General features: G+C 43.6%; 1 protein-coding gene, 3 long non-coding RNA genes and 1 pseudogene across 14 annotated transcripts; 2 read left to right on the plus strand and 3 right to left on the minus strand.

The window, feature by feature from the left end:
• Positions 1-552: 552 nt before the first annotated feature.
• HELZ (helicase with zinc finger) lies at positions 553-146,763 on the minus strand. 11 transcript variants are annotated; one of them, XM_069544076.1, is made up of 33 exons: positions 146,246-146,763; positions 144,327-144,382; positions 140,402-140,458; positions 125,242-125,469; positions 122,428-122,464; positions 104,944-105,068; positions 102,946-103,002; positions 97,201-97,252; positions 95,756-95,831; positions 93,585-93,783; positions 93,027-93,134; positions 91,699-91,996; positions 86,633-86,900; positions 78,210-78,543; positions 77,237-77,367; positions 72,149-72,328; positions 71,504-71,608; positions 65,165-65,343; positions 61,932-62,050; positions 60,388-60,533; positions 58,717-58,864; positions 54,485-54,668; positions 53,100-53,328; positions 43,947-44,151; positions 37,603-37,654; positions 36,460-36,650; positions 34,572-34,779; positions 25,540-25,619; positions 22,734-23,283; positions 22,097-22,337; positions 20,797-21,310; positions 7,406-7,658; positions 553-1,934 (listed from the first exon to the last, which is right to left on the minus strand). In XM_069544076.1, exons 4-33 carry the CDS (start codon positions 125,449-125,451, stop codon positions 1,600-1,602), a joined length of 5,814 nt encoding a protein of 1,937 aa, XP_069400177.1. In that variant the 5' UTR covers positions 125,452-125,469; positions 140,402-140,458; positions 144,327-144,382; positions 146,246-146,763; the 3' UTR covers positions 553-1,599. The 11 variants fall into 11 exon arrangements, with proteins under 11 accessions (XP_069400177.1, XP_069400179.1, XP_069400172.1 ...); XM_069544078.1 differs by lacking the exon at positions 146,246-146,763 and adding an exon at positions 145,660-146,148 and having other exon boundaries at positions 71,504-71,605; XM_069544071.1 differs by lacking the exon at positions 146,246-146,763 and adding an exon at positions 145,660-146,148.
• LOC138415452 (cytochrome c pseudogene) lies at positions 29,016-29,439 on the minus strand (annotated as a pseudogene).
• Positions 145,795-163,738, plus strand: LOC138415455 (uncharacterized). The gene is made up of 2 exons (XR_011247258.1): positions 145,795-146,400; positions 161,777-163,738. It is a non-coding gene; the product is annotated as an uncharacterized lncRNA (long non-coding RNA).
• Positions 163,739-182,645: 18,907 nt separating this feature from the next.
• On the minus strand, positions 182,646-187,341 carry LOC138415456 (uncharacterized). The gene is made up of 3 exons (XR_011247259.1): positions 186,369-187,341; positions 185,379-185,544; positions 182,646-183,300 (listed from the first exon to the last, which is right to left on the minus strand). It is a non-coding gene; the product is annotated as an uncharacterized lncRNA (long non-coding RNA).
• Positions 185,960-193,580, plus strand: LOC138415457 (uncharacterized). The gene is made up of 2 exons (XR_011247260.1): positions 185,960-186,356; positions 189,296-193,580. It is a non-coding gene; the product is annotated as an uncharacterized lncRNA (long non-coding RNA).
• The last annotated feature ends 27,101 nt before the right edge of the window (positions 193,581-220,681 follow it).

The raw sequence follows: 220,681 nt of genomic DNA on the forward strand, positions 1-220,681 counted from the left end.
CACCTCCAACCGGAGGCCCTCTCCCCTCCTCTCCTGAGCTACGGCTCCAGGGGCTGCTGCTGCGGCCAAGCTCCTGCTGCACAAGTCCTCCTTTATCCCTCTGCTTTTCAGCTGCTTTGCAAATGGACTGCGAGTATGCGATGGCCTACTCAAAAGGAGCCTTCCAAAACACTATTTCTGAACGGATCTTCAGGATCCATTCAGGATTTGCAATGCTTCCCAACCTTATCCTATTATTTTATTTTTTAAAAAAGGTTATATTGTAGTTTCAAGACACCTCTGAAATATAAAAGTAGTACTACTAGGTCAGGAAAACAATACGGACATGCTTTGCTTCAAAAGTGTCACAAGACCACACATTTGAAGAGGGTCAGCGCGTTTCTTTGGATTTTACCAAAGTTCACTCAAAACAATGTCTAGAATGTAGAATATTTAGGAGAGCTGTTTAAATTTTATATTTTTGTACAAGTTCAGTGGGGTTCTTCCAGAAGAATTGAAAGACGAGAAACAAGGGTAGTTTTTGCCCCAGATTTTGATGAATTTTGATACACCTTTGATAAACATTATATTTCTTCTTTAATGATATTCCTCAAACAAAACAGTTAGCAAAATATTTGAATTTGCCATGTATAATGTCACATTTTAATGTAAACATCAAATAAGGTACCAAAATTTTTACCGGAGGGAAAAGACACCTTAGAGCGGCACAGTTCTTTATACCACTGGGGGGGGGGTGGGGGGGGCCAGATTACAGACATCCACACATGCAGAGTGGGGAGAAAAGACTCTACTAAATTCACGCATTTTTAAAATAGTTATCAAGTCTACTAAGCACCAACAATCCTAAAAATTTTTCAGCTTCATGATTTGTTTAAAAAAAACCACACTATCAAATTAACATTAAAAACAAGCTTGAAGAGTAGCTTGTCCAAAAAATAACTATGTATGCCCATGTTGTGGCGTAGGACATACACCTGCAAAGAATGCCTTTGCCTCTGTCCTGCGGTGGATGGAGAGGACGACAGCGCGTCATCCAGTCTAAACCTATAAAAGTTTTCAAGGGCAGCATCTTGCCACCAAAAAAAGCTGATGAAACTTAAAAGTATTCAGAAGATGCTGCCCCTTTATTTTAAAAAATTTTCAATGAATTTAAGCAAAAATAACATACATCTGTACATCAACTGGCCATTTCTGGTACAGAAACCCAGCATATGGTAATATTATTGAATAAATGTAAATGCTACTTACAATTTTTTTTCTCTTTAAATACATTTTAGACAAACTTTTTTTTCTTTTTTTTTTAATAGTTGCACAATTAACTTCTTAGCTGCTAGCTTGATGCAAACATATATAACAATACACAAATTTAAAAATATTTTTTTATTCCACATAAAAGCTGTCAAAATTCTGACTCACGTCAAAAATGCAAATAATGGAATATACTTTAAAAAAATTAGTTGCAAGTCTAGCAGCAAAGCAATTAAGTGAGAACATATTTAACGTGAAAACAAAGGAAACTGTGCAGCTACAGGTGAAGGCTGGCTACCTTAGCTCTACTGATACAGAAATTAGAACATTCTCCCTGGAGGAAAAAAGGGATTACTTAAAATAGGAGTAGAAGCCATTGCTGCCGGCTGAGCTCCCCAGGCTGAGTTCTTGGAACAGAGACAGAGGGTCGCTGCTCTTCTTGGCCTGCTCGGGCGGAGGCCTGGGCTTTGGCGGGGCCCGCAGCGCGCTGGCGTAGGACATGGCAGGCTTGCCGCCCCCGGAGCTCTGGGGGCTGCCGCTGCTGGCCGACTCGGCGACCTGCTTGGCGGGCATGAGCGGGGGGAACTGGCCGAGATGCTGCAGCACGCTATAATCGAAGGAACCGGGCCCCTCAAGGCTCTCAGGCTTCAGATGCTCCACGGGGGCTTTGACGGTCTTGGGTGGAGCTAGAAGCAGAAAACAGGAACACCGATTTAGGGGCAAGCCCAGCAACGCCCAGGCACCTCGTTAGCTCCGTGTCTGCTGGTTCTCATCTCCAGGGACTCAGGGACAGGCGGCTTCTGCCACACAACCCTGAAATCACAACATATCTAGGCAAACTTCTCCATCTCAGAAACACTTGAAAAAAATTAACTATGTGAGCTGCAATAACTAGACATATTAAAAGCTGAAGGTCAAGTCTGAAGGTCTGCTTCAAAAAACTAATTTAACTGTATACTTTGATATTTATTAACTACTCATAGTCTGAAAATGGGAGCAAAGTTCTTTCTTAAATAAAAATGAGCTCTCCAGCCAGTCGTCTGGTTGAGATAGCTTCTATTATTAACCGAAGAGCAGCAGCATCACATTCTGTTTCTTAAAAGTGCCGCCTTTTCTTGTGATATGTAAGTAAAAATGGAATCAAGGAAGAGCAGCACAGTAAATGCCACTTCACACTCCTGAAATCTGCCTGATTTTAATACTGACTCCACTCTTCCTAACTCATTTCATGGCCCACTGCATCGTAATTTGCTGTAAACACTGATTTTGTTTCCAATGTTTTAAAAATTTAACCATTATATTGAGTGATAATCATAATACATATTCACTGAGGATAACTTGAAACCACACAGAAGCCAAAGAAGAAAATCAGCCATTCAGATTTCCAAATATCAGAGCTAAGCCTTAACCTGTTGGTACATTTTCCCTAAGGATGTCAAATAATGCAGACATTTCGAAACTTTTTAAAGGAACCTCTCATTTTTAGAAATCTGGATAGCAGTTAATTTTTCACTTTTCAAATGTTATAAAAGATAAAGTTTCCTAAATATTCATAACTGTTTCCTTGAGATAAATTCCTAAAAGTGCCATACGGTACATGTGTGTGTGAACGCTGCTCAGTCGTGTCCAACTTTTCGTGACAGCCCGTGGGATTCTCCAGGCCAGAATACTGGAGTGGGTTGCCATTCCCTTCTCTAGGGGATCTTCCCAACCCTTGGATCGAACCCGGGTCTCCTGCATTGTAGGCAGGCGCTTTACCAGCTGAGCCACCAGGGAAGCCCCATCTGATGAGACCCCACTGAGCAATTATCAGAATGGCCCACATTGGGACACTGACATTGCCAAATGCTGGTGAAACGCGCAGCAACAGGGACTCCTGTTCTCTGCTGGTGGGAAGGCACAGCGGTGCGGAAGTTCGCTGGTTTCTTACAAAGCTAAACACACCCTAACAACCATCAGAGTGAAAGTCAAAGTCACTCAGTCGTGTCCGACTCTTTGCGACCCCAGGGACTGTATGTTCCCTGGAATTCTCCAGGCCAGAATACTGGAGAGGGTAGCTGTTCCCTTCCCCAGGGGATCTTTCCAAACCAGGGATCAAACTCAGGTCTCCCGCAATGCAGGTGGATTCTCTGCCTACCAGCTGAGCCACCAGGGATACACAGTGCCAACTACAGTAACTGTGGCCAAATCACTCTGTGGGAAACCTTGCCCATTTCTCTACTACATCACAACACCAGTGTTAACTATTTACCTTTAGCCGAGTTTATAAGTGAATAATTATCTTACAGTTCTACTCTGCACGTCTCTGATTACTGCTAGTTATGGACATTTCCCCTACGTTTATCACCTGTTTGTGGATTGGAAAGGTTAGGGTTAGTATTTCACTGACTCAGTATGCTAATTTCATATTACTATTTTAAAACTTTTAAAAATTGACAAATTGTTCAAAATTATTTTAAGCCATTTAACAGCTTTCTGGAACATTTATCACCTTTCCTGTCTAAATGTCATTTTGTGAATGAAAACAATTGCTTTTAAGAGCATTAGTTTAACAAACATTTCAATATAGAAGGGTCTTGCACTGCCCAATACACAAAATAAGTACTTTATTGGCTGTTCAAAACTATTTTTATTTACCAAGCCTTCTTACTTAACCATGCTTTCATTTTCATGACCATTAGAGTTTAGAATGTTTTTAATTAAATAATACATACAAAATAATACTTTAGCGGCAGTTTAACCTAATGCCTACATGCCTCCCCGCTTATCTAACCATGAAAGTAGAGATGTCTGCCAGTCTGACTGACTGCATGTACTCCAGATGAGACAAACTAGTCTTCAAAACTATGAATTTTACTAACTTGGCAACCAATGCTTTTTTCTTTTCCAAAATACATTTTTCTACCTAATTTTTAACTTTCATCTGTTTATGAAAAGAAAATGCTTGATAAAGTACGCTCTGTCACCAGGACAAGAGAATCGAACTGGAACACCCAGTGGCGGGGAATGAACCCCGCCCTCACTGCAGGCGCCGTCAGGCATCAGGCCCCACACTGAGACTGGCCACCCCCGCGATCGCACGGGATCTGTCCTCATGTTCCCCTTATTCGGCAGTCAGGCATTCACCAAGAGCCGGAAGAGCGACCAGTGCCAAAATGGGAATCCAAAGTTCAGAAAGGTCAGAAGCATGACCTTTGCTCTCAGGCTTGCAACTGTGGAGAAATACAGCCGTGTCATCAGTTCAGTTCAGTTCAGTTGCTCAGTCGTGTCCGACTCTGCGACCCCATGAATTGCAGCACGCCAGGCCTCCCTGTCCATCACCATCTCCCGGAGTTCACTCAGACTCACGTCCATCGAGTCCGTGATGCCATCCAACTGTCTCATCCTCTGTCGTCCCCTTCTCCTCCCGCCCCCAATCCCTCCCAGCATCAGAGTCTTTTCCAGTGAGTCAACTCTTTGCATGAGGCGGCCAAAGTACTAGAGTTTCAGCTTTAGCATCATTCCCTCCGAAGAAATCCCAGGGTTGATCTCCTTCAGAATGGACTGGTTGGATCTCCTTGCAGTCCAAGGGACTCTCAAGAGTCTTCTCCAACACCACAGTTCAAAAGCATCAATTCTTCGGCACTCAGCCTTCCTCACAGTCCAACTCTCACATCCATACATGACCACTGGAAAAACCATAGCCTTGACTAGATGGACCATAGTCGGCAAAGTAATGTCTCTGCTTTTGAATATGCTATCTAGGTTTGGTCATAACTTCTCTTCCAAGGAGTAAGTGTCTTTTAATTTCATGGCTGAAATCACCATCTGCAGTGGTTTTGGAGCCCCCCACAATAAAGTCTGACACTGTTTCCACTGTTTCCCCATCTATTTCCCATGAAGTGATGGGACCGGATGCCATGATCTTCATTTTCTGAATGTTGAGCTTTAAGCCAACTTTTTCAGTCTCCTCTTTCACTTTCATCAAGAGGCTTTTTAGCTCCTCTTTACTTTCTGCCATAAGGGTGGTGTCATCTGCATATCTGAGGTTATTGATATTTCTCCCGGCAATCTTGATTGATGCCATGTCATGACCTCCTTTAAATTCCAAACCAACATTAATACAAACAGTTTCCTTCAACGCAAGAAATAAGTCTCAAACTTTAGAAAGAACTTTCCCAAGTGGTGATAATTTTCCTTCTGATTTACTACTGGCAATTGCTACATTCCTCTACACGTAAAATAAGACAACATAAAATAAATACATATACACACACACACACGTGCTGAGCCCAGAAGGTGTGCTACAGGATATTGGTGATTTTTGAATTAGTTTTTAAACACTGAGCTGGTGTGAGTGGGGTGTGTGTGTGTGTGTGTGTGTGCTCTGTCATGTCTGACTCTGTGTGGCCCCATGGACAGTAGCCCGCCAGGCTCCTCTGTCCACGGGATTCTCCAGGCAGGAATACTGGAGTGGGCAGCCATGTCCTTCTCCAGGGGATCTTCCCGACCCAGGTCCTCGCGTCTCCTGCTGTGGCAGGCAGGTTCTTTACCGCTACTGCTGCCTGGGAATCCCTTAGGTAAGTGTTCCCTCAACTAAAGGCACTCCCATTTGTCTTCTAGCAATGACGAAAACGGGCCTCCCCGGTGACTCAGTGGTAAAGAACCCTCCTGTCAATGCAGGAGACCCAGGTTTGATCCCTGGGTCAGGAAGATCCCCTGGAGAAGGACATGGCAACTCACTCCAGCATTCCCGCCTAGAAAATCTCATGGACAGAGGAGCCTGGCGGGCTATAGGCCCTGGGGTCACAGAGTGAGACACGACTTACCGACTGCACGACGACACGTGAGTCAGTGACTGAACAGCACAACGAAGCAAGCGGTGACTCCATACTCGTGGAAAAGACACACGCGTGACACACGCGTGACACACGCATGGGCACCTGCTCAGAAATTTCTACCTCATCAACCTCTTACTGATTTTGGCCAAAAGCTATCTTAAAGTTTAGGCTGGAAGAAAAAGGAGAAACGATGTTGTCTTTAAAATAAATTATAATAAATAAAACAACTAAAAAGGAACACATTTTCACCGCTTATTTGTAATTTAGATGCTTCTCAGGAAATCCAAATATGATGAGCGTGTCTTTGCTAGACCTCGAAAATGACAAAGCAATCCAGGTGAAATACAGCAGCTTAAACACAGAAGGTCCTAATGAGTGTTTAAAGTGACAATGTCTCTTGCTGGGAATGAAACTAATACCTATTTAATGCTTTCTGATCTACCATGCCTCTTGTACTAAAAATATGCTTGTATGCACATTCTCCAAAATGGGTCAGTTACAGAAACAATGGATTCACACTCTAATGAGGAATAAAATTAACAAAATACAAAGGTTGATGCTACCAAGGCAGAAATTTACCAACAGTTACAGACTTGTTCACAAAGATCAACATCTACAGCCTACAGAGAGAAGGCGATAGATCAGAGAATCAAATAATATCATTCTTTACATTTAACGTTTCTTTACAGTCAACATAAAAGATAAAAAGAGACAAAGGAAAGACAATGGTGCTCAGACTTCCCACCATACATGTCCACAGCCATGTCGGTTCCAACGCCTTCCTGTGTCTTCTTTTTCTTCTTTGGACTTGGATTTCTTACCTCATCAGAATACAAGAAATAACCTCTGGATTTCTAATCTCAAAATATTAGGCCCTACTGGTCTTTCTCATGGCCAAACTCTACTGACAGGTGACTGTCACAACTTGACTGACAATAAAACTACTGAAAACTGACACTGACCTAACCAACTCCCACCCTTAACTGGAAAAAAAAAAAGAGACAAAAATCCCGAAAGCAAGCTCTTCCCAAGCAAAAGTGATTCTATTTAGAAATATATTTTTGTTGCCCTTACTTCTTTCACCCACTCACAGGTTACAATCATCAAAATAATCAGTTCCCAAATACTGATAGATTACTTACCTTCCAGATCATATATATCGAACCTATATAGTCCTAAATTAATATGAATCCTGAGGCGCAGCTGTGAGCAATGATCATTAACTACTGTTCAAAGACAATCATGCCAACGGAAGAAATGGGAGAAGAGAAAGCCCATAAGCAGCGGGAGCTGGCCAGTCAGTGCTGCGGCTGTGGCCACCACCAGCCCTGTCTCACCTGCCGACTCTCTGGGCTGGGCTGGCCTGCTGGATCCACTGCATGGAATGTTCTGGTAGGGGCTGGATGAGGTGGCGTTCACCCAGGACTCCGGGGAGGAAAAGGCGAAAGGAGACTGGTTATCATGGTCCTGAAGCTCTTTACGCTGAGCAAGACTGTCTTGAGGAGCGCTTGCTTCTTCAGAACAAGGCTGCACTGAGCTAGATGAGATTCTTCTTTGGTACAAGGGCCGACCAGGTCCTCTGGGTTCATACTACACAAAGAAGAAGGACACTTCATAAATCTGTGAAATTTACACCCTACTCTCTTATGTACACAGCAATCTCACTGTATCAAGTAGAAATTCTCAAAACCACTCTCTTCTGTGGCTATGAAACACCCTCTCAAAGCAGCCTGAGCTGTGGGCGTGGTGTCTGGAGACCTGGATTCAAACGCAGGTCCGGCCCTTGGCAGGCAGCCCTATCACATGACGCATCTAATTCTAACTCGGCTTTCTTGTTTGTAAGATATAGGGCTGAAGCGCCCATCTCCAGTTCCAAAGTTCCATCAACATTTTAGGTGACATTAAATTAAGCATGAGGAAGCATATCTGCTCAGCATTAAAAGGGGCTATTACGGCCACAATCCATTGAACCACACCGTCTTGGACACACTCATCCATCTGAGACTCATCTTGTGGGTGCTTCACAAGCTCCCGGTTTATTATTCCTCAGACCCGATGGCAAGACAGGGCTCCCCACCCCCAAGAGGTGCACCTGATCGGCCCCGCTGCAGTCTTCCTTGAAATCGTCTTCAAAGAAAACAGAACATTCATTACTCTTCAACCACTCCTTTGTATGTCTGAGACGCAATTAACATTTTTCTCTTCCCTACATTGCACAAAAATTTCTTTAGCCCTCTGTCAGGACGCATTTGTCAGAAATTCCTCAAGTGCCCTCCAAGTCTCCTGGCCTGACTTTTGGGAGCACAGCTCAATCTCAGTCCTAACAGCAAGGCAGGACGTAGCAGAGTGAGTTGTGTCCAGCCTCGGTCTAGGACCAGACTCTCTGGGTAGACTTCAGGCTGCTTTTACTGGGAACATCACCCTGGGCAACTGACTTCACCTCTTGGGAACTTCAACCGTGTGTGTCTCTTCATAAGCCACAGTACGCAGCTCTTAGGACTGTGAGAATCCAATGAGTTCAGCACACAGGGCCATCAGAACACTGGAAAGGTCTGTTGTTAACCTAACATAAAAGACAAACTTCCATGCTAGATCTTAAATGACAGGGTGGGACTGGCTTTTCATTTCCCCCTCTCCCTCTCCCTGTAATAACAGATTTGCTATTCAGTTTCTAGTCACTATTGTTAGGGGAAGCACACTGATTGAAACCGCCCACCCTGGCCAGGCACCATAGCAACCATTTGCATGAGTTGTTTTATGACAGGAGGGCCTGGTAAGGAACATGGAACTAATAAGCTACCATCAACTGCAAGAGTTCGGGAAAGGTCAAAAAGAGACTTTGCATGTCCGACCACCTCCCAGAATCCTCCTCACAGGCATCCGTCTTGGCTGAACAAGGCGTGCACCACCAGGAAGGACTGCGTCAGAAAGACTGGCTAAAGACAACCCGGAAACTAGTCCCATCACCATAAACGCCAAGACGGCGCGGCAGAGCTGCTCTCCCGGGTTCCCTTACCCTGCTGCTCTCCCCAGGGCGCCCTTCCCGATAAAATCTCTTGCTTCATCAGCACACGTGTGCCCTCAGACAATTCCTTTCCGAGTTACACGAGAGCCCAGTTTCGGGCCCTGGAAGGGGTGCCCCTTCTGCAACAATATGACGGGGAGGGAACTTCCTTTTCCCTTTGTTGTTACAAATAATTGGAAATCAGGAACTGGAGGTTAGATTACAAAGGAGAGAGAGAGAGAAACAGCACAGAAATAGCAGGATTTGGGGGGGATAAAATGCAAGCCAGCACAAGCAGAAACTGTCAGGTCAATCAGACGGGAACCTGTAGAGCAAGCACGTGAGAGTCGTCACCACAGATGGAACCACAAGGGGGTCAGCTGGGGAAGGGAATGGGCCTGGATTGGCTGCCCTGAGGCAGAAAGGAAGGGAAGGGAGGGAGAGAGACTCTCAACTGTCAAATGAGGAATGTCCGGGTCACTTCTGCATTTCGGACGTTTCAGCTACTGGATGAGAAGGGCAAGTGGCAACGCTCCGTCTCATCAATTCCCTTCTCATATACTTCGACTGTTCTTCTGTCTTTATGCAGAGCGTCTAAATTCAACTTTAGTTTTACTCGGCTTTAAAGGTATTTTTTCTCCCAATGGTTAAGATCATTCTGAATTCCCTATTTTCTAGAATATTAACCATTCTAACTACTGTCAACTGTGAATTTAATCAGTACAGCTGAAATTTCTTGGTTGAAGTTATTACTTCATGGTATTGGGTGGAGCGGCCCGCCTTCCCGACTGCTTTGCTCTCCTTGACCGGGCAGTGCGTGAACGAACGGCCACAGCAGCTCGCGCGGTGTGCCCTTCCTACCGAGGTTTGCCCCGAGGAAGATGAGCTCTCAGAATCAAAACGAAGCTCTTCTTTTCATTACCATGCCCTGCGTGTTCAGCACAATCAAAAACTGTAGGGGATCACATTCTAAAGACTTTCTGTGTGAACGGTGGTTATTGTTCTAGTCAAGCACAAAACTAACGTCTGTTACAGCCTTAAAAGGAAGACGTAGAATAAATGATCTTAAGGCCTCAGCTAATTCCAGCGTTCCAAGTTTTACTTTAAAGTCTTCAATAAATCAAAGTCCTAATCAATGACAATATATTTAAACTTTTTATTATTAAAATATCCAAACATAATCCATCAACTTTAACAATCATCAACAATTTGATGTATCTGCTAAAATAAAGTGTTATGCCATATAAAGCCTATTTAAGTTACTTAAATTAAAACAAAAAAACTGCTGAGAGCACACGAATTGATTACAATTGTTAGGCAGTTAGAACAGGAACAAGGACTCCAAAATGGCAATGGCTAAAAGACAAAGGGAAAAGTCCGTGAGAAGGGAACAAAGGAAAAATCCACAGACCTGAGTGAGAACCTTAAATGGAACGAACATGCCCCTGTCCAGGCTAGCCCTGATTTGCATAGGGCGGGCTCTGGGGAAGAGACAAAACCTATAAAAAGAGAAAGCAAGACCCTCATGCCCCGAGGGTATACCATCCTCTGCCAAATAAAACTCTGAGGGAGAACCACACTGGTCCTCCTGGTCCCCTGTCCTGAGACAGAACTGAGGAAATTGAAATTACACTCTCCCAACACAATGAAATCCATTGGCAATGAGTTCAAAATTTCAGATAATTTCCCCTCAGACGGAAATTCCTATGAAGTACACTGAAAAAGAAGGGCTCGCTAACAAAAATTTGAGAAAAAGATCCCTTGCCTATAAAAAATTCATGTATTTTTGACAGAGAATGTCCTTTTATTTCCACCTACACTTAGGGCCCTCAGGCTGTTTAAATATGTAAGTTATACTTTTCATTGTTTGTGTCTTCTTTTCTTATTTCCTGACCATTTCTTGTTTCCTGTTGCTTTTGCCCAGCTCTCACTTTTCCCTAGAGAGACTGCTCTTTCTCCCTGCATCTCCTGCCAGGCCGGATATTGTGCTGCTTTTAGATGGCAGCTCTACCAATGACTGGCATGCAGCTCAATTTCAGAGTCCTCAGGTCTGAAAGAATTTCACTGCTTGCTCCTTAAAGTCTTATTTTCCTCTGTCAGAGATCCTTACACCTGGGTTCAGCATCAACTTCACACATATTGTGTGCTTACAGACATCCTTCGTGTTTAAACTGCGAATTCATTATGTTGCTAAACATATGATCATTACTTTCTAACTCTACTGCTAATACTTCCTTCTAAAAATCAGAGTATAATGCTGAAGTTCCAAAAGCCATTTAAGAAGAAAAAGCTAAATGACTAAATTCATGTATGAATTTCTATTTTTAAAGACTGCTGTCAGTTTAAGTAAAAATTCACAGTCTGCTTACCACTGTCATAAAAGGTCCATCTCTAATATATAAGGTTAGCTGGCCGTTCATTTCATGTGTATATGTATAAATAAAAACTGGGCGAGAGGTTAGCAACTTCATGCATCAGGGCTCTACTTACAATTATACTATCAAAGCTGATCACTAAGGAAGAGCTAAATGCTCTGGTGGAAATTCCAAGTCTCATTAACTATGACGCCAGAACCCTTAATTAAAATAGAACATCTCATTTAAATGATTAGCTTTGGTAATTTAAGCATGAAGAGAGGTCCAATTTATTAATCTGTCAGTCACTGTCTCCGTGATATGCATCAGATGTCTGGGGGACCACGCACCACGCGCTCTCTGAGAAGACAGCGCTAGCCGGCTATGCGACAACGATCGTCAGCTGTCGTCATCCGCCTTTAAAGTCAGCACAGGCAGAGCACGCCAGCCGGCCAAGAGTGCAGCCTTCCAGCTCCGTCTGCACAGCAGGACCGTGTTCCACAGAAGGGGACCTGGCTGGAGAGCTGGAGTGGGGGGGTGGGAGGGTGATCAGATAACAGTACTGAAAGGGAGTACTGAAGGACAAGTACTTCCTGAAAATAGTACTGAAAACTAAGCTCAAAACTAGAGCTGATTCAAAGAAAAAAATGAAAATAAATAGATGGGTCAAAAAGTGTCTTTGTTCAAAAGCCTACATATAAGACAGAATTATTTCAAAGCAGACAACATCATAGAGACTTGCATGTCATCTCTAAGATGGTATAAGTAAATGATTTATAGGAAGCTGATCAAAATTGGTGACTTACAAGAATTCTGTTTTCTTAAGCAGGCCACCTACAATACCACCAACTGCAGCACAAACAAGTGCAGCTTCATAAACATTTGGAGACTTTTACAGTGACATTTTAAAAAGAATTTTCCATTTATTACTAATTGAGCACTTTTAATCAAGCTATCTCATAATAAAGTACATCTTAAATGACAAGAACTTGGCTCTGCACCAGTATCAGTAGTGCTGGCTCTATGTTAAACAAAAGTTTTTTTACATGATAAAACTATCTCCACCTAAGAAGAATGAGGATTTGTGTCTCAAGATAAAATGACTAGAAAGTATAATGGGGAAAAAAAGGTCCTATTCATAACAAACAGCAAGGAAAAACCAATCTAAGGATAAATTCAACCAGAAATGAAAATATTACAGAATTTCACAGAGGAACATTCAGAAAACAAAGAAAACAGGAACGGAGGGAGGGAAGAAGGAAAAAGGAACTAAAATACTGAAGACTGTACCAGTTCCTAAGCCAGAGGGTTAAAATATTTTTAAAGACAAAATTTCCTCCAATGTAAGCTACCCACTCAATGTAACTAAAATTAAAGCCTCAGAAAGGTTTTGGTTTCTGTCTCAGGGGGAGGCGTTCATACAGGTATTCTAAGTTTCTAGCACAAAAAACAGAGAATAACCTCCTCTGTCCTGTACTTTTGAACAGTGACTGGAAGGAAAAAAAGAAGTAATAAGGGAGACACTTCACACCATCCAATCAGAAGACCAGAAAGCCTCAAAAATTAAAACAGTGTAATTCTGGTACAGAAACACACAGACAGACGAGGCGAAAGGCTGGAGTCCAGAAGGCCTGCGGTTTACCCCGAAGAGCGGCAACTCAGACCACTCTGCAGTTTCCTGCAAAGTGCAAACCTCGCTCAGAGCAAGATCACCCCCGAAAAAATCCGAGTCACGCCAAAATACTAGAGACTGGGTCCTTGGAAGCGCAGAAGTCAGAGTTAACTTCTATTGCTTCTCTTTGCATTTCAGTGCTGTTATAAAGAATTTAGTATTTGACAAGAAAGCTACTATTCTATTCAGTGAAAATGCAATAATTTAATAAAGAGCATGAAAACAAATGGCTAAATATTTGGAGAAAACTGAATCATAACCTCAAGCTTACACTGAAATCTGAAATCAAACTGGAGCCAATCAGGAGTGGTCTGTAACCTGGGCCAGGTAAGGAAGACCCTTTGCCCTTTGTTCTCCTTACTCCATCCCAGTGGCAAAGAATTAGACGTGGGAGAGAGCGCAGACACCTGTGCCAGACCCAGAGCCCCAGCCTCATCCAGGCAGCTGAGGGCCCAGTGAAGCAGGTGAGGGAAACCCATGGAGTAAAGCTTTAAGCACCTAAAAATACTAAAGGTTCTATCAGTTTTAAGCTGCAAAGAGTGTCACAGAATAGGATGAAGGTCACCTTTAGAGATCTTGGCCTGGTGGGGAGAAAGGTCTGATGGGGTGACATGACTGAGCACACCAGCTAGGGAAGAAGTTGCTTCATGTCGTCCAGCAAGCAACCCCTCCACTCATCGTCACCTGCCCTCAGCTGCGAGTGCCACGGGGCTGCCTGTTGCTGCGGGAGGACAGAAGTGGCCGCCCCCAGAACCGTCTCTGTGGCGTGAGGGTTCACAGGGTGACTGTCTGTAAGGCCTCAAAGACTCAGGAGGAACTTCCCTTCCCCTTAACCGTCTAAAAGAATGCAGCTAGAGGGCCTGAGACAAGTACAGTGCAAACCAGGGGCCCAGCCAGGGAGGGAGCCAGCAAAGCCGTCTGATAAGAGTCCTCTCCAGTCCCCTCGCCTCTGCACTGTGGCAAGCACCACACCACCCCTGTGTCTCCTCCCTCTCCGTGTCAGCTGCCTCCCTGCACTCCGAACACCTAGCTACTACCCCACGGCCTTCAGTCTTCAGTTGAAGACGGTACTTAAGGTAAGGGCTTCAGCCATTTTGGTGAGTTACTCAGTTTTCTTGGATCTCATCCATATACAGACAGTTATTAAACCTGGTTTGATGTTTCTCCTATTCATCTGTTTCATCATGTCAATTTAATTCTTAGGCCAGCTGGAAGAACCTAGAAGGGCAGAGGAAATTTCCTCCTTCCTGGCATTATAGTAGCTATCTTGGTATAACAAAATTAGGAATAACTGCTCTAGCTTCCACATTTTCCATGCTGAACAGGTACATCTTTTGTTAAAACAAAATCAAAAGTATTATAAAAAAAGAAAAAACAAGCAAAACACAGCATGCAGAACCATCTGCTCAAGTTAACTGTTCACATCTAGGCGTTTTCACCCTGTTTAAGCTTAATCTATCAAGGCTTCTAGCAAGAAAGGAATTCACAGGAGGTAAGGAAATAAAACATTTTTCTATTGTTAACATTAAAGAAATTATTTAAAAAGGTTAGAAATAGACAACACACACACAAACCATTCACTCTGTGAGCTGATTCATGCAAAATCCCCTTTACAACACAACACACACACAAACCATTCACTCTGTGAGCTGATTCATGCAAAATCCCCTTTACAACACAACACACACACGCTATCCTGGTGTACTGAGAACACCAATGCCTGAAAACGTGGTGAGAATAATATTTTTCTTTGTCGAGGAATTTTCTTCAGTGTTGCAAGTTGGTCATCATTTGTGAATTGCATGCATCAAAATAAAGATAACCAAATGCTTTTGCAAAAGTAATTTCACTCTTAGAACCCAAGGACAATTGAAAGCACCTATGCATACTCTCACAGCTGAATAGTAATAACAAGTCTTGAGAGCTTGAAGGTATAAAGAACTAAATTCCAAAAATAAGAAACACTTAAACAGATTAATGATTCTAAGTGCACTAACTCAGTATTCAGCATTGTTTACCAAAGTACGAAGCTTTATGAAACCGTATAAAACCTTTGGCATGCTACTTCCCCCACACGTTATGAATTCACCTGACTAGTGACAAGTATCACAAGTGTTATCAGTGAAAACGGTGGGATAAGGGCACCATAAGAGCGATGAGAAGACTGACGAACACTGTCGCAATCAACCTTCTTGGGATTCAGAAATTAAAGTTGCAGCGACCCGGGGAGCACGTCCTCAAGAAAATCCAGGAAACTTGTAGGGGCAGCAAGATTTGGGGTGCTTTAACTTACCCTAGTCCCATTCCCCTGGTAGCATTAAAAATAAGACCCTCCATTTTCCAGCACCAGTATCAGAGCAGAAGGGCCTCACTGTCACAGAGCTGCAATTATTTATTTCAGCCTTTCTGGTTCAAAACAACACCTGCCTTATCTTATCTACCCCAGAACTCAGCCAGTGCCGAAGGTGCTGTATTGAAAATACTGACAAGGCAGATGCTTTAGTTGCTGCTGCCTGAAGCAATGGGCAGCAACTGGACTGAGCAACAGACCAGCCAGAAAGCTTTGGAGGAAAGGCTGAGGTATAAGATACTTCAGGGAAGAAAGACCTTGACTAGCTCTGACCTATTCCTTCCTGGGAATCCAGAAGACCACAAACATGCTGCGCACGCACTCAGGACAGGCCTGAAGAGTTCTCCCCTTGGCTGAGCGAGAGCCTGGAGAGGCAGGAAGTGAAAGCTAAAGCAGACACGTGAACTGCCCAGCTCAGCGTGCAAAATGTGCGCGTGCACACACACACACACACCTCTGCAAAACCTGGACAATGTCTTTGGTCCTGAGCCTTTCAGATCTCTTGGCAATGACTAGCCAATTACTCAGCCCTTCGAAGGAAAACATCAAGAGGCCACACATAACAATTATAGACTTGAAAAAATTACTTCACAATTTTAAATTAAAAAATTAGTTCAGAAATGTTGCTAAACAAATGACAGCAAAGTAAAAAAACACAAAGATGAGGAAAGGCACATTCCAGGCAGACAGTGACCAAAAGCGAGCTGGAGCGGCTATGCAAACGCCAGAGAAACACACTCGAAGACAAGAGCTGTCACGGGAGACAAAGGACGTCACGTGATGATGGAAGGCTGATCTATCAAGATGATGTGACAACTATAAATACATGAAACCTAAGGGGACAAAGGACGTCACATGATGATGGAAGGCTGATCTATCAAGATGATATAACAACTATAAATGCATGAAACCTAAGGACAGAATTCCAAAATAACATGTGAAGTGTAAACTGACAGAATTAAAAGGAGAAACAGACAAGTCAACGACAACAGCTAGAGACTCCAACATCCTCCTTTCAGTAACAGATATAAGACCTGAACAACAGATCCAAGGGGAAGAGACATCGTGAACAACAATATAAGCCAAAAAGAGCTTCCAAGTCCACAGGAGCCTCTGTCCAGCAAGAGCAAAGCACGCATTCTTCTCCAGAGCACCAGTGTTTCAGGCGCACCAAACAAGTCTCAAAACTTTTTAAATAATACAATTATACAAAGTATGTTCTCCAACCATATGGGATGAAATCAGAAGAAATCAGTAACAGCAGGAAATTTGGAGCAATATTTGTTTTCTCTAATTTTGCCAAATATATACCTTAGACATGGAACTAGAAGTTCTGGCCAGGGCAATTAAGCAAGAAAAAGAAATAAAAGACATCTACGTTAGAAAGAAAGAACAAAATTATATTTGTAGATGGCATCATTTTCTATATAAAATATCCAAATTACCCACACAAAAAAATCAATTAGAGCTAACAAAGAGCTCTGCAAGTCTGAAGATACACAATCAATACACAGTCAACTGTATTTCTAAACACTAGTAGTGAACAATCAAAAAAACTGAAATTAAGAAAACATTTACAATAGCACAAAAAATATACTTGGAATAAATTTAACAAAGGAAGTGTAAGAAATAATTGGAAAATTAAAAAACAGTACTGAAAGGAATTTTCAAAGACATCTCATGTTCAGGTACCAGAAGACTTTATATTGTTAAGATGTCAATACTTCCCAAGTTAATCTACAAATTTAAAGCAATCCCTTTTAAAATCCCAGCTCGCTCTTTTTTGCAGAAACTGACAAACTACCCTAAGTTCAAAGAACTTAGGTAATTCAAAGAACCCAGAATAGCCAAAATTATCTTGAAACAGGAGAACAAAGTACAAAGGCTCCTACTTCCCAACAGGAAGCTCAGCACAAAGCCACAGTAACACACGCAGCGTGGTCGGCACAAGGACACACAGATCAGTGAACAGAACTTAAGAGCTGAGCCGTAGACCCAACGGTCTATGGTCAACTGATTTTTGACAAGGTTGCTAAGACCATAAACTGGAAACAGAACAGTCTTTTCAACAAATGGTGCAAAGAAAACTCAACAACCACATGCAAAATAATGATTTAAGACATCTATCTCACAAAATGCACAAAAATTATTTCAGAATGGATCAGAGAATTAAACGTAAGAACTAAAACTAAAGAACTAGGAAAGGCAGAGGTAAATCTCTGTGACCTTGGACTAGACAACCACTTCTTAGACATGACACCAGAAGCATGATGATCAAAGGGAAGACAGACAAACTGGACCTCATCTAAACCAGAGCCTTTGCTGCACCAAAGGGTGCTCTCAAGAGGGCGAAAAGACAGCCCACAAAACGGGAGAAAATGCTGCAGATTATGTGAGAAGAACTTAGTATCTAAGACACGCATAAAAACTCTTACGACTCCACAACACAAAGACAATCGTTTTTCAAAGCAAAGGATCTGAATGGACATTTCTCCAAAGAAGATGTACAAATGGCCAATACGCATATTAGAAGATGTTGAGAATCATTAGTTGTTAGGGAAATGCAAATCAAAATGAAATACCATTTCACACCCACTAGGATGGCTATAATTTTTTTTTTTAAAAAAGGACAAATTAGAATAGAAAATGATGCAAGACACTGTGGATAACAGTTTGGCTACCTCTCAGAAACAGAGTTACCATATGACCCAAGAATTTCAGGTATAAGAGAACTGAAAATATACTTTCACACAAAACTTGTTCATGAATGCACACAGATATATTATGCATAATAGCAAAAGAAAAAAAAAAGGAAACAACCCAAATGTCCATCAAATGATGAAGAGATAAACAAATGGCAGTATATGCATACAACAGAGCATCTCGCAGCCGTGAAAAACTAGGAGGTATTGATGCACGCTACGAAGCGGAGGAGCGTCAAAAGCGTGACGCTAACTGAGAGAGACACAGAAGGCCACGGGTATGGTCCCCTTTGCACCAACAGTCTCTGCAGGGACAGAGAGCAGGCCATTAGTTGTTGGGGGCTGGAGGCAGAGAGGGTTGGGGAGTGACTGCCCCATGGTCACGGCGACCCTCTTAGGGTGACAGAAATGTTCTAAAATTAGATGGCGGTGGTTGCTGCACGATATGGTGCATATATGAAAATCCACTAAATTTTACTCTAAAATGGATACTTTCAAGTGAATAAAATAGTGAATTGGAACAAATTACCCCCAAAACAGACAAATCAGATATATATAAATGTCCCTATGACACTTTAAAATCAGCATCTATAGCAAAAAATTTGCAAAATATGAATAAATCATTTCTAAAGCCTTTAGAAATCACAAAGGAACCACCAAAATGAAGTAAAAAAATATTTTTTCATATCTCAAAATTCTAAATGTTTACCCTGTTTTAAGACATCTGTGATTGATAACGATCACACGAACTTTACACATTCTTATTTCTAATAACTGAGCGTAAAAGGAATAGCTAGACAACATTTTTATAGTGCAAATAGTACCATTTTTGAAGTTTTATAATCCAGAATTGCTATGATTTTTATATCAGTGAAGATCCATAAAGATGCTCTCTGGTAACACCAATATATTTTAAGAAAAATTTCATTTACCTTAAAATGCTTAGTTTGGCAATGCCAATTCTAGGTTAAGCACTGCACATTCTGACGTCTGGGACTCAGACGCTAACTGCCCCAGGCTAAGAAAGCCCCGGGATGGGCGCCAGGAGAAGGCACTGATGGCTGAGAAAGCCTACGCTGGTCAGGGACCCTAACAAGCAAACTTGTGATTAAGAAAATAAAGTGAGTGAAAAGACGAGACACTGAAATCCATTTCCCCAGATTAGACTGGACAAAGCTTCTTGAATGAACAGACTCCTCAAGTCAGTCAGATGTTAAATATTCTAAAACAGTTACAATAAAATGCTCTGGCAGGCTTCATGTTTTAACAATGACCCTTCTACAAGGTCTGAAATAGCACAGTAACAGGGGAATGGAAAAAAATATTTGTAAATGATCTCACCATTAGAGGGTTAATTTCCAAAGTACACAAATAACTCATACAACTCAGTACCAAGAAAGCAAACAACCCAATCAAAAAATGGGCAGGAGACCTAAACAGACATTTCTCCAAAGACATACTGATGGCCAAAAATCACATGAAAAGATGCTCAACATTGCTAATTATTAGAGAAATACAAATTAAAACCACAATAAGGTATCACTTCACACTGACCAGACTGGCTACCATTAAAAAGTCTACAAATAATAAATGCTTAAGAGGGTGTGGAGAAAAGGGTTCCCTCCCACACTGTTTGTGGAATGCAAGGTGGGGCAGCAGCCACTGTGGAAATCAGTGTGGAGGTCCCTTAACAACTAAAGCTAGAGCTACCACGTGATTTAGCCATTTCACCCCCGGGCGTACATCGGGAAAAGACAAAAATTCTCATTTGAAGAGATACATGTACCCCAAGATATGGAAACAAACTCAGTGTCCATCGACAGATAAATGGATAAAGAGGATGTGTGGCTTTCCCGATGGCCCAGATAGGAAGGGCTACAGTCTGCGGGGTCATAGTCAGACACAACTGAGCAGCTAACACTCACACACACACACACACACACACACACACACAGTGGAATATATGTATGTGTATATGTGTGTGCGCGTGTGTATATATATATAATGGAATACTACTCAGCTACAAAAAAAAAACGAATTTTGCCATTTGCAGCAACACGGATGGACCTGCAGATTATCACACTAAGTGAAGCCAGACAAAGTCTCATGTGGTGCCACTCATATGCAGAATCTGTAAAACAGCACAGATGGATCTATATGTGAGGCAGAGACAGGCACACAGATGTAGAAAACTCATGGTCATCAAAGCGGGGGAGGGGGATAAGCTGGGAGTACGGGATTAACTAATACAAACTGCTGTAAATTAAACAGATAAGCAACACAGATGTGCTGTGTAACACAGGGAATAGTGTTCAGTATCTTGTAATAACCCACAATGGAAAACAGATTGAGAAATATACGTATGTATACATATATAACTAAACCGCTCTGCTGTACACCTGAAACTAACACAATATTGTAAAGCAGCTATGCTTCAATAAAAAACCAACAACTCTTTAAAATGAAGCTGAAAAATAAGTTGCAAGAAAAGATTATATTTACGTAAGATAATCTTTTAAGTTGCAAGAATTTAAGACTATTAAATTCAATAAGATCTGTCTACTATCATTACCAAACGAATTAATATTGATTTTTTCTCACAATCAACTCCTGCTGAAAGGAGAAATGGAGAAGAAAGAAACGCACCTCTTCTAAGCTGGGGAGCGAAGAGGACGACACCGTCCGAGAGGACAGCGGCTGGAGCGGCTCCTGGCCAACAGCGGGCTGGTGGGTCTGCATTTGCACAAAAGGGTTCTGCGGGGGCCTGTGAGGCAATGGAGGTAGGCCGTAGGGGAAACCCGGCCCCATCAGGTGATTCTGCTGTAAGTTAGCAAAAGTCCAAGCTCCATCAGGTGCCAGGTATTTCAGAGGAGGGGTGAGGTGCTCTGATGGCAACGAGAAAGGAGAGCTAAACACTGGGGGCGGCAGGCGCTGTGGGAACGACGGGCTGTTGGCCACTTCCAGGTCTCTGCTGCTGTCAGGGAAGTTTGGAAAGCGGGTGCTGGGGTCTGCGCTGGACGGGGGGGAGGGGGCTGCTGGCGGGCTCCTAGTCTGAATCTGTCTATACTGCAAAAGTCTTGATTGAGGTGGCGGCATTTCGGCTAGTCCCCGTGTCTCGCTTTGCTCACGACTGGACAGCTCTCTGAGTAAGTCTTGAAACCTATGTAAGGGTGATGGAATACGAGGAGAGCTTAGTCAACTACATGTGTGATGTTTACAAACAAAAGCATAATACCTAGAACTAGCATTCATTCATCTCAAAAGTAAGCATTGATGCTCACAGATGTTGAACTGAAGACACTAAATATACCCAAGTATCTGATTTCTTTCTTCCCCTTGGCTTTAAAAGCAACTGTCCTTGTCTTTCCATGCGTTTGGTAGCTGGCAGCTACAGAAGGTCACCGTAACAGGGGATCTTACTCAGAAGGGATTAGGAAACGTTTCACTGCAGTCATATGACACACCATGAAACCAAATTCAGAATGAGCACTGAAGACTCAAGCATCTGACTTAAAAGAGGGTAGAGTTTTGTGCAAAAAATATACTGATAGTAAATTTATAATGCTTAACTTTTAACCTCTAATTTAATTCTGTTCTCTTTGCATTTTTTGCATTATGACTGAATACAGAAAAAACACCCACAGTGATGGTACATGTCTCTTTCACAAGAGACTGCAAAGCCAGAGGCCACATAAATGCACGGTCCGCAGCAGACCTTCCACGCTTAGGTTTTCACAAAAGTTACTTCTAAAAAGGTGTTCTGTATTTTAGAGTCAATCGACAGAACTGTGCAGCAGTTGCCTAGAAGGCTGGCATCCAGTCTCTTTGGGACAGTATTCCCGTATGAGGCTAAAAGGATGACACTCAAGAGAGAAAACAGCGAGGAGGCCCCGCCTCGGGGCCCTGCTCAGCCTGCTGAAGTGAGTGGGAGTCAGCTGTTTCTGACCGTGAGTCAGTTGTTTCCGCTTCATCTTCGGCACTGCTGGGGAGCTTCCAGTCCGCTCTCGCTGGGGGCTGATGCAGTCCAACGGGCGGCTGGGGAAGGTGCTGGAGGTGCGGGTGCGGGTGGGGGTGGTGCGGGTACGGGAGGCCACCCTGCCTGAGGCAGGCGTGGTGCTCACCCCACTGCTGCAGCCGCACGTGCTGCTGCCTCAGGGTCTCCAGAGCCACGCTCCCGGGCACACGATCTGCAAACACATTTGCAACAAGTTTGAGTTTCCAGCATTGAGGGTTTCACGTTAACTTCCTCAAGAAGGTTTACAATCAGACATTCTCCACAAAGGCACAGCTACCATGTGAGTTTGGAGAAAGCAGGACTTCTAATTTTGCCAGTAACTAAATCGCCGTGATGATGGGGATTCCTCCTCACCTACAGCATGGCGCAACCTGGCACCAACTGTGCACTTGGTTCTATATAGCATTTGGAGCTAGATTCTGATTATTACACTAAGTGATTCTTTCGGCCAGCATTATGTGAAGAAACGAATCAATCCTGATTCCAATGAACACGGTACAGCACACGTCACTGAAGGAAGGAAACACTCTCAGACACCGTCCTGTCCTGCGGGGACCGGAGAACTCACCCAAAGCCTCCCCCATCGGCAGGCCCGGGGGGCTCTCGTCCGGGAAGCTGTTCAGAGGTGAAGGCAGGATGGGGCCCGGCTGCGCAAGGGCCCGCAGGGGACTGTGGCCCTCCGGCAGCACGGGTGGGGGCTGCTGCTCGGGAACCACAGCCTCCGCGGGCGGGGACTGCGGTCGGTGGGGAACCGCGTTATTGAAAAAAGCGCTGCCGGGGCCGGCTGGGTAGGCAGGGGAGAGCTGAGGCGGTGGCGGGCCCAGCTGAGGGGCCACCTGACTGGGCTGGGCAGGCACGGGGCTCGGCTGTTCAGGCAAGGTACTCTGCTGCTGATTCAGCAAGGCGTGCTGCTGCGGGATTGGGAAGGGTGGTCTCGGGAGCTGGGGGAGCGGATGAAAATGACGACCGGGGATGGCGTACTGTGCATGGGGGGCCGGGAGAGGAAGGTTTATGTGTCTTGGGGTGAGATTATCTTTGCGATGAAATTTGGGATTGGGATAAACAATGCCAGGACGTGATTCAGGACTTCTGTTCTGTGGGTTTGATTCCAAATCAATCTAAAAAAAAAAAACCGGAGAAATATTTTTTAGCTGCAGAAGCTCTAAGCCCTGTGGCTCCCCACCGCTCCTCCCCTCAGCACTTCTAAAGGGTGTGCTCCATTCTCATCAGTAGGAGCCGGAGGCTGCTGCCTGGTAAATCACTCCCTGACAATCAAGAGCACATGCTTTACATCAGGAAAGATGAAACGGAAAAAACAGCATATTACATCTGAGTCATAAAGAGAGATACTACTATTTTATTAGCATATTGACTTTGAAAACACCATTTTTTTTAAACACTTCCTTCCTTGGAAAGATAACCAATTATTTCCTTCTGATATAAATCACTGAAATGTATTCTTTCTTTCTGATTTTATTGCTTTTATACATCTCTTCAAACATCTCCTCAAACATATCTACATTAAAATAAAAAACTTGTCTCAACTCAAATAACTTTGAAGTGAACAAAAAAGTAAGTACTGCATCATCTTTGAATAACCAGTCTGCCTGCTGACTTTTGCCGTCATTCCTTCAACAAACACTTACTGAGGGCGCACCAAGGGCACTGTGCCCGGTGTGAGAGATTAAAGGCACAGGGAGTCTGTTTCTGTACCATCCAGAGGGCAGAGCGAGGGCTGGCACCATGGCTCCCAGGCCGCTTCCCGTCCACTACATTTTCGTACAGAAAGTTTTAATGGAACACAGCCACACTCATTCGCTTACATGTCGTCTGTGTCTGTTTTCTCACGATGATGGTAGAGGTGAATAGTTGCAACAGAAGCCGTATGGCCCACAAAGTCTGAAAATTTACTATCTGGCCTCTTACAGAAAGTTTGCTAAAATCTGGCTCGGAGTCCAGTAGAGGACATCAACACGTAAACGTAAAATCAGAGATGCTGTAAGAGGATGTGACGTGAGAGCCCACAGCCTGAGAAAGTCAAAGGTGACTTCACAGAGGTGATGACGCTTGAGCTGAATCTTTACAAGAGGTTGGAGTTTTGCAGTGAGGGAAAGACATGCTAGATAAAGGGAACAGCTTACACACTGAGATAGGAGAGGAGAGAAAAAGTACGGTGGATCTGCGGGGATGAGAGTTTTGTGTACACAGAGCTACAGCTAGGCATGCATGCTAATTCCCTCCTCCTTGACATCAAATGGGCTTCCCTGGTGGCGCAGAGGGTAAAGCGTCTGCCTCCAATGTGGGAGACCCGGGTTCAATCCCTGGGCCAGGGAGATCCCCTGGAGAAGGAAATGGCAACCCACTGCAGTATGCTTGCGTGGAGAATCTCATGGACAGAGGAGCCTGGTAGGCTACAGTCCACAAGGTTGCAAAGAGTTGGATACGACTGAGTGACTTCACTTTCACTTTCACATCAAATGAAACTTCAAGAGCCCAATTACACAAGACCTGGGATGATTCAATACTGAATATAAACATTTTTCTTTTAATCTCATAAACTGTGGTAAGCTACTGAAGGTTTTTAAGCTACGGAGTGCTATCTTCCTCCTGAAACACAAGGGACGTGACTGCAAGAGGAGAGATTAGTTTTCACGGAAACTTCCTCTGAGGCTGGTGATGAAGAAGTAAGGGTGTCTGAGGACAAAAAGTGTCAAGTCCAAAGTTCTCAGCTAGTGGGGTGAAATCCTGAGGGTTTAATCTCTAAGGCGAGGTCATCTTCTGATCCTGAGAATAATGGCAGAAGGTACCCAGTCATCAAAAGAGCTGTTGAGTCAACTGGGCAAAGGGAGCCTGGTACACGCAAGAGACACATGGAGGTGCCCCACGGGTCCCCTGAGAGCAGAAAACGTGACCCTCCAGTAGCGCTCACTCAACCAGGGTGCGGTTCTCCCCTGCCTGGTCCATGAGCACAGACGCAGATGAACAGACAGGGTGAGAGTTAAGGATGGACACAGCAGGCACGGCGAGAGAGGGACTTGAGAGCATGGAGTCTCCCTTCACTCAGCAGCCCTTCCCAATTGGAGGCAATGTTTAATGACACAGCTACAGCTATGTCTTCACCTGCTACTTTACCATAAGAAGTCTCTAAGTTTGAGTCCATCACTGAGTAACATAGTTTGAGAAAAGCACTCTGATAGATACAGTGATGCCGCAAAGCAGCAGCAGAGGGCGAGAGTGCAGCGTGCCCACTAGACCCTCACCAAACAGCGAGACGTAAAAGGGGAGCTAGCTTTCTGTGAAACGCCAGGACTCTAAGACGCTCAGGGGAACTGAGTCCATAAGCACAATGCACTCACTGAAGGTAAATCTCGTACCTGTTTGGCTTCTGCAGGTTTCTTCTCCGGCGTCCGAACCTGACTGATTTCAGGGCCAGGATTATTTGTATCACTCTTACCTAAGGAGATATTATAAAGCTGTTATACACTGTCTCCAGTAGACGTCACAAATTCCAATGACTATTTAATATTAGATAAAAAGTAGGATATTTTAAACATTTTTTCACCCATTATTGATTATTACTACTTTGGTTTTGCTCTTAAAATTTTGGAGTTGCAATTTCTCTGCAAGAAAGAAAATTTATAAATGAAGCAAATTTCTTTGACAAGGCAAAAACTCAGTAAGGGATAACCTTAAAACATCAAATAATCCGAAAGATAACTTCCCATTCTCCAGGAGTTTCCAGCCTCATTTTTGTAGACTAGACATAGAAAAGGCCTTCGTGTTCCTGCCTATGTATGGCTTAATACTTTGGCCACTTACAAGTGCAATTAAGTGAAAATCCAAATAATCTGTCAGTTTTACTTAGTAAAGGAATCTAAGATCCCCTGGAGGAAGGCATGCCAACCCACTCCAGTATTCCTGCCTGGAGAATCCCATGCACAGTGGAGCCTGGTGGGGTACAGTCCATGGGGTCGCAAAAATCTGGAAATGACTGAAGCAACTTAGCACACATGCACGCAAAGGAATCTAAACTAAATAAAAGATATTCTGAAAAGAATGCAGTTATATTTTCAAAAGTAACAGCTATCAAACTAAACATAAGTGGATGATAAATAATAAAGGAAGTGTATTAAGGTTAAAAAATCACAATTATAATAGACAAATAATGCTAGTTCATGCATGTGAAAGGCTTTTAATCTGTAAGAACTAACTACTGGATATTCTAAGTCTCTTGAAAGAATCCTTAATTTGAGTTCTTCCCTGAAAACATTCTTTTAAGAATGCCGGTGGAACTCTGTGCCAAAACAGCTTCACTACTAAACCTCAGAAATGAAAACTACAACACCCAAGATGAAAATAAACCAGATGGAGTCAGCAGATTAGACACTGCAGAAGAAAAACCGTGAACCTGAAGGCATTAGCAGGAGAAACAAGGCTTGATGAAACACAAAAAGGAAAAAAGAATTTTTTTTAAAAATGAAAAGGGCATGCATGAACTGTGGGAAAATTTTAGCTCAGTTCAGTTCAGTCGCTCAGTGGCGTCCGACTCTTTGCGACCCCATGAACCGCACGCAGCACGCCAGGCCTCCCTGTCCATCACCAACTCCTGGAGTTCACCCAAACTCATGTCCACTGAGTCGGTGATGCCATCCAACCATCTCATCTTCTGTCGTCCCCTTTTCCCCCCTCCTTCAATCTTTCCCAGCATCAGGGTCTTTTCAAATGAGTCAGCTCTTGGCATCAGGTTGCCAAAGTATTGGAGTTTCAGCTTCAACATCAGTCCTTCAAGAAGCCTAATAAATCTATGCCCCAACCAGTAATGCTGAAGAAGCTGAAGTTCAACGGTTCTATGAAGACCTATAAGACCTTCTAGAACTAAAGCCCCAAAAAGATGTCCTTTTCATTATAAGTGATTGGAATGCAAAAGTAGGAAGTCAAGAAATACCCGGAGTAACAGGCAAATTTCACCTTGGAGTACAGAATGAAGCAGGGCAAAGGTTAATAGTTTTGCCAAGAGAACGCATCGGTCATAGCAAATACCCTTTTCCAATAAACACAGGAGAAGACTTCATACATGCACATCACCAGATGGTCAATACCGAAATCAGACTGATTATATTCTTTGTAGCCAAAGATGGAGAAGCTCTATACAGTCAGCAAAAGCAAGACCGGGAGCTGACTGTGGCTCAGATCATGAACTCCTTATTGCCAAATTCAGGCTTAAATTGAAGAAAGTAGGGAAAACCACTGGACAATTCCAAATCAAATCCCTTATGATTATACAGTGGAAGTGACAAACAGATTCAAGGGATTAGATCTGACAGAGTGCTTGAAGAACTATGGATGGAGGTTCATGACATTGTACAGGGGGCAGGGATCAAGATCATCCCCAAGAAAAAGAAATGCAAAAAGGCAAGATGGTTGTCTGAGGAGGCCTTACAAATAGCTGTGAAAAGAACAGAAGTGGAAGGCAAAGGAGAAAAGGAAAGATATACCCATTTGAATGCAGAGTTCCAAAGAATAGCAAGGAGAGATAAGAAAGCCTTCCTCAGTGATCAGTGCGAAGAAATAGAGGAAAACAACAGAATGGGAAAGACTAGAAATCTCTTCAAGAAAATCAGGGACACCAAGGGAACATTTCATGCAAAGATGGGCTCAATAAAGGACAAAAATGGTACGGACCTAACAGAAGCAGAAGATACTAAGATGAGGTGGCAAGAATACACAGAAGAACTATACAGAAAAACCCAGATAATCACGATGGCGTGATCACTCACCTAGAGCCAGATACCCTGGAATGCGAAGTCGAGCGGGCCTTAGGAAGCATCACTAAGAACAAAGCTAGTGGAGGTGATGGAATTCCAGTTGAGCTATTTCAAATCCTAAAAGATCATGCTGTGAAAGTACTACATTCAGTATGCCAGCAAATTTGGAAAACTCAGCAGTGGCCACTGGACTGGAAAAGGTCAGTTTTCATTCCAATCCCAAAGAAAAGAACTGTTAAGAATGCTCAAACTACCTCACAATTGCATTTATCTCACACACTAGCAAACTAATGCTCAAAATTCTCCCAGCCAGGCTTCAACAGTACATGAACCATGAACTTCCAGATGTTCAAGCTGGATTTAGAAAAGACAGAGCAACCAGAGATCAAACTGCCAACACCCGCTGGACCACGGGACAGGCAAGAGGTTCCGGGAGAACACCGACTTCTGCTTTACTGACTATGCCAAAGCCTTTACCTGTGTGGATCATAACAAACTGTGGAAAAGTCTTTAAGAGATGCGATTAACAGACCACCTGACTTGCCTCCTTTGAAGTGTGTGTGCAGGTCAGGAAGCAACAGAACTGGGCATGGAACAACGGACTGCGTCCAAATCAGGAAAGGAGGGTGTCAAGGCTGTATATCGCCACCTTGCTTATTTACCTTATATGCGGAGTACATCATGAGAAATGCTGGACTGGATGAAGCATAGGCAGGAATCAAGATTGTCGAGAGAAATATCAATAACCTCAGATATGCAGATGACACCACCCTTATGGCAGAAGGCAAAGAAGAACTTAACAGCCTCTTGATGAAAGTGAAAGAGGAGAGTCAAAAAGCTGGCTTAAAACTCAACATTCAGAAAACTAAGATGGCATCTGGTCCCATCACTTCATTGCAAATAGATGGGGAAACAATGGAAACAGTGACAGACTTTATTTTTGGGGGGAGGCTCCAAAATCAGTGCAGATGGTGATTGCAGCCACAAAATTTTTGTTTGTTTGTTTTGTTTTGTTTAGCCACAGACCAATCTTATTTAAATCAAGACTGTCCAACAGAATTATTCCATCAGCCATTCATGATCTGAATTCTAGTGTATGAGATCAATTTAAATATGGTACACATAAAAAGTCATGAGACACTTCTGTTTCATAATAAATAAGGCAGTGGCCAACTATTACTCATTGGTAGCTTTTTGGAGATAAGCTATCAAGTCCTCCCTTTCTCCCTTCTTCTTAATGCCAGCAAAGATCATCTTGGTTCCAGGGATGTACTTCTTGGGATTCTCCAAGTACTCCATCAGCGTCTCCTCTCCCCAGGTGATACCTTTGTTTTTGTTGGCATCTGTGTAACAGAATCCAGCAGCCTGACCTGTCTTTCGTCCAAATAGACCATGGAGGTTTGGCCCAGTCTTGTGCTTCCCTCCCTTTTCCACAGTATGGCACTGGGCACACTTCCGAACAAAAATCTTCTTGCCCTTCTCAACATCACCCATTTTAAAATCATTCTTTTTCTGTGCGCGACTGAGAAGTTCCCGCTCACAAGCCGAACGTCCCGCTTTCTCGCAGCCATGAAATTAAAAGATGCTTGCTCCTTGGAAGAAAAGTTATGACCAATCTAGACAGCATAATAAAAAGCAGAGACATTATTTGTCAACAAAGGTCTGTCTAGTCAAAGTTATGGTTTTTCTCGTAGTCATGTATGGATGTGAGAGTTGGACTATAAAGAAAGCTGAGCACCAAAGAATTGATACTTTGGAACTGTGGTGTTGGAGAAGACTCTTGAGAGTCCTCTGGACCGCAAGGACCTCCAACTAGTCCGTCCTAAAGGAGATCAGTCCTGGGTGTTCATTGGAAGGACTGATGCTGAGGCTGAAACTCCAATACTTTGGGCACCTGATGCGAAGAGCTGACTCATTTGAAAAGACCCTGATGCTGGGAGAGATTGAGGGCAGGAGGAGAAGGGGATGACAGAGGATGAGATGGCTGGATGGCATCACCGACTCAATGGACATGTGTCTGAGTGAACTCCGGGAGTTGGTGATGGACAGGGAGGCCTGGCGTGCTGCAGTCTATGGGGTCTCAAAGAGTCAGACATGACTGATTGACTGAACTGAACTGAACTGAATAAATGGGTAGCTAAAATTCCAGAAGAGAAAAAGAGGTGAGACAGAAACAAATTCTAATGTAATATAAGTCAAAGCTTTCCAAATTTGATGAAAACTGTAAACCCACATATCCAAGAAGCTCAACAAACCCTAAATCCAAGAAGCATGGATAAAACTACTCCAAGGAATATTATCATAATCAAACTACTAAAACTAGTATAAAAAGAAACTCTTAAAAGTAGTTAAAAGTAGTTGGAGAAAAAAAGACATGTTATATACAGAAAAACAAAGATAAAGATGATATCAGATTTCTCACTGGAAACAAAGTAAGCAAGAAAACGAAAAGATAAAAACTATCAACCAAGATTCTCTACCCTGGAAAAACCTTTCAAAAACAATAGTGAAATAAAAACACTTTCAGACATATAAATGCTGAAAGAATTCATCACCAACAGGCTTGAAGTACAAGGAGTGTTAAAAGAAGTCCCTCAGGCAGAAGAAAACTTATTCAAATCGAAACAGGAATATCAAGATTATCAGAAATACTAACTACATGGAGATACAAAAGATTATTTCTCTTATTATTAAAACACTTTAAAATGGTACTTGGCTATTTCAGTGAAAATAATAACAATGTTTGGGGCTTATAACATACGTAAAAGTAAAATGCATGAGAACCATACTTAAAGGCCAGAAGAGGAAAAACGGAAAGACTGTAATGTTCTCCTGCTAACCTGGAGCGATGAGACATAGGAGGGAAAGGGAACTGTGGTGAATTAGGGATGAGTGCTATTAGCCTTAAAGCAAATACTAAAATAATAAAAAGAGCTACAGCTGATAATCCAACAAAGGAGATAAAATGCAAACAAAAAACATGCAACTAATTCAAAAGAAGGCAGAATCAAAGGAAAAAGGGACAAAACCAGATTGGACAAATTTAAAACAGATAGGAAGATGATAAAATTATAACTATCAATAATCACATCAAGTATAAATGTTCTAGATCTCCCAACTAAATGGCAGAGATTGTCACATCAGATTTTTTGTAAACTAAAAGAAATGCACTTTAAGTATAAAGACACAAATAGATTAAAAATAAAGTTAAAACAAATACTGTGCTATCACTTTCCAAAAGAAAGCTGAAGTGTCTGCACTGATGTTCAGCAAAGTAGAGCACAGAGCAAAGAATATTATCAGAGAAAAAGAAGTTCATTCCATAATGAAAAATGAGTTAATTAATCAGAGTTGCTGTTCAGTAGCTAAGTCGTGTCTGACTCTTTGCGACCCCATGAACTGTGGTGTGCAAGGCTTTCCTGTCCTTCACTAACTCCCCGAGTTTGCTCAAACTCACGTCCAAGAGTATATAATCCTAAATGTTTATGTACCCAACATCAGAAACTTCAAAAATCATCAAGCAAAAATCAAAGGAAAAATAGATAAACACCAATGATATTTGGAGAATTCAGTATTCCTCTCTCAATATCCATTTTTTAACAGGTAGACAGAAAATCAGCAAAGACAAAGCAGCCTTGAACAGTCCTATCAAGCAACCTGACCTGTAGCACTGGAGTGCTCCACTGTCACCCAATGTGCATGGAGCATTAGAAAGACAGACCACATCCTGAGCTGTAAAACAAATCTCAATAAGTTCAAAAGGATTCAAGTCATGCAAAGTGGGTTCCCTTATCACAACTGACTGAAAACTAGAAAGCAGTAAGAGAAAAATACTTAGGAAAATCTCTAATAACATACCTAAATTCACCTTTCAGAAAATGTCCTGGACTGAATGAAATAAAGATATAACCCTGGGATTCTATAGGATGCACTACTGGGGAGACACTATACCAATCCAGGCCTTCACCTTAACAAAACACATGCAAGGTTTGTAGTTTGAAAAATATTTTTTTTAAGGGAGAAAGTAAAGACCTTAAAGAAGAGAGAGACACTCTGTTCATATATCAGAAAATTAAATATTAAGATGTCAGTTCTCCCCCAAAACTGACCCACAGATTCAACCAATTCTAATCAAAATCCCAGCAGGCTTTTTAGTAGAAACTGACAAGCTCATTCTAAAATGTAGGTGAAAATGCAAAGGACCTGGAATAGATTCTTCTGAAAAAGAAGAATAAAGTTGGAGGACTCATACTACCTGATTTTAAGACTTTCATAAAGCTATAGCACTCAGGAGGAGCATATTTGGCACAAATAAGCACGTGTACCAGCAGAAGACAGCAGCCTTCACATACGTGGGAAACTGATTTTAACAAAGGCACCAGGTGATTTTAACGGAGGAAAAATGGTGCTGGCTGTTTACAACAGCCGGGACATGGAAGCAATCTAGATGTCTATCAGCAGATAAAAGGATAAGAAAGCTGTGGTACACATACACAATGGAATATTACTCAGTTATTTAAAAGAATGCATTTGAATCCGTTCTAATGAGGAGGATGAAACTGGAGCCTATTATACAGAGTGAAGTAAGCCAGAAAGAAAAACACCAATACAGTATATCAAGGCATATATATGGAATTTAGAAAGATAGTAACGATGACCCTGTATGTGAGACAGCAAAAGAGACACTGATGTAAAGAACAGACTATTGGACTCTGGGAGAGGGCGAGGGGGGGATGATCCGAGAGAACGGCACTGAAACATGGATATTACCGTGTGCGAGACAGGTCGCCAGCCCAGGTTCAATGCATGAGACAGGGCACTCAGGGCTGGTGCGCTGGGATGACCCTGAAGGATAGGATGGGGAGGGAGGTGGGAGGGGAGTTCAGGATGGGGAACACATGTACACCCATGGCTGACTCATGTTAATGTATGGCAAAAACCACTACAATAATGTAAAGTAAGTAGCCCCCAATTAAAATGAATTAATTTTTAAAAAATAAATTTTAAAAAATGGTGTTGGAACAACTGACCATACATAAATGCAAAATAAAATGACCCTAAAGAAAATTTTCAATTCTTACCTCATACCATATATACAAATTAACTCAAAGCAGAGTTAATATAACAGCTAATATAACAGCTGAAACTACTAAACTTCTAGAAAAAAACACAGAAGGCAAAAACGTTTCAGACATAATGCCAAAAATATGGTACACAGAAGAAAAAAAATGAATAAACTGGACTTCATCAAAAACGGAAACTTCCATTCTTTGCAAGATATTGTTAAGAAAATTAAAAGGCAAGAGACAACCTAGAAAATATTTTCAAAACACACATCTAATTAAAGATTTTTATCCAGAACGTATAAAGAACTCTTATAACTTAGTAAGACAAGCCAGTAAAAAAGTAGACAAAAGATATGAATAGACACTGCATCAAAGACGTATACATAACAAATAAACCCAACGAAAAGACACTCAACCTCACTGGTCACCAGTAACATGCAGAACAACACAGTAATTGGATACTATCAGATATCCATGAGCAAGGGTAAAATTTAAAAAGCTGATGGCGCTATGAACTAAGGAGCACTAAGGAGCAACTAGGAATCTCACACACAGTAGAAATTAAAAATGGTTTTGGTCACTTTGGAAAACAGTATGGCAGTTTCTTACAAAGTTAACAAAAGTGCCAACATAACAGTTCAATCCTGGGTATTTACCCAAGAGAAATGAAAATATGTTCGACACATGTTCATAGCACCTTTACTCATGACAGGCAAAAATCAGAAATAATTAAGGCCAGATAAAAACAATCAATGGAGAGACAAAGACAGTGCAGTTCATCCATACAAGGGACTACTAATCAACAGCAGAGAGGAACGAACAACTGATCTAGGCAGCACACATTAATCTCAGAAGTTTAGATTAAGCTAAGTGAACGAGCCCAGACACTGGGATTTGATTTACATGGCAGACGAAAGACAAACGTACAGGGACATAAGTCAGAGGAGCAGTCGCCCAGGGCTGGGGCTGGAGGAGAAGACTGACTGCAAAGGCATAAGAGGGTGTCTCCAGGGTAACGTGAAAACTCTGAATCTCAGCACTGGTGGTGGTGAGCACCTCTATATATGGGTCAAAACACATCAAACTACATTTTAAAAGGCTGAATTTTACCATGTATAAATTATACCCCAATAGACTAGACTTTAAAATATATAGAGGGCAATTTTTCCTTATTTATAAACTCTAGTGGACAAGAGACCAGGATTTGCACAAGAAATAACTCCTTTAGATCAGCTATTGCAGAGCAGCCATTCATGTTCAGTATGCTACAGAAGCATTTAATGGGAGAGGGCTTACTATCTCAGCTTTAAATGATTTTCATTTAAAATGATCTACTAACAGTTTTTTCAGAAAATGGATAATATCAATCGTAAGTGACAGGCTGCATGCAAATTCTGTACATCTGTGCACATATCTGTGTGTTCTGGAGAGAGGACCCAGGGTTTCCACATCAGATTCCTTCTCAAAGAGGTCTTCCACGAACGAGTCAGCAATCGTCCTGCTAGGGAGCTTCACATGGTGACACTGCTGGGCACGTCATCAGCTCATGAGCATGGGAAGAGCGGAGTGGCTCACCGTTTCGACTTTGCTCATGTTGGTCCTTCTCCTGATGCTGACTCTGTGGCTGCCCTACGCTGACAGGTGGGTGGTGCCCGAGGCCGTAAGGAATAGGAGACCCACGTCCATGCGTCTGTAAGAGGTTCATGTTGTAGGCCATTGCTGCCTGGTGTGTAATGATTCGAGGATCGACCGCAAACCTGCCCTGGTATCCTGTCCATGGCACCTAGGTTATTACAAGAAATACATTAATTGCTTTAAGGACATTTTGGCAGTCAACCTGCTATAGTGCTATTAATTAGGAAAGAGCAAACACACAGAGATGTTAATTCTACCAAACTGAATAACTACAAAACGAATGTTGGTAGTAACAATTGGAAGACTGATGGTTATATCTTAACTGGCTCTTTGAATCTTTAGTGTGGAAGGGAAAACTGATCATTTCCTGTACACACTAGGTTAGGAAGAAATCAAGGACTTAAACATAGGTATTAACAATTATTTTTTGAGGCATGAAATCATTTTGTAGACTTGAATCATTTTCCTTCGATATGAATGTGCATATGTAACAGATCACCATGAAAATTGCCTTTTAAAGTCATAACTGTATAGATATATGGGTTAATAAACCTGAATAAAAGAACAGGGAAAAAATTTAAGAAAGAATTCAGTCTAAAGAGTCTCAACTCAAAAAAGTACGTATGACTACTCTTTCATATGAATAACCAGATCATTTAAGGTTCATTTACTGTCAGCAAAATTCAAACATGTCACTAGTTTACCAATGCTTCTGATTAATTAAACTACAGAAACAGAAAATTTCTTTAGGTGTGTCTAAATATATAATTGCTGCATATTAACATAAAAGGAATAAATACAATGACATCTGAGCTACCATCTCTATTATTTTAATATAACTGTTAAATGCAGACTCTTAGAAATCTTATATAATAAAAGCCTCTGTGACCTAGTGAAATGAAATCTAGACCCTAAGCGACTTACTTAAAGGAGATGATATATAATGTTGCCAGGCTGTCTGGGAGGAAATAACTCAGCTAAAATTGAAAGTCTATGGGGAGTCGACATAAATGAGATACTTCTTATTGACAGGTGTCCTCACTGGCCCCCGTGACTGAACTATCAAGACCAATACGGCTGAAAAATGTCAGCAGCTATGCATTTTTCCATTCTGGGCGTGTGGACAGGGGTGTCCAAGATCCTTGACAACGATCACCTCTATCTGAAATTACAGTACTTGTCTTAAATGAAAGAAATATTTTCTAGGCTAAAAATTCCTGAATTTGGAAATATTTGTTTAACAATAAATTTTTCACTTACCAAAATATTCAAAAATCTTAAAGAAAATAAAAATGAGCTTTACATAAGATGGAAGCCTCTAAAAATCTAGGCAGTCTTAGAAATATTTAATAATGTTTTTAAGTACAGGCAGGATTTCGCAAGGAAGGCGTGGAATTCCTCAGATATGTTTAGATCCAAGGGAGCTAGACTACTCTATGCCTTTCTGTCTCCTTCTTAGGAAGCGTTAGTAAATTATATAAGAATGAAAAAGCAAAAGATGAAATAAAAACATTACTTTATAAAACAAGAGTCCAATTTACTAGCTCTGTTAACTTTTAGCCCAACTTTTCCCAGTAAAAATATTTAAAACAATACAAAGGCTTCTCAATCAAGACATCCAACCTACAGATTTCTTCACAGCCAATGACAATCCAGTAACAAACCGCAAGCAACAATTCACATTTTTTGGGTCGTAAGAGCTGCTTTTAAAGAAGCTTACAGGCATTGAAAAGCTGAAAAAAGAGACTGGTAGAACACTGACTGGGTAGTAATTTAGTGAAGCCCATTTCATCTCATTCGATAGAGAGTCTCTTAAACAGCTACTTACAGGTAAAGGCACGGACATAACGACATTCCCTCCATAGACAGCAGGTACATAAAGAATACTCGTCCCAGTGTGAGGATCGATTCTTTGAACAGGGCTTGGAGATTTCCCCAAATTTGGGTGAGGTCCAAGAGGAGGTGGAGGAGTATATGCTCTGATAGGATTGCCAATAAGCACAGAGGGATTGGGCTGAACTGAAAAACGAATAGAAAAAGGACATAAGAGCTCTACATACTGACATAGACAAAAATAATTAAAGTCATCCCACAGCAAAATATATTTCCTAGGTTTGCTCTGAGGTATCTTATAATCAAAGAGTTATCAGTGTGGAAGAGTAAAGCATATTAAAAAACACACTCATTTTACCGCAGTCACTGAAAGTATTTGACTTGAGAGGCACGATGCATCCCTTTTATCAACTTCCCCACAAGGGAGGCCCAAGAATACTGGAGTGGATAGCCTATCCCTTCTCCAGCGGATCTTCCAGACCCAGGAATCCAGCCGGGGTCTTCTGAATTGCATGTGGATTCTTTACCAACTGATCTATCAGGGAAGCCCTTTTATACACTAGCGTAATTTTAAATGTCTTGCAAGGAGCAGGGACATGTCCTTCAAGAGAGACAACCATATACATGCATGCACAGCCAACACTCTCCTAAGAGTAGGAAACATACACAATTCTTCAGAATCAACTTCTGCCCTGCAACTATTACACAGTCATGTACAAAATGGTTAAGCAATTATTGTTTTAAAAGCATAATTCTGAAAATTTTAAAAATTTTTTGTGCTTTTCCTTTTATAATTCTGCAACATTTTGAATCAAATAAACTTTATCTTAAAATGTATAAACAAACTTTTGTAAGATATCAATGATATATCAATATTATATCCAAAACCTTATACTGCACAGGAGGCTAAATGCTCATCCTCACAACGTCTATAGTATGTATCTTGGTGCCCATAAAACCACCCCTTGACAGATATGACAGACATATCAAAGCATTCGTAAGAACAGTTGTGTTAAATAAAATTTGGCTGAGTTCCAAAGTGTCTGTGTGTGTGTGTGTGTCCCTCTCCCCATGAAATTTGGGATAAATGTCTTACATCACAAAAATAAGCTTTCATAGGACTAATTCTTCCACTTACCAATTCCATCATTCTGGAAATGATCATTCTGGTTATGATGGAGGCTTTTCCCCTTTACAGAAAAACACAAATGTATAATTTAAACATACCTAATATGAAAGAACAATAACCATTTTCCTAGTCCCATGCAAAAGAAATGTATGTAACAGCAATTAAAATTTAAAGACTGTGAGTCTGTAATTAATAACCATTAGACGCCTCTGAGCTGAGTTTCTGTTTTAAACACTAAGTCATGGTGCTAGGCCTCAAGTTTCCTCAACTTCAAATTAAGGGTACTTAAAATTCTTTTTTCTTTTTAAATGAGTTTTTGTGTTAAAAGAAATATGCACCAATATGACTGATACCTAAATTCTATTCCTTTGCAGCTTCTCTATCAATTCTCTATGAACTAGATGAGGATGTAAAAGCTCTTTTCGAGGGAAACATATCAGTCTTCAACTCTTGAGGATAAGAACCTTTAAAATAATGACATGGACGTAAACATGCTTTGGGTGTACGATATTTTGAGTATGATTCATGGTGGTCTTACCCTGTAAAATTTACTGAGTGAACAGGAAAATACATAGTGTCATAATCTGCTTAAGATAATGTACAGATTTTCTACAATGGAATGTGGCAGTGCATGTCAGAAGCATCAGAAATGGACATACACTTTAACACAGTAATCGCACGTGTGGGAATCGAAATGTCCATCAATAGGAAATTTACTAAAATAAGCAATGGCAGATTCATACAGTGGCATTAAAAATGACGTCTCTGGGGCAGAAATAACATTTGAAGAAACAATGGCTGTGTGTGTCTAGACTTTAAAACATTTTTTTCCTCTTTTCATGGGCTGAACTGAACACACTAAGTCACTGTACAGCACAAGTAAGCACACCACACAACTCACCCTTCAGCCACACGAATGTCTTATTTCGTATTTTACACCTGAAAACTCAAGTAGGGGCAATGGCTACAGCCAGAAGGAAAGTCCATTCTTGACCAGAGCAAAGGTCAGTGATGCCTCATTTATCTCCCTATCAGTTAGCACTCGAAATACCCAGATCGTCCAGCTGGTTAGAGATGGGTATGCAAGGGCAGCTAAGCTCCAACTCTTAAAAAGTTTTAAAAAAACCCCAAAACAGTCCAAGAAGAATCACAGTCGGCTCATTAACCAGAGGAGGTTCACAGTGACTGTCATTAGCTATAAAACTAAAACAAAAATGAGCTTCTGAGGGAGAGAGAAGTGAAAAGAAAAGCAGGCAGAAGAGAGGAGAGAGAGTGAGAAGGCGCGCACGGCGAGGACGGCAGCCCAGCGGGAAGACGAGAGGCACAAGCAGTTAGAAGTGAGGACGGGAGCAGCCGCAGGCAGACGCTCGGCAGAAGAAAGGAGAGCCAGTGGCACAGAGCTAAGATCGGTCCAAGAGGTTAACAAACTGTTCAGATTTGTTAGCCGGTAAACCTGTCAAACAGGGGCAACTGTGTAGCACGTGGAGAAAACACAGCAGTGCAGTCAGTGTGGGAGGCAGAACAGCCCCCCAGAGACACGTCCACCTCAATCCCTCGGCCCATGTCATGGGGCAAAGGGGACCCTGAAGACCTAACTAAAGACAACACAGGAAGACTGTCCTGGATTATCTGGGTGGATCCAGTCTAGGCACGTGAGCCCTAAACCCAGAGAAATCTCTCTAGCTGGAGTCAGAGATGCGGTGGAAAAGGCAGTGAGGGCTGTGGCAGAAGGGGAAGTCAGAGACTCCAAGGGACAGAAGGCGGCATGCGGACAGCTCTGAGACGCGGGGCCACAGGGGGCCTGGGGAGAAGTCAGCAGAGGACGCGGGGCCACAGGGGGCCTGGGGAGAAGTCAGCAGAGGCTGCACGAGGCTCCCAGGGGACCTGGGGAGAAGTCAGCAGAGGCTGAAAGTGGCTCCCAGGGGACAGCCAGCAAAGAGACAGGAAGCCCAGTCCTTACAGCCACGAAGACTGGATTCTGCCAACACCCTGCCTGACCCTGGCTAAGGGCCCAGCTGACCAACACCTTGATCCTGGCCTCCTGAGGCACAGAGCCAAGAAACCAACCAAAACAGCCTGGACATCTGACTCAAAGAAATGTGAGATAGTCAATGCGTGTTGTTTCACGTCACCGAGTGTGTGCTACCTTGTTACAGCAGCAATAGGAAACCAGCACAGAGAGCAAGCACCGTCTAGAGCAGACAACATACAACCAACACAGAGAGCAAGCACCGTCTAGAGCAGACAACATACAACCAACACAGAGAGCAAGTACCGTCTAGAGCAGACAATACACACCAGCACCGTGGGTGCTACGCTGATCACCTGAGCGGAAAAGAAACCTGGAAAGGAAGCATCCGCAGCTCAGTGCTGCTGTGATGACTCTGCTGATGGAGACGGGGCACGTAAAGTCTGAAAGGACCTAAATATCTGGGACTTTATCTGTTTATGTCCTTAATGATTCCCTGAACCTACAACATCTCCTGGCCCAATGAATATTGTTGAATAAATGGGGGAAGAAAGAAACCCGGGGACTCTCACATTAAAGACAGTACACTATCTTCAAGCGCAACCAGCACCGGTATGGTTCCCTGCGGTTCAGTGTGGTTCAGTGCAGGGAAACTCGCCCAGTGCATTCAGGCCTAGTGTGCAATGGCAGGGCAGTCAGTGTGCATGGTCTATGCAAAGTGCACAATGTTTGGCAGCATGTGAACAAAACAATAATGCACCAGTAAGCCGGGACTAACTGTAACGGTCATTCCATGACGGTAATTCCAAGCTTCTGTGAATGAATCTCAGGAAGTGCGCATACCTTTGGTAGAAAGGTCATAAGTGAATGCAGTTCATATCATCTACTTTTTGAGGACTGTTTTTTTTTAACCCCACCATTTATTCAGTCAATTAATTATTTTTCATTCACTCATTCTTTCATCACTTTCCATTTATTCCTTCAACAAATGTCAGTGAGGGCCCACGACATGCCCACCGTGGCTACTGCTGCTGCGCGGCTAAGTCCCTTCAGTCGTGTCCGACTCTTAGCGACCCCATGGACTGCAGCCCACCAGGCTCCGCCGTCTCTGGGATTCTCCAGGCAGGAACACTGGCGTGGGCTGCCACTTCATTCTCCAGTGCATGAGAGTGAAAAGTGAAAGTGAAGTCGCTCAGTCGTGTCTGACTCTTAGCAACCCCATGGACTGCAGCCCACCAGGCTCCGCCGTCCCTGGGGTTCTCCAGGCAGGAGCACTGGCGTGGGTGCCACTTCCTTCTCCAGTACATGAAAGTGCAAAGTGAAAGCGGAGGCTAATGTAAGACTGAGACACAGCACAGAAGGCTGGAGACAGTGAGGAATGGCCCACAAACTGCAATCCAGAAAACAACGCTACAGTCTGCTCCAAAGATCCATTTCTGAATACTATCTAGCCTCTGAGCACCTTTCAGGGAGGTACAAATGAACCCTTTCCATTTTAGCAGCTTCTCAGCACTGCTCCAGCGTGGAGCCTAGGAGTAAGCAGACCGAAGACAGGCAAATCAAGTCCTCCATACGCATTCTGTAGGCACCCGGGAAACAGGTGCTTCCCAATACATACATGATGCCTGGAGACAGTGAGGCAATGAAAGCTTAGCTAGGACTACCCGCTGCTCCTCACGTCTGTAATATTTTGCACCTTCACTAAACCATAGGACCAACATCTCAGCGAGGAGAAAAAAAGCTACCTGATTGATAAACAGCAGGGGGCATGCTTTCCTGCCAAAGACGGTCCTGAGGAAGCAGGTCCCAGAGCATGTTCAAGCGTCACCCAGCCCTGGATGACTATCTACATTAAATCTAGCTGTGATTTTAAGTCTTAGCCCAACATTAACAACACTAAGCTTTAACATTTCTTACGCACAGAACTGTATTAAAGGTCAAACACTAAGGAAACTTGGGGGGGGAAACGACATGGCTAATGTCATGTTTTCAGAAATAGCATTTTTATTGCAGTGAAGTAAAGCACCCTTCATCAAAAGATTCTAGCATATGAAATAAATTATCCAAAATTTGTTTCAAAATTTTCCAATATGTATATGCAGTGGTGGTAGAGTGAAAGAAGCGGGCTGTAGGTGAAGCAAAATTAAAGATAAATTGATAGTTAAATGAAGCCAAATGATACGGACTTCCTTATACTATTCTATATATGTATATGTTTGACATTTTCTACAATAGAAAGCTAGATTAAAAAAAAATGATTCCAGTACAAATTCAATCCTCAAAACAATTTAATAGAAATAAAGTACTGGGGAGTGAAGGGAAAGATGATGACAAAAATAACCTTTGACTCACTAGACCTTAGTTATCTAAAGTCACTATTATTACACATGAACAAATAATAGCTTTCAATAGCCAGGGATATAAACAATTTAGGGAACCACTGTGTTAGTGACAGTGGATAGCAAATGATATCCACTGGATCAATGAAGAAAATTTCCTAAAAAGTTAAAAAGAAAAAACTCGGAAAGCAGCTACTGTGGCCTTTAATCTTCAGTTGAAAGAAGAAAGCCACATGGCACTCTCCTGGACGCATCACAATCTTTATTTACTTATCAGACCCTTACTGAGCAACCACTCTGTGCAGAAAGGGGCTAGGCGCTAGGTGCCATAAAGAGTACACAGACTGGGATTTTTGGCTTCAGGGAGCTTATAGTTTTAGAAAAGCAAGTGGATTCAATACATATTTTCTTTACCTTTAAGATAAAAACAAAAGCAAACTTCAGGATCTTGCTTAGGGCCAATGCATATCAGTATCACGGCTTAAATACAGCCACACCTATCATACGCTGATTAACGTTAACACTGGCCAATTAAAAGTTTATCGTAGTTATGGTATTTTAAGAATGTGCAAAAGGTATAATGTCTTTGCAACATTTTAAATAAAAAACAATAAAGTTTCAGAGTTTCTAACTGGGTTTCCACTCTTCACACACTTTAAGCTACTTGATGCTCCTGAGAGCTCGCACTCTCTCATGCCTCTTGCTTTTCGTCTGAGCTCCTTACTGGGCATCACTCACTCATCTTCTAAGCACCTATGATAAGCCAGATGCTGTTCTGGGCACAGAGGCTGAGCTTCTGACACATCTCCCCACTCTTGCCCTCACTCCACTCTCTTGGTGCTCTCTAAGCAGCATCTCCATAGTGGAAACGACCCTAAACGTCCACACTTGAGGAACGTGCTTCCTCCGACCATCGTCCCTGCGGCGTCTGCCACAGCAAGACTGGAGCTAATCTGCTTCTCGAGCACACACTGCAATGGCTGCCACAGAGAAGAGACGTAGCATTTGATACACACGTTGATCATTAGTTTGTTCATAGTTTAAACTTTAGAAATCTAGAGGATTCAGTTATGCAAAATGCTTAATCTCCTCGCAATCCCAAATCACTGAAGCATTACTGCACATCAGGTCCATTTCTATTAAGCTCAGACAACAGTATATTAACACAGGAAAATCAGTTTTCATCTCAGTTTAATACCTACTCAGCTAAAAGGTTCAAGATATTAAACCAATAATTACTTCTTACACCTTATGTTTTAAGTTTTTAAAATGAAGCCCCAAACTGGCATACTCTCTCAATCCATGTCAGTAAGTTTAATATCATGCTGATGACTATAAATATACCCCCAAAACCAGAATAAATACTAAACAGGCCACTCTCATAGCTTTCTTTTCTAGATGGTAAGTGCAAGCATTTCTTTTTTTCAGGCAATCTAGCAAATAAACAGCTGTTTCTGCCCAAAATAACTATAGTTCAAAAGTAGAAATGGCCTTGATTCCCCCACATCCAATCCCAATGCCTGGACTGTTTCTTACAACAAATACTTAACAACAAACAATTCAAGTTATCTTCAGGAAGTTGGCCAATTTTCTCACTGTGTCAAATACCACTGGGAACCAGCTGATCATCAGCAACAGATGAGAGCTATTTTCTTTATACAAATATTGTTATAATAATACTATTCCTTGTAAAAAAAAAAAGGCGCTGTAAGAGCATGGTTTTAATACGTGTGACAGGTTTTTAAGCTGCTTTGCTTTACTCGTCTCTTGCTAAACTATGTCTATCATTAGAGAGGACTGGGAGATTATATTAGACAAAGGACCCAATCAGGTCCTTGGAAACGCTTTGCGAGTGATAATACCATCGAGTAGCATGGCTGACCACCACACCGCACTCTCGCTTACGTGCCCACACTGGACACGCTCCGTGCAGAACCTGCTGGCTGCCAACCCCAATACCTAGAGTGACCCGAGGCCCAAAATAGCTCTGACACCTCAGCATGTTCTCTCGCTTTAACCTCTTCAATGTTTCTAATGGGCTTTACCTTGGGGGGTGATTGCTGTGGTTTGTTGGTGTTTCCTGTGTGCTGTACTCTTAGAGCCCGGGGTATAAATTCAGGTGCCAGTGGATTCAACACGTATGTCTTCTTTAGTTCTAAAGCCTCTAGCTGAGCTTTGATCTGTTCAAAAGTGATTCCATGCAGGCTATTGTTTTCATGACACAGGGCAATAAACCGCTCCCAAAATTTCCTACAGAAAAGATTTAGATCAGTTTGCAATTAAAGTGGACAAGATCACAGAAATGACTGTAAGCAACTAAAGATAATTTAGGGTCCCCTCTCCCACTCCAACCCCAAACCCTTAGGTCCAATATTCATCTATGATTCAGGTATAATCTTCCCACCAGATCACAGGACTTTGGAAGTGTGGTTCTGAAGCTCAGTCACATCTAGTACCGTGGGATATACAAATTCTAAATTCATCCTGGTTGATCACACAGTCAGTGCTCAACTATGCATACAAAAAGGGTTGTTATCCACACAATAAGCAAGGATTTCAGAACTGATAAGAAATAACTAGTTACTACCATACTTTTCTTTTAATTAACTGATGCCTGTCACAGCACAGCTTATTAACATTAATTGACTAAGTTAAATTATGAAAAATACAGGAAGTTGGAATGCTAATTTTAGTGATTATCTCCTAATCAAATTAAAAAATACTAATGGAGAAAAATACATTCAAAATTGTTCCAGTCATACACTGTTGTTCCTAAAGTTTTGAAAACTGATCTCCAAATAGTAGAAATATTACATATATATTACAAAAGACAACATATAAAAAGTTTAAAGATTTTTAAATGATTATTATAAATATGCATCAGTTCAACTCAGTTCAGTGAGTCGTGTCTGACTCTTTGCGACCCCCCTGACTGCAGCACGCCAGGCCTCCCTGTCCATCAGTAACTCCCGGAATTTACCCAAACTCATGCCCATTCAGTCGGTGATGCCATCCAACCATCTCATCCTCTGTCGTCCCCTTCTCCTCCCGCCGTCAATCTTTCCCAGCATCAGGGTCTTTTCAAATGAGTCAGTTCTTCCCATCAGGTGGCCAAAGTACTGGAGTTTCAGCTTCAACATCAGTCCTTCCGATGAACATTCAGGACTGATTTCCTTTAGGATGGACTGGTTGGATCTCCTTGCAGTCCAAGGGACTCTCAAGAGTCTTCTCCAACATCGCTGTTCAAAAGCATCAATTCTTCGGTGCTCAGCTTTCTTTAAATATGCATACCTATTTTTAATATGAGGTTCAAATAATGCTTTATTATGTTATGAAAGCTGTGTGAGATGATTTCTTCCCGAGTTGGTATCCTTGTGTCCAGTTGGACGGCAGGTAACCAAAATGGCTTCAAGAAGCATAAATACAAAGCTGTATATTACAAAAGCCAGTATATGAATGGGAGTGGAGTTAAAGTATTTATAAAACTGCAGATATTAATTTTAAATTATATTTCTCTTACATATGCTTTCTACCATCTTTTCTAATTTTTTAAAGATGAGTTTAAGAAATCAGTACAGAAAAAATTTCAGGCCTCCACATCAACAGGAAAAGTAAAAATGCTACAAGATAATAAATACGTTGAAGAAAACTCTTGAGAACCCTTGGACTGTAAGGAGATCAAACCAGTCAATCCTAAAGGATATCAGTCCTGAATTGTCACTGGAAGGACTGATGATGAAATTCCAATACTTTGCCCACCTGATGCGAAGAGCTGACTCATTAGAAAAGACCCTGATGCTGGGAAAGATTGAGGGCGGGAGGAGAAGGGGACGACAGAGGATGAGATGGTCGGATGGCATCACCACCCAACCATCAATGGACATGAGTGAGCAAACTCCGGGATCTGGCGATAGACAGGGAGGCCTGGTGTGCTGCTGTCCACCGGGTCACAGAGGTCGGACATGACTGAGCAACTGAACTGAGCTGAGCTGAGTAAGTAAGTATTTCTGACAATAAGACATAAAGGCTAACACAATGGTCACTGAGCCCGTGAAAGTGTGTGTCACTAAGAAATGCTCTTTATTTTTATTCTTAAGAACCTTTCCACAGGAATCAATTTTTTATTTTCATAGTCTGATAGCAAAGGAAAGACGGTTGTCAACACAGCACTCAGGATCTAAAAATCCATGAACTCTCTATCCTTTTGATAAAATCCCACAATGTTCAACTGCATTAATATTTATCAACACATTCCACTACATGCTGTATTAAAAAGGAAGTTTTTTTGGTCTAATTGATAAAGCAACAATTTCATAGAGTGGCATTCCATATTCACGTGCACTTAAAGACATAGCAAAACAAGGAGAGAGTGGACTGACTTCTCAAACCCCAGTTTTTAATACTAAATTCTTGTAATGTGTTTCATTCCCAGCTTACATAGCCAAAATGCTAGAACTTGCTCTATTTCAAGCTCCTTTTTAAACTCCATACCCTGCCCCTACACTCCTCTCACCGACCTCAATGCACTGAGTAACGTCAAGTGAAGCAGAACTGTGAACCAGCCTCGTGCGTCACAAGAAGCTAGTAGCTTCCTGACAAGGCTCCAGAGGTTCCCAACCTTTGGGGCACCAGGGGCCAGTTTCATGGAAGACAAATTTTCCACGGACAGAGACAGGGGAAGGGGATGGTTTAGGGATGATTCAAGCACAGGGCTGAGCTCCTTTGAGAATCCAAAGCTGCTGCTGATCTGACAGGATGTGGAGCTAGGGGGTATCGTGAGCACAGGGAAAGGCTGTCCACAGGCATGGAGCTTGCCCGCCTTGCTCTCCTCCTGGGGTGCAGCCCGCTCTGTGGCCCAGGGGCTGAGAAACCCTGGTCTATATGATCCCAGGGATATCAAGGAACAGATTTCAAGTTAAAGGACACCATTTCAGAAGTAACACTGACCACTGGCTATAAGCTCATCAAGCTAAAACAACTCCAAAAGCAGCCTGGAATCTCCGTCTTAAATCTCGCTGTCTCCTGATTGCCCGGGGGAGGTCAAGTACAGGGGTTCCAGATCTAGGCTGCTTGGGCCTCAGTCAAGGCTCAGTCAGCTGGGCAAGTTATTTACCCTCTCCTCCTACCTCAGCCCCCTCATGTGTAAAACAGGGCACCAACAATATTATTATTATACTTTATCACTTAACAAAAATGCTTTATTTCTCCACTTTTAAACCTTGAGAGAAACGTATTTTTTCCTTCAAAAATTCTTACAGCCAGAAAGATTCCTTTCTCTCTGTTAAGGCTCTTTCACAGACTATTTCACACTGTTCTTGAACTCAGAACTTTAATGAAATACTGGTGGCTCAGACGGTAAAGCGTCTGCCTGCAGTGCGGGAGACTCGGGTTTGATCCCTGGGTTGGGAAGATCCCCTGGAGAAGGAAATGGCAATCCACTCCAGGACTACTGCCTGGAAAATTCCTTGGACAGAGGAGCCTGGCAGGCTACAGCCCATGGGGTCATAAAGAGTTGGACACGACTGAAGGACTTCACTTCACTTTCACACATGGTATTATGAGGCATTTCAGAACACCTAACTCGAAGATCACTTGAGAATTTCAACACTCAGACTGAAAAATTTACCACTAGGGTTATTTAAACGCTTCATCGATTCTCAGCCGCTCCATAAAATGCTAACGTTACGCAATGCTGGTTAGAGAACACAAGTGTGCCCCTACGTGGTAATGGAAGAGTTACTTTGAGAAAACAGAACCTTACTTTCACTCAGTACGTGAACACAAAGTCTGCTTTTACGTTCATGCCAACGTTGCTTCTAGGATCACGGGTAAAACACTGAAAATTCATCTGGTGCCCTTATTTCACAGAGAGAGAGGGAGTGTGTGCACACACACACACACACACGCATCTGCACATCTGTGGAACGTTTATGTCTCATAGAATAGGTGGAATTCACTAACAAGTTCACTTCAAAAGAAGACCTTTTCCAAACATGCTTGTTTGGAGAAAACGTACGATCCCCCCACCAGCCCACCCCCGCCCACTCCCCCCCCCCACCGGCCCCCTCTGCCTCTCTGTCTTCAGGGCACTTTTATCCACACAGGCACCATCTCCTGGGAGAGGCAAGGTAACTCGGCAAGAAGAGTATGGGTTTTGAAGTCAATGTGACATCTGTTTGAATGAGTCTCTTAATAGCTATGTGGCCCTGGGCAGAAACTGAAGCTCTACTTCAGGCTGCCCATTTAAAATGCAAATAAAATACCCACATTGCAGGGTTACTGCGATGATTGAAGAGGCTGAGTGTGGAAAGCACCTGACCCAGCACCTGGCACTGAGAAAGCTCTCAACAGACAGCAGTTACTATATTAAATGTTTGCTGGTTTGGTGAGCAGGAGAAGGGAAAGCTCCCCACATTCATTGAGAGTTAACAGGAAAATTCTGTGTAAAAATACTTTACAACAAAAAGAGATTATATAACTGGCTGCCTTTTAAACCGATACACTATACACAGTAATTATTCCTAAAAACTTGATCAGTATTTGGACGCATTAGATTAGTTTTGTATAAATATCACATGACGGACGCGTGGGACAGTCTGACCACGTCAAGCCACAAAAAACCCACACCTCATCACTGCAGCTCCCAAGAACCACGATACATCCTCCAGGCTCACTTGCATTTCGAGACTAATTTAATTCCTAACGTAACTGGAAAGAGTGAAGCATAAATATCCATATGCCTCAACTATCAGCACTTGGGTTATACAGTTCATTAAACTGTTCAAATGATACAATCAGCATTCCCATTCAGCTACAGGGCATGCCATTTCCTCTCCTACACACTGTGCTGACTTCTTTGAAAATATTTTACCCGCTTGTACATTAATGTGAGGTCCTTGGCACACTCCAACTGAGCAGCAAGAAATGAACAACCAACAGGCCCAGCTTCAGGGTAAAAATCAGCCTGGCAGCACGGCCTCAGGAGAATCCCTCCACCTCTCGGCTCAGAGAAGGGGTCAACAATGCTGCTGCTGCTGCTGCTGCTAAGTCGCTTCAGTCGTGTCCGACTCTGTGCGACCCCACAGATGGCAGCCCACCAGGCTCCGCTGTCCCTGGGATTCTCCAGGCAAGAACACTGGAGTGGGTTGCCATTTCCTTCTCCAATGCATGAAAGTGAAAAGTGAAAGTGAAGTCGCTCAGTAAGTGTCTGACTCTTCGTGACCCCGTGGACTACAGCCTACTAGGCTCCTCCGTCCATGGGATTTTCCAGGCAATCCCAATGGAGTGGGTTGCCATTGCCTTCTCCTGAACAATGTTAATCCCACATAATTCACAGTATAGTGTGACGCTATGGGAGGGGTAATAGTTTTAAAAAAATATGCATCTTGGTAAATGTCTGGCGTTATTTATAAAGAACATCCAAAGGTCATGTAAGACCACTGTTACACCTATTTATTCCCCCAAAAGTTTTCAGCTGATTTTTAATGTATGTCAACTGGTTTCATTTGTTTTAATCTATTAAATTCTAATCCAACTGTATGTGTTCCTCATTTATAAAATGATAAATATAAACAAAAATGGTAAACTATCCCAGCAATATTCTAACCAAATATATTTTCAATGAACAGTAAAGTGACCAAAGTAAACTTCTCAGAGGGAAGCCAGATTAACACACTTAACTTTATTCAGTTGTGTCTTGTAATTAACATATTCCCTTTCCCACTTTTTGTCATTAGTGGCTAAAAATTAATGGAAATTATTTTTTAAATGTGAAATTTAAGATATTTTACAACAGAATTGTTTAGCTATATAAAACAAACTGTGGACCATTCAAATTTTATTTCCTTAAAAATAAAAGGTTATTGTTCATAATGTAGCCATAAATTAAACTCTACCTGACTCCACTGTTAATAGCTTTCCCCTATAAAGTATATTAACTTTGTTTGGAGTCTAATATACACAGCTTACTCTTAAATTAAAGGTCCCAAACTGTCTCCCTTCCCCAAAACTACTTTTTTTCTGCTGAGACAGGAAAACAGGTAATAAACTGCTGCTCTATCTGTCCTCCAACAAAAGACTTGGTCTAAAAGGGCCACTTGCTAACAGCTTTGTCTACTTCAACACATCAAGAAGTAACTGCCCACGGTGTATTTGAGGTCATTCTACTTTTCTGAACTCACTTTGACAGGTACTACTATACTTTTAAAATTTTAATTAATCTCTAGTACATTTTGTCCTTTTTCATTAAGAATTGTCTAAATTTCTGTTCAATGTTTTTGCTAACACAGTCTTTCAGCACTGCATAGGCCAGGTCTCACATTACTGGCTTCATACAGTTAAGATCCCTATTAACTAGTTTAAAACATAAGTGTACAAAGAGAAACTTTTTATCAGTTCAGTTCAGTTGCTCAGTCGTGTCCAACTCTTTGCGATCCCATGACTGCAGCACGCCAGGCCTCCCTGTCCATCACCAACTCCCGGAGTTCACTCAGACTCATGTCCATTGAGTCGGTGATGCCGTCCAGCCATCTCAACCTCTGTCGTCCCCTTCTCCTCCCGCCTTCAATCTTTCCCAGCAGGGTCTTTTCTTTGGCTCTGGGTCTCCAGTGAAGTTGAAGTCAAGTTACCAGCCGGGCTATAGTCTCATCTGAGGGCTTGTCTGGGGTGGACGGCAGTCCATTTCCAAGATTATCCATGTGACTATTGGCAGGAGGTTTAGCCCCTCACCATGTGGATCCCTCTACAGAGCTGCCCCCATAATGGCTTCACCCAGAGCAAGTCATGAGAGAGAGAAAGAAACCGAGAGAGCGGAGCTGCAGTCTCTTTTAGGACCTAATCTCAGAAGTGAGGCACCATCACTCTTGCTGTTCCAGTGCTGGAACAATGTGGGAGGAGACACAGAAGGGTCTTTTCAAATGAGTCAGCTCTTCACATCAGGTGGCCAAAGTACTGGAGTTTCAGCTTCATCATCAGTCCTTCCAATGAACATTCAGGACTGATCTCCTTTAGGATGGACTGGCTGGATCTCCTTGCAGTCCAAGGGACTCTCAAGAGTCTTCTCCAAAACCACAGTTCAAAAGCGTCAATTCTTCAGCGCTCAGCTTTCTTTACAGTCCAGCTCTCACATCCATACATGACTACTGGAAAAACCACAGCCTTGACTTAGACCTTTGTTGGCAAAGTAACATGCTGTCTAGGCTGGTCATAACTTTTCTTCCAAGGAGCAAGCGTCTTTTTATTTCATGGCTGCAGTCACCATCTGCAGTGACTTTGGAGCCCCCTCAAATTAAGTCAGCCACTGTTTCCACTGTTTCCCCATCTATTTCCCATGAAGTGATGGGACCAGATGCCATAATCTTCGTTTTCTGAATGTTGAGCTTTAAGTCAACTTTTTTACTCTCCTCTTTCACTTTCATCAAGAGGCTCTTTAGTTCTTCACTTTCTGCCATAAGGGTGGTGTCATCTGCATATCTGAGGTTATAGATATTTCTCCCAGCAATCTTGATTCCAGCTTGTGCTTCATCCAGCCCAGCGTTTCTCATGATGTACTCTGCATATAAGTTAAATAAGCACAGTGACAATATACAGCCTTGACGTACTCCTTTCCCGATTTGGAACCAGTCTGTTGTTCCATGTCCAGTTCTAACTGCTGCTTCCTGACCTTCAAACAAATTTCTCAAGAGGCAGGTCAGGTGGTCTGGTAGTCCCATCTCTTTCAGAATTTTCCACAATTTGTTGTGATCCACACAGTCAAAGGCTTTGGCATAGTCAATAAAGCAGAAATAGATGTTTTTCTGAAACTCTCTTGCTTTTTCGATGATCCAGCAGATGTTGGCAATTTGATCTCTGGTTCCTCTGCCTTTTCTAAAACCAGCTCGAACATCTGGAAGTTCATGGTTCACCTATTGTTGAAGTCTGGTTTGGAGAATTTTGAGCATTACTTTGCTAGCATGTGAGATGAGTGCAACTGTGTGGTAGTTTGAGTGTTCTTTGGCATTGCCTTTCTTAGGAATTAGAATGAAAACTGACCTTTTCAGTCCTGTGGCCACTGCTGAGTTTCCAAAATTTGCTGGCATACTGAATGTAGTACTTTCACGGCATCATCTTTTAGGATTTGAAATGGCTCAACTGGAATTCCATCACCTCCACTAGCTTTGTTCGTAGTGATGCTTCCTAAGGCCCACTTGACTTTGCATTCCAGGGTATCTGGCTCTAGGTGAGTGATCACACCATTGTGATTATCTGGGTCATGAAGATCTTTTTTTGTACAGTTCTTCTGTGTATTCTTGCCACCTCTTCTTAATATCTTTAGCTTCTGTTAGGTCCACACCATTTCTGTCCTTTATTGAGCCCATCTTTGTATATATGCTGATATTTTAACATTCCTTATGACTACAATCTAAGGAATATTACCAGTTTTTTCTAAAGCCAAGTAACAACCCTTCTTAACCCCCTAATTTAAAGGTTCTCTGAATTAACCAGACACAAAGAATTATTTGCACTGTGAAGCCTTGAGAAAAAATGGGAAGGAAATTCATCAAAAACAAGCTAAAGCAATATTGAAGGAGAACAAAGGGAAGTAACTGCATAAAATTCAGTCTCTATCAAAGATAACGCACGTCCACAAAGTCAGCTTCAGGGCCCACTGGGTGCCCGCTTGTTCTGCAGCACTTTCATCCCAGATGCCCGCAGAGCACACCCCCCACCTCCAAGGTCAGCTTCTCCAAGAGGCCGACTCTAAGCACACACAACAATCACAAGCTGGTCCACCTACCCTCATCACTTTTAATCCCCCTTCACGTTCTATTTCTCTTCCACTGAACTTACCACATAAAATATTACAAAGTGTTTTTATTTTCTTTATTGTCGGTCTTCCTCTCTTCCCCAATAAAATGTTAAGCCCCCCTAAAAGGCAGAGACTTTTGTCTGTTTTGTTCACTGAAGCATCCTCAGTGGCTAGAAGAGTGCTCAGAACATAGCAGGCACTCAGGATATATCGAATGAATGACGATGAACAATGAATACACTAGTGTATATATACAATGAACATACTCAAAGCAATATATTTTTGGTTCCCACTGGATATCAGGTAAGACTAAACTTTAATTACCAAAGAGGTCATGTAAATAAACATGTACACAGGGATACAGATCACTACATTTCTCCATTCAACATGTCCAACACTAACACATAATTACCTGCATCTCCCAATGGAGCATAGAGCAATGGGGTCCCCCACCACGGCAACCAGCGATTGTGCTCTTGTGATGGCAGTGTTGAGAAGCTTGTAGTTAGACAAAAAACCATAATCCAAGTCCTCTGTGGAATCTTCTAGCAGCTGCTCTTTCTTTTTAATTGGTGTCTGTTTATGTTTACAAGTATGCCTTGTACGTACTGTGCTAAGAAACAAAACTCTGAATTGCTTTCCTACAACGAAATAAAAGAGGATTGTTATTCTGAACCAGTAATCTAATAAGAGAATTTCATTTTTAAAATGTTACTGCTAAGTAACAGGTGTTGTTACGGATGTGGAGAAATTGGAACTCTTGTTCACTGTAGGTAGAAATGTAAAATGGTATGTAAAGAGGTACGGAAAATAGTATGGCAGTGTCTGAAAAATTAAACACAGAATTAACATATGATGCAGAAATTCCACTTCTGGAAATAATTTCCAAAATAACTGAAAGACCTGACACCAGGAGGAAGCCTTGGGAGCCCAGTTCATACACTTCACCCCAGATTCTCTCTCACACTGACACATCCATCCCTCATTCTGTGACAAGCCTCCACGTATGTCAGTACAGTTTCAGCGCCAACTCGTGGTCCTCTCCTCTCCAGGCCAAACAATCCTAGCTCTTTCGAGCGTTTCTGACTCCACATGCAGGCTCTAGACCACTGACCAGGCTAGGCCTTCTCTGGACACTTCCTGGGTTACCAGCAGTATTTTTCCTAAAACGCACACCCAAGTTCTGCATGATCTGAATGTGTGGTGCAGTGGACCTATCCCCCATCCCCATCCTAATTTAGAAATTATTATTGGATATTCCCAGGAACCTAACCTTGCACTTGGCTTCTCTGGCACTCACATTATAATGCTGCTTTACTTACTTAAACGCAGAAATTTCATAGCAACTAATCACATGAAAATTTTTAAGAGGTGCTTTACTCACTTAGGAAAATTTAGATAAAGAACAAACTATGCCTTTAATAAGCTATGCCTATGCCTTGCTTGACAGGCGCCAGTTTTAAAAAATCTTTATGAACAGATAAAATCTTTAGTTCTTGGACACATTACAGTGACAATGAGTGTTGGGTGCCACTGTGACTGTAACTACAGCACACAGACTCACACAGTCATAGTCACAGAAGACGTCCCCTTGTTCATGCTTGTTCACTCAGACACAAGAAATTAATGAGCATGTAAATGAGCTCAGCGTCTAATTGCCAATGCTGGCATTAAAGAGCTTGATGCGGAATGAATACACAGATGCTTGTCCAGAAACCTTGGAACCTAAATGTCAGAAGTGCAGATGCTTCGAAAGTTGAGCATTTGAATAAGCAATTCATTTCAATTAACAGTTACCTTGAACATTGAGCACCCTTTCTACGTTAACATCAGACAATCTCTTTTTGCGAAGCTCGGCACGGATCCTGAACACCTGGTCTGCGTATGGAGTCACTACACCGATGCTGCCGTCATCCAGCTTGCCCCACGCCACCGGCCACTTCCTTCTCAGCTCTTCCACACGCTCCACCACCTCAAATACCTTTAAATAAGCATACACACAGACAGATTAAAGGGATCAGAAAAATATGGTCACTGAAATAGATGTGCAAATGATCCCATATCAGCAAATGTCAGTTTAAAACAACCTCTAAACAGGAGTCCTGCTCTGCCGACATGAACACAGGGAGAATAAAAACTTTTATTTCCACTTGGAGCAGCAAATCTCTACAATAGTGCACCCAGTGATTTCCACTTCAAGCAGCAAATCTCTACAATAGTGCACCCAGTGAAAATATGGAAATCAGAGAAGATGTAACTGGCAGTTGGCCCCCACCCTTTGCCTCACCTCCATTCCTACATGAGGACAGGTTTGAGTTCCTACCTGGAGAGAAGGGCATGAACCTGGCAACCCCACTGGGGAAACAGGGAAGCACGTTCCCACATCACCAGCATTTCTCAGTCCATCTCTGCAGGTCAAGCCAATGAAACCACCAGACTCCCAGAGCCAGGGCCTCCCATCGAGTCTCGGCAGTACAAGGGCTACCACCACCTCCACCCCCACTGACAGCTCAATAGAGCAGCCGAGAGCTGGGGCCGCCAAATTGCAGCTGGGATGAGCACACACCTGGACGGAGGGACCGATGTTCAGCAGTCACTGCCTTCCAGCAGCTCAACTTCACCCAGGCCACTTCAGGACCAGCGCAACCAAGCCATACCACATTTCCCCCATTTGAATTCCTCAGACCCCACTTACTGAATCATAACACGGTTTTTAGTGTAGTTCAAACTACTTTAACTCAATGAATCGATCAGTTTCAATGCTTGGTACAATGGGTGACAAAATGATTAACAGAATAGGTTCCTTGTCTGCTAAAAGATTACTGTATATTTAGAAAATATTGTCCTAATTTAAAATGGATATATAAGGCAAGCTCCACAGAGGGTCAGGCAAGAGTCTAAGGGGAGAGGAAGGAGACAATTTTTAATATCTTTTAAATACATTATTTATTCACTATCTGTCAGTAACATCTATTCAAATTCGTAAGAGTAACTATACGAAAATCTGACAGTTCTACTCCTTTTAAGAGCCTGAGGCTCCCTGGCCGGGATGCAGCTCCCACCTGCAGGCACAAACACAAGCGAGCGGCAGAGGAACAGCCTCCGGTCGCCCTGCCGCTCTAACGGAATGGCAGCTGGTGAGACAGACACTGTCCGGGGGCTCCGGTGAGCCCGCCGGCTTGAAAACAGTGCGCTCTCGCCGCAGGCGTGAGCAAGGCGCGTCTGAGTCTTCACAGCAAGGAACACGGGCACGACACCTCGCCCCCTGCACTAGGTGCGGTGGTGAGTGAGCGGCAGGGCCACACCTCTGCTGACCACCTCCACACACTGTCCCCGCACTAAGCAACACAACCATCTCGTCTCTCCCCTGCCCTTTACGTCGTAAGCAGCAGAAAACTGTAGTCAAAATACACAGACTTGGAATGCTCTGAGGAGTTCGGGGAGCCTCTCTCCTAGACAGACTCTACCAAGCTCGTCAAGGTTAACAGATAATCATCCAAAGTCTCTGGAGATTAGTCAAAGAGTTTACAAGAAATGGAGAAGCCCTGTTTCAACAAAACCTACAGGAAGTCAGAGCGCAGAGTGGAAGGCTGGGCACTCAGGCCTGGGACTGCACCGCCTCTCCACAGCAGAGTCTCAAGGACCACGTCAGCGGCCAAGGGGCAGCCCCATCTGCTCATGCTCCCTGGGCTGAAAGAGCTACTCCCGGCGGCGTGGGCAGCAGCGGAACATCAGAGGTCTCCTTTTTGCAGCAACGCGCGGCAGGAGGCCTGTGAGCAGTTAGCAGCACTTGGGCAGCACCTCCTCCTCCCCTTCCCAAGCCCTGGTCTGCAGCGAGGACCTGAGCGGACGGTGGGTGAGGCTGGTGGCCTTCTCTGCTCAGACAGGATGTGTGACAGGAGAGCTGATCGGGTGAGCCTGGCAGCCAGGTGGCAGCTGCCACCTCCCGCAGCTTCCGAGGACAGAAGACCCACTCTGTGGATTCAGCAGCCAATGGACAACAGCAGACCTCGCCTCCCAGCTCGGGCTGCAGAGGGTCCACTCTCCGGGGTACAGCAGCTTCTGGACAGCAGCACAGATTCTACACACTTGACATTCAGAGCTCTTTCTGCAGGACAATGCAGTGAGATAGCCGGTGAAGAGCAAGCCCACACCCTCCTGCAGCAGCTGTGCCCTGAGTTCTGCCCCAGAGATCAGAGCAAACTTCATAAGGTGGCACCCCTCTGTCCCTGCCAAGGGCCCATCTTCAGCTGGACTGCACTGTAGAGTGATTGATGCCTCGGGGAGATGAAAAGTGAAATAATGGAGATGAAAAGTTCACCAGAGGGCCCCAACAACAGCTCTGAGCTGGGAGAAAAACAAACTAGCAAACAAAAGTATCCAGACAGATATCATGTGATTTGAGGACAGAGCAGGGATGGAAAAATAGACAAAGCCTCAGAGAAACGTGGAACACCATTAAGCTCACCAATATACGGGGAGACCCAGAAGAGATAGAAAAGAACAGAAAAAAAATTCAAAGAAATAATGGCTAAAATTTTTCCAAATTTTATGAAAAACTATAATCAACACATCAAGTTCAATGAACTTCAAGTAAGATAAATGCAAAGAGATCCACACCCAGACAAACCATCGTCAACATGGTGGGAGTCACAGACAAAAACAAGTCCTTGAAAACAGCAACAACAACAAAAACTCATCATTTACAAAGAACACCAACAAGATTGACAGATGACTTCTCATCAGAAACAGCGATGGCAATAAAGCAGCAGGAAAGCACATTTCAGTGTGCTGAAACAACTCAGACTATAATCTAATATCCAGCAAAACTACTTTCCAAAAATGAAGGCAAAATAAAGACATTCCCAGAAAAACAAAAATGGAAAGGTTTCCTTACTAGCAGACATGCCCCAAAAGAAACACTGAAATTCTTCAGGCTGAAGGCAGGTGACTCTAGACAGTAATTCGAATCAACACAAACAAAGCATACTGCTAAACCCAATTGCATGGTTAATCATAAAGATGTTAAAACAGTGTATTTATTCTCCTTTCTCATTTTAACTGCCTTTCCAGCCAGCATCTTCCAACGTGAGTGCAAAAGTAATAAAGGAAACCCTCAGAGTTATCTGTCAATATTTCAAACATAAAGAAAAGTTTACCTCTTCCTAAAATTAATTGGCACAGACTAATTAAAATGTCAAGTTGCTTTGCTTCTGGCTAGGATTTTACCAAATGGGTACTGTCAATTTTCTTGTACTGACTTCTAACTCCAGGCCTCTGATCAATTGTAAAAGGGAAAGATGAATTATTATTATATAATAAAAGCCGTTTCTCTGTAAATAAAATGAGTAAAGCATGGGACCCAAGGGAGGAGATGGAGACAGGTATCATAGATCAGGAATCATTCCCCTAGTGACCAACCACGTGCACGGCCTCCCCCGGGCTTCCTGAAGTCTAGAGCTCTACTCCCACGGGACAGCCAGAAACAAGCCTCAGGGTCTCTGGTCTGAGACCCTGAAGACACCAAGGCTTTTGTCTGCTGCCTGATCTGACCCCTCATACTATCCACGTTTTCTCTAAACTTAACAAGTCAGAAACTGTAAGAGAACCATATAAGCTACAGCACATAATGGTTCAGCGGCGTCGTCATCCGTGTGGCCTCTTGGAGCACAGGACTCTGGTCCAGTCTTACACGTTTAGAGTTGATGCCTGATTCAGGCTTGCACTATAGAATTTGACATAATCCTTTTTAGATGGCTAACAATAATAACCTATATGAAAACACTGCCTTTTAAATTAAGCTCTGTACTTCTGCATAAGACAGAATGTAAACCGAAATTTTTGTTTCTCACGGGAGAGTCATCTTAACAAGTCAATGTCACACAAAAAAGAACAAACTTTCATACCATTTTTATGTAAATAAAGTCAACACATGATGAAATATCAACCCAAATTTTAAATAAATGCTTAATAAGACCGGACTTTCTGACTGCAACAATGTTGACGATGTGCAAGAAGAACTAAGGTACCTCCGCATTATTGTAGAAAGCTGTGCTGTTTTTCTCCTGCACATCTTCCCCTCGTGCCGTAAAGAAGGTCAGTGGGTAGAACTCCTTGTGTGCTGGCTGCTTTCCACTGGCCATCAGCTTGCCCTCATAGAAGAGCTCAGAGGTGTAACTGCAGAAAAAGACCAAAATAAATAAATAAGTAAAAAGTAGTTGAGCTCCAAAATTAATTTTACCCATAAGAAACAAAAATTACCAGTCAAATCTAATGTTGCTATATGCCCATGATTAATTTTAATCCAAACATCTAATATCCATGATGTTAAGATTTCCTCCAAAATTAATGACAGCAATACAAATACTGCAGGCTCCTGGTATACCACTGCTATATGAACTGACCTGGGGAAGGCATGAAGCCAGAATATAGAAAGAAAAGGAAGAAATAATGACGGTTCCATTCTAAAAGAGAATGTTGCTCTATAAGGAAATTTGCTAGCTGTTGCAGCTCTCTACACTAAAATCATTTTAAATGTGTCTTTTGATTTATGTGGGTCATATACTTTTGCAAACAAAGATCTACAGACACTGAAACAATGCACGTAACTGAGGGTCATTCCAGTCTTCAACTGTGAAATGAATGCTCTTCACTAAGGGAGACACTGCCTGGTACTTGATTCATCACTGACTGCAGCAGTCGACTGGCAACAATACAGGAGCCACAAGTGGAGAGAAAGATAAAAGCCGTAGTTAAGTCTAAATCCATTTTTCTCTCTCCTGCTGCTTTCACAGAAACCTAAAATGATTTTCTCACGACCGCCATAATCAGTATCAGTAAATTTGAAAAAGTCTTAAACTTTGGTGGTGATCGTGATTGGACGCAGCACAGAGGGCTCCCCGGGGTTGGTCTGGATGAGGCTGGAGGGCACTCTGGCCTGTGGCTATTCAGTGAGCTGCTGCTCAGGATACTTTCAACGATGCGCACTCTATTTAATAGAAGCCTTTTAAAACTTTTATTACTAAGTTTCATGGTTTTCCTTCCTTCCTTTCTCCCTCCCATCCTCCCTTTCTTCAAAACAGATTCCTCACGTAACACAACCGGACACACCTTCATAAGCCATTATGCAGTCTGTCAATATATTTGCTTATTATATCATGTAGTTTTACATACACAGTATGTATTCAGTCACAGAAAAAGGTGTTATAGCTAGTAGAAACTGAAGATCTGTCTCCAGAACAGCCCTGCTATAGAAAATTACAGCTAATTCTTGCTGCTGCTAAGTCGCTTCAGTCATGTCCGACTCTGTGCAGCTCCATAGATGGCAGTCCACCAGGCTCTGCCGTCCCTGGGATTCTCTAGGCAAGAACAGTGGAGTGGGCTGCCATTTCCTTTTCCAATGCATGAAAGTGAAAAGTGAAAGTGAAGTCGCTCAGTCACGTCCAACTCTGTGAGACCCCATGGACTGCAGCCCACCAGGCTCCTCTGTCCATGGGATTTTCCAGGCAAGAGTACTGGGGTGGGTTGCCATTGCCTTCTCCAAGCTAACTCTTGAGTTACAGACATAAAATGAAACATAATTTGCAACACTAGGGACACCATGTAGCTCTGCTGGGAATAACCTGTCCCTGGGACAGTGCTGTGCTCAGTCACCTCCCACCAGGCCAGACAGCGCACCAGAGCTGGCAGCTCACACCTACTTGATGATAGCTTCGTGGGAGCGGTAGTTCTCGCACAGGAGGATCCTACAGGGAAACTCGGCAGGGTAGTGCTCGTAGAGCCGATCAAGTAATGACACGTGAAGGTTCCTCTCCCGGGCAAACTCGCTGTAAACAAAAGGGCTGAGCTGTAACAGATAAACACATGGGAGAAGATGTAACTAGATATGCAAATAGCATTCTTATTGACATACTTATAAAAAAAATCCACCATGCTGAAACGTCTGATATACTAAACCTCAGCACGCTGAATGTTGCAATAAGCAAGTCAAACATATATTCTAGGAAAAACTCTACTACTATAAATAATGAGGCCAAGGTTTCCAACTTTCCTTCCAGTATGTCAACACTAACCTTGAGTTTCTGTATCCAGGTTAATAAAGGACTTCTCTGACTTAATAATAAATAGCTACCACCTTAGTAATTTTAGGAATGTGACCCATTGTATCACTGGTGGAGTCAATCGACTATTTCACTAAAATTAATCAACTATTTCAAATGGTAAGCTGGCAACATATACAGCCTATGACTAAAAAACTTCTTTTTAATAATTAGCAGAAAGCCGTACTTATCTTGTAAAGTGTAACAAACCATTCTTGGCTATAACTTAGATGCTAAGAACAAAAACTAAACTACTTCAGGCAAAGTAATAAACACAGAATTTGTTCCTCTACATTCAGCTCTTTCCTAAAGGTCTGGACAATTACAACACTCTGTACGTTCAATCAATCAACTGTGACAAGAGAGAAAGAACCTTAATTTGCAGCTTTGTAAAACTGATATTTTATTAGAAAAACTGTAGTTCTCTTTCATATATAGGTATTAAGAAGATCAGACAAGTTCCTTGAGATTTTGACTCATTTTGTATTTTAGTTTCCCATGTAATGAAAAATTTAACGCTTCAGGAAAACAAATGTTGGGGACAGGAACTGGGAAATCATAGGGAGGATGATTTAAATTTATTCAGTAAAGAAAAGAATCAAATATCCCTACTGTAGAGAACTGAACTTCAAATCAGCAAACACGAAAATGGTACCACTGATAACCATCCATTCTACTCTCTATCCAAAGGAAATAAAGTGGTAGGTAGCAATTTTCCTTCAGAAATACCAACATTTTTCACTATTAACACTACTACTAAGTTATCTCAGTCATGTGCGAGCCCATAGACGGCAGCCCACCAGGCTCCCCCGCCCCTCGGATTCTCCAGGCAAGAACACTGGAGTGGGTGGCCATTTCCTTCTCCAATGCATGAAAGTGAAAAGTGAAAGTGAAGTCGCTCAGTCGTGTCCGACTCCTAGCAACCCCATGGACTGCAGCCCACCAGGCTCCTCCATTCATGGGATTTTCCAGGCGAGAGTACTGGAGTGGGTTGCCATTGCCTTCTCCCACTATTAGTAGAGAAACATTTAAAGTACTTGAACTGAAATGCATGGCACAATTTCACAGGGTGCTTTAGAAAACAAACAAGATACTAAACATCAAAACGTAGCACAAGCTCCTTCCGATGCCTTGGAGGGGCCTACCTGCATGTGGTCGCCAGCCAGGACAACCCGCGTGTGTCGAGTCGCTAGTGCCAGAGGCATGATGGTTTCACACTCCATGGCCTGAGCAGCCTCGTCCAACAAGATGTGAGTGAAAAACCCTACAAGGCACAGGGCACACAGGACAGCACATTACAGCAGCAGTGAAGCGAGGAAGCCCTCCCCTCTCTGTTAAGGGAAGAATTCAGAGCCTAATGTAAGAGTTCTGAGGGCTTTGATGCCAGTCCTCAGTTCAGAAGACTGTATGTCCATTCCAGTCATTATTTAGAAAACAGACGTTGAAAAGAATAACTATTTTACTCAATAACAGACAATAAATGGCACCTGGACCTCCTAGCCTCCAGACTAACAAGTTCCATCACTGCATGTGAAAGAGAGTTTAAAGTTCAAGACAGCAGCTGCTGCTGCTGCTAAGTCGCTTCAGTCGTCCGACTCTGTGCAACCCCACAGAAAGCAGCGCACTAGGCTCCCCCGTCCCTGGGATTCTCCAGGCAAGAATACTGGAGTCGGTTGCTATTTCCTTCTCCAATACATGAAAGTGAAAAGTGAAAGTGAAGTTGCTTAGTCCTGTCCAACTCTTCGCGACCCCATGGACTGCAGCCTACCAGGCTCCTCCGTCCATGGGATTTTCCAGGCAAGAGTACTGGAGTGGGGTGCCATTGCCTTCTCCTCAAGATAGCAGCTTTCACCACAAAGAAAAGCTAGCAATGAAACAGTGACAGGCCCAATGTCTTTTAAAACACCAAAAATAAAACAATGGTAGTTCATGAGTAACTTTAGCTTAAACCTGCATATTAGACATTAAGATAAAGAATATCATACCCAAAATCTAATATAAAAGAGAAAGTTATAATCCATCCTTGACCAAAAACAAAGGTTATCTATTAGCAAATTCACTATTTTGAGTATTTAGGTTTGTGTGTGTGTGTGTGTGTGCGCACGTGTGTTTGTGTGTACAGATTATATATAATTTTTTAGTCTAAGAACCTATCCTGGTTGGAAAAAAAAATCATCAGTCTGAAAAAAAATGATACAACAAGCATCAAAAATGTACATTATCAAATATTCCCCAGATGCAAACATCCCAGGTCTGGCTCACTGCTGTCGCTCACGCTGAACACAGGAATCTGTGGACAGGATGAAGAACCTGTGTGCTTTCCTGAGGGGGAACAGAGTGGGAGTCTCCCTGCTGTCTCGACGTGCAGGAGTGAATGCTGCCCCCGCTGCCAGCTCCCTGAGTGGGGGGGCCCCGCTTTCACTCCACAGCAGAGAACAGTTTCTCAACAGAACAGCTAGCTATAAATGCTCTAGGTTATTTAACCTCCTGTGAGTTGACCCAAGAACCTAACCTCTATTTCTCTGAATAGCAACGAGTCCCAAACAGTCCGTCTATACAGCTTTCTAATGCAACTTGCTTCTAGGCTGGAAACTTTCTAAATCTTCCTGACTGTCAGGAGTAACCACCACCACCACCTTCATCGTGGTGCCTTCACACAAACGGCTGTGCTGACAGCACAAGTCTCAGTGACTGTTGTCTGTTTAATGGCAGTGGCCCAGGCACGATGTGGACACACGCAATTCTCTCCCTGTTTAGGAGGACTTGTGCTTTTTGTTCTATAAGAACAATTAAAAGATGACTATATAATTACAGGGTCTAATTGGAAAAATGAAACTAGTGAAAAAAAATCTACTGTTTCTGGTAGATAATGTTTTAATTAAGTATAGTCAGGCTTAAATCAGGAATTGAATAAATCCTGAAATTGTTATACTGCAGCTTAAGCTAGTAAAAGAAACCTAAATTAGTCAAACTGATTTAGCCTGGGCCTTGGTTGCCTAGCCTCTAAAATAACCCTCCATGAGTTGACATGAGAATTAAAGTATAAACAATGCCAAAAACAAATCAGGTAGCTGACTTCCAATAAGTGTACTACACTCTTGCTCTTCAGAGCCATTCTTTACTCTTCACAAAACTATACTGTTTAGGAGGTTTGGGTATTTAATTTACGTGGCAAATATGCAGAGTATAATCATAAAGTAATGAGACTGATTGTTAAATAAACATACCAAAATTAACATTGCAAATAAGTGTTGTTCCATCAAAGAAGTCAGTTGAGAGGAAATTTAACTCATTCCAATGGATGCAGCCACTGTTCAAAACATTTTTGAAACTCTGCTTTTGTAACTGCCCTCACCAGCCAGCTATGAGCTGCGTGCACAAGAAAAATAAGTCTCATTACATGAGAGGCACGTCTCTCTTCTCTTTTTTTTAATACCCCTAATGGTATTGCTCAGTTTGATATCCTACCTTATTTACCAGACATGTCTCCGAAAGATTTTGAAGCTTTTCTAAAATTAAATCTACCTTCAAAAGAGAAAGTTTGGCCATTGTTCAGTTTTTAAGATAAACAGAGGTTTATCAAGGGCCTCCAGGTGTCTATGCCCTGGGTCAGGTGCCAGGAATACAAGGTGAAAGGAACTGTCTCTACCTTTCAGAAATGGAAAAGAACTTGGTACTGGCTCTGAAAGCAATTCCAAAAGGAGAGAGCAAAAACGCGTTGAGCAATGCCAACAGTTGTAATATAAGAACAGCAAGTGAATGACCTTCCAAAGCAACTATCCTGAAGTGACACCACTTTTTGACGGTTAAGCTTTGCCGTATTTATCAGAGCTTTTTGTTACCTTATATCTGTACTTTCTATATTTGATTTTACATAGTTCCTGTAATTAAATATAATAATTTTAATAGTATGTCAAAAAAAACTATCATAATTGTTGTCTCCACACTATATTAATGCACAAGTATTTTAAAACTATATACTTGAGAAAACCATAAAAAAAAAACCCAAACTGTCCAACTTTGAATTTCTCACATGATCAATATTAAATATCATCTGATCAATCAGAGAACAAGACAAAGCAACAGTCACTAAAATGTCTAAACTAGGGATCGATCATTTTTTCTGTGTGAAGGGCCCAACAGTGACATTTCAGGTTTTTTCCTAGCCATGCAATCTGATGCAACTACTCAACTCAGCTGCTGTAACACAAAAGCATCCACAGAAAATATAGGGAGTAAATGGGCATGACTGTGTTCCATCCGATAAAACTTTATTTACAAAGACAGTAGGCCAGACACGGCCCACACGCCAACGCCTGGCCTACGCTGAATACAGAAGCCCTGCGCATCCCCTCTCTCTGTGTCTTGATCCGCATACCAGGGTCGAGGTCCAGCTGACAGAGGTACTGGGAAGTGTTCAACGTGACCACTACCACTCGGTGCTTCAGAATATCTTCCTTCTGTGGCATCTGAAAGGTGGAATGTGCGCTTGAGATCAAACAGTACTGGTGCACAACTGGGTGGACAGTCTTCACCCAGCGGTTTCTGAAATATACCCTATAAAAGAAGACAACAGGTCCTGTTTATGCTGATTAGCGTCTTATTGTGTCTGATTATCAAAACACTGAGAGTATAATTTTAAGACTGCAATACCTGGAATTTAACAAATAAATCTGATAACTGCTAACAGTCTCCTGGATTAGAATTTAACATACAATGGTGACTTCCCCCAGAATCAAGCAGAAAGTACATATACTATGATATGAAAAATATCAAATTATTTTAAGTGTTCAGATTATTTTTACAACAGAATAACACAAAAGGTTTCATAAGCACTGGTTTTCTTAATTGAAAACATTTCCAATTACTTTTTTCCCTGGAATATCTTACAAAAATAACATTTTAATTGTCTATGCTAATAAAAAAACAATGAATTGCATACTTACAAGAGATTTCAAAAGTTACTTGCATTTTCACTTTAGAATACAGTCTTACACCTATATTTAAGCAGATCTTTATCTAAAGTTCTGGAGATTCAAAAATAAATTTAAATTCTGGACAACCAGAAACTCTTAAAAGCATCTCCTCTATTAATTGCAAAAGAAAGATATAAACAGGACTCATGCAGCAGATTACTAAGATGGTTTACGGACATCCCACCCGCCTCCTCCCGTCTCTGACTCGCCCCAGCACAAAGGCCCACTGGGCACCTATCCACTACAGCCCAGTGCAGAGGCAAATCCCATGGCTTGCGAGCTTTCATAAAGACTTCGGGTTTACTGTGATTTTAACAGAAAGCCATCGGAGAGTTGTAACAAGGCACATGTCACATGACATGACTTATGTTGTTAGAGGACCACTCTGTTTCTGTAGACAGAATGCACAGTTCCGGAGGCAGGAAAGATGGCTGGACAGTGGGGTGCTGGTAGATGCTGAACAGCCAGCTTTCAGGAGCAGGGGGCACGGCCTGATCTGTAGTATTTGCTGGTCTCTGTGCCATAAAACTTGCTATCATGGCCTGTCTCAAGCTACCAACACGATGTTACCAAACAGGAGCTGGGAAGACACGCACATGGCTGGCTCTCACAAACCAGCACGAGCTGCTCCATCCCACCCAGACCACGAGAGGCAGAGGCAGCAACAGGGGCAGGGAGACCAGTTAGGAGGTGACTGTAAGGGTCTGGGTAAGAGAAACCAAGTGTGCGAACCAGGGTGGTAACAGCAGAGATGTGAAAGTGGTCATACCCACTGTACCCTTTGAGAGGAACCCTAACAGGATTCACCGACCCACCAGATGTGGCGTTTAAGAGAAAGGGTGATCCCATGGCTTTGAGACTAGATGAATGGCAGTGGTGATGATACGGAAGAACAAGCTTGGGGTGGGGATCGAGAATTCAGTCTTGAATATATTTAGTAGCAGACACCCAAGTAGAGATATCCAGTAAGAAAAGGCACCTGTAAGCATGGAGAACGCCCTAGATGAGAAGATAGAATAGAGTTAGCCCTGAAGACTAGAAGAGCTCGTCTGGAGAACAGAGTAGTTAGAGAGGAAACCAGCGGGAAGAATGGTCAAGGGACCATCTCGCCATGCAGAGACTGGGCAAGGAGAGGCGCGGGGGGAGCCTGGGAAATGGAGAGGAGACTGGGCAAGGAGAGGCGCGGGGGGAGCCTGGCAAACAGCACTCAGAGAAGCAGGAGAGAACTCAGGAGACGGTGGGGCCCGGTCAGGGAACGTGAGCTGCCGCGGCAGTGCATCTGTGCGGGCATTTTCCGGGCCCGTCAAGTCACTCGCGGCAGCACCTCTCTCTCTGGCTGTGCCCTTCCTGAAATGCCCTCTTCTCCCGGCTGCCAGGACTCAGCCTTCCCTGCTCTCCTTTCTCCTGCTCCCTGCCAGGCTGGGGTTTCTCGAGGCTGAGTCTTTAGCACTCTCCCCTGTCATCCCAGGCCCAAGCCTTCAATTACTACCGATGACCACCCTGATGACTCCTCTCTTCAGCCAAGACCTCACCTCAGCTCCAGGATGCATATCTAACTATTTGACAACTGTCTCTTCTAGAATGTTTCAAAGGCAGTTCAGATGTAATGTGCACGAACACTCATTTCATGATCTTCTAGAATGTGTTCTAACCCTCCTTGAAACAATTAAAACTGGCTGTCCTTTTTTTTAAGCAAAGCAAAAAAGAAAAAAGGATTTAATAAATGTCCCTAATTTATAATGATAATAGAGGAAATAACGTAATGTATTTCAAAAACATTACCATGATAGGAAGGACTGTGAAAGTAACCAATACCACTCCTAAAAGATGTAAAAATTTTAAACATGTTTTAGGCTTTAATAAAAAATATTTAAGCAGATCAGCAAGTCAGAATTTACTTTTAAATATACGAAAAACCTAATTTTACAAATTATCTGAAAAAAAAACTTACAAATTATGATTCCATTAACTTCAGTGTATGTGTTTAAACATATAAATTACCAGAAATTAAACTCAAAAATGTTAGTATTTATCTTTGACTGGCAAGATTACAGATAACCTTTATTTTCTTCTTTATGTTTTTCTATATCTTCTTAAATGAACATTTCATTATAAAATTGAAAAAGTAGTTTTCAAATTATTCATCCGATCTAACTCCAGGCACTGCTTCTTCCTCAAAGACAGAACAAAAATAGAAGCTCTGAGCCTCAACACTGACTTTCTATAGTTACCCCAGAAAGTGTCCTCAAGCTGAAGCTAGAGAGAATACAAAGTTTGATCATTAGGCCCCTTTCCTGAAAAATACAAGTTAGTCTAGGGCTAACTTCAAAAAGACTTAAATCGTCCTCAGTACTTTCATTTTGCGAAACATCTAAGGGAGACACCATCTAGAAGATCATTTAAAACACATCCAACACCATTTCTCACCCCCTCCAGCGCTCTTGCCTGGAGAATCCCAGGGACGGAGAAGCCTGGTGGGCTGCCGTCTATGGCGTCCCACAGAGTCGGAGACGACTGACGTGACTTAGCAGCAGCAGCAACAACGTTTTTCAAAACTGGAGAACTGACACTTTCAACTTCATAGTATAAAATGTAAAAGTGACACCAACTAAGTAATTTACATGCTTCTAGAAACAAACTGTCCGTATATCCCACAAGAGTTATCATGAAATATAAAACAAAGACTATCTGGTAATGTATTATTTCAAGTCGATGAAATTTTATTTATTGTTGAATACGTATGTGATGAGTACCCCCAAATATTATTACTTAAGATATGCAGAATCAGAAAGATCCGATCTATTTATTTAAAAATCTTTATAAAATGATATTTTATATCTGTCCAGGAAACACTACACTTTCTGCACAGACAGCCTTTATCTAATAGGTAAGAACTCGGCCAGAATCAGATACTGACCTTCAGAACCACACATAGAAAGAAGCTATGTTTTCCTCTCTATTCCGTTTTAAAATCTTCTAACAAAGCAGTAAGTAAACACTGAGACTAAACGTCATTCGAGTGGACTCTAAAACCTCCATCCCTAAATAATTTAAGGTCGTGCTGCTGCTGCTGCTGCTGCGTCACTTCAGTCGTGTCCCACTCTGCGCGACCCCACGGACGGCAGCCCACCAGGCTCCCCTGTCCCTGGGACTCTCCAGGCAGGAGCACTGGAGTGGGCTGCCATCACCTTCTCCGATTTAAGGCTGTGAGTGCGTGCTGAGCCGTCTCAGCTGTGTCTGACACTGTGACATCATAAACTGTAGCCCGCCAGGCTTCTCTGTCCAGTGGGACTCTCCAGGCAGGAAGACGGGAGCGGGTCGCCGTGCCCTCCTCTAGGGCATCTTCCTGACCCAGGGAGCAAACCCGTGTGGCTCCTGCACTGGCAGGCGGGTGTTTTTACCACTAGCGCCACCTGGGAAGCCCAACCTAAGCTTAACTCCTGCTAACTATGGAATTTTATCTGTTCTAACCCTGAGTGTGCATATTTACACACGTTCACTGCTCCAGCTGCTTCTCCCTTCTGGCTGCCCTCCCCCTTCACCGCCTTTGCTAGGCCCACTCTAAACCACGGGCTGAGAAGGCGGCTGCCACTGTCACTCACACTCCAGACAACAAACCTTCAAGGTCATGTGCGGACAGTCAGTGCCCCCTGGTGTCCACTCCCCTGCACCCTGGGACAACTCAGGTAAAGCTCATCTCCCCAGAGTGCTCAGCCATTCTAATCTTCTCTATTCCAGCCCCCACACCGCTCGTATTTGTTGTCCACTAGGAATATCATTAATTAATCTCAGGTAATATCATTATTGGGCTTCCCAGGTGGCTCAGACAGTAAAGAATCTGCCTGTAATACAGGAGACTGGGTTCGATCCCTGGATTGGGAAGATCCCCTGGAGGAGGAAACGGCAACCAACTCCAATATTCTTGCCTAAAGAATTCCATGGCGGGAATTGAGAATTTCTGGTGGGCTAAAGCCCACGGGGTCGCAAAGAGTTGGACGTGACTGAGCAACCAACACTGGCTATAATAGATGGTACTAATAAACCCTAACATTTCAATGCACTAACTTTCTAGGAAATACATTCACAAGTCAACATCTTTCCTCAACATAAAACTGGCGAAAATATAAGGCCACATAAAGAAAATAAATGGGGAAGCCAAGCCTTTTCTTATTTTATTCTACTTACTAAAGGAAATAACATGAAATTTTTATTTAAGTAAATTTAAGTGTCTTTTGCCAGAGGGCAAGTTTCTGTACTTGGGCCACTCTACTGGAATACACTGGATTATAACTCATCAAACATAGTTTTACACAGGAAAAGCCAAACACCATGCTAGCCTATTAATGGATTTGAGTGTTGATCAGCAACAGCTGTCATGCCCCCAGTGTCAAATGACCTATGGCGGGTCAGCCAAGAGTTGAGGGACCTTCACCCCACTGTTTCCAAGCCAAGTACAATAATAAATGAGACTGTCACAGTTCCTACGTAACACACATATACAAACACACAAGCATAAGCACACACACAAGCTCTACCAACAGTGAAATATCTTATCTCCACTGAAGTAAGAACACACATAGGAAAAATGCTATTGCTAACTCAATTTCACTTATGAGCTAAAAAATATTAGAATATGAAGCAAACTAGTTTACTGATTAATTTATCCACTGGTAAATACCACATTTTCATTTATAGTGATTGTATCCATGTGATATTTTCTTATCAAATAAAACTGAATCCTACTTAGAATAATTATCTCTTCTCTCATCCGTCTCGAGAGTAGAAGCAGTACCGCATGGACACCTGTGCTAACAGGCTGTGCCGTGTGTTCCCTTTTGCTCTTTTTCATGGAACTGTTACATCGTTCAAATGGCTTTGCTTATGGTTATTCAAGAATTAAATAGCGTAACCTCAGTTTTCCATGCCTAGGCTCAGCTAGAAATAAAACGTTAGTGAATTATGATTCAAAAGTGTGATTAGAAATTAATTTTTAAACAATAATTGTATTTGAACAACACAGGGCATGACATATTAGTTTGTAAAATGGCAAAACTAAATATTAATTCATACAACAATGAAAGCAAATGGTATAATAAATAACCATTTAATGACTCTTTATTGTTTTCTGAAGAAAAGGATTTTATTCCCCCACAATCCTGTATTTAAGAACATTTCATATCCATATACACTTAGAGGACCTACATTAACCTAGAATTTTCTTTGACACTTTATCTCTTAAATGATAGCAAAGCGTTGTAAATACCAGTCAATTACATTTTGTTGCAGAAATCACTTCAATTTCACGCTTCTCTAATGTATAGTGCCTATTAAATTACCTGCATGATCACAGTCAAAATTTTATTTCCATACTGAACTATCACTGCATGACCACTCTGCCATGCAAAATATACTACAAATTTAATTAAAATTGGTATAATCGTAAATGTATTATTTTGTCATAGTAGTTTTTAGAGGAACACATCAAAACTGGGTTAGATTGTAACAACATTTTTTTACATACAAAACTTAAAAAAGGATGTCTTTCTCTTAATGTTTAAGAAATGAATGGTCAAAAATTTTTAAATTTTTCCTTAAATAGTTTCTTCAAAAGGCATAACCTCCAAATGCCAATGCACAGTTAAAGATTTTGGTTTTCTTAATGTTACTGAAATCTTGATAGACACCTTTTCTTAAGAATAATAAAGTATGATACAGATACATAATAAGCCTTAAAAAAATACCTGAGAGGTCTTGCCTGGGGATTGCCTGCTTCTACATATGGATGTAAATAATCCTTTATGTAGAGATCAGCAGCACTATTAGAATGGGTGCAAATGAGAATCCTGCTGAAATAAATGGTGCAAATAAAAAGAATGATACAACACAAAACTATTCAAGCAGTATAACACCAAAAAAAAAGCAGTGGCCATTTTAATATAATACATTTCCCTCAACCTACTCAGTAACCTCTAACATATTCAATTATGCTTTTAGGTAATTATTCTTAAAGCTTAACTACTCTCTAAGCTGTAAAAGAGACTTCCCCCAAATTATTTTTTAAATCATATAAAATTATTTTTAAAAAACCCAACCCGTTTAACTCTAATGTTTATCACAACTCTTAGCAGACTCAGCATTTTGATGACGATTTAAAAGCTACCATTCTCTATGTTACCAATTTTTAAAAACAGTATGTTTTCAGAAAATTCAAATTTTAGTGCTTTGGGGTCTGAGTGTGGGCTCTTTTGGGGTCTTTTTATAATTTTACTTTTAAAAACTTTACAAGCAAGATGAAAATTGTCTTGCTAGCCCTTGCTTTGCTTTCACAACAAGGACACAGGACGTGCCCTACTGATGAGATCAGAGCGCGTGCACCGCCGTCTTACCTGGTCTCCTGTTGCTGGAGGATGTGCTTGACGGCCTGAGCTAGAGTGAATGTTTTGCCTGTCCCATATGGGCCGATGATGAGGACAGGAGGCAGCTGTATTGAAAGTGGGGTTGTGATGGCCAGAACAGCCTCTTTCTGTTTTGCATTTAGCCGAGGATCCAGCTGTTCGTCCCACTGCCTAAAGAAAATGGAAATGTAAGTTATTTTAAACATAACATGACATATAGGTATCCTGAATTTCAATGAACCATTAAAAATACTGAGATAACGTAGCACCTATAATAACAACTGCATATTCTAAAACTACATGTTAAAAATTCCCCAAACAGAGCCAGTATAGGGTGTTTCACTGTGAGGATCAGAATTCACTGTAGTTACCTTGTCCTTTGCAGGTACACAAGACCCTGATACCTGACCTAAAGACGCCACAACACACTTCTGGCCAAGCTGCTGCCGTGTCTATAAACAGTAATAGCAATGTCTCAAAAATGCACTTTCCTGACATAAAAGCACCAGAAAATTTTTTTCTGGTAATAATGTATTAGCAGTTTCTTTGCATAGGAAATTAAATGCCAAAGGGAAACTAATTTTCAAATTCTAAACCACTGCAAGATTTTTCAGTAAAATCTAAAACAAAAGAAAAATAAAAACCTCTGTGTGACACTGATTAAGAGATATCAAACTTTTATAAAGATCTTAATTCAGAAAATAAGAGGTTTTGTTCATGGTGCTTTTTAGGTCTACCATGCCCTTTAACTTTTCTATTCATTCTATTAATTTTTGAGAGTTTGATACTGAAACTTCAACTAAAAATCTTAATTCATCTACCCAAAAAATAATTTTATAGAACTTTACGTAACTTTGTTCTGTATTCTCCAAGTTTCCTATAAATGTACTATCATACTCTCATAATTTAAAAAAGAAAACGGTTTAAGGCCAAACAAGATGAAATGCTTTCTAGCATCTCCACACACGATAAGGCAGGTGTGTCGTATTCTTCAGGGCAGAGACACCTGTCACGGCACACGAATGGCTCCGTAAGGAGGTCCACCCCATTAGCGCCACTTCTCTGACTTGCTAATTTTGAAGATTTAAATGGACAGCAGATGCTGAAAGGGATCAAACAAGCAGAGAATCAACAGCATTCGTTCTCACAACTACAGTTATAGTGCTAAAGATTGCAACAACTATGGTAAAAATGATAGGGATGTGAACCAAAATAGGAAGGGTGTGTGTAAAGAGACTCTTGGAAATTTCGCAAAATGCCTACAAAACAATCCTGAAATAGGAGAACACGGTTTAGACAGAACAATTCCCACTCTATGAGGCTACGCTGTACTTAGAAGCTCGCTATTTATGGAAAATCTTCTTAACTCAGTTTTAAAAAAGTATAACAAATGCTATGCATTATTATAGAAAATTTCAAACAAATTCTACTAATGTAAAACCTTAGAAAACAAATTTTAACCATATAAGCACGTCATTACTTTTCTGATATTTACATTTTTTTTAAGCAAAAACCAAAAGGACTCTGACCAGTGACACTAGATTTCCTAGAAGCAATTCACTAAAAATTCAAGGACTCCCTCATCCAATTTATTTACTCACAATTCTGCCAGCACCCAGCAATGCTCCCATCTTCTGTAAGTAAGGAAATTGCTTTAGCTGAATCCTGAGTCCAGATCCAATCTATGTGGCAGACACTGTGGAATGGGTCCCCCTCAAACCATCCACAGCACCCTTCTCTACCTCCTCGGTCAGTGAGCCTAGCCAGCAATAAGACTCCTTTCTCCCGTCTCTGGAGACCCAACTCTGGTCTAAGTGGAGAAGAAAAGGAGGTCTTGTCCTCACTGGCACTGTTGAGCCCCTGCACCAGCCCTGGACCTCCGAGCTCTGGGTCTCAGTTGCTACTTGCTTAAGGCACAGTTAGTTCAGCAAACTGCTACCTGCATCCATACTGACCACTGTGATTCTACGATGCCTCACCCCAAGAGCTCCCTAATCTGTACATGGAGATAATCACATTCCATCAGATAGATATTTTAAAGATCAAATAAGTTAATGCATGCAAGTTGTTAAGAAAAACAGTTGAGCAACAAGTGCAAAGTTAATGCTGACTTCTATTACTATAATATTTTCTGAAGATTTCAGAAAAGTAAGATATTATTCTATTATTTGACCAGGGCACACTTTTGAAAATAAAAGAATGTTCTTAAAATACCCTCTCATCTCTCAAATTTGGGAACTTTAATGAGACAGATATTAGATTATTGATATATACCTAAGTAAAATCTAAGAGACTAATGATAGATTTATAGGGATAATTCTGAAGTATGTTGGTATCTTTTGTTTTATTTATATTGGTCATTCTATTTGTCAATTGTTTCAGTGTAAATAAATGCTTCAGAGCAGATCAGAAACTTTATCATGTGTTGTCTATGAATAATGAACATGTATAGAAAGCCAAAAAGTAAAATAAACTGTCTTTATTTCTTGTACCACCTGCTTAATAAAGAAGATTTACAATAAACATGCTCGTAAAACTTCTCTCTGATTTTCACAATTAAAAAAAATGTAAAGTCTCCCCATTTATTCTTCATTTAAAGGTTATTTTATTTCCTGAACCAATTTAATGTTGTTCTTTTTTTTCCTGGTCTAATGCATTGTTATTATTAATTTATAGGCTACATCCTCAAGAATAACTTCTCAATTTCATTTATCTTTGCATATTTCATCTTATTCCAGAAAAGATTTTAAATAGCTAACAGTTTCTTAAAGCTCCTAGACTCATACATTTTAATTGCTATTTAAATCATAGTGGTATGAAATCTCTTTCTGCTTGAAAGTTTTCTGCTACTTGACATTTCCTTGCTGTTGCAGTTAACACCATCAGTGGAATCTGAATATACTGCTATATACAAAATATTTTTCAGAAGTGAGCATATCAAGGAAACACCTAAAAGTTTACTGGTATGGCTTCACATTTAAAACCCTAATTTTCTTCTTTAAACATGATATTCTTATTAGCTTAAATGTGTCATATATTAATAATGTGCAAGGCCATGCTGGAGATCCAAAGAGAAATAAGATATGGTCTCTTCTAAAAAGCTCAGAGTCTAATGAGAACAGAAATGTATACAACTGACAAAAATTAACTTTGGAGAAATTATGCTTAAAAGTACAAAAACTGACTGAAAGAAGCACGTAATAGGCATCAGTAAGTATCTGGTGAAATAATGATATGGAAAGGTCAGGTTCATTTTCTTTAGGAGAGGGCCCTTAAGCTGAACTAAATCTTAAAGGACAGACAGACAGATTCTCCAAAAGATCAATACTGGGCAAAGATGGTTTCAGGGCGAAAAAAAAAAAGCAGAGCGAGAACACAGGGCTGAGGGGGGAAATGCAGAGTTTAATGTGGATGAAGTTCCAGGTTTACAAGATGAGGAAGTTCTGGAGATTATGCAGCACTGTGAATATAGCTAGCACTCTTGGACTATACACTTAAAAATGGTTAAGATGGTAAGTCTTACGTAGATCTTACCAGTTGTTTTTTTTTTAGAGGTCTTTTTTTAAAGATAAGGAAGCAAGTAAGTGCAGGGCAAATTGAACAAACATCAGGGTAACTCAATATGGCTAGTACATGAGGGTTTAGAGGGAGAAAGGGAGAGTAAAGCAGGAAAACCTATAAGAAATCTGAAAAGATACTGTTGGAGAGCACTGTCCATCAATGAGACACACAATGAGAGTTTTGTATTAGGATGTTCAGATTTTATCTACATATGAAGGAGACGCCTTCAGAGGTGTATATGCAATGAAATGAAATGATTATTTTAGCAAAACAACTTTGGAAGAAAGAAATGTGGGTCAGCCCACAGAGCTAGTGGGACCGACAACGGGCTCAAAGGCTACCGAAGCAGCGCAGCCCTAAAGACGCGCTGGTCTGCAGACGGAGAGGAGGGAGCACGCAGAGAAGCGATCACGTGAGAGCTGGACAGGCAAGACAGCAGGGGTTCCTACACCTGGCAGACCTCTGCCTGCTCTCAGGAGAGCGAGAGCGCAGAGAACAGAGATCACAGGATGGGCAAGCAGGAATGCCAGAATCAGGCTGGCTGCTTCCACTCAAGAATGCTGGCAATAAAAAGAAAAACAGGGAAGGGGCAGGAGGAGTCAGTGAGAGCAGGGAGAAATGACGTGGACTGTGTGTTGTAAGGTGTATTTTGCTTTGTTCTGTTTTTAGGACTAGAAGAGATGAATGTGAGGGGAAATGATGTAAGTCACGTCTAGGCCTGGCCCACAGAAACTTCCCCTGGGGTCCTCTTTGCTCATGCTTCCCTCTCTGCCAGCTCCTGTCAACACCAAGGGTGACCTTGGAAATCACTTATTAAAGATAACCAGAGCCTCTGTCAGAGACGGAGCAGGGCCCCCTCCCATGGCTGGATTGACACAAGTGATGAAAAAAATAACCCATTTTGTACAGCCACTGAGATTTTAAAGAAAGGTGGAATGAGTGAGCCTGGGTGGGGGCTAAGAGGATAAACCAGTGAGACAGTGAAAAGAAGGTGCAGGCATAGGGCATCCACTGCAGCCAATCTGGAGACAAACAGAAGGGTCACATTTAATTACACGCAACGATGTGTAAAGAGAGTTAAGCAGAAAAATATTTACACAATGATTAATTTTATAGCATCTTCTATAATACATCCTCCATTTTTTCTTAAATTACAAAAATGTGTTTCATATTCAAAAATCATTTTAAATTAACTCTCTGAACCACTTTTAAAAAGGCCCTGGATTTCCTATCCAACTTCTACTCAGAAATATTCCTAAATTGTGTGACATCAATCAATCAAATTATATCTGTTGAGAAAAGCAAAAGAACTCGTTCAGACTCTGAGGGAAAGTGAAGAGAGCAGATGAGGAACTTCAAAGGCTTTATTCTAAGCGTCCCTGCAGTCTCTTTTCTCAACTGAGAACATGTCTCTGAAGGATATATGGAAATTTTCTTACAAACATGCTTGCGTTACTTGGTACAGAGATTCAGTTTAATATCCGCATAGCCTCCTGAGCGAGGTGCCACTTTCTATACCTGTTGGGACTCCAAGGTATGGCTGGAGCCATAGCGATGTCCGGAAACAAAACCCCATTGTCCTTGACCCTGTCTAGCGCATAATGCATTTCACAGAGGGGCAATCGATTCAACTGGAACTGGAGTTCAACCTGAAATACAAAAAAAAGAAAGGTTCTTTAAAAAGCATTAAGGTAAACACCGATATTTTTCAGTTTGCTAGAATGCTCTGTGGAGATAACCTTTTACAGGAGCCAAGTTTAGAGATGCCTTTAAAGTGTCATCATAGTCTAATCATAATTATTTATGTGTAATATTTGCTTTATTTAGTACCAGGCACTGTTATATTCACTTCACATAGCACCAATGATGTGTATACTATGATTAACCTCATTTGTCAACTAAAGAAACTGAGGCACTTAATTACTTAATCATTAAATAAAGGTTATCTGATTCTACCATTCCTATGAAGAATATATTTGGTAAAATTAGTAGAGCATCTCTGAAATACCATCTCTCAAGGATTAAAACCAACCCTATGAAACTGTATTGATTTACTATGAATGAGTAATATTCACCAAATGCTATATTTAGATATTAAAAAAAGCAGCTTTCCACTTAAATATGGCAGACAGACTGAGCAGAGTTCACCTAAAAATCCATAAAGACACAAAGCACAAGAACAGATACAACTTTAGATAAGAACGGCCCCAGGACCTGGCTCAGTTTCTTTTTAAACTGCTTTTCCATTGCTGATTTAAAACAGAAATCAGAAAGCTTGACCATGTATAAAAATGGAACATTTTAGATTTTACTTAAAGAGAATCGACTTTTCTCTGAAAGTCACCAAAGGTCTGCTTCTCCACCCACCAGAATTAATGCTCCAAGCCAACTGCACGTCTCGCTGCAGCAGAGAAAGGGAAATCAAACCAAAGCAGAGTATCAGCTAACCAGGAGACCAACCACGGCGAAGTCGCCACTCTTGGAAACATACCTGTGTGTCGTAATCAGGCCGAAGATTAAGTTCTTCACAGCATTCCCTGGATATCCTTAAAAATATATATTCTTTTGTTTTTTCTTCAATAGTAGCTTCATAAACCTTCTCTTTGGTTCCCTGGGTCTGTACTAACTTCTCTTTAGGGACTGGTAATAAATAAACAGCATTGACTTTGGTCATCACCAGCCGTCCAGCCAAAGTATCTTCAGAAAGTGTTTCAGTAAGCTTAAAGCGACCAAAAAGTTGTCCATTCTGAGCATACTTTGCACCTCCAGAAACTCCAGTGAGCATGAAGCTTGCTAGAATCTGCAACTGCACTTTAAGATTGAACCTAAATCAGAAGTAGAAAAATGAGTTCAAATTTTTTACAAACATTTTTACATTGAAAACATTAAAACTGAATAAAAGAATAAAACAAAATAAAAATAAACAGAAGAATTAAAACTTAATTATCCATTACACTTTGCTGAGCTACAAATTACATACTATCTTTCTGTCTTTAATCCAAGCTGCAAGCAGCAAAGCTTTAAGTGAATGAATAAACTCTGAATGCTTACAAAAATGCATGCTTAGTCGTATCGAAGAATACACACGTTTTTAAGTCTGAGCATTTGAAATGAAGTTAAGAATGATTTTTTTAAATAAAATGAAATGTCACGTACTATTTAATGTGAAAGCCTGTTTGAATACACCAGTAAGACAATCAAGACTTTAAAATCGCCCAAGCCAGAATGAAATGTATGTGTTGAAACTTCAACAGACTTTGATTAAGCTGATGCTTTCTAAGTAGTTCTTACCAAAAGAGTCTAACCATAAAATTTCACTTCCAGTACTGTTAATGAGTAACATCCAGAATACATTTCTGCTCACAGCTACACCGAGGCAGATCTCATGCCCAAAGCACAGCAGGAGGAGCTCAGGGCTATCTTATCCCCCATTCCCACTCCATGCGCACAGGTGAGCATGAACGAGAACAAGCGTGTGCAAGACGCACCCAGAGGCAAGATTAACCCACAGGCAAGAAAGACGAAGGGAAAGAAAGATTTTAATTAACGAACAGCTCTTCTCCTTTGCCATTCTGAAACGATGCTGTTTGAGAGAAGACAAAGTGGTAACAATAGGAACATTTTATTTTTCTTAATAAGGTTTAAAGACTTCCAAGAAAAAATTTACTTGTTTTATAATCTATACACCCATTTGTGGAAAGGCTACTTTTTAGTGGTGGTTTGGAACTGTTTCCCGTTCAGGTCTTCTTTTGGATACATGATGTCCAGAATGTCTTATAAATTCTTAAAGAAAAAGAAAGAAATATCCTTTTCCAAAACATTATACATTTCACTATACAAAAATATCTGTATTGTTTATAATATCAGGAAATCAATTCTAATTAAAATATATTAAAATTCTGAATTTCCATTTATATACTTTAAAGTTAGAAAACTGTAGTTAGAGAAGTAAACAGCAATAAAAAATATTTAAGAAAAATAAAACAGCTATTTATGCATGTAGTAAGTCATAGTATTTATAAGCTCCATTATAAGTTATTTAAAAATACACTTACAATATACTCAAACCTACAAAAATACATTAAAATGTTTTATTATAAATATACATTTAATATTTAGTAATATGGCTTTCTTGAGGATCAGATGAATTCTAGGAGTACTTGCTGAGTGTGTATATCATATACACGTAACACATGGAATTCCTGAAAGCCATATTCTATTTCTCACATTCTCTATGCACCATTCCACTAGATCCAAACTAGAAAAGTAGGATATAATTTAAAGAAATAGATTGGATGTTATCTAGATACATTTGATTCTTTGAAGACTGGAATATGCACTAAAGATTCATATAAAAATAAGTCATAAAATGAAAGTGAAACAAAAATGTACCACCCTGCCCAGTTTACATATAATCTCTGTTCACCTTCCTTAAAAAGAAAAAAAAAAAAAAAACAACCCAGAACACAAGCTTTATAAAAGAATAGGAACCCTTAGGTTATTCATGTTTTTTCATATAAAGTTAAATTTTTACTTTGCTTTTATCATCCTTATAACTGAGATGTGTGATCATTAGAACTTTCTCAGAGAAGAGATTCCTTACAGCCCATTCTTCACTCACAAATGACCTCTATGTTGCCAAAGTTGATGAACAGATTTCTGACTTTGTTTTTCATGATTACTGCTTTGCAACCACTTCCCATTTCTTTTAAACTTCTTCTCCCACTGGCTTCCGTCCAGTCGCACTCTCCAGAGTTCCCTTCCTGCCCTTCCGCCTGATCCTCGATCTCCCAACTAGGCACCACCCACCCTGCCCTCTTCTTGTGTTGGCTGAAGTCACCCTCTCACCAACCAAGGTCATCCTCTCCAAGATGTCTCAGCTCAGGGCTGTAAACCCAACAGCCAAATACGCACCCTGGATTATGTGCTCTGCAAACTCGGTGCAAACAGAAGAGACTGTACCCAACCTCTCCGCATGCTCCCATACACCAACCCTCCCCGGGTGTTACACAGCCCAGATAAGGGCACCATTTACCTAGCTGCTGCTGCAAAGTTGCTTCAGTTGTGTCCAACTACACACGACCCCACAGACGGCAGCCCACCAGGCTCCCCTGTCCCTGGGATTCTCCAGGCAAGAACACTGGAGTGGGTTGCCATTTCCTTCTCCAGTGCATGAAAGTGAAAAGTGAAAGTGAAGTCGCTCAGTCGTGTCCGACTCCTAGTGACCCCATGGACTGCAGCCCACCAGGCTCGTCAGTCCACGGGATTCTCCAGGCAAGAGCACTGGAGTGGGGTGCCACTGCCCTCTCCGTTTACCTAGGGGTCCCGGTCAAAAGTTGTCTTTGACTCTGTCTCTATCACCAACCTTCATTCCCCACCACATAATCACCAGGCCCTGTTACTTCCTCTTCTTCCTAATCATCTGCATCTCAGCATTTCTAACCTGGATGACTGTAACAAACTCCTTCCATAACTCTGGCTTCAAATCTATTCTCTAAACCACCACTGGAGAATCTCTGTAAAATCCAAGTCTGATACACAGCTCTGCGGGTAAAGTTTAAACAGCTTTCTATCTCACCAGCCCCACCCCAGCACACAGCACCTTCCATTAAAATTATGATGACCTACTTGCAGTTTCCCCCAAAACTCTATGCTCTAATTCTCATATCCTGCTTCTTCAAACTAAGTACCTTTGTCCTATTTTGCCACCTGACAATTCTGCTTTTCAAAATTCAGCTTAAATGCCAGCTAGCCCAGAAAGCAGACTTGAGAGGCCATTCAAGCTTTGGCGGGGGGGGGGGGGCAAGGAAACATAACTTGTTTGCATTAGAATCAGCAAAGACCAGCCTAAAACCTGACACTTTGAATACTCAGTAATTTTATTCACTGAATTAACTGTACATGTTTGTAATAATCTGACTTTTTCCAAGGCACCATATTCCCATTTCAACTACTTCATATTTTTCCCTAACAAATTCTTAAAACCCTATGATATTTTCTCAACTAACCTGGGTAATATTTAAAGTCTTACTGTTACACCTGTTTTATAATCTGCCATCCCAAAACACTTGGTCACAACTTAGGCATGAAAAATTAATCTCACAGTTTTAAAGCAGTAAGAGGGTTCTTTTATGACAGTCAACTGTGCCCTGCAACAAAACTCTTAAGGCAGAGGGACTGGAAAATAGAAGTACTAAGCTTCTCCCACAAAAGAGTCACTGTTATGTTCAAGAAGCAAACATCAGAGACCTTCTCAAAGTGACAGTTACCAATATTTAATTTTTCTAAAAGGCTAATAGGCTGAAACTAAAAAGACAATAGTAAGTTATAAGTATTTTAAATAATATGTATTTCTGAGATTTAATAACTCAAATACCTAGAGTATAAAATACATCCCAATTGGCAAAGATATTTCCATTGTTACATGCCACACTTTGAAATCAACTTTAAAGCTTACAGACTTTCTAACATTTTTGGAAGTGGCAGAAGAGTAGCCCATGGAAGCAAATTAACCCAGAATATTCACTGGAAGGATGGTGAAGCTGAAGTTCCAATACTTTGGCCACCTGATAAGAAGAGCCGACTCATGAGAAAAGACCCTAAGGCTGGGAAAGACTGAAGGCAAAAGGAGAAGGGGGTGACAGAGGATGAGATGGATGGATGGGATCACTGGCTCAATGGACATGAGTGTAAGCAAACTCCAGGAGACAGTGAAGGACAGGGAAGGCTGGTGTGCTGGGGCAGCAAAGAGTCAGACACAACTTAGCAACTAAACAAGAAGATAAATGATATATGGTTCCATCAGTGTTAAAAATAGTGAAACCTCTTGAAAAAGTCACTCAGTCGTGTCTGACTCTTTTCGACCCCATGGACTATACAGTCCAGGGAATTCTCCAGGCCAGAATACTGGAGTGTATAGCTGTTCCCTTCTCCAAGGGATCTTCTCAACTCAGGGACTGAATCCAGGTCTCTCACATTTCAGGCGGATTATTTACTGTCTAAACCACCAGAGAAGCCCTCTTGAGTGTAACTTTAAAAAAACTTCAAAGCTATAGTCAATTTCCTTTTGTGCAATTGCTGACTAAATAAATGACAACAAAAGTCAACCAAGGTCATATGTCAAAAAGCACCTGGGTCTCCTGAGGCCAAGCTAGGCTGAACCAGCAGAGGCCTGAGCCACTGCAACGCAATGCCCCAACAAGCAACCATGCAGCAGGCCTGTTCTGCCAGCTCTCAGCTGGCAGCCCGACCCAGCAGGCCATGACACACTCGGATGCGCATGCACACAGCAGCTTCAGCCAAGGCCAATTCCTTTTGAAAATGTTTATCTTAGAACGAAACTGATTTCACTTCAAGGTGGAATCACTATTGAATGCAGAGCAATATGTAGCTGAGGACAAGAGACGTTGAAAAAAAAATCTTGAAAGAACTCGGAAGCATCTTTTAAAACTTAAATGAAATGCAGCACTATTCTTACCAACTCCAAACATCTCACACTAAAAGTTAACATAAAAAGGAATCTTAATATCTGGACTTCTTTGAAAAAAATCTCTTAAAAAAATTAAAAATATATATATATATCTATCAAATTCAGCCTCAAGTCAAAATACATTTTGCTAATCTTGAGAGGCTTCATCCAATCTATTTTCAGAAAGGGGTTCTAAGGCAACCATGTAAAAGCATAGGCAGAGCTCATCTTATTGCACTTCATGGTCCTTTGCAGGTATTGCTTTTGTTTAGTTTTTTTATTTTTTAACAAATTGAACGTCTACGGCACCCCTAAGGCAAGCAAGGCTATAGGCACCATTTTTTCCAGCAACTGCTTATAACGTGTCTCTGTGTAACATTTTGCTAGCTGTCACAGTATTTCAAGCTTTTCCACTACAGCTACACATGTGGTGGTGATCTTTGATGTTACTACTCTAATTGTTTTGGGATGCCACGAAATGCTCCCATTCAAGACAACCAACAGTCAACAAATGCGTGTTCCGACCACTCCACACCTGGCCATTCCCCCATCTCTCTTGCTCTCCTCAGGCCTCCTACTCCCTGACACACAACAATAATGAAATTAGGCAAATTAATAACCCTATAATCAGCCTCAAGTGAAAGGAAGAGTAACATCTCTCACTTTAAATCAAAAGCTAGAAATGATTCATAAGCTTAATGAAGAAAGCCTGCTGAAGCTAAGACAGGCCAAAAGTTAGGCCTTTTGCACCAGTTAGCCAAAGTTGTGAAAGTGGAGGAAAAGTTCTTGAAGGACATTAGAAATTGTATTTCAGTGAACACACAAATGGTAAGAATGAAAAACAGCTTTATTGCTGATATGTAGAAAATTTTAGTTGTTTGGATACATGATACCAGCCACAACACTCCCTTCAACCAAAGCCTCATCCAGAATAAGCCCTGACAATTCTATACAGGCTGAGAGAGGGAGTCCCATGGACAGCAAGGAGATCTAGCCAGTCCATCCTAAAGGAAATGAGTCTTGGAAGGACTGATGCTGAAGCTGAATCTCCAATACTTTGGCCACCTGATGTGAAGAACTGACTCATTTGAAAAGACCCTGATGCTGGGAAAGATTGCAGGCAGGAAGAGAAGGGGACGACAGAGGACGAGGTGGTTGGATGGCATCACCGACTCAACGGACATGAGTTTGAGTAAACTCCAGGAGTTGGTGATGGACAGGGAGGCCTGGTGTGCTGCAGTCCGTGGGGTCGCAAAGAGTTGGGCATGACTGAGTAACTGAACTGAGCTGAACTGAGAGAGGGAGGAAGCCACAGAAGAAAAACTGGAAGCTAGCAGACTTTGGTTCATGAGATTTAAGAAAGAAACCATCTCAATAATGTAAAAGTACAAGGTGAAGCAGCAAACGCTGATATGAAGGCTGTAACAAGTCACCCAGAAGATGGAGCTCAGATAATTAATGCAGGTGGCTGCGCTAACCAGCAGACTCTCAGTGTAGACGAAACAGCCTTCTATCAGAAGACGACTCTACCTGGGACTTTAGAGTCAGAGAGAAGTCAATGCCTGGCTTCAAAGAGCAGGCTGAATCTCATGATGGGCTAAAGCATTTGATGGCTTTAAGCTGAAGCCAATGTTCACTTATCATCCCCAAAACCCTAAGGCCTTAAGAAGTATGCTAAATCTGCTCCATCTATGCTCTATAAATGGGACAGCAGAGCCTGAATGACGGCACATCTGCTTATAATACAGTTTACTACCTATTTTAAGCCCACTGTTGAGATCTGCTCAGCAAACAGGATTCCTTTCAAAATACTACTGCTCACTGACAATGCACCTGGTCACCCAAGAGGTCTGATGGAGATGAACAACACGACTAATGCTGATCCATTCTGCCAACACAGATCCATTCTAAAGCTCATGGATCAAGGAGTAATTTCGACTTCCAAGTCTCATTATTTAAGAAATACATTTTGGGAGGTTAAGGCTACCATAGACAGTGATTCCTCTGACAGATCTCAGCAAAATAAACTGGAAACCTCCTGTCAAGGTTCTGTCAACCTTCTGCCATCCTGGATGCCATTAAGACATGCATGATTCATGGGAAGAGGTCAAAATATCAAAATTAGCCACAGTCTTGTTGGAATGGTGCCTTGGAGGGGTTCAAGACTTCAGTGGAGGAGGAGCTGCAGGTGCAGAAGTGACAGCGAGCACGGCAGAAGTGGAGCCTGAAGACGTGACGGGACTGCTGCAACCGTGCCCAAGCTTTACCAGCTGGGAGCTGCTTTCTACGGACGAGCAAAGACAGTGGTTTAAGATGGAATCTACACCTGGTGAAGAGGCTGTGAAGACTCAAAATGACAACAGAGGATTCAGAACATGAGATAAACTCAGTTGATAAAGCAGTGGCAGGGTCTGAGAGGACTAACTCCAATTTTAAAAGTTCTAACTGTGGATAAAATGCTGCCAAGAAGCACGGCATGCTCCAGAGAAACTGCTCATGACAGGAGAGTAGATCGATGCAGCAGACTCCACTGCTGCCTGTTAAGAAGCTGCCGCAGCACCCGGCCTTCAGCAACCACCACCCTGATCAGTCAGCAGCCACCGACACTTGACGCAAGACCCCCCAGCAGCAAAAAGATGACGACCTGCCAGACGATGGCCAGCATTTGTTAGCAATAAAGGATTTTTACTTAGGATATGTGTATTTTTTCAGACATAATGCTATTTCACTTAACAGCCTACATGATAGTGTAGGCTCACCGCACTAACTCACGTGCACTGGGAAACCAACGCGCTCACTCGACTTGCACTACTGCAATAGTCCCTTTACTGCGGAGCCTGGAACTGAACCTGCACCACCTCTGAGGTGCTCCTACAGTCCGACACTTGTAATTAAAATGTAAGAGACCAGTGTGAGTTCCCTCAATACGACTCTCATGATTACTTTTCAAAATATGTGGTCTCTTTCAGTTTTTGTACATTTTTCAAAAAATAATCTTTGAGTGCTTGCTCTACCCTTGAGAGGAAGCTCCTGAAGAGCAAGGACCATGTATGGACTCATACTCCCAGAACACGCAGAGTCACGTGGAGCGGGAAAGCGGCACTGAACACGAGACGCCACGGTGAGCTCAGTGCCTGCCCGGACGGCGAGCTCCGTGCCTGCCCGGACGGCCAGCACAGTGCCTGCCCGGACGGCCAGCACAGTGCCTGCCCGGACGGCCAGCTCAGTGCCTGCCCGGACGGCCAGCTCAGTGCTTGCCTGGATGGCGAGCTCAGTGCTTGCCTGGAGAGGCTCATGCACCAGTGCTGAAGAACAGCTACTGAGTAACAGCCACTTCACTACCTGACTTCACTAAGGCACCCCTCCTTAGTTTAAATATGAACAATACCATCCAAAGGGGAGATTTTTAAAAAGAAAGAAAGAAAAGTGTTTCTAAAGTAACTTACTTGCTTACTTCCTTATACTGGGCTATCTCCTCAATATAAAGAAGGTCATGCAACCGTGACTGATAGTTGGTCTTGGTCAATGATTTGTCTAAAACGGACTGGGTAAACAGCTGGTCAGCAGAGAGAGGAATTTGGTATCTGATAAGAAGGCTCTTCTCCAAATCAGTAGTTTCATTAGGTTCAAAGTCTACAACAGTCTTAGAAGAAGAATCCCAACGTTTAGCTGTAGTTACTAGCTGTTGTTTGGCATGCATCAGGTACTCAAGATCTAAATGGAAACAAAAAACACATTTATAAAGGAACACAACATTAAAATTCTCAAGTAATACATTATGCATTTTGGTATGAGAATTTTGTATGCTAGAGCTAAAGTTCTAAAATATGAAACAATACAAAACCCCATTTGACAGAGTATTTTTCCCACATCAGAAATCTTTTTTTTTGGTCTAGATTAACAAAATAACATAAATAGGAATACATGTAAAAAATATTCTTCTCTACCTCAGGCTAGGACACACCAGAAATAGTTATTAACATTTTAAAAATACAGAGCAGAATTTAGAATTTAACTCTTCAGTCAGAAATCTGATCTGCAGAAAGAAAGTATGGTAAATCTTTCATAAGACATCTTTATTAGGCGATAATGACTTTTCTCCTCCTGCCAGCAATACCTGCCCCATTAGAGAAAAAGATCAGAAAACTGTGAGAGGTTGGGTCTTGTGTGGTAAAGCACAGTGAAACTCTCTGAAAATCAACCGACAACAAATGGAAACCTTCCGTGTCTTTTTCCCACAGTAAACTGCACATTAAAGCATGGTACAATGCACTATTCAAATGCCATTTCAGATGAATGCAGTTTAGCCTCAGTTAAACTGCATGGTGAGCAGGGCACAATGTCAAAATGAACGGCTGTTCGAGGCTGCCAGCTCCAGGGAGAACGCGGCACAGGGCAGAGCGCGTTGCGACGTGAACTTGGAGCCTGACAGGCTCCCTGTGTGTGTGTGTCTCAGCCTTCTGCTGGGTGGAAAACAGACACCTTCAGGGAGAAACCTGGCCAGTTTTTATATGATATACTTGGAAAGATGGTCTTGCAACTTACTAAAATTCAGGAAGAAATAATAACAAGTTTAAACAGAGGTTAGTCTCCAAAGTACAAAGTTAACCTGTGCTATCTATGAAATGACAGCAGACTGTATAACTGTCTTGTCTTGCTTAGTGAGAGCTGTTACTATATTAAAATGCTATATATAAATTATAAACATGTAAGAATAATCATCCTCCAAGAGAAATTTCTCAATATTAGAAAATAGTTCATCCTAATTATCTTTAAAGATTGAAATGGGAAAGTCTTAATTTCTAGTCTTTGTTCCTTGAAAAGGAACCAAGTTTTCTTACTCACCAAACAGCTATATCAACACTACTGTAACCAATCAAGATACAAAGATGGTTTTCTCATCGAAATTTTGCATTTTAAAAACACTCTGGAAGAGACAGTGATGGTCGGTTTTTGCGATAGCCTCAAAAGCAGAAGTTTCATAAAATAAGCATTTTCATCCTAAATCACACTAGTATTGGGCCTTTCCTACTCATTCATTAGAGCACAGCTATAAAAGATATTTAAATTATACAAATGCCAACATTCCTAAAACAAGACTATACCATGTCACGAAAGATCAGATACTATTAACAAAGCAGCAAGAATGTACTTACTTTTCTTTAATTCAAAAGTCAAAAGGAGAAATACAAATGGTGCAGTGACAACCCAAATAACCACCCCTTAAAGAAAGGGAAAAACTAAACTCTGCGTAGTACTGAACAATTGAATGTATAATAAAAGGATGTGTATTCTTTGGGCATAGGGAAATTATACTTCTTAAATTTATTTTAAATAAGGAATGGATTCACACTATGCCTACATCAATATTATATTCCCATTCTTTAAAAAGTCACTAGTTACTCTTCCCATTTAAGTAACTGGGATAAAAACAAAACTAAAATGGTATAACTTTCCTCTAAAAAAAACCTTTTAGTATTACCTATTTAATATATAAAACAAATTATACAGAAAACCATTCCACCCTGGGCTAAAAGTATTCAGGCATTTTGGTAAAAGTGCCGTGAGCAATAGTATTTGCTTTTCTCATTTTATCTACTTAGTGCCATGATTTTATGACATTTTTTAAATGAGTATCTTCAGCAGGAAGCACAAGAATTTCAAAACAAATCCAAAACAATGTTAACTTTTATTCCCTCTTTTTACTAACTGTAAATACAATACAGAAGAGAGGAGAGCTAGGGGAGCAGAAAGAACAATCTTGAGAAAATCCTTGCGTGCCGGCATCAGATAAAGTCTACAGACTATGGATCTCGGCCATTAGCTCAGGTGTCCAGCAAGAGCCGGGCCAGAGACTACTGAGGAATCTCCTGTAAGAACCGCTTGTTTCCCTAGCCATGTTGGTCTTGACACAAAATTCTGCCTCCAGTCCTCTCAGCAGTAAAAAGCTTCTTTAAATTAAACTTGTTTAATTTCCATTTAACAACCTTTAAAGGTCATTAGGTCCTAAAAGCTCCTCTTCAAACAGAGGAGGAAGCTGAGGCTCCCCCGGGGATGCTGGACACAACCACTCTTAGGGCTCGTTTCATCCCACGTGCACACACATGCACACCTGCCCATGTCTAACCCAGATGTGTGCACCACCCAGGGCGGCCCGAACCAGTTCATTCTCGATAATTAAGTACTTTTCTTCAATCTAGATCGGGCTAAAAAAAAAAGAAAGAAATTCTGGGAAGATGAAACGTGAACAGGTTAGAATCAATATTTATAAAATCACTTAGGAAGAGTTTAATGCTGCCTTATTACCCAACTTCTATAATAATAACTGAAATCCTGACAAATTATAAACCTATGGAACTTGTTACCCTGAGATATGATGGGTAGAAGCTACACAAGTATTTTAAGAGACATTCATAAGAAAAACTTAAAGATGGTTAGAACATGCCTAATTTCCTGAAGATAACATAAGGGAAGAACTGCCACTATCAAAAATAGCATTCAAGGCTGGAGCCAACCAGCAGGACACAAGGCTCGCTACCCAGCTTCCCTCACCCCTCTGATTACTGTGAAATGCTCTCATTTCAGCCATACAGTTGCTATTCTAATAAAGTATCCAAAGGGTTGGTCCGTTTTCTCTTGAAGTATGTAGGACAGCAGACTTGAAAATTATCAAAATTAACAAAACCTGGACAGTGGATAAGATAAGAAGTGAGGAGGAAAAACTCCAGTGTTCTTTGCACTCAGCACAAGGGGTGAAGAGGTATGCCATAAATGCATGGGAAACGTGGAGTTTATTAAAAACAGGGATATTCCTCTAGTTCTTAAAGAGAATGAGATGAAATGATTCCTAATTCCAGAACTGGACACAACATTCTTCCTTAGAAAACATTTGGGTCTGTGGCTTTAATAAAACAAAATCCCAAAGGAAACCCACACTAGGATTTCAGCTATCCTTTTCAACATCATTCCTTTCACTAAGACAGCTACACAGAGGTAAGATGGACACCCCAATGAGGCTGATGGAAAGTTAAAAGAGTGGAGTAATAGCACACTTTTTACATGCTTCTACTCAGTTATATTCAGTATTCATTGACAATTAGATTATTTTAAAATCTGTTTTCTATTAATTTTCCTATAATTTTAAAATCTATTTTTAATAATTTAAAATTTAAAAATCTATTTTCTATTAAATTTCCTATAATTTTCTATTATATATTTATATATGTATAATTATGTGTGTGTGTGTGTGTGTATATAAACATGTCCTTAATTTACCAACAACTTTGACAGCTGGAGATAAGTTTTAAGACACAAACTTTTAATGCTAATGTTAACATATATTGCTAGCCCAAAAGTAATGAATAATATCAAGTTTTCAAATTTAAATGTAAGAATTTCCAACATATAGCTTCCAGATATTCAAAGCAGAATTCCAAATCAATGTTGTCAAGCAAAAATCTCCCATTACTCAAAGTTGAGGTATAAAGTGTATAAAACAGTTTGTGTCCTAAGTAAGGGGAAAAGTCACTAACTTTCTCTTTCTGTAAATGTCCTTTTCCACAAATTTGTGAGAAGCACATCTTTAACCACCCCCCCCTCACCCCTCTGCTAAATTTTTAAAATTCATATGGGGCTTCCCTGGTAGCTCAGCAGTAAAGAATCCACCTGCAATGCAGAAGATGTGGGTTCAATCCCTGAGTCAGGAAAATCCCCTGGAGAAGGAAATGGCCACCCACTCCAGTATTCATGTCTGGGAAATCCCCTGGACAGAGGAGCCTGGGGGGCTACAGTCCACAGGATCTCAAAGAGTCGGACACGACTTAGTGACTAAACCACCACCAAATCCAACCAAGAGCCAAAGAAATGTAGACTAACGTGCCCTTCCCTCAGCAGCTGGATCTTGGCATAAAGTGTAAGTTGAGGCAGTAATACACAATTTACACAGTAATTCAGCATCTCCACGGGTGCCTACATGTTGAAACCAGGACCTCTTCCCAAGAGTAAGAAGCAGATCCTAGTAAAGGCGCCTTGGTCTCCTTTATACTAGTGAAATCAACTTATGAAAGCTACTATTTAAGACTTTTCATTCAGAGGTAATGTACTAATATGAACAAAGTTAACTGGACCGTCAGTAGAACATGGAAATAGACACTGTAGGTGTATTCACAATTACTATTAAAATTATATTCTACCCAAATTAATACTGGAAGGTTTTACTGTGCTGAATAAAATCAACCAATGAAGTTGGCAGACCAAAAAGAGGCCTGATCGCCTGCTCATACCAGCCTGGGGAACCTCAAAGCAAGCTTTGCCTGATGACTATATAAAGTGACCAGGGTATAACGCAAACATTCCAATTCCATCACACAGTAAATGAGTCAAAGAATTTGGGATCTTTTTCCCTCCTGTTCCCTCCCTATCCATGGAATATTTAGGGGCCAATACATATCTTTTAATGTTGTTATAGTGCCTTTTAATACATAGTATCAGGGGGAAAAAGTCTAAATATTACCTTCTGTAGAAGCTGCATCAATCATTACTCTTTGCATGAGTACTGGTTCCAATCCAAAGTCGAAAACTATGGTTTGGCGAAAAGTTCCAAATATTTCTGTGTTAAATGCTATCCCGACTTTATACACGTAATGATCTAATCCATTTGGGGCCATCTTCCCTCCTATCCATTCTTGACAGTTTTCCGGGACTTCTTGTGATACCTGGGTAGTGCTATCTCCGGCAGATATTGCAACAATACTAAAATGAGGACGATGAGCGTCATAGAGCAATGCTACACGACACAGCATTCTTGCAGGCTACAAGGAAGTTAGAATGATTCGTTGAGTACAAGGGGTTGAAAATCCAGTTGTAATTGGGCTCTTCAATGAAAATATTTCTATAAGGGACGTTTACTTTCCCACGCTTCTAAGATACTATTTTAAAAATACAAATTGTACTCATAAGCCATTTAAGAAAAAAAAATCAAAACGGTTAAAAAATCATTTGTTAAAATGATATATTCATGATGCCGATTATATCTCAATAAGGTCGCCACTTCCAAAAGCGATCTGTCCGCACTACATCTCTAGCCTCCCTGCTCCCGGCGACACGGCCCTCCTCACTGTGGAGACGCTTTCACCCTGCGCCGCCAGCACCTCCAATTTCCCACCCCTGGCCCCAAGTGAAACATCCTCTCAGGAGAGCAGTTGCTTCTGAAAGCGCTTGACTGGGTTCACGGCTGAAGCCAGATGTTCCCAGATGTCTCATCCCAAGATGCAGATGGTACAGTGGAGGAGACATTACAAAAAAGTACACAAAACTTTTCCACTGCACATATTAACAGAAATTGTTTACTTTGCTTCATTATTAAACTTTAAACATTATAATTCAAGATAGGAAGCACTGCAGAAAATGCCTCAAATAAAAAATCTGTTATCACAGAATTTGTGATTTCACAAAATCAAAAATAAAAACAAGTTGTTTTAATAGTTTAGAACTGCCAGATTAAAGAATTCAACTTTTAAATAGTTAACTATAAGCCATGAACCCCATCCTACGTTTCAAGTTTGGAAGACAACATGTCAAATATGTCAAATATATCTTCACCAAATAAATAAATAAATAAGCAAGTATCTCAGTACTTACAAAGATTTTATCCCCAAAATCTCAAAATATACATATATATATATATAAAGCCTTGATGACCAAAATACAGAAATACACTTTATTATAATATAGAACCTACATAATTTTCAGTGCTCTTTCAATGTACAGATTTAAAGGTCCAATAAAACTCTAAGAAAATGGAAAGCAATTCACATTGTTTAACTATCACAAAACTCATACCTTACAGGTGAGAGCGAAGGTCCAGGTCTGGTGGGACTTTTTGGTGTTGACGGTGACGGACAGACCGGGGTCATGCTCCACCTTCACTCCTTCCACACACTCACTGAGCTGAAAACAGAGAGCAGGTCCCGTTACGCTCTCGTTCCTAAGAACACAGGCGCTTTGGCATGGTCAATAAACGTCAACGGTACAGATGCTGATGGAACTGTTTACAAAGCAAGGTACTGTATACATTAATTCTCAGTTATTTTTATAAGTACAAAATACAATAAAGCTAAACTAAGAGACATAAAAAAACTAACAGCAGCAGCAACAAAGTGGCAGTAAAAGTGAAGACAAGTTAGTGTAATTCTTGCAAGTCTCCAGACAAGTGGCTTAGTTCTGCTCTTTATTTTAGTAAATGGGCCTACTTTTGCTACCAAAACACTTTATCAAGAATCAAGTGTTTCATAGAGGATAGGGATATAAACCAAAAGACAGCATGAAATAAAGTCAAAATTCAAACAAGGTCACTGTTTAAAACAAACAAACAAACAAAATGCAGTTTATTTTCCTCACCACTTTCTCAGGAGATAATGAATTCATCCACTTTTCTATCAAGGTTTCCATGTAACTGCCTGAGAGCTGTTTATTCTCATTCTGCTGTTTCAGTTTTATCAACCGTGAAGCGTATCTTTTCTGCCATTCTGCTAGCTCTTCCTGGGAATGTGCTGAAGTACACTGCGCGCCATACCTACAGATTCCTCGCTCTAAAAATCTAAGTAGAACAGGAGAGACTGTTTATCATATACTTTGTTGGGCCATGTAAAAGATAAACTTCCAGCATTTGCCCTCTGCCTCTTCAAAAACAAAACCAAAACTTCATCTCCTGAAAGGGTTTGTTTATCACAGAGGAGGAAGAAGAGCTTAGAGAACATTCACAGCAGTCAATGAGGCAGCAGCCCCTCTCCCCCCGCCCAACGTGCACTGACCTCTTTCCCTGGAATAAGGGGTGAGAAAGCAGAACACATCCACAACCAGCCCCACCCGCAAAAATGGGCATTGGAGGCAGTCCCCTTCGTGACAGAACAGCTCTCTTGGACAGTTCCTGCCAGAGCAGTCTCGCTAAAGCATCACTGACATCAAGAGGGTTAGTCTGTCAAGCACAGGTATGCCCTACTTCCCAAACTAAAAGCATCTACGGAAAATTTTCCACATCCTAGGAATTTTGTTCTGAAAAAAAAATATAATATGTCACTGAATTAACATTTCAAAACTTCTACGTTTCACCTTCAAATGTAATCCCTTCCCTCTTCTCTACGTTACTATTACCTATATTTCATTGAAAATACTGGACTACATTAATTTGCTTTAAGTTTTAAATAAATTAAGAATAAAAGTTTTATATAAGAATCTTAATTATTTCCATAGATTAAGTTCTTCAATGGGTAAATTCACAAATGTTCATTTTAAAGGATAGATATTTAATGATTTCTCAACATTTATGACTCAGAAAATTCAACTGACAATTCGATGGTCAAAACAGATAAAAATTCAAGACTGATCAGTAACTTTAAGTCTTAAATACTCTATGAAATAAGAGATCCAGCCAGTTTTTAAACAATTGAAACATTACAAAATTAATGAAAGATCTGAGAGGAAAAAAAATGAAAATCAAGTTATAAATAGCAAAAGTGTTAAAAAGGATGCTATGTTTTAGATAATTTTTCAATTGGGAAAATATGGACAATAAGAAATACAAAATGAACCATCAAGTGGCTCATCCTACTTGAAAAGATAAGTGTGTTTAAAGCTTTTTTTTGATGACATACAAAGTATTTGAACTTAAACTATGCTATTAAGTTCTCATATGTGTCATATAAGACATTTAAAATCATGCATTTTTTTCCTCTTTAGTATATCTTAATGAGCCAAATATTGTTTTCCTATTGCTTTAAATTATTTCCCTAAAAATGGAAGGCTTGATACTCTATCTGGACTACAAAGTTTCTTACGCATCCTTCGCATCAGATTGCGTCCTACCTCTCTACCACCGGAATCTTCAAATTTCCTCTCAGTTTCTTTATGTTTTACTATAAAATCAAAACTATATATCGAATTTCCTTCATTATCAAAAGCAATCTAGAGTAATTACAACTTGTATCTAAAAAACCACTTAGTTCTTATAAAAAGAACCTTCTGATGTGACTTTAATAATTCTTTCTACCTTAACATAATCACTAAATTTTGAAAGGTTAGCCCTTCAAATATAAACTACTCATAAATTCTATATAAGATTATGTGAAGGTAATAGATTTTCTTTTTCCTTAGAAAAGTTATCAAAATAATTCAACATGTATCTATTTTATGCTCTATTTCAGTTTATATAAGGTAACTCCAGTTTAAATCATAATTTAGGTTAGGTAAATTTCACATAAACAAGAGACCAGTAATTAAATCATATTATTCCAACTGGTATGACAAAAGTCTTAACAATTTCCATTTAGATCATTGTTCTTTATAAGTAAAAGAAGGATCATCAATATGGTTTTGATTTTTTTAATTTAATGATAATAACCATTATGGCTTCTGTTTCAAACTGAAAATAAACCATTTTTCTCAATCATTATACTTCTTCCTTCGCTTCCTTTATCTTCTTTAAATTTGAATTATTTTCAAAAAGTGAAGGAAAATTAACTATCCTTTGGAATAAAGATATGTCATTGGTTTAAAAAAAAAAATCACGTTACCTTTTACACAAAGTATATTCCTCGCTGCTTGTGATTCCCCTAGGTGGTGGGCGGAAATGCCAACCATTACAAGATCCTAGAGAGTAATCAGGATATAGTCTTATCATTTGAGGCTTGCTGATAATTCTGATATTTAATGTGTAAGAAATACTATTAACGCTCCATACACATCATCTCAGATGATGTAAAATGAACATGACATGCTTGTCTCTACCAAAAAAAGTAATTCACCACTCAAATGAATTAAATCAGTTAGCCACATGAACCTTAGAAATCCCTGAAGGAGCAGTTACACAACCGCTGTACCAAGTCAACGACCCTCACTCTATCCCAGCAACTGGTGGACATACTCCCACGTGCAGTCTCTCCCCTGGCACCTAAAGGGCGAGGTGCTGGCATGCTTGCGCGTCTTAGGTATGAGTTACATCTCTATTAGGAACTCCTTCCAGAATCATCAGAAAATTATGGTCTCCTGGGAAGAGGAAATTTTGTAAAACAAATCCCAGTCCCGTATATGGAGCAAGTTTCACATAACCATCCACGTTCCTTAGGGGGTGTCTGACACACGTCGTTGCATAAAGTAATCCTTTCTTAACAATTCAAGTTCATAAAGGTGAATTCTGAGATAGGAGCTAAAAATAACATGTGTTTACTTCTGAATACAGTGAATTTTGATGCATTCAGATAAAAGGTTCCAAATAATCCAAGGGAAACAAAGTGTCCAAGAAAAAAGGCTGGAGCCATCAAGGCTCAACAGCAGCAAAGCCTCCAGGGCCTTGAGGCTGTTTCCTGCCTCCTCACAAGTCACTGTGCCCAGCCCACACCTCCTGACAAAATCCACTGAGCTAGACTGAGCTTAAAGCTATGAGTCATCCCTTTACTGTATGTGTGACTGGGAAATTACTGGACCTTAACAAACATCAGTTTCATCACCTATCAAAAAGATGGAGAAGGGCTCTAAGAACTCAGTACTCGTTTTGTGAAAGCCACTGAACGGCAGACGTCACTGAGCAAACACTCAGTGAGTGTTGGCCTCTCTCCACCTTCCTCTGGGAAGAGAAGAAGAGCCCACAGACCTTAAACTGGCAGGACAATTTCCAAAAGGTAATAACTGCAACAGCATGTGATAGAGCGTGAGAAAGGAGAAAAGATCTCCCTCCATAGATCGTTAAGAATGAGGTTTAAATTTAAAACTACCTATATGGTGGAAAAGAGATGAAACAGATGACTTCTGCAATTACCTCCCACCTCCATTCCTCTATTATTCTATGAATAGGGGCTAGGGAAAAATTGCTTTCATCCACACTTCGTAAATGAAATGTTTATATTCTTTTCTATGCTTCCACTAACCTGTACTGTAACACAGAAATTTCCTCCCATTAATCAACCAGAAGCAATGCCCAAGTGTGATTACAGCTACAGAAGGTGCACAGTTTAGTACTTACCCTCCTCTAAGTCTTCCACATGATATCCAGAGAGGACGTTACTAGTTGCTGTCTGCAATGTTTCAAATGAAAGAAATTTTTATATAAGAAATAGCTAGCTGATCTGAATTAAACTTGGAAAATTTCAACATTTTAAAAAGCTTGAGATGGAAAATTTAGAAACTTAATAACACTAATATTGCAAGTGGTATTTTTTGCTCTTTGCTCTACGGTTCCATATTTAAATATGAAAAAGAAGTAATTGTGTGGCCGTCATTAAGGAAACTGATAAAAACTCCCTAAATAAAAATTACCTGTGCGCAAAAGCAGTCTCAGCCCCTAGTCCTGAGCCCCAGGGAGCAGCACCCTCCCCTGCTGTGTATATAGCTCTCTCTTCTAACATCTGGAGCAGGGCCAGTTGGGGCGGCATCACCCCCACCCCCACCCCACCTCCATCGAGTGCATAACCACTGCTCACTGCCTGGGATCAGCCATTCTCCCACAGCAGAGGCTGTGGCTGAGGACCCACTCACTCTGATTTCCTCTAATGCAGACAAGTCCTCCATCTGCCCCTTTGGCTCTTACTTTACTCTAAGTAAGCTCCACATCCCCAATTTCAACTGAGTGCCAGCTAAAGCATTTTCACTTAACGACTCCATAGCATTTTACCTGCTAGGTCCCTGTCAGCCACATACAGATCCACTGTTAACAGCCTACACCTAACCGCCTGTCTGCATTCCTGTGCCTCAGAGGGTCTGGCACATAATGAAGGCCCAGTAAATCTGGACGGATGGATGGATGGGTGGATGGGTGGGTGGATGGAAGGGTGGGTGGCTGGGTGGAAGGATGGATAGATGGATGGATGGATGGATGGAAGGTGGGTAGCTGGGTGGATGGATGGATGGGTAGATGGGTGGGTGGGTAGCTGGGTGGATGGATGGATAGATGGATGGATGGATGGATGGATGGATGGATGGATGGATGGAAGGTGGGTAGCTGGGTGGATGGATGGATGGGTAGATGGGTGGGTGGGTAGCTGGGTGGATGGATGGATAGATGGATGGATGGATGGATGGAAGGTGGATAGATGGATGGATGGATGGATGGAAGGTGGATAGATGGGTGGATGGATGGATGGGTAGATGGGTGGGTGGGTAGCTGGATGGATGGATGGATGGATGGATGGATAGAAGGTGGATAGATGGATGGATGGATGGATGGATGGATGGAAGGTGGGTAGCTGGCTGGCTGGCTGGCTGGGTAACTACCCAAGCACTTCAAACTGCAGTATGTCTAAAATAAAATTCACCAACTTTAATTCCAAACCTCATCATGCTCCAGGGCTCCTTGTCTCAAGCTAATGGATTCACCTTCCCCAAAAAGAGCCAGACTGGAATCCTGAAAGACATCTTGAGCCCTCCCTTTTCTGTTCTGCTCTGACCAGTCTCCAAATCTTGCCCAGCGAGGCCTAGAACGTCCCTCGTGTCTCTCTCATACTTGACCCTACTGCCACTGCCCTGTAAGCACCTCATTCTGCTCGTCTCATCTGCCCCAAAGCCAACCAACTGCCAACTTAGTAGCAAGTCACTTTTGGGTCTGCCCTCAGCCGCCTCCGTCCTTTAACTGCAGTTCTCACACCCTAGCCTCCCTGGTTTCCATCTCCCCTCTCCCTGCTTGTTCTTCGGGTACAGCACTTACTGACCACAGGTAGCCCTGTGGGCACATTAACTACGCACAGCTTGGGTTGGCCCTTCAGACTGTTTTCCAAGGATCTCTCAGCTTTCCAAAACCCACAGACCCGTGAACAGCATAGCACTCAGTAAATGCTGAACTGAATCACAAGGAGCAAACAGTACCCCAAGATGAAATTTGGAATGTTTTTTCTCATAGAATGTCGTAAATGGTAATTGGATATGCCTGAAGCAATATCACCATAATTTACATGTCACTGATTAAATTGGACCCTTTTAAGGTTGGGCTGGAATTAAACCAGGAAAAAGCTTTCTGATTCTCAAACTACTTACTAAATAGTTTTTGAAGACAACTCAATTTTTTTCATAAAATGAGGACCAAGTTTAAGACTATGTAGAAGCTAGCAAATAAATCGGGACATAATTCACATTATTGCCGGGAGCCAGCACGGGAGACCCCACCCATGACAAGGTCATGCGGAGAGGCCTGATGGGCAAGGCGAGCCAGGCTTCAGGGGCTCCCCTGGGTTTTCCTGAACATCTACCCCCAAAAAACCAGAGTCTGCCTGCTTCATTACTGTGCTTTCCACTCTTCTAACATTCTCTGGAAAAAAGTTAACTCAGGGCTTCAGTCTCCTGCATATGAAAGGAATGTTTCAGCTCAAACCCCTTTGATGGCTCTCTAACTTGCCTGACAGGTTCCCCGGATTTTTACAATTTGTGAATTGCTTACAGCCCCCCAACCGAGAGAGGCACAAAGCTTAAACATCTTAAAGATATAGAGCCTTTTAGAGTTAAGAATTAGTTTGGTGAAGAGTTTGTTGAGTTAATGTTTGCTGCCAGGCCTCCATATCCTTTATCTTTTAGGCACCTGGGAGGATATTAATCAATGTAATCGGGATGCAGAAATAGGAATATAGTAGTTTTGATGTTAGCAACACTAGACTTTTGAGTTAATTACTTTTCTCTTTGTTATAAATCACTGTACTTCTTTCATTGTTATAAATTGTTGTGTCCTTGCTATGTAAGAATGTAACTTTATTTAGTGCTTTCTGAGAGTGGCACCAGACTTTGGGAAGAACAACACTATTACCCTTATCAGAAAAGGGCCATAAAATGTTAATTGGCCTTCTGGCCAGAAGATGATGTAAATCACCTAAGACTTATGTATACAACTAGGTATGCACAGAGAAAGCCTGGTCTCAATAAGAGTCAGGGTGGTTGACACTGCATAATTTTGTATTATCCATTGATCTCTATGTACAATCAAAAGTATAAAAGGCCTTCTGAACAATAAGGGATGGACCAGTTTCTCGGACTAGTCTCTCGAACTACTTTCTTGGAAATCTGGTTTCCCCCATCTCTCTCTCTCTCTCTCTCCCTCTCCCTCCCTCTCCTTTTCTGGCTGAATTCCCATCTGGAGCGGGGAGGCTCGCCAAGTCTACTAACTTGCCCTGGCTTTTAAGTCCCGCCCCGTGAGAGAGGGAGCCCAAGGCGGGGCACCCTCCGCTATTCAAAGGAGCACTGGTGGCCTAACACCCACGGTGCAAACTTCTTGTCCTGAAGTTTTATTGGCTTTCCCCGTAAACCAAGTTACTCAGCTTCTTTTCTCCACTAAATTTTCCTACTATAGTGTTTCTTCTTAATTTCTTTTATATTTCTAAATAAATAAGTTTTTCCTCGCCTACACTGTCTCCCCTTTGAATTCCCTGGATCCACCGGGGCTAGACCTTGGCACATTATGAAGACTCTATACCCACCAAAAATACGTATTAAATGATCCTTTAAAATTCTATAAGCAAGATCTAAATGGTATAGTCCCACACTAGCCCTTAAAATATGATTCCAATTACACAGAATTTATAAATATAAGAGCTAAAAATTCACTTCAAGCATGAATTGAAAGTATCTCCTCTAAAAAAATTTATCAAAATAAATTTACCAAATATGCAAGAGAAAATGGGGGAAGGTGTTTTAGTGATGAAATAAAGCTTAAAGCATCTGCAGCTGCTAAAAGGGAAAGACACACGGTGCACTTCTGAGTCTGCACCTACGACAGTCTGCAGCGGCAGGTACGTCTGTGCTGACACTGTAGCTCTCAGCGTGGGCAGGGGGGCGGGGAGGCAGGGGTGCTGGTGAACTGCCCACCCTCATCAGAAGAGCTGGTAAGAATAAGAAAATTGGCCACTGTGGCTTTTAGGTTCCAACGTATTGTATATTTTAAAACACCCTTTTTATATGCTCAGACCCCAAGACAGAAAGGCAGCATCAATAAGGTCTTTACTGAGACCTTCAGGGAAAGCAGACACATTTCACACTGCTAGAATTCTTATAATCAAATATTGATTTGGAATTGAAATTTCTCTGAAGAATATGTATTGTCTCTCTGTTTTCATTAGTCAGCCTTTAGTTTCAGGTCTTTATTCCAATCCACTAGCACTTACAGGTTAGATATCAGCTTAGCCCAATCTTTAAATAACAAATTGTTGCTATTTTTAAGTACATCAAGTGTAATTATAAATAAGAGTAACACTGTCTGTTAGCTTTTTCTGGATGGATTTTTTTATTAGTACCAGTTCACTAACCAAAAATACTACTACTCTGGTTACACAGAAATTATAAACAAAACTTAAGTCACTTATTCCAAAAGTACGGTAACAAAATGAGAGTCAAATGATATTTGTGAACTTATACAGAAAAGGATTATAAATATCAAAAATAAAACTCTACATATATTTGTGCATGATTATCAGATGTAAAGCTGCTAATTCAATCAAGGTGATAAGAGAGGAGAACAAGGCCAAGAATCTTAAAACAAAAATCATCTTATTTTATGTTTCCATTTTAAAAGTCTAAAACATTTATAATTGTCTTCTTTTACTTCTTAGAAATTATAAAGACCACATAAATACCAGAGGGAAATGGCTCTGAAGTTAGAGCTTTTTGATTTTCAGTTAATTCATAATAAGACTAAAAAAATAATATATTTTAAAAGCCTATTGAATTGTAGCAAAACAGTACCTTTATCCAGCTTATGTAACTCAAGATGACTGTCTTCTCTGCATACTTATTTGTTGCTATGAACTGTAATGCATTATGAGATTTGAAGTGTGAATGTAACCTACAGGAGGTCAAGGTTTACACCTGGGTGCTCTTCTCATCATCTCGGCCTGACGGGAACACCCTTCACCTCACTCTCCAGGACACAGCACTTTCTTAATTCTCAACTGAGCTTAAGTGTCTCATCCCCTCACTACCATTCCAGTTATTTTTCCATCACAGAAAGCTCATCCCATGTACCTCAATGTGAATTACACCTGTGCCTGTGTTTAATTAATTAGTTTATTGTCTATGTCCTCCCCAAGACTCTAACCTCCCCAAGGACAAGGACCACGAGTATCTCGTTCAGGGCTGAACCCACAGCACCAAGCATAATACCTAGCATACAGTAGGTGCCAGTTTTTAAATAAATAAGCCAATCAGTCAGTCAGTTTACATGGATTTCCATTTATGATAAAAGCTGACCAAAACAGCTATTTTAAAAATAAGACAAAAAATAAAATGAGACAGCTAAGTAAAAATACATTCACATGACTTTATGAGAACAGGAGTTTGAGACTTTCAAATCCACGGGCCTTTTACACACCCTGATGTCCCTGGCCTTCAGCTCATCACCAGAGCATATTTTTGTTCACCATTTACCCTGTTACACATTATTTCCATCACCTAAACTCATTCCATAAAAACATCACAGACTTTTATTAGTTACTTAGAAAATATTTTCTAATAGCCAGATGTAGTTAAAAACCGAAATTTCCCAGTCACCTTTCCATTTATTGGACAGAGACAGCTAAAAAGAATCAGGGACAAAACAGAAGGCCTGGGATGCACAAGCACCTTGAGAGGAAGCACAGCTCCTAGGATGGGAGCAAGCTCGGCTACAGAAAGTCTGACAGCTTCCCCGCCCACCGCTAAAGCCTCTGATGCCCAGTGAGCATCCACATCTTAATACCGAACACGTGCCGTTCAGAATAAGTCAGACTCTGCCCAAAGAGATTGGCTGAAATAGTCTTACCTCTGTTTCTGTGAGAAGTGTTTTTAGCCTTGTCAAATCTTTTGTTACCATCCCATTCTGAAAGGGCAAATGAAAAAGGGGGAAACCAAGCAGCATATTAGTTTTTCACTCTGAACTTGACTCTTTGGCTATTTTTAAGGTTTACCCATAAAAAGAAAACCAGTGCTATGCTCCTCTCCTCTCCTCATTACTATTAGCGGTGATAACAAAGCCAACCTTCTGTGTGGGAAGTTAAAAAGACGAACAGAACATCTTTAAAATATACAGTATGCCCTAAAACACTGGATTCAACTTGTAAGAATTTAAGATTAATTCAATAACATGTTCACAATGAGTATCACTCAAAGTAGGATAAGCAAAAAGAAAAATAAACTTTAACTTTTTAAAACTCCTTTTCCTAAACCAAACAGGTGAGCTCGGTCACTTGAGATTTAGATCCACATACAATGGTCACCCTACCTAAAGACGGTTCATTAAAGCTGTTGAAGGAAAACAAAACATTAGCTCTTGAGAAATTCACATTTCACTTGAGATTTGAAAGCAAACTGCTTCTTAATTTTAAATTTAAAAATCCAACAGGTAAAACAGTGTAATATGCTCAATTTAAATAGAAAAGATCCTTAAAGATAGAATTATCTAAACAATAAAGAAGAGAAATATTCTTTATCACCAATTTAGAACTCAATACCCATACAAGACTCTTGAGAGTCCCTTGGACTGCAAGGAGATCCAACCAGTCCATTCTAAAGGAGATCAGTCCTGGGTGTTCATCGGAAGGACTGATGCTGAAGCTGAAACTCCAATACTTTGGCCACCTCATGGGAAGAGTTGACTCACTGGAAAAGATCTTGATGCTGGGAGGGACTGGGGGCAGGAGGAGAAGGGGACGACAGAGGATGAGACGGTTGGATGGCATCACCGACTCGATGGACATGAGTTTGGGTGAACTCCAGGAGTTGGTGATGGACAGGGAGGCCTGGTGTGCTGTGATTCATGGGGTTGCAAAGAGTCAGACACAACTGAGCGACTGAACTGACCCATACAATTTTGCTATATTAATAAGATACCTTAGCTTTTATATTCATTTGTTAAGATGGTAAAATAAAAAGATACTATTAAACCAATTAAATAATTCACTGCACAATAATTCCTTAGAAAATAACTAAATTACCCTCCGAGATGGGTCATTATATTACACTCAACAATATACAAAGTACTTTCCTGATTTCCTTCTTTTTCACCATGTATATATTTATTTGCAGTGAAAACACAACTTTGCTCTTTGTTTTCCACAGTTTATGATAATTCAGAAGTATAGAGAACTCAAGCTGTATAACAAAGTATACATATGTGTTTTTTTTTACTTTCACCATATTTCATTATGACTCAAAAAGTATCAGTTTTGTAACAGTTACCAACTGGTGAAAAAAAGTCATAACATATCTTTTCTTCCAATTTCTATAGATTGCCAACTCTAAAGTTCAAAAAAGGAAGTCTTTCCATTAAGTCATCCAAAAACAAATAAAAACTCTAGAAAATTTAATAGCGCATACAAAAATTTATCCCAAGGTCTGAATAGAATGAGATAACTTCATCAGAGCAGCCATGAATATGAACATCGTCAGAAAGAAAAGTAATTATTACTTTGTTTAGATAAATTTAAGCATTTTATACAATAAATGACTAAATTAAAGAAACATATAAGATCATACATCCACAGAAGCATTCTAAAACTCAAAAATACCTTCAGGTTCTGTTAAATTATACCTTTAAAGAAAATCAGTTATTCTATACTTCCAAAGTTTTAAAAATTATCTCTTAATCACAAACTACATTAATAAAAGAATCCAATGTTTAAATAGGAGTATGTTGAAAAGAAGTAAGTAGCTACTCATAGACTTTGATTTCCGGCAGGACCTACAGGACGCAGGCATACACCTAAGAAGTCCAGTGGGTGAATACATTTTCGGACATTCAAATTTGAACCAGCCAACATACCAGGGACTCTCCCGTCAGCGACTTGGCGAGAATGCGGGTCACAGGCTGGAGCTTCCCTTCCAGCTGCATGCAGCAGAGCACCGCCTGGAAGGCGCCATCCCCCTCGGCCAGTCCTCCTCCCAGCACTGTCGTGGAGAAAGAGCCAGCATTAACCGCGCGGCAGTCGAAACACATCCCACTGTCCTGGAGAAACAGCCAGCATTAACCGCGCGGCAGTCGAAACACATCCTTCTCAACTTCATTGTCAGCACGCTGTCCTAGGCATGACTTATTTTTTTTAAACTGGACTGTGGTTACTTTACTCCGCTGAGTCAGTTTCTGCTCTACAGCGAAGTAAACCAGCCAGACATCAACATATATCCGGTTTTTGGATTTCCTTCCCATGTAGGTCACCACAGAGCACCCAGCAGTCTCCTGCGCTGTAGAGCAGGTTCTCGTTAGTTGCCTGTTTTATACATGGTAGTGTATACGGCAAATCCCACTCTTTCAGTTCATCCCCTCCTTTTCCCTCCTGGTATCCATTACATTTGTTTTCTACCTCTGTACCTTTATTTCTGTTTTGCAATGAGATCATTTTTACCATTTTTCTAGATTCCACAAATATGTGTTAACATGTATTTTCTCTTTCTGACTTACTTCCCTCTGTATTGAAAAACACGAGGTCCATCCACATCTCTACAAATGACATGGTTTTGTTCCTTTTTATGGCTGAGTATGTTTCATTTTTAGGACTAACACCCAAAAAAGATGTTCTTTTCACTAAAGGGGACTGGAATGCAAAAGTAGGAAGTCAAGAAACACCTGGGGTAACAGGCAAATTTGGCCTTGGAATGCGGAATGAAGCAGGGCAAAGGCTAACAAGAGTTTTGCCAAGAGAACGCACTGGTCATGGCAAACACCCTCTTCCAACAACACAAGAGAAGAATCTACACATGGACATCACCAGATGGTTAACACCGAAATCAGATTGATTACATTCTTTGCAGCCAAAGATGGAGAAGCTCTATACAGTCAGAAAAAACAAGACTGGGAGCTGACTGTGGCTCAGATCATGAACTCCTTACTGCCAAATTCAGACTGAAATTGAAGAAAGTAGGGAAAACCACTAGTCCATTCAGGTATGACCTAAATCAAATCCCTTATGATTATACAGTGGAAGTGAGAAATAGATTTAAGGGCCTAGATCTGATAGATACAGTGCCTGATGAACTATGGACGGAGGTTTGTGACACTGTACAGGAGACAGGGATAAAAACCATCCCCATGGAAAAGAAATGCAAAAAAGCAAAATGGCTGTCTGGGGAGGCCTTACAAATAGCTGTGAAAAGAAGAGAAGCCAAAAGCAAAGGAGAAAAGGAAAGATATAAGCCTGTGAATGCAGAGTTCCAAAGAATAGCAGGGAGAGATAAGAAAGCCTTCCTCAACAATCAATGCAAAGAAATAGAGGAAAAGAACAGAATGGGAAAGACTAGAGATCTCTTCAAGAAAATTAGAGATACTAACAGAACATTTCATGCAAAGATGGGCTCGATAAAGGACAGAAATGGTATGGACCTAACAGAAGCAGAAGATATTAAGAAGAGATGGCAAGAATACACAGAAGAACTTTACAAAAAAGATCTTCACGACCAAGATAATCACAATGGTGTGATCACTCACCTGGAGACAGACATCCTGGAATGTGAAGTCAAGTGGGCCTTAGAAAGCATCACTACAAACAAAGCTAGTGGAGGTGACGGAATTCCAGTTGAGCTATTTCAAATCCTGGAAGATGATGCTGTGAAAAGTGCTGCACTCAATATGCCAGCAAATTTGGAAAACTCAGCAGTGGCCACAGGACTGGAAAAGGTCAGTTTTCATTCCAATACTGCACAATTGCACTCATCTCACACGCTAGCAAAGTAATGCTCAAAATTCTCCAAGCCAGGCTTCAGCAATATGTGAACCGTGAACTTCCAGATGTTCAAGCTGGTTTTAGAAAAGGCAGAGGAACCAGAGATCAAATTGCCAACATCTGTTGGATCATGGAAAAAGGAAGAGTTCCAGAAAGACATCTATTTCTACTTTATTGACTATGCCAAAGCCTTTGACTGCGTGGATCATGATAAACTGTGGAAAATTCTGAAAGAGATGGGAATACCAGACCACCTGACCTACCTCTTGAGAAAGCTATGTGCAGGTCAGGAAGCAACAGTTAGAACTGGACATGGAACAACAGACTGGTTCCAAATAGGAAAAGGAGTACATCAAGGCTGTATATTGTCACCCTGCTTATTTAACTTATATGCAGAGTACACCATGAGAAACTCTGGGCTGGATGAAGCACAAGCTGGAATCAAGATTGCCGGGAGAACTATCAATAACCTCAGATATGCAGATGACACCACCCTTACGGCAGAAAGTGAAGAGGAACTAAAAAGCCTCTTGATGAAAGTGAAAGAGGAGAGTGAAACAGTTGGCTTAAAGCTCAACATTCAGAAAACGAAGACCATGGCATCTGGTCCCACCACTTCACGGCAAATAGATGGGGAAACAGGGGAAACAGTGTCAGACTTTATTTGGGGGGGGGGCTCCAAAATCACTGCAGATGGTGGCTGCAGCCATGAAATTAAAAGACGCTTACTCCTTGGAAGGAAAGTTATGACCAACCTAGATAGTATATTCAAAAGCAGAGACATTACTTTGCCAACAAAGGTCTGTCTAGTCAAGGCTATGGTTTTTCCAGTGGTCATGTATCGATGAGAGAGTTGGACTGTGAAGAAAGCTGAGCGCCTAAGAATTGATGCTTTTGAACTGTGGTGTTGAAGACTCTTGGGAGTCCCTTGGACTGCAAGGAGATCCAACCAGTCCATTCTAAAGGAGATCAGTCCTGGGTGTTCTTTGGAAGGACTGATGCTAAAGCTGAAACTCCAATACTCTGGCCACCTTATGAGAAGAGTTGACTCATTGGAAAACACTCTGATGCTGGGAGGGACTGGGGGCAGATGCTGGGAGGAGAAGGGGATGATAGAGGGTGAGATGGCTGGATGGCATCACCGACTTGATGGACATGAGTTTGGGTGAACTCCGGGAGTTGGTGATGGACAGGGAGGCCTGGCGTGCTGCGATTCATGGGGTCACAAAGAGTCCGACACGACTGAGCGACTGAACTGAACTGAATATTTCATTTGTGGGCTTCCTTCATAGCTCAGTGGTAAAGAACTTGCCTGCCAATACAGGAGATACCGATTTGATCCATGGGTTGGGAAGATCTCCTGGAGAAGGAAATGGCAACCCATTCCAGTATTCTTGCCTGGGAAATCCCATGGACAGAGAAGCCTGGCAAGCTATAAACTATGGGACTGCAAAGAGTCGGGACACAACCTGGCAACTAAACAACAAATACTCCATTGTAATATGTACCATATATCCATTCCTCTGTTGATTTACGTTGTTCCATGTCCCGGCTACCGTAAATAGAGCTGAAATACACACTGGGGTCCATGTAATTTTTGAATTATGCTTTTCACGGGGCATATGCTCAGTCATATGGCCATTCTGCTTTTAGTTTTTTAAGGAGCCTGCACACTGTTCTTCATAGTGGCTGCACCAACTCACAGTCCCACCAACAGTGTAAGGGGGTTCCCTTTTCTCCACGCTCTCTCCAGCATTTCAGTTCAGTTCAGTCGCTCAGTCATGTCCGACTCTCTGCGACCCCATGAATCGCAGCACGCCAGGCCTCCCTGTCCATCACCATCTCCTGGAATTCACTCAGACTCACGTCCATCGAGTCCGTGATGTCATCCAGCCATCTCATCCTCGGTCGTCCCCTTCTCCTCCTGCCCCCAATCCCTCCCAGCATCACAGTCTTTTCCAATGAGTCAGCTCTTCGCATGAGGTGGCCAAAGTACTGGAGTTTCATCTTTAGCATCATTCCCTCCAAAGAAATCCCAGGGTTGATCTCCTTCAGAATGGACTGGTTGGATATCCTTGCAGTCCAAGGGACTCTCAAGAGTCTTCTCCAACACCACAGTTCAAAAGAATCAATTCTTCGGCACTCAGCCTTCTTCACAGTCCAACTCTCACATCCATACATGACCACAGGAAAAAGCATAGCCTTGACTAGACGGACCTTAGTCGGCAAAGTAATGTCTCTGCTTTTGAATATACTGTCTAGGTTGGTCATAACTTTTCTTCCAAGGAGTAAGAGTCTTTTAATTTCATGGCTGCAGTCACCATCTGCAGTGATTTTTTTTGGATGGTGGCCATTCAGACCTGTGTGAGGTGATACCTCATTGCAGTTTTTATTTGCATTTCTCTAAAAATTAGTGGTGTTGAGCATCTTTTCATGTGTTTTTTGGTAGTCTGTATGTCTTCTCTGAGAAATGTATATTTAGGTCTTACAGCCATTTTTTGATTGGGTTGCTTGCTTTCTAAGAATTTGTCCATTTCTTCCAGGTTTTCCATTTTCTTGGCATATAGTTGCTTGTAGTAGTCTTTATGAGCCTTTGTATTTCTGTGGTGTCAGTTGTAACTTTTTCTTTTTCACTTCTAACTTGAGTGCTCCCCTCTTTGCTCATAATGAGTCTGGCTAAAGGTTTAGGCATTTTGTTAATCTTTCTCAAAAAAATCAGCTTTTAGTGTCACTGATCTTTTCTATTGTTTTTTTTTGGTTTCTATTTCTGTTATTTCTGCTCTGATTTTTATGATTTCTTTTCTCCCACTAACTCTGGGGTTTTTTGTTGAGTCTGGTTGCTTTGGGTGTAGGCTAGGCTGCCTATCTGAAATCGCCTGTTCCCTGGGGTGGGGCTGCACAGCCGTAAGCTCCCCTCTTAGAACCGCTTTTGGTGGACCGCATAGGTTCTGGGCCGCCATATTTTCATTGTCTTTGTTTCTGGACGTTCGTTTTGTTTCTTCTTGGATCTCTCCAGTGATCTCTCGGTTATGATGTAGCGTGCTATGTAGCGTCCATGTGTTTCCATTTTTCACAATTTTTCTTCCTATAATCGATTCCTAATCTCATAGTACTGTCGTCAGATATGACTGCACCATAAAGAAGGCTGAGTGCTGAAGAACTGGTGCAACATATCACATGTGACCTAACATGATTTCAAGTTTCTTAAGTTTACCAAGGTTTCATTTGTGACCCAAGATGTGCTCTATCCTGGAGAATGTTCCATGTGCACTTGAGAAGAAAGTATATTCCGAAGTTTTAGGGTGGATGTTTTAGTATATTTATACTATAAACATCAATTACGCCTATTTGGCCCAATGGGTCATTTAGGACCTGTATTTCTGTATTAATTTTCCGTGTGGACGATCTGTCCACTGGCGTAAGGCAGTGCTGGCGCCCCGCACTGTTACTGCGTCACTTCAGTTCCCTCTTTATGACTTAGCATTTGCCTCTCGTGTTGAGATGCTCCTATGCTGGGTCCGCAAATATGTACAACTGTTGTATCCTCTTCAGCTGATCCCTTGATCATCATGCAGCATCCTCCCTCATCCCTCGTTGTTGTTCAGTCGCTCAGTCATGTCCAACTCTTTTCAACCCAGTGGACAGCAGCACACCAGCCTTCCCTGTCCTTTACTGTCTCTCAGAGTTTGCTCAAACTCATGTCCACTGAGTCAGAGATGCCATCATCTCTGTCACCCCCTTCTTCTCCTGTCCTCAATCTTTCCCAGCATCAGGGTCTTTTCCAATGAGTCAGCTCTTCGCATCAGGTCACCAAAGTATGAAAACTTCAGCTTCAGCATCAGTCCTTCCAATGAACATTCAGTGCTGATTTTCTTTAGGACTGACTAGGATCGATCACCTTGCTGTCCAAGGGACTCTAAAGAGTCTTTTCCAGCACCACAGTTTGAAAGCATCAATTCTTCAGCACTCAGCCTTCTTTATGGGGCAACATTCATGCATGACTATTGGAAAAACCATACCTTAGACTATACAGACCTTTGTTGGCAAAGTGATGTCTGCTTTTCAATACACTGTCTAGGTTTGTCATAGCTTTTCTTCCAAGGAGCAGGCATCTTATAATTTCAGGCTGCAGTTACAATCCATAGTGATTTTTCCCAAGAAAATAAAGTCTACCCCTGCTTCCATTTTTTTCCCATCTATTTGCCATGAAGTGATGGGACAAGATGCCATGATCTTATTTTTTTGAATGTTGGGTTTCACTGTACTGCATCAGTTCTACTAAAAACTGATTTTTGCAACTGCAACTGATTTGAAAGTTGTAGTCTCTATATTCAAGAAGGTTTTGTTCAATTACTTTTAGTTTAGACCAACTTGCTCTCACTCCATCCATGTTACAGATCACTCATGTGCTCAACTGACAATTCCAATACATGAGTAACATATCCTTGAGAATGTCTTGAGCACCTTAGAAAATTCCACAGTAAGCCCACATCTCCCTCTGATCTTACTATTCCTGAAACTATTCAAATGTGACCTTTGGCAGGTCATCTTCTCTCTCTGGCCCTCAGCACGGTCATTTATGGAACTGAAACACGAAAACTGTGCTGCAAGAATCAAATGACAGAAAGCCAGGAAAGCGCCTTAAAGGAACCAACAGTCCCGCCAAAGTCTGGATCATTCACACTCTCCAAGCATGCTCCCTTCCCTGGAGGACGGAGGTGACCACAGCTCCCTAACGAGGCTGTGGTAAAGACTGACTATATGAAATAGCTAGCACAATCCCCTCATAAGAGTTCCCTAGATGTTCCCTAACCCTCTAAAAATTATAAAATAGCATCAAAAACTTGAGGAAACATCTGAGCTCCTTTTGAGTAGCTGGGATATTAAGAAACTAGTTATCAAGAGCTGAGGAATGTTTCAGGGAAATGAAAAAAATTTTTTAAGAATATTTCAGTCTCAGATGAGTATGTCACTTTGTTTAAAAAGCATTAAACAACATATTTTACAAACACTTTTCAAAGGTCTTTGGTTTGTACAAGGTATTAGCTGAATTTTATTTTACAAAAGTTCTGCCACTCTCTCGGTATTTGAATGTCTCCATATCATTCTTTTCCTTTTCCTCTCTCTAAACCTTTCAGACAAGAAACACTGCTGATGCACTTCCTTCTAACTGTTGTCTTTAAGTGCGATTCAGTTTATGCCTTGTAGGACCCCACATGAAGAACTGTGGCAAAGAAACAGTCAACGACTCTAGGTAAAAAGCTACCCTGCTGTTGTGTCATACGACACAATCAAATTGCAATGCTGCCTCTCTGGTACTGTATTATCTTTAACATTTTGAAAAAGCCTGAAACAATACAAAGTATGGCCTAGTGTATAATAAAATCTGCCTCATTTATTGAACCTGCCAAACATAGTCTAATCTTGGGCAACTGTAAAAAAGTTATGTTTCCTTACAAATAAATTCTCTCCCCACCAGCTATCTGTGGAACTTTGTGAGCACAGAACTCCTTCCTGCACCTTAGCTGTGATGTGAAATTCAAGGCTCTATCCCTTTTCATTCTTAAGTTTTTGTAAGATTTGCTAAGACCTAAAATATCTCTTACTTGGAATGTTCTGGACCAGAAAATGAGTAATATTAAAGGAATATTCATTCATTCAACTTGGCTTCCCTGGTAGCTCAGCTGGTAAAGAATCCACCTGCAATGCAGGAGAACCTGGTTCGATTCCTGGGTTGAAAAGATCCTCTGGAGAAGGAATAGGCTACCCACTCCAGTATTCTTGGGCTTACCTGGTGGCTCAGATAGTAAAGAATCCGCCTACAATGCAGGAGACCTGGGTTCAATCCCTGATGGGAAGATCCCCTGGAGGAGGGCATGGCAACCCACTCCAGTATTTTTGCCTGGAGACTCCCATGGACAGAGGAGCCTGGCAGGCTGCAGTCCATGAGGGCATGGCAACCCACTCCAGTATTCTTGCCTGGAAAATCCCCATGGACAGAGAAGCCTGGCAGGCTGCAGCCCATGGGGTCACAAAGAGTTGGACACAACTGAATGACATCCACGCATGCATTCATTCAACTGCTTTGACCAAAGCAGTCTCTGTAAGGCAGCCCCCGGCCACCAAAAAGAGAGGACAAACAACTGAAGTCCAATCCCCCTTGCCTGCAAAGCACTGCCCGCCACGAGTAAGATCACTCACAACAAGTCTAAAGTTCAGTAAGTGCTGAGTATTAGTCTGCATTTTTTCAGTAACACGACCATTTTACATGATTTCTCTTATCAAGTCCCTAGTTATTTCTAAAATCTTGTACTGAAGACCATAGCGTAATCAAGGTGGTATTTTTCCAATATTCTCAAAAGAAACTTTTGAATCATCACTAAACTAAGTCTCTGAGTCACTAACCAAATGAAGTTGCTCACCACTTGGACATGATCACGTTCCCCAAAACAAACATCAGGGACTGGATCAAAACTAAGGTGGGGGGGGGGGCTCAAGAGGAAGGGGATACATATATCCTTATGGCCGATTCATGTTATTGTATGGCAGAAATGAGTACAACACTGTGAAGCAATTATCCTCCAATTTAAAATAAATAAAAATAGATCCATTGAATAAATACATTAAGAATTTGTAATTTATAAATAAATTCTTTCCTAAATATCAGCCATTTAATCTCTGGCCATAAACTTGTAGCTGAATACATCCTAGGGATGGGGGAGGAGTATATAAACAGACTCCAAATGGTGGAAGACTTAAGTCACCTCAAAATGTCCATTTATAACAAGTATCAGAAAACATGACATAAATCAAAATAACAGTTCTGTGGCAGATCTCTCACCAGTGTCCATGTTACCAGTCTTTTTTTTCCCACTATCCTTCTCCTGTCTCTACCCTTCTTACCCTTGCTCTCTCTTTTTTTCCAACTGTAATACATAATACTTTAAGGCATGTGGGCTGCAGCTTTAGCGAAACTTTATGTCCTTCCTACCAAAGTCTTTTGCAGATAAAATATTTCCTTAATAAAATGCTTTTGGAAAATGAAAGGCCGTAAAAAAATTCAATGCTTGGGACCATTCGACCTCTTCTAAGTGTTTCCCCCTAGGGTTCCATTCTATAATATACTTCCTCTCATTCTCTCGCTTTCTCTTTTTGTCCCCACATCCCTGCTACCTTGCTCTTACTGTGTCAGTACTTGGTCCTTCAACCCAGTCACAACAATCTTTGTTATCTCTTTCACCACCCCTTGCGTATACAGTACACTTTAAAGCTGAGATCTTATTGTATACTCTTGAAAGTACACTTTCCTTCAACTGTAGTTCAGTGTAAAGGCTCTTGGGACTACTTTCTTCTGGATGTTTTCATACTATAGAAAAGCAGGTTATTTCTCCTGGCTTATTTTCAGTGTTCCAGCTTAAATTTTAGAGCTAATTCAGTAAGATGGGGCTTTCTAGGTGGCACGAGTGGTTAAGAACCCGCCTGCCAAAGCAGGAGAAGCAAGGGGGTTCAACCCCTGGGTTGAGAAGATCCCCTGGAGCAGAGCATGGCGACGCACCGCAGTGTTCTTGCCTAGAGAATCCCATGGACAGAGGAGCCTGGTGGGCTGCAGTCCATGGGGTTACAAAGAGCTGGACATTACTGAAACAACTTCAGTTCAGTTCAGTTCAGTCGCTCGGTCACGTCCAACTCTTTGCAACCGAATGGACTGCAACAAGCCAGGCCTCCCTGCCCATCACCAACTCCTGGAGCTTGCTCAAACTCATGTCCATTGAGTTGGTGATGCCATCCATCGATCTTATCCTCTGTCGTCCCCTTCTCCTCCCACCTGCAATCTTTCCCAGCATCAGGGTCTTTTCCAGTGAGTCAATTCTTCCGATCAGGTGGCCAAAGTTCTGGAATTTCAGCTTCAGCATCAGTCCTTCTAATGAATATTCAGGACTGATTTGCTTTAGGATGGACTGGTTGGATCTCCCTGGCAGTCCAAGGAACTCTCAAGAGTCTTCTTCAACACCACAGTTCAAAAGCATCAATTCTTGGGCACTCAGCTTTCTTTACAGTCCAAGCCTCACATCCATACATGACTACTGGAAAAACTATAGCTTTGACTAGATGGAACTTTGTTGGCAAAGTAATGTCTCTGTTTTTTAATATGCTGTCTAGGTTGGTCATAACTTTTCTTCCAAGGAGCAAGAGACGCACAATGAATATACCTCAACTTCCTCATCACTATACAAATATAAAATTATACACAGTAAAAAGCTAACAACACACATAATCATAGAAACAAACCTGAAACTTCATTCACCAGCATATCATAAAAGGTTTTTATTTCATCTACATGCTTGAATTAACTTTCCACATAAGGCACTGTTAAAACAGTATTTGCAAAAGTACCTGTCATACTGTGTGTGCATTAGAAAGAGAGAGAGAATACGCTGCTTGCAGAGACTTCAACCTTCTCTTCAAAAAGAATTCTAATTTCCACGATGCATCTGCTATATAGTTACCGGAAAGTTCATCTGTGTTAACTATTCAAAAACTGGAAGAAGCTTTTTCAACTTAAAAAGATCAATCTAACTGTATTTTTTTTTAATCTGAAACTCTTTCACAGCCTTCATTTCAATGTCAAAAGCCACCATCTTGCCATCTCCACTGTCAAGCACTCGGAAGAAACCCTGACTGTGGGGAGTTCTGTGCTAAGACCCTCCCTCGCTTCACTGTCTCCCTGGCTGATTCGCTTGCTGAGGAGGAACACCCATGTTTTGCTGCTCTTCCACTGACCTGGCCCTGGGGGAGAGCGCTGTGCTCAGGTGTTCACAGCCATCTTGACTTCAGCGCCCTCTTCTGGCATAGTTTCAATTGAAATTTTTAAAGGGCAAGCTACCACTCATTTTAAATCTCTTTTTTATGTATAATTTCAGCTAATATAAAAGTAATGCTAGTGTTTATCCCATGAGTGAAAAACAACATGGAATAAACGTGTAATGTCACTTCTGACTGTAACTGACATTCAGCATAAATGAGAAAAGGCACAGAACAGTCATATGACCACGATAAGCCTCTTCCAATGGAGTTCAGAGGACCTAAGTTCAAAGACTATTGCTTTCTCAAACATCTACACATAGGAAAAAGGGAGTCTGCACACTTGAAAGATAACAGTCCTCAAACTTAATTCAAATACTAAATATTCACTCACCTTCCTGATTTTCATTCTATTCCAAAATTAGCATTTTATAATTTAACTTTCTAATCCCTATCAACTTAAATATAAGAACTTTACTTAAAATAGTTGATAGGCATTAAGGGCAAATGAAGAGTGACAGTGGAGATCCTACTCCACAAAGCCTTAGGTTCCTGCTGGAGACCCGACTGTGGTGCGGCCACGCTGTGGAACACGTTGTTATTGTTTTCAGTCACTAAGTCGTGTCTCAGTCTTTGTGACCCCATGAACTGCAATACACCAGGCTCCTCTGTCCTCCACTACCTCCCAGAGTTTGCTCAAATTCATGTCCATTGAGTCAGTGATGAACTATCTCATCCTCTACTGTCCCCTTCTCCTTTTGCCTTCAAGCTTTCCAAGCATCAGGGTCTTTCCAAAGAGTCAACTCTTTGCAGTAGGTGGCCAAAATATTGGAGCTTTAGCTTCACCATCAGTCTATCCAATGGATATTTGGAATTGATTTCCTTTTTATCTCCTTGTTGTCCAAGGGACTCTCAAGAGTCTTTTTCACCACCACAGTTTGAAAGAACATAATTTGATTTTGGCATTGACCATCTGGTGATGCCCACGTGTAGGGTTGTCTCTTGGCTTGTCGGAAAAGGGTGTTTGGTGTGACTAGTGTGTTCTCTTGACAAAACTCTGTTGGCCCTGCTTTATTCCGTACTCCAAGGGCAAATGTGCCTGTTATTCTGGGTAACCCCTGACTTCCTACTTTTGCATTCCAATTCCCTGTGATGAAAAGAACATCTTTTGGTGTTAGTTCTCAGAAGTGTGGTAGGTCTTCATAGAACTGGTCAACTTCAGCTTTTTCAGCATCAGTGGCTGGGCACAGACTTGGATCACTGTAATGCTGAATAGTTTGCCTTGCAAAAGAATCAAGACCATTCTGTCATTTTTGAGGTTGCACCCAATATACTGCATTTCAGACTCTCTTGTTGACTATGAGGGGTACTCCATTTCTTCTATGGGATTCTTGCCCACAGTAGATATAATGGTCCTCGGAAATAAATTCACTCATTCCCATCCATTCTAGTCACTGATTCCTAAGATGTCAATATTCACTGGTGCCACTTCCTGCTTGACCATGTCCAATGATCTATGGACCTAACATTCAAGGTTCTTATATAATACTGTTCTTTACAGCATCTAGCTTTACTTTCACCACCAGCCACATCCACAACTGAACATCATTCCCACTTTCGCTCAACTGCTGTGTTCTTTCTAGAGCAATTGCCCTCCACTCTTCCCCAGTAGCAGAATGGACAACTTTTTGACCTAGGGGGCTCATCTTCCAGTGTCATATCTTTTTGCCTTTTCATACTGTTTGTGGGGTTCTCATGGCAAGAATACTGGAGTGGGTTGCCACTTCCTCCTCCGTAGACTACATTTTGTAACAACTCTTCACCATGACCTGTCTTGGGTGGCTCACAGCCTCATTGGGTTACGTAAGCCCCTTCACCACCACAAGGCTATGATCAATGAAGGGGCCGTGGAATACTACTCAGCCATAAAAACGGATGGACTATTCATACACTCAAAAACTTGGATGGATCTCAAATACATGGTGAGAGGGGAAAAAGTTATTTTAAAAAGGTCACAAACAATATGGTTCTATTGTACGTTATTTTCAGAAGGACACAATTACAGAGATGGAGAACAGACTAGTGGTTGCCAGGGTTACACAGGGAGGTAGGACCATGAGTGTCACTATACAGGGTAGCACAAAAACAGGTCTTTACATGATGGAACAGTTCTGAACCTCAATTGTGCTGGTGGTCCCATGAATCCACACACAGTAAAATGACACAGAATTACACATAGTCATTGAACCAAAGCCCACTTCCTAGCTTTGGGATTGTACTATGGTTACGTCAGATGTACCATGGTTACGTAAGATGCAACCAGTGGGGGAAACAGCACATGGGGTCACTCTGCACCATCTCTGCAACGTCCAGTGACTCTGCAGCGACTGGATCTGAAGAATAAGAAATATTACTGCAACTGCTCCACTATTTAAAAGTCTTGGCAATAGAAAAACCTGGCTTGAAGATCCAAATTCTTGTCCAACTCTACTAATGATTATCAATGTCATCCTGAGCCTCAGTTTTTTTTTAATCCTTTCTAGAATATAAAATACCCATATACCTTTCCTCCCCCAAATTTATTATACTAAACAGAATAATGTCTATAAAACTCCAAAGAATATACAGATTATAGCTTAGGACAGATAAAAGAGAAGGAGCACGGCCTTTCAGGTCAGAAAGACTTCACTTCGAAACCACAGTCCAGTTCTGGACAGTCTCTGTGCTCCTAAGCAAGTTACTTAATCTCACTCATCACCTGTAAAATTGGAATGATATTACAATGTGGTTAAACTATTTCAGAGGGTCTGACCTAGAGAAAATTCTGAATAAATATTATTACCCTTATTAACTATTTTTCCCCCAAAATGTTTAATTACCATAAAATCTATTTAATGAAAACTCTTCAGCTAGAAAGGAAGGCGTGGAAGGCTCCATCAATCACGCATCAATCTGCCTTTCCAGGGCAGGCAGTCAGCATCTGTCCAGCGGGCTTTTGGTTGCAGAATCACTTCACAGGGGAAGTATTAGCATAATAGATTTCAACAGACGCCCCAAACTCCTGCTTGTATTACTTTCTTAATTAATGACACTCTCAGCTAGAGTTTAAGGATCTTGCAGCTGTATGAAAAATATCTGCTGTTATCATGACGTGAGTTTGACTGACACATTACATGCAGCACAAATCTCTTTCAGCTGCTAAGACTACTATTTGATTTCACTTTCTCCATTTACCTCATTCTATTTTGTTAGTGTAAAAAATGTGAGTTTCCTATATGATGAATATTTCAAAAGCACAGGAAAAATCTTTATTTTATGGAAGTTTTCCTGTTATGCCAAATACAGCTTATGTTCAGGTAATGAAACAGACTTACTCATTGCCACTGGCTTGACAATCCTCACTATCCAGAACACAACACCAAACTCAGAACTAAACTCTCTGAACTTAAAGTCTGTGTAGTTTATTTTCAAGATGCCCTTGAGTCCTCACTCAGAATCTGTTTATTTAAGGAGAACTCCAACTTTCAAATCTTATGACTCTGAGTAGTTCCTGGCTTAAAAAAATCAGCCATTAAAAAAAAAAACACAACACATTTTGGGGACAACCAGGTAAATCTGACTATGGATTGGGTTTTGGATATTAGGGAATTATGGTCACTTTTATTAGGTTAATAATAATGCTGTGGTTATACAGTTATGATCTTATTTATTACAGATGCATACTGAAGTATTTAGGAATAAATATCATGGTATCTATAATTACTTTTAAATAGAAAAAACAAAACATTAATTAAGTAAATATGGCAAAAGGTGACAACCTAAGTTTCAAGAATATGAATGCTTATTATACTATTTCCTTTAGTTTCTCCTTGTAAGTTTTTCATAATGAAAAAGAATTTACATTTTTTAACTCCATGACAAAGACTGCCTGTTGGGTTTCCCATCCCTGTGTGAGAAAGTGAAATCAGGGTCAGAAGCAGCAAGTGGAGGGAGAAGCGGGGAGGGTAGCTGCAGTGAGGCCTGTTGAGAGCTGCAAGGACTGCAAGCTGATACTGACAGCAAGGGATCCCCCAGCACATCAAATGCAAACAAGGTCTGGGGCCCTGCAGAGGAGGCTGCTCGGCACCCAGCACACAAACCAGTGTGATGATTAACGAAGGCTGAGACTCGGGTCTTGTTGTTTATTACTGACTGACTGCCTAACCATGGCATTTTATCTTATATAAAAATAACCTTGCTGTACACCTGAAATTAAAGTAATACTGTAAATCAACCATACTTCAAAAAAAAAGTTACCAAAAGGGAAGAGGAAAAAATTATATATAATATAAAAGCAGAACTCTACAACTAGCAATATATACACATAAACTTTTCACAATATTTCCCAAAATCTACTTCAAATGAACAACTTTACATTAAATAAGCATTTCCATGTTCTTACTTATCACATAAATGGTAACAAGGAATGCATAGAATGTAATCATTGAACCACTACTGCAAGCTAACCAATTTCCCCCTCTTCCACACAGTACCGCAGTGAACACCATTCCACAGACAATTTTTTCCTTCTTTTGAAATATTTACTTGGGACAGTCTCCCAGAACTGAGATTAGTGGGTCAAAGGTATGAACATATTACCAAGCTGTGTTCTGCTTCGTACCCCCCACCACCATCACAAGCATGCACTTACCTCACTGCAACCTCATCTGAGACAGCGGTTTTCTGCCCACATTACAGAAGCAGAATCAGTGCACAAAAACTGCATGTGACTGATGTGTACAGTCTGGCGAGTCTGGACATACACAAACTTTCATGTTACTATGATCACAATCCAGGTAACAGACCTAGCCTTCATCTCCAAGGTTTCCAGGTTAAATTTTTATACTGTTGATCCAGCAGTTGTAAAATAACACCTGCCTTTAAACGCCAAGTAAAGCAATTAGCAAAGAGTGTGACACTCTTCCACGCGCTCCTGCACCAACAGCACCGACTCTTCCACAACTTCTTACAAGTCATCTAATCTACTGGGACTTTGTATGTCTCCAAACAAAAAGTATCAACCTCATTAGTACTCAAGGAAGCGAAAATTAAAGAAAGAGGTAATTTCTCACACATGAGATTGTCACAATGTCAAGACTGAGAGGTTCCAGTTAGTGAGATCATAGGAAACAGGCATTCTCACATATTGCTGATATGTGACACTGTGACATGAGACATGAGAACTTTTCATGATTTCCTAAATTATGAAAAACAGAATGAGAAACTGGGGGAAATAGCATGAGCACTCATATTCTTGAAACTCAGGGTGCCATCTTTTGCCGTATTTCCTTCATTAATTTTTTTCTGAACTATTTAAACATGTGTGCATTTGAAACTAATCTAAAAGTGTCTGTTAAAATTATATGTATATTTTAACCCAGACATTCAACTTTTAGAACTCCTTCATCCAGGCATCTAACTTTTAAGACTACCACACAGAAACAAAGGCAGCAGTGAGAAACAATGTATGATTATTACAGGGTGAATTGTGACAAACTAGAAAACCAGAACCACTCGAATGCCCACCACCATGGGAACAGCTGAGTAAATGCTGGCTATCTACACCATGGACATGGTGCAGGAGCTGGAGCTGACGCATCAACTCAGGAAGATAGCCATGATCTATATTGCTACAGAAGAAAGCAAGCAATTTTGTTATGATCACATAATTCTTTTCAATTTTTAAAGAAAGAACCCTACGTATGTATGTAGCGTATTACAAGCATTTGTGCTCACTATAGAGAAAGGTGAAGAGACACAGCAAACTAATGGCACGACTTCCTCTCATGGGTAGTGGGCCCTTCTAAGTTATCTGACTTATTATCTGGCTTGTTAGTAACTTTTAAACGTCTATAGGTAGTAAAGACTGTACTCAGTATCTCTCAAACGCCGGTCATCTCCCAAAGTGCACAATTCTATGAAGCAAGGTTTACAGAGAGGTCACTGAATCGTCAATGAATGGTTCGATGTGTCCAATATGTCACAGGAGTAGGTAAGATTTACGTTCTGTAAGGTTCACAACAAAAATAGCCAGCACTTTGAAAAGTCCTGACACAAAAGAGCAAACAGGAAGAGAACTTTCATTCGCGTTAAACACCTCGGCCCTCCTCCCCAGTTAGATGACTGAGACACTCCATTATCCAAATCACTGAGCTGTGCAAAACTCTCACCAAGAGTGTGTGAGAACGCACACTGAACGCTTCTCCCACTCACTCCTAGACTCACGCTAGAGAACGGAGCTATCTCGAAGAGAAGGATTTCTAGTCAATGAGCACCAAAGAGCAAGACCCTTATTAACCACTTTCCTGACCACAAGAAAACAGGAAAAAGCACCGACGAGCGTCCTAGGAGGTCTCTTCTCTCCAAGGAAAATCTTCTACTGAAGGGGAAAAGAGGTCCAGCTTTCCAACTTATCCAAGCTTAACATTTTAACTAATGTGTGTTATGTGTTATAGTTCTTAAAATATAGCTCTCTGTTGACTGAAAATACTTACACACTTTCAAAGGGCATTATCCCTGTTCCCAAAGGAGTGGCAGCAACGCCACCACTCGGGAGTAGGGACCGTGCTCACGTGCACACCCATCACGCCAGGAGAGCCACCCAGATTAGTCAGCACCACAAAGTGGGGTTTTTTTTCATATTAAAATCACCACTGAAATCAGTACATGAAAATATCAAATCTTAAACATTACTCAATGAAATAATTCAAAATCTTCAAAGCAGAAGAGAATCTTGTTTTTAAACATACCATGCCTACAATCTTCATCAGCTTGCCCATAGTTTTTCTGCAAAACAAAAGATACAAGATAAAGTTAAGTAGTTCAAGGCCTCTTAAAACAGAGATTTCATCAAAAGGCTGCAGCTTTGTTTCAAAGTTTAATCATTAATGTTGCAAATTTACTACTTACAGACCAAGGCTAACTCATGTGCTGAGGATTACACAATCCTTTCCAAGTAAACCTCACCGCATACTTCCCTAGCCATATACTCCCTGTTTCTCACCTCCTCTAACCTCAAGCCACCAGAACCCTCTACCCCATCCTCATTCTCAGCTCCTCACTCTGCTGAGTGAACGGCTGTTCTGCAGAGACTGTCCATGAGGGTCACCACCCTGGCTGCTTACTTCCTGCCCCCCCTCTGCCTCCCACCTGTCCCAGGTAGAGCCAGGCCTACCACCCGAGCAGATATGCTCCATGGCCTACTCAAGAACATCACTCTGGCAAGCCTCTTCTATTTCTCATACATCATTAATTTTTTGCTTTCTTTCAGTTTAGTCCTATAAACAAACAAGCTCTTATTTCTCTCATCTGAAAAAATCCTTTTCTTGACTTCACTTCTCCCACTAGTTTCCATTCCTTTTTGTGTGAGTGTGTGCTTCAATGGGGCAAAGCTCCTCAAGAACTGTCTGTATCATGTACTCAAATCCCTTCCATCTGACTTTCTTTTTTTTTTTTCTGACTTTCTCTTAAACTCTTTTTTATCAAGCTTTCACTCCCCACACCATGTAAATCACCAGTGGCTGCCACCAGTCAGATATATTTACATGCACCCATTTAGATACACTGTCATTTTTTGTCAATTCTCAATTCTCCCCATCTATTCCAGCAATGGACATGCTGAACATCTGCTCACTTGGACAGGTTCTCCTCCTTTGGCTCCCAGGACACCCTGCTCTCATGGTTGCCCTTAGCCTCGTGGGGTGCTCTTCAGGATGCTTTGCTTCTTCTCCCCAACTCTTAAACCAGTGCCGTAAGACCAAGTCCTCAGTCATCTCCTCCTCTCTGTCTACACTCACTCCCTAGTGATCTAACCCAGGCCTGAGGCTCTTATCACCCACAGACCACAGGCTCTGAAAGTAACATCTGCAGCCCAGACTTCACACATGCACATCCAGCTGCTTACTCCGCATCTCTGGCTGGGTATCTAAGTGTCATCTCAAACTCATTGTGTCCAAAACGAACTCTTTCCTATAAAACCTGCTCCCCATCCACAGAACCTCATCTCAGTGGAAGGCAACTCCACTCTTCCAAATGCTCAGACAGAAAAAGTCAAAGTAAGTGAACTATGACTGCTCTAGATCGCTCACTCTCTGCCTTCCGTACACTAGGAAATCTGCTTCATTCTACCTTCAAATTATAGCCAGAACCAAGCCACTTCTCACCACCTCCATGGTTACCATTTTGATCTAAGCCACTTCATCTCTGGCCTCAGTTCAGTTCAGTTCAGCCACTCAGTCGTGTCTGACTCTTTGCAACTCCATGAACCGCAGCACGCGAGGCCTCCCTGTCCATCACCAACTCCTGGAGTCCACTCAAACCCATGTCCATTGAGTCGGTGATGCCATCCAACCATCTCACCCTCTGTCGTCCCCTTCTCCTCCTGCCCTCAATGTTTCCCAGCATCAGGGTCTTTCAAATGAGTCAGCTCTTCGCATGAGGTAGCCAAAGTACTGGAGTTTCAGCCTCAACATCAGTCCTTCCAATGAACACCCAGGACTGATCTCCTTTAGGATGGACTGGTTGGATCTCCTTGCAGTCCAAAGGACTCTCAAGAGTCTTCTGCAACACCACAGTTCAAAAGCATCCATTCTTCGGTGCTCAGCTTTGTTTACAGTCCAGCTCTCACATCCATACATGACCACTGGAAAAACCATAGCCTTGACTAGACAGACCTTTGTTGACAACATAAGGTCTCTGCTTTTTAATATGCTGTCTAGGTTGGTCATAACTTTCCTTCCAAAGAGTAAGCATCTTTTAATCTCTGGCCTAGATTATTCTAATAGCTTCCACACTAGCCTTGTTGCATCTACTCTTAACCCTTACACTTTAAACTCTATTCTCAACAGAGACCAAATAATTCCTATTATATCAGATCACGCCACGGCCCTGCTCAAGATCCCACAGGAGTGCTCTGCCTCAAGCAGAACAGAAACCAGACCTCACAGTGAGCTGGAGACCCCACAGGGTCTGGCCACGCCGCCGTACTCCCTCACGGTGTGCTTTACTCCCACACTGCGGACTCCAGGGCTGTCCCTCAAATGCAGCGGGCATGCTCCTGCCTGAGCAAGTCTGTACTGATAGCTCCCTCTGCCTGTAACTTAAAAATTGCAACCCTACCCCTAACCCTAGAAACCTTCAATTTTATGTCTTTTCTCATGCAAACTGTTACCTTCTAACAATCCAAAGTGTTCACTTACTTATAATGCGTATTCTTTATTGCCTGCCCCTCCACAATACTAGAAACAGTACTACGAAGGAGGGATCCCTCTTTTTCACCAACATAAAACAAATACCTAGGACAGTGTCCACCACATAGTAGGCACTCAATAAATATTTGTTGAACTGAGCGGACAGTCAAAAATGCTATACAACAGTAAAACTTTCAGATCTTAAAAACACAGTTGCTTGCCATCAAAGATATTCAGCAATCCCTAGCCACTTCACACGGCTCCTCAGCCCAGAATTCGGTGATTCGCAGAGGGATCGACCACCAACAGTCCCCACTCAAAGAAAAAGGTCATTTAACATGGTTTACCATTGGCTCATTGACAGTGTCTACTCACCAGCTGCAAAAAGGAGGCAATTCTATAAAGAAGACTCTCGATCTTGATGCTCTCTATCTCCAGCGGACAGGGCCCTGTAAAGTCAGCCACGGAGTACTGGCCGAGAGAAAGGAGGGCCTCTGTGCAGTGCTGGAGGGCCATCTCATAGTCCTGCCTCTTCAGCGACTCACATGCTTGTTCACATGACTTCTCAGCTCTTCTGTCTTCCATGACTCAGGGACAAGAATCCTAAAGACATGGAGAAAGAGCAAGTGGAGGTTTCAAAAACCTATTAATTGTAAATTCTAGCCCCATTCCTATCTCAGCTGGCTTAATTATCTATCTGAACAGTTACTCCCAACCAGCCTTTTGATCAAAGTCACAGCTGAGCAGCAGCTAATGATGCTACAAAATCTATACTTCCCAATTCAGGACCACACTACCAACAATGCATCAGATTTACAAGTGAGGCAAATTTATGAATGAAGCACGATGCTGAGTATTACAAAGCCTAGCAAGCCATAAGGCCCCTCTTTTCTTTTATAACCAGAAGGTGGAGAAATGCTTCCTATGCAACCTCCAACTTTCAGTCTAATAATTCTGCAACTAAGGCTACAGAGAATCAAAGTCAGTATCGTGTGGGATTTTTGCCCACCAATACAAAAAACTTCACAGACAAAAAAGCTGGAATCAGAAACCAAAATTCGAATCCAAATCCACTGACTCCTACGATCCCCTTCTGATCTACAAAAAGAGCTTATTGTCACATTAAGCTGTTTCCATCCCAGTATCCATCCACCCCCTTTTCTGGTAATAAAAGCCCATGATTCCCCTCTGAGTCATTACCTCTCCCCTGCTCTGAGGAAACGTGGCCCCTGAAGAGGAGGCTCCACCAAAAAAAGGAAAGGAAAGGGGGGAAAAAAAAAAATCAAGGGGTATCATGTGACCAGAACTGGCCAATCCGAGTCTCATAGCCCCAAACTCAGGGACTGATTGGCTCAAGGTCAGACATGTGACCCCATAAGAACCAATGAGACATCATGAGACTTTTGCTGAGGCTTCTGGGAAATAGGCTGGTGCTCTTTCCCGCTGAATCTAAACTCTGAGCGGCTACAGGGGGTGGATATGCTGCAGTCATTTTTATATAAGCAATGCCAACAACTGAAGTCCATCCAGGAAAAGGCAGAGCTGAGTCACGAGGAGAACCTGAGCCCCGACAACTTCACTTGAGTCCCGAATCCAGCCTGCTGGGCCTGGACTTTGTAGTCAGGTGAGCCTAATTCAAATTTCTCTCTGGACTAAGCCAGTTTTGGTGCTATTTCAGGCAGCGGGAAGCTAACTGATGTGTATGTGCATATTTGATTAGTACCTCACAGGATGCGAAAAATAAACTGATAGTTCTCTTACAAAACAGTGTATATATACATAATAATTACTAACAATTAGGCCACAATTACTGATTAATAATAAAAAGTATAAAGAGAAAAATGTGGGCATTTTAATAATAACTAGTATAAAGAGAAAAAATGGAAGAAAAATGACTTAGTATCTTGACTATTGAAAATATTCCAAAACATTTGTTTAAATAATTTTATCATAAAGCTATTTCAGCAATAATAATAAAATAGCAAGAGCCATTTGCTGAATGCATGCTGTGCCAGACGCTGCTGAGATACATAATGTATATTGTGTCATCTCATTTCCTCATAATGACCTTACAAGGTGGTGTTATTATCATTCCCACTTACAGATAAGGAAATTGAAGCACAGAGAAGTGAAGTTGCTCACCCACAGTTATAATGTACATAAAGGGCAGGATTCAAATCCAGACATTCTGATGTAGCTCACACTTTTAGCTAGGACACTGACTGTGAGTTCTAATGATGTTCCAGTGGAGCAGAAACTGAAGACACTCCCCAAAGCATCAATTGTGAATATAATATATCACTACTTTAACCCTGGAACAGTCTTAAGGACTAATTCCTACATAGTTCTGCATTGTGACCAGCTAGTGATTACCATTTTTTATAAAAAGTGTGAAGACCTTCACCAACCTAAACCAATCGCATCCTTTTGTTAAGCAAAAGTTCTAGATGGTCCCCAAACTAAGGAATATATTAATTAGCACCACTTTTCCAGAAAATGATAAAATTCACACCTTCCCCGAAAGTCAACTTTATGAGAACATTCCCATCACTAAGTTGCTTTTTACCACTTTCATAAAATAGAAATTAAAAAAATTTTTTTCCATTTCAGTATAATACAAAAAAAAAGCATGAAATGGACTTTATCAAAATTAAACATTTTTGCTCTTTGAAAAATGCTATTATTAAAAGAATGAAAAAGAATGACAAGCAAAGTTAAAGACTGAGAGAAAACCAATTGCAAATTACTGCAACTGCAGAGAAAACCAATTGCAAATATCTGAAAAAGGATTTGTATCCAAATATACACAAGAATTCTCAAAACTCAAGAGTAGGAAAATAGCCCAATGAAAAGCTGGGCAAAAGATTTCAAAAGATACTCCACTAAGAACATATAATGATGGCAAATAAGCACATGAAAAGATGTTCAATGGCATCAGTCATTAGAGAAACACAAAACCGTGATTAGATTTTACTATATACCTATTAGAATGCTGCTGCTGCTGCCAAGTCGCTTCAGTCGTGTCCGACTCTGTGCGACCCCACAGACGGCAGCCCACCAGGCTCCCCCGTCCCTGGGACTCTCCAAGCAAGAACACTGGAGTGGGTTGCCATTTCCTTCTCCAATCCAAGAAAGTGAAAAGTGAAAGTGAAGTTGCTCAGTTGTGTCTGACTCTTAGCGACCCCATGGACTGCAGCCTACCAGGCTCCTCCGTCCATGGGATTTTCCAGGCAAGGGTACTGGAGTGGGGTGCCATTGCCTTCTCCGACCTATTAGAATGGCTAAATGAAAAATAATGGTGATATCAGTGACGCAGAATAGCTGGAACTCTCTTACATTGCTAGTAGGAATATAAAATGGTATAGCCACTCTGGGAAGAGGGTTGACAGTTTCTTATAAAATTTAAAATACACTTAGTGTATCATCCAGCAATCCTGCCTCCCTACAGGCAGATACCTTAAAGAAATGAAATCTATGTTTGCACAAAAATCTGTACACAAATGTTTACAGCATCTCTATTCAAAAACGTTAAAAAAAACTGGAAACAACCCAAATGTCCTTTAATTAGTGATCATAGAAAACTACTCAGTAATAAAAAGGAACAAGCTTTCAATTTATGCCCTAACTTAGATGGAGCTCAAAGAGTAAAAGAGCCCCGTCTAGAAGTTTGCCTACTGCCTGATTCTATTCATGACACCCTCAAGAAGACAAAACTAAAGGGGTGGAGAAAACGTCAGTGGTTGCAGAGATTATAGGATGGGGCCAGCTAACTAAAAGGATAACATTAAGGAATTTTAGGGGGTGATAATATTCTGTATTCTGATTGTACTGATGGCTGCACAATTATACATGTTCTATTAACAGACTGTATTACTAAAGGAAAAAGTCCATTTTACTGTTTGATTATTCTAAGAAAAAAATGTTATTCATTTTTAAAATATGAGTATCAGTGTCACAATGGACATGGATTTTAAAAACTGCAAAGAGATAAAGAAGGGTAAGCTTGTTAATAAATGGAAAACCTGTACTTTTCCCTGCATACATTTCAGAGGCAAGAGTGTAGCCTCAGAAAGAATTTCTCCGAATAGATCAATGAGTAGTTCACTACGTAAAAAACATATGATACTTTTGAAGAATTCCATCATAGCTAGAAAACTGGTCCAGGACCAAAAGTAAATACTGGAAGAAAAATGAAATCAGCAGTTCACCACAGAGGTGGTAGGCAGAATGGCCTGGACTACGACATGTTCAGTGACAGCTGATAAGCAGGGTGGTGCTTTATAAGCATCATTCTCACACCAGCGTGGACTTCTTTCTGCGACGGTATAAGGAAAACCAACAGATCACCTTGAAATCAAGTCAAGAAATGTATTAATACCGTTACTTTTTAAAAATATTCAATTATTATCCTTAAATTGACTTTTCTTATTAGTCATGGTCCTCTTTTATTTCTAAAAAATTAAATCTACTTGATTAGAGACAGACTTCAAAAAACAAAAAGGAACTATGAGCAAACAGCAGGAACCAATAGCAGTAACTAAAATTTCTCCAGCTTAAATTGAAGATTATTTCTCTATCTCTGTCTTTTACATTTGTCTCCATTAGGGGAAAAGAATTATCTACCTCATAATTAACTTGGCTGGAATGAATCAGACTGCATTTGTAAAAGTTTTAGAAGACTGATGAGTTGTACTAAACGTTACCATTATTTCCACCTGAACAGAAATTACTAACATCCATGATCAGTCCTTCATTAGATCCCACCTTCTCTTTAATTATTAAACTATATAAATAATAAAAACCATATGAAACCTGAAGAAAAATACAATAAAATACATGTTTTTTACATAACTAACAAAGTTTAAACAAAAGAAGTACTATAAAAAAATTAGAGATTCATTTTTTTAAGTCTGTAATTTGCGTTTTGTCTGCCTCACACGTTATTTTCCCTGTGGAAAACCCAATTATTATCCTGAAAACAAGACTGTTTTAGAAAGTGACTGTACTGTGTCGAAAGAAAAGCCAGACGGATCCGCTATTAAGGGACCCACAGCGTGCCTCCTCCTCCCCACTGGGCAGCACAGCAGGGGGAGACCTTGGGCCAGTAAAGCGTGTGCTGTTTCCTCGGGAGTGAGACAGACAGGGGTCAGGATGCAGCCTCTAAAACGACAGACCCAAGCTCACCAAATAACCAGGCCACTCACAGTCTGACTACAGCAGAACCTTCCCACCTTTCTCCACACACGCCCCAAGCACAGTCTGGCCTGAGTCTCTGCCAACGCCTTTGCTCGACACAAACACCCTTCCCTCCTTTCTGTGGACCTAAATCCTGCCCAGCTTTAAATGCACACTTCAAGGTCTATTTCCCTAACAATGATCCTCCCAAAACCAAAATTACTTCCTATAGGATGGTCTTCCTAAAAGGAGTACATCAAGGCTGTATATTGTCACCCTGCTTATTTAACTTACATTCGGAGTACATCATGAGAAATGCTGGGCTGGATGAAGCACAAGCTGGAATCAAGATTGCCGGGAGAAATATCAATAACCTCAGATATGCAGATAACACCACCCTTATGGCAGAAAGTGAAGAACTAAAGAGCCTCTTGATGAAAGTAGAAGAGGAGAGTCAAAAAGTTGGCTTAAAGCTCAACATTCAGAAAACAAAGATCATGGCATCCGGTCCCATCACTTCATGGCAAATAGATGGGGAAACAGTGGAAACAGTGTCAGACTTTATTTTTGGGGGCTCCAAAATCACTGCAGATGGTGATTGCAGCCATGAGATTTTTTAAAAGACACTTACTCCTTGGGAGAAAAGTTATGACCAACCTAGACAGCATGTTAAAAAGCAGAGATGTTACTTTGCCAACAGAGGTCCATCTAGTAGAGGCTATGGTTTTTCCAGTAGTCATGTATGGATTATAAAGAAAGTTGAGAGCTGAAGAACTGATGCTTTTGAACTGTGGTGCTGGAGAAGACTCTTGAGAGTCTCTTGGACTGCAAGGAGATCCAACCAGTCAATCCTAAAGAAAATTAGTCCTGAATATTCATTGGAAGGACTGATGTTGAAGCTGAAACTCCAATACTTTGGCCACCTAATGCAAACAGCTGACTCATTTCAAGAGACCCTGATGCTGGGAAAGATTGAGGGTGGGAGAAGGGGACGACAGAGGATGAGATGGCTGGATGGCATCACTGACTCAATGGACATGAGTATGAGTAAACTCCGGGAGCTGGTGATGGACAGGGAGGCCTGGCACGCTGCAGTCCATGGAGTCGCAAAGAGTAGGACACGACTGAGCGACTGAACTGAACTGAACGGATGGTCTCCCTCTTAATCATCAGTATCTTGGATGCCTTATCTGACCAACACAACTATCTTAGAAATAGGAGTCCTGTTTTATATCATCTATATTCCCATGACAACCATCCTATTCACTAAAACCATTCAAAAAATACTTTAATTGAGTTTCCAAAAGAGTTGACCTAAGGTAACCTAAATGCCAAGCATTCCAAGAATTGTCCTGAACCAAACTCAATTCTCATTCAAACGGCAGTGCCATAGAGGGATGTATTCTCTTTAAGTGCACTTGCTTTTATCCAAAACTAGAATCTGTGATGAATCTATGGGATACACAGACAGAATATTCTGTGAAGTAAAAAAGCTTTATTCATTGTACTGTGCCTAATATTCAGCCAGACTTGCATTTCTGTCTAAAACTTATAAATCACTGAGTTTGCAAGAAGTATTAGAAGAGTATGCCTACTGAGAAGAAAACTGAAAGCCAAGGTCATCAATCATGTTCTAATTTGAATAATCTCTTTCATAAAGAGGCAAATTCTAATTTCCAGAATGAATGAAATTCAATATAGCAAAGCAAAATGCTTTAAATACATAAAATAATATCCTGATGGACAGTCTACTATCTGTTTTAGTAACTTAAATTATAAAAAAAGAAACTCTAAATTTAAGAAAAGTTACATCACGAGCTAAAATTAAGACTTTTTTTCCATCCATCACTTTGACTTTTCCTAACTCATTTTTGAGGACTGTCAGCAGTTCTGGATCAGTAATTCCAAATTATTTCTTGAAGACTTTGAGCCTCCTCCGAAATCATTTAACATGCTTACTAATCAATAAAGACATGGAAAAACAAAAACCCATATTTATAAAGCAAGTAAATTATATTAAAAGGCTGACTTTGCGATAAGGTTGCTGCTTCCCAAGAGAACTTTATTATGAAACATTTTCTGTCATTTGTATTTCTTCATTTTCCCTTCCAGATTATCTGTGTAGCCTTGCAAACACATAATGATCCAAAACAGCTGAGCTTCAGTAATTAAACACAAACCAACCTAAGAGAGCCAACTGCACAATTAAAACAAAAGGGTACCACAACAATGACCACCATCATCCCTCTTAAAGGCTATCTTCAAATTACCAACAGTCTATGTTCTAGAACTATAATTTCAAAATAAATGTTTGAAATTCAGAGCAGTGTTTTACAGAAACTAAGACCAGGGGTTACTTGAAAGATGTGAAATAACAAAAGCATATTATAAAATAGTATCTATAGTGAGTCCCATTTTATAAGTAAAAACTAGCAGAGTATAAAGTAATAGTCTATATCCTGGGCCTGGATACCTATATATCTATAGAGAGATAATATATATAGAGAGATATCTATATATATCATTTTATCTATATATAGAGAGAATATTTTATATAAAAAGTCCAGAGAGAGAGAGAGATGAAACAAAATATTAAAAGTAAATATCTCCTTCCCCAAAGTTTTAACTCCAGTCTAATCATGGGGAGAACGTCAGATAAATCCAAATGGAGGGACATTCTATGAAATACCTGAACCAGGACTCTTCAAAATTGTCATTAAAAAAAAAAAGAAAAATCTGAGAAACTGTCAGAGCCCACAGGACATGACGACAACATCCAGTGTGGATGCTGGGCAGGAATCGGGCTTTTTGGGAAAATGAGAAATTCAAATAAAGTCTGGAAGTTTGCTAAGACTAATTTTCCAATGATGATTTCTTAGATTTGACAAATGTATCTTAAAAATGTAAGATATTAACAATGGCAGGTCAAGAATATGTGAGAACTCTCACCTACATTTACAACTTTCTCTAAGTCTACAGTTATTCCAGTATTAAAAGTAGGTATCTCTGAGTGGTAGATGACAGAGTTTTAAAAATTCATTTGCATTTCCTAATTTTTTAACAAGCAACATGCTTATTAATTCCGATAGCTCAGTTGGTAAAGAATCCGCCTGCAATGCAGGAGACACTGGCTCACTTCCTGCGTTGGGAAGATCTACTGGAGAAGGGATAGGCCACCCACTCCAGTATTTTGGCCTGGAGAGTTCCATGGACTGTCCAGTCCGTGGGATCACAAAGATCTGACGCAACTGAACGACTTTCACTCTAAATGCTTAGTTATCTGAAAGACAAAAAGGGGAGAAGACAGCTATTCTAGATCAAGAGAAATTAAAGAGATAAAAATAAATATAGTGGGGAAAAATGGGAAAAATTATATATGGACTTGATATCTGGCAGGATAACCATTAGTAGTACTGAATTATTTTCTTAGGTGTGATAATGGTATTATATCTATAAAGAGAAATGCCCTCCTTCTTAGGAGACACCTGTTGAAGTGTGAATGAAATGCCATCTAAGATATCTGCCACTTACCTTCAGCTGACTCAGAAGAAAAAAAATTCTATTCAACAGAGAAAGAGAGAAGGCAAATCTTGATATAAGGCAAAGAACTGGGTATTGATTATACTATTCTTACAACTTTGCTCTAGGCCTAAAGATTGTCATAATATAAATTAAACTAAATTTTCTTTAACTTAAAAAAATGATCCAAAACCCAAACTAGGCCAGAAGTTATAATTTTCTCATAAATATAAAATATAAAGTATTTTACAGTTTAATTCATCTTTTCAAAAAAAAAAAAAAGATTGAAAAGGGATGGCTTATTTTACATATTAAGAAATTATAGCTAACACCCAGAAATAATATTTACGTTTCCTTCCAATTAATACTGAATATAGTCATTTTATCATCGGAGCAGTTTATATTGATCTTCGGCTCATTAATTTCTAACTTACCTAGTTTTTTAAAAAGAAATCTGTTTATTTGAATTCCATTACCTCATCCCTTAAAGAAGCTGGAAAGATGATGAAATAACTCAGAAGACACAGTTGGAAACTGTAAAAGAAGCCTAGGAAATAGTCACTGGTTGAACAGAAGAGCAGATCTCTTACAAAGCTGTATTCCACGAACCTTGGGTCAGACATAGCTCACTCTGACCCTAAGACTCACTATGGACCCATCTGCCCAAAATGCCTTTCTCAGAGGGGAGAGAGGTGGGAACGCCGACACAGGAGAGCACTCTCTCCTGTCGGCAGCCAACTGAACTGAAGTCTTCACACCGGCTCTAGCCCTGGAATCCTGCGATTGTGCATGTTGCTGTTGTTTCGCTGCTCAGTCTCAGCTCTTGTGTTCAACTCTTTGCAGCCCCATGGACTGCAGCCTGCCAGGCTCCTCTGGCCATGGGATTTCTCAGGCAAGAATACCGGAGTGGGGTGCCATTTCCTACTCCAGGGGATCCCCAGGGACCGAACCCGTGTCTCTTGTGTCTCTTGCATTGGCAGGCAGATTCTTTTACCACTGAGCCACGAAGGAAGCCCATAATTCTACAAAAATACCTTTAAAACAAGAATACATTATCGTTTCACATCCATTAGGAAGGCTACTATCAAAAACCAGAAGGCAAGTGCTGGCAAGCCAGTGGAGAAGTTAGGGCGCTGCACACTGCTGGGGGACATAAAACGGTGTCCCTGCTACAGAGAATAGTGACGGGGGCTCCTCAGAACACCAGACACAGAATTGCCAATTCCACTTCTGGTATTTCCCAAAGAACTGAAAGTAGGGATTTGAACAGATATGTGTATACCCATGTTCACAGCAGCATTATTCACAGTAAGCCAAAAGGCGGAAGCAACCCAAGTGTCTATCAAAAGTTGGATGGATTTTTAAAAATGTATTTACATACAACAGTATTGTATGTGTGCATGCTAAGTCACTTCAGTCGTGTCCGACTCTATGCAACCCTATGGACCACAGCCCACAAGGCTCCTTTGTCCATGGGATTCTCCAGGCAAGAGTACCGGAGTGTAGTCTGCTGTGTATTCTTCCAGGGGATCTTTCCAACCCAAGGATCGAACCCACATCTCTTAGGTCTCCTGCATTGGCAGGGGGGTTCTTTGCCACCAGCGCCACCTGGGAAGCAAGTAATACAACAGTATTATTTAGTCTTAAAAAGTAAGGAAGTCCTGCCACACGCTACAACATGGATGAACCTCAAAGACATGCTAAGTGAAATAAGGCAGTCACAAGAAGACAAACACTGCCTAAGTGCACTTATAGGAGATCCCCATGGTGTGAATGGACCTCACTTACAGTCATCACAGAGACAGCAAGGAGAACGATGCCTGCCAGGAGGCAGCCAGGAACAGAGAGTTTGTGTTTAATGAGTAGAGAACTTCAAGTTCGAACGATGACAAAGTTCTGAGATGGAGTGGGGCTGCACAACAAGGTGAAAGCACTTAATGCCACTGAATTGCATCTGTGGCTGCTGCTGCTGCTAAGTCGCTTCAGTTGTGTCTGACTCTGTGCGACCCCAGAGATGGCAGCCCACCAGGCTCCTGCGTCCCTGGGACTGGAGGGGGTTGCCATTGCCTTCTAAAATGATCTAAAATAAATGTTATGTTTCGTATATTTTACCAGAATTAAAGAAAAAAAAACAACCTCAAGTATACAAGTCATGACACCCTCCCACCCTCCTTGAAAGCAGTGAGGCCCGTGTCCTAACCCTGGTGCAAACTGGAGGAACGTGCGCGGCCCGTTTCCCAACCTCCCCTGCCCACAGACGAGGGCTGGGGGCTGGCAGAGCCATGGCCGGAGATGGGAAACAGGCCCTGACAGTAGTCCCACTGGACAAACTTAGGGGAGTCAAAACACAGGGCAAGGCCCAGGATGGCTGACAGAGGCAGACTAGGGAGGAGAAGGCAGAGGCAGAAGGCAGGAAGTCCTTCAGAATGTGGGCAGCTGACGAGACTGGGAAGGGAGACTGTGAGGAAAAGGAGGGTCAGAGAACAGGCAAGTCAGAGAAGGGAATTTCCTCAAGATAAGGAAAGAGAGAGGAGTAAGAGAAAAAAGGAAGAAGAACTGTAAACAAGGAGATTCTTTCAAGAAGAGATTCTCCCCAAGCACCAGCAGAGAAATGACTTCCTTCCCCTGCCGTGGCCGTCTGAATCTAAAGAATCCAAGAAAGCTGGTGAAGCCTATAAGAAGTTAGGGAGAAAACTACTTCCCTATGTAAGAATACTAATATACCCCCATCCACAGAGAACTATGTACTGCCATGTTTTTCATCTGTGTCTGTGTCTTCATTTCAATTTCAATCTGGGCCTACCTTTTTTATTTGTATCAAACACTAGTATGCCATGAATGAGCTGGAGAGTTCTAAAGCACAGGGGTAAGAGTGAAGGCTTGAAGCCAGACCTGCCAGCATTTGAGTCATGGCACTGTGACCTGAGGCTATCTGCCTAAAAATCTGCTTCCATCTCCAAATCTGCAAAATGGGAATAATAACAGTCTACACCTCACCGTTGCTGTAAGAATAAAATAGGGTGAAATATGAAAGCACTTAGAACAGTGTCTGGCCCACACTAAGCACTATTAAGGTATGAGCTTCCTATTATCCTCTAGACCTAGAACATGAGCTCCAGGAGAGCTGCAATTTTGTCTGTTTTGTTCACTGTTGAAGCCTCAGGTGCTTCACATAAGTATTTATTGAATAAAAATGTATTGGATAATATAAATTTCATTCCAGCAACATAGAAGCCCAAAGGAACAGCACTACCTTTTTGTTGTTATGGACAACTAAATCTGTATCACACTTGAGCCTCAAGTTCACAGATGGTTTTTATGTATCTCATCTCAAGTGATTCTGTGAAGCTGGCATTATTATCTCCATCTCACAGAGAAAGTAATACTCAGAAGATGTAAGTGATTTGCCCAAGGGATTCTGGCAATTAATCCCACTTCTGTTCACTACAGACCCCCACTCAGAAAGCTCAGCACACACCCCGCTAAACTGCTCAGCTCCCCTTGCCTGCAAATACACACAACCCAAGTACACCGAGACACTGTATCCCATTTGCTTCAGTACAACTGATGGAAACAGGTGAAACAAGATTAATAACTACTGAAGCTGGCTTAATAGGTACAGTGAGATTGACTATACCCTACTTCCCGTGTGTCTGAAGTTGTCCATAGCAAAAAAAAAAAAAAAAGTAAATAAAAAATAAACTCTTTACTCCCAACATAAACTCTGCCACTTCTAACTTTCTATTGAGCATACCACAGCAGAGAACCTTCTCTGTATGAGGCAGTGAAGAGAAAGCTAGACTGGGAATCAGGACCCTTCATTCTTCACTCTGATTTAACTATGAGGCCTCACTGATTCCTCTAACTCCTCTGGGCCCTAAACTCATCTGTTCCTTCCAGGGTTAAAATACTCATTTCGGCTTCCTACTAGTTCCTTAAACTCAACACACAAAATGAAACTTGTCTTTTCTCTATTCTGAACCCCTAAGACCAGTTCTGCCATATTCCTGATGTCTTCCAGCTATCCGGCCATAAAAACCTCCGCCTCATCTCTGACTTGAGACACGGAACTGACGGTTCCCTTCCCTCCTACCTAATCAGCACATCTCTCTGCTTAACCTCCAAGATCTCTCTTGACTCCATCACCTCTTTTCATTCTCAGGGACACCAATTCAGGCAGTCACCCCTGTCTTGGGCTATCACCACGGACCTAACTAAAAGCCCCAGTGCCAATCCCTCACGTTCATTCTCCTAAACCCAGTCCCGACCTCTCAGAATCATCCCCTTCCACACACTCCTTCAGGCAACCAGAGTCCAGGAAACCGGGATAACGCGGGTTCCGGACGCGGCCTCGCTTCCGGCCCGCGGCGCCGCCGCTGCTCAGGCTGGCCATCGCGCCGGGACGCCCTCCTCTTTCCACGGCCTCTCGCGTTCCCGCGGCTGCCGTTTAAAGGCCTCTCTTCAGCTGACGTGCTCCCCGACAGCGCCAAGAGGGGCGGTGTCACCCCGCCACTGAGCCCCTCTTACGGCACCCTTCAAGTTCCTGTTAGTCCTTTCTGGTGCCCCTAACTCTCGCCACTAGGGGATTTGCTCCTTGCAAGAGGAAACGCTGCCTTGTTCATCTTTGCGTCCCTCTGAACTGAGCCTCCGAAGCCCAGCGGCCACGAGCGCACGCGGCTGCGGGAAGCGCTCCGTCTGCCCTGCAGCGCGCCTTCGGCAGCCAGCGCCCGCAGCTGGTCAGGCCCCGGGCAGCCTCCTCCTCGCCCGGGACGCGCCCCGCCAGCCTGAGCGGGCCTTCGCTCCTCGCGTGGTGCACAGCGGGCACCTAACGGTAACTGAGGAGCTGAACCTTAAATAACTCGCCTGTTCCCCTTCCCCACTCCTCCCAAGAAAGCTCACCATCCAGACCCGGCTCTCTTTAGATACTCTCACTGAACCTGTTCCGATCATGTTTTTAACAACTACCTGTTTATTAGCTGGTTCTATTTGCCTTACCAACCAGAGCCCCACATCAATAGTTTATTGATTAAAACTGCAAACGATAGGAACAAACAATTCACCATGAAGAGACTCAAAGAGAAAAACTCAACATTATGGAACTAAGAAGGGCAAGCGCCACTTTACACTATGAAACAAGGAAGGGCTTATAAAGAGAAAAGTATTTCTATCCAGTTTTGTCAAAGGGGTAAATCTGTGTATCTGTTACTAGTACAAACCAGTGTAACACTCTCGAGAAACAGTGCCACAATGTGTACTGGGGTGGCCTAAACGTTTGCTTGGGTTTTTCCATAAAAACCAGAACGAACTTTATGGCCAACCCAACATCAAAAGCCATAAAATCATTCACATCATTTAACACAACAATACATTCTGAAATTTATCCTAGAGATATAATTAGCTAGAAAAAATATAACTACAACAATGTAGATTAAAGTATTAACTGAAAATCATCGAGCAAAACAAATATCTAAGATAAACAGATTAACAAATTATTGACAGCATGACTTGATAAAATATTTTGCAGCCTCTCAAAGTGTAATCATGTAAATTAAAATTGTGACACCTATAATATGGAAATGTTTCATATCTAGTATATGGGAAAAATACAAATTATGTGCATCATAATTTAAAATGAGTACAGTAAATAGGTATATATATTTTAATGGAATGCCAAAAGGAAAATCAACTGTTTGAGGGTGGTACCTCAAATATTTAACAATTTACTTAATATTAATTCTTAAGTTACTTCATAATACAAGACAAAATTTTACCATACTGAGGAAATTTGACACAGTCTCAAGAAGAGGTCCATGCCTCTCTTCTACTACTCATTTTGGCCTTAACTGAGAGCCCTCATGTACTTGTTTTATCACAACAACCACCCAGACTCCAGCTTTCCAAGGACTAACAAACTAGCTCAACTAGTCTTCTGATCATCCCCAGGAGCCTGTGGACAATGAATCCCGCAAAAGAAACAAAGCACCCTACAACTATGCTCCACTTCAGCCACCAACAAGCAGCCAAGCCAGAGTGTAACTACAAACCTCAAAAACATATCGCACTGTCACATCAAGTCTCTGCAGCTAGCACTGAAAATACATCAAAAACTAATTTTAGCGCTGATGTCCCAGAAGGACAATATTAAAGCAGTCTTCTAACTGTTTTTCTGTAGTACAGTCATTTTCTAGGTTTACTACTGAATGGTCAAGATACTATAACAGACTAAGAATACTAATTACTGTGAAATAACACTCAAGACTAAATTGTCTTTCTTAGGGTATTTCAGCAAAAAATAAATAATCTGAAAGACTAAAGCCGCCATTGCATGGAGGGAACACAACCATCAGAAAAAAAGTTGAACCTGCATTCCACTGATCTGCTCTCAGTACCTAGGTCCTCAGAAATGCAGACACGTACAGTCATTCATGACAACACGCACAGAGCAGACAACAGGAGAAACAAGCAAGTTAATACTTAACCAGTTCATCAGAGCACAGGGTGATCACCACCCAAGAATGCTGACAGGAAACCGGAAGCACCTCTTAAGATCCCATCTTGTGCAGATAGGTTGAACTCCTGTGCGGTTACTCATTCAAAACAGAAGTGTAAGATTAACCTATCCTCACTTCTCTTCAAACACACTGACGAAGAGTCAGGTGGACTGTTCACCATCATCCCATCAGTACCCGAAGCTCCAGGTCCAACTGCTGCGCCAGAGCCCTGCTCACTCCACCCTGTCCCACCTCACTCCTCCTGAGCAGACACTCCTCTAGTTTCAGACTCTTCTCACGCACCATCAAGTTCTTTCTTTCTAAATAAGGTTCTCCCAAGCCTTACTCACCTGCAGTTCACTGCACTGGGTATTACCCAAATAGCCCATCAGAGCTCTTTATAATTTCTGAAAGAGAGAGAAGGAATCTTTTAATACAGAGTAGAAAACAGGATTGCTGACGTATCAGTTCTGAAGCATTTGTATCCAGCAGTCACAGAAGATGGTCTTTTGGTCCATAGTATTTCAGTAAAATGTAGCATAACCAGCTAGGACCAAAAGTCCTGAGATAAGGGTCCAGAGATAAAAGCTTGGTTGAATGTTGCTATTGATTAGCTGTGTGACCTTGGGCAAGTCACTTGCCTCCTCCAGGCCTCAATTTCCTCGTGCGGAAAATAAGAGAGACTAGACACAAACCTCAGAGCACATAACATGCAAAGAGCACACCCCTTCCAAGGCACAACGCCAGCACCGCTACTTACTAGTCTTGTGACATTACGTGAATAAATTCACATTTAGCCTAAATTTCCTCTGCAAAGCGGAAATAACAACTATCTTGAAATTGTTCTGAAAACTAAAGGAAAGATAATGAGTTATAACAAGTCTATAGTAAATATACTGTGCGTCTCACCATAAAATTCCACAGATGGTAATTACCAACATCACTCCCAGCCCTAAGGTTACATGAATACAATTTCCAAATATTTATTTTCTTAGAAGATCAACAAATCAAAACAGTACCAACCTGACAATGCAATTAACAGTTTCAGTGTCTGACTAACAATTCAATGAAAGTTGTCTTACAGTGATGGAAGTGTAAGACTATCAATATCACTCAACATCACAGGAAACAAGGGCAGAAGCATCCCTGCACAACATGTGAGCGGGCCCAGTGGCCGTGCCTTCCCCACCCGCCACTGCTGCCAGGGGGCTGCAGCAAAGAGCTCCTCCAGAGGCCGAGTGACACCAACTGCTTCTGCCTCAGGTCACGGGGCAGGGCCGCAGGTGGCGGAAGGAGGAGAGGCTTTTTCCTTCATCTTGTCTACTTTACACACTGAAGCTCAGCTCAGGTTTGCTTACTGTGGCATGCATCAGTTTTACATAAAAATAAGTAATTTTTTAAACCTATATTATTTACACATATTGCTCACTGATAGGAAGCTCGCCTCACAGGAATGTTGTCACACAAGGAGAATATCCACAGAAGAAAGCAAAAAGGCAATTTCAGATGTGCAGAGAACACCTAAAATATGGCATAGAAATGACAAAAATCACAAACATTCACACTTCAGAATGGCTCAGTCAAAAAATATGCCATGCATTCTTTGAAGAACCTAATGATGAATCAGGGGTTTCTAGGGGTCAAAACAAGTTGAACACACCAACTCTGGTTTTACCAGACAACTTCCTGCTCTTGGAGAAACTGACCCAGAACCACTTACATGAGCAAACCAGTTAGTGTGACTGTTTAATAGTATGTTGAAAAGCTTTCAATGTGCTTTAGACAACTGGTAGCTTAAAGAAAAAAAAAAAAAATATATATATATATGCACACATATGTATACATATATATAGAGAAACTAAAAATCTTCATGTTACATCTACTATTTATTACTGAAAGAGGAATATTAACTCTGTTAAATTCAGAGGTAATAACTCAGAGGTATCATCCCAGCCACCTCAGAGGTGACAGACCACGGAGCTTTACGCTGCCCCTAGCCAGCATTATAGAGATCACCCTGATTGCACCCAGCAACTTAGACGGACGTAAGCTGGAGGGGCCACACTCTCCACACATATCATAGTTCCCTCCTAGAAAACATTTCAAAATATTACCCAGAAATCAAATATTTGCATGTACACTTATCTAAGTTGATGGAAATAAACAACCATAACAATCTGTTTATAATTTTTAAGTAGCTCCTCTGCCTCTCGTTGGTCAAGTTGATAAACTTGGCCCCAAATTTTCTATGCATTAAAACAACAGACAAAGGACCTTATTTCTTGTGCTGGGCGTGTATCTGGAGTCTTAAAAATAGAGTCTGACAGATAATGAGAGGCTTATTTGCATTTGATATCAATGCCATGCCTGCTTCTTAAACGGAGAGCAAAACTGCACGTGTAAGGTCTGGTCTACCTATTTGCAGGGCCCTCCTCAACATTCTTAGCCTTTAGTGAGTATGCTCTATATTCTTAAACTCCACAAGGCACTTTGTAAGTAGGAATGATTTCTCCTGTTACTTTGGCATCACTCCCTTTTCCAGTAAAACACTGGACTGTCCACAAATTGTGTACAGACTTTAAAACAATCCAGACTGAGTATTTATGGTATCAGAAATGAAACTTCTTGGTAACAATCGCAAAATCCAAGTGTACCAGCTGATAGGTACTTACTGACTCCCAAAACCTACAGCCTTCCCTGAAACAGTGTCCTACTCCCCAGCCAAAAGGACAGACTGAAAAAGCTGTGTCTTCATTCATGTCAAAGACACAGGCTCTCACTTCATCCAAACTTCTACACTATGGCACTACACTAAAGCATTTGAGAATGCTTTGTGTAAAAACCTGCTTGGTGGCCAAATACCAGCTTCACTTTGAAGTGAATACTAACACTTCACAGGATCTACAGGTGTGAAAATTGTGGAAAACATCTTTGTGGAAAATGTCTTAACACAGTTTAGGCCAAACAACACTAGCCATATAAGATTACCTATTTCTAAATATTCCCTTTTGGATCATAAACAAACATCTCCATAGGCCAAAAAGTAGATTAAGTGATTCTTTCCACAAATATGTAAATTTAAAAACAAAGGTACACATTGGTGGATCTAAGCCATGAATATGCCTCCATTAGTAAGCTGAAAATAAATTTTTAAAGCCATACTTGCTCTAAGGATAAAAATAAAAAACATATGTGACACACATAAGCACTGTTGACTCTCAAAACGCATCCACGCGTGGTCTGTGCATTTAGAAAGGGCCTTAGTTTATGTCCACCTTCCTCTCCCGTTTTTTTTTTTAAGGCAAAAATGTCAATTGTATGCCTCAATCTTGAAAAAAAATAAAGCACAGCTTATTCTTCTAGACATGTGATAGAGAGGATTTCAAAATACAAAGGCTATCCAGCTGTATTGGGGGGGGGGGGACCTACAGTAACCAATCTACCAAAACTTACATGTTCTCAATAAACCATAGTAAAATATTTTTATAGACACACACACACTGTATAGTACATTACAATGCCCAAAATTTTTTTTAAAAGTTATTTTTTCAAGTTGAGAAAACTGCTTGTGAAGAATGTAAAATTAGCAAACCAGTCTCCTTCTCCCCAGTACTGTTCATTGACACTATATCAGTGCTGTTCTATAAATCCAAAGACTTATAAGTTGGCTTAAATAAAGCAGCACTTTGATTTCACATATTACATGTGACCAGAAAATAATGAAAAGCCAGTCTTCTCCATAATAAGTTAACCAAAACTCAACACTATCATAATTCAAAATAATTATGAGACCAGCATTATTCCATTTTTCAGAAAATAAAAGCAGGATTTGCTTAAAATACTTCTTTCCAATGGAAAGGGTGTACCTGACACAAGACACACAAAACCCACAGACACGATCAGTGACACTCCATGTACAGTGAGAGATAAACACGACGACACAGATAAAATTAAGGCATTCAACTGAAGTTACACAAGGAAATTTAAATAGGAAAACTATAATTACCCCTGGAGAAGACACTCATCAAGGATGGCTGCAAATAACATTTGGCTCTGGATAAGCTCCACTACCCTTGTGTGTGCTGGAGTCCCTGAAAAGTCTGTACACTTGACACAGTCTTCTTTTCCAAATTCAGCCCAGCCTCTACACCCATCTGACAGAGGGACTCATTTGGAAATAAGATAGTCCCATCCAATTACTTAGCTTCAGTCTCACCCTTATGACTTGATTAAAATAAAGGAAAAAAGGTAAATCATTTTTAACTGCAGTCTCACCTTACACATCTCACCAGCACTGTAGTTCTTTAGTGATCAATTACTTCATCCAATTCCTGAGGCAAATAGAAAAGTAAAATGTGTCTATACAACAACAGTAAGAGACAAGATCAGTAGTAGCAAACGTTCTATCAGCGTGACGTGAAAGGGCACCTAAATTTCAAATGGAAAAAGCTACCAAAATGGTACAGTATGCAGCTTTATAAATGGGTCTGTTTGTTTTACTTTAAAATAAAAACATTTCCTATCTGTGTGATAAAAGAATAGATTATAAAACACTCTTAAAATCCAAAACATAAAAAAGTCATCTCTTACAGACTGGACTTTCAAAAAGAATTAAAAAGAAGAGACAAAGGGGACGAAATCCTTTCATATGAGTTTAAGGGAGTGCAAAATTCAGAACAAGCGAGCCAGGACAACTCTACTCCCCAACCCCCTCCCCCACACCCAACTCTAGGAATCCACTATGTCTGGAGTTATACATTATTATATTAATGATTTGCCTGAAAAGTGTAAGTGGCGAGGGTGAAGGAACAACAATTCTGAATTTCAAACAAAACCTGAGGATCTCAATCCAAGAAGAATCCTAAAACCCTGATTTCCAAACCGGGCTGGAGGATCCTCAGCAAAGGAGAGGGTGCAGAAAGCTCAAATAATTTGGGGAGAGAGGAATCAAAGTTCCTTAGATGAAACTGCAGTCCTTTAGGTCTAAAAGAGGGCAGTCTTAGAGGAATCTCCGGAAAAGATCGTCTGTTTTTATTTTTGTTGATGTGCTCGTGGGCCAATGAGAATTTCCGAGGAGGGGGCGGAGAAAGGGGGGTGGGTAAGAAAGTGAAGCTCAGGAAACAGCCCCCGGCTGGGGAGGCAGGGGCCCCCGGCCCACTTTTCCCGGCCCCCACCCCCACGCGGGCAGAAGTCGGATCCCAGAGGGGCAATCGAGCGGGGCGTGGGAGGCCCGCGCGCTCCCCGCCCCAGCGGCGACCCCGCCGAGGGGCGCGAGCCTCCCGGGAGCCCGGCGCGGACGAGCCTGCCGCGGGCCCGCGGCGGGGTCCGCGAGGCCTGCTCCGAGGCCTGGGCGGAGGGCGGCGCGGCCCCCGGCGGAGGGGAAGGGGATCGGGAGGGGAAGCGGCTGTAAACAGCCCCAGCGTCCGGGCCTCGCCTCGACGAGCCCCGCTTCCCAGGCCCCACCGCGGGCCGCCCCGGCCCCCGGCTCGCGCCGGGGCCGCCCCTGCCGGGGCCCGAGGGGCCGGAGGGGAGCCCAGCGCCTCCCCGGAGGGCGCCGGCAGCTCGCGGAGCGGTCCCGGCGGCGGCGAAAGGGGAAGTCAGGACTTACCTGTCATTACTTTCTACGCCATCTTGGATCCACTTGTCAACGTCCCCACAAAGCATTGTGGGTAAGAAAGAGCCTTTAAAGTGACTCCCCTCGGCCCCCGACTCCCGCCTCCGCCGGCGCCGCCCCTCCGGCCGCACCTCCGGCGCGGAAAGTTGCCCGCCGCCTGCCGCGCGGCCCCTCCCCTCCGCCGGCTGTTTGCGTTTAAAATCCGCCCCCATCTTTAAAACGGGGCTCCGGGTCTCTGCTGCCGCCGCCGCTCCCGGCCTCCCTTCCCCCACCCCTCGCGTCCACGCGGGCCCCGGCGACCCCCGGGGCGGGCGCACACCCCGAGTCTGCGTCTGATCGGCCGCGGGCTACCCGCGCCGGCGGCGAGGAGCCGCTCAGATTGGTCTGTGCGCGCTGCTGCGTCGGTTTCGGCCCCGGACCCACCGGCGGGCTTCTGCTCCCCGGGCCGGGGCCCGAGCGCCGGCGCTGGGCCTCCGCGTACGCGGACGGAAGGTGTGTCCGGCCGCCCAACGGCCCAGGACCCTGCGGAGGCCGGCTTCGCGGCAGGGGCAGGGGGCACGAGGCGAAAAGCAACTTTTACCCGCTTGCGGCTCCCTTCCGCGGGCTCCTCCCGGGCCGGCACCGCGATCCGCGACCCTCAGACGGAGACCCCTCCCCTAGGAATGTGGCCTCGCTCGGCCGAGTCCGCCCTTCTGCAGTCCGCGCCGCGCGCCAGCTAGGACTTCCCCCCTGCAGGTAACGGGGGCGCCGCCTGCGCGCTCGGGCCGGGGCGCAGGGGCGCGAAGGGCTCGGGGGAGGGTCCCGGCGCCGGGCTGGGGCGAGAGGGGGAGCGCGCGCCACGGTCCACCTGCCGGGTCCCGGGGGGGTGGGGGGCGCTCTGAGTCGCCCGGCCGAGACCCGGGCTAGCGACCCCGCCGCCCACGCCCGCACCCCGGCTGCTGCCCGAGGGCCCCTCGCGGGGCGGCGAGACGGTCCCCCGCGCCCTCCGCCCGCATTCCGTGGCGCGGGTGGGCCAAGCACCGGCCGGCGCCCTCGCGCAGCGGGCCCCTTGCCCCGGGGAGCGTAGGTCAGTCTGCGGAGCTCTCATTCATTGCCTCTAGGCTGTGCTTTGCAGACTTTGGAGACTCAGATTGCTCCTCCCCACCCCCAAGCAGATTTTTACAAAGGGAAAATCCTCCAGGACATCGAGACTTGCGAAATTGTATTCTGTGTGAATGCTGTTGAAAGGCTCTGAAATTAGAAGAATGCGCAGGCATTAAACGCCCCGTTCAGTGCACGGGGAGCGCCAGGGGCTTTGGGGTCCACCCAACTTTTCCGCTCCTCCAGACCCTAGGAGAGAAGCCTCTCTCGAGGAACCTGGACGGTTGCTGACTTGAGCCCTGCCCCCGGGGAATTAAAAACTCCACCAGGCAATCGTCCCGGCCAAAAGAGAAGAGTGGGGTGTAGACTCATTAAGAGATTGGCCCGGGGTCAGCAGTGAGGGAGGGAGCGAGGTAATGAGTCACTCCAGGCCGGCCTCCCCTGAGTCACCGCTTCTCTGAGCTCCGACAGAGTTGGGAAACTGGAGCCTGGAGCCAGGTTCTTAGACAATCCAACCCCCACCGTCCCTGCTGCCGGGAGGGGCGTTGACCAGAGGAGCGGAGGCCGCGCTGCTCACGACCCTCTAGCCCCTGCCCGCTGGGAAATGGACTGTCTCTCTGGGCTAGAGAAGGCTCCAAAGACTCCTCTCCACAGGGTAGCCCGTCACTCTTCTGCACCTGGCTACCCACTCCTGTGCACTGATTTATTGCTTGCCCTGTGTTTACCCGGGACGTTTATATGTGTGGTCTGAGTTTCCTATAATTCAGCACTCAGTAAGCCGAGGGCAACAACTGTGCCTGGACCAGCATTTCTTGAGTAGGCACTTTTCTTGGCCCCGTGTGGGCCTGGACCCAGAGAAGAGCGATGTTGGCGACTGTTGCACCCATTCATCCAGTCCAAGGTGCGTCTGGCCAGTCCTCCTCCAAGACTGTGACCTGAACTAGAAAACCCTACAAACTCCTCTCCCTGCCTCTGCCTTGCCCCTGACAGTCTCTTCTCCATCTGACCCACCAACCCAGCGAGGTCTGTGCGATGTTAATTTATCACCTGACTCCTCAGCCGCTGGGAAGGTGTCCCCAACACCTTAGAATAAAATCAGATCCCTAACAGCAGTCTGGGAGCTCCTGGGACCGCCCCTCACCATGGCAGCACGCTGGCCTTCTGTGTCCCTCCAGCCGGATCCTTGTCCCCCAGATGGGACGATCATCATCTGTTCAGCACTCCCACAGCTCAGATGGCATCTCCTGGAAGAGACTTTTCCTGATCCCCTTAACCAGAGCAGGGTTAGAAATGCTCTTGTCTGTCTGTCTGTTGATTGACTGTTAATCTGCCCACGGCCTTGGAGAATGAGCTGCACAGGGGCACAGGCTTTGTTCAGCTTGCTCACTCAGTGCCTCCACCAGGGCCTGGAGCATACAAAAACATTTCACCAAACATTTGTTGAATGAATGACCAAACCTTTATGAGAGTGAGGGTGGTGGTGAGAGTGCAGAAGCATGGAATGAGCAGCGGGAGGCGGGCGCACCAGAACACTCGGATTACACACAGCTGGAGGCAGGCAGGCAGGATTGGAGTTGAGGAACACAGACTCCTTGACCACCATTAATGGGACTCCATTCTGATTCTAATCTGAAGAAGGACAGCTTCAGATAACTCCCCAGTCACCCCTCTTTGCTTCCTGCGTGTTTTCAGCCCCGCCCTGCAAAGGCTGCGTTGTCTTCCTCGCAGCCCCGCAGCTCAGCCCTTGGGTCTCTCTTACTTAGCTATACCGCCTCCCCTTCTCATCCAGTCTGTGCTGTGCGAAGTTGCTTCAGTCGTGTCTGACTCTGTGGACTATACCCCCGAGGCTCCTCTGTCCATGGAATTCTCCAGGCAGGAATACTGGAGTGGGTTGCCATGCCCTCCTCCAGAGAACAGTACTGACCCAGGGATCACTCCCATGTTTTTTATGTCTCCTGCATTGACAGGTGGGTTCTTTACTATTAGCTCCACTTGGGAAGCCCTTCTTCGAGGCTTGAGGCTTTAAATACCATCTTTACCCTGAGAAAGAACTCTAAAGCTGTAGTTCAAGGCCAGAGCTTTCTCCTGAGCTTCAGACTCTTAGCCAACAACTTCTTAGCATCCCCACTTGAACCTCTGATAGAGTCACACTCACATGTCCAGAGGGGCATTCTTGACCTCCCCCCACAAACGTGCTCCACCACGGTCTTCCCCAGCTCCCCTGCTGTGACTCCATCCTTTAATTGTTCAGGCCACAATCACTCCTGTCTTTCAAACTCCATCTTGAATCACCCTTCTTTATGGTCCAACTTTCACATCCATACATGACTACTGGAGAAACGGTGCATTTGAGTAGACAGACCTTTGTCGGTAAAGTGATGTCTCAGCTTTTTACTACACTGTCTACATTTGCCATACCCTTGGAGGAGGGTGTGCTAACCCACTCCAGTATTCTTGCCAGGAGAATCCCCATGGACTGAGGAGCCTGGCTGGCTACAGTCCGTGGGGTCGCAAAGAGTCAGACATGGCTGAGCAACTAAAGCACAGCACAGGTTTGCCATAGCTTTTCTTCCAAGGAGCAAGGGTCTTTAATTTATTATCACTTATGATAATCTTTAAAGTCTGCTTTGTCTGATGTGAGTACTGCTACTCAGTCTTTCTTTTGAGTTCCATTCGCATGGAATATTTTTTCCAGCCCCTCACTTTCACTCTCTATGTGCGCTGGGAAAGATGGAAGGCAGGAGGAGAAGGGGATGACACAGGATGAGATAGCTGTATGGCATGAGTTTGAGCAGACTCCAGGAGATAGTGGAGGACAGAGAAGCCTGGTGTGCTGCAGTCTAGGGGGTCACAAAGAGTTGGGCACAACTTAGTGACTGAACAACAGCAACCTGTAGTAGTCAGATTCTTAAACAGAAAGCAGAAAGGGTGACTGCCAAGGGGTAAGGGGAAAGAAGGATGGGGATTTGTTAACTGGGTGACCAACCTAGATAGCATATGCAAAAGCAGAGACGTTACTTTGCCGACTAAGGTCCGTCTGGTCAAGGCTATGGTTTTTCCTGTGGTCATGTATGGATGTGAGAGTTGGACTGTGAAGGAGGCTGAGCACCGAAGAATTGATGCTTTTGAACTGTGGTGTTGGAGAAGACTCTTGAGGGTCCCTTCGACTGCAAGGAGATCCAACCGGTCCATCCTGAAGGAGATCAGCCCTGGGTGTTCTTTGGAAGGAATGATGCTAAAGCTGAAACTCCAGTACTTTGGCCACCTCATGTGACGAGTTGACTCACTGGAAAAGACTGTGATGCTGGGAGGGATTGGGGGCAGGAGGAGAAGGGGAGGACAGAGGACGAGATGGCTGGATGGCATCACTGATTCAATGGATGTGAATCTGAGTGAACTCCGGGAGTTGGTGATGGACAGGGAGGCCTGGCGTGCTGCGATTCATGGGGTCGCAAAGAGTCGGACACGACTGAGTGACTGAACTGAACTGAACTATAGAGTAGAGTTTTCAGTTTGGTGAGACGAAAAGACTTCTGGAGATGACAGAACAATGTAAGCGCTTGGCATCGCCGAGCGGCACAGCTGTCGAATGGTGCATTTGTTACGTAGTGTTGAGCACAACATTAAAAATTTCTGATGGTTAGGATGGTAAATTCTCTGTGCATTTTACCACAATTTTTAAAAGAAAAACAAAAATGTAGATAAACCATGCAAAAATGACCAAAAGAAAGTAGGCTTTATGGCAAAAAAAAACGCATTGCTAGAAGTGAGGAGGGACACTCCATGATAAAGGTGTTCATTCACCAAGAAGACGCAGCAGTTTCGTATTTGTGTGTGCCTAGCACTCCAGTGCTCTTGCCTGGAAACTCCCATGGACGGAGGAGCCTGGTGGGCTGCAGTTCGTGGGGTCGCACAGAGTCGGACACGACTGAAGCGACTTAGCAGCAGCAGCAGCAGCAGCACACATAGCCTCAACACATATGAGACAAAGGAGAAAGCATGGGCAGAGTTACAAAGAGGTAGAGACAGACCTGCAGATGCCTCGTGAGATGTGTGTGTCAGTAAATGTTCAAAGGAGCAGGTAGAGAATGGTAAGATGCAGATTTGAACAACTGGATAAGCAGACTAGCCCTAAAAGATACATATTATAGACAGAGACCCAGAACACTACACCCGCAACCACAGATCACAGAGCTCTCCCGAGTACACATGGAATGTTTATGAATATGCTGGGCCATATAGCAAGTCTCAACAAATTTCAGATGCTCTAAGTCATATAGAGTACATTCTCAGACAGTGATGCAATTAAGCCAGAAAACAAGAGAAAAAGTAAGTAGAAAATATCTACACATTTGAAGTCTATATATACTCCTGAATAACTGATGGATTTGGAAAATCACAGTGGGAACTGGAAATATGCTGAAAGTTTTGAAACTTACATCCCGTAATTAAGATGTTGTTCAGTTCAGTTCAGTTCAGTTCAGTCACTCAGTCGTGTCCACCTCTTTGCGACCCCATGACTCGCAGCATGCCAGGCCTCCCTGTCCATCACCAACTCCCAGAGTTCACTCAGACTACGTCCATCGAGTCCGTGATGCCATCCTGGGTCATCCCCTTCTCCTCCTACCCCCAATCCCTTCCAGCATCACAGTCTTTTCCAGTGAGTCAACTCTTCGCATGAGGTGGCCAGAGTACTGGAGCTTCAGCTTTAGCATCATTCCTTCCAGTGAACACCCAGGGCTGATCTCCTTCAGGATGGACCGGTTGGATCTTCTTGCAGTCCAAGGGACCCTCAAGAGTCTTCTCCAACACCACAGTTCAAAAGCATCAATTCTTTGGTGCTCAGCCTTCTTCACAGTCCAACTCTCACATCCATACATGACCACTGGAAAAACCATAGCCTTGACTAGACGGACCTTTGTTGGCAAAGTAACGTCTCTGCTTTTGAATATGCTATCTAGGTTGCTCATAAGTTTTCTTCCAAGGAGTAAGCGTCTTTTAATTTCATGGCTGCAGCCACCATCTGCAGTGATTTTGGAGGCCCCCCCCCAAAATAAAGTCTGACACTGTTTCCACTGTTTCCCCATCTATTTGCCATGAAGTGATGGGACCGGATGCCATGATCTTTGTTTTCTGAATGTTGAGCTTTAAGCCAACTTTTTCACTCTCCTCTTTCACTTTCATCGAGAGGCTTTTTAGTTCCTTAGGGCCATGCTAACTTGGAAAGTTTTTTAAAGCATATATTAAAAAATAAGCTTGAAATACAAATAAAGTATTTTAAAAGAGTCTGAAAAAGTGTGTGTGTGTGTGTATATATATGCATGCATCACTTTGCTGTATACCTAAAACAATTAAGCACAAAGAACGTGCAAATAAATGGAAATAGTCAAAAGTTAATTGAAAAGTGATAAAATGAATAAACCCCTCATGGGGGAGTAATTAAAGCACAAATAGCCAAAACAATGAAAACATTTCTACAGATTTTTCAAAAGATAATGAGAATATTATGAACAGCTTTATGACAATAAGTACGAAAATTTGATTGAAATAAACAAGTTTCTTGAAAATACAGTTTTTCCAAACTGGCACGATCAGTCCTACATCTGACTGGTCTTAAATCCTCTATTTTAAATTAAGTCTATAATTTTAACTCTTCCTACTAAGAGAACTCCAGGCCCAGACAGCTTCATCAGTGAGTTCAGTGAGTTATGTTTAAAGAAAATATAGCACCAATCTTATTTTCAAAGACTACAAAAAGGAAATAATCCCTAACCATTCTATGACGGCCACACTGCCTTGATACTAAAACCTAGCAAAGACATTACAAAAATGTAACAAGCTAATCTCACTCATAAAACTTTAAACAAATGATCAGCAGAATGAATCCAGCAATGTGTAAAGCTGATGTACATCACAACCAAGGTGGAATTTTCAATGAATGTTAGTTTGGTTTGACATTCAAAAATCAGTAAAAGATGGTGAATAAAGTTCAGCACTACTTATGATTTTTTTTGATGTAAGTACTAGCAAAGTAGGAATAAAGAGGAATTTTCTGAACTTGATAAATGGCGCACACACTCTTCAACAAACACACTAAGTAGTGTACAGACATACGTATCTTACCAAGTAGTGAAATGCTAAACGCTGTCCCTTTGGCTTGACAGCAAGGATGCCTACCCTGACCACTTCCATTCACTATCACAGTGGAGCACCAAGCCTGTGCAATAAATAATCCAAAAAAGACAACTGAAAGGTGTAGGTCTGAAATGGAAGAAATGCTGTTTACAGGATAACCTGATACATGTGTTTAAAAATCCACAAATGCACAATGAGAATTAACAAGTGAGGTTAGCAAGGTTGTTAATATTAAAATGTATTTCTACATACTAGTATATCCTATATAAAGCAATAATCAGGTAGAATATAAAAAGTTAGAAATCCTATACATGTGCAGCAATGTTTGTAGCAGCACTGTTTGCAATAACCAAGGTATGGGGGATTACTCAGCCATTAAAAACAATGGAGTGTTGCCATTTGCAGCAACATGGATGGCCTAGAGGTGATCATGCTGTGTGAGGTAAGTCAGATAAAGAAAATCAGTGTATGATGCAACTTACATGTGGAGTCTAAAAGAAATAACACAAGTGAACTTATTTACAAAACAGAAATAGACTCACAGTCATAGAAAACAAACTTACGGTTACCAAAGCGGAAAGTGGAGAGGTATAAATTAGGGGTATGGGATTAATAGATACACACCTCTATATGTAAAACAGATAAACAGGTATTTACTGTATAGTGCAGGGAACTGTATTTAATATCTTGTAATAGCCTGTAGGGGAAAAGAGTCTGAAAAAGTGTGTGTGTGCGTGTGTGTGTATATATATATACACACACGCACACACATATATATGCATGCATCACTTTGCTGTATACCTAAAACGATCATTATAAATCATCTATAGTTCAGTTTTTTTAATTTAAAGGTGATCACACAAAAACAGAGCCTACAACAATGGCAAAATATTGGCTACAGAAGACTATATGAGTTGAAACATATACCAGAATTCTGTGCAAAACTAACCATTCTGGAAGGGAATGAAGGAAAGCCTAAATAAACTAGAGGGCACCGTGTGTGGCAGACAGGGAACTGTCCTCTAGTTGCCCTTCAGGAAGGAACTTTCCATTCAGCCATGCAGGTGTGGCCTGCACGAAGCCTCTAGCTGCAGAGAGCTCCCTTCCCTGGGGCGACGCAGGTCCCAGAGCTGCATACAACCAGTGAGAAGCGAGACAGGGGCATCCTTAGGGCCATTTCTACCAAATACAGGGCACCCCCAAATCCTGGGCAACTCCCTGCTGCCTTGACTGGAGCTCTGTGGGGCCGGCATTGCTGTTTGGCCCCTTCCTGAGCCTGATCTTGCTGCCTTCACTTCCTCCCACAAGTGTTGATCCCTCATAAACGTTGTGCACCTCAACTCAGCCTCTGAAGACTAACCTGTGACAGCTGACTCAGGAGAGGTCTCAGAGAGCAAGTGATGAGATGGGTTCAGAGGAGGCCCCCCACCCTGGTGGAGGCAGGTGGGTCTCAGGCAGTGCTCTGCACAAGGTGCTGGGCCAGTTGTTCACACTCTGTTGGTGCATAAGGGGGGTGTGCTGGTCAAAGTGGAAGCACTGGCAGGCATAGTGGAGGAAGCAGCTGCTGTAGAGATGAGTGGCTTGGACAGCCATTGATGTGCATTGTCCGTGTTCCATGGAAAGATGCCAAAGAGCCGAAAGTAATGAGCAGCTGAAAGCCAGGTGTGAAGACTAGAGGCCTCCCTGGTTGCATGAAGCTCTCATCTTCTACAGTGACAAGGCAGAGAAAGCTGAGGACCTAGACCATGCGGATTAAGCACCGAGCAAAGGCCGGTCTCATGCCAAGGTCAGGCCCTGGATGGGATGGAGGCAGATGGCCGATGAGGAAGATTTTGACTCCCCAGCTTCCTGTGGACTTTCTGAACCTGGAGAAGTGGCCCATCCCCAAACCCGCTGGAAGAGCCAACACTCCCAACCTTCTGGAACACACCACACAGAAGCCTGCCCCTGAGAAGAGCATAGGTTCCCTCCTGGGTCACTAGGCCTATCACTGGCTGAACTCTCAGTACATAGGATTAGGGACGCTAAGGGATTACATCCCACAGAAGACTTGCAGGCCCTCGCCAGCATCCGGGAACTGAACTCTAAGCGTGCTTGATCAAGGGACTGAAATATAAAACTAGGTGAAGAAAAGTCTGTTGGCTTGGGAGAGCTCTCTTGAGATGCAGGATCTAACATCTTAAGGGTTCCGGGTCAAACTCACTGTTAGAAAAGTGGGAGTTCGAGGATCTCCAGGATAGGAGGTGCGGGAAGCAGAAGGCTTTAGGATGAACTGTGCAGACCTGGAAATAACCAGACACATCCCACCTCTTCTGGGGAGGGACATGCTGCCCAGCTGTGGGGAGTGACAGCTTCGAGCCTGCAGCACCTTGGGGCCTGGCTGGGCTGCCGGGTGCTGTTTTGCCTGGGGTCATACTCGGCCCGCCCTGCCCAGGGCAACCTGCGCTGTGACTCAGCATGGACATGCAGCCCAACAGAGGACACTCTGACAACAGCAGCTGCCCCAGAGCAGCACACTAGGGCAGCCAGCGCTCTGGTCTGGCTCAGATTGCTTCCTCTGCCCAATTCTGGGGCTTGCCTTTTCCCTCGTAAACTTTTGCCATCCAAATTCCACTAAGCATCCGTTTCTGCACCATGACCTGCATACCATACTCCTGGTTTTTAAAGACTCGGAATGTTCAAGAGGTCAGTTCACTGCTGAATGCTCTATAGATTATATGAACCATATCAAAAAAGTGATCTTTATGCAATATTTTTTGCACTAAAACACATTTATTTCCAAAGAGTATTTCCCATAGTAAGTTTTTGAAAGTAGGAAGTTAACAAATGTTCTGTGGGGCTGTATTTAAGGGTTGACAGATTTGGAGGAGAAATGCTTTATATACTATGCAATATGTATGTGTATGTATATATATATATATATTCAGGACAAATGCAAACATTATTTTAAAAAGAATAAAATAGACAAAAAGATACAAACACCATAGAATGGTAAAGCAATTCTGAATGTGTTAGGAAATGCAGAGGGTGAGGAATTATCAAGACACTGTTGAAGAAACAGGAGGTAGGTGGGCTTGCTCTACCAGATATGAAAACAGTATAAAGCTACAGAAATGAAGACAATGTGGTTTGGATACAAATACATGAATAGGGACTTCCCTGGTGGTCCAGTGGTTAAGAACTCGCCTTGCAATGCAGGGGACACGGGTTCAATCCCTAGTTAGGGAAGTAAGATCCCACGTGCCACAGGGTGACTACGTTCACATGTTGCAATGAAGATCCCATGTGCCTCAACTAAGACCTGATGTAGCCAAAAACATAAATTAAAAAAAAAAAAACAAATACATGAATAGAAAACACAGACACAGTTCCTTTTTGAATGCTTGACTTCTGTGAAAGGTGGGACTTTAGACTGTGGAAGACGTCTTTGTCATTGCATGGTGCTAGGACAGTTGGATATCCTTACAGAAAATGGAACCTGACCACCCCACACCATAAACAAAAATTAGCATCAGGTGATTTTATATCTAACTGTGAAGGACAAAACACTAAAAGCTTCTAGAACAGCGCAGCTGAAGAGGACATGGAAATACTCCATGACCTGTACTGTCCAGTGCAGGTAGCTGAAGGACTGAATTTATTTCTGTTTAATTAATTTTCACTTAAATAGCCCCAAGTGGCTGCCAACAGTTCAGAATTAGAAGATAATATCGAACACTCTTCATGACCTGAGGATGTGAAAGACTTCTTCAGTGGGATACAAAAACCACTAACCAAAAAGAGGAAAAAAAAATTGCATTAAAATTAAGAATTTCTGTGCATTTAAAGATACCATGATATACTTCAATAGAAAGAGGCACAAAGGCACACTACAGTAGGAAGAGAGATTTGCAGCACAAAGGGCTCATCTCCGGATTTATAAACAACTCTCAGATCAAAAAGAAAAAAATCCCGAAGAAAAGTATGTAAAAGACTTCAACAGGCAGCACACCAAAGAGAGTATCCAAATGACCAATTAACATGTTTAAAAGTGTTCAAGCTCACCAGTAATCGGGGATACACAAACTGAAATCTTCATGAATTATTACAGCACACCCAGTAGAATAGCTAAAATCCAATAAAAAATTGACAAGACTAGTGATAAGACTAGAACAAGAGCATCTCTCAGATGGAGTTAGGGAGAGTTTAAATCGGTGTGACCACTTTGAGAATCTGTTCGGCAGCATCTGCTAAATGAACCTGCACTATAATCCACCATCTCACATTAGGAATATGCCGAACAGAAATGTGTGAACTTGTACAGCAAAAGACATGTACACGAGTGCTCATAGTGGCACTATTTGTAACAATCAGGAGTTGGGTAGAACCTGTTAGCCACAGCAGGAAAATAATCAAATCATCATATTGTACACCTTGAATGTATACAGTTTAGTCTGTCAATTATAACTATAAAAGCTGGGGAAAAGAAGCTACCTAAAAGTGTATCCATACAAAAATAAGTAAACTACTCTAAGTTATACAGTGGCAAGCTATGCAGCCATAAAAAAAATGAGGAACTGTTCCATTCAACAGCATGAACAAATCTCACAAAGGATGCTAAGCCTAACACACTTCATTACAAAAGAGTCCGTGCCTTGTAGATCCATTTATACAAAGTTCAAAATGCAAGTAAAACTAAGCTATGGTGTTGAAAGATACACATTTAGCAAGGCGACGATTGCCATAAAATTCAGCTTGAGATCGCCTTCACAGGGAGGTGAAAAGCACATGTGGATGCTCTGAGTTGCCTTAGGTGACGTTTTCTAACATGGATCTATAGTATGGACTGTTGTCTTAGTCTTTTTAAGCCTCAGTGATGGTGGCGCTAGTAGTAAAGAACCTGCCTGCCAGTGGAGGCATAAAAGATGCAGGTTCGATCCCTGGGCTGGGAAGATTCCCTTGGAGGAGGAAATAACAGCCCACTCCGGTATTCTTGCATGGAGAATCCCGTGGACAGAGGAGCCTGGCAGGCTACAGCCCATGGGGTTGCAAAGAGTCAGACACAACTGAGGCAACTTAGCGCACGCCCATGATACTCTGTGAAGGGCCCTAACATTTACCTGCTGGTCCCTGGCCAGACTGGCATCAAGGACAATAATCTGGGGGTGAGTAGTGTCTGGGGGCAAGAGACAGTGAGAGTGGGCACAGGGCGCCAGTCTGCCCTGGGGCAGCGGAAGCAGCCGTCAAGCAGCGCTGGGCTTTTCCTCCCAGCCCCAGTGAAGGCAGATGGAAGGCGCCATCCTGTACTCTAGTTTCATGGTCCGGTTAGGGGAAGCACACCGATTGAAACCGCCCACCCTGGCCAGGCACCATAGTAACTATTTGCATGAGCTGTTTCACAACAGGAGGTCCGGTAAGGAACACAGAACTGATAAGCCCCCACCAACCAGAAGAGTTCGGAAAAGGTCAAAAGGAGACACCACGTGTCCAACCACCTCCCAGAATCCTTTTCTCTGGCATCCATCTTGGCTGAGCAAGGTGTGCACCACCAGGAAGGACTTGAGTCAGTATGACTGGCTAAAGACAACCTGGAAACGAGTCCTATCACCATAAAACCCGAGACTGCAAGCCATGTGACAGAGCTTTCTCCTGGGTTTCCTTACCCTCCTGCTCTCCCCTGGAGGCCCTTTCCAATAAAATCTCTTGCTTTGTCAGCACACGTGTCTCCTCGGACCATTCATTTCCAAGTGTTAGACAAGAGCCCAGTTTCAGGCCCTGGAAGGGGCCTGCAGGACTTCCTGCAGCAGTCCTGTCACTCTTCCCAGCCGTTTGTGGGTGCAGCCCCTGAGCTCATGGAGCAGCCGTGTAAGCAGGTACTGGGGCAGGAAGGCGGGGCAGTGACTGGTGGGTGTGGAGTTTTCTTTTGGAGTGCTGGAAATGTTTGAAACCAAACTTGGGGGCTGCACATCACGAAGGCATACTAAATTTGATTAATTTTATGTGAGTTTCATCCCAATTAAAACAAATAAAACTCATTGGATAGATTTAACAAACAAAAGACCATATTTTTCTCCTTCCTAACAAAGGCATATATTTCTTTCTGAAAGGAAATAGATTTTTAAAGGATTTCTGGCATCCTCAAAGTTGCCTACTTGCTTTTCTCAGTTTTTTTTAGGTTGTACAAAGCAAGTTTTTTAAGGTGTACCACACGATGACTTAGCGTGCATACACATTGTGAAATGATTACAATTAATACGTTCATCACCTTACCTTTTGGGGGAGGAGTGAGAACACTAAAAATCCACTCTCTTAGCTGATTTCAAGTGCTCAGTGCAGTGTTGTTAACTGGAGTTAACATGCTGTAGTTAGATCTTTACAACTTCATCATCTTGTAACTGAAAAGTTTGTGCCCTTTGACCAACCTCTCTCCATTTCCCCCACTCCCCAGCCCCCGACAACCACCATTCTACTCTCTGGTTCTAGGGGTTTGACTTCTTTAGATTCCACATGTAGGTGAGATCACAGCATGGTTGTCTTTCTGTATCCAGCTAGCTTCTCTTCGCATTGTGTCCTCTGGGTGCTTCCGTGTTGTCTTGCCTTTCAGCCCTTCTCACATCTGCCCTTCCCATCTCCCCTGGCCAGTTACACATATGAGCCGTGCACAGGCGCCTCCGTGGGTCTGCCTTTGCCTTTGGCTTTCTGACCTCCTGCAGCCTCTTTCGGAGGGCAAGGGCTGCTTTGCTGAGTCTGCTTCTCTGCTGGCGGTCCTCACACTGGTCTTGACAGGAAGCTGGGCTTCCTGGGTCCTGAGTCAGCAGAGTGGAAAGGAAATGAAGGCCACAGAGCAGTCAGAGAGGAAGCTGCCAACCTACAGGCAGAATTGACACTTCTCTGTAGGTCTGGAGGAGAGTCCACTCCTCTGATTCCAAAACACGGCCCCTGAAACACTGGCTCCTGGGTCAGCCAACCCTGAGCAAGCCTTCTGCCTCTCTGCAGTCATTTGCCCAGATATAAAGTGAGAATGGCTGTGCGAGGATCTCAGGCGTCAACAGCCATGGCCTGGATAGAAAAAGTCTGCACAAGGGCTAGCGCTAACTCCTTTCAAAGATTTCTAAGAGGGGAGTTAAAAAAATACCCATCTATTTTCTTCCTGCCTTTCCTCTGCCATGTTCCGGTTAAGAACTGATACCGAAAGAGCAAACAAACAAAAACCTGAACCACCTTAGTAACCTATATTTTGGCATTTTGCAGTTGAACCAAGATTTCTTTCATGGGAAAGTGGCACTTAAACAGGATAATGTGTTTAAGGACATTTCCTTCCTAGACCTGGTTGTAACTGGCAATTGTATTTAGGGCCCACAAGTCTAACTCCCCTATTTCTAGTCGTTGAAGGTTCAAAGTGGAGCTTTTTCATATGCACAGACAGCAGAAAATACCCGGTTCAGTGATGAACTCTCATGTGGCAGCCTGGTCTGTAGAAGCATTAGGATGTACTGGGAAAAGCTTGAACTCAAAGGTGGGTGACCCAGGCTTCAGTCTGGATGAGACCCTGGGCTGATTACTTCGCTTTCCTGGGCTTTCCTGCCTGTTAGATAGGCACATTAGATTAAGTGGTGTTTAAAGTTCCTTCAGTTCAATAATTAAGGATTCCTAATGTCACCCCTGGAGAAGGCAATGGCAACCCACTCCAGTACTCTTGCCTGGAGAATCCCATGGATGGAGGAGCATGGTAGGCTGCAGTCCATGGGGTCGCTAAGAGATGGACACGACTGAGCGACTTCACTTTCACTTTTCACTTTCATGCATTGGAGAAGGCAATGGCAACCCACTCTAGTATTCTTGCCTGGAGAATCCCAGGGACGGAGGAGCCTGCTGGGTGCCATGGAGTCACACAGAGTTGGACACGACTGACGTGACTTAGCAGCAGCAGCAATGTCACCCGCAAAATAAAAAGGAGTCATGAAGGTTTGGGCTAAGAACCAGCCAGGGGAAAAAATAGGCCCTTAAGGTCCTTTTTTTTTTTTTTAAGTGTGTTTTTAAATTACAAGTCGAATTTCAGTTTCAGGGGAAAAAAACAACCCTTAGGCATTTTCTGTTCTGTTTAGTTTAACTTTAATCTTTCTCCCCAGCAGATATCTCTTCAGTTGAAGGGCTTGGGGGAGGTTTCTCACTCTTTCTACCTACAGGCCAGTTTACATACCAGAAGGGACTCGCTGGATTTTATCGAAAGTTGCTGCCAAGAGAGAAGGCATCACTTTAAAGAGACTTGCGGGGATCCCTGGCGCCACTTCTGACACCGCGGGGCTGGTCCAGCATAAGGGCGATGACACACGCAGGGCTGAAATGGGTTCCACGCTCATGACCAAGGACTTGGCCTCCTGCCCTGTCATATGTTATGAAACAAGCGTGTGTTGCTCTCAGTGTGTTTGTATCAGACAGGCAGTCTGCAGTGCTTGGGTCTAGACTCAGAGACCCTGGGACCCCCCCGCTGCCTCGTCACTTCTTTGGTATCTTGCCCACCCCCCGGCTGTGTTTCTAGAGAACAGTTGAGGCCACACGGGTGTGACGTCCTGGGAGCAGGCGAGGCCCTCTACCGTGGCTTCGAGTTCGGATCTAATTGGTGTTCTGAAAAGCCTGCAAATGCACGCCAGTTTTAGATTTGGGAATTGTCAGCACAGGAAAGGTCCTCCATTGTGAAATTCTCCGGGGCAGGGTGGAGCAGACTTCCATAAAGCAAACTCCAGTCTCCCCAGCCTTCTGTGAAAACATTTGTACCCAAAGAAGAGTCCCTTCCAGCTCTCGGATGCGGAAGTAGAACCATTTTTCTCTAAATGAAGTACTTTGTTAACCAGCTTGCCTATACCTTCGGAAAGGTCAACTGCATAATTTGACCTCAGTCCATCTTTTTGACCCATAGGCTTGGTTGAAACGTCAATATCCCTGCTGATTCTCCTCACAAGGAAGAAGCCTTCCAGTCACTGTGGTACCCCTGAAGACAGCTGCTCAGGCCTGGATCAAGTTGTCAGGAGTTATTACAGTTCCTACTTGAACAGAGTTGGGTTTCTTTTCAGTGTAGCCTGTTTTATTTTTCTGGCCCTTGTGCTGTGTTCGCTCACACAACTTAGTTGTATAAAGGCTTCTTTGAAGTCAGGAGCACGTCCAGCACTACAGATGACCACTGGAGGTGGACGATGGTTCCTGAACCTAGACCCAGCTCTGCTTCCCGGAACTCTGCTTACAGATGAGGAAGAGGCCTCAGCCCCAGGGACCACAGAGCCAGCCGCCAGTGGATCCAGCAGCTGGACGTCGCCCTCCTGCTCTTCCTGCCCACACCCCGCCCTTGCTCAAGCCCTCTTGTCCTTTCGTCCCGTCTTTCCCTTTGCCCTGCTTCCCATATCTTCCTTTTTTCCCTATTCAGATGGAGTCGCACTCAATTAAGCAGAGGCCGTAGCTATATTTCCTCTTGTGTCCTGGTGTCCGTGTGGTCGTTTTCATTTTCTTCTCTTTGCCAGCAGCACTTGTCTCCACTTCAACGTCCTCCACCACCTACCCAACAGCCTGTCCTTCACGCCGCTGGGCGGCACCAGCACTGTCCCTGGAGTCACCGTTGCAGGACTTTCCTTACAGGGGACATATCTCACCTGAGAACACAGGCTTGTTACATGTCCCAATTACCACTCTCTTCCTCTCTAATTTTTGGATGGAACTTGACAGCCCAGACTGCAATGCACAGCCTCTCTTGAAGCTAGAAGTTGTCTTGGAAAAAAGGATGTTACTGAAACTGTTGTGCAGTGTACAGAAAGTGTCCTTAAATGGGGTTTGGATGCCTTTCTTTGTTCTTCCCAGTTTCTGCTGATTAGAATGGAGATGTGCTGTGTGCAGCTTGAGTTTCCAGCTTGGATCATGAGACCCCAGGCTGCACACATGGGAGGGGTGTAGCAAGACACGGTCTAAACCTCCCTCCAGATCAGCCCTGGACTGACCGCCTGCCCAGTTCTGTTACCCGAGGGAGAAACTAAACTTCTATCACATTTGAGCCATTATTATTTTTTACAGATACATATCCAGAGGTACATTCTAACATACAGAACTTATAAATTCATATTGCACATGTCACATTTATCTGTACACAGCAGAGGATGGGCCTTGCCAAGAGAACAAGTAGAAAGGTAAGATATTCTAATGACTCCAAGTCATTCTGACAAGTTTTCATCTTTACTAGACTCCTTTGGTGTCACAAATGACATCCAATAATGGCTTTAATGATGAAAGACAGAAGATATGTTAACTTTCCTAATCTTTTTTTTGGGGGGTGGGGGGCTGGTAATTACAGACTTAGCAGCAACTTGCAAACACAGTGAAAGGAGTTCCATTTAACCTCTACCAGCATTCCCCAAATGTTAACACTAGCACATTCACGTTATCATTGTTTGTATATCAATTCTTGTCTGAAGCATTTGAGAATGAGTTGCAGAGGCACTGCCCCTCTACCCAGGAACACTTTAAGTGGCTGTTTCCTAAAAACAAGGGCTTATGTGCAAAGTAACCACAGGAAGACAAGCAAAATTCACCCTCATACAATACTATGAGCTAACCTATAGGCTTTCGTCAGATTTTACCAGTTGGCCCAATAATGTCCTTTAATACCCCAAAAGACAAACAAGAGCAAACCCCAAATTATATGTTGCCATCAGTTCTAGTGTCTTCCTAGTCCTTTTCAACCTGCAAAAATTTCTGTCTTGCCCTGTTTTACCTAGCCTTGACATTTTTGAGGAGTCGGTTATTTTATGAAACGTCCCTCCATTTGGGTACTTCTGATGCTTTTCTCACAATTAGATTCATTTTTTTGTATTTTTGCGCCAGAATCTTCCAGAAGTACTGCTGTGTGTCTCAGCGTGTCCTTTCATGAGGCGTATATGGAGGCCACTGTCTCATTACTGGGGATGTTGACGGTGATCGTGGGTTGGAATGGTGTCTGCTCTGAAAATTATTCTTCTTGTAAAATTATTAGTACCTTTGAAAAAGGCCCTTGGACCCAATTCCAGTATGTGTGTGTGTGTTTAGGCTTCCCACACTAACAGGCAATTCTTAGACACAAGTGGGGTGTCCAAGAATTCAACCCAACTCTGACACTTACTTGGAAATAAAATCAGGCTCATCCCACAAGATGACTTCAGATGCCAGTCACAAGCCCAGGTTATTTTTACCTGTGCTTCTGACAACTGACTACAAATCAGAGGCTCCCACAACCCCTCCTTGGGTTTGATTAAGTTTTTAGAATGGCTCACAGAACTCAGGAAAACTTGTTTGCTCACCAGACTACAAAAAGGGTATTAAAGGATATGAACCAGCCACTAGATGAGATTCACAGCATGAGGTATGGGAAGGGGTCCCTCCACTCACACATCTCCCAGTGTTCACCAGCCCAGAAGCTCCCCAAACCCTCTCCTGTGGGGTTTTTTTGGAGGCTTCCTTAGACACAATTGATTAAATCGTTGGCCATTGGTGATTCACCGCACCTGCAGCCCCCTACCACTGAGACAGGGGTGATACTGAAGTTCCAACCCTCTAATATCATGGTTGGTTTTCCGGGCAGCTGATGCCCACTCTTGGGTGGGATCCAAGAGTCACTTTCCCCAAAGTGTTTTGAGGAGCTGAGGAAAGACCAAATATCATCCCACTTGTCTTATAGCTCAAGAAATCCCAAATATTTGGGGAGCAGGGAGCCAGAACTGTAGATGAAGTCCAAATAAATGAGAAATAAATTTTTTGATCATCCGAATGATCAAATACTTATCTCTGTTAAATCATGATGTCACAATCTTGTGGAAAGACACTCTGAGACGGTGTAGTTGTTTAGTCACTAAGTCATGTCCAACCCTGCAACCCCATGGACTGTAGCTTGCCAAGCTCCTCTGTCTATGGAATCATCCAGACTAGAATACTGGAGTCGGAGAAGGAAATGGCACCCCACTCCAGGACTCTTGCCTGGAAAATCCCATGGATGGAGGAGCCTGGTAGGCTGCCGTCCATGGGGTCGCACAGAGTCGGACACGACTGGAGCGACTCAGCAGCAGCAGCAGCAGCAGCAGCAGCAGAATGCTGGAGTGGGTTGCCATTCCCTTCACCAGGGGATCTTCCTGGGCCAGGGTTAAACCTGTGTGTCTCCTGCACTGCAGGTGGACTCCTTGCCATTGAGCCACCTGGGAAACCTGATTGGGCAGATATCCTGCTAATTCTTCAACTTTCACCCACTAACTTGAGCTTCCAAGCTTCCATTCCTTGCATGAAGAAAATATTAATTTAATGGCTGCCCAAGAGTGATATGATAACACTTTTTCTCTCATATTCTTTCCAAAAGAGGATTGAAATCATTTATTTTAAAAGTTTTTAGTTTATTTAACGTGGGTTTGATTCCTGGGTCAGGAGGATCCTCTGAAGAAGGGCATGGCAACCCACTCCTGTATTCTTACTTGGAGAATCCCGTGGACAGAGGAACATGGAGGGCTATAGTCCACGGGGTTGCAGTGAGCTGGACACGACTGAAACGACTTAGCAGAAGCTGCTTTATTGGCATGTGAGGGTTGGAATTTTAAGATGAAAGCAAGAACCCAGGTCACTGTCACAGTGAACACTATGAATAAAAATAACTCACTATTAAGAAATCTCTGGGGGCCCAGAGCACGTGCGTGGCGCCATGCCGGGCCACGGATTCAAAAGTGAACGAGATACACCCGGATCCTCAGGGAGCACGCTGTTTCCGGCGTAGGGGCAGAAATGTGAGCGCGTATTTTCTGCAGCGCAGCAAGGGCCGTTGCAGCCGTAGGAGCAGGTACCCTGCGTGGCAGGGCTGGGTTCCTCCTGAGGAACTTGGAGTGGAATGAGAGCACTTGATTTGCTGTCATAAAGCCACGTTGCACACACTGATTTTTCTGTAGGATCACAAACTCTCTGGAAGGCAAAAACGAGCCCTGTCTATCAGTGTTTTGACTGACGAACGTGGGAGCACAGACAGGGCGAGACTACCGCAGAGGATTATGGGAGCCGCAGGAAAGGAAGAACCAGCTACGTGAAGCGGCCTCCCTGTCCTGAGACCCTCGTAGTCCTAGCCCCCTGTTCGTGGGGGTCTCAGCCCTTTTTATGTCAAACGTGAATACCCCATATTCCCATATTGCATCAGTTGGTGTGTATGCATGTCAGTTTCAGATGAGTTGGTTTTCATTGTCTCGTTGACATGATATTCTATTTTGTCAGCTTTTATTTCAAATCTTTACAGTTTAAACCCAATTCATTTTTTTTTTTTTAGGTCTCAAAAAAATATATATCTTTTTGTAGATTCTCGCAAATCTCCTAGGCCCTAGGAACTGCATCTGAAATAACTGGTCAATTATTTTTAAGTTGCAAGAAGTTTTATTTGTCTCGGAGACAAATATCTCTGAATCAATCAAACTTCTTTTCAAAAAAATTTATTGAGATACAGTTTACATACCATAAAATTCACCCATTTAAAGTATAGGATTCAGTGGTCTTCAGTACATTCACAGAGTTGTGTAACCAACACCACTATCTAATTTTAGAGCATTTCATCACTGCAGAAAGAAACCTTGTAGCCACTTGAAGTCACTCCCCACCCTTCCCCTGGTCCCTGGAAACCACCAAACTACTTTTTGTCTCTATAGATTTGCCTCTTGTGGACATTTATTGTAAACGGAAAACATGTAATGCCAGGTCTTTTATGGCTGTCTTCTTTCAACTCTGCCTAATGCTCCGGTTCCTCCCTGCTGCAGCCTGTCGGAGCTTCATCCCTTTTCACTGTGAGCAGTGCATCAGACTATGTGGAAATAGCACAGTTTATTTATCCATTCACCAGTTGACAGGCAGTTGGCTTGTGCCCAGTTTTTGGCTATTGTGAACAACACTGCTGTGAACATTTTGTGCAAGTCTTTGTATGGACATTTTCTTAAGAGTGAAATCGCTGTGTCATGTGGGAACATTATGAGAAGTTGCCAAACTGTCCAGGGGTTGCACCATTTTACATTCCAGCAGTGAATGAGAGTTCCATTTCTCTCCATCCTCACCAACACTTGCTGTTGTCTTTCCTATTCTAGTCCCCCTAGTAGGTATGAAGTGGTATCTCATTTTGGTTTCATTTGCATTTCCCTAATGACTGATGATGTTGAACATCTTTTCACGTGATTACTGACCATTTGTATGTCTTCACTGAGAACTGTTTCTTCAAATCCTTTGCCCATTTTTTAAAAATGGAAATATTTGTTTTCTTCTTAGGCTGTAAGAGTTCTTTCTTTATATATTCTGGATAAAAGTCCCTTATCAGTTGTATAATATGCTAACTTTTTCTGTTCTGTGAGTTATCTTTTCACTTTCTGGATGATGTTATTTGAAGTGTAAAAGTTTTTAACTTTGATAAAGTCCAATTTGTGAATTTTTCCTTTTATCATTTGTGCATTTGATGTCATATCTAACAAACTGTTGCCTAACCCTAGATCATATTTATTCCCCTTTTCCTCTAAGACTTTTATAACTTTAACTCTCACATTTAAGTCTATTTGCCATTTTGAGTTAATGTTTGTGTATGGTATAAGATATGAATTCCACTTAATTCCTTTCAAATAAATTTTAAAAGATATTTGTTTATTTATTTGGCTACACCAAAGCTTAGTTGCAGTACACGGAATCTTTGCTGCAGCATGTGGGATCCAGTACCCCCACCAGGGATGGGAGCTGAGGAGCACAGAGTCTAGCTGCCAGATCACCAAGGAAGTCCCTCAACTTAGCTCTTTTAAATGTGGATATTCAGTTGTCCCAGCAACAGCTGTTGAAAAGACTACTTTTTCCCTCATTGACTTGTCTTAGCACCTGAGTTTTACAATAGTTCTGAGAACTTGCTGTTGTTGTCCAGTCGCTAGGTCCTGGCCAACTCTTGGCAACCCCATGAACTACAGCACAGCAGGCTTCCCTGTCCTTCACTATCTCCCGGATCTTGCTCAGACTCACGTCCATTGAGTTGGTGATAGATACAATCCAATCCTTTGTCCATCTCATCCTCTGTCACCATCTTATCGTTTGTCGCCCCCTTCTCCTCCTGCCCTCAATCTCTCCCAGCACCAGGGTCTTTTCCAATGAGTTGCCTCTTTGCATCAGGTGGCCAGACTATTGGAGCTTCCACTTCAGCATCAGTTCTTCCAATGAAGATGCAGAGTTGATTTCCTTTAGGATTGACTGGTTGGATCACCTTGCACTCCAAGGGACTCTCAAGAGTCTTCTCCAACACCACAGTTCAAAAGCATCAATTATTTGATACTCAGCCTTCTTTATGGTCTAGCTCACATCCATGCATGATACTGGAAAAACCATAGCTTTGACTATAGGGACCTTTGTTGACAAAGTAACATCTCTGCTTTTTAATATGCTGTCTAGGTTGGTCACAGCTTTTCTTCCAGTGAACAAGCATCTTAATTTTGTGGCTGCAGTCACCATCTGCAGTGATTTTGGAGCCCAAGAAAATAAACTCTGTCATTGTTTCCATTGTTTCTCCATCTATTTGCCATGAAGTGATGGTACCGGATGCCATGATCTTCGTTTCCTGAACAAAGCCAGATTTTTCACTCTGCTCTTTCACCTTCATCAGGAGACTCTTTAGTTCCTTTTTGCTTTCTGTTATAAGGGTGGTATCATCTGTATATCTGAAGTTATTGATATTTCTCCCGGAAGTTTTGATTCCAGCTTGTGCTTCATCCAGCTGGACATTTCACACAATGTACTCTGCATATCAGTTAAATAAGCAGGGTGACAATATACAGCCTTGACATACTCCTTTTCCTATCTGGAACCAGTCCATTGTTCCATTTTCGGTTCTAACTGTTGCTTCTTGACCTGGATACAGGTTTCTCAGGAGGCAGATAATGTGGTCTGGGATTCCCATCTCTTTAAGAATTTTCCACAATTTCCACAGTCAAAGGCTTTAGCGTAGTCAATGAAACAGAAGTAGATGTTTTTGTGGAATTCTCTCACTTTTCCTGTGATCCAGTGGATGTTGGCAATTTGATTTCTGGTTCCTCTGCCTTTTCTAAATCCAGCTTGAACATCTGGAAGTTCTCTGTTCACATACTGTTGAAACCTGGCTTGGAGAATTTTGAGCATAACTTTCCTAGTGTGTGAAATGAGGCAGTGATCAAAATCATTCCCAAGAAAAAGAAACGCAAACAGGCAAAATCGTTGTCTGAGGAGGGCTTACAAATAGCTGAGAAAAGAAGAGAAGCAAAAGGCAAAGGAGAAAAGGAAAGCTATATCCTTCTGAATGCAAAGGTCCAAAGAATAGCAAGGAGAGATAAGAAAACCTTCCTAATTGATCAATGCAGAGAAATAGAGGAAAACAATAGAATGGGAAAGAGTAGAGATCTCTTCAAGAAAACTAGAGATACCAAGGGAAATTTTTGTACAAAGATGGGCACAATAAAGGACAGAAACGGTATGAACTTAACAGAAGCAGAAGATATTAAGAAGAGGTGGCAAGAATACACAGAAGAACTGTACAAAAAAAGATCTTATTGACCTAGATAACCAAGATCATGTGATCACTCACCTAGAGTCAGACATCCTGGAGTGCTAAGTCAAGGGCCTTAGGAAGCATCACTAAGAACAAAACTAGTGGAGGTGATGGAATTCCAGCTGAGCTATTTCAAATCCTAAAAGATGATGCTGTTAAAGTGTTGCACTCAATATGCCAGCAAATTTGGAAAACTCAGTAGTGGCCACAGGACTGGAAAAGGTCAGTTTTCATTCCAATCCCAAACAAAGGCAATGCCAAAGAATATTCAAACTGCTGCACAGCTGCACTCATCTCACATGCTAGCAAAAGTAGGAATGGCTACTATGAAAGATTGGAAAGGCGACAGCTCAGCAATTAAGATTTGGGCATTCACTGAAATGAGGCTTCATCTGTACTCACTGACTTGTAAAACTACGCACAATGCAGAACGGGAGCCCCTGCACTCTCCCTAGTGATGCAGTTTGTCAGGATCCAGCAAGGGCCTAGGAATGGGAGGAATTATCTGTGGATTCCAAGGCAAGGAATTTGGAGCAGGGACTTCAGGCCAAAGAGATAGATGGGCCAAAACTGCAGTGAAATAGAGAGATATGCTATTTAGTTGCTAAGTCGTGTCCAACTCTTTGTGGCCACATGGACCATAGCCTACCAGGCTCCTCTTGTCCGTGGGATTCTCCAGGCAAGAATACTGGATGGAGAGATGTATCAGGAACCCAATGTCAGGACTTAGGAAGGCAGGATAAAACAGAGACATTAAAACCAGGAGGATAATAAAACATGAGATAAACCAGAGATGACATTATGATTGGGAGCCTAGGTAACCTTATAGTTGGATTTAGAGACAAATGGGTATTTTTCCCACTGTCCAGCCTTTTAGAAAGTCCAGGCATTCTCCTTCAAACATTCATTTCTGTGTCTCACAGGTGGGTTCAAGGCACAGCTGGTCTCAAATTTGGTGCTTATAACATTGTGCTCCTGACACAAGGCATTCATATGCTGAACACCTAGTCTGTGTCCCACACATCTGTGGAGTTGAAGGGACCATCACAGCACGAGACAAGAGTCTGTTCTCAGGAGGCTGAGGGGACATCTGTCTGAGAGCACTTCCTGGGGTGCTGAGAGCACACGGGTCCTGGCGTGGTGAGGTCTCTGTTCAGCTTAACCACAGTGGTGATCAACATCCAGCCCCAATTCATAGGCACATGTCCAGTCAACATAGCTAATAGATGAAAAAGCCAGGATTAAAAATCTGGTGCCTTTACTCAGATGCAGCTTTTCCTTCTACACCAGCTTCAGAGGCACAGCTGAAAGAGAGAATAAAAAGGGCTGGAAAGGAAAAGAAAGGGAAGTCGCACAGTCATGTCCGACTCTTTGCGACCTCATGGACTGCAGCCTACCAGGCTCCTCAAGGGACTCTCAAGAGTCTTCTCCAACACCACACTTCAAAAGCATCAATTGTTCGGCATTCAGCTTTCTTTATAGTCCAACTTTCACATCCATGACTACTGGAAAACCATAGCTTTGACTAGATGGACCCTTGTTGGCATAGGGAAGAAGAAAGAGCAGGAGAGGGGAGGGACACTGGAAGGAAAAGAGGTCACACAGGAGAAGCAGTAAGAATGAAGGGGAGGGACTTGCCTGGTGGTCAAATGTTAAGAACCCACCGGCCAATGCAGGAGGCACAGGTCCGATCCCTGGTCCATGTGGAAGACCCTGTAAGCCTTGCAACAACTCAGCCTGTACAGCCCAGGTACTGAAGCCTGCATGCCCTAGAGCCTGCACTCTGCAACACGATAAGCCACAGCAATGAGAAGCCTGCACATCGCAACTTGAAAGAAGCCCCCACTTACTGAAACTAGAGAAAACCTGCCCAGAACAATGAAGACCCAGGGTAGCCATAAATAAATAAATAAAATTTTTTAAAAAATTAAAAAGAACGGAGGGCTGAGGTAGAGAGGGCATCAGTGAAGGTTCTGCAGAGAAACAGGACCAGAAAGATATAGATATACAGAATATACAGATTTAGATTCCCGTATCTCCTCTGTGTGTATGTGTGAGAGAGTGACAGTCTAAGGAAGTGGCTCATACAATGCTGGAGGATGCAAAGACTCAAGATCTGCAGAGCAAGCAGAGGGGACCTCTTCTGTCCAAGATCCCCTGCAGGCATCAGTAACCCCCTCTTCATGGGTCACTGGCAGCAAAGAACGCTTACCTGAGTGACTGCACATCAGGGGAACCTGTCCAATTACTGGCTCCACAAAGAACAACTAGAGACACTGTGTAGATGGAGAAGGCCGGGGCCTGGGGAGGAGTGCTGGGAGGGAAGGCTCCCTGGACACAGGCAGACTCTGCCCTCCCCCGGGAAGAAGCCCAGATGATTTGCCCTTTCTTTTTGGGCAACCTAGCCATTCTGGTTTTCCAAGGGCCCGAGCAAGTCCTAATTTCCACAGTCCTTATGCTGCTTCTTAACAGTTCTATCCACTCCACTCCATATTTCTTGCCTACATAGATCTTCTTCTGGAATCTTTCAGAGGTCATTCTCCCAGCCTCATCTTGGTCCCAATTCAGGGCTACCAACCTACTCCTTCAAATCCTGGTTTCAAATTTATTTCCTTCTTGGCCCCTTCCCAAGATGCAACACCAGCTTCCACATTACACTGTGACCCAGAATCCAGATGTGACCCACTCTTGCTTGGGACCCAGTTTCACTCTTGCTCCATTGCCACGAAACTGCTGACCGAAGCACACGCTCCCTCAAGCCTGGCATCGACGGAGCTCCTGGCCCAGGCTGGAACCCAAGGCCAGATTTGCCAGGGAGAGGAAGTTGCACAGAGCCTCCCAGTGTGCCTTCGTAGAAACTAGAGCCACCTACCCTGACCTCATCTGCCTCAAAGCTGCCACTACTCTTCTCTCGGACACGAGGATGGGCTCTTACCACCAGTGTTACGTCTCTGTTTCACCTTCAAAAAATAAACTAAGGGCAACCAGCGTCCAGCATTTACATCCAAGAGGAGCAGGCCTGATGGAGAAGCTGAAACCGTTCACGGAGGCAGGTTCAGCTACTCATCCTTCAAAGCTCTCTTTGCCATTTCTCTTGGGGAATGTCTTGAGTTTGTATTGAATCTCCAAGCCCTAGCCACAAACACCTAGCCATTTGCTACACGTTGTTGGTGTTGTTTTTTAGTCGGTAAGTCATGTCTAACTCTTTGCGACCCCATGGACTGAGGCCTACCAGCCTGCTATGTCCCCGGAATTTTCCAAGCAAGAATACTGGAGTGGACTGCCATTTCCTTTTCCAGGGGATCTTCCCGACTCAGGAATTGAACCCATGTCTCCTGCATTGCAAGCAGATTCTTTACCACACAGCCACCACGGGTAGATTGAGTACACTTTACTTTGCTACTTGTAAAGTATACTAAATCTATCGAATCCTGAATACAATTCAACCTTTTTCTTTTGCCAATTTAGAAATAGCATATTCTGTGTTGTATTAGAGGTTTTTTTTTTTTTTTTTTTTTTTTTTTGAGATCTCTCTGTTCCCTCTCTGCAGGCAGCTCTTGCGGGTAAACCCCTTCCTTTTCCCAGACTCCCTACTCTCTCCCCCATCCATGACCCTCCTTTACAGGAAGGATCAAGCCTCAATTCCCTCTTTCTCCTTCTTTTGTCTTACAAATTTCACAAGCCTCTGGTGTCAAAAGGAAGTTGACGCCTTTCTCCTCCGCCAGGTTACCGGTGCCTCTGCAGCGTGGCCAGTGTGCTGCAGGAACTCAGTGCTTCCCAGGGAGAGGGGAAGAATCAGCTCTGATTTCAAAGATGGGGGAGTTCCACTCGGAACAGCTGCTGGTTTCTCTTTGCCTATTTAAAACCAAACATCTCTTGTCTTGACCAGGATTAATTTTCTCCTCAAACCCCCTCCTTTCTAGACTCCATAGGAAATTTGCATTCCTTCTTTTAACACAGCTTTGACTGGTCCCATAACTAATCTGCTAAAACCCGCACTTCGTAAACCTGTGCATTTTCCTTGACCTCCAATGCAAGACAAAGCACCCTACCTCAGCTGGCAGTGCTGGTAGTGCAAATTACAAGCAAGTTTCTCTCTGACCACAGGCCTCATTCCAACTGCAATTAGCATTCATGCCTCTGCTCTACACCCCTCTGGCTGGGGGAGCCCAAGGAAGCACTGTTTGCAAATTCTTTAAAAACTGAATCAGCAAATGTCTGACCTAAATATAAATCTCTAATAACTAGAACATCGATTACAAAACAACATAAATACAGCAACAAATCTGTGCTTCTTAAGGCTTGATTTGATTATCTGTGTTAGGCCAGATGATCAGGTTTACCGTACAGACTGTCCTGTGTTCTGCCTTTGAAATACATACATATTATTGACACCCTGACATTCCCATCTTCGGGCCATCAATTTCAAAATCAGAATTCCCATCATAAAACCCCATGATTGCCCTTTTGAGAGTTTTTGTAAAATTAAGCAAAGCACATTCTAACAGAGGTATTTAGGTTTAGAGCCATTTTGACTAAAGGAAATCAAGCGACACTATATCTAAAAACCAGCTGTCGGGCGGGCAGAGCCAGGGAGAGGAGTCCAAAATGGCGGTGGCTACAGACGAGGAAGGGAAAAGCCCGCGAAAAGGAAACGAAAGAAGGTCCGAGGACCGGAGTGAGGACCTCAGGGGAAACAAGCAGCACTCCTGGCTGGCCCAGTTTACACAGGACAGGCCCAGGGAGAGAGAAACATATACACAGAGGAGCCAGAGCCAGCTCTCTCTCTCTCCGGCGCCCTGGGGAACTCTTCTCCTCGTGTCTTTAGATCGACCTGCCTTCACGCCTGGAAGATGGGTTTTCCTGCTATCTGCTAAATAAAGTAGAGCTGTAACACTGAGCTGTAACACTGATTTGTCTAAGAGCTATAACATGGTCCATTCGAGACCTGAGAACTGTGACATGCCGAGGGGGCTTTAATGTCCGTCACTCCAAATCTTTGTTGTGACGAGACAAAGAATCGAGGCACATAAACTCGCGTGACATCTATGGTGCCGTGACTCGGATATAACCTGGCGGAAACAACCTCCGGGTGGAAGAGGCCAAGCACAGCTGGAGCCCAGCTCAGCGAAGCTCCTGCGGTAGAGGCGGAACGCGAAAGAAAATCCAGTGCAGGGAAAGGCCCATCCTGCTGGAAACTGGGACAGCGGAAAGCCCAAGCGGCCCAGTCTCAGATCCCAGAAGACCTCCAGTTAAGGTCGGAGGTCCTCGCTCCTCTGGCTGGAGGGACATGCCTAACAAAATCTTGCTTCCTTTACAATCTCTTGTTTCTTGTTTCCTCGAACCACCTGCGAACAGGCGGGCAGCAGGGGGCACAGTTGAGGGACTCTGGAGAGGCTACTCCTCAGCATGTCCCAAATGTGTTATCTGCTGAGCCCCAGTAGCTGTTACACAAGCCGGTGGGGTTCTTCTGTCCTTTCTCTTCTCTGTGCCAAGGATCAGACCAAAGAAACGGTGAGCACTGGTCAGATATTTAACAAATTTTCCGGCGGGCTATGAAGGGGATCCCTTGGCACGTTTTTCCCATTGCTTTTCCCTCTTGTCCTTCAGCTCTCTCCCGGGACTCAAGCCCGGCCAAAACTAATAAAGTTCAGGCTCTGAGGTCACATTACAAAAATTCATTGAGAGTCAAAGCGATAGATAAGAGGTAGACTTGTTAAGATTCAGAGAAAAGCGCTGCACTCTACAGGGTACTGTACTGGCCATTGAATGCGGCCTGGCTAGGTTTTGTGAGAGGGGTGAATTCATATGCTAATGAGTGGGAGGATCATCCCAGCCATTGGGGAACCACCCACTCCTCCGGCTCTTTCACAGTGCCTTGGAGCTGTCCTGCCACCTCTGGTGTGTCTGTTGGCTTATAGATTGGAGATTAAGTTTTACTTGAATTTGAGTTGTCATCTTAGACCCAGTTGATTTTAACTGGTTTACATTATCCCCTTGCGCTATGTCATTCTTTCAAAGGTTGTGCTCTGCCCCCTTCCCTCCTGTTTCATGCTCTTTTCCTGAGCCCCATCCAGACCCACAAGGTTGCCTCTACAATCTTCTGGAGAGACAACCAGAAAATAACTGGTCTTGGGAGGGAAATACTCTATAATATCCAACCCCCTACTCCTACACGGTACTGGTCACACTGGAGATCTTGGGGACGCCCAGCTCCAGTCCAGGGGTCCCAGAAGGTCATCACGCTTTGACCTGCCTAGGGATCTGATCCTCGAAAGGTTGTCACACCTCAACCTGCTCGGGGATCCGCCAGTCCCAGGAGTCCCAGGAAGTCGTCACGCCTCGACCTGCCCAGGGACCAAATTCTCGAGAGGCCGTCATGCCTCGACCTGCCTGGGGATTCGATCTCTAGGAGGCTGTCACGCCTCAGCCTGCCTGGGGATCTGCACCCTGACCCGGGGATGCCTGGCTTTCAGGTTGCAACAGTTCTGGGTAGGATAAGCTTCAGAAAAATTCACCCCTAAGGAAGTCTACCCATGGAAACAAAAGGAAGCCTATTACTTGTGAGACTGTGCCCAGTCTCAGCAATAACTCAGGAGCCCAATGAGAACCCCATTGCCTTTCTGGAAAGGCTAAAGGAGGCACTCCAAAAGTTTGCCAATCTGGACTTACACTCTTACGAGGGACAGGTGATTTTAAAGGACAAATTCCTGTCCCAATGTGCATCAGATATCACAATTAAGTTACAACAGCTACAACAGCAGGACCCCACTGTCTCTTTAGATGAGATGGTCCAGACGGCCACTAATACCTTTTATAACAGAGAACAGGAGAAGGAGGCCAAGGCCCAGGAGAAGGAGAAAAAGAAAGAGACAAGGCATGCCCAGATGCTAGCCGCCCTCCAGAGAAGCCCTATGGCAAACCCTGAGTCCTTGAAGGACAAGGCATGAGACAAATGCCTGATCTGTAGACAGGCGGGGCATTGGGCCAAAGAGTGTCCAAACCGTGACAAGTCTCCTAAAATGGCTTGCCACAAATGCCATCAACTGGGACATTGGGTGGCAATCTGCCCTCGGGACCCAAGAGCCTCAAGGTCACGCCAAGCCTACCCTCACGATGGTTCAACAGGACTGAAGCACCCGCTTCAGCCAGCCTGCCTGTCACAGATAACCAGCATGGGGCTGGAGCCAAGGGTGCAACTGGATGTGGCAGGTAGGGCCAAGTATTTCTTGGTTGACACAGGGCTACCTACTCTGTCTTGCTCTCCTACTCTGGACACTTCTCCTCCCAAACCTGTGCCATTGTGGGTGTTACAGGAAAAGCAACTACTAAAAGATTCACCCGCGCACTTCTTTGTTGCTGGGATGGACAAATATTTTCCCACCAGTTTCTAGTGGTCCCTGAGTGTCGTACTCCCTTATTGGGAAGAGATATACTCACTAAACTGGGAACCACCCTTGTGATGGGAAGTTTTTCAGCCCCTAGAGCCCTGCAGCTCCTGGTTACTACTGAAAAACCCATTACACCTTCAATAGAGAGGGACCAAAAACTATGGGAAGACAAAATTAACCCCCAGGTGTGGGACCAGGGGATTCCTGGACGAGCCCCCCAAGCTGAACCAGTCATCATTGTCCTCCAAGATCCCACTCGGTTTCCTAACCGGAAACAATACCCTCTCAAAAGAGAGGCTCGAGAGGGACTACAGCCTTTAATAAATAACTTCCTTGCTTGTGGGCTATTGGTCCCCACCAGTTCACCACGTAACACCCCAGTCCTCTCAGTAAAGAAAATAGACGGTACCTGGCGAATGGTTCAAGATCTCTGGATCATAAATGAAGCTGTAGTCCCCCTCCATCCCACAGTACCCAATCCCTATGTAATCTTGGGAGAAATCCCACCCAGTGCCAAGCGGTTTACAGTCTTGGATCTCAAAGATGCATTTTTTTTTGCATACCACTGGCTAAAAAATCCCAATATCTTTTTGCTTTTGAGTGGCAGGCCCCAGGGAAAAAACACCAACAGATGACTTGGACAGTATTACCTCAGGGGTTCAGAGACAGCCCCCACCTGTTTGGACAGGCCCTTAGCTGGGATCTCCTAGATCTGGACCTGGGACCTAATGGGAAAATAGTACAATATGTAGATGACCTACTAATCTGCTCTCCAGATGAGAAAAGTGCCCAACAGCACGCAATTCAGGTTCTAAACTTCTTGGCAGAAAGAGGATATAAAGTCTCCCGTGCTAAGGCACAGATGGTCGAGACAAAGGTCACTTACCTGGGAGTTCAGATTACTCACGGGTCCAGGAGGCTGCCCTCTGATCGGGTACAAGGAATCCTCCAGTTGCCCTCCCCCACGACTCAAAAACAATTGCGAGCTTTCTTGGGGCTAACTGGATATTGTAGAATCTGGATACCCAACTATGGTCTAATTGCCCAGCCCTTATACGAAAGCTTAAAGGGACGAGATGGTTCAATCCCACTGATGCGGGGAACTCCTCAAAAGAAGGCAGAGGCTACACTAAAACAGGCCTTAACTCAGGCACCTGCTTTGAGGTTGCCAGACCCAGAAAAAGCATTCCAACTTTATGTCCATGAAAGAGAGGGAATAGCCTTGGGAGTGTTAACTCAAAGGTTGGGATCTGAGCCCCAGCCTGTAGCTCACTTATCCAAAAAGGTTGATCCAACTACCCAAGGCTGGCCCCTCTGCCTTTGAAATCTTGCAGCTATTGCAATCATGATAGAAGATGCTTTAAAACTCTCCTTTGGGGGCAAACTAACTATTTCTACCAGCCACCAAGTAAAACAACTCCTAAATGGGAGAGGCCATTTATGGATGTCTGATCAAAAACTCCTCAGATATCAAGTAATGCTGATGGAAAATCCAGGCCTCACTATATCCCCTTGTGAGGTTCTTAACCCAGCCACCCTCCTGCCTACCCCCGAGGGCTCTCTCCCCTTTCACTTTTGTCTAGAAACCTTGGACCACTGGACAAAACCCCAAAAAGGATTGTCAGAAGATCCTCTGACCAATCCTGAGGAAATCTGGTACACTGATGGAAGAAGCTTTGTCTTGGATGGAAAAAGAAGAGCCGAGTATGCAGTGGTCTCCAATTTTGAGACCATAGAGGCTAAGCCTCTGCCACCAGGTACTTCATCCCAATTAGCTGAGCTCATAGCCCTGACTCGAGCTTTAGAGCTGGGAAAAGGAGAAAGAAGAGCCATTTACACTGACTCCAAGTATGCCTTTCTGGTGCTACATGCACATGCGGCTATTTGGAAAGAAAGGGGCCACTTGACCACCTGAGGGTCCCCAATCAAATATGGTGATCAAATCCTTAGGCTCTTGGAGACAGTCCATCTGCCCGCTGAGGTTTCAGTCTCCCACTGGAAAGGATACCACAAAGGGAGCACAGAAGTGGCGCGAGGGAACCAGGCAGCTGATCAGGCAGCTAGGAGAGCAGCGTTACAGAACCATGACTTAGTAGGGGTTGCCACCCTAGTTCCACAGACTAATTTGCCAAAAACTCCTTCATATACTGAAGGTGAGACTCTTAAAGCTAAGAGCGAGGGCTTTCAAGAAGATCATATGGGGTGGTTCCAAAAGGAGGGACTCCTTTTTCTGCCTGGGAACCTCCAATGGAAGTTGGTTAACTCCTTACATGCCACTACGCATTTAGGAAAAAAGGCCCTCCAAAGATTACTAAAAAGGTCCTTCAGAGGAACAGGCTTCCAAACAACTATAAGACAGGTGGTCTCCTCTTGTCCCACTTGCCAATTAAACAACCCCCAAGGAGCTCGAAGACCCCAGCTGGCCCAGCCCATCCAACGACATGGGGCCTACCCAGGAGAGGACGGGCAGATGGACTTCACCCAGATGCCAGTTTCTCAAGGGTGTAAATACCTATTAGTCATGATAGATACATTCACAGGATGGATTGAAGGCTTTCCCACCCTGACTGAAAAGGCTGAGGAGGTGGTGAAAAAAACTGCTCCATGAAATCATTCCAAGATTTGGTCTGCCCAGGTCATTACAAAGTGACAATGGGACATCATTTACTTCTAAGGTCACCCAAGGGGGTCTCGAAAGCATTGGGCATTACTTATGATCTCCATTGTGCCTAGAGGCCTCAGTCTTCGGGAAAAATAGAAAGAGCCAATCAATTCTTAAAATCAGCAATAAAAAAGATAACCCAGGAGACCTCCCTAGGATGAAAGGAGGCTTTACTGATAGCTCTCCTCTGTACCCACATTGCCCCTAAAGAACAGCTTGGTTTTAGTCCTTATGAGATGCTATACGGGAGACCTTTTGTTTATGTCAATGACCTCTTCCTAGATCCAGAGGTTCAGACCCTCCAGTCTTATACCATGGCGATTGGACAATTCCAACAGGATATACATTTGTGGGGTATAAACCAGGACCCAAAAGATTCTAAGGAGTCACCACTATATGCTCCAGGAACTCAAGTCCTAATTAAAGTCTGGAAAGATGGGTCCCCAAAAGCTCAACTCCAGCCCACATGAAAGGGCCCCTACCCTGTAATACTTTCTACCCCCACAGCAGTCAAGGTACCAGGGCATGACACCTGGATTCACTACTCACAAGTCAAGCCATAGAAGAAAACAGAAGAGGACACTCAATACACCTGTGAGCCCTGGGAGCTCTCAGATGCCTACTCAGGGCTATAGATGAGTGCCATTCTAGGGAGATCTCAGATTCCTACTCAGGACTACAGATGAGTGCCATTCTAATGAACACCCCCAAAATCAACACACCCGTGAGCCCCTGGGAGATCTCAGATGCCTATTCAGGACTACAGGTGAGTGCCATTCTAATGAACACCCCCAAAATCTAGTTTATGGGGATAAGATTTCTCAAGATAGCTCTAAAGAGCCAACACAGCTTGACAGATTATACTCCAAAACAGACAGGAGATGGATCTTCTGATCCCTGAACAAGGAGGGACTTGAGCCATCCTGGCGATGTGAATTTAAAATCGACTAATGCCCCTACTAGTGCTAGTCATGCTACATTGATGATGCTTGTGGCTCTTCCATGTGCTGCCCATTGTCTAGCCTGTTTGGTCTCTGCCCAGGCCAACAAGCTGCAACACACAGTGCCAGTTCAACAAAGATGCGAAACTCCAGCCGACCACGGCAATACCCTTAAATGGACACCACTATAAGGGCTCAGGCTTGAGAGTAGCAAGAGGGGGAGGCCCAACACCCCTCTCCGTCCCAGTTCAGCAGGAAGTAGCCAGAAAGACCTCGACGCCCCTACTCCCAATGAATTGGGCCTCCCATCTCTTGAGGGGGGAATGTCAGGTAGGTAGAACAGGGAAAAGGAGTCCAAAATGGCGGTGGCTACAAGACAAAGAAGCGAAAAGCCCGCGAAAATGAAACAAAAGAAGGTCCGAGGACAGGAGTGAGGACCTCAGATAAAACAAACAACACTCCTGGCTGGCCCAATTTACACAGGACAGGCCCAGAGAGAGATAAACATATACACAGGGGAGCCAAAGCCAGCTCTCTCTCTCTCCTGCGTGCTGGGGTGCTCTTCTTCTCATGTCTTTAGATTGACGTGCTCTCACGCCTGGAAGATGGATTTTCCTGCTATCTTCTAAATAAAGTAGAGCTGTAACACTGAGCTGTAACACTGATTTGTCTAAGAGCTATAACATGGTCCATTAGAAACCTGAGAGCTCTAACACGGTCTATCCAAGACCTGAGAGCTGTGACACGCCGAGGGGGCTTTAATGTCCGTCACTCCAAATCTTTGTTGTGACGAGACAAAGAACCGAGGCACATACACTCATGTGACACAACTTTTTAAGGGCATGACATTTTTTCCACCTGGAGATTTCTTGACCTTATCTGATACTTGATCAAGTCTATTTTTGTGTCAAGGGTCAATTAACCAGGATTTAGAATATTATCAATAAACATGTGATTGAATTTTTTTTTTAAAGATCATTTGATGTGAAATGGTAATACAAAAGACAAACAAAATTGTGATCCATCTGACTTGGATTTATCTGGGTATTTTTTTGGAGTCCAGACTGTGAATGACTGCCATATTAATAAACAAGAAATGTCACAGCCATCAGCGATTTCTGGCCTCCAAATGTGAATGAGGGCTCCCCAAACTGAGCTCCAGAGGATGCTGCCACCCCCACGGTGATTGCTGAGGAGGTGGGGGAATGCAAGAAGCAGGGTGAAGTAGGAAACAGGATGGGCCCCAGATAGCTGAGGTGCATAAGAAAGGAATGGATGCAGTGAGCCCAGAGGCTTGCAAGTTCTTACAGATAGAATGCTAAATTCCTTAACTGGATATCTGATCTTTACTGTTCAGCCAGCCTGTTCCCTTTGTTGCAAACTTGCATATAGCCTGACTCCCCCTCCTGCCTCCTTGGAGCAGTTTTCTAAGAGCTACTGAGATGCTGTCTCCTGGGGTCAGAGTCCTAAACATTCCCACCAAATAAAATCACTCTCTACTTGCAGCTTGTGACTGTAATTTTTAGTTGACAAGTCTCATTAGCAAAGAGCACAGAGGAAAACTGTCTTCAGGGGTCACACACTTCTGCCCTTTGCCTGGGGATGTTGCAGGCCAAGTCCAAGATGCAGGCACAGCTCACTAGACTTTCCAGGTGAAAAGCCTGGTACTCCTGCCATAGTTACAAAATGTCTTTTCCCACCCTCTGGCAGTCCTTCCTGCCCCACCTCCCTTCATCAGATCACCTTTTTTTTTTTTTTTTCCTTTTAACTGAGGTATAGTACAATATTCCTTGGGCAAACTCCAAGAGAGGGAGTGAGGGACAGGGAGGCCTGGCATGCTGCAGTCCATGGGGTTGCAGAGTCAGAGATGACTTGGAGACTGAACAACAACATAGTACAATATTCTGTAAGTTTCAGGTGTACAACATAGTGCTTCACAGCTCCAAGCATTACATTCCCTTTACAGTTATTTCATAAAATTTTATCTATATTCCCTGTGCTGTATGATATATCCTTATAGCTTATTTATCTTATACATAGTTTGTATCTCTTAATCCCTTTGTCCTACCTTGCCCCTCCCCACTGGTAACTGCTAGTTTGTTCTGTATATCTGTGAGTCTGTTTTTTCGGTGGTTGTTATTGTTGCAGGAAGGAGGACCCCTTCCAGGCCCTGAAACCGGCCTCTTGTTTAACACTCGAAAATGAATTGTCCGAGGAGACACATGTGCTGACAAAGCAAGAGATTTTATTGGAAAGGGCCCCCAGGGGAGAACAGGAGGGTAAGGGAACCCAGGCGAACAGCTCTGTCACATGGCTTGCAGTCTCAGGCTTTATGGTGATAGGATTAGTTTCCGGGTTGTCGTTAGCCAATCATTCTGACTAGCCGGTCCTTCCTGGTGGTGCACACCTTGTTCAGCCAAGATGGATGCCAGAGAGAAGGATTCTGGGAGGTGGTCGGACATGAGGTGTCTCCTTTTGACCTTTCCTGAACTCTTCTGGTTGGTGGGGGCTTATCAGTTCCGTGTTCTTTACCAGGACCTCCTGTTGTGAAACAGCTCATGCAAATGATTACTATGGTGCCTGGCCAGGGTGGGCGGTTTCAATCGGTGTGCTTCCCCTAACACTGTTATATTCACTAGTCTGTTGTATACTTTAGATTCCACATGTAAGTGATGTCTGTCTCTTTGTGACCCCATAGACTGGGGCCAACCATGCTCCTCTGTTCATGGGATTCTCCAGCAAGAATATTGGAGTGGATTGCCATTTCTTCCTCCAGGGGATCTTCCTGATCCAGGGATTGAACCCGCATCTACTGCATTGCAGGTGGGTTTGTTGTTGTTGTTGTTGTTGTTTTTAACCACTGAGACACCTGGGAAGCCCCTGAGGAATTTAGGATAATGGATTCAAACTTCGTATCAAATTTTCATCCAGCAAATCAGATGGACCTCATTCTTGCTGTTGACTGAACCTTGTTACAAAGTACCTAAGATGCATGTCAACTTTAGACCCAGGTATAATAACATTTTCTAAGCTAGAGTAGTAGATCTTACCCTTCTCCCCACTTTTCTTTGCGTGTGTCGCCAACAGTATTCCCATGCTCCCGGTCTGATGGTTTGCCGCTTCTCCAACAGGCCAAACTGTTCCAATGGCCCAGTCCCACAGTACCCTCCCCCACCACCTTTCTTGTCATAGAAGCTAAAAATGCCAAGGCTCGCCTCTCAGACTCTGTAGGGCTGGAGTATGGATGGGCATGTGGCCTGATCCTGGCCAACAGTTTCTGTGGGAAAGCATTTAGGCACAATTTTTCCCCTCCTGCAGATTCAAGAGAGGAAATTCCTTTCTTGGCTAGATGTGTGAGTACCTGCAGTGTTTATAAATGCTCAACTTTGTCTTTTGACCATAAGGAAGGGATACTGCTGAGAAGCTGAGAGTAGACAAACGGAAAGTCAGAAATTGGAAAGCACCATTGTTCTCAGAGTTGTAGTTGAACCATTGCCTCTACCCCAGGGCCCACCACTGACCCTTTGAACCTCTGATCATGTGAAATAATAAATATCCTTATTGGCTATGCTAGTGGTTTCAGGGCCCCTTTCGGGTCTTGAAAATTACCAAGGACCCCAAAGAGCTTCTGTCTGAGTGTGCTATGGATCAGCATTTACCATATTAGAAACTGAGACAAAGTTTGTATATTTATAGGCAAAGATAAACTCATTTGATGTTCATATAAACAACATGGATTTATGAAAACATGATGATATTTTCTAAAAGAAAAAGAACTAGTAAGAAGAGTGGTTATTCTACCATTCTGCAAACCCCTTTAACATCTGAGGGAACAGGAGATGGCTGGACTCTAACAATAACCGCCCCGCACTTGATCTCTGTGCTGGCACATATCACATAGCCGCTGGAAGAATGAAGGGGTCTCAGTCTTACTGTAAAAATGCTTTAGCTTCATGGATGCCTTAAAAGTGTTGTAGGAATCCTTGGGAATTCCCCCAATCTCATTTTGAGCAGTGGTGGTCTAAGCAGTTCTTTTTGGCTGTACCAGGGACTTGCAGGATCTTAGTTCCCTGTGAAGTGAAAGTGAAGTCGCTCAGTCGTGCCCAACTCTTTGCGACCCCATGGATACCAGGCTCCTCCGTCCATGGGATTTTCTAGGCAAGAGTACTGGAGTGGGTTGCCGTTTCCTTCTGCAGGGAAGACCAGGGATCAAACCCAGAAGTGGAAGTGCGGAATCCTGACCACTGGAATTCCCATAAACCCTTCTTGATTGGGTTTACTACCTGGAGTGAAAATCCTGTAATTGATAACACCTCCTCAGGGTTGATGCATCCGTTCCTTCTAGGCCTCCTCCCCTCCCAGAACCTCCCCGACATTCTCCTCCATTAGGTCCTTGCTTGACTCCCTCTCACTTCACTTAAGGCTCCAACAACAATTTCATATCCATTGAGAAACCCTCTTGCACCACCTGGTAACTGTTTCCTTACATAGCATTTATTACCATCCTACACTTACTTTTATTTTTTAGATCAGTCTGCCATTTAAGAATGTAAGCTTCACATGGGCAGGTGTTTTGTTCTATTTTCCAGTACAGGCATTCAGCAGATATTTGTAAAATGAATACACGAGGGAATGAATGTGAGTGATGATATAAGGATACTCTAGAATATACTCTAACTGATGTGAAAATGAGTCATTTTCCAGAAAGTAGAAGAATGGTTGCTGGAGGCTGGGGTAAGGGGTAAGGGGTAAGGGGGAGTTATACCTTATTTGATATAGAATTTCAATCGGGAAAAATGAAAAAATTCTGGAGATGGATATGTGGTGATGGTTGCACAACACTGTGAATGGACTTAATGCCTAGAATTGTGCACTTGGTTAGGATGGCAAGTCTTTTATCACAAGTAAAAAATAAGCTATTCACAAACACTGGCATTTTATTACAAGAAACAAATTACCTGTAATATAGTCACACGTGAGGGAGCACCTATACATCTACTGAAACACATTATTCTCATCACCAGCAAAGCCTTGGCTCAGTCGTTGGTTGGATTCATTTGCAAAAATTTCCATTCCCCGTCACTTATTCTTCACAACTGAGTCAGCTGGGGAAGAGTAGATCATCTATTTGAACGAAAGCAGGGGGAAAACTGCATTAAACAGCTTCATATTACGACAGATATAAAAATCACAGTTTGCGGCCGCACACACACGCAGGCATGCACACACACATAGGCACGCACCCACACATGCACACACACGCAGGCGCGCACGCACACACACACACACACAACACACGGAGGGTTAGGAAACAGCCTGTCCATTTTGGCTGCACAGGCAGGGATTTTGATTTCCTTGGCTTCAGCGCTGTGCTTGGAGCGGGGTCATCAGGAGAAACTGATCAAGTCCAGGGGTCCATCGACCTTGGGCTGGATCCATCAGGGACACAAAAAACAGACTGCCCAGCCCTCCCCCCCTAGGGGCACAGACAAAAGTGTCGTTGATACTGAAGCTGTGAAAGCTTCAGAAGGTCCCAGGGGAGGAAACTTGGCCTGAGCGGCGACGCGTCGGGCGCGCCCGGCGGGTGCGGTCCAGGCCTGCGCGTCGTCCGCACCGCGCGCTCCCTCGGGGGAGGAAAGGGGCAGCCGGCCCGCAGGCTCTGCGCGGTAGGCTCCCCAGCGTCTGCGGGGTCTCTCAAAAGGGCGCCGCCTGTGGAAAAGGCTCGTGGTGTATGTGGAAGGAGAGGTCAAGGTAACCGTGCGTTGACGGACAAGGCCGGGGAGAAACGCACGACAGTCGTGTCAGAGCCGTTCTCCGGCCGGTTGGCTCCGCCGGCGTCCAGGCGCTCAGTCCCCGGCCTGGCGACGCCGGGGCCGCAGCACGCCAGGCCTCCCTGCCCGTCACCGTCTCCCGGAGCCTGCGCAGACGGACGACAGGTAATTGCTTACCTCCCTTCACGTCGTCTTCTGTGCTGTTAACGTCTCCTCCAACCACAGGGCGGGTTCAGCACTCGCGGGCGCGTCCGGACCCCAGCCCTCGGCGGGCGGGCCGGCCGGGCGTGTCTGGCGGGGAGAAAGCGGCGGCCGAGCGGGAGGGCACCGCCGGGAAGGCTTTGCGGCCTCACTCACGGCTTCTCCCGCAGGCCCTCTGCTTTCCCTGAGCGCGCGCCCATACAGCGAGATCCTGCAGATGGGTTTTCCTCAGAAGAACGCCCGCGCGGGACTCCGGGGCCTTTCCACAGACGCCCTCCCGGCGCCCCTCCTCAGACCCCGTCTGGGCGCTTCCGCCTGTGGCCCACGTTGCGGCTGGGGTGGGGCCTCCGTTTTCTGCTTCCGCTTAAACCGTCCCTGCTGCCGCCTCGCCGAGTGTGGACCGTGTTGCTCAGGCCAGCCAGCGCTGTGGAAAACGCCCAAGACAGCTTGTCCTTGGGAGACACTCGGCAAGTTCCTTAGGAAAAACGGAGCTCATCCCAAGAAACAGGGCAGAGCTGGGGCTAGTACAGTCATCTCTAGGTTCCACAGAAATCCGTTTCTTGGCTTTTTATATTATTATTAAGACTTTCAACAAAAAACTTTTGGACCATTTTTAAAGTTTTTATAGAATTTGTTACCAGATTGTTTCTGTTTTATGTTTTGGCTTTTTGGTTCCAAGGCATGTGGGTTTTTAGCTCCTTGACCAGGGACGGAACCCACATCCCCTGCATGGGACGGCGAAGTCTCAAGCCCTGGACCGCCAGGGACGTCAGCATCTATCATTAGACATTTCTCTGTGGTCCCTAATTGCCTAAATATTGAATTTTCTTCACGTAAATGTTAGGTAAAGACGACCAGGACACCAAAACAGTGTCTAACAGGCTTTTTCATGGCGAAGTGCTCCCAGGCGGGGTTCCCGGACCGAACAAGGCAGGTCGAGGAAGTCTGCGCCCAGACGGTGTTGGGGGTGGTTTTTATACGTTAGTTGCGAGGGATGGTCAGGCTAGATGGACGGGGGTTCGGATAGGTCGCCAGGCCGAGGCGTCGCGGGCTGACAAGTCCTTCTACGTGGCTGGAGTGGGGCGGCTGGAGCTGGTGAACTGTGCTGTCATTGGTCCCCGGGATCTGGGAGGCGCCTGCCCTTAGGGACTTCCCCCCGACGGGGGCGGGAGAGGAGGGGCGGCCCATCTTGGCCCCCGGGGCCGCCTTACAGTAAGCACTATGCTGGACAGAGGAGTCCTGGCCTCTTCACAAGTTAGTTTCCAGTTGCTTCCTCAGAACTCTCGCCTCATGGTGGGGGTCCGTGGGCGGGCTGGAGGGAACCCCAGAATGTGACACAGAGTTCCAGTTGCTCTGGAGGATGGTCTAACAGCAGAGAACACCGCGAGGAGATGCTGGTGAGACTGAAGCCCAGCAGAAAAGTGTGTGGGGAGAGTGAGCTGCCTCTGCCACAGGGGCAGCACCTCCAGGGGTGACACGCACACACACCCACGGGCTGCTGTCCCCTGAAGGCCTGCATGCCCAATACTTGCCCAGACTCAAAGAGCCTGCAGTCAGTGACAGAGATATCAGTGGTTTAACGGATCTTACTCAAGGGTCCTGGAGAACACCCTACATGGGCTGCAGACAGCAGGTGGGACATGGGAGCAGCCTTTGCTGCTTGGGAGAGAGGGCAGTGACCAGGTAAAGTGGAGACTGATGTCAAGTGGGCACAGCAGTTACCAGAGAAAACAGCAAAGGCGGCCCCCCGCCCCGCCCCATTGGCCCTCTGATGGGCTGCCACGGTGCAGGTGGTTCTGATCTGAAGATCTGGATGGTCACTAGCTGCAGCAGGGGCAAAGATGTAGCCATTTGTTGATTAGGCTCTTCAATTAAGAGGGGCAGCCAGCCAGGTGAGTAGGGCACACAATAGCCAGGGAATGGTCGAGCAGGAATGGACAGAGAGCAGGAAAACAGCCGTCTCGATGGCCTGATCTCACACATATAGGCGTGCAATTGCACACGTGCATGTGCACAGGCACGCACGTGCACACACACACACACACACACACACTACTGCAGATGGGAGGAGGGGGCATCTTCAGATCATCGTGTCTCCGGCTATGATCTCTCAAGGTGTTACTCCAGGAATGGGAATGAAGGAAAGAGGGCAGGAGGAGGGCTTAAATGTCAAGGAAGGTCCTGGTTTTCCCCCACCCCTGCCTATCAGGTATGGGCCCTTTAACATTCTTCCTGGGCTTCTGGTGAGCCCCCTTGGCCTGAATGGGACCCTGAGTATGTTTTTTGCTTTCTGTCCTTCCCCTGAGACACAGGGCTTCATCCTGGGAAGATAAGACTAAGAAGCGCATCAGAATCCCCCTCAAGGGACCAGGTAGCCACTGCAGGAGGCGCCTTTTTGCGTCATGTCCTGGGTCTCTCTGCAGGGCCTGACTCTTGTCACAGTGCAGGAAGGACAGCCCCACCTCTGCCCATCAACAGCAGGGCACTGACCACACGAAGTTGGCACAATTCACAGCATCCTCTGCCCCTCCCCCAACTAGCAGCATCACAATCCCTTTCAGCCTTCCCGCCAGCTGAAGTCATCCTTATCCTCATCAGAGTTCCCCACCCTCGCCTCCCCTCCTTGCCTCTGTCATCTCAGTCAGAGGATGTGAACTTTCTGGTGGACCTTTAAGCTGTTGTTGACATTGAAGAGAAGTGAGCCCCTGAGTCACACGGGCTGAATCGTGTTCTCAGGTTCAGTGAAGCCCAACCCCTAGTACCTCAGAATGTAGCCTATTTGGAGATGAAGTCGGTAAAGAGGTAGTTAGTTTATTTTTTTTCTTTTCTTTTTTTTTTTTTTTTTGAGAGGTAGTTAGTTTAAATGAGGTCCTAACCCAACATGCCTGGTGTCTTTCAAACAGAGCGAGGGCCTCCTGGGTCAGAGGCATAACTGTGTGAAGCGGCAGCAAGACGCCTCAGAGGAAACTGACCCTGCAGTCACCATGACTTTGGACTTCCAGTCTCCAGACCTGTGAGAAGATGGATTTCTGTTGGAACCACTGAGTTTGGTATTTTCTGATTGCACCCTGAGCAAACTAGTACATAGTCCCACAGTCCTCACTGGGCCCAGGGGCCTCTGGACTTCATCTTGGGGCAACATATACACGTGTGCACACACGTACATACACACACATTGGGTGGGCAAGAGGTTGTCTATTGAGGTGGAGGGGCTGATAAACGAACTGTGGAAGCAGCACCCTTCTGTCCACTGTCCATGAGATATCCAGACAGCGAGTTGAGCCCTTTGATTTCCTGCTGGGAATGGGGACATCCACCCCAAACCTGGTCTGGGGCCCACCTTGAAGCTGAGCCGACCTTGTGGGTCTGTCCTTCTGCTTCCTTTCCTCCTGTTCTCCACCTGGTTCCCTCCTGTTGTCCCTCCAGGTCACAAAGGGAAATTCCCCAGGGCCCAGCCCTGCCTCTCTGGGGACCCTGCTTCATTCCTGGGGCTGCCCTAACAAAAGGGACTGGTCCCAAAGCTCTGGGCGACTCAACCCCTCTGCGCTGGGCCCCTGAGACTACAGAAGGAGAAAACAGCGGGTTCCTGTAGCTGTGAGAGGGATCAGAGAGCTTGCTCAGTGCCGACCCGCTTTTCCTAGCCTTTTTGCTCAGTCCCTCAGTCGTATAGGGCTCTTCGACTCTTCATGACTCCATGGACTGTAGCCTGCCAGACTTCTCTGTCCATGAGATTTTCCAGGCAAGAATACTGGTGTGGGTTGCCACTGTCTATTCCAGGGGATCTTCCCAACCCAGGGATTGAACCCACGTCTCTTGCATCTCCTGCAGTGGCAGGGATCCTTGACCACTGTGTCACGTGGGAAGCCCTTTTCTTTGGGAGAAAGGATTTGATCTTTCTTACAGCGAAGGTGATAGGAGAGCTAGCTGGGACCAGAGCGCAGAGCTGCCCTCTAGTGGCTCCTTAGGGCCAGGCCGGCTTCTCCAGGAAGTCATGTCTTGTGTGCGTGGGTACTAAGTCCCCTCAGTCGTGTCTGACTCTTTGTGACCCTATGGACTGTAGACTGCCAGACTCCTCTATCCATGGATTTTCCAGGCAGGAATGCTGGAGTGGGTTGCCATGCCCTCCTCTAGGGGATCTTCCCGACCCAGGGATCAAACCCACGTATGCATTTTCTGCATTGGTAAGCAGATTCTTTACCACTAGCTCCGCCTAGGAAGCCCAAGTCATGTTTTAAGAGTTCCTTAGAAAATAAATAAAAACTTAAAAAATTAACTATTGGAGAGAATATTGATTTCTCTCTTTTCTTCCTTTTCCTCCCTATACTGCTGAGGAATAGAGGAAGGAGATGGGAAGCAGAGAAACAAGATGGGAGGGGCATTTAACTACATGTTAGATAAAGGCGCAATTAAACATCCCCATGAAAGAACCATTAGTCTGCTTGCTCTGTGACACTTCAAGTTTGGCACCTTTTAGCAAACTAGCTAGAAAGTCAGCTTGGTAACTGTATCAAGCATTATTTTACTGGGATAGGTTATTTTATTGAATTCTTACATAAAACCTAGACAGAGGCACTTTTATTTTGATCATCATCATCATCCCCATAGAAATGAGGAAACTGGAGTAAGGAGAGGTAACCCGACTTACTTGGGGGTGCTGAGCTGTTGAGTCTGAAATTGGGATCCTGTCCAAGTTTTGGGCACAGGACCACATGTTAACTCCTCTGTTGAGCCAACCAGCAGTGAGACTTAGGGTTCTCAGGACCCTCCTGTCCTCTGGGCTTACCAATATTCCCTCATCTGTGTCTCGGGTCCCCCCTCGAAACTCTGACATTCTCCATACCCATCAGACATGGAGGGAGGCACAAACTGATTTTTACTTCCCACAGTCCAGTAAGCAACCTGTGACTCTAGGTCATTGGACCAAATTATAATAATTGTAAAGAAATGAAGGCCAGGGAAATTTTTCTTTGGCAGAAATTTTTCTAGCAGAAAAGACAGTTATTTCCAAAGATTGCGAACCACCCTCTGATCTCCTTTGTTTCAAGTCATTTAAGACAGCCTGCCAAAGGGAAGTAACCAACTCAGAATGCTACCACACATACCCATTAATTCCACAAGTATGTATTTTGTATCCAAAGAATAAAGATCCGATTGTGTTTCCAGAACAGAACTCCAGGGACACAGTAGGGAGCAGCAGCAGTAAGGACAGAGGACGGGACAGTTGGTGCTCAGATAAAGAAGGAGGCATGCAGTCATTTCAGACGGTGGCAGACGACATGACTGGAATGAATCTAGGAAGTGGGACAGAGAGGCTCTCAGGACCACCTTAACCGGAGAGGCCAGGGAAGTCCTTTGAGACATGGCATTTGACAGAGACCCAAGTGGGAAGAAAGAGCCCAAGGAGAGCCAGCTGGGCCACGATCTGGGGAACAGTCTCAGACGAGAGACATTAGCATGTGAGAGATGCTGACCCAAGAGGAGTCAACATGTTAGAGATGTGCAAGGAGGAATGAGTTGACAGTTGAAAATATCCAACTAGATATTCAAGTAGAAATGAGTTGATGCCTGGAGTCTGAGGTTCAAGAGAGAACCTTGAACAACCTCGAAGCAAGGTAGAAGATAGTGACTTGAAAGTCATCAACCTAGACGTGTGTCTAGTGCCAAGGGATTGGATGAGAGCCTCTAGGGAGAGAGTCTGGGTGGAGAAGTGGAGACGGCTGCGGAGAAACCCAGGCCCTCCACTCAGAGCCACTGGTCTGATGACGTTGCTGGAGAAACAGCCCCTGAGGCAGAGTGTGATGGTGACTCTGGCGGAGAAGCCAAGAAGAGGCTTCAACAAGGCAGCTGAGCTAAATGCTCCTGAGAAACCAAGTAAGATGGGAGCAGGACACCTGGCCATTGGATATGACACGCTAGAGGGCACGGATATCCTCCAAAAGGCCTCTTCAAAATTGGCAGAGATGAAGGACAGGTCACAGGGCACATGAGAGAAAAGGGGAGAAGCAGGCACAGTGAACAAGACTAGAGGAAATGTTTGTGTCCACGTCTTCGCCTCTGCCTAGACCCTTCCTCCTCTTGTTCAGTTGCTCAGTCACGTCTGACTCTTTGACTCCTCTGCCCCTGGAATTTTCCAGGCAAGAACACTGGAGTGGGGTGCCGTTTCCTGCTCTAGGAGATCTTCTGGACCCAGTGATGGAGCCTGTCTCTTGTGTCTCATACATTGGTGGGCGGATTCTTTACCACTAGCGCCACCTGGGAAGACCCCCTCATCCTCATACCTCTCAGGTCCTAAAGAGTAGGGAGGGGTCTGCATTTGCTATTTACCATCCTTTACAATCCCAAGAATTCACTATTTTATTAAAAATAAAATATGTTGATCACTAGGAAGATTTACTAATGGCTTAAAATGAGTGTAATCATGTGGAAAGTATCAGTTGTCTTAGCCTGGGTTTTCTAGAAAACACAGCCTGAAGCAGAAGCTTTGTGCTACCAGTGTGTTAGGAAATAGGATTTCAGTGGGTGGGAGTGAGGGACCAGGGCAGGGAGGCTCAAAAGGAGGAGAAGGCACTACCAGGAGGGAGATGCAGTATCGACCCTGTCGCTGCTCACTGTCTCCATTGCAATACTGGAGCATGACACCAGAAGGACCATTTGCTCATCGTTAATGAGACTTTACCTGTTACCCACATGATTAGCCCTTCTTCTCCTGGGCTATATACAGTATCAGAGAAAATATTGTATGTATGTGTGTATGTATTATTTCTCATTACAGTAAAATATAATAACATAAAATGTACCATTTAAACAACTTTTAAGCATAGGAAAAGTATTTAAACTTGAAAATAGGTGAAAGAGATTGCTGAGGTTTCTTTCTGGGCAGTACTGATTCTGATTTTGTGCTATTTTGAAATTCGGTTGGTGCAGAGATTAATTCATATTTCTGCCCACTAGTGATGCAAATAATACCTGTCCTGGATGTGTGTATTTTGTGTTCACAGGAGTTGTGATCCTATCTTCTTATTTAAAAAGAAACCCAAAACACCTAAGGTGAAATTCACATAAAATTAACCATTTTAAAGTAAAAAATTCAGTGGAAAATAATACATTCACAATGTTGTACAAACATCACATCAGTCTAGTTCCATAACATTTTATCACCCCAAAATAAAACCTCATATATACATTAAACAGTTATTTTCATTCTCTCCTTGTTCTTGTCACTGGTAACTACCAATCTGCTTTTTTTCTCTTGAAATTCACCAAAGCATGTTCAGTCTATATTTTCCTGAAAACTCTAATAGTATCAGGGACGGGGGAGCCAGGTGGGTGGGCTGCCGTCTATAGGGTCGCACAGAGTCTGACACGACTGAAGCGACTTAGCAGCAGCAGCATCTAATGCTATCGTTTAGATCTTTACACTATTTGGAGTTTATTCTGGTGTATGGTGTTCAGTCCAGTCCAGTTCAGTTGCTCAGTCGTGTCCGACTTTTTGCGACTGCAGCACACCAGGCCTCCCTGTCCATCACAACTCCTGGATCTTACTCAAACTCATGTCCATCAAATCGGTGACGCCATCCAACCATCTCATCCTCTGTCGTCCCCTTCTTCTCCCATCTTCAATCTTTGCCAGCATCAGGGTCTTTCCCAATGAGTCAGCTGTTCACATCAGGTGGCCAAAGTATTGAAATTTCAACTTCAGCATCAGTCCTTCCAATGAATATTCAGGACTGATTTCCTCTAGGATGGACTGGTTGGATCTCCTTGCTGTCCAAGGGACTCTCAAGAGTCTTCTCCAGCACCACAGTTCAAAAGCATCAATTCTTCGACGCTCAACTTTCTTTATTGTCCAACTCTCACATCCATACTTGACTACAAGAAAAACCATAGTTTGACTAGACAGGCCTTTGTTGGCAAAGTAATGTCTCTGCTTTTTAATATGCTGTCTAGGTTGGCCATAATTTTTCTTCCAAGGAGCAAGCGTCTTTTAATTTCATGGCTTAGGGAGTCTTCTAATTTCATGCTGGTTGTCATTATTTAAGGAACCTCCACACCGTCCTCCATAGTGGCTGCAATCAATTTACATTCCCAGCATCGGTTCCCTTTATCCCACACCCTCTCCAGCATTTATTGTCTTCAGAGTTTTGACAATGGCTATTCCAACCAAAGTGAAATGATACCTTATTGTAGTGTTCATTTGCATTCCTAAATATTATTTAGGGCTGTTGGCATCTTTATATGTGTGTTTTTTTTTAAAGGATGTGAGTTAACCTTACTTCTTGAAATTAGTCTCTCGAATGACTGCCCTGTTTTGAATCCTTTTTTGATGACTACACCTAAGATATTTCTTGAGGGCAGGTGTTTTTTACTTACAGCTGTACAGGACTTGGTGGTGCCCCTCAGCACAGCTTTTAAAGTTGTTACAGGAAATGGCCACAGGTGGCAGCATTTCTTCATGTGCCACACTTTGGAATTTCATTTTTATTTTATATTAGAGTTGATTTCGGATGTTGTGGGGTTTTTCTCTGTGTGCGTATAGAGAAACTTAATTCAGTATACATATATGTGTATCTATTCTTTTCAGGGTTCTTTTCCCCATGAAGTTTTTGTTACAGTGTGTTCAGTAGACTTCCGTGTGCTTTCTAGTAGGTTTTTTTGCTTATCTATAGGATACATATTAATGTGTATATGTTAATTGCAAATTCTTCATGTGTCCCTCTGCTCTAACACTTTTTTTTGGATAATCATAAGTAAGTTTTCTAAGTTAGTGAGTATTTTTCTTCTGTAAATGAGTTGATTTGTATAAATTTATAGATTCCACTTGTCAGTGATATGTCATGATATTTGTCTTTCTCTCTCTGGTTTCTTTCACTTAGTATGATAATCACTCGCCCTATGTGTGCTGCTGCCAATGGCATTATCTTGTCCTGTTTTGTGGATGAGTAGTATTCCTGTGTAGAGGTGTACCACTTAGTCTTATTTTTTGGTGGATGGACATTTTGGTTGATCCTATGTATTGGCTATTGTAAATTGTGCTGCCCTGAAAAGAGGTTGTCAACTTAAAAAATAGTCACAACCTAGAAGTTGAGGGTCAGTTCTCTAGGGTTACTTGAGATGCTGTCTCCCAGGTGTGAGGTCCTGAAAATTCCCACCAAATAAAACATAAACACAAATTGTAGGTTGTAACTATTTTTTAAGTCAAGAGTTGCATGCTTCATTTTGAATTATGATTATTTCCAGATCTAAGCCCAGAAGTGGGGTTGCTGGGTCATATGGTTCCTCTCCTTTTGTTTTGTAAGGAACCTCCATGCAGTTTTCCATAGTGCCTGCAGCCATTTACATCCCCACCAAGAGTGTAGGAGGATTCCCTTTTCCCTATGCCCTCTTCAGCACTTATTCTCGGTAGATCTTTTTGATGATTGCCATTCTGACCAATATGAGTTGATGCCTCATTGTAGTTTTGATTTTCATTGATTTACTATTTAGTGAGTTGGAGTATTTTTCCAGGTGTTTTTGATCTTATACCGTGTGGTGCAATTTATCTCTTGAAATCGGCTTCTTGAAAGTCTGCCCTATCGTGAATTCCATTCTGATGATTTACCCCAGGACGTTACTTGAGGGCAGGTATCATTTAGAGCCCCAAAGGTCTTGTGAATATCAAAAGCCCATCAGCACCGATTTTAAAGTTAAGGGAAGCAGTAACAAGGAAACAGCATTTCTTCCTGCCTTGTTGCTTGGGCAACCAGAGCCTTAGGCAAAGCCTGTTCCTGCATTGTCAGTTAAAAGTGGAATGTGCCAGAAGAAACACCTAAGGCTGGTGTTAAGGAACTTCCTCCCCCCTTTATCCCTAGGACACATCTCAATTTCTGCAAGACTACTATATGCAGGTCAGGAAGCAACAGTTAGAACTGGACAGGGAAAAACAGACTGATTCCAAATAGGAAAAGGAGTATGTCAAGGCTGTATATTGTCACCCTGCTGATTTAAATTATATGCAGAGTACATCGTGAGAAACGCTGGACTGGAAGAAGCACAAGCTGAAATCAAGATTGCCGGGAGAAATATCAATAACCTCAGATATGCAGATGACACCACTCTTATGGCAGAAAGTGAAGAGAAACTAAAAAGCGTCTTGATGAAAGTGGAAGAGGAGAGTGAAAAACTTGGCTTAAAGCTCAACATTCAGAAAACGAAGATCATAGTATCTGGTCCCATCACTTCATGGCAAATAGATGGGGAAACAGGGGAAACAGTGTCAGACTTTATTTTGGGGGGCTCCAAAATCACTGCAGATGGTGACTGCAGCCATGAAATTAAAAGACGCTTACTCCTTGGAAGGAAAGTTATGACCAAACTAGAGAGCATATTGAAAAGCAGAGACATTACTTTGCCAACAAAGGTCCATCTAGTCAAGGCTATGGTTTTTCCAGTGGTCACGTATGGATGTGAGAGTTGGACTGTGAAGAAAGCTGAGTGCCGAAGAATTGATGGTTTTGAACTGTGGTTTTGGAGAAGACTCTTGAGAGTCCCTTGGGCTGCAAGGAGATCCAACCAGTCCATTCTAAAGGAGATCAGTCCTGGGTGTTCTTTGGAAGGAATGATGCTAAAGCTGAAACTCCAGTACTTTGGCCACCTCATGTGAAGAGTTAACTCACTGGAAAAGACTCTGATGCTGGGAGGGATTGGGGGCAGGAGGAGAAGGGGACGAGAGAGGATGAGATGGCTGGATGGCATCACTGACTCGATGGATGTGAATTTGAGTGAACTCTGGGAGTTGGTGATGGACAGGGAGGCCTGGTGTGCTGCGATTCATGGGGTCGCAAAGAGTCGGACACGACTGAGCGACTGAAATGAACTGAACTGAACTGTGTGGAGGGTGCAGTCATCTGCATTTGGGGTGACCCTGAGGCTGGAGGCTGGAAGTGGGAACCCCCCAGCAGGAGACTTTGAGCCCAGGGAACTTTTCAAAGCTCTTCCAGCCTAGAGGCTCTGCTGTACTTTGGGTGCAGCAGGCTTGGTTTCTCTGCAGTAAGGCCCACTGCTGTCTAAAGAATGCAAGCTCAGGAAGAAGGCAACAGTTGCTCCTGGTACATCGGAGGCGCCTGCCTGGCACAAATCTCCCAGGTTTAAAAAAATATCTTTTAAAAGTTTATTTATTTTTTAATTGAAGGATAATTGCTTTACATAATTTTGTTTTTTCCTGTCAAACATCAACATGAATCAGACATAGGTGTACATATGTCCCCTTCCTCTTGAACTTCCCACCCATCTCCCTCCCCATCCCACCCCTTTAGGTTGATGCAGAGCCCCTGTTCGAGTTCCCTGAGACATACAGCAAATATCCATTTTACATATGGTAATAAATTTCCATGTTATTCTTTCCATACCTCTCACTCTTTCCTCCCCTCTCCATGTCCATAAGTCTGTCTCTCTGTTTCTCCATTGCTGCCTTGCAAATACAGTCATTGGTACTACCTTTCTAGATTTCGTATATGTGCATTAGTATACGATAGTTATCTTTCTTTTTCCAACTTACTTCATTCTGTGTAATAGGCTCTAGGTTCATCCACCGCATTAGAGCGGATTCCCAGCTCTTTCAGTGAGACGACAACCTGGCCTTGGGATGCAAGCCTGCTTAGGTTCCAGGGGTGTGACAAAGCCCAGGTCACCATGGCGAGAGAGGAGTAGAGTCAGCATTTTTCCTCTTTTCATCTTCTCCTTATTCTATAACTTGCATTGTCCTATATGGATGAAGTTCAGTGTTTTGAGGTTGTTTTTTTCCTTTTTGATATACAACAACATGATTCAATAATACATAGGTATATATGTTATTTTTTGGGTTTGTTGTAGCCACACGTTCCAGGAAACAAACTCACTCAGAAGGACAATGCAGATAGTGAAGTGCAGTTTATTACACCGGTGGGCCCAAGGCAGAGTCTCCTTTTAGCCAAGGACCCCAACCAGCATTTGTGAAAATCTTAAATACCCCATGTGTACGTGTCTGAACCCACCACTCCAAATTCCTTGAGACGTACATAAACCAAGGAAAATACAATCCCAATAACCCCATTATTCACGTACTATGTGCTCATGTGCTCAAACAGTCAAACAATTAGCTGATAATCAATAAACCCGAGGTTACACTCCAATAGATACAGAAAAATTTATGGCCTGTCTGGACAAAGGGGTGGTTAGTGTATGTTTTCTCTTAGGCGATGAGTAACCTAGATACAATCTTCAAGGTTCCTCTGTCTGGAGGGGGTCTTATCCTTCTGTTGTTGTTTTCATAGGCGCTAAACACAGAGTTCAGAGTCCATTGGAAAGGTGGCCGAGCACGATCAGCATGAACAGGCCTAAGATGGAGTCCAGGCCCTATGAATTACTTCTTCAGGTTCTTTTCCAATATAGGTTATTGCTGCTGCTGCTGCTGCTAAGGCGCTTCAGTCATGTCTGACTCAGTGCAACCCCATGGACGGCAGCCCACCAGGCTCCGCCATCCCTGGGATTCTCCAGGCAGGAACACTGGAGTGGGTTACCATTTCCTTTTCCAATGCATGAAAGTGAAAAGTGAAAGTGAAGTCGCTCAGTCATGTCCAACTCTTTGTGACCCCATGGACTGCAGCCCCCCTGGGATTCTCCAGGCAAACGAGGGTTCTTGTAACCCCTGTGGGTTGTTTTTATAGATAGTAGTGCGCACATGTCAGTATGAACAGGCCCCTTTCTCCCTGCCGCCCGTTGTCTTTACTGGTAATGTTGTAGCCATGCGTTTCGGGAAACAAACTCACTCAGAAGGACAATGCAGACAGTGGGGTGCAGTTTATTACACTGGTGGGCCCAAGGCCAAGTCTGCTTTTAGCCAAGGACCCCGACCAGTTTTTGTGTAAACCTTATATACCCTAAGTGTATGTGCCCAAACCCACCTCCCCAAAATTCCCTGAAACTAGTCTGAACAAAGGAAAAAGAAAGTCACAAAGTTAACCCGTGATTCATAAGCCTTAGGCCTAGGTAGTTAATAGTGGACAATTATCAATAGTCTTATGGTCATACCCCAATAAACATAATAGAATGTATGATTCTATTCAGTTACACAGGTAATCAGGGTATTCTTTTAGGTGATGGAGAGCCCTGGGGCTCTTCCTTCCAAGGTCCTGGTTTTCCAGTTGATACTTCTATAGATACTGGGCATATAGTTCAAAGTCCACAGTCCGGCCCAAGATGGAGTCCTGCTTTTAAGACAGAGCCTTTTCTGTTTCCTCCTTCAGTAACATTATGTTTACTTTCTAAGCCAGGTGAGGCTATTTACCCTGGATAAGAAGTTAATTTGTTACATTTTTAGCTCTCACCTAGCAGTGAGGTCATATAACAGTAGCTTCTCCTTGACTCCCTTAGCACACTTGGTATGATCACCTCTGCTTTCACCCGTGTCCGTGTGGCTGGGCGTGGCATTATTTCCTCCTTCTTGATGGCTCAGTCATATGCGTTGGGTATCTGGTTCCCTTTCTCTGCCTTTCGTTTCTCTTCTTTACTTAGCCATTTATAAGCCCTCCAGAGACAACCGTCTTGCCTTCTTGCATTTCTGTTTCTTTGGGGTGGTTTTTGAATTGTGGTGTTGGAGAAGACTCTTGGGAGTCCCTTGGACAGCAAGGAGATCAAATAAGTCAATCCTAAAGGAAATAAACCCTGAATATTCATTCGAAGTTCCAATATTTTGGCCCCCTGATTTGAAGAGCCAACTCATTGGAAAAAACCCTGATGCTGAGAAGAAGACTGAGGGCAGGAGAAGTGGGCAACAGAGGATGAGACAGTTGGATGGCATCAGTGACTCAATGGACATGAGTTTGAGCAAACTCCAGGATATAGCGAAAGACAGGGAAGCCTGGTGTGCTGCAGTGCATGGGGTCACAAAGAGCCAGACAGGACTTAGCAACTGAACAACAACAACATACACACCCTATCTCCTTTATCCTTTCGTCTGTCCTTTTCCACTTAGGTTGTTTCCGTGTCTTGGCTTTGGTCCCTGGTGCAGGTGGGATCCCAAAGGTGCCAGTGTCTTTTAAAATGTTGGTTTTCTCTGGATTTATGCCTAGGCATGAAGCTAAGTCGCTTCAGTCATGTCTGACTCTGTGCGACCCCATAGACGGCAGCCCACCAGGCTTCTCTGTCCCTGAGATTCTCCAGGCAAGAACACTGGAGTGGGATGCCATTTCCTTCTCCAATGCATGAAAGTGAAAAATGAGAGTGAAGTCGCTCAGTCGTGTCCGAGTCTTTGCGACCCCATGGGATTTTCCAGGCAAGAGTACTGGAGTGAGTTCCCATTGTCTTCTGCGGTCCTGGACATTATTGTAGTTCTAAGGTTGTTTTTTTTTTTTTTAAAAAAAACACCTCCATACTGTTCTTTCCAGCCAATTACCAATTTACAGTCCCAGGACTGTAGGAGGATTCCCTTCTCGCCACAGCAGCTCAAGCTTTATTGTTGGAGAATTTTTGAGATGGCAATTCTAACAGATGTGAGGTGATACCTCACTGGACATCTAATTTGCAATTTTGTAATAAGCAGTGATGTTGAGTATCTTTCCATGTGCTTCATGGCCATTTGTATGTTTTCTACATGAAAATGTCCATTTTGAACTGTGGCCCATTTTTTTGTGTGTGTGGTTGGATTTTGTTATTGTTTAATACTTAGCAGCGTGTGTTTGTATGTTTTGGAGATGGATTCTTTGTGGGTATCTTCGTTTTCAAATATTGTAACTTCCCATTCTGAGTCTTGCCTTTTTCCTTCAGGGTTTCCTAGCTGTTCAAATGCTTTTCAGGTTAATTCAATCTCAGTTTATGTTAGGTTTGCTTTGCGGTATTCTAAGATGCGGATCCAAAAGCACTCGCTGTAATTTACATCAAAGCATGTTCTGCCTGTATTTCCCTCAAGTATTTCATAGTATCCATCCTGATGTTTAGATATTTATACTATTTGGAGTTTATTTTAGGTATGGTGGTAGGAGTATTCTAATTTCATGCTGGTTTTCATTGTTTAGGGAACCTCCACCTTATCCTCCATAGTGGTTGTGAACAGTTGACATCCCCTGTATCCATGGAGAAGGGTTCCCTCTTCTCAACACCCTCTGTAACACTTACTGCTTGTAGCTCTTTGTAGCTTTGATTTGCATTTTTCTAATATTTAGTGCCGTTGGCCTCTATTCATGTGATTTTTCTTCAAAGGGTGTAAGTTAAACGTACCTTTGGACCTTGGCTTCTTGAAGGATTGTCCAATTTTCAATCCTTTTTTGGTGACTCCGCCTATGACATTATTTGAGGGCAAATGTTTTTCACTTCGAGCCCCATAGGCCTTGTGAATCTTCAGTGCCGTTCAGCACAGCTTTTAAGGTTGTTGTTATGGGAAATGGCCACAAGGTGGCAGCATTTCTTCATGTCCCATAGTTTTTTGTTTGTTTTGTTTTTCTGGTAATTTCATTGTAATTTTATATTAGACTTGATTTCGTTGTGTTTTTTTTTTGGAGGCAGGTGTACAGGGACCCGCTTCATCTATCTATAGACATGTATCTATTCTTTTTCAGTTTCTTTTTCCCACAGAGGTTTTTACAGTGTATTCAGTAGACTTCCCTGTGCGACTCAGTAGGTTCTTTTTCATTATCTTTTGGGTATATGTTAATGTGTGTATATTAATTTCAAAGTCCTCATGTATCCCTCCTCCTTAATACTCGGATGGTAAAGAGTCTGCCTGCAATGCAGGAGACCCAGGTTCAATCCCTGGGTCAGGAAGGTCACCTGGAGATGGAAATGGCAATCACTCCAGAATTGTTGGCTGGAAAATTCCATGGACAGAGGGGCCTGGCGGGCTACAGTCCATGGTGTTGCAAAGAGTTGGACAGGAGTGAGCGAGTTACTCACACACAATACTTTTTTGAATAAACCTAAGTTGTTTTTCTAACTTTGTGAGTCTGTTTCTGCTGTGTAAATGAGCTCATTTGTATGAATTTATAAATCCCAGTTTTCAGTGATATTTATCTTTCTCTCTCTGACTTCACTTACTATGCCGAGGAGATGAATGGCCGACTTTCGTCTCCATGAGGGGCTCCAGCAGAGCCAAACTGTGGGTCATCCTCGGTATAACAATGATGTTTCCCCAAACACAGAAAGTTCCGTGGGACCCCTCCTGACAGCTGGCCCTCAGGGAAACCAGGTCCTCTACTGTGGAATAGATTCTACTGGAAAATTGATATAATACCCAATGCCCCAGATCATATGGTTGGGCTTTCCTTATTGCAGAATGAGAGTTGGCCCAGGGTGCAGGCAGTGGGAGGGTGACCAGTTGTGGGGGGCCCAGCAGGGAGGGGAGTAGGGCTGGAGCAGGTCAGGAAGCATGGGGGTGGAGTCAGGGCGGGAGCAGCCATCTGCTGGGGCCATCAAGGAGTTCCTGCAGAGCTGGACGCTCCCTGCAGGTCCAGGCGGGCATCTCCCCTCCTTCCCAGCTCAGTATCACCTCACAGGCTCCGCAGGAGCTGCATCATCCAGGAAACCACACACTGACTGGCCTGTGCAGGCTGAGGTTAGTCCCCAGAAGGGCAGGTGAGGGTTGCTCCGCCCCAGGTACCAGGCCGTTTCTGTTAATCCCCCAACCGGCCCTTTGGCACTCTGGCCCGTGTGGACAGCGTAGCACCTGGGTCTCCTGATTGAGCCCACACATGTCAGGTCCCCTCTGGGGGGTGGGCTTTCTCCCCGGCTCCTAGCCTCTCCCCTCCGGGACCTCCCTGGACCCCAGTCCTCTCCTGAGAAACCCCCTCTTCCTCCCACAGCCAGGCCCTGCCCCTCCCCAGTGTCCCCTGCACGTCACCCCTCAGAGAGGCCCCTGCACCTCCAGACCGGCCCCTCTCCTGTGACACCCCGTTGGCCCTGCCTCCCAGGGGGTGTTTGAGTTCTCACTGGCAAGTGTGCCTTTCTGGGTGATGGCGTCCTCATTTCATCCCCTGAATGTCCAGGTTGGGGGTGGGGAGCTGAGGAGGAAAGAGAGGAGGAAGTGTAGCAGAGCTCAGTGAGCTCCGCCCTTAGCAGAGCAGCCATTGCTGTGTATCATCTCTCTGCACCATTAGGGCAGGTCCTGTTCAGCCATTGGTTGGTGCCTTGGGGACTGCGCCCACTGGCAACCAACTGTCAGTGAGCTGCCATTAGTAGTTCTGCTCAGTCATTGGACAGTGTAGCAGTGAGCCCCGCCCACAAGTAACAGTCGGTTAAGGAGTGACAGTTAGAGGAGTCAGACGAGTGGCGGTCCTGAGGTGGAGGAGAGTGAGGTAAGAGGTGGATCCCGGCCTTCTCCCCGAAGCCCTCCAGCTCACTTGGCCTTGCGGGCCCCAGAGAACAGGCTGGGGACTGTGTCCTGCAGGACTCCAGAGCCCTTGCCAAGACCACCCCGTAGCCGAGGCCGAGGCCGAGGCCTTGAGGAGTGCTAAACCTCGCCTCCATGCTGGTCTGTGACCCAGTAGCAGTGGCCATCTGCCTGGGTCGCAGTCTGAGAGACCTGGTCTCTCTGCCTTTGGGTGGCTGAGGGCCAGCTGGGTTGGGTGCCTGGCTGCCTCAGTGATGACAGCTGGGCAGGCTATGGGGACTGGCTCTGAGGGAGCTGTGAGCTGAGCTCTGCCTCTTCTTAGCCAGGGCTGAGACCCTGTGACAGCTGGGCCCCGGGACCTTCCCCTTTCTTGTCAGGACAGAGAATAACATCGTTTGGTAGCAATTTACAGGAACATCATTACCAGACTATGATCTGACCTCAGGAACAAAGGATCTGACAGCAAGAAATACGCAACAACTAACCACTCCCCTCCCTCACCTTTTGTTTTTAAAGAGGCTTGCTGAAAACTTTTACTAACTTTGGTGTTATGGGCATGAGCTACCCATCTCCTCACATGGCCTGTAACAAACCTTTCTCTGCCCCAGACTCCAATGTTTTAGTATTATTTGGCCTTACTAAGCTTTACAGTAAGATGATGCTGTGAAAGTGCTGCACTCAATATACCAGCAAATCTGGAAAACTCAGCAGTGGCCACAGGACTGGAAAAGGTCAGTTTTCATTCCAACCCTAAAGAAAGGCAATGCCAAAGAATGTTCAAACTGCTGCACAATTGCACTCATCTCACACGCTAGCAAAGTTATGCCCAAAATCCTCCAAGCCAGGCTTCAACATTACATGAACGATGAACTTCCAGATGTTCAAGCTGGTTTTTAGAAAAGGCAGAGGAACCAGAGATCAAATTGCCAACATCTGCTGAATCATAGAAAAAGCGAGAGAGTTCCAGAAAAACATCTATTTCTGCTTTACTGACTATGCCAAAGCCTTTGACTGTGTGGATCACAACAAATTGTGTAAAATTCTGAAAGAGATGGGAATACCAGACCACCTCACCTGCCTCCTGAGAAATCTGTATGCAGATCAAGAAGAAACACAGCTGAACATGGAGCAATAGACTAGTTCTAAATTGGGAAAGGAGTAGGTCAAGGCTGTATATTGTCACCCTGCTTATTTAACTTATATGCAGAGTACATTATGAGAAATGCTGGACTGGATGAAGCACAAGCTGAAATCAAGATTGTCAGGAGAAATATCAATAACCTCAGATATGCAGATGACACCACTCTTATGGCAGAAAGTGAAGAACTAAAGAGCCTCTTGATGAAAGTAAAGCTGGCTTAAAACTTGACATTCAGAAAACTAAAATCATGGCATCTGGTCCCATCACTTCATAGCAAATAGATGGGGAAATAGTGAAAACAGTGGCAAACTTTATTTTTTTGGGCTCCAAAATCACTACAGATGGTGACTGTAGCCATGAAATTAAATGACGCTTGCTTCTAGGAAGAAAAGCTATGAATAACCTAGACAGCATATAAAAAGCAGAGACATTACTTTGCTGACAAAGGTCCATCTAGTCAAAGCTATAGTTTTTTCAGTAGTCAAGTATGGATGTGAGAATTGGACTAAAAGTAAAGCTGAGCATCAAAGAATTGATGGTTTTGAACTGTGGTGTTGGAGAAGACTCTTGAGAGTCCCTTGAACAGCAAGGAGATTGAACCAGTCCACCCGAAAGGAAATCAGTCCTGAATATTCATTGGAAGGATTGATACTGAAGCTGAAACTCCAAACACTTTGGCCACCTGATGTGAAGAACTGACGCATTGGAAAAGACCCTGATGCTGGGAAAGATTGCAGGTGGGAGGAGAAGGAGATGACAGAGGATGAAATGGTTGGAAGGCATTACCGACTCAATGGACATCAGTTTGAGTAAGCTCTGGGAGTTGGTGATGAACAGAGAAGCCTGGCGTGCTGTAGTCCATGGGATTGCAAAGAGTCAGACACAACTGAGCGACTGAGCTGAACTGAACTGTGCTTTAGGCCACAGGGACTTGCGTTATTCAGTAACAGAAGGAGGGAGATGGAGGAGAATAGGGTGGATGCTGGCATCAGGGAAAGGCCCAGGAAGAAAGGAAAATGGACCAAAAGGGGCTCCCCAGAGGAAGGCAGGCAACGTGGGGGTGGGGGAGCTGCTGGCCCAGCAGGGCAGTGTGGGCAGCAGGGAGTGGACCCAGACTGCAGAGTTCAGTGCTGAGATGGTTACTTGACTGGGCTAAGGGATGCCCAGAAGGCTGGTAGAACTATTCTGGGTGTGTCTGTGGGGTTGTTTCCATAAGAGATTAGCATTTGAATTCAGAGACTCTGGAAAGGGTCATGGTCATCAGTGAGGGTTTTACCCAGTCCTCTGAGGGCCCAGAGACAGCAAAAAGGCAGGGTTGGGGGAAGGAGCATCGGAGGATTAGCGGGGTGACAGGGTGGAGGATGGAGCTTGTTTTCTGAGCCTGGACTTCTGTCTCCTAAAATTGCCTTTGGTTCTGCTTCTCAGGCCTTCAGGCTCAGAATGGGACATGTGCTGCTACTGCCCCCGTTCTCCTGCCTCCAGGTTTGGAGAGGAACCACACTACCAGCTTTCCCAGGCCTCCAGCTTGCAGATGGCACGGCGGTTTCTGGGACTTCTCAGCTTCCATCATCATGTGAGCCAGTCCCACCTAAAAAATCTCTTTCTAGCCATCCATGTGTAACCTGCTGCTGCTGCTGCTAAGTCGCTTCAGTCATGTCCGACTCTGTGCGACCCCATAGATGGCAGCCCACTAGGCTCCCCCGTCCCTGGGATTCTCTAGGCAAGAACATTGGAGTGGCTTGCCATTGCCTTCTCCAGTGCATGAAAGTGAAAACTGAAAGTGAAGTCAGTCGTGTCCGACCCTCGGCGACCCCATGGCCTGCAGCCTACCAGGCTCCTTTGCCCATGGGATTTTCCAGGCAAGAGGACTGGAGTGGGGTGCCATTCCCTTCTCCACATGTGTAACCTACTGGTTCATTTTCTCTGGAGTATCTAACTCTTTGCGACCCCATGAACCCAGGCTCCTCTGTCTATGGAATTCTCCAGGCCAGAATACTGGAGTGGGTTGCCATTTCCTTCTCCAGGGGATCTTCCTGACCCAGCGATAGAGCCCGGGTTCGTTGCATTGCAGGCAGATTCTTTGCTGTCTGAGCCACCAGGGAGGCCCTGTGTTTTGGAGGACATTGACTTAATAGAGATGCTTTTCATTTTTATTTCTAATTGGAGGTAATTGCTTTACAATACTGAGATGGTTTCTGCCATACATCAACATGAATCAGCCCTAGGTATACACATGTCCCCTCCCTTTAACCTCCCTCCCACCTCCAATCCCATCCCATTCTGGGATTGTCTCAGAGCACCAAGTTAGAGCTCCCCGCGTCTTACAGCAAATTCCCATTGGCTGTCTATTTTACGTATGGTGCTGTGTATGTTTCAGTGTTACTCTCTGAATTATCCCTCCCTCGCCTTCCCTCTTGGTGTCCGCAAGTCTGTTCTTTGTGTATGCGTCTCCACTGTTGCCCTGCAAATAGGTTCATCAGTACCATCTTTCCAGATTCCATATGTATGTATTAATTTATAATATTTGTTTTTCTCTTTCTGACTTCATTCTGCGTAATAGGCTCTAGGTTCATCTACCTCGTTAGAACTGACTCCCATGTGTTCTTTTTCACGGCTGACAATATTCCACTGTGCATAGTACCACAACTTCATCCATTCATCTGTTGATGAATATACAGGTTGCTTCTGTGTCTTGGCTATTGTAAATAATGCTGCAATGAACATTGGGTACATTTGTCTTTCTCAATTATGTTTTTCTCAGGGTACATGTCCAGTAGTGGGATTATCCCACTCCAGTGTTCTTGCCTGGAGAATCCCAGGGACGGGGGAGCCTGGTGGGCTGCCATCTAAGGGGTCACACAGAGTTGGACACGACTGAAGTGACTTAGCAGTAGCAGCGTGATAATTTATGGGGTTTCCTAGGTGGTGCTAGTGGTAAAGAACCCATCTGCCAATGCAGGAGGCGTAAGAGGTGCAGGTTCGATCCCTGGGTCGGAAAGATCCCCTGGAGAAGGGTATGGCAACCCACTCCAGAATTCTTACCTGGAGAATCCCATGGACAGAGGAGCCTGGTGGGCCATGGTCCATGAGGTCACAAAGAGTCAGACACAACTGAAGTGACTTAACATGCACGCATCATTTTATCAGAGGTTCAGTTGCATATTTGGTACAAATTTCTGAAGCAAGTGACATAGAAAATATAGCTATCAGTTATTAGTAAGGTCATAAGTAAGAATTTAAGTCAAGAACTTCCATTAGCCATAGCCCAGTATATCCCCAGGTCATCTGACTTCTTTGTAACCCCACGGACGGTAGCCTTCCAGGTTCCTCTGTCCATGGGATTTCCCAGGCAAGGATACTGGAGTGGATTTTTACTGAGAAGTGCCATTCCCTTCTCCAGGGGATCTTCCTGGATCAGGGGTTGAATCCATGTCTCCTGCTTTGACAGGCAGGTTCTTCACCACTGAGCCACCAGGCTTACATGAATCATCTTACAGATATGTCTGTTTCATGTTGATAACTTAATTTTGATTGTATATTAAAACTCTACCTCCCCTCCCATGTTTTGGTTGCCACAATTTACCTCTTTTTATATCATGTGTTCATTAACAAATTTTATAGCTATAGTTACTTTTACTACCTTTGTCCTTTAATATTTATATTAGAGTTAAATGATTAACACACAACCATATTCAGCATTCAGTTCAGTTCAGTTGCTCAGTCATGTCTGACTCTTTGTGACCCCATGAACCACAGCATGCCAGGCCTCCCTGTCTATCACCAACCCCAGGAGTCCACCCAAACTCATGTCCATTGAGTCGGTGATGCCATCCAACCATCTCATCCTCTGTCGTCCCCTTCTCCTCCTGCCCCGAATCTTTCCCAGCATCAGGGTCTTTTCCAATGAGTCAACTCTTCGCATCAGGTGGCCAAAGTGTTGGAGTTTCAGCTTCAACATCATATGCTGAATTTGGCTACAAGCTTATCTTTATCTTCTTTATCTACTTGCATCCTCTGTTTTCATATGAGTATCATGCCCTTTCAAGGCAGCTTGAAGAGTCCCTTTCAGTTTTTAGTGGTAATGAACTCCCTCTGTTTTTGATTGTTTGGAAAAGCCTCTACCTCATTTCTGAGAGAACACTTTACCAGGTAAAGTATTCTTTGTTGGCAGTTTTCCTTCTTTTAGAATGTGTATTAATATTATATCATCCCACTCTCTTGGCCTGAAAGCTTCCTGCTGAGAACTCTGCTAATAGCGTTCTAGGGGTTCCCTTGTATGAGACAGACTTTTTTCTGTGTTGTTGCTTTAAAAGTCTATCTTTGTCTTTTATTTGAGACAGTATTGTTAAAAAATAGGGACAAGATTGTTGCGTATTGAAATTTTCAGATGACCTATGAGCTCCGTAAACTCAGATATCAAAATTTCTCCCCAGATTTGGGAAGTTTTCAGCCATTATTTCTTTAAATATACTTTCTGACCTCTTGTCTCTCTCTTCTGAGACTCCAATACTTCTTAGATTGTTCACAGGATTCACAGGATTTTTTTCACTCTTCATTCTTTTACCTTTCTTCTCCTTTGGTTGAATACTTTCAAGATCCTATCTACTACTTCACAGTTCTTTCTCTCGATGCATTCTGCTGTTGATGTTGTCCATTGCATTTTTAATTTCGTCCATTGTATTCAGTCTAAGAATGTCTACGTAATTATTTTTTTTAATGACTTCTTTCTTCCTGCAGCGCTTCTCATTTGTTCATGCATTGCTTTCTGAATGTTGGTGGATTGTCCTCTGGTTATCAGCTCACCGAGGTCCCGTGAGTCACTCTGAACTATTTTTGGGTGAATTGCAGACCCCATTTCTTCGTGGTCAGTTATCAGACAGTTGCTGTGTTCCACTGAGGGTGCCCTGTTCCCTTAAATTTTATTTCTTCAAAGATTTTTTATGGAAGCATAGTGGACGTACAATATTGGTTTGGGGTGTACAGCATAGTGAGTCAACATTTTTATATATTATGAATTGATCACAATGATAAGTCCAGGAGCCTTTTGTCATCATAAAAAGTTACTGCAATTTTACGGACTGTATTCCCTATTCTTTACACTACCTCCCCGTTGATCTTGATATTTCATATTCCTTGAAGCCCTGTGTTGCTGTCTTCACATCTGAAGAGAAGTGACCTCTTCCAGTCCTTACGGGCTGACTTCAGGAGAGAAACACCCTCTATGGGCTGTGCTAGGAATTCTCACATCGTTACTGTGGGGACGTCTGCTCCACACATCTTGTGGCGAGCGCTGAAGCTCAGGTGCTCTCTCTGGATCCTGCAGAGCCTGGCTGACAGTATCCCTTTGCTTTCCCTAGGGGCCTGCTCGGTGGTCCATTCTGTGGTTTCTCCTAGGTCTGCCAACCCAGTTTTCTGCCCAGGCTCCCTGACTGCCTGACTGTGTTCTCACCGCTGTCAGCGCATCCACAGGGAAGGGTGCGGGGGGAGGCGTCAGGTGGGTGCTTACCATGCAGGCTCTTCAGACCAGGAAGGCCTAGTTTAGTTCTAAATTGTCCCCTTGAGGGAGGGGCAACATGAGAAAACTCCGGCTGTTCCTCTCACCCTCTTGAATGCGCCCAGTACCTGATTGTTTTCATCCAGCCTTGTGCTGGCACCCACTCCTGGACTCTGGGCCTCTCACAAAGGCTGTTTGGTCTGTGGGTGGCCATCCAAATTGGTTTTCTTTGGGGGAAGGTAGTAGAAATCTCCTGTTCCACGATTTTGATGTTGCTCCTCTTCCTTGTGATATTTTTTGGTGAAAACTAGACTTTTGAGTGCAATAATGTGGTAACTCTGGAAATAAGGTTCCCCCTCTTCCCTAGAGTTTGCTGTTTGTGAAAGTTACTGATACTGTTTTTGTGCTTGTAATTGTTGTGGGCAGTCTCTGAGCTGAAGACCAGCTTGAGATGTAAACTTAAGATCTCACATCTTTTCTGAATCTTTCTTTTGGCTTATGTGGCTACTTCCTATTTTTCCCTTATATACATTTGTGTTTGAGTTACTGTCCAGTGTCCTTTATGCAAAACGGGCCTAGTGCTAAAGCACTCTCTTGTTTTGCCAGCCACACGATTCTTGGTTGACATACTTTTTCCTTCAGTGCTTTGAATAAGTCAACCCACTGTCTCCTGGTCTCCCAAGCTTTCTAATGATGAGCTTGCTGATGACCTTATTGAGGTAAATATGATGAGGGTGGTCTTCTTTTCAGGAAGGCCACTAACAAGAGTCAGCAGAACTCCTTCAGCCTCCAGAGACTTTTCTTGCAAAGTCCAGAGCATCAGGGTCTTGAAAGCTCCTCCAGGTGATCGACACTGAATAAATGTTACTCCTTGTCACGGAGTATGTGAGTGGACGAGACGTGATTGACTGTTTCCTGGGTGGTGGCTGCCGGGCAGATGAGGCGGCCAAAGCCTGTCCCAGAAGCTGGTGCCTGCTGGGCAGTGCTGCCAGCAGAAGGTGTCGGCTGCAGAAGAGACCTGAGGCCAGAGACCCTACTTCTTGATGCTGAGCTGAGTATAAGAATCACAGACTTTCCCACTCAGTCAGCACCTTCTGTGATGGCCAATCACCTGGATGCGTGGAGCCTGGGAGTGGTTCTGTACTCGTGGGGCCTGGGTCCCTGCCCTTCACGGGACTGGACTTCTGGGAGCTGCAGCAGCGGATCCTGAGTGGGCAACACCATGTTCCCACTTTATCCCTCTCTTGAGATGGAAAAATCTCTCTGAAACAATGATAACCATTGACCCCCACAATGAAGGGGTCACTTGAAGTGACCATGAGGCCTCTGTGAGTGAACGTGGACCAGGAGGAGCCGCTGAGGCCATCCAGTGCGCTGCCCTGTGACGAGGACTCCCCGGGTGACAGGTGATGACATGGCCTCTGCATGTGTCCTGCATGCAGGATATACAGGGGGATAGGAGCCCTAGGTGGGGTCATTCTGTCACCCCGAGGCTCTCCCCTTCTGCTGACCTCAGCATGGGTTGAGCCTCTTGGGCCCTGAGGTGGGCACCCAGGATGAACCACTTATCCCCGCACAGTTCTGTGAGGGGGAGGGGCAGCAACCCGGAGGGTCAGAGGTCCATGCCCCCAGCCCTGGTGAGGCCCCGGGGCTCCTCTTACACCAGCAGGCCTGGGGCCCCAGAGGAACCGTCTGCCATGGGTGTGTTGCCCTCCAGAAGCTACCCCAATGCTGGGCAGCCTGAGTGTCCCAGCCCCCCTCCAGCCACAGCCAGAGACAGTCGGGGTGGCTGGGAGATTCTAGAACTTTACTTTAAAGCAGTTATGTTGCAGACTGCCCAACCAGAATTCTCACCACAAAGTGAGCCTAGGGTCATTCCCCATGGCCAGCCAGGCAGGAAGGTCAGGCCCCACCCCCTGCATTGAAGTGGAGGGCAGGAAGATGCTGAACCCTGGGCCCCTGGAGGCCAGGGCTGGGTGCACACCGCCCAGCTCTGTGTGCACCCTGGGGGTGGTGTAGGCAGTGCGCACTGTGTGTACCCAGATGCCTGGGGAGAGAGAACACGGTCCAGGAGAACCTGGGGGTGTTCTCTGCCCCAGATTCAAATCAGGAGGATGTCCCACACCACCACGGCCGTCAGAAGCATCGTACTCAAAATACCTGGCCAGCTCAGACGACGGCCTGGCACTGCCTGGGGACAAGAGAAGAGGCCGCCCTGATACAAGCCCACCCCTTGGTCCCAGCCCTTGGGTTGGGGCTGGACTGCCAGAGGTTGGACGGCCTTTCCTGCAGCACTTCTCCCCTCCCCACCTCTTCCCTGTCCTTTCTTCCAAGTGAGTAGGGGAGGGGACGGTCTTTCTAAAGCACTGGGAATAAACATGATGCCCCAGGAAGCTGTATCACAGACACTCTGTTTTGCGTCCTCCGTGCCTGGAACTGGGGCCGTGCATGCTCCAGTTAGAGACGCATGTAGGCATGTGGCCCTTGGAGTTAATCAGAGCAACTAAATGGAAAAACGATCTAAGAAAATTATCACAGTGACTCCCGACACTGCCAGTGTGGTCGTGAAGGGGAAAGGCTTGAGCCGCATTGCAGGACTGGAATATGGAAAGTGTGTGCTAGCTTCCTGCACTCGCATTCCAGAACACTTCCAGAAGGACTGAGGGGATCTCCGAGGCCCTTAACTAGGAGAACAGGGTCCGTGAACCCAGGGGCGTGGGCAGGCGGAAAAGGCGGTGTGGGTGTGGCCGTGGCCATCCCTGCGCAGCTGTCTCCTGACCATCGCGCAGGGGACCTTTCCCCGGCGAGTCCCCCTGTTTACAACGGGCGGTGGAGCAGCCCCTCTGAGAGGCTGGACCACAGTGGGAGCTGCTGAGCAGCTCAGGTCCTGGGGAGGCTCCTGTGAGCCACACGTCTCAGGGGGAGGAGTCAGGAGACACAGCAGCCCAGCAGGGCGAGGGCCAAGGAAAGGGCCTTTAAAAAGCTAAGTTCCAGATTCCCAGGAACCAGGTGTTTCCTCTTTAGATGGTGAGTCTGTGTGTCAGATGTCTGTCCCGGCGCTTGCACATGGGCTCCTGGAAGCCCCGGGCGGCTGCAAGTGGCCCAGGGGCCCTGTGTGCCCGGCTGTCACCGCGCAGTGACGCTGCCCATGGGTCCACACCAGACCAGTTGGAGAGGACCCTCCTCCAGGCCCAGAGAGCGGGCTGGGAAGCAAGAGGGCTGGGACGGGGGCGGGGCCCTGCTGCGCCCCTTATCTTCCCGGCTCTGGCTTTCTCTGCGCCAAGCAGCCCAGGTGGGGTTAACCAGCGCTGCGCTCCTGGAAATCTGTCCACAGCTCTCATCCCCTCCCGGTGAGTCCCTCACTGGGGTTGCGGGGCCCTCTGTGGCTGCCCCTGCAGGCCCACCGTGCAGGTCCCAGTCCAGCTGGGACGAAGAGACGGACCCAGTGACAGCGCAGGCAGCGGTCCAGGGGCCCAGGAGGACACGCAGCACAGTGCGTGCTCCCTGCAGGGGCGGGGTCAGGGCAGCTGCTTGAAGGAAGTGGGTCCCCACGCAGGGGTTTGACCACAGGGACTCGAGAGCAGGCATCCAGGCAGGGGGAAGCTGGAGTGTCCGGCACACACAGGACTGAGGCTGGGGAGTGGGCACTGGGCTGCATCCCTCTCTTCCAGGACCACCTCGGCTGGCACTTTCTGCTCCGTGTCTCCAAACTGAAACACCCCTCAGTTCAGGGCTGGAAGGCAGTCAGCTCCCATGACGGACACTGGGCACAGGAGACTGGCTGCTCCTCTGTGAGCCTTGGATGGGCTGGCTGGGCCACAGCTGCCTCAGGTCACCTTCATTGTCCCCAGCTCTGTTCCACAGGGACTGAGGGAGCAGAGAAGCCACTAGCAGGGAATGAACATGGGCACCTTCCGCTGGACAGGACGCCTCTGGCTGCCAATGCCCATGGGCTCTGTGGGGGCCGAGGGAAGCCTCCAGGTTCCAGCATCAGTAGCTCAACCCTGCCAGTAATCTGCAAAACTCACGACAGGCACCTGCCAGCCCATGATTTTCAATTGATTCCTGAATTATGAATCACTTCATGCAATTTTATCTCTCATAAAACATAACCCCTAGGTACAGAGTGGAGCGGTTGTGAAGGAACATTGGAAGCAGTGGGGCCAAGGCATCCAGGTGGCTCCAGTAGCCTCACGCACTTCCCAGAGCTCAGGCTGACCTTTGGCAGGTCACGTGCCCACCCAGGACTACAGAGCTCCCACCTCCCAGCGAGGCTGGTTGTGCGACCAAGCTCTCTCCAGACGGGGAAGGGAGTGGTTTGCACAAGTGCTAGAATCCACCCTAGGAGAGAGAAGCAGACCCTCCTTCTTCTCTCTCTGTCCTGTGCATGGGGATGAGGCACCTCCTCTGGAGGAAGGGGCATCAGGGACAGGAGCCTCCTGGACCCGCCCTGGACTGTCCGCCTCCGGACCCAGCATGAGGGGTGCCAACTTCCATCTGCCTCTCAGCTGTAAGGCATTGGTTCCAGCCGCGGAGCCTTGTCCTAAGCAGGATGGCAGTGCCAGGGGATATTTCTCATGGGTCCCTTGGGTCCAGCCGCTCCCAGGAGGCAGCTGCCTGATGTTTCCAGCCCCCGCTTGTGTGGGTGACAGCCGAGTTCAGCTCCAGCCCACTACTTCTCCAGAAGGCAGTTTCCAGACAGGCAGCTGGCAGTCCGGGCCCACGACCTTTCGGCTCCACCCAGAGCCACCTGGGGGTGACATGGACTCGGATCTGCAGCCTGGGCTTTCCACATCCTCGGCTTGTTCCCTGATACTGGCAGCCCCTGGCAGTTACTTACCCCTGTCATCCTCACCTGGAGCACCAGCCCCAACGTATACCAGTGCTTTCCTCTTTCCACGAGCCTGGAGCCGCTCTCCCGAGTGGAGGGCATTCCCTACACAGAGCAGGCAGGAGCCAAGGGGGCAACTGAGCCTTCACACCTGGGCCCACCGTACAGACTGTGTGTGTGCACTCAACTTCCAGGAAGGGTAGGACTTAGGAGGGAGTGGGGTGCCACCCTCCTTTTATCCTTGTTTGGACCGAAAGAGAAGGGCCCAAATCAGCCTGGCAGGTGCCAGAGGGGAGGGCTGGGCAAACAGCCCCTCCGCCCCTCCCTGGGAGGCCATGCCCATCCAGAACTCCTCTTTGGGGCGCCCCGCCCAAGCCCCGTCCGCCCTCTGGTTCGTGCGCTGCAGACACATCCCTCGTGCCGCGGGCCCCCTCCCCTGTGGCAGGGCGCTGAAGAGCTGGGCGAGGGAGCGTCGCGGGCCCTCCCTCCGCCCAGCGAGCTCGGCCCCGGGGAGGGTGTGTGTGTGGGGGGGCGGGGGTGGGGCGCACCTGCTTCTCCTGCGGGGTGCGGGTCTGTGTGGGTCCGTATGGACCCGCCATGCTGGGACTCGGCCACCTAACGGCCGTTCCACCCTATTGATGTCATCAGCTTGGCTTCTGATGTTTTCATCTCCCTCGCTGAGCTGCTTGCTTCCGGGTTAAATTCATTTTATTGCCTGTCTATTTGTAAAGCCTGACAAGGCCCCTCTAATAGATCAGAGGGCTGCGCTCAGAGGTCAAAGGTGCTCACATGTTGGGAAGCGGATCAAAACAGGAGGAGGGCTGCCAAGCACAGCTGGGGCTCTGTTTGCTGCGCAGGCTTACTAACTGCCAGAATTCCCTCATCTGTCTCTGCCGGGCGGCTCTGCTGGTTTCACTGCATCCAATTCAGCAGGAGCCTAGCCAAGTTCTGCTCTTCTTCCTACTTTCAAAAAGGGCCCCTGGGGGAGAGCAGGCCTAAGATAAGGTGTGCACCTTATCTCAGACAAAGGAGGCAAAAATGTACAATGGAGAAAAGACAAAGGTCTGTCCAGTCAGAGTTATGGTTTTTCCAGTAGCCATGTATGGATATGAGAGCTGAGACATAAAGAAAGCTGAGCGTCGAAGAATTGATGCTTTCGAACTGTGGTGCTGGACAAGACTCTTGAGAGTCCTTTGGGCTGCAAGGAGATCCAGCCAGTCCATCCTAAAGGAAATCAATCCTGAATATTCATTGGAAGGACTGATGCTGAAACTGAAGCTCCAAAGCTTTGGCCACCTGATGTGAAGAGCTGACTCATTAGACAAGACTCTGATGCTGGGAAAGACTGAAGGCAGGAGGAGATGGGGATGACAGAGGACCAGATGGTTGGGTGGCATCGCTGACTAAATGGACAGGAGTTTTCGAAAACTCCAGGAGATGGTGAAGGACAGGGAAGCCTGGAATGCTGCAGTCCATGGGGTTGCAGAGAGTTGGACACAACTGAGAGACTGAAAAACAACATGTAAAAGAATGAAACTAGAACACTTTCTAACACCATACCCAAAAATAAACTCAAAATGAATTAAAGACTTAAGCGTAAGACCAGAAACTATAAAACTCTTAGAGGAAAACATTGGCAGAACCCTCTCCAACACAAATAACAGCAAGATCCTGTATGACCCACCTCCCAGAGTAATGGAAATGAATACAGAAATAAACAAATGGGGCCTAATTAAACTTAAGAGCTTTTGTAAAACAAAGGAAACTGTAAGTAAGGTGAAAAGACAGCCCTCAGAATGGGAGAAAATAATAGCAAACAAAACAACTGACAAAGAATTAATCTCTAAAATATACAAGCAGCTCAGGCAGCTCAATACTACAAAAGTGGACATCCCAATCAAAACATGAGTAAAAGGCCTAGACAGACATTTCTCCAAAGAAGACATACACATGGCTAATAAACACATGAAAAGATGCTCAACTGTTGGGAGCTGTGTCAGGCATCACTGACAAAATGGAGGCATGGCCCCAACCCCCTCTCCTCAGTCCACAGTCATGGTCCCAGGATGAAGGAGTTACGTTTTGTGATTCTGACTTGGTCTTTCCTTTCTTTGGTTAAGTCGGCTGGAAAGAATGTTAAGGTGCTTATTGTTCATGAGAAAGCACAAAGCCTTCTACAGTTGTGCCCAGAAAATAATCTATAAAGTAACCATTGACATTGTTCAAGGATTTTTACAAAGAATGTCCCAGGATGAGCAGGTAGGCCTCAGCTTGAGGCCATGGAAAGGATTGTTATCTGGGACCTGTTTGTGAGGGAAATGTTTATGGCAAAGGAAGTTTGCAGAGTTTATGGTTTAGGATTATTAAGAATAGTTTAGAGATCTCCCTGTAGCTCAAATGGTAAAGACTCTACCTGTGATGCAGGAGACCAGGGTTCAATCCCTGGGTCGGGAAGATCCCCTGGAGAAGGGAATGGCAACTCACTCCAGTATTCTTGCCTGGAGGATCCCATGGACAGAGGAGCCTGGTGGGCTACAGTCCATGGGGTCACAAAGAGTCGGACACGACTGAGTGACTAACATTCAACATGCAAGGGTAGTCAGAAGCCTTTTTAGGAGATAGTGAGCTTAGGATCCTAGGGGCAAGCAGGATTCAGAAAGATAAGAAATAAACTGAGGAATGTGGTAGGCAGCCCAGACATAAGCATGGGTCACAGTGTCATCACAAGGAAACAGGGTTCTGAGAGAATCCCCGAAGCAGGAGCTCTGTCTGAAGGGCAACAAGGAGACAGTAAATCTGGGTGAGGGGAGCTGAAAATGTCAAGCCTCTGACCTAATGCTTTTGTCAAAGTATAAAAGAAGACCGGATGCTTAAAATAAACATGTAGTCCCGCACCTGAGTCAGAGACTACCTCATTCCCCGCTGACACCGCTCATCTCTTCAGACTGATTCCCCGGCTGCTGGAGCTGGACCCTGGCACTCAGCTTCACTCATTATTAGAGAAATGCAAATCAAAACCACAATGTAGTACCATCTCACACCAATCAGAATGGCCATCATCAAAAAGTCTACAAACAATAAATGGTGGAGAGAGTGTGGAGAAAAGGGAACACTTTTATTCTGTTGGTGGGAATGCAAACTGGTACAGCCACTATGGAGAACAGTGTGCAGCTTCCTTAAAACCTGGAAATAGAAATGCCATATGACCCAGCAATCCCACCGCTGGACATACACCCCAAGGAAACCAGAAATGAAAGAGACACATGTACCCAAGTTTCACTGCAGTTCTGTTCACAATAGCTAGGACATGGAAGCAAACCTAGACGTCCACCGGCAAATGAATGGGTAAAGAAGTTGTGGTTCACATACACAATGAATGTTACTCAGCTATAAAAGGAACACATCTGAGTCAGTTCTAATGAGGTCGATGAACCTAGCGCCTATTATACAGAGTGAAGCAAGTCAGACAGAGAAGGGCAAACACTGTATATTTATGCATATACATGGAATTTGGAAAGACGGGACCAATGACCCTACATGCAAGGCAGCAAAGGAGACACAGATATGAAGGGCAGACCTTTGGACTCTGTGGGAGGAGGCAAGAGTGGGATGATTTGAGAGAATAGCATTGAAACATGCATATTTCCATATGTGAAATAGATGACCAGTGCCAGGAGCCAGCGTGAGGAATCCCACCCATGACAAGGTCATGCGGCAGAAATCTGATGGGCAAGGTCGAGTCAGATCTCAGGGTTTCCCCCTGGTATTTCCTGAGCCTGTTCCTAAAAAACCCTCCAAATCTGCCGGCCTTTGTACTCTGCTTTTCCACTCTTCTGACACCCTTTGGAAAAAAGTTAATTCAGGGCTTCAGTCTCCTGCAAAAGGATGTCTCAGCTTAAACCCCCTCCGATAACTCCCTAGCTTGCCTAACAGGTTCCCCCGGACCTCTTACAGCTTGTGAATTGCTTACAGCCCCTCAACCTTGAGAGGCACAAGAAGCTTAACACATCCTAGGAATGCAGGGGCTTCCGAGGTGTCAAGATCATTAGAATAAAACTGATTAAGCATTTCATTGTTGAGCCAATACTTGCTGCCAAATTTTCATCTTTTATTTGTTGACATAGTTGGTATATAGAAAAAACAAGTAGCAACATTAGATCTTTGAGTTAAGTACCTTCTTTGTTATAACCCATTGCGCCTTTCTTCTATAGAGATGTAACTTTAGTGCTTAAAGGAGATGCAGATTAAAGAAAAACACTTCAGGGGAACCGAGATTAACATTCATTAAGGAAGAGAGCCAAAAAGTGTTAACAAGCCTCTTGGCCAGAAGATAATGTAAATCACCTGAGACCTTTTGTATACAAAAAGATATACAGAAAGAGTCTGCGCTGCTAAGGCTGCATAATTTTGTGTTATCCCTTGATCTCTATGTACAATCAAAAAGGTATAAAAGGCCTTTCTAGACAATAGAGGCGAGGCCAGTCATTGGAAGGACTGGTTTCCCCCGTGTCTCCTCTTTCACTCTAATTTCAGGCTGAATTCCCATCTGGGGTGTGGAGGCTCACCATGTATACTTACTTGTCCCGGCTTCTAAGATCCGTAAGAGAGAGAGCCCAAGGCGGGGCACTCCCCGATATTCAAACGGACGCCGGTGGCCTAACGTAGATGGTGCAAGCTCCTTGTCTGGAACTTTACTGGCTTTCCACGTAAACCAAGTTACTCAGCCTTTTTTCTCCACTTAATTTTCCTACTACACTATTTCTTCCTAAGCTAATCTTATATTAATAAATAAATAAGTTTTCCACGCTGACTCCGTCCACTCTTCGAATTCCCTGGATCCATGGGGCTGGACCCCGGCAGACCAGTGCAAATTCAGTGCATGAAGCTGGGCACCCAAAGCTGGTGCTCTGCAACAACCCAGAGGGAAGGGGTGGGGAGGGAGATGGGAAGCGTGTTCAGGATTGGGGGGGCATATGTATACCTGTGGCTGATTCATGTTGATATATGGCAAAACCCATCACAATATTGTAAAGTAATTATCCTCTAATTAAAATAAATTAATTGGGAAAAAAGAAGAATACTGGAGTGGGTAGCCATACCCTTCCCCAGGGTTCTGTCTGACCCAGGGGTTGACCCAGGGTTCCCACATTGCAGGCGGGTCCTGTGCCACTGGATCCCCCAGGGACGCCCTAAGGGTGCTTCCACAGTCGTCCTGACAGTGGCGTTGCCGTTAGAGTCCACCAGCGCCTCAGAAGGAGCCCCCTTCCTTAGCCCCACTCTAGCATTCCTTGTCTGCGCATTTTTTGGTGATGGCCTCTGCTGACATTCCTGAGGAGATACCGCATTGTCAATTTGATGTCTTTCTCTCTAATAATTCACCATACTGTGCAGATTTTCATGACGTTTTTTCCTTTGCACATTGTGAATTGCGTTTACCTATTGATATTTTCTTCTGATAGTTTGCACTGTTTTTCACCTGTGTGTGATTAGT

The sequence above is a fragment of the Ovis canadensis genome, chromosome 11, assembly GCF_042477335.2.
Source record: "Ovis canadensis isolate MfBH-ARS-UI-01 breed Bighorn chromosome 11, ARS-UI_OviCan_v2, whole genome shotgun sequence".
Classification (NCBI taxonomy): Eukaryota; Metazoa; Chordata; class Mammalia; order Artiodactyla; family Bovidae; genus Ovis; species Ovis canadensis.

What these genes read in the sequence shown, in the direction of transcription:
- HELZ (XM_069544076.1), bottom strand. Translation starts at nt 125,451, where the DNA reads ATGGAAGACAGAAGAGCTGAGAAGTCATGTGAACAAGCATGTGAGTCG. An exon ending in CATTATCTCCTGAGAAAGTG is followed by an intron (nt 93,135 to 93,584) that starts GTGAGGAAAATA and finishes CTCTGTTTTCAG; the next exon opens with CTCAGTGAGTGTGTGGAAGG. An exon ending in ATACCTTGGAGTCCCAACAG is followed by an intron (nt 72,329 to 77,236) that starts GTATAGAAAGTG and finishes CATTTTCTTTAG; the next exon opens with GCAGTGGGACGAACAGCTGG.